Source organism: Apodemus sylvaticus, chromosome 16 (genome assembly GCF_947179515.1).
Source record: "Apodemus sylvaticus chromosome 16, mApoSyl1.1, whole genome shotgun sequence".
NCBI lineage: Eukaryota > Metazoa > Chordata > Mammalia > Rodentia > Muridae > Apodemus > Apodemus sylvaticus.
The window spans coordinates 66,030,769-66,319,126 of NC_067487.1; the positions used below are offsets into that span (position 1 = coordinate 66,030,769).

A 288,358-nucleotide genomic window follows, 5' to 3' on the forward strand; every position below is an offset into this window, starting at 1 on the left:
AAGAGCTCCTAGGAGGGCCGTCTTTAACTTTGTCCTGGATCTTCCCACAGAAGCAGTGTGTGTGTGTGTGTGTGTGTGTGTGTGTGTGTGTGTGTGTGTGTTAGAAGGATGAGAGAGCTTTCAAAGTGTACAGTGGTCGAAAAGAGGCCAGGGCCATTTTCACTGAAAGGATGGATTTTAACTTCAGAGAGATGGGATATTACTTTCCATACTAAAATTATCCAGTGATGATATTTTGGAGAGCAAAGCCATCTAGAGAGAGAATATTGGTAGTGGTGACTACATATACAGATAATTAGAGAAAAGGCAGCCAGGCAGCCACAGTGGCAAAGGTGCCTAAGGAAATGGTCATGGTTCCTCACTTCAAGTTTCTTCAAGAGCAACGTGTTGGTAGAGAATATTAAACACAATCAAAACGTCAGGGCTCTAGAAGTATTTCAGATTAAAGCACGTGTATGCGATGGACGATGAAATACTAAGTGGATTGGGAGAGGCTGCTGGTAACACTCAGATTACCAAAGAGCAGAGCTAGGATGACTCCCTTCTGTTAGGAACTGTATATTAAAATACTGCTAACTTTGCTTTCTCTCATTTAGAATTCTCAGAAACTCCAACCTGCCCCCCTCCCAAAATCAATTGTACTTCTTGTTTTTATTGTGTGTGTATGTAGGTATATACACATGTGAGTACTTTCATGTTGAGGCCAGAGTTTGGCAGCCAAAACTGTGTTTTCTACAGTTGCTCTCTGCCTTATCTTTCGCTATAAGATCTGTTACTTAATCTGGATCATGACCATTCAGCTCCGCGGGCTGGCCAGCAAGCCCCCTCGCCCTGATGTCTGCCTCCCAGTGCTAGATTATGGACACACATGGACACATCCAGCTTTTTCCATGGGGGCTGGGGATCTAAACTTGGGTCAGACTTGCTAATTAAGCCATCTTCCAGCTGTGTGTGTGTGTGTGCGCGCGTGTGTGTGTGTGTGTGTGTGTGTCTGTGTGTCTGTGTGTCTGTGTGTCTGTGTTTTATAGCAACTTCTCACATAATGTAGCATTGGCTTTGGGGTTTTGTTGTTTTTGTTTTTTAAAGCTTTACCGAGGTGTAATTTATACACTATGGAGCCCGTCCATTTTAAGTGTGTACCTAAAACTTACTGGGTTTGTTCAGTTGCACAGACGTCACCATAACCCAATTTTAGAACATTTCTGTTAGTCCTAAAAGTACCCTGCTACCCGACCACAGTTCTGTTCCTCCACCCCTAGAACCACGTGACTCCAACTAGGCCTTTACTACATGTGGAAGCACACGTGTCATCTCGTCCGGATTCTTTCATTTAGCACAGTGATTTCAGTGTGCACCTGTGGTGTGCTATGACTGCATGGCCTGTCTTCTTCCTTTTTATTGCCAAACAGTATTCTGTTGTATGTCTATATATCGTTTGATTTATCTGTTCAGCAGTGGATGGACATTTGCTTTGGTTCTAATCTGTTACTTTTATAAGGAATGCTAATACGAATATTTGCAAACATGTTTTGTGGGATTTCCGATTTTATTCTTTCTCTCGAGTAGAATCACACCAGCAGAATCAGGTTCGAATGGTAGCTCCTTAAGATATTGCCAAATTGTTTCCCAAGGGCCAGGAAATGCTGTGCTCCTACAGGTATCTTTACTCTGTTGTCTTCTTGATTACGTGTTTGGTTTAAGTTGTGAGCAGGGAGTAGTGTGTGGACAGGGGCTGGGGAGACCCTTCCTCTTCACCCTCTGTCCTTGTGCCAGGAAAGGCGCGGGACAGTGAGAGCAGAGGACATCGAGGCTTGAATGGGGTAGTGACCTAGACACTTCACAACAGAGACAGACCGATGCCAACTGCAGGCACCCTGGCTTGGGCCCAACTCCAAACAGAAAGCCAGAGCTACAGGGTCCCCAGGCAGGGCTGACTGCAGCTCTGGATACCGCATCATGTTTGCTTTGCTTTGTTTTGTTTTTGAGACTGGGTTTCTCTTTGTGGCCCTGGCTTTCCTAGAACTAACTCTGTAGATCAGGCTGGCCTCCAATTCTGTAGGCCCGTCTGCCTCTGCCTCTCCAGTGCTGGGATTAAAGGCGTGTGTCACCATGCCCGACTTAGACACCTAAATTTCTATAGAAGCATAAAAATGAGCCCAGTTCAATGTGTGGAGAGTGAGAAACAGCCCTCAACTGGATGACCTCATTGAATTCTTCCCCTCGGGGCTCGGGGAACTCTGTGGAAGAGGAGGTTGAAAGAGGATGGAGGGCACCAAGAAAGCAAGACTCTAAACCAGCATGGCTGACCCAGAGACTGCACCAGATGGGGCCCTCAAGCTGAAAGATGAAGTGGCCACGTCCCCACGTCCCCACGTCCCCACGCCCGCACGTCCCCACGCCCGCACGTCCCCACGCCCGCACGTCCCCACGCCCGCACGTCCCCACGCCCGCACGTCCCCACGTCCCCACATCCCCACGCCCGCACGTCCCCACGTCCCCACGCCCGCACGTCCCCACGCCCGCACGTCCGCACGTCCCCACATCCCCACATCCCCACATCCCCACGTCCGCACACTTCTTGTTCTTTTTCTTTGCCTCTCTTTTGTTCTGTTTGTTTTGACCTATTCTGGTTTTTATTTTCTCCTCCTCCTCTTCTTCTTTCTTCTTTTTCTATTATTATTATTATTATTATTATTATTATCATCATCACCATCATCATCATCATCATTATTCCAGTTTGTATTCTAATGAGAGAAAAGAAGGAAGGAAAGGAAGGAAGGAAGGAAGGAAGGAAAGGAAGGAAGGTAGGAAGGAAGGAAGGGTGTAGATTTGGGTAGGCAAGGAAGATCTGGGGGGATTTGGGGGCAAGGAAACTGTAATCAGAATATATTATATGAAAAAACATCTATTAAAAAAAAGATGAATCCAGGTCAGGGAGGAGGGACAAATATCTGGGCCTAGGAAATCAGTAGCAAGTGTAGCCATCCACAGTCTAACAGTGGAGAAGGGCATGGTGGAGCTACTGTCTGGCTTGAAAGGCAGGCCATGAACGCTGGCCTTATCCTCCCGGAAGTGCTGTGCTATTGGCAGGGGACGGAGATTCCAGCTCAGAGGGGTTCAGTGAGTTGTCTCAGAGCTTATTAACGACAGTGAACTCCAGCCCAGGTACTAGCCTTTTGGACTAGGCTGTGCAGATGCCGGACCATAGATAGCTCAGACTCTCTGACCTTTAATGGCTGTATCTACCAAGTGGCAGCACATAAATAAATAAATAAATAAATAAATAAATAAATAAATAAATAAAGGAAAAGAGTGAAGCCTTGTCACTCAAGGAGAATTTGGGGAATTTGCAAGGAAGGCTTTGTCTTTGTCCTTAATTTACCTGACAGCATTCTCTGAAGAAACGGTTGTCTCAGGAATGTGTGGGATGCAGATGCCACATTTGCTGCAGTTACTCAGCAGAGGGAGGGCTGGGGAGAGAGAGCATTAGTGGCACCCAGGCTTATCAGTCAAGGCCGTTTGCTCCCATTCTCCTGAAGCGTGCCACTTTAGAAGTACTTCATTTTCCACCGATGAGACGTTAGAGGAGCAAAGATTCTCCGGCAAGCATTCCAGCACAAAAGGATCCTGAAGCGTCTGCACACTTTTGTTCGAACCTTGAGAAATCAGGGAGGCTTGTGAAAACATAAACAATCCTAAGTCGATGCTCAGCCATCTCCAGGTTGTGTGCCCAAGTGTCTTCTGTTGGGGAGGTTCTCAGAACGCATGCCCCAAACACATTACACAATGGCTGTGTGCTCTGGGGTGGTGACTGTTGGTCCCCTCGAAACTCATGCTGCAATTCCATTGCCACTAAGAAGGAGATCTTTAAGAGGTAGTCAGGCCCTAGAACAGCGGTTCTCAATTTCCCTTATGCAGAGACCCCTTAATACAGGTCCTCAAGTTGTTGTGACCCCAACCATAAAATTATTTCTGTTCCTACTTTATAACTGCAATTTTGCTACTGTTATGAATCATAGTATAAATATCTGCTAAGCAGGATATCTGCTATGCGACCCCTGTGAAAGGGTCATTCAGCCCCCTAAGGGGTCATGACCCCCAGGTTGAGAACACAGGCTGCCCTAAGGACTTTGAGTCTTGAGACTGGTATCCATATAAAAGAGGACAGTCCACCCTTCCACCTTCTGCAGTGAGAGCTTGGGCTCCGCGGCCTCCAGAACTGTAAGAATCGTCTGTTCTTCCTCCATTACCCAGCCCCAGGGACTCTGTCATGGCAGCACACAGGGCTAAGACAATCTTGTTGCTTTCCTTGGCTCTCTCCTGTTTTAAAAGAAAAGCAGCAAATACCAGCCCCTTCGAAGAGCACGTGCCAGCCATGCACGGTTGGCTTCTTGTCCGACTGGATACAGGTGCCCACTCTCAGGCTGGGTGCCAGCCATTGCAGAAGGCTCAGTCTTATCAATGAGGTCGGATTACATCGTAAGGAACAGCATAGCCAAATGCACAAGGCCTTTCTGTTTTGAAGTTTAAGGTCATAACAAGGTCATGTAATTCTGAAATCCTCATTCTTTCAGTCCATGGAGTCCAGTCACTTCCTTCTTTTTTTTTCTTTTCCTTCTGTGATGGGAGAGGGGTAGAGGGCAAGGGGGGGAGACGCCTCCCTCTCAGCTGTGTAAGCACAAAGGGCCTGGGACAGGGACATTTTTTCCCTAAGTGTCATGCTTCTGAGTCAAAAAACTTTGCTTAAGTAAACAGCTCCTGTTGAGGGTTCAGGATGCTGTGCCTGTTAATTAGATCATTCCCCAGTTCTGCAGCAGAAGAGGCCTCCTCTTCCTCACGCAAGATTGCTTATCCCTTCTTTATTGCCCAGTGATGGCTGCCCCTGTGGAATCCACAGCCAAGACAGAAAGGTCTCAGCCTGTCTCTAGCTGAGGGTGATTTGTGACCACTTTCCAGTCTGGGTCATGGGTGAACCCAGGTTTCCTGAGAAGTGTGAAGGACAAGATGCAACCCCTGCCGATGGTCAGGGACAGGAAGCTAGGGGGACCGAGCATGGTTGCGGAGGTGCAGCCAGGCTGAAGGATGTTCTTTCTGGGTCAAACTTTAAAAGTGCGTGACACAGGTGCTCTTAGTAAGTGGCGGTCTGTGACAGCAGGATTCTGCACTTTGTGGGCTCTCACAGTCACTGTGGGTGGCTGGGGGAGGCCATTTAACCACGTGCTGATGGCATGGCCTGTGGGGGTCAGGTGCCCAGGTCTTCAATCCCAGGCTCTTGGCAACTGTGTGACCCTGGGGAGCGCTTAACCTTTCTGTGCCTTGGAATCTTCATGAATAAGTGAGGGTGACGATGGGGCCTTCCTGACAGGTTGCTAGCTAAGCACACTGCCTCTAAGAAATGGGCCCTCTACTGAGGACTCACTGGGGACCCTCTGACTCCTCCTACCCCCGCCCCTGAGGCTCCTTTAGTGTTCCTTTTTGTCTTTGATTTCTGCCATTTGATAGCAATGTACGTGTGGACTTCTTCTATCTGTGCTGCTTAGGATTGGGTTTCCTCCTGAATCCACGAATTGATGTCTTTTATGGTGTCTGAATTCTTCTCAGCCGTGCCCTTCTCTCAAGTTATTTCTGCCCCATATTGCCAGTCCTTCCTCAACCCTAGTGTCTTAGTTAGGGCTTTATTGCTATGAACAGACACCATGACCATGGCAAGTCTTATACAGGGCAACATTGGGGCTGGCTTACAGGTTCAGAAGGTCAGTCCATTGTCATCAAGGCAGGAACATGGCAGAGTCCAGGCAGGCACGGTGCAGGAGGAACTGAGAGTTTACATCTTCATCTGAAGGCTGTTAGCAGCATACTGGATTCCAGGCAGCTGGAATGAGGGTCTTAAAGCCCACACCTACAGTGACGCATCTACTCCAAGAAGGCCACCCCCACTCCAACAGAGCCACCCCATTTAATAGTGTCACTCCCTGGGCTGAGCATATACAAACCATCATACCCAGGTACATCCATGTCAGCCTTTTTTTTTTTTTTTTTTGACTCCACCAAGGTTTTTTCCACCCTTTAATATCTATGTTATATAGTTCTAATTTAAGACAAAACAAAACAACAGAGTAGTTTGTTGCCAAGGCTGGCCTCAAACTCTTGGTTCTTTTGCTTCAGCCTCTAAATGCTAACTTTACAAACAGGTGTGCCCCCTCTTGCCTGTTCACTCCCCAGGTCGCCTGAGGCTTACTAGTTCTCTGTTCAGTTGTAGTTTTCCAGCTGTTCAATATCTCCACTGATTATTCATTTTAAATATTGGTTTTCTTTAAGATCTAAAAATTTCTGGTTGGATGTCTTCAGGTCTGCCCCAACCTTTTTCTCAGGTTTCAATTTCCCTCTGAAGTTTTGGCTTTGGACGTGGGAAGCAGAGTTGCACCGCAGCCTCTGGCTGTGCCGTGCTGGAGTGCAGTGCCCCTGGTTCCTGCTCTCCAATGTTACACATCCCCATGCCTGGCTGGCCTTCACATCGGCTGCCTTGTGCTTCTTGCCAAGATGCCTGGCCTCGTTGTGGTCAAGGCCTGAATTCGGTTCCCTGTGTGATGAGTTGCTGGAACTCTTAAGCTTCCTCTTTGAGTTATAGCAGAGATGAATTCAAGTTTCACTAAATCCTCCACCCCTGACATCCCCGGATACCTAAGTTCCTGTTCCCTTTGATGCTACCAGATAAGTTCCACTTCACAGCTTTTTCTTCACAATTAGCAAATAACTTCTGGTCGCTTAGTGTGCACACCCGGTTCAGAGCATTCAGAATTTGGCCTTGTAATTTCTCTCTGTAGAACCTGCAGAGCTTTTTAGCAGTTTTCCTTAAAATGGATTGTCCTATGAAAGGTGAAGCCAGGCCTTTTCAGGGTACCCCTGTCACATTCCTGCCTGAGCTAGTCGATAGCTCTACAGCCATTCAGAGACGCAAAGTAATAATTCAACTTAGAGACTTAGAGGATGTTAAGTTGAGGGATGGTGGGGGTGGGGAGGCTGGAGGAGGGGAAAGAGGGAGTGAGGGGCAAGTAGGATATAAATACATTATATACTATATATGTATATACCTATAATATATATACATATACACACATATATGAAGGAATAAATTAAAACATCTATCTAGATCATTCTTCTTGGGCCAGTCAGCTTGTGTATCAGATGACTACAGTCTTCCATTATGACAATAATGGATACTTTGTTGATTTCTTGTTGTTGTTTTTCTTCAGGAAGATGCTATTGTGATATAATTTTCTGCCATTTCTCCTTTTTTTTTTTGTCTGTATTTTTTTTCTCTCTGGGTGTGTGGTGGGTTGTTTGTTTGTTTGAGGTTTTTGTTTTTGGTGGTGGTAGTGTTGAAATAAAACTCCATTATCCTAGGCTGACTTCAAACTCGCTGTGTAACCCAGGCTGATTTTGAACTTCAGACTCTCCCGCCCCTGTCTCCCCGGGACTGGAATCACAGGTATGTACTACTCCTTCCATTTAAAAAAATGGCACTGAGAATTAAATCCATGGCTTCGTGGGTGTCAGACAAGCATACCTCCCACAGAGGCAGCTCTGTCTCCCCGGCTTTGAGAAAGTAGGAAGGAGTTGGGGAACACTCATTTCTTAGACGGCTCTAGATAGAACTGTTCACACCGCCTCTGAGCAGAGACCGACCATGAGCAGTGAGACCTGGAATGGCCAATGTGGGTGCTGTGGAAGGAGAGAATGCACCTGCTCAGCGCTCACTACCAAGTCTCCTGCTCCCATCTCAGAAGCAGTCCGAGCAGGCCTTCTCCAGTTCAGCCAGTCCACGGAGCTCTCTTTTTCCCTTAGTCCAAGTCCTTTGGACTCACATCCTGTCGTAAAACAAAATACCAGGTTGTCAGAAGCAAATGGTGTTTGTGTTCTAGAATGGACTTTTCCTTCTAAATAGACACAAGCAAGGAAACCCAGCAAGAACATTGAATCTGCACACACGGAGGAACTCAGGCCAGTCTCCTGGGCCGAGGAGTGAGCGTCTGTTTCCAGGGCAATGTCAGATGTTCTTCTGAAGGCAGCGTGCATTCTCATACCCAAGTTCATGGGCTCCAGTAACTGGAGACAACGCTGTCCGTCCCTGTTGCTGTCTGACCTTGAGTGTGAATGACAGAAGAGCCGGATTCAACCGGATTGCACTTTCAGAATGTGCTCCTCACCTGGTGACAGGTGAACCTTGGGAGGGGCCAGCTCCCGTGAGATGTGCTATATGGCTTGCTCTCCATGTTTTTGTCTTCGCAATTTTCTTCCTTCACACCTTCAGATTCTAAATTTCTGCCTCCCAACTATCGAGTTTCAAAATTATTGGCAACGGCCACTCAAAATATTGTTATTTTCATTCTGCTGAGTGCGAGGCTGTCTTAGTCACTGCTCTATTGCTGTGAAGAGACACCATCACCAAGGCAACTTATAGAGGAGAACATTGAACAGGGGTCTGGCTCAGAGGTTTAGTCCACGGTCATCATGGCAGGGGTGTGGCAGCTGGCAGGCATCATGCTGGAGTGGTAGCTGAGAGCTCACATCTGACCCACAAGTTGCAGGCAGAGAGAGAGGGGGGAGAGGGGGAGGGGAAAGAGAAGGAGAGGGAGGGAGGGAGGGAGGGAGGGAGGGAGAGGGGGAGAGAGAGAGAGACAGGCATGGGGTTTTGAACCTCAGTCTACCCCCCCCCCCCCCCGCCCCAGTGACACACCTCCTCCTACCATGCCACATAGTTGGAATTTCTAACTGGGAACCAAGCGTTCAAAAGAACTCAAGAAGTTAGACCCCAAATAACCCTATTAAAAATGGGGTACAGATCTAAACAAAGAATTTTCACCTGAAGAAATTCGGATGGCCAAGAAGCACCTTAAGAAATACTCAACATCATTAGTCATTAGGGAAATGCAAATCAAAACAACCCTGAGATTCCACCTCACACCAGTCAGAATGGCTAAGGTTAAAAACTCAGGAGACAGCAGGTATAGGTGAGGATGTGGAGAAGGAGGAACACTCCTCTACTGATGGTGGGATTGTAAGATGGTGCAGCCACTATGGAAATCAGTCTGGCGGTTCCTCAGAAAACTGGACATGACATTTCCGGAGGACCCTGCTATACCTCTCCTGGGCATATACCCAGAGGATTCCCCAGCATGCAGTAAGGACATATGCTCCACTATGTTCATAGCAGCCTTATTTATAATAGCCAGAAACTGGAAAGAACCCAGATATCCCTCAATGGAGGAATGGATACAGAAAATGTGGTATATTTACACAATGGAATACTATTCAGCAATTAAAAACAACGGATTCATGAAATTTTTAGGCAAATGGTTAGATCTGGAAAATAACATCCTAAGTGAGGTAACCCAATCACAAAAGAATACACATGGAATGTAATCTCTGATAAGTGGATATTAATTAGCTCAGAAGCTCTGAATACCTAAGACACAATTAGCCTAATAAATGACTCCCAAGAAGAAGTAAGGAGAGGGCCCTGATCCTGGAAAGGATTGATCTAGCATTGTAGAGGAATACCAGGACAGAGAAAAAGGAGGGAGGTGATTGGAGTATGGGTGGAGAGAAGAAGGATTATGGGACATATGGGGAGGGGGAAACCGGGAAAGGGGAAATCACTTGAAATGTAAACAAAGAATATAGAAAATAAAAAAAGAAAAGAAAAAAAAAGAGATATGAGCCTACAGGGGCCATTTTATTCCAACCACCACAAAGACCGTTTCTAAGTAATAGAGAAAAGAATGAAGATTATCTTTATATATGTTTATTTTATTCATTTGAATTTCTTGGATATGAAGATAACTTGCAATGAGCATAGTTATTTGGTGTGTGTGTGTGTGTGTGTGTGTGTGTGTACCAGAGGTCAATGTCCCAAGGTTACCTCAATCACTTTTCACATTATTATTATTATTATTATTATTATTTTGAGACAGACTATCTCATTGAACTAGTTGATCAGTCACCATGGGCATCCCTAGCATTGGAATTCCAGGCATGGCTTTTGCATGGTCAGCCTCAGGCCCTAACACGAGTGCATTAATGACTGAGCCATTTCCCTGGCCCATGTTGACATCGCCAGCCAAAGATGGCTTAGAATCCTGAAGCCAAAGTCCAAGAATGAAGCCTTGGGCTACGTAAGGTTTCTAGTTGTGCACCCCAGAGACTTTTGGGGTGAAATGGATCCCTACCAAGGGAGCAATCTGAGATGATTGCAAATGAATGGCAAAGAAAAAGAAATTATTTCCCACCATTTAAATCGCCATATACTTAGATATTATTATGACTAGATTTGATGTGGTTATAGGCTGGGCTGAATGAAGTTTGGATTTTTCTGTACTTGCTTTCTTTAATTATCATTGACAGGATACATACATATATATATATATATATATATATATATAAATATTCATATATTCACATATTCATATTGTCTCCACTCTCATGGCCTGAACATTGCCCACGTGCAGGATGAGCTTGGGCATGGTATCTCTTCTTGAGCTATTTTATACATTCCTTTCAGATCCCTTCCTTCTTATCCACTGTGGGTCTCAGATACAAAAAGCATCTAGTTGCTTAGCAACCAGATCGTAGATGCTAGAAATCCTGGAAAGAACTTCAAATATACATTCCTTAGAAACTGCAAGATTTCTTGTACGTCACAGATAGGAGAAGAGCTCTTAGAAGAACTGTCTCTGCCTCAAAAACCAATGGAAAAAGAACTATTTGAATATATGCTTTCTAACTTGGAAAATGCAGTCATTAAAAATTAAAATAACTGTGGTGAAAAACAAGAGGTTGGTGCTCTCTAAGACTACCAGGTCTAAGGGCCTGCCACCTGCCTCTGTTCTCTGGGCACTGCAGTGGCCCCGGCAGGTGCCTAAAGATTCACTCTTAGTTCCCCTTCGCCCTTACCACAGAGGGGCAGGCCTTCTGCCTCCCCGCTTCAGTTTTTGTTTTTATTTTTCCAGGATCAAGTTTCTACTTCTAAGATAAAGTTAATTTTATTGTCAGAGCATCAGATCTTGAAAAGAAGTCTTTTTGTAATTAAGTATTTAAACAAACAAACAAACAAAAAACCAAGTTCTCAGTTCTCTCATTAAGCTGTTCTGTGTCTTCTCATTCCTTCTTGTAAGACTCTCTATCCCAGACGGGCTGGCAGATGATCAACAGATGTTCCGTGCCGTCCAAGATGAGAGCCTGCCTGTGTCCTGGTTCATGTTTGCCTCTGTAGGCATAGGGGAGTACAGTTCACTTTCTGCATGGCACCTCAGGGCAGGGGGAGATGGTGGGCAAACAAATAAAACGTCTACAGGTCCCTCGTGACTTCTTATTTGTGGATCTTTTGATTTGAAAGGCTCCTTAATTTATTTTTTTCTTTTTAATTAATCAATTAGTTCATTTATTTTACTTATCCACTCTATATTCTACTCACTGACCCCCCTACTGGTCACTCCCTTCCATAATCCTCCCCTCATCCCTCAACCCCTTCTCTTCTGAGCTGGTGGGCCTCCCCAGGTATCCCCCCCCCCACCCCGGCACTTCAACTCTCTGCAAGGCTAGGTGCCTCCTCTTCCACTGAGGCCAGACAAGGCAGCCCAGATAGTAGAACATATCCCACAGACAGGCAGCAGCTTTTGAGATAGCCCCGTTCCAGTTGTTTGGGACCAAGATGCACATCTGCTATGTATGTGTGGGGAGACCTAGGTCCAGCCCTTGTGTGCTGTGTGGTTGGTGGTTCAGTCTCTGAGAGCCCCGCTGGTCCAGGTTAGTTGACTCCGTTGGTCTTCCTGTGGTGCTCCTATCCCTTGCTGCTGCTTTTACCTTGTCTCTTTCTTCCTCTTCTTCTTCCTCCTCCCCCTCCCCTCTTCCTTTCTTTCTTCCCCTTCACTGTCAAGATTCCGGGGCATAGGGATCCCCAAATCGCTGCCCTCGCAGATGTGATGCCTTTCTAAGACTGCCCTCCTGGGCCCTGCACACTGCCAGTGCCTTCTGCTTCTCCTGTGGATGCGACCCTTCTTCTATGCTCTCCCCCAGGCGGATGCTTTTTCTGGGAGCCATGCCTCTCAGTTCCACACCCAGCCTCTCTACCTGACTCTCCTCTTTGGGGGGGGGGGGGGCGTTCCATTGGCTCCTGGTATTTATTTCATTTCTTTGCATTACTTGTGGTTTAAATTGTACATCATCTTCTTGCTGTTATATGGGCACGATTGCAGCCATAGGCATGCACGGGACCTGTTTTGCAGAAAGCCCTCACGTTCTGCAGCCGTTGTCCTGAAATTCTTTACCATTTCATCTTAGAAGTTCTGTTGTGTAAGTGATGTCACCCCTGCAGCCCTCCTTCCTTATTCCCCCTGGATAGTTTATCAGCCCCCTGAGCCTGGCCCGGCCCTGTCACCCCTGCAGTCTTCGGCTGGCATAGAGCATGCAGTGGGCGCTCAGTGCTTTGAATCCCCCATATGTGTGAGGCCCCCAGAAGCTTGTGTGGGAAGAGTTAGGGTCCCAGCGTGGCAGTGCCCAAGCACGCTCAATGGGTGATTCAGGAGTCTCTCGCTGCTGCTGACACAAGCAGAGTTCATTCTGGCACAGAAGTCAAAGTTCCCTAGAGGTCATTATTAGTGTATTATGGCTCGGGGTGGGAAGAGTGACTTCTCTGTTCCCATCTGGGGCTGGTCCTTTCTCCATTTGGGGCTGAGTTTATTATTTAAGAGTCTTTGATCCAGCTGTGACTTATGGGGGACCTGTTTTTTTTTTTTTTAATCACTTGCCTTTTTAAAGGTGGAGATGTGGTGGGGGCTTTGTTTTTGAGAAATTCTGATTTAAGCTGCTGTTATTGTCTTGTGAAATTAGAAAATTCCACTTTTTCTCTAACTTGGCTTGATGAAGGTTTTTATCTGAAAGAAAAACTACCACCACCACCTCTTACATATGTGCACCGTAAGCCCAGCATCTGCTTCTTCTCACTCTTAAAACTGCTCTTGATAATGTCACACATAGGAGACTAATTCTCTCCCTACCTCCCCATGCATAGTATTTATTGATTATAGAGTCAACATTTTAGTACTAATATAGCAGGAGCTGTAGAGGTGGCTCAGTTGGTATCCATATAAACATAAGAACCTAAATTCACTCCTTCAGAATCCTTGTACAAAATCTCCACTCCCCAACACACACACACACACAAACACACACACACACACACACACACACACACACACACACACACACGAGGCACGAAACTGTTTATCTATAATCTCAGCAATGGGGAGCAGAGACAAGAGGATTCCTAGGGCTTGCTAACCAGTCAGTCTATCCAAATTGGTGTGCTTCAAATTCAGTGAAAAAGAACCTTGTCTGAGAGAGGGGGAGGGGAGAAAGAGTGGGAGGAGAGAGAGAATGGGAGGAGAGAGGGGGGAGCACACGTCAGCACACAAATGAGAAAAACACTTGATGTTGAACTTTGGACTCAACACACACGTGCATACATGAACACGTACACACACTACATATATTAACACCAGTATAGCCTGATCACAAAGGACAATGGGTCTCATAAAGGCATGCATGCCAGGACCCCACCCATTTGATGTCCTCTATGGAATCTTCTCAACATTCCAGAGGTGCTTTTGAAACTGTACCGTAGCTAACTAGAAGGTCATCATTGCCGGGACAACAGAGAACAAGCCTTCTTTGGCTTTCCTTGAACTCCTGCAGCTACTGAGAATCAGGAATTAATTTGTATTTGTTGTTAATCACTGTTTAGCAGCTTTGGTTTAGATGAAATATTAGTTAAGTTTATGAATATCTTTTATGTCTACATAACTATTTACCACCACTTAATTGATTATTGTAATAACAATATTTTTATATCTTCAGACTAAGTTTTGCCCTAAAGCTAGTAGCTCTCAACCTTCCTAATGCTGTGACCCTTTAATACAGTTCCTCATGTTGTAGTGGCCCCAAACCATAACATTATTTTTGCTGTTATTTCATAACTGTAATTTTGCTATTGTTATGAATCATAATGAAAATATATGTGTTTTCTAATGACCTTGGCTTGGTTATCCCTGTGAAAGGTTGCTCAGCCTCTCCAAAGGGATTGGCGATCCACAGGTTGAGGGGCACTGCCCTAGAGGATGGCTACCTAGAACTAATGTATGAAAGCCAAGATGGGCCACATTCACTACACTACAAAGGGCAGCCCTCCCGGAGCTGCTATCAGGCATATCTCATTATATTCTCACTTGGTTCAACTTTACAGTCACGGTTCTGTAATGATTCCTGTGATTCGTACACTAAGATGCTTTCTTTTCCCTCAATGTGCTTCACTGTGGAGTAGTTGACACTCCTTAGTGCTACAGCCAAGCTGTCCTCATCAATTGCAAGGGTAATTTCTTCTGTGCACAGAGATACCAAAGAAACTAGGCCATGTTAAGATTTTCTTCATGAAAAAGAAAGAATAAATGATTCTCCTTGAGCATCCTGAGTTGTGTAGAGATTTATCTCATTCTACATCTCTGCTTCTGTGCATGTGTCTACACAGCAGCACCATTGATGACATAAGGTGCAGAGGCGTTTGGAGTGTGCTAACACGTAAGGTATGGAGAGCCACCACTACATTGTTGAAAATGTAAACATGGCTGAAGCTCATGAAATTTTCTGAATTATCTTTATTTGGTTAGACAGTCCTAGTGACCGTTTTTCTTTGAAAATAGTTTTAATTTTTACTTAGCTCTGCTATTCTATTTAAACAAAAATAATTTACAAAACCCTCAATAGATCCCTGAGCTTTTCTCATGTGTTAGAGCAGTAGTGACAGATGGAGAATTAGCGAGTTTGCGAGGTCACCACAGCCATTCCATCACATCAGATGTATCAATAAACGAATAACAATAATGAAATGAGTCTTTCTAAAGTAAAAAGAAGAAAAACGAAGAACTGAAAAACCAAGTACAGAACAATGAAAAGATGGTAGTTTAAAACTCAATGATATAAAGTTACATTAAATGGAAATGCTTTAAATGTCTCAATTAAAAGGTGAAAATTACCAGATAAGATACAAGGGAAAATCTCAGTTGTAGTCTCTCAACAAAAGAACTATCTTAAATTAAAAAATTCAAACAGAATAAAGGTAAAAGTTCAGAAAAATATATACCATATTAACATTAATCAAAAGAAACTTGAAATGGCTACATTAAGTACCAGATACAATATACTTCAGAACTAATATTGTTTATTACAAATATATTTTGTAATAAAGAGGGCAAGATAATATCAAAATACTAATTATCCACTTAGAAGGTTTCCAAATATATGAACTAAAATATGTGATAGCCAGAGATCTCAGTAACCTTTTCTTAATAATTAGAACAAGCACATTGCAGATAAAAGCGGTCACATGGTCAGGAAGGGCCAGGGTATCAGAAGAACGTATATGTGTTTGGGGCAGAGGAAGCTGGCAGGGCGTGGTCCCTGTGGACCAGGGAGGTGGCAGCATCTAGCTGGCAGAAGACCTTGTGTAGATCACAAAGAACTCAGAGCAGGACTGGGAGTGACATGGCTGCTTTGTGCAGTAGCTTGACTTAACGCTTAGTCCTTGGGAAGCTCCTAGAATTTCTACACACACACACACACACACACACACACACACACACACACACACACACACGCTACCATCCAGTTCAATGATTCTTTGCCTCCTTCTGCTCAGGACTGCCGGAGGGAAGAGCTTCTCCTGTTCTTGGTTCCTCAGGATCTAGGTGGGTTAAGAAAGGCAGAAGGGGAAAGTTGCTTGCCTTTAGGGTTTTGAATTACCTTATTACATGTGCCTATGTATGTGCATGTAAGGCTCCCTCCCCCAATCACTCACACCTGCACACACGCCCACTTTCATTACTTAACATATCTGCTGTTCTGGCTTCCTCTGTGAGACTATAGCTCCCAGCTGTGTCTGCGGGTATCTCCTTATCCCTGTGGCAGGAGGCCCTCCTGGATAGGGTTCCTTCATGGAAGTTCCTCTTCTGTAGCCTTCTGCCTTGTTTATGTGGCCCGCTAATACCCTTGGAATAGTGGGCAATGTTTGCACTGTCCTCCTGTCCCCGCCCTCTGGAGCGGCTCCAAGCGTCTCTCCTCACGGTCATTCTTACCTTTAACTCATGAGGAGACTATTCTACAGCTTCCGTGTCGACAGCCTGCAGAGCTCTGGGAGGTCCTTTCTGCCCACCTTTCCACCAGCAATGGCATCCTCTCTCAGAAGCTCTGTGGTTCTCATTCAGAGGACCTTAACCACTTCCCTCTTCTAAAAAGGGGAAAGGGCTGCAGGGGCCTCTTCTAACTATTCTCAACACTAGGGCTTAGCCAGCAGCTCCCCAGCTTTCTACACACCCTAGAGATGGGTGAGGAGCCTGAGCAGCACATATACTTGTGTTTTATAACTCGGTATGACGCAGCGGGAGGGTGCATCCCGAGGGCCCATGCGGAGGCATCTCCTGAACAACCACACCATTGGACAGGGCTACAAAAAGTTTATTGGGAAAGGGAGGGGAATGGGATCCTGGAAAGGGGTAGAAACAGAGAAAGGGGGGCAGAGAGGAACAGAGAGAAGAGAGAGGGACAGAAAGAGGAGGAAGAGGAAGAGGCTAGTCTGGAACAGGTGGAGACAGCGAGAGTAAAAAGGGAGAAGATAGGAGGTGGAGAGAGAGAGAGAACTGAGTGCCTGCAATCCTGTCACGTGCCTGGCTTCCACCTGGCAGCAGGTGATGAGGTAAACTGTTGCTAGGTCACTGTTGCTAGGTTCCTGGGAGGAGCCTAGTAGAATTGTTCATAAGCTAATACATACATTCTCAGCATCCTGGTAGGGTCTCTGTCATTCAGAATCCATGTGTAGGCTTCAGTTATCAAATCTTCTCTCTGTGTGGGAAAATGTTTGTGCTCTGAAATCTAGTTATCAGCTACATGCCATTGTACTAATAAAGCATGAGACCAAATCACTTTGTTCAAGATTCTTTTGAAAAGCTATGATGTGGTAAAAGACCGCTAAGGCCTTGCTCAGTGAAAAGTGTTTTTCAGAAATCAGCTTACTGGCTACCATCTGATTTGGAAAGGAAAGGGACACCTTTACTGTAAGAGCATTTTAAAAATTAAAACAGTTACATTTAAAAAATAGTCACCATGTATGGATAAACCTGCACAATGTTTATACATGTAATTTAAAGATTTGGTAAATAGCTATTACTAAGAATACCTATACATGTCAATCTTGAAGAACTTGAATTTTAGCTAATTTCACAATAAAGAGTAAATGTATCATATTTTTTATTGATGATTTTGCTGAAGCTCACTTAGTCAATAATTGAGCCATTTTCCCAAAGTGCCCTGTTTTCTTTATTAGAAAAAGCGATTAAAACATGAAAGTATGATTGTTCTCATGGTGATTGAAGATGGAGAAACAAATTAGGAAGGAACTATTGATCAGGACTACCTTTCTATGGGTTATGGAGAGATCATTTTGTAAAAGCCATTTGAAAGTTGTTTGTATTTGGTTGCTTTTGACATTTCCTGAAGTATGAAAATGTTTGGATAAAGAACAGTGACTTAAAAACAAAACAAAATAACAACAAAACAAACGGACCAGAATCCATCTTGTTAGCTTTCTCTCACGAAGGTGCTGGGAGCAGCCCTTCCCGTGGGTACAGGATGGTACAGAATGTCCCTTCCACAGAGAGGGAAAGGCATCAGGAGAGGTGGTCCCATCCCCTGAGGACCATTGTGAAGGGCAAACCTTTTGACATGCAGAAGTAAAATGTAGACTACGAAGTCATGCCAAGCTAGTCAAATTAGCCACTGGCCAGTAACATCTGGAGGTTAGAAGGATGGTAGGAAACACTTCTCTGTATTCTTCCATTACCACTGTTACCGCTGTTTCTAATCAATCACAAACGTTTCAACAAGCAAATGTCACTGATAGCTGCCGGTCAGACTTTCCCTGCTGCTATGAGAAGAATCTAGTGGCCTCCCTGTTCATTGCCCAATAACCTTGTTTCTCAGGTTGTCTGCTTCTATTGTGTCACACCTGGACTATAAAATGTGAGCAGATACCTAAGAGGGTTTCAGGAATGGCCCTTGTGGGGTGTCCAGTGAGAGAAAATTGTTTCTATATCTAGAAGCCTGACTGGGCTCTCTCTTGTCTTGAAGTCCTGTGGCTGTGGCTGAACCTCCAGCAGCAGGGCTGATTTTCTAAGGCACACCATTTTTGCCCTGAGGCTCCTGAAGGGTAAGGGGTACTAACCCTGCTGGCTGTTGATGGCTCCCTGTCTTCTATTTCTTTTCTCTTCATCTTTGATGATTGAAAGAAATATATAGTTGGATTACTTTTTTTTTAATTGAAAAATATCTTTTTAGAAAATGAAAATGCCAAGCAGTAGAGTTGTATTCATTTCTGAAGGAATGAATGAATGGATAAATATGCCGATCTGTTTCATGTCTGTTTGGTGGCCTATTAAGATGGAAATCCTGCAAAGGAGAATGGGGGTGAGGCTAGTGAGGGTCTGGGGAGAAAAAAGAACAATAATGCTGAAAACTGGAGCTGGAAGACATAACAAGGGTCCCACAGAGTAGGTGCTGTATGTACTTAGTGTGTTCTTTAGTATTAGAATGCTCATGAGTAGATTGTCTACAGTCCTTCCTTGTGAATATTATGCATGATTAATATTGTTTTAAAAAAAAGGAATTGGGAGGGGAAAGCCCTCTTGGTTTGTATAGCGAAACACTGAAGAATGGGTCCATCTTAGAGGCAGAATGCCTCTATAAATGTGATCATATGAGAGCAGGAAGAGTAGGACTCATGATATATATCTCATGTAATATCTACTCCTGTATCTTTACATATCTCTATTGGGTATGGATACCACATGTCATATTCGATATTTGCAAGCAACGTGAGTTGGGTCTTATTTAATTTGGTGTCTGGGTTATCTTTCAAATTGCATATTTGGAATTGCTTGTGCATTGATTTTGCTGTATTTAATGCCGCCTGGGTCTCATAATGAGTGCTCCTACCAAGGGGTCCAGAGCAGCAGGGCTCAGAGGAGACACGCTCCCTCCCAAAGTCTATTCCGTAACCACATGACCCAAGGACCTGCTTTGTACACACGTGGGAAGCTGGGCTTTTTATTTAAATGCACCCAACTGATTTCACCAGGCCAAGGATTCATTAGTTTACATTGTATTTAACGTATCCTAGAAGAACCTCAGCTAAAGACTTCCTTGTTTGTTCCAGTCATAGTTATTTTTAGTAACCCCAAAAGGTTGTTCTAGAGACTGATGACCACTTCATAGAAATTGGCCAAGTTGACATGTATCGTGTGTGTGTGTGTGTGTGCATATGTAATATTGCAAGTTTTTGCTGAGTTGAGAACACAATAACAAAGTAGGCATGACGAAGTGGCTGTGAGTCCCGAAGGAGCCACCTGGGAAAGTGCCCAAGTGACCAACAGCAGATGAGAGAGTGGGTTGAAGGTGCAGGCACTAGTCACGGAGGAGCACTGCTTTGTCAGAGAACAGCAAAGGTTTTGTCTTTCAGGAGTTAAGAGCAATGTAAAACTCTAATCTTGTAAGGAGTTAAATAATCTATCTGATATCTTACTGTGCTTCTTGGAACATCTCTTAGTTAATAGAAGTCTTTGGTCATTGGATCCTATTCAGGTGAGTAAACGTCTTTACCCTTTGGTACTCAGCTTTAAGCCACAACCTTTTCTCGCGTGCTGTTACAGATTCTAGTAATTCAGAGAAAACAAACTTAATCTTTCTCTATGAAGGACTAAATTCATGACCTCTTTGCCCTGCCTCCTTCCCTGCCCATCAGAAGATGCTGTTACTCGCTGTGTGGTTTAGTTTGTTGATGAGATCATTGTGAAGGGTGCTGGTTGCTGTGAGTAGCAGGCTTTTGGTATTTTATTAAATGACCAGACAACAGAATTCCTGATGAAAATTGCAAAGCTATTCATTACTTTCTGTGGAAGCTTTATTGAGATATAATTTATCTATATATACAACTCACCTATTTAAAGTGCAGAATATGATGGTTTTTCAGTATCTTCCCAGAGTTGTTCAACCGTTCTCTCGTCTCCAAATAAACCATGTGTTACGTTAGCCATTGCTACCTATTTCTTCTGTCACCACCACCCAGTCCAATAAAGCCACAAGCCACCGTTCTGCCTCTGGGATTGGCCCTCTCTGATCACCTCATACAATGGACTTGTGCAGGATGTTCCTTTCAGTGTTTGGAGTCTTTCACATAGCATGCGTTCAAGACTCCTTCCCTTTGGAACATGTCAGTGCCTCATGCCCTTGTGGAAGAGTCACACTCCAGTCTGTGCAGACACCACATTTCATCTGTATTCTTGGCATTTGGTGGACCTGTGGGATGTTTCCACACTTTAAATATTCTGAATAATGCTTCCATAACCATTCATGCATTTGCATAAACCTTAGCTTCCATTTCCCCAGTGTTTAACCTTTGAGGAATTAGACCACTTTGTAAAGCAGCTAGACCACATCTTGGCCAACACCAGTTTTTTATAGTCTGTTTTAATCCAGGAAAATACCAATCCTAAGTGTGAGTGAACACTTACTGATTACTCAGGGCATGAATCAAGTGTGTATACCTGGAACCGGCTTATTTTGAAGTGCTAGGGAGTGGAGTCACTCAGAGCAGCAGCAGGAGGAGGTTAGGGGTGAGCAGAGCTAAGTGCTAAGAAGCAGCAGCTGAATATATTAAAAGAGGAGACTCTGTCCGTATTTGTCACAATTTAAGTAGTTATTACTATTCTAAAGACTAGTTGTATACTTATTTTTAAAGTTCTTAAAATTAGAAGCAGAAGTGTATATAAAATAATGGGTTCCACTGAGACACTTCTGTAGATGAGTCAATTTTTTAATTGTTCATTTCTCACATTTGAAGTACTCTTTGGTGACATCCCCATTGTGAAGAAGTAATGTGGTCCTGCCATCCTTAGAAGAACTCAGCTCAAATCTACTTGATGCCACCACCCAGGAAGGAAAGACTGATGACCTAAATTCTATGGGCTTGGCCTGGGGCTCCTAGTGTTCTTGAGTGCCCTGCTGTGGGGCAGCATTGTCTCTGGGGTGGGGGATTTCCTAGCATCCATGGATATCCTGCTGTGGGACAGAACTGTCTCTGAGGGGGGTCCTAGCATCCATGGGTGCCCTGCTGGGGGAGTTTCTGGGGGTTCCTAGCTTCCATGGGTACCTTGTTGGGGGACAGAATTGTCTTTGGGGGGGTCCTAGCATCCATGGGTGACCTAGTGAGGGGCATTGTTATCTCTGGGAGGGGCATCCTAGTATTCCTGTTGCCCTGTTGTGGGGCAGTGTCACCTTGTCACTTCTGGGGGTCCTGGCATCCCTGTTGCCCTGCTGGGGGATAGAATTGTGTCTGGGGGTCCTAGCATCCATGGGTGTCTGGCTGGGGGACAGCATTGTCTCTGCAGGGTTCTAGTATCTTTGGGTGCCCTGGTGTGGGGCATTCTTATCTCTGGGAGGGGGGTCTTGGCATCCCTCCTGCCCTGCTGTGAGTCAGTGTCATCTCTGGGGCCCTGCTGGGGAACAGCATCATTTCTGGGCTGGAAGGGCAGTATAGTTCCTTCCTTCTACACTCTCTATTTGAGAACTTACTCAATAACTTTCATTTGTGTGTTTTTTGCTCTGGTGCATATAATTGGCCATTTGTATATTCCAGGACCAACACAGCAGTGCTTTGCAGTTGTTTCTGGCTCAGGTGGAACCGAGAAACGTTTGCGTCGTCTCCGGCAAACATTCCCAGCCACGGCTTCTTGTCTCAGCCCTCCCAGCGAAAATAACTGTCCTTTTCCTCAATCTATTTACTGCCATTCCCCCCCCCCGCCCCCCTGTATCTGTGTTCCTTGTTGCTGACATCATGTCTAAAATGGGCCCAAATGCAGTCCTAAAATACCATCTTCCTGTCTACGTGCAAGAAGGCCGTGATGGACCTTCGGGGAAAATACCAGTGCTAGAGCACTCTGCGAGAGCAGGCTCTAGAGCTCTTGGCATTGAGTTCAGTGTTGATCAATCAGCAATATTTGATGAGTTCTTTAAACAAAAACAAGCATAAAACAAAGCTAATATATTGATCATTGGAGAAAATATGACCAGAGGCTTGCAACAACTCACTCCCTTAATGTCTCAAGGAGCAAGGATTCAGTATAAGTTCAGTTTTCGAAGTGACTTTGATGCAAAGATAAGCCACCCGGCAATTCAACGTGTAAATATATATATTGTTCTGTAAGATCTCTACAAGGAATTGACTGACTGCTTCAGTGTTTCAAAAATATCTTACTTGAATTTCTAACAAAACAGGTTCTCAGTCACTATGAAAACAATTGGCTCGCTAAAGACATAGCCCTCATCTGAACTCTTCCTTGACCTTAGGATATCACCAAGTGTACCTGCCTAGAATAATGAGGACTGTCAGTATCTTTTTTCTCATCCTTGTTAACGCCTTAGGTTTGTAGGAACATGGCCACCAGGATGAAGCATAGGCCTTTTAAATTCCTTGGATCTGTGACTCTGGAGAAATTCACTTGACAAATGATGATTATTATGTGGTGCTGAGTTGGGCTTTGGAAAAAACAGAACCAAACCAAACCAAAAAAGAACAAGAGTCACTCCACGGCTCTTGTTCCAGACGTCCCAGTTTGTGTGCTTGTCATGAGATTCTCAAAGTTGGCAGTGTTTGATCACGCTGTGTTCTTTAAGCCCACCTGGAACATTTCCCCTCATTCAGATTTACTTGCTGATCATTTAAGTGAACCACTCATTGCTTCCCACTTAGAGGGTTGTACGCTCTTAAAAATAGCAAGAAAACAGCAGCAAACTCCCTTCTAATACCTGTGCTTGCAGCCTTAGACAAAGGCAGCCCCCAGAGCCACTCAGAGAAGCCCCCCCCCCTCCGCCCCCTGTTACAGTGAAAGGCTGAGTGCAAACTCGTGTCTGCCAGGATACAGAGTCAGCAGAGGCAGTACATTGAGCTCCAGAGAGACAGCGCCGGGGCATGTGAGAGCCTGAAGGGCACTGGGTGACTCTGTGCCTCGCGGAGGAAAATCAACTAAACATGGGCAAAGGAGATCCTAAGAAGCCGGGAGAGGCAACATGTCCTCATGTGCATTCTTTGTGCAAACCTGCCGGGAGGAGCACAAGAAGAAGCACCCGGTTGCTTCTGTCAACTTCTCAGAGTTCTCCAAGAAGTGCTCAGAGAGGTGGAAGACCATGTCTGCTAAAGAAAAGGGGAAATTTGAAGATATGGCAAAGGCTGACAAGGCTCGTTATGAAAGAGAAATGAAAACCTATATCCCTCTGAAAGGGGAGACCAAACAGAAGGTCAAGGACCCCAGTGCACCCAAGAGGCTTCCTTCGGCCTTCTTCTTGTTCTGTTCTGAGCACCGCCCCAAAATCAAAGGCGAGCGTCCCGGCTTATCCATTGGTGATGTTGCAGAGAAACTAGGAGAGATGTAAAACAGCATTGCAGCGGATGACAAGCAGCCCAATGAGAAGAAGGCCGAGAAGAAGGCCGCCAAACTGAAGGAGAAGTACGAGAAGGGTATTGCTTGCCGACAGAGCTAAAGGAAAACCTTATGCAGTGAGAAAGGGGGTGGTCAAGGCTGAGAAGAGCAAGAAAAGGAAGGAAGAGGAAGATGAGGAGGAGGATGAAGAAGAGGAAAAGGAGGAAGAAGAGGAAGAAGGAGAAGGAGAAGGAGAAGGAGAAGGAGAAGGAGAAGGAGAAGGAGAAGGAGAAGGAGAAGGAGAAGGAGAAGGAGAAGGAGAAGAAGTGGTTCTAGCACAGGGTTTTTTCTTGTCTATAAAGCATTTAACTCCCATGTACACAACTTACTCCTTTTAAAGAAAAAAATTGAAATGTAAGGTTGTGTAAGATTTGTTTTTAAACTGTACAGTGTCTTTTTTTTTTTTTTTGTATAATTAACACACTACCCAATGTGTTTTTAGATAGCCCTGTCCTCGTGGTAGTTTCAATAGCCACTAACCTTGCCTGGTATAGTCTGGGGGTTGTAAATTAGCATGGAAATTTAAAGCAGGTTCTTGTTGGTGCACAGCACAAATTAGTTATATTTGGGGACAGTGGTTTGGATTTTGTTTTGTTTTCTTTTCTTTTTGGTTTTCTTTTTGGGTTTTATTTTTTCATCTTCAGTTGTCTCTGATGCAGCTTATACAAAGATAATTGTTCTGTTAACTGAATACCACTCCGTAATTGCAAAAATTAAAAAATTGCAGCTGTTTTGTTGACATTCTGAATGCTTCTAAGTAAATACATTTTGTTTTTATTAAAAAAGAGAGAGTGAGCCAGCAGAGGTCGTGGGCCCAGCGAGATATGTGTACCTCCCCTCTAAGGCTGAGGGAACATTGTGGAAGAGAGGGCAGGAAGCATGTAAGAGCCAGAAGATGGGGTGAAGGGCTACAAAATGTCATTCTTTAGACTAGACAGAGCTATAGTCTCTACTAACTCACATCCACAGTAGTTATTACACTGGGCCCACACAAGGCAATTAGTCAAGTTATCTTGGGGCTCACAGGGCCCTAGCCTTTACCTCTCTGAACTACAGAGCATTGATAGGTCCTGAGAGAGTGAATGGTTGCCATTAATGCTACACACACTGGCGAGCCCACCAGGCTCTAGCAGATAACCCTAAACCCATGGTCACATAGATGGTTCCAGTAACCTCTATGGGTCACAAAACAGTACAAATAGGCATGATCATGTGAGAGAGACTTTTGAGGAGATGGGGGTGAGAAGGCTCACTATGCATGGCCTTTAGGTATGATACTGGAAAAAAAATCAATAAATCAAAAAATTATGAATCAAAGACCTACTTCATTTCTGAGTTTGTGGCTACTCCCCTGCACCAGTGGCAGTGGTGGACCCTGCACTCTTGCAGCATGCCAGACTTGAATCCTGATCCGTGGTTCAGTCTCACCAGTCATCATGTTGACCCAGTTCCCAGACAGTGGGCATAATTAAGTCAACATTCCCAAGACTCCTTACCCTATAGGAGAGAATTTACCCATAAATCACACATGAGAGCAGTCAGAAGGAAGGTTCAGGCAAAGCCAGTGTCTACATGGTGATTGGGAAACTGTTTAGTCAGATTAGAATTGGATGTTTACACACACACAGACATGGTGGAAGACCATGTCTGCTAAAGAAAAGGGGAAATTTGAAGATATGGCAAAGGCTGTCAAGGCTTGTTATAAAAGAGAACACACACACACACACACACACACACACACACACACACACACGGGCAGATTCCTAGAAGAGATTTTCCTTCAGAACAGTATGTGTTTATGTGTTGAATTAGTATAGTGATTATCCTTATTCACCAGGTTACAAAAGCAATCAGCAGAAGCATGGCTAGTTATTAGGAGTAGGGGAGCTAGTTTGGCAAAGGGTTGGCAACTGTCACTGCCCTTAAATAACATCACTTGCTTTTTTTTGTCTTTACTATCCCATTTCATACTGTGTTACCCTTAACCCTCATCCCCATGGTCACATAATGCCCCAAGGAGAGTGGATATGATGAAAGTACTTGGACGGGGAATCCTAGAACTTTTGGATTTCACTCTTAGTTGACCTTCCTAACTGATGAGAGTCCTAGGGCACACAAGTGCATGGAGGATTGTAAGCTGTTAGAATGGGCTCACACTCCAGATGTGTTGGAAGCAGGAGCCAATCAGAGCTCATGCTCCAGATGTGTTAGAAAAAGGAGGCAGTCAGAGATACCTTCTGAGTCTTGCCTCTATGGGTGGAATCCAAACCTAAGCTTTCTCTGGAGCCCTCTCTAGTTCCTGGCCGATTTTATCATATCATCTAGACAGGGAGTTTGGCAGGATTGAGATTCTCCTGAAAGCATTACTTATTCCAGTACAGATCATAGGCTTACTTTTACCATTCACCCAGGAATTGATGGAGTCATGGATGACATGATAAAACCCCTAATAAAGGGAGTCTGTGTTGCAAGGGGATGTGTTTTAAACACATTTAAATGGCCAAGCTCTGCCCTTGTCATACCTTGTGACAAGTCATTCTGGGTCACATACCACTAAGATCAAAGTCAGAGGAAATGGCAGGCTATGACCGTAAGTTTCTTTTGGAAAGTCAATGGTGACTAGTTGGGCGCATGGCTCCCAATCATTGGTGGGGGTAAACTCCCTAATGATAATGGGTTATGGAGTTGGTGATGGGGCCATCCAGGGAATGTAAGGGTAGGCAAGTTCCACTGTGAGATGAAAAAGTGATTGAGGTTACAGGGGTAGTTACTTCCTTAGAAAGAGGAAGAGAAAAAAATAATTCTAAGTCGATTAAAAGTGTAATTATAAAGATTTTCAGGTAAAATTGAAGATTTACGTGGAAAATATTTCTGATAAAATTCAAGAAATACATAGAAAATACATTAAAATTGACTATTTCAAGGAAAATTATACAGATAAAATGGTAGACATAAAAAACCTTAAGTAAATTGAAGGTGTAATTAGAAACATTTTGTGATAAAATTGGAGATTTACATGGAAAACATTTCTGTCTTCTATTTTAACATGTTTTTCTATATATTTCTTCAATTTTATCAGAAATATTTTCCATGTAAATCTTCAACTTTATCAGAAAATGTTTATAATTCCACTTTCAGTCAACTTAGGAATACTTATATGCCTACCATTATAATGTCTATATAAAATTTTCCATGATAATCTTCAATTTTAACATGTTTTCTACATTTTTCTACAATTTTATCAGAAATATTTTCCAAATAATTCTTCAATTCTATCATAAAATGTTTCTACTTCCTTTTTCAATTAATTTAGCAATGCTTTTATGTCTACCACTTTACTCTTTAATTTTCCATGAAAATTGTCAATTTTAACTTGTTTTTCTATATATCTATTCTATTTTATCAGAAATATTTTTCCATGTAACTCTTCAATTTTATCATTAAATGTTTTTACTTCCTTTTTCAATAAAGGGACATGCTTTTCAAAAAAAAAAAGAAAGGAGAAGAAAAATATTTTTGAAGGTATAAAAGAATGATATTTAGGAAAAATTAAGTGTAGGAGCATTTGCCTGGACCTGACCTGGAAGCAGGTGAAAAAGAATGAAATCAAGAATGGGTAGGGGGGAAGAGAGGTGTAGAAATGTCTCTGCCTGCACACACCCAAAGGTGTCCTCTACTCCCAATGACAGCCATCATGACATTTTCATAGTACTTGCTTCACATTCTGAGGGTGAGAAACCCAGGACTTAGTGTAGGTTATTCAGGTGGAGTGTGGAAGGAGAGCATATTCAGTGTCACTGGCAGAGTCTGTTGTTGAACCTCGATACTAAGGGGTGGTCCTCAAACCTCCTAGGATCACCTGGGAGCACCTCCTGGGAGCCTGTTAGGTAAGTCCTCCATTACTGAGCTATACCCCATAGAACTCCACCTCCAGTTTTTGGGAGCCAGTTAGAAACATCAAATCTTGACCCCCATCTCAGATCGTCTGAACTAGGCTTTTTGACAGGAACTGGATCCAGGTGACAGGTACACAGGTGACAGTCTTAGAACCCTCATCTAGATCTCTGCTTTCCTTGGTCCTCAGGCTGTCAGGTGAGGGCAGAGGCCAGAAGCAGACGTATAACCACATCAGGAGAAATAGGATGGGGTGTGTCACTAGAAATCTTCTGGAAGGTGGAAAAATCTGCTCCCAGCTCATGGCTAACCTAGGTGATCATTGCAGGAAAGATAGTATGAATGCACTTTCCAGAGTGGATGCCCAGGTAATCCCAGTTGACTCTGGCTTTTCTAATGGTCTCAGTTACTTGTCCTGGGAGCGTCCAACCACAGCTGCTGACCTGTTATGAAAGACTTGAGGCCCTTGACTGGGACTTATTTTACATCTCAGAGTGTTAGGTACACGTTTCAAACACCTGATGGCAGAGTTGTCTCTTCTGAGAGGCCATCCACCTTCCCTGTGCACCTACCTCCATCCCAGGCTGTTATATTGTGACTAAAACATGGAATTTTGGTAGGCACTATGCAGGAGAGACTGCAGTAGACAAGTGAGCTTCCTGGAGATGGCCCACTGCTTTAGTGTGTACAATGGGTGAATCCTGGAAAGGTATGGCCCCAGGGACTTTGTGCCAGGATTGATCTTACTGCTGCTGCTGTGCCTTCTCATGCCCGCCACCGCTATATTCCGCTATATTGTTCTGACAGGGCGAAGACAGACCCTTGCTGCCTGTTGTCTGCTATGATTGGTTCCTGAGTATTAGCCCACCCTATTGGGAAAATTTTCTTCAGATCCGTATGAAGATGAACTTTCATGGATTAATGCTGTTTAGATGAACTTATGACTTTATAGAATCTCTGATTTGACTCAGTTTTAAGAGGTTAAGACCATTGATAGAAAGTTTAAAGTTAGAATCAGAAGTAGAATGTGTCTCTCCCTTGTAGAATAGTAAAGGCCGCACGAGAAGGAGTCCAGTGAGCCTCCATACGTTACAAGTACACACATTGCACTAGGAAGAAGAAAAGGCTTGGAACAAACTAATGATCAAAGACAACATTCATTCTAGGTGAGGTCCAAGGATGAGGACACAGGTGGGCACCATGATAGAGTAAGGCCATGGCATATGCAACTATCGCTTTGAACTTATAATGAGCTTATGGAATGAAAGAGATAAAACTACCTCTTTGAACTCACATCAACAATCCTGCTGTAACTCCTTCTTGTGTAACATCTTATACATTTTTAAATGTGGTAATTCTTTTTCTTAGGTAGAGAACTTTGTTAGGAGATATAAAAAGGCTAAGATAAAAAAATAAAGTTGTTGGAGTTTCTCTCCATCTGCCAACTGTGTATGAATGCATATATTTGTGTATATATGTAAAATGGCTAGAGCTTGTTTTTTAGATCTTTGCTCCACCCACTAAATGTGTGTGTGTGTGTGTGTGTGTAAAAGATTGTTGGAGCTTGCTTTTCTTCATCCAGTGTGTGTGTGTCCCTGCATGATTTTCTCTCTTTTTCTTCCTCGCCAGCCCCTGAAGAGTTTAAAGAATTCAGTTTCTCATAGGTCACAGGGAGTGTTGACCCCAATGAATCAAGTTCTGTTCCCTCAGAGAAAAATCTGCTGGGTGATTACTCTAATCACTGGCCACCATCAGTGGCAGCCCAGCTAACCACTATCAGTAGCAGCCAGAGCCAGTTGCCACCAGCACTGGTCTCTTCTCTTTCTTCTCCAGTTGCCTGCTACCATCAGTAGAGGCTCACACCTGCTTCCATCAGTGGAGGCCCATGCCTGGTACCAACACCACCAGTGCCCCCCTCCTCCCTTTCACCTTCTAATCACCCGCCACTATCATCAGGGCCTCCACTGGTTGCCATCAGCACCAACCCAAACACCGACTCTATCCTCGTGCTTTCCTCAGTTTACCCTGTCCACATTGAAGCTGGCCTTCAACAACTTTTGAAGCACTTGGTGTCTGGCATATAATAGTAAAAGTCCAATATGCATCAACTTCTGTTATCCCCTAGAAGTGGATTACACAGGCTTGAAAGATAGAGGAACACACAGCTGAGAAGGAGCATGGCATGACCCAACACTGGTTCCACGAAGAGTCATATTGGAATGACAAGCTAGCTTTCTCTCTTGGAAAGGATACCAGTAGAGTCTTGTGCCTTTAATGCACTTATATGTGCATGCTTAAGGCGCGAAGCTTGCTGTCTTGATGTGTTTGACCTGGGATGGTTTGAAATGTCTGTGCTCACTCATGTGCTTTGAACAATCATAGAAAATAGTAGAAAGATGGCCACTTAACGGGCCCATCTGAAGTCATCCCTCCTTTAGGAAAGCCTTGTATTTGCTGTGGCTGATTATGTGACATGTGTTAGCACTAGTCTGGGAGACTTCAACTACGACCTCGTGCTGTGTTGAAGCTCTCAGCCCTTGTGATCAGCGTACTGCACGTTGAGCACATTTACATACATTTCAGAGACTCTGGAGCTTAATTTGACCATTTTAATAGTTATTTTATAGCTTTGAGTCTTTGCTCCTATCCTGCTAATTCCATCTGCAATTTAGTTAAAATCAGTTTCTTAAACAGGCATGTAATAGCTTATTATGTTATTCTTCCTAGGGGAAAATACGAACAAGTTTATTAATTTAGTCTTTTTTAAGTTTTCTAAATATCTGTTACCTGGAAAAGAGAGGAAACGAATGTTTTTAAGAGTGCAGTCGTGAAGTAGAAGTTACTTTTGTCCTTTAGGAATCTGTCAGCCTAGGAGGAGAGACATCCTGGATAAAGTTGACAGGAAATCTAACAGGGTACTGCATGCTCTATGAACTACAGTAGGCCAGAGAGAGTGCTGAATGGTTGAGTCTGGGTTTGACAAAAGGCATTCTGGGAGAACAAAAGAGTTTATAAAAATGAACATTGATTTTCATACACATGTTGTGAAGGACGTGGAGCACCAGCAGGTGCTTCCACATTTATGTAAAATCTCAGTGCTAACAAGAAGGAAGAACTACCACTTAATGAGTGCTGGTGCTGGTGTGTGTGTGTGTGTGTGTGTGTGTGTGTATACTACCTCACTTAAGCATCCCCTAATCCCCATGAGGTAGGAAGTTTCTTATGCTCATTTTACAGGTAAATAAAGCAAAGTTCAGGAAGGTTAACCATTCTGTTCACGGTCACCCAGCTGGCTAGGGCAGGCCTGGGATGGCAGACCTGTTCACCTCCACGCCCATGTGTTCCCCATGCTGCATGTGACTGCCCTTCATACAGTCCACAAATACTTGTCAAGTATCTGGAACATCTTAGGATCTTGGGATCCTTGAGGGCCCTGAGGTATGACACAGAGCTGGAGGCATAATTTCTGCAGTGGTACAGTAACCTGCAGTGCCCAGTCCCCTGCTACATGCACAGACACATGGCAGCATAGAGGGGACCTCGATTCTTCTGGGACATGGTGATTTGCAGTTATTTGAAAACTGAGGGGACTAATGTGCCTTATTGAACTCAGCAAATGTTTTCATTGATTATTATGAGTAATTAGAAAAGACACAGCTAAAAGAAACATAGATGGGAAATGGAATTTTTTTCGATGTCATAATCAGTCATCTATAGCTTAAATGTTTGAGCAAAACATCAATTTTAGTAGTTGTAGACCTAAGTGCCCCAGGGGAAACTATACCTAAGCCAGAGAGAGGGGGGGGGGGGAAGGAAGACAGACAGACAGACAGAGGAAAGAAGACAGAGAGATTGATTTGACAATCTCTCACAAAGATGCAACTTTGTGGTCAGTTGGCCTGCTTAAATAACTTGAAAACACTGAGATGCTAAAGCACACTGTAAATCTCCCATGAGGCACTGCTGCCTGTGGCGTGGAGCCAGCTTCACCTCGGTTATTTATGTTGGTAATCTCCATCCCGTCTTTTCCTGTCAGAATAAAACAGGACCATTTCCCTGTCATTTTCCATTTCTTAATGTCATTTATCTTTGGTCATATTAATTCATCTTTGGCTTTTGTTTTGTTTGGTTTGTTTTTTTGGTTTTTTTGGGTTTTTTAGTTCTTTGAAACAGGGTTTCTCTGTGTGGAACTCACTCTGTAGACCAGGCTGGCCTCGAATTCAGAAATTGCCTGCCTCTGCCTTCCAAGTGCTGGGATCAAAGGCGTGTGCCACCACTGCCTGGCTTATCTTTGGCTTTTAAGAGATAGACATCCCATTGTGCCCTTGAGGATGTAGAGCCTAAGGAGCCATCAGCTGATGTAGGTGAGGCTGGACTGTGGGCCTTGGGCTCAGCTTCAACAGCAGTCTCTGCAGTAGGTGAGCCTATGTGAGGAAGATAAACATCTTGTGACTCAGCTAAAATACTATGAAAGACTCAAGAAGTTGTGGATTGGTTCTTAACACTTCAGTTGCCATGCCATTCTCCCCACTCCTGTGAACCTGTGAAGATCTGCCCACAGCTGAAGTCGGGTTTGACAAGTTGTGAGGGACTGTGAAAAGTGCTGTTCTACATATTGCAGGTGGAAGCACTTCTGTGATGTTTCTTAAAATGCTAAGTTTTATTAAACAACCCACAAAGAATAATTCCAAGAGACCAAAAAACTCACTTGAAGCAATTAACCTGTTCTGTGAACACACTGAAAGATGCTTGAAAACGGCAGAGTTGTATAGAATAACAGTGCATATACCATTATACCCTGAACGGAAACAAGTGGCATAGTTATCCTTTGTGCTAAATTAATCATGCAAAGGGTAAAGTTCAAAATATGAGTGGAGGACTGGAAAGATGGCCCAGGGACAAGTGTGTGCTGCTCTTCATAGGACCTGAGTTTGGTCTGTAGCACTCACACACATCTCACAACTTCCTAGGACCCCAGGAGTTCCTGCAACTACTTCTGATTTCCTTGGGCACTAGCCTTCCTTATGCATACACACACACACACACACACACACACACACACACACACACACACGTACACATGCATGCACACACATGCACACAAAACATGCACATGCGCACACATGCATATGCACTCACACATATACTCACATGCACATACACTCACACATACTCACACATGCACATGCATGCATATATGCACACACACATACACTTGAAAATAAAATGACTCTTTTGAAAAGTTAGGTTTAAAATATGTGAATAGAACTCCTACGAGATGAATCACTCCGGATCACTCCAGTGATTGGCATTTGTCATCTGTGTCACTTATTTGTGGAGCTCCATAGATTGTGAAATTATCTGTAAGTTGTCTGCAGGGTATGCCATCTCTCCATGTCTTCCTCCTCACAGCATCTTGGATGTGACAGTGCAGCAGTCTCTCTTCTGTCCCTTACAGCAATCTGACTCTTGCGTGATCTCAGGATTTGCTTTCCCTCCACTGAACTGCTGATGCCTCATCTCCCGTGGGGGAACACAAGCTGTGTTTCCTTCAGGTCTGAGTCCTCAGGAATGCCTTGCCCAAAGTGGCTTCTCCCCTCTCCTGTGTGCTATTACCTAAGCCATTGCCTTCATGACATTCATCACAGCCCATCATTATGCCATTTACCCCGTCTTTAGGCACACAGTGGACTCTTGATGAACATCTGTCAGATGAGTGTAGAGCTTCCCTGACCATCCCCCTCATCCCACATCTTTCCATTTCCACACAACAAGACTGTTATACACTGAGTGTCTTCTGTGCACACATCATTATAAGGTCATTGATCACTTGTGATCCCCATGAAGCTATTTCAGTGCTCAGCCCTCAGACATCTCTTTTTACAAGACAGTAAATATTGCATAGGACTGGAAAGATGGCTTAGTGGTTAAGAGTGCTTTCTGCTCGTCCAGAGAACCTGAGTTCAGTTCCCAGCACCCATCTTGGGGTCTGAGTCCCTATTCTGGCTTCTGTATGCACCTGTATACACATGGCATACTTTACAAACACACACACACACACACACACACATTATACATATACATACACATATACATATACATTATAACTACATAAGGATAGAATAGTAAAGTATTAACTCGGAATTTTCCTTGGAAGAGCAGCAGGTGCTCTTAACACTGAGCCATCTTTCTAGTTCCCAATCTATATTCTTTAGGATGAACATTTATTGAAAATAAACAAACTTATTTTCTTTGCCACAAGTATATCTATTCATATTAGACTTAATATACATGCTCTATAATACTAAGAAGCATCTGTCAATAATGTATTATATTATGGCAATGATCCGTTTGATTGTTATATTTATTTATTATCATAAACATTCACCTCAAAAAGTCTTTCTTGGACATGTTTGGTACATCTCCCTCTTAAACACAAAGCCCCTGTCTTAATATGGAATATTTCTCATTGTGCATATCATTTTTTTGTTCAGAGTTTGTTTTCTTCCTACTGTGGTGGTTTGAATAGGCATGGCCACCATAGATTCATGTGGTTGGATACTTGGCTATAGAGTGACACTATTAGGAGGTGTGGCCTTATAGGAGGAGGTGTGTCATTGTTGGAGGAAGTGTGTCTCTGTGTAGGTGGGCTTTGAGGCCTCCTATGCTCAGGCTCTGCCCAGTGCAGAAGGTAGTCAGTCTCTTCTGGCTGTCTGCAGTGAGATACTCTCCTTCTGACTATCTTCAGATTAAGCTGTAGAACTTTGGGCTCCTTCTCCAGCACCATGTCTGCTATAAACCACCATCCTTCCCACCATGATGATGATGCACTGAACCTCTACAGCTATAAGCCAGCCCCAGTGAAATGTTTTCCTTTATTAGAGTTGCCTTAGTCACAGTGTCTTTTTACAGAAATGGAAACCCTAAGATACCAATATGCTGTGTTCTGTAGCTGCCTGCAGCTACTGCGAACTGGGTTCCTGGAACAGAAGCTGAGGGATGGATGGGGAAGCAGCAAAAAGAAGGAGGGCCAGGATGATAGTTTACCAATCGAGGCCAAAGTTTAAAGGAGGTCTGACAGTTTAACAGTTTGGGCAAGGCCCTCCTTCCAGACTCCAGGGAGAGTTCCGGGGAAGTGGTCTGGCTGTTCACTGGGCATTGGCTCCACTGCTCAGGCAGCTGGGTGGGTCACCTGCTTAGTTCAGGAATTCATAGACCTGGAGGAACAATGAACTTCACCTTCACTCTGAGCACTCCACCCTAGGATAAAAATTCCTGCTGTAACCTACTTCCCTATTATGTCCTACTGTCAGATTCTTGCCCAAAGCCCTTGTCCTTGGCCAATGTCAAGTTCCTACCAAGTGGCATGACATGCCAATATGGCTCTGTATACCAATAAAGTTGCCACTTTATCTACTCTAACTCTGATCAGTTGCTCCAATGACAGCCTCTTACTAGTCACTGACTTCTAGTTTCTAATTTGAGATATGTATCTAGCAGGGTTGTTCTCACCACCTCCCCCACCATGGAAGACTTCCTGGTTGCCTATCCAGCTATGACCCTTATTCTCCAGAAACCATTACAAGTGTAGTATAATAGAACACAGAAGAGTACTCTTGCAAAATTGCATTTACAGAGTTAAATGTTGTCATCTTGTTATAAGATTACATAAGCATATTTCTTTCATAAAGCTAACCTTGTAAGATGAGATTTATGCCAACATGTTACTGCTCAGATGCCTTTAGAAAAGGATTTGCAGGAGACACTTGTCATCTGGATTACAAAGACTTCTTCCATGTAAGCAGCTATTTTCTGGATCTGTGTTTATTATTTCTGTAGTGTCATATTAATGTCCTTCAAAAGATTTATTGGTCAATCCATCTTTTGTTGTTGTAACCAAATGTCTCGATCTGGGTATTCGCTAAATAAAGGTTATTTCTTTGGCTCTGTTTTGGTGATGGAATGTCCGAGTTCCACTGACCCCTGTGCTAGTTGCTTTTCTCTGTGTTGTGACATAATGCCAGAAAGAAGCAATTTGAGAAAGGAAGGGTTCATTCTGGCTCGGGTTAATTGGCTGCTATCCATTTTGGCAGGGAAGGCATAGTAGCTGTGTGGTAGTAGGAGCTGATTACGTTACAACTGACAGGATGATCTTGTTTAGGGCCAGGCTATAAGCTAAGGCCCATTCTCCAGTGACCCATTTCCTCTAGCCAGACTTCACCTCCCAAAGAGACAAGAACTTCTAAGAAAGAGGCATTGGCTGTGGCTCAAGTGTCTGTGCACAGGAAGCTATAGGAAACATTTCACAGCCAAAGCATCAAAGGTCCAATCAGCTTGGCCTCAGGTGAGGGTCTCCTTGGCTGTGTGACAGCATCATGGCAGGCAGATCTTCGATGAGAGAGAGCCAGACACCGGGAAGGGGCCAGGCTTACTTTTTATATAATAACACATAATCTTAATTAATGCCTTACTCCACATCAACAATAATCCTTCCCAAAGATGAATGGCATAATTACTACCCACTAGAACTCTCCTCTTAAAGGTTCTGCCATACCTTAACATTGACACACTGTGGATTTCATGTCCAACATGTGAACCCTTGGAAGACAAACCAAACTCAAGCCCTAGAACAAGCATCTTCTAATGGCATCCTAATTAGCAAACCTTTATGTGCTCATTTGCTGGGAACATTTGTAGATTTTTCAAGTGTCTGTGAAAACTAGTAACTTTCTTTGATTTACACCCAAAATTTAGACTAAGCCTTAATTAGGTATATTTTTTGAAAGATTTTTTTATTACACCTAATATTTTACCAGCTCTTTCTCTTTATTTTCTTCATCCATTTTACAAGAAATGAAAGATCAGAGATGCCGAGCCTGATACCAACCCCACTTCATATCCCTCCCCCAACTTTTTAACTATCATGACTCTGCGTTACAGACTTCCCAGTGAGTATGTTTCCCATGGGAAGAGACTTACTCCATGACACTCCAGCTTTAAAAGAATCATTATTTTAATTGCTTTGGAAAGGGACCACCAGGTCCTGTGTTTCTTAGGTAGACTACAGATGCTCACCTATCCTGATGTGATTAAGGTAACATGGTGAACAACTCTCTTCCTTGCCTGAACTAGAAAGGGATGTTGTGGAGGCCACCAAACTCACCAGAGCCATAGTCCCAGGTGCCAGAGTTCTTGAGGGGCTGTCATTACCTGTCACTCTCAGTGGTTTTGTGCAAACTGTCATGGGTCTCTGTGACTTGCAGTTTCTTTCTCATTATAAGCACAATTAGTTAAGATTCAAGTTTGTTCTTTTGTAATTGGGTTACCTCAGGTCGATATTTCCTAGTTCCATCCATTTGCCTAAGAATTTCATGAATTTACTGTTTTTAATAGCTTAGTAGTACTCCCTCTTGTAAATATACCACCTTTTCTGTATCCATTCCTCCCTTGAGGGATATCTGGGTTCTTTCCAGCTTCTGGCTATTATAAATATGGCTGCTATGAACATGGTGGAGCATGTGTTCTTATTACCTATTGGAGCATCTTCTGTGTATATGCCAGGAGTGGTATAGCTGGGTCCTTAGGTAGTACTATGTCCAATTTTCTGAGGAACCACCAAACTGATTTCCAGAGTGGTTGTACCAGCTTGCAATCCCACCAGCAGTGGAGGAGTGTTTCTCTTTCTCTACATCCTCTCCAGCATCTGCTGTCCCCTGAGTTTTTGATCTTAGCCATTTTGACTGGTGTAAGATGGAATCTCAAGGTTGTTTTGATTTGCATTTCCCTAATGTTTAAGGATGTTGAATATTTCTTTAGGTGTTTCTCAGCCACCCGGTATTTTTCAGTTAAGAATTCTTTGTTTAGCCCATTTTTTAATAGGGTTATTTGTCTCTATGGAGTCTAACTTCTTTAGTTCTTTGTATATATTGGATATTAGCCCTCTATTAGATGTTAGAATGGTAAAGACCTTTTCCTAATCTGTTGGTTGCCGTTTTGTCCTATTGACAGTGTCATTTACCTTACAGAAGCTTTGCAATTTTATGAGGTCCCATTTGTCAATTCTTGACCTTAGAGCGTAAGCTATTGGTGTTCTGTTCAGGAAATTTTCTCCTGTGCCCATGTGTTCCAGGCTCTTCCCCCACTTTCTTTTCTATTAAATTCAGTGTATCTGGTTTTATGTGTAGGTCCTTAATCCACTAGGACTTGAGCTTTGTATAGGGAGATAAGAATGGATCAATTTACATTCTTCTACATGAAATTCTTAGGCAAATGGATGGAACTAGAAAATATCATCCTGAGTGAGGTAACCCAGTCACAAAAGAACAGACATGATATGCATTCACTATTAAGAGGATATTAGCCCCAAAGCTCAGAATACCCAAGATACAATTCACAGACCACCTGAAGCTCAAGAAAAAGGAAGATCAAAGTGTGGATACTTAGGTCCTTCTTAGAAGGTGGATCAAAATACCCATGGCTCACAGCCCACCAAAGGACTGAACATAGGGTCCCCTATGGAAGAGCGAGAGAAAGCACCCAAGGAGCTGAAGAGGTTTGCAGCCCCATTGGAAGACCAATAATATGTACCAACCAGTACCCCCAGAGCTCCCAGGGACTAAACCACCAACCAAAGAGTACACATGGAGGTACCCATGGGTCCAGCTTCATATGTAGCAGAGGATAGCCTTTTCAGACATCAATGAGAGGAGAGGCCATTGGTCCTGTAAAGGTTCGATGCCCCAGTGTAGAGGAATGCCAGGTCAGGAAAGTTGGGGGAAGGGTTGGTAAGCAGGGGGAGTGGGGATGGGATAGGGGGTTTTTGGAGGGGAAATGAAGAAAGGGGATAACATTTGAAGTGTAAATAAAGCAAATATCTAATAAAAAGAGTGACCCAAGTTTGACTCTATTCCAACAAACAAACAAATCAGTAGGTCTGGGACTCTTGAGCTATTGTCCTGCATTTCTGCACTGGAGCAGGTTGTGGTGAGTAGGAACTGCATTTGTCAAAACCTCTTAGTCTTTAATGATGGCCTGGCTCAGGTCTATTTATTACAGCTTCTGAATGGCTGTCTTCCTACTGTATTGGTACTATGGAGCCAAGAATCTAAAGAATTCTGCCAGCCCTCATAGCAAGACTCTGCATTGTCCTTTTTATGAAGAGAGATGCATTTTTCAATTTTTTGAGTTGACAGTTGTGCACATCGTGTCAACACTGGCAACACAGTATAATATCGATCTTCATTATTTTTATTTCTCTTTTTATGACAAATATTAGCTAAGGTTGGTATCTCAGAAACATGGCCCAGGGCCAGAGAGATGGTTCACTGAATGATGGGACCTGTCTCTAAAGCTGATAATTTGAATTAGATTCCCCAGGATCCACTTGTTGGGAAAAGAAATCCAAGGCTGACTTCCACATGGATGCATCCTCTGCAAATAAAGTCTAATTAATATAAATTACTGCCAGATGTTTAATGAAGGTGTGAACTTGGCAGTAGTGAAGCTCTCTGACTCACTTTAGTCCATATTGTCAGTGTCTGGTTCAGGATAAACATCTGAAGCAATTCTAACTGTTCTCTGGAACTGTTTTATTCCATCCATAGTTATATTTTCATGTCACATTTCACAAACTTCTGGTGATTGTGTGACAGTGTGACAGACTTGCACATAGTAAAATCAGAGGAGGAGTGTAGATATCGCAGGGGTATTGCCTAAAAAATGAGCTCATTGATTCCACATGGAATCAATGGAAATAGGATAATTGTCGTCTTCCATTAAAAATTGCCAAAGATGAGCCTCAGCTTGGGGAGGGTTTCCTGAGAGAAGGGGTGTTTGGGAGCAGCAAAAGGTGACTCAAAGTCAATTGTAGGTTTCTAGCTGATAGCCTGTGTCCTCCTCAAGACAGCTTTCTCTGGAACTCTCCAGATAGTGCATCAAGATAGCTTAACTCCAGCAGACCAAGGCCCAGTCTTTTGTTTACATATTACTTCAGTCTTTTACCCTAGGTTCCCTTTTTATTATCTCACAAATTAGCATTCCATGACCTTAGCCCCTTGATTATTAGAAGATAGCAAGTACACTTTTTTTTAAATGTGTCAAATGAATTCAGAGATCTACCTGCCTTTGTAAGCACAGACAGTAAACCTAGCTGGGTGGGATCCTGTTCTGAGATTACTATTCTGACCATACCGGGACCTAAATTTGCTCTGTCCCAAGCTGACCTTGAACTCAGGAATCTGCTTGCATTTGTGTTTGCCTGTGTTTGTATCTTTCTGACAAGCTGGCTCTTAGTGCAGCTCTGTTCTTTTAGGTCTGTGAAGCTCCTCATATAATTCATAGTGTATCCTTATATTTTGCATAGTTAAGGAATTATATATTTTTGAACTCCTGTTTTCAGGGTTCTTTCCCACAGCCTTAAGGCTGTCCTGAAGGTCACAGCATTTACCACTTTTGCTAAGGACATAGATACACTCTTCCTGTCTCTGATTATAATGGAGTCTTTAACCTTGGCAGATGGGACAGTCCTTGATAACCTTGACAGAGAGACTATTTCCCAAAGGATGATCATCTATATGGACCATCAACACTCAAGGAGGCCCACATCCTACTAGCTCTGCTCCAGGGGTGGGAAACCATGCTGGAAATATCTATCTACAACTCTCTGCCTGGTAGCTTCAGAAAGGATCCTGATGTGGCTTACCAGAGGAAGCTGAACTTGCCCAGATGAGCCCCTGTTTAGCTTTTTCTGAATCCCCATAAGCAGAATGTTAAAGTGCTGGTGTAAATGCTGTGTTGTGAGAATTAGGACTTTAACTCCACACCAAGCAGATGGGATGCTCTCCAAGTCATCCTGTACTAAAAAGTTCTTGGCCGAGAATGTCTCAAATAGTCCTTATCTTAGAGTTTCCATTGCTGAGATGAGACACCATGACCAAGGCAACTCTTACAAGTGAAAACATTTGATTGTGGCTGGCTTACATTTCCAGAGATTCAGTCTATTATCACCATGGCAGGAAGCATGACAGTGTCTAGTAGGCAGGCTACTAGAGAGGGAGCCAAGAGTTCTACATCTTGACCCGAGGGCAGTCAGAAGACTATCTTCCATATAACTAGGAGGAGGGTCTCAAAGCCCACCCCCACAGTGACACACCTCCTCCAACAAGGCCACACCTACACCAATAAGACCACATCTCTTAAATGTGCCACTCCCTGGTACAAACATTTCAAACCACCACAGTTCTATTGAACCAGGAAAGGTTCCCTGGGTAAGTCCTTACTAGTGCAGCATCCACACCACGGTGGTCATCAGTTACAGTCACACACACACACACACACACACACACACACACACACACCAGTACATCATTGTCATCTAGAATCCGTAGTCTGTAGAAAAGGTTTGGTCTTGCTGTTGTATGTCGTGTACACTTTGATAAATGTATTGATCACTATAATAACATAGAGAACAGCTGTGCTGCCTTCAAATATCTACCAACTCATCCTTCCATTCCACAGTCACTGGAAACTACTGCTCTTTTTACTGTCTCCATAGCCTCCCCTTTTCTAGGATATCATGTTGTTATCTATACTGTGAACTTCACATTGCCTTCTGTCACTTAGTGAGATACATCTGAGGCTCTTCCCTGTCTCTTCATGGTTTGTATCTCTCTTTTCTTTAGTGGTGAACAATAGTCCATTGTGTGGCTATTATCACATGACCTGCAGAGGCTGAGTGGCGTCTTGAGTGCTTCTAAGAGTTTTCAGTTGTGAATATAGATTCAAACACGCATGCTCAGGCTTTTGTATATATCAGCTTTCAGCTCATAAGGGTAAATATCAGGGAATGCAGTTGCCGCCACGTGGTATATGAATATATTTAATTTTGTAAGAAACTACCAAACTTCTTCCAATCTGGCTATTCACTGTTGTTTTCCTGTAAGCAGGGAGTGAGAGTCTCTGTACCGCCATAGCCTTCCCAGTATGCAATGCAGTTAGCATTTGAACTTTGGCCATCCTAGTAGACATGTGCCGGCAGCTCATTCTTGTTTTAATTTGTATTCTTCTGATGTCATGACTTTTGAGCAAATTCTCATCTCTTTACCTGCCCTCTGTTATGATTTGAGTGTGAACTGTCACACAAAGGCTCTTGTATTTTTGGGGTTGGGGAGGGTCTTATTTGAAAAGTGACTGGCTCCTGAGGGTTCTGACCTAGTCAGTGGGTTAATCTCATGGTGAACTCAAGGTGTGGTGGTGAAAAGCAGGGGTGGAGTCTGGTTGAAGGAAGTGACTCACTGGAGGCGGGCCTTGAGGCGATGTATTTCTCCCCCTTGCCTTCTTTCCCTCTGCTTTTTGGCTGCCATCCATCCGGTGAGCAGTCTCTGTCACATGCTCCTCTGGCCACAATACTCTACCTCACCCTGGTGTGGCAGCAATGGATCTGGCCACTCTCTGAAACCATGTGTCTGTGGTACTCCTTTAAACATTGTTGCTTCTCAGGTATTTGTTGTAATCATGATGAGTTTGATTGATACATTGTTCCCAAATACCTGCAAAGAAGCAATTTAAGGGAGATCGGGTTCATGCTTTGCGTGGATAATGACAGGGCAGGGGACGGGGTGGTAGGAGCAGGAGGGGGTGTTCACAGTGTGCTGACAGTCACAGACGCAGAGATACATAAGTACCAAAGCTATTCTGACTCCTCCTTTTCCTCTTTGTATTCAGTCTGGATCAAATAGTTCTGTTTATCTACCTCATGTTTATAATCTTTTTTTTTTTTTTTTGGTCTGCTATCTCTATGTTGTTAGTAACCATCCAAGGAATATTTCCAACACTGTAGTTTTTGGCTTGAGGATTTCCACTTATTCCTTTTTGTATTTGCTATTTGGAGTTGAGATTTCTCTTTCATTCGTTATGCGAATATTTTCTTTTCTTTTTTTTTTTTTTTCATTGAGCACAATGATAATAGGTGCGCTGAAGGTCTTGTCTGTAATCCTAGCAGCTGGGCATCTTAGGTTTTTCAGTCTTTTTCCTTAGGCAGTGATCATAATTATATACTAGAAATTGTGGATGATATGCTGTGTAGATTTGCTTTTGTTTGTTCTACTTAAGGAGGTGATTAACCAGATTAGACTCTTTCTTTGAGTATTATGTCACCTGACATGACAGCTCAGATCACCATTAAAACCAGGACTCCTTGGAGTCTGCCCTGCACATTTGTGATTCTGGAGCCTGCAAAGATTTAGACAATGCTTGGACACTTGATTTAGCTCTCTCCGTCCCTTTGCTCAGATTCTTTCCTACATTCTCTCACAGCTCTGGGTGTTCCAGGTTCTATCTCTGGTCCCTTAGCAAGATGGATGTGAGGTCAGTGTCCACGTCAGATCATCCCACACCACACTGGGACTGCATTTTCATGGCAGTCTTGAAGAGTAGGGAATTTCAGAGGGCCAGGGAAAAGTTCAATAGTAGAGAGCTTGCCTACCATGGGCAGTATTATGAAATATAATATGGTAGCAGGGAGGGGTGGGTAACTGGCAGGTCCACACCACCTGAGAGAAATCATGCTATGCAACAGATGTGGTATAAAGGGAGTTTATTGAGGGAAGAAAGGGAGAGTCAGGCCCTGTTGAAGTGGTAGAGACAGACAGACAGACAGGAGCAGAGCCATAAAGGCAGAGAAGGGGGGTGAGGTAGAAGAAGACAGAAAAGGAGAGAAAAAGAGGCTGGCTGGGAACATATGGGAACAGAGAGAGAAGTGCAGTGGCGGGGCAGTTCTTTTATACACCGCCTGCACCTGGTGGCATGTAATGGCGGCAGATGATGACATAAGCTGTTACTAGGTCCCTGATAGGAGCTTAGTGGAGCTGCCGGTAAGCACACAGGCAGGGCTTTCCGACCCCCAGCACCTCAGATGACGACAAGAATCTGAAGAAAACAAATCCTGAGGACCCAACAGCCATTCCACTCCCACATGTGTTCATTCATTCTCCATCGTCTCAGCTTGTCAGTCCGGGTCGTTCTCTGGAGTCTCTCGTGTTGTTGGGAAATGAACAGGCATTTAAGAATTTTCTGTCTCTTACTTGAAGAGGGCTACAGTTCATTTACATCAAGTATATCAGTAATATATTTGTATTCGTTGCTGTTATTTTACTATTTACTTTCTATTTCCCCACTTGTTCTGGGCTTGGTCTTTTTCTTTTGTTCCAGTTTCTATCCATTTTTGTGTTTTTTCTCCCATACCAATAGCTTGTTATATTCTCTGCATATTTTTTTTGTAAGTAATAGACGTCACAAACTCAACCTTGACTTACTAACCCAACGTAAATACTTCCGCTCATCTTCCAGACATGGGAATATACAGCATTTAAATTCCAGTTATTTTCCTCCTGGTTTTGTGCTCTTGCTGGCATGTATTTTAATTCTATACCTTCAATAATTCCAGGCATTATTATCATTGTTTCCTACCCAGTGTTCAATATTTACTCATACATTTACCGGTTCTGGGGACAGTTATAATTTTTTCCAACCATGAACCTACAGTTAGAGGCAATGTCTTCTGCCTGAAGTGTCAAGCTTCAGATTTGTCTGAATTTTTAATTATATTGTCACTTTGGAACTATGCATGTTTAAAGTATAGAGTTCTGGGTTGGCAGGCATCTTTATTTAGCATGCTGAAGATGTCCTTTCACTGTGTACTGACTCCCACTGTTTTTGCTAAGAAGTTAGCTGTACATCCTAGCTTTTTTGCTGCTGGAAACCAATTTGGTTTCTCCCCCTGACTTTATCATCATTACTATTATTTTAAGACGGGATCTTGCTATGTAGCCCAGATTGGCCTTGCACACGTGACCCTCCCACCTTAGCTCTGAGGTCCTGGGATAAAAGCTCGTGCCACCATGCCTGTCTTCTTTTAAAATTTACAGGACATTTTTTTACTTGTTCCTTGTTCAAGAAGTCTCTTATGATGCAGTTAGGGATTGCTTTCTTTTTGATTCTTTGCTTTATTCATTCTTCTTAGGGATCATAGTATTCCTGACTTTGTGCCTTGATTCATTTCTTCAATATTGAAATATTATTGGCCATTTTTAATAAATATTATGTGTTTCATTGTCCCTTTCAAATCCCTCTGAGAATCGAGTTACCTGTATATGACACCCTTTTCTGTGCCTGTCTTAGGGTTTCTATTGCTGGGAGAAAATGCTATGACCCAAAGCAACATAGGATGGAAAAGGATTGATTTTCGTTCACAGATTAGAGTCCATTGTCAAGGGAGTTCAGGACAGAATCTCAAGGAAGGAACCTGGAGGTAGGGTTCGAGGCAGAGGCCATGAAGGACCACGCTTTACCGCTTCATGGCTTACTCAGCCTGCTCTCTTACATAATCAGATCCACCAGCCCAGGGGCCACACTACCCACAATGAATTGGGCCCTTCCCGTCTATCACTAATTAAGAGCATGCAGTAAAGACTTTCCCACAAGCTGGTCTTATGGAGGCATTTTTCAATTAAGAGTCCCCTTTCCAAAGGACTCTAGCTAGCGTCAAGTTGACATAAAACCAGCCAACACAGTCCCCCAGATGTCTCTTGCTACACTCACCTACTTTCCACAAGTTTGTCTCTCTGGCTCTCTTTTCCAGTGTTTTCCAGTTCCCAGGTCTCCACTCACTACATCTAATTTGCTTGCACGCCTCATTCATTTTCTGCCCAGTTTTAACTACTGTATTTTAAAAACAGCATCTTTTCTCAAAGTGTGCATATGTGTGTGTGTGTGTGTGTGTGTGTTATGTGTATGAGAGTATAGTGCCCATCGCATCCAGGAGCTGGGTCAGATCCCTGAAGCTGATGTCATTGGTGTCTGGGAGTCTGATGTGGGCCCTGAGAATCATACTCTTGGTCTCTGCAAGAACAGTTAATTTTCTTAACCGCTGAGCCCTCTCTCTGGGCTCAGTCTGTTTCTATTGTTCTGGTTTCTATCCATTTAAGTGTCTCATTCTCCTACACCAATAGCTTGTCAGTTATAGTCTCTGTATATTCTTTTTGTAAGTAATAGAAATGATAAAGTCGCTCTTAACAAAAGCACCCAATGTATATACCTCTACTGCTCTTGCGGCCGTGGGAGTATAGAACCCTCAAATTCTAATTGTTTCCTCCAGGTTTCATGCTCTTGCTCACAGGTACTGTACGTTTTAGTGATAAAATTCCTGCTTTATTTTTTTAAGTTTCCAGACTTTGTATATCTTTTTTAAAAAAAAATGTGAACATAGTAACAATAATTTCTTCAAACTTCTTACGCAATTATCCCAGAATAAAAATCCACTGTGTGGGGGTTAAAATGGTGGCCTGCATCTGGCCAGGGCTGGGGCGGCTGGGCAAGATGGATGCCGGAAGTTTGACTGTGCGCACCAGGTGGGTGTTGGGCTGTGAGAAGCCACAGGACCCCTGCTCCCCAGGGTTGGGGGTGGCAGCTTCTAGCTCTTGGGCACACAGACGCCACTGGATGTTGAGTAGTGGGGGCCCTCAGGGCCAAATGGAAAGGGCCTGGAGGAGAGCGCTCCAGAGCAGAGTGTCCCTGGCTTGCTGGGTGGGCTGCTTGGATTGGTGGAGACATGGCTGGGAGCACAGGGAGGCCTCCTGCCTGAGACTAGACCCGGCTCTTGAGAGGAAGTCCTGTTTCATTGCTCCAGCATGGCGGACCCAGATGAGAAGAGGCAGTCCATGGTTTTAAAGCATTTATTGTTATGAAGGAGAGTTGTGATGAGTCATGAGGTGAACCTGTACCCCACTTTCTCAGGCAGGCCTGGGGTTAAATCCCCTTTGCAGGGAGGAGTGTCTGGGAAGGACAGCTAAATTGGCTAAGCCCTTCAGGCCTTTAGGTAGCTCATTAAATGGAGATCTGTCTTGAAGCTACAGGATCTGTGGCTATATTATCTGTCCTCTACCTGTGGAGGGGCTTGGGGTGTTGCCCTCTATGACTGATGGCCACTGAATTACGGAGAGCTGAGGCCTCCTGTCAGGAGCCTGGTGTCTGACAAATGTCTTCTGTTCCTTGCAGGAACACCTGCTGGGTCATGAGGCTTTCAACGCTCAACCAGAAGACAGGCTGCCTTTCACAGTCCCACGGCCTGTTTAGTTTTCATTTTTTCTCTCTGTCTTTCGGTTAAGCCATTTCCAACTGTAACAGGAGGTAGTGAGGCACAAATAATAAAGTCTCAGCAACAGACTCTCAGAACACTTTTATAAAATTGTAAACAAGACGAAGGCAATTTTTTTTTTTCAGACAGATGTCATTTTTGCTTCTAGCTGGCAGCTGGGTTAAGAATGGGAATGATACCTCAGTCAGTGAGTTTTAAGCAAAGATGAGCTTGTCCAGTGTGAAGGCCGCTCTGTCTCATAATCAATGCTGTTTCCATGTTGCCCTCCATTGGGGTCACAACTGAACACCTCACATGTTCCCCGGATGCCTCCTCTCTGAGGAGCCACAGACTTTACCCTGAGGTAGAGGGAAGCTCTATGCAGCTTCTCAGCTGTGGCATTCAACACTGTCAGCATCCTCACAGAGGTCATGGGCACCAAAGGCTGCCTTCCTCTCAAAGCCTGTGACTGTGCAAGTCCTTGCTTCTGCTTTTAGAGGGAGTGTGCTGTGGCACCTACCAGTTGGAGAGTGCAGTGCAGGGTAGAGGAACCACTGCTTTGTCTGACCAGAAACTTCAATTGTATCCCACCAGTGTGTGACCTTACACATGCCCCATACCTACTTGGGTCTTACTCAACAATCTGTACCAGGCTTGGAAGAGACAACCCCTCAGGAATGTTTTAATTCTCAGATTCTTGGAAGCCGTTCTTCATCATAAGGTCAGGTCTGGAAAAGCATTTTGCAACAGTGAGAACCAGGGCCTGGAGCCTGTTTTCTGTGGTATCGGAGTGAGGTGAAGTTAGGTCATTTAGAAACTGACATTTTGGCCTTAGTTTGTGATTCAGCTGTGCTGAGGTTGTGGATTAAAGAGAGTGTATGCCGTCGTGGCCCAGTCGTTAAGTGAGATAACAGAGGTCAGGCACCTGGCTTATTCCTGGCTCACTGTGGGGCTTGGTAAGGGATTTTCAGGAGGATGAAAGTTCATCATGGTAATACCTATAGTTGTTAGCAGCATGATAGCCTTAGTTCTCTGACAACCTGCATTTCAGTGAAGGGATGAAGCAATCATCTACTTACCAAGGGACCTCTCATGTGTTTTAATGGTGTATTAAATTAAACACCCACTAACTTTCAAATATCTATGAGTGTTGGTTGCAGCAGATGGACCCTGGCAACAGGTGCTGGAAAACACCCTGTCACCTCTGGCCACTGTGGTAGTTCTCTGTGGGGTTGGAAGGACATGGCATCTGTCTTTTAGGAGACTCCTGTCCTCAACAATGTGTGATTATCGTGACCAAATCATGCTGTGATAAGTATCATGGCAGATGGATGAAAAGAAAAGTTGGGGGGAAGACCCTAATTACAAGGCTATCACATTTTAGGCTCTTAGAGGTTTGGGTTATGAAGGCCGGGGAAGGTATGTGGAGTATATCTAGAGTTCATGACACAGTTTTCTTTCTCCTCCAGCAGAGAATGAAAGTCTGATGGTTTCAGACCTTCATCAGGACCCCTGGCTTTTAGAATTTACTGAGCAGAAAGTGGAACCTAGTTGTTTTGATTTGTGCTTTTGGATTGCTAGAGAGGCTGAGCATTGTTACATAATTGCTACCGCCTGTTTGTTGCTACTTTTGTGAGTCAGTTGTCCCTTTCCTGACCTATTCTTAATTAGGATGCTTGCCTCTTTCATTTTTTTGTCTTATTGGAAATTTTAAAATTTGAATAATAGCACCCATTCTTTTTATATCATGCATTCCTTGTATTTTGGTCTCAGTTTATTTTCTATCCTGTATTTATTATGCTTTTTAACATATATTTTAACTTTTTATTGATTCTTTGTAAAGTTCATATCATGTACCCCAACCCCACTAATCTACCCATTCCTTCATAACTATCTGCCCTTTGCCCTTGAAACTTCCTTCTCAGAAGAAAAAAAGATCTCATCATGGAAGCTGCAGTGTGTCACAGTGTGTCACACAGGGCACCTTTTGTTTACACATCTTTACTTGCAGATGTTCATTGCAATGAGGCATTGGTCTGTTTGAGGCTTCTGGCTCCTACCACATTCTCAATCCTGGATCCTCACAGAGATTCCTCTCAGATATCCTGTTGTCGCCCTGTGACATGGAGATACTGCAGCTCTGGGAACTGTAGGAATGGCCCCTTCGCGCACTCCAGCAGTTTATGGACGGGGTAGATGTTGGGGTGATCTGGGCTGGATGGTAGCCGAGTGGGTCAGCCTGCTAGCTCTCCCATACCCATATCACCAGAGTTAGCTTCCTAATGCTGCACCCAGCTAGCTCTCGCAATGCCGTAGCTGGCAAGGGGTAGGGCCAGCTCTTCACTCCTCTCATGCCATCAGGGCCAGCTCTACTGTCGAGCCCAAGGTGGTGCAGGGCCTACTCTCCTTAGTGCTGCAGCCAATGAGAGGCAAGGCCAGCTCTTCCACCTACCACAGGCGGCAAGAGGTGAGGGAGAAAGAACACCTCTCCCTTTCCCAAGCCACAGCTTGGCAGACAAGGGGAGGGCCAGCGTTCCCATACTCATGCCCTTTTTATTATATTCTTACCATTGAATTTTGAATAATGTTTTCCTGGCTTCCGTTTGTAATTTTTCTCCTTTGTTCTTATTTGCTTTGGTTTTGGAGTTAGGGTCTCAAATTAGCCTGAAACTCACAATCTCTAGGGTCTTAAGATTACAGGTGTGAGATACCACTTCTAGATATATTTTTTAAAGATTTGTTTGTTTATTTATTTATTTATTTATTTATTTATTTATTTATGCACCTGCATGAATGCATTTGTATTATGAGGATAGGAGCATATGAGTATAGGCCAGAAGAGAGCATCAGATTCCCTTGGGACTGGAGTCACAGGTAGTTGTGAACCACACTGTAGGTGATGGGACCAACCGTGCCTGAGACCTTGCAAGAGCAAGAAGTGTTCTTAACCACAGAGACATCACTCCAGCCCCATATGGACACTGGGATCTGAACTTAGGACTTCTTTACTGAGACATTTCTGACTTTTTTTAATATTATATTTTAGCAAGAACCTGGGTCCTTAAATCATGCATTTTTCTATATTGTTTTACATTATTATTGTATTTCCCAACACAGAGGGAAGGAGACAGAGAGGGCTGAATTCTTGAAGGAGGGGCACCAAGAGACAGTCAGAAGGGCACTATCTAATCTATCTAGAACTAATTAGGGTGTATATAAGGAACTGGCTTAATTTTTCTTTATATATTCAACCAATTATGCCAGGGTTATTATTGAAAACATCACTCCCTTTCATTCTTTTCATAGGGCCTTTTGAAATGGGGCAATTTTATTAAAAATTTTCAATTTTAATAAAACCCAATAGCTTATTTTATGGGCCATACTGTTATTTTATATATACATATATATATATATATATATATATATATATATATATATTCATAGAAATAGAGAAAACCATAACATACATGAAGCATACAATTTACGAGTGACATCTTTTGTAAAACTAAGGATCAAAGTATCACTACAAACTCATAAACGTGAACCATGGGGGCTGAATTCCTGGCAGAAGCAAGGACTTGCCTGGGGAAAGTGGGTGCAGACAGATGACATCACATGGTGAAAGTGGGTGCAGACAGATGACATCACATGGTGAAAGTGGGTGCAGACAGATGACATCACATGGTGAAAGTGGGTGTAGACAGATGACATCACATGGTGAAAGTGGGTGCAGACAGATGACATCACATAGTGAAAGTGGGTGTAGACAGATGACATCACATGGTGAAAGTGGGTATAAACAGATGACATCACATGGTGAAAGTAGGTGCAGACAGATGACATCACATGGTGAAAGTGGGTACAGACAGATGACATCACACAGCCCTGAGAGCCAAGGATCCCAAACACTGCCTTCAGCACTCACCCAAACATAGCAAGAGCCATTCACCCCAGGAAAGTTTACTGCTGATTTAAGAATCAGGAGTTTTACAGTGAATGGGTACACAGTGAAGACATAAGGTAATTAAGAAGAAACTGCAGTCTAACATTCCATTATATAGAAGGAATTAATTGGCAGAAATAATTAAAATAATAAATAAAAACATGAATCCAAACGAGAAAGCACAGGCTAGACAATAGATGCGAGTGACTCAGAGAGGTGGAAATTTAAAAGCTATTTAAGAAATGGAGATCTAACTGGAAGAAATATGAGGATGAGGTGCCCTGTGGAAAGCTGTGTGGTCAGGAACTCACTGAAGCTCTGGCGACGGAAACAAGATCAAGCCAGTAAGATCAGTTGGTCCAGTCCCCATGGGGAGGACTAATTGGAATCAATGGGGGTTGGAAAAAATTACAGAAGAGGAGGCCATGAAGGGAGGAGAGGCGTATCAGGGGAAGGAGGGGAAGGAGGGGGTAAATTAAAGGAGATATGATCAGGATACATTGTTGGCATGTATGAAATTTTCACAGGATAAATTAAAGGTATTTAATCTGCTTTTAAAAAGAAAGCGTTGCATGGTAAATAGAAGTGAGGATAGATGAGAAATGTAGGCCAGGGAGAGCCATGACTATCCACTGCATAATATATATCCATATACACAGAGTAGCCACCTAACATGCGCATCCCATATATACAGCACGTGTGTATATTAAAGTGAGGTTTCTGTTTTTTTTTATTGAGTATCTTCTTTATTTACATTGCCAATGGTAAAACTTTTCCCAATTTCCCAAAAGCCCCCCTCCCCAAAGAATCCCTACCCCTCCTCCCACCCCCTGCCTCCATGTATATGCTCCTCTACCCGACACACTCCCACCTCTCCCCCCAACCCCTGTCCGTTTCCCTTTGTTGTGGCATCTATTGAGCCTTTACCTAACCAAAGACCACTCCTCCCACTGATGCCCAAAAAGGCATTCCTCTGCCACATTTTTGGCTGGAACCATGTGTACCCCTTGATTGATGGTTCAGTCCCTGGGAGTCTTGAGGTGTCTGGGTGTCCGAAGTCATTGTTCTTCCCATGGGGCTATAAACCCCTTCAGCTCCTCTGGATCACCCTCCATATCCTACATTGGGGACTCCAAGCCCAGTCCAATAGTTGGTTGCTAGTTTCTGCCTCTGTATTTGTAGGGCTCTGGCAGGGCCCCTTTGGAGACAGCCATGGCATGCTCCTTTTGGTACACTCCACCCAGCGACTGCCCTACCTGGGGATTCATCCTATAAACAGTCACCAAACCCTGACACTACGACAAAAGTGAGGTTTCTGAAAACAAATCTCATTGTTTGCTTGCAAAAATTAGTGTAACCAATATTAATATATGTAGTGGTGAATTACTAATCCATTTTGATCTCCCTCCCAGAGTGCTCTGGATTTGTAAATGAAAGACATACCCACACACCCACCCACACCCACACACCCACACCCACACCCACCCACACCCACATGCACACGCGTGCGCGCCAGTTAATTTTGATATGCCTTGACTAGCTCAATGGTTGGGCACTTCTAAACTTCCCTGTGGCTAGCACATACTCCCCTCCAGTATTCGTGGCTTAACATCTTCTAAATTTATATTTTATCTTAGCTGTCCTGTTACCTTCTGGGGAGCCTGCCCCCACCATAGGGCCGCTTTCCCTTTCTACCTATATTGCTGGATGATTTCTCTCCTGCAGCTCTTAAATCTGATCCTTCTGCCTTGGAGTCATGGCGATTCTCTGGTCTTCTCCTCCCTCTGGTTCCTTGCCTGTGCAATCTAAAAGTCCCACATCCATCTCCCTGTCTAGCCATTAGCTAAAGCAATTCTTTATTACCAATCAAAGCCAGCTGGGGGCAGTGACCCTCAGCATCTGGAGGTGCAGCTTTTGGGAGCTGGAACTAAGACAATGCATTACAACCATTTCCCAACAAATATATATTCAAAACAGTTGTAACACAAACAAATCATTTGAGGATTCAGAAAAAAAAACCAAGTAATTTATAAGGGAAAGAAAACTCGATTGACATCAGACAATGCTAGCGATGTTTTAAGGCACAGACAGTAGAGAAACATGTTCATGATGTTACAGAAGAAGTTATTTACTCTCTAGCCAAACTGAAGATCAAGTACAAAACTGCAGATAAGCCACTCGGGTGAGCTTCCTCTGATTCTTGGTGTATCATTCCATAGCCGCCTGACTGGACCTTTGGCCAGGGAAGCTGGCTAGCATGGGATATGTTGCAGCCTCTGTTCAGATTCTCAGCTCTCTTGGAGTCAGGGTCGCATAAGCACACCTGCTCAGATGTCACCATGGACCCCTGTCATTTGGGTTGAGGTTGTTTATATACCTGCTTAAAGGCAGCCAAACAAGAGTTTGTATGATCTCTTCTCCACACAGGGGACGCATGGTCTGTTCGCCTCCTGGGAGATATGCATCATCAGAGCTCTTTGTATTACCAACAGGGGACTTGCTTCATTGAGATTCTGTTTTGAGTTAATGAGGGGAAAATACAAGAAATGGGAAATTATTGGCTCACTGAGTTGAAATATCTGGAGGAGGACATAGCTCCCAGCGAGGCTTTGATCTGGTGACTTGATGAAAATTGTGAAGAGTATGAGAATTTTTCCCTTTCTCCACTTGCTCTCCATCCTCACGTGGTATCAAGCCATAAGCAATATAAGTTATTTGGCAAGCAGTGAGTGTATATTCCTAAGCCAGCTGTAGTCCTGCCTGGTGGCCATACCCAGGAAAATGAAATGCTTAGCTCTGCTTACCAGTGTGCAGTGTCTTCTGTAGAACCACAGAGATCCCAGCAGAAACCAGTGGCCCCTGAGAAGACAGAGGGGGAAACAAATGGTGAAAAAGGAACTTTTCCACACGTGCTGAATTTTATGAAAATGACATCTTGGCCATTTCTGGAGATGGTCATTATTGATTCGTTCCTTGATAAGAATTGTGTAGATAGATATTCCCAGGGCAAATCTCATTATCTTTGCTCTGTGGGAAGTGAGCTTATTTCCATTTTCTTCTAGTTCTCATATGTACCATGGCTCTGCCTCTCCTCAGCCCCCAACCCTGGTAAAGACATGATTGTCTGTGGAGTAAATAACGTTTCTATGATCTGTAATGTTCATGCTGTGGATTCAGGGGGCCCTTGGAGAAGCATGAAAACAGCAGTAGCTCCTTTCTGATCTCTGTCCTGCCCTGGTTTGGGGGTCTGTCCACATCTCTACCACAACAATCAGCTAACCGCCAACCCAACAATGTTACACCCCTATTTGCCTTAGCAAAGGCCAAGTTTCTTACCACAGTGGCTACCTGAAACCTGCTGATGGTATTACAGGAGTTTAGAACTTAACAGTTGTGAGCAAGTAGCTTGTGAGACAGTCTGCTTAGGTTCTCTATTCATACACACATGTGGTGGAGTAGACCAGGGGTATCCTCAGTGCTAAATCCAAGAGGTGTGAAACCAAGTTCCTAGATGCTGGAGTATGATCAGAGTCTGGCCCTTCTCTCTCTCTCTCTCTCTCTCTCTCTCTCTCTCTCTCTCTCTCTCTCTCTCTCTCTCTGAAGGAGGCATTTTAATGTTATGTGCAGACAGTGGAACCCAAGGCACATGGGAATAAAGAGTTGGGCAGACCTCAGAGCAGAAACAGAAGTGAGCCAGGCCCTCCCCACTGGCCCAGACAGCGGCATATAGCCAGCCTGTTTTCCTGCCAAGAGATCTCAATGGATCCAAGCAGGACTGGCTGCAAACTGGAACCAATTTAAAAGAGTAATGTACTTTGGTCAAGCATAAAGTGGCCTTCTGGGACCCACTCACCCCGCTGCTGTACTTTGGGAGCTTTCTGAGTTTGTTTGTTCTCCGTCAATGAGTGTATTCATCCTGTACCCCATGTCCAGCTCCTTGGGCTTCTGGAAGATGGGGTTGGTGCTGTCATCACAGGCCTTCCTCCGCACCAGCGTTGTCTGTAAATAGTCTTCTCCCCGTTTATGGTATTCCAGCATCCTTCTCCCTACGTCTCTAAAACACTATAAGGAAGTCATGTGATAGTGGGAGTTGTCTCCTGGTTTCACGCGATTAAGGCACGATGGGAAGTTGTCTTCCATCTGCGTTAGCTGAAAGAGAGGATGTGTACTGGGTTTTCATCCCTGGGGTCCTTCCCAGGATAATTCCTGCAGAATTGGGGGGGGGGTGTCTGTTCACTTAGGCTTTATGTCTCTAGGATGTGTCTGTACATGTGTAGAAATGTGGTTATTTTAGCTAAGCAAGAAATTTTTTTTTAAAAAAAGTAGGCATTTGAATTTTGCAGATGATTCCACAGGGCTGTTTTAAAATAGGATTCATTTCAATAAATTAATTTTTCCATGGGAACCAGCACTCCTCACACATCCATCACCCCTGGTGTCCACATGGACTGGCTGCAGGCTGTAGCTCACCCCACATGAGTGCAAAAAGGAAGCGTGGTTGGATGCTCAGTGCAGAACCAGATGTGACCTAGAGTCCAGTGCTGCCTCAGGGTCACTGAGCCCTTCTTATGAGGTTATCTTGCAGGCAATCATGGAAGACGTTTCACTCTTGTTTCTCCAAGACAGCCCTAACTTATCAATGGTAACAACGAGGACAGAGGCATTATGGGTAATTGAAATCCACAGGAAATCTTTAAGCTCATTTTTAGCAGATGGTTTCTTTCCCTGCCTATCAACTCTGTTTACCAGAGCTGCTGACCATGGTGCAAGATGGACTGGTTTGCATTCTGTCCCCCAAATCTCTCTCTACTGCAGCTAGTGTTCAGAAGAAAGAAAAGCATCAGGGGTGGTTGGGAGGGCAGATTAAAACCAGAAACTAATGCTCAGGTTTTTCTACATTCTGAGTAACTGGATGTCAAGTAATGAGAAATGGACTGTTCTTTGCATGTTCTCTAATATACAGTGTAATGTCACAAGCTTGAAGTCACCCAGCCATGTCTATTAGCAGTTGTGCCTCTAATAAAAAGGAGGGAAGTTGGTTGAGAGATGTCATGTTTCAGTCATTGTCTTGGACTTCCTGTTCTGTCCAGGCCAGACTCTGAGTTTACTCTTTGGAATCGTGGCATGAGCCTGTCTTCATACTCAGCCAAGGGATTCTGCGTGAGAACTGTTGCATAGCGGGGCTTTGTGCCTAGATACTGGTGTGTGTGACAGACAGCTTTCTGACACAGCACAGCACAGTTGGATATACTTTCCCTCCCCAAAAGATAACTCTCTAAGAGTCCGGCGCTGGCCTCCCTTAGCACTTGTCATTTTGTGGGTTATCATTTGGACTTTTAGTTTCCATTCTAATGCATTATCAGTATCAAGCTGGCTTCTTTCCACACGCAGTAAATAGCATGATTTCTTTTTCATTGGATATTCATATGGGAAATGGTTCCTCCGTCAGATCATGCTGGACAAGTTTCTGATGTTTGGCCAAGATGGCACCTGGGCGACCTCACAGTATATCTTTTTACCGCTCCAGAATTGAGGAGATTTTCTAGGCCTGTGAAATGTAGCATCCTCTTCTCCCATCATTCGCCAAGGCTTACCAGCAGCAACACCCTCAGCAGGGAATGGTGAGGTGGCATGGTATGGCGAGTGCGTCACTTCCTCCTTTGTCGCAGCAGCTCCATCTCATGGGTGTGCACTTGGTGGCAAATGTCCACCCTGAACTGAGCAAGCTATGTTTTCAGAACTCACTGTTTCTCAGCCACTCCCTTGCATCTCACTGATGAGCTGCTTTGCAAATTTTAAAGATATATATTCATCCCATCTAGAGATCATTCTGGAACAAACTGAAGAATAAGTAAATCCACAGTGAAAAGCACAGCATTCCCACCGAGACAAGCTTGGATTCCAATCCCAGCTACACTCCTTTATGTGAGCTGTCCACCCTTTCCTACAGCTTGAATTTCTTCAGCTACAGCAAGGGGCCTATGATAGGATTGTGAAATTGTTGTCATCATCTCATGAGATAATGCACACACAGAATCATCAGCCCCACCCTCGCCCCTGCGCCTTGTGCAGGCAAAGAGCAGTCACACATCTCTAGCAGGGAATGTCAGCCAAGTTCCTATTATTTTATTTTACTAAGTTTCAGAGAAACCATCTGTATCCTTAAAATAGTATTTTGTCAAGAAAAGACGTGACTGGGAAACAGAATAGTATATGTAGAATATTTATATAACGTTGAACCCCTACCTTGTCTTCTCGTAGAACCGCCCACCTTCACTGAGAACATGTTGGTATTTATTTGAGTCATTGCAATATATTCTCATGCTTTATTTTTATTTATGCTTTGTTTTAAATGCAAAGACATTTTTTCTAAATGGTATCTTGAAGTATTTACTCTTTTAAAACCACATGTTTTTATCTTTTAAGGCTCTGTTTACTTGTGTGCTTTGTTCATTTTGACTTGGTGGTCAAGGTCAGTTCAGTTTGATAGTTGGGCAGTATCCTGTTTACCTCCTGAGAGATGTTAATAGACTGTGAATTGGGCTATTTGTAAATGTTTTTATAGTGAATGCTGATTCTAAGGATCTCGTAAATGCCTCTTGGTGTCCCCTAGAAGACTGACTTAGAAGGCTGAGCTGTAGGACTTCCTAATCTTCACTAGAAATCTCCAAAGTACTTTATTGAAGTGTTTGCACTAGTTCACACAACTGCCAACAATGCTCAGGCTTGGCTGTGGGGACTGCCGTCTGCCCAGGATGTAGTTGCGCACTGTCTTAACTGGTCTGTGTATTAAAATGTTTGGGTGTAGAATTGTATCCCATAATAGTTTAAAGTCTTTACTTTGCCAGTTACTAGGTGCCTTGGTATGCTTGAGTGTCCATTCTTGGGGGAATTATTTTTCCAAATCTTTTGTCTGATATTCTTCTTGGTTGCCTTTTTATTTATATTTTTAAAACTTTTAATTATATATTCTAGTTACTAACATTTGTTGATTTTCTATATTTTAGATTATGTCTCTCCAGGGACTACCTCTTTTTGTCTTTGTTACAGTTTTCAGTGAATAGAAGTTATAATTTTAAAGTCACATTGCTTAATCTTCTTTCTAATGATTATATCTGTTGATGAGAATATATTTCTGTATTTATGTTCATGTGATAAAACATACTATGAAATTAATTATGAAAATTAACACCTGAAGCATCAGGGCCTAAAACAAGAATGTTGGCCTATCATCTTAGACTTTGACTTGCCTTCCTCCTACACATGTGTAAGAAATACTGGACCATAAAGAGCTTGTGTTGATCTTCATTATAATTTTGGAATATTGTTTTGTATGGGTAACTTTTCAAGTATCTTCCTCTTGCCTGAGTAATAAGCAACCTGTGCTTTGGGAGATTGCCACAGCTGAATGTTGGATGTGGTTTAGTGCTTCTATCCCATACCTATCATGATTGTTGGGTTGTGTGCATGTAGTAGAGTTTGTGGGAGGGGCAGGACTTCCATGACAGGCATGTATGCTCAGCAGAGTATACTCTAGCCTCTCAACCCAAAGATAAGATGTTCTGTTGTTAGGGCCCTGTCCATGGATTCTCTTCCCAAGGCTTGGAACCTGGAATTGACTCGTGTAAGCAGTCTGCCTGGAGGTTTCTTATGTAAAAAGCAGATAGATGCAGAGCATCTAGGCCAGAAATAGAAGAGAGAAGGGACCAGAACCATGGGCCACCCATTGACCTCTCAGCCTCCAAAGTGTGCAGGTTACTAGAGGTGGCAGGAAGTACTGGAGAGCAAGTGGCCATCCCAAAGCCAGCAACGTGCTAGAGACTAGTGTGATGGCAGTGCCAGCAGGAGGGCCATGGTTGAGGAGACAGAAGGAAGTAGAGGGTATCTGGACATAGTTACCAAAAAGAGGTGTTCAAGGTAGTATAGAGTTCCCAGGTTGAAGTATGCTTCCCAGGTTCATCATGGTGTCCCACATGCTTCAGTGCTGCGCCCTGATTGGAAGCTAGAGTGTGGACTGGGCCCCTTCAAAACACAGAGGCAACACAGAGGCAACACAAACTCTGTTCACTGAGAGCTCAGAATGAAGGATCACGTTGTTTGAGGACTGATGGTTGCTGGGGGCATCTTGAGATGATTAAATGCTATTAAACATCTAGGCCAATGGCAGGACAGAGCGGAAAGATAAGCAAGCTGCTGGGCCTGGGAGGTGGGAAGGACGCTCCTTCCTGAGTCTCAGCTTCATTCTCATTGGAGCACAGCTGTCAGAGTCGATGCCCAGCTGCTCACCAAGCTTCCAGGAGCAGAAACCACTGAGGGTTGTGCCAATCAGTACCGAGACGGCAGTGCCATGACAGGTGAATTGGAGCAGGTTTCTCTCACACATCCATGCTGGACTTTAGGGTAACCTGCTGGATTTGGCTCCTGTTGGAGGGAAGCCAAACTGTGTTTTTCCTTTTTCATCTTGGTTACTGGTGGTTTCCCCGTTTTTTACTCTGTTGGAAGTTCCCACTCTGAAGAATATTTTAATTTGTGTCACTTTTGTTAAATCTTGCTCTTAGCTGGGCAGTGGTAGCACACACCTTTAATATGGCACTTAGGAGGCAGAGGCAGGCAAATTTCTGAATTTAAGGCCAGTCTGGTCTACAGAGTGAGTTCCAGGACAGCCAGGGCTATATAGAGAAACCATGTCTTGAGAAAAAAAAAACTCTACTCTTGTCTGTTTAGGAAATGGGCAAGCCAAATGTTTGCTTTTTCTTGTCACACACATGACCATGATGACTTGGAATCCCGACAGTGACTGTCACCTCCAGAATGAAAGGGCTCTACCCTGGGATGCCCGCAGCCTTCCCTTTTACACCATAATATAACCACTCTGTACTCTGTGTCCATTCCCCCAGAGTGCCCATGTGTAGGCTGTTCCGTGACCGGAGTCTCCTCAACCTACTCTCTCTTGTTCCTATTTTTCGGGGCTTGCCTGCCTTCAGGAATGCTTATTTAATCTCCCCCAAACCAGAATCATCTCTTCTGTCTCAACTGCAGTCTAAGGGAGACTATCGCTCAGGCAGAATTCTATACCTAGCTAAACTATCAAATAAAAAAACAAGCAATATTTGCAGATCAGTAAAGACTGAAAGAGCTTACCACCTATCATAGTAGGAACAGTGTATTCCCAGGTGCAGAGTCAAGAGATCTCTCCTTTTATGACAGCATAGCCAGGCTTTATGGCCAAGTGGAGAATGGCCATTGGTGAAATCAGCAAATACTAAAAAATAGTACTCTTTATTATCTTCCCTAGAGAACTAGCTTCATCTGAAAGGGAGCTGCTGGCCCTGCTGACAAGCATGTAGTTACAGGTATATTCTCATTCACACATAGATGAAACACACAAATGTATAATGCAGCAAATGTTGTATAGCATAGCTAAGCATGCACTGTACTCATTAGTTGATTGGGGAAGCCATGTGGTTGAAGTGGCCTTGAATTTTATCTCATCACCCTCTGGCCCCATCCTTCCCTCTCTCTGAGCAATAGGATTTTGTGACCCAAGGCCCCATGCCTAGTTTGGCCTCTCTGTCCCTGTCAGACGTGCTTGGTTCCTGTAGGCAGAACTAACTGGCACACCTGCACATCTTCAGTTGCTCAAAGATCACTCTTTAAAATAGAGTCTTGGCTTGGCCACACAGGCATCTGCACTTGTGTAATGGCTTAGTAAATTCTGAAATAGAGCCTTGCAAAGTACTGCAGCTGTCTTTACTGTCCACTGCCCGGGATATCCCAAAGAGCCAGGAAGGAGGGATGCCAGGTTCTGTTGAGACAACTGACCTCATTTAGGTATTGAGGCCAAGGTCAGAATACCCAGAACAAGACTAAGAAAGTCTGGGCAAGAGACATGAAGTAAAGTGTGGATCACGGCTAGAGGAACTGGTAAACTGAGGTACCCAAGCTGGAGATAGAATAACAGACGTGGGTAGGAACACACTGGAAAGGAGCTGGAAGGAGACAAGTAAGGGACAGTTAGAACCCTGGACAGGACCTGCCTCTGCATTCCTCTCACAAGGATTTAGTCTGGCTTCCTGCCAGGTTGGCTCAAGGAGAGGCCAAAGTGTCGATGAGGCTGGGGACCTCTGTGGCTAAATGAGAAAGCTGTGGTCTCTCTTGTCTTCAGACAGGAAGTAGTATCTTCTAGCATGAGCGTTACCTTAAAAATGGCGCTGTCCATCAATGGCTATTGTTTGCTCTCCCATTAAGACTATGCCTTAGCACAATGCCTGGGACAGAGAGGTAGGATATGTTCACAGCCATATTGTCTGGTGCTGGATTTCAAACTAGCTGCTTCTTACCACTGAGGAAGACTGGCAGGGCCACACATGATGTGCCTGACCAGACTAGCCAAAGTTTATGGGACAATGCATCAAAGAGGGGCAAATTTTCTTTTTGTTGGGGAACCTCAAGTTTTTCCTGCAGACACCCTCTTGTCAGTCTCTTAGCCTACCACAGTGAGCCCTTTTTATTTTATCCATTTGATATTCTTTTTTATTATATTTAAATTTTTATTTGTGTGTGTGTGTGTGTGTGTGTGTGTGTACACCCACTTACACATGTGGGGATCAGAGGACAACTTCATAGAGGGAGTTCTCTGCTTTTATCTGTATTTTAGCTCCAGGATCAGACTCGGGTCATCAGGGTTGTGGGGGGTGGGGGTGGGGTTGGGGGTGGGGGTGGGGGTGGGGGCTCTCATATGAAGAGCCTTCTCTTGGGTCTTTGCTATTAGCTGTATTTCCTAACAGTGAGGTCTGAAGTGAAAATCTACCTGACAGAGAAAAGAGTAGGGCACACTTTGGAGAGGGGTGCATCTTAAGAGCTCAGAGTTAAGAATGGGGGAGAAGAGAAGAAATATTTTGGATCTTATAAATCTACCTGGAGTTTTTGTTGTTGTTGTTGTTGTTGTTATGTAGTTTTGGATTTTGAGGCAGGATCCCATGTGCCCCAGGCTGGTCTCAAGCTTTGGTAACTGAGGACAGCCCTCTGTCACTGTGCCCATTTGGGTGGTACTGAACTCCAAGGCCTCATGTATCCTAGACTTCCACCAACTGGCTGCATCCATGCACAGACAGTTGTGTGTGTGTGTGTGTGTGTGTGTGTGTGTGTGTGTGTGTGTGTGTGTATTTGTTATTTTTACATGGGTCAAGCCTCCTCTAGCTCTGGGTCATTGCCACATCCCTGGTCACATGAATTCTGGTGCTCCTTCAGACAGACAAGGGGCCAAGATGGTGTGTTTCAAGCAATATACGCTTCCAGGTAGCAAACCACTGCAACCACTTAGAGAAAAACAAAATTGGATCTATAAAGGTGAGGCAAAGACCTTCGGCCAAATTCACATGGAGAAAAGTCATCTCTGGAAATCCAAGTAAAGTAATTAAAAGTCAAATATACATTTGCTCTCCACTGCAGCCAGAGGCCAAGTAGGTGGTATGAGCTCATGACGCCAAGGAGCTCCAATCTCACTCAAGGAAACTAGGCTAGCCTCCTGTGGTCCTGGTGTGGTCATCCCTGTGTCCCCTGGAGGAATTTTACTGAGATGGAGGTAGTATCCACAGAACACTGGGGTGAGATAATCAGCTGTTCATTCCTCATGCCAAAACCTATAAAAATAACAGTGTGGGTATAGAGGCAGCCCGGAATCAGCAGTTGTGTTCTAGCATGATCCATGGAACTTCAGAATATCAGTAGGGATAGTAGTATAGTATAGCTATAATAATGATGTTCCTGGTACATAGTAGGTGCTCAGTAAATAACCACCTACTTGTTTTTGCCAATAAAACAGCTCATGCTTATTATAAAAGTCTTGGGCCTGAAGAAAAAATAACCCAAAGTCCTGCTACTTACCATTGGAGATATATAGCCTTATAGATATCCCCAGTGCATGCAGTATATAGATTCTCATAATCAGGATTGTATAGGATGGTTCCTAGCTTGTCTCCGGGTCAGTAAGTTAGGGCTTTCCATCACTTATGGAGTGGCATAATGTACTCTACTGTGTAAGGAAGGACTTAAAGTCCATGTTCTGAAAAGGTGGCATTTCTCACTTGCTGTCCTTTATTTAGCAGGTGTCTTCTGCGGAGGTACGCATCGGGCCCATGAGACTGACACAGGACCCTATTCAGGTATGTCTCTATCCCTCTGGAGGGACTTTTCTGTCAGAGCACATGGCTTAGGAGTAGTGTTTGAACAGTCTTCTGGGTTAACAGCAGATAGCCATCTTTGCCCTCCCCCATATATGCATGTGTGTGTGCATGCACGCGCGCGCGCGCGCGCGCGTGTGTGTGTGTGTGTGTGTGTGTGTGTGTGTGTGTGTGTGTATCAGTATCATTCTTCAGAACTTAGATTGGCTTTTGAGGACTTAACTGCCGTCATACTTTGGGTATAAATGTAATTAATACAATTGTCCAATAGACTGTGAGGAAGAACAGCCTGACATCCTGCTGCCCACAGAAAGGGAGGAAGTGATGTGTGTTGAAGGGTGTGGCTCTGCTGAGCCGGGCGTGGCTCTGGCTGACCTCTTCAACAGTATGAGTTTGTATGCATTGTTTCCTTCCTGTGGATGAGATTTCCTTCCTCACTGAGAATTATCAGTGCAACAAAACAGCCTTGCACACTATTGTAGAACACACTCCGCTGGTGGCAGATGCTCAGTCACGACATCTGGTACTGTTGTTTAGGAGTAGAAATGATGTGGATACAGTATTGTGCAGGTAATTTGTTTGGCTTGATCAATATTTTTATTGATACATAAAGATGGCTGAACCATTCTCTTCTGTAGTTCACTAATAAAATGACAGATGGGGTGTAAGACCCTGAGTTTGCTGAGACTGTGTCTCCTAGGACTGTCAGAAGCTACACCATATAATCTTACCAACAAGAATGAGGACAGCAATAGCCATTTCCAGCTGGCCTGGGGGATGCCCATGAGGCCTCAACCCTACACAAGGAACTGTGGGCAACTGAAGAATTCTGAAAGTGGAAGAGGAAGTCTTATCTGGGAAGAACACACCAACTGGTTATCAGTGGTCAGCCCTGAAAACTTGTGTACTATTAGCTGTAAAGAAGGGGTCAGGGGAACCACTGAACTGGACTGATTTTTCTGTTGTGGCTTTTGGGGTGGGGGCAGAGAAAACAGCAAAGGCTGGGGAAAACCTTGCCAGTTCTTACGTTTGTGGCCAAAGGAGGCCAGTAAGCAGGAATGGGAAGTTAGAGTAGTTGGGAGCTGCGGGGATTGTGGGCCGGGAGAGCCTGGAGCCAGCGTGGGGACTTTGACATGTACTGCAGGTGTGTGTTGGAGAAGTTAGCTGCCTGTGGGCTGAGAGGCAGCCAAGGGAAACAATGGCTCTTTTCTACAAACAGAAACCTGCTGCACGAGTTTCTGAGCGATGCTGGTTTTAGGCTTTTGTGTATCCACCAGCAGGCCTCTGCTGACCAGGCACACCTGAGCCTGAGCTTGGCCCAGACTGTCACTTACCACTTGACACCTAGCAGTAATATGTAACAATAATTAATGAAAAAGAGAGGCCATGAGTTTGAAGGAGGGCAAGGGTATGTGGAAGGATTTAGAGGGAGACGGAAGGAATAAATAATGTGATTCTATATATAAATTTTAAAAAAATAAATAAGTAATAAAATAAATTAAAAATTAGATCATGAAAAGAAGAAACGAAACAATGTCTCAGCTTCTCTTATCAGGAGACAGAGACCAAGATCATTAGAAAATAGTTACTTATCGAACTTCGGACATCTTAAAAACAATAAATAAATAAATAAATAAATAAATAAATAAATAAATGCAGGGTAGTGATGTCACATGCCTTTAATCCCCGCACTAAGGAGGCAGAGGCAGGTGGTTTTCTGTGAGTTCAATGCCAGCCTGGTTTACAGAGTGAGTTCCAGGACTACTCAGAGGAACCCTATCTCAAAAAAACGCAAACCAAAGAGCCAGAGAGAGAGAGAGACAGGGAGACAGAGACAGAGAGACAGGGAGACAGAGAGGCTCTTCTTTGTGTCCCCTGTGACTTAAGCAAGTAGCATCTGCAGTGCTGGCCAGCTCTAGCACTGACCACTTAGTATCTGTGACTGCCTCAGTCCGTTTCCCTTCTGGACCTTCTTCACCACAGAAGCTTAAAGGAAGGAGGCCACAGCTTAGATCATCTGTATGCAGTAGCCCTTTGGTCCTGAGTCAGTGAGCCTCTGCTTCATAAACGCCATAGCTTGTCAGCTCCTGAGCTTCTGCTGCCCTCAGGATGAGGGAAGACGCAGGCACCCCACCCAGGGAGAAGATGAGAGCAAAGACTGAACTGGACGTGCGCTGCAAAGTCATGAGTTATGAGCAAAGGAAAAATAATGGTTTTGAGTTGTTTGAAAGGGATGTCAGATTTAGGACAAAGAAAACAAAAGGAAGAGGCTTAGCTTGGGAAATTTTGATGAAAACAAATTTAGGAGCAAAGGGAAAAATAAACACAAGCCGAAGCTATTTGCATAGAATATGAGCAAGCGGAAAATTCCTGCAGTTGCGCTAAGGGCACACACTTTGAACTCCAGTTTTGAATCAAAGCGGCAGTAAATAAGGGGGCTGATATTGCGGGTTTCATCCCAAAACCACTTCCACAATGCTTCCTGGGGGACAAATTCAGGCTTGCGTCCATCTCATTCACTTCCATTTGCTCTGGGCTGCATTGGCAGTCAAGGCTCATGATAAGGATATATTGTTCTTTTAAGAATGTAATTTGCCAAACCATAAACTACTTTACTTGCTTCTATCAAATATTAACATTATGCCCTGTTTGTTTCAGAGAACTTTTCCCCTAGAAACAACATTGCAGACATTGTTAGAGCCTTTGATTTAGCCCCGGGTTTAACTCCCTTCCTTCCCTCTGTACACTTTATCTTTATATACTCACCCTTCATACATGTGTGTGTCTATTTGTAAGATTCATGCTCTCCTTGAATGTTTTTATGCTTATTCAAAAAGTATATTGTAAGCATCCTTCAGATTTTTTTTCTCATCATTAGGTGTCTTTTGATGTTGTACTGGGGAGTCTTCTGCCGACTCTGAAGTCCTGGGTGGTTATCATGCCTCATTTCAAGTGTTCTGTGACCCCACCCTTTCTCTTCAACTGTATGATCCATTTAGCCTTGCAGTGGGAGATTAGGGACCTGGCTCCATTCTTTCCGGTGAGCTGCCGTGCTGGCCCTGCAACATTAGTTAAAGAAATCAGCAGTTCGCTGCTGCATTGTCTTGGCCCCCTTGACAAACACTGGCCACCAACCAGGGGGCTGAGGCATGGTGCATCAGCTCCTTGCTGTAGACCCACGTTCAGTTCTCAGCACACATGCTGGGCAGCTCACAAGTACACCTAACTCCAGCTGCAGGGCGTCCAGTGCCCTAGGCCTCTGCAGGCTCTCTATTCACACGCACAGACCCACACTCAGACACACACTTTAAAATCTTTTTGTTTTTTTTTTGTTTTTTTTTGTTTTTGTTTTTGTTTTTTCGAGACAGGGTTTCTCTGTGTAGCCCTGGCTGTCCTGGAACTCACTCTGTAGACCAGGCTGGCCTTGAACTCAGAAATTTGCCTGCCTCTTGCCTCCCAAGTCCTGGGATTAAAGGCATGTGCTACCACTGCCCCCACACTTTAAAATCTTTTTTAAAAAAATCAGTCAACTGTAAATTGTTATATGTCTATCTTTTTACGAGAAGCTTTGACATTGTGAAGTGAATCACTGTCACCAACTTGATTCTTAGTTTTCAAGATGGTCTTGGGCATCTCAATGCCCACGGCCTTGCTGAACTCATTTATGATCAATCCTCTTAAAATAGTCATTTGGAAGGAAAGTCTACAGGTGCCGTGGTGTGTGTGTGGAGGCTAGAGGACAGCTTTTAGGAGTTTCCCACTCTGCAGGTTCCAGCGATCAGATTTAGGCAGCAATCCCCCTTAGCTGCTGAGCCATCTTGTCAGCCCCCATACAGTAGTTCCTTTTTATGGAGTTCTTGGGAATTTTAATGCGTACAATCATGTGATCCTTCTTCCTTTTCAAATCTCAAATTTTAAAAGTATGCCGAACAAATTCAAGAACAAGATGTGTTTAATGTTTCCTCCTCCCTCCCCGTGACCCCATATTGGAAACGCGGCTCAGCAGCAGAGCACTGGTTGTGCAGATGTGGCCCTGGGCTGTCAGCACTGAGAGAAACAACTGGCTCTTTAAAGATATTTCCACACCTTGACAAAGCTACATCACCTTACAGTTTTACAAGGCATGAGAGACTTCAGTTACTCCCAGAGCAGTGCTGGGCGCCATTAATTCAGCTGCCACAGTAGATGAGGTACTTAGACAACTGTAGTTGAGATTTACATTTCTCTGTGACCGATAAAAACCTTTTTCATTTGCTTTTTGGCTATTTTAGTATTTGGTTAAATATTTTAGTATTTGGTTAAATACTGAAGTATTTATTTCAGTTATTTGGTTAAATCTTCTATTTATTTTTTAGACTGAGTCAATTTTTTTCAAAGATGTGAGTTGAAGAACACTGTGTGTGTGTGTGTTTGTGTGTGTATGTGTGTGTGTGTGTGTATGTGGTGTAAACATGTGTGCACATGTGTGTGGGTGGACACACTTGTGCTTCTGCATGTGGAGACCTCTGATGTGTGTCAGGTATCTTCCTCTGCCAGGGTACAGCCTCAAGGTATCCATATTTTTACAACAAGGACTTTACCCACTGATCTACCTCCCCAGATCCAAAAGACATTATTCATTTACACTTGTTACAAATTCTTCAACATTTAAAAAAAATTATCCTGGTTGGTGGCTCTTTCCTTCATTTTCATAACTGGCTTTTGATGAGCCAAAGTTTTCATTCTGATAGGATTTTATATTATGCAATGCAAGCATACATATGTTACACATGCTAAGCAGTCAGATTTTGTCACAACATCTCAAGCTACATTGTATTTCTGTCCTTTCCAATGTGATCTATCCTTTGCAACATTAAGCTACTGTTTTATAGCTGCTTCTCCAGAACTGAAAACAGTGGTCTAGCACTTTGAATTGGTTATATTTGATATACTTACAATGAAACAAAAATATCCTTGTGTCTTAGTTTTGGTTTTAAGTCTATGAGCAGGCACCATGACCAAGGTAAGTCTTATAAAGGACATTTAATTGAGGCTGCCTCACAGGTTCAGAGGTCCAATCCATTATCATCAAGATAGGATCATGGCAGCATCCAGGCAGGCGTGGTGCAGGAGGAACTGAGAGTTCTACATCTTCATCTGAAGGCTGCTAACAGAATACTGGCTTCCAGGAAGCTAGGATGAGGGTCTTATAGCCCACACCCACAGTGACACACCTACTCCAACAAGGCCACACCTACTTCAACAAGGCCACACCTTCTAATAGTGTCACTCCCCGGGGTTAATTGTATATGAACCATCACACCTTGATTAGTACTTAGTCTTTCCGATATAATAAACAGCATAGTGTGAACTCATGGTCCAGAGAAAGGGCTGGAATGTTATTCCTGCAGCTGCATACCCAGAGTGATCAGAGATGCACATAGGCGAGAGCGTGTATAGGGGCTGGCTGTGCACGTCACTCGCTCAGCAACATGCTTGCTGCTCATGTATGGGGACCTGTGTTCAGATCCCCAGGACCCCCACACAAAGGTGAGCATGGTGACATGTACCTGCAACCCCAGCATGAGGTGGGAGGACAGAAGAATTCTGGAGCTTACTGGAATTCCAGTCTAACAGAACTGCGGAGCTCTAGGTTCAGGGAAACACCTTTTCTAAAAAAACAAACAAACAAACAAACATGCATACACACACATACACGCACGCACACACATACACATATACACACATACATGCACACACACACATACACACATACACACACACATGCACACATACATGCACACACATACACACACACACACACACACACACACACACACACACACACATGAGTCTCTCCAAGTGAGGGAGGGGCATAAGTTATTTTTAAAGCCTTAAAAACCATATAAGAGGTTAGGACTCTGAGTCTCTACTATGTGCAGGACTGTACCCACCCGGCGGGGAGATGGCGAGATGCTCTCTGGCCACAGAGATTCAAAGCCTGTGGCTGCAGAGGTGTGGCTAGATGGCCATGGATTTTTTTCTTTTTTTCTTTTTTCTTTTTTTCTGCTGCTGATTCTGTAACTGTCTCAGAAACACGAAGCTCTGTCCCAGGGCTCTCATTTTGTTTTGCCACACCCCTTGTAGGGAACTATCTATTCTGTGTCTTCACTGCAGTGCCAAGAATATTAATGAAGCGCATCAGTCCAGCTTGTGAGGAAATGGCGGGATAAGAATATCTTGTCTGTGCTTCGGGAGAGCATTTCTGAGTCCACCGGGGAAACCGGGCTGTGGATGTGAGGCTGAGGCTCTCCACGCAATGCTGCCAGGAGCACAGGGAGGGCAGAATGTGCTAGAAGACCAGACTGAGCTGTGCGACACATCTCTCCCGAGTGAGTGGATGTGACTCACCAACCGAGTTGTAGTTTTCAATCTTGGCTAGAAAATAAAACGTAACAGGAATATTATGAAGCAGTAAATTCATATCAGTGTGGCACTGTCTGGAAACCAAGCAGTCTCTTCTCTATCAGTGCCTGGAGCGTGATTATTTCCCCAGTGTGTAGAAGCTGCGTGCCTCAGCTTAGAGCCCTGCCTTTGTTCCCCTCACGCTAGGCTTTCCAATGCACTAGAACTAAATCCCCAAAGCAGAGGCCTAAGCTTTTCCTAGCAAGGCAGATTCCTCAAAAAGTACTCGTCTGTGTTTATATGGGTATTGTATTTTTCTAGGTTTTTTTTTTTTTTTTTTTTTTTTTTTTTTTTTTTTTGAGATGGTATCTCTGTACCTAGGCTGGCCTGAAATTCACGGTGCAGCCTAGATTAGCCTGGCCTCGGCATACTGGGATTGCAAGCTCAAGCCACCATGTCTGGCTTACGTTGGGTTCTGTATGTCAGAGAGCGCATGGCCTCGTGGCTGACGGCCACATAGCGACGAGACACAGTGAAGTGGTGCCTTCCCTCCTCTCTGTCCCATCGAATTCTGCTTTCTACCTAGGCCAGCCTCAGTTTACACCCTGTTACTTTTATAACTGTGAACATGTCTCACACTCATCATCCAAGATGAAGTCTGTAAAATGGTATCAGTGGCCATATTCAAAGGGTCACAGGTGGGCTATTAGTTAAGAAAATGTTTCGGGTACTCTGGATATAATGGCTAGCCAAAAGGAAGCTTCCTTCAAACTCCAGCTTCCCTACATCAATTTTCTAGGAATACTTAGAGTAAGTCCCAGGGCAGTATTCTACCCTGACCCTCAATTGGCTCTCCCTCAAATCAAATTGGCTAATTGATTAGTGTCCTGTGGGTGCATCCTATGTGATCTGTGTGTATTGATGTGACTCAAATGCCCCAGGTTACCCAGGGGTGCCTTCTAAATCAAGAAACTATACTAAAAGTTAGGCATTTCTATGTGTCTATTTGAAAATACACAGGCCAACCTTCATTAAGAAAGAGCACAAACCAAGGGCTGAGAAGATAGTTCAGTGGTTAAAGTGCTTGCCAGGCAAGCATTAAGGAAAGCTGAGTGGGTTTACCTGTAATTCCAGTCAGAGACAGAAATTGGGAATCCCCATAGCAGGCTGGCTAGTGACACTAGCTGCATCAGTGAACTCTGGGATTGATTGAGAGACCCTGCCTCAGTGAATACAGAGGAAGAGAGATGATTCCTCGCATCACACTTGGGCATGCAAGAGCACACACATGCAAGTGCACACACATACATGTACACAATGCATTCACACTGCATGTCTGTGCACACATACATGAGCACACATGCACACATATACACATATACATGTGTACACACATATATAAACATGCACGCACACATACACATGCACCCATGCATACACATGCATATACACACAAACACATGCACCCATGCATATGTACACACATACATGCATACACACACAATGGAAAAAGGAAAGAACACAAATCCTAACACTAACTCCACCTTCTTCAGGTCAGGGACAAGCTAGTTTTGCTTACATCTTTTCCTCAGAGAAAATAATTTCATTATCAGAAAGAGACTGACTGTTGGTAGTTTTATAAGAATATTTCTGAGTTTTTTTTCCCTCAGGGTTGTGACTAGGATTTTCAGGAAAGGTTGTGGCCATGGGCTGGCCAGGAAGGTTGCTGAAGCAGGGTGAGGAGGCGTGGCTCCTGCTGCCCTGCTTTGAGCAGTCACTCATCCCGGCTGGGCACTGTAATTGTATGTGTGGTCCCCAGAGTCCCTCGCTACCCTGGGGACCCCTGCAGCCTGTGGTCTCCGTGGCTGATACTGCCATTCACAGCCTCTGTAGCCTCTCCCAGCAGCCTCTCTCCCGGGCCTGACTCAGCTCTTATCACATTGTTCTAGCTTAGGGTGAACAACACATGAACCTTTATAAGGTTCATTGTAAGAAGACTTTGGCTAAGTTCCATGGGAACTAGATCGGTTGCTTGCCTGGCGACTGATAAGGTCTTTGCAGTGCAGGTACTCACCCCAGTGTGTACCGTGTCAACAGGAGTTAAATACCTTTAGCCCTGCCCCGTTACTTCAGAGCACAGTTACTGGGTGTCTTAACTGTGAATCATTAAATAAAGTATATATAACTATGTAGGACTCCTCAGCCCACAGACCATGCATCATGAGTCACTCTTTCGAAACTTCTGTCATTGGTTCCTGTCCATCTGTCACTCAGACGAAGCACTGACAGTGAAGTGTGCTGTTGTGTTGCCTCCTGTGTTTCCATGATAAAACCACACAACCGAATGCAAAAGTAGATCATTGATGGAGGAATGGACCAACAAGCACAAAGCAATAAACCAAAAGAGATGATGCTGTGACATGTCGCTCAAATGAAAACAGAATTAGAAAAGACATTGCTGCCCTGGGAGACTGTTGCTATCACTGTCTTTGAGGACGCTGGACACATAATGCAGTGTGGATACAATATATTGATACTATGAGGGCGACGGTGGCGCCACAGAGGAAGGGAAGGCAGCCAAACATGTCACACGAATTTAAGGTTTTCCAGGAATGCCATGACACTGGCAATACAGAGGATAGTTTGTCAAGACTTAGATAAGATGCCACCTCCCCGTCAGATGTCTGTGGCTGGCTGGGAGGTAGCCATCACTGTTCAGCCACTCTTGAGAAGCTTTGAGAGGACGACAACACATTACTCCTCGGTGTCTCTAATGTTCTCAACTACAGCGTCCTGGACAAATATTCTTTTTGCAGTTGTCTATTCATTTACTACCAGCAAGCCGAACCTCAAGGGATTTTGTCAGAAACCTTCGAAGGTCACAGTGTTTATGTTCAGTGTTCTCTGACCATTTTTATGAAGAGGATGTCTGTAGGCGTGCTCTTACTTGGACAGAACCCAGTGTGGCAGAGGTCAGGCCAGAATGAAAGAGGTCAGCCCAGGTCTCCCTCAGCCTCCATGGTCTCACACAGCAGATAGACCACAGCAAATAAGGTTACCACAGCAGTAAGATTGCTGCCTCCAAACAGCCTCTCTGCTGCTTCTCTTGGGTCTGGATTCTTGTGCTTGCTCTGTCTGTGGTTACCACTTGTGAGTGTTCTGATTGTCACCATCTGCCACTTCTCTTCCCTGCCAGGGTCTGAGGAGCAGTGGCTACCCTCTCTTTCGGACCAGTCCTTAAGCACTTTGCATAATATGTCACCAAATAAGTATTCTTCAAATGAACTGTAGACTATTATGTTTAGAGTAGGTGGGAGGGTCATTTTGCCCTTCCAACTTCAAAACAAATTTAATCATATGCCTTTAATGATGAATTCTAAGAAGTACATTTTGTAGAATCATAAGAAATTTGCATTTGTGGATGGTCCTTAAATATCCACGAATGACCATGAGTCAATAAATATTTAAAGCTGATTTGGGTTGTATTTCTTATGTTTTAAAATTTGTAACAACAGCAGCCTTATACCCAAAAGTAAGCAAGTAAGAAATATATTAGTACATCTGGGCCTGCTGGTGTAGGCCACAATCCCAGCTATTTCATAGGCTGAGATAGAAGGATCGTAGGTTTAAGACAGAAACCTTCAAAAGTCACTACGTGTATTCAGACTGTTCTTTAGTTGTTTTATGATCTGGGGAAGAGGCTCCTGTGTGTTCTTACCTGGACAGAACCCAACTTGGCAGAGTCAATGATATTTATACAAAAAGATGATGCTAACTTACTGTGGTAGAAAATTTTAATCCTAATCTGGGGTTTCTACCCCTCCTTTATCATTCAGTTCCTGGATAAAAGACAAACACAGTCTTTATATTTACAATAAGTATTATTCAGCACAAAAGTTAGGCTAATATCTACCCTCTAAGATATTAGAATCTACTTCCTATCATAACCTCTGGTTATTACTTACTATGTCTCATCTGGGCTGCTCTTAACTCGTTGGCCAGCCCTCGGGACCATGCTTTCATGACTCCTAACTCATGGTGACTCTCTTCCCCCTTCACCTTCTTCTCTTCCACTCCTCATTTTCCTTCCACCCCAAGCCTAGAAATCCTAAAATTTGCTCTCTCTTCTGCCAAGTCATGGCTGTCAGCATCTTTATTTACCAATCAGAAATAACTTGGGGGCTGGAGAGATGGCTCAGTGGTTAAGAGCACTGACTGCTCTTCTGAAGGTCCTGAATTCAAATCCCAGCACCCACATGGTGGCTCACAACCTTCCGTAATGAGATATGATGCCCTCTTCTGTTGTGTCTGAAGACAGCTACGGGGTACTTACATATAATAAATTAAAAAAAGAAAGAAAGAAATAGCTTCGGGTCAAGGTAACATGGCTTCACTTGGGTCTACGTACAGACTCTCATCTCTGGAGCAAGCAAGTCTTGGGGGTTCACACTTTGCATTACAATGCACAGCAAATGACCAAACCTCAACAGCTTGCAACTGCAGACTATAAATTCAAGGAAAGCCTGAGTAATCAACAAGACCATGGAGCTGTAGCTCAGTGCCAGTGCTCACACAGCATATGTGCAATCCTGAGTTCACTTCCTAGTATTGCAAACACATGCACATTCACACACACTCACACACACACACACATACACACACACACACACACACACACACGCGGAGGGAAAGAGAGGGGTTCAATTTTTTGCAGAATCCACAGAAGGCTTGCAAAGCCATGGCTCAGAGGAGGTGACAGCAGGACCTTCTCTCCGACAGTGAGAGCGTCAAGCCTCCCTCCAGAATCTTCATTATTAATGGACGATAGTCGAAGTCACCCTGCTCTGTGTCTCACTTCCTGGAATCCACATTTCTGAAACTGACTGTCCTTAGACCAGCTGTGATCTGGGAGATGGAGACAAAAAGTCCAATCCTGGAGACTTGGATCCACCACTATCTTGGAGAAGGCATGGCTTTCTAGCCCTGGGCTGGCACCTTACAAAGTAGTTGCTATAGCTGGGTTTTTTTTTCCCCTAAAATCTATGGATTTTCACTTTGCTCTGGAGTTGATTTTTCTAAATCGATGTTATATAAGTGGAAAGAAGCTTAAATAGCACCCAAAGAAATTTTCTAGTAAGTTCCTTTCTAATATAAATACTCTGTTTCAAATGTAAGCTTCATTGTTATTATTCAGGTATGCTACTACATCACTGAAAATATGTCGTTAAAGTTTCCAAAAGAAAGGGGAATATCAAACCAACAGGACCACTCAGACACACTCCATGGTCAGGCAGGAGTCCAGGGACCAGGAAACAACGGTTACAGGAAAACTTCCTGTGACTCTTTAAGAAAACAAGGCAGGCAAGGTGTGCAAGTTTAAATCTGGAAAGACCGGGCAATTAATTGTCTGGGCTATTTTGGCCGTGGCCATAGGAACTGTTTCTAATTTGTAGGTGCCTAGTCCTGGACTGGGTAGGGCAGGAGAACAGTGCCCCAGCAGTTGAGAGTCTTCCAGATAAAGGAATTAGATGTGTATGTGATTGTGTGCCTGTGTGTGTATCTATGTTTGTGTGTGTGCACATGCACATGTGTTGAGCACCTGGGCAGTCATTTCTCATCTCAAGGAATTCATTAACTCTGAAAGACACTGGATCCCCAATGTCAAAACTCAGATGTCAAAACATGAGAAAGGCATGTGTATCAGAGATCTCTAAAGGAACAGAACTGATAGAATGAAAAGAAAAATTACTTTACACATGCATATTAATATATGTATACATATGTGTATAGTACATGGTCGATGTTCAGAAAGTATCTGGAATAATGCCTCTTGCTATTTTTTCAGAGTGGAACAACATTCCGATCTTGTGTAAGGACTTGTGAAATGAATTACATTGGTTGTAATCTGTAGCACGGTCCAATAGGAGAGAGTAGTCCTGGGTTCCTATTGGACTAGTCAATATGGAATCATAACGATATGCTTGGGGAACTTATTAGAGCAGCTTACAGGCTGTGGTCTGAGTGGTCCAACCACAGCTGCCTCGGAGAGAAGAGCCAAGGACTCAGTAGTTGTTTAGTCTTTGAGACTGAATGTCTCAGCAGTTCCAATCCCGAGTGGGGTCCTCCGGAAACTCTGGAGAGCTGCTGGTCTCTGGTCTTCATTGGAATCCCTGAGACGTGGGTTCTAATACCTCCAACAGAATGTTTCAGCCTCAGAATAGATGAACTTACCAGCAACAATGAGGGCAAGCAGGCTAAAAGCAAATGCTTCTTTCTTCCATTTCAGTGGGTGTGGCCCAGACTTAGGGTTGGTCTTTCCAGGTGTGCCCAGCTGAGTGAGTTTAGTTGATTCTAGATGTAGCCAAGTAGATAACCAAAATTGGCTATCACAGCGTGGTTAACACAGTCCCCAATTTAAAGCAGTCTTACACCTGGATTTTTGTCTGTAAATTGGCCCAGATCTAGCCTCTGCTTCAATCATGACTTGTTCCCACTCTTACCTCTTACCTCAGTCACAGTGCTCAGACACTCCAGGCACAGTCACAGACTGGTGAGTCTTGACCCCCTGGGAGGTCAACTGACATTTTCATAGGGCCTGCCGATGACTATTGGAAAACAGAGATATTTACATTATGATTCACAACAGTAGCAAAAGCTACAGTTATGAAGTAGCAACAAAAATAATTTCATTGTTGGGAGTCACCACAGCATGAGGAACTGAATTGAAGGGTCACAGCGTTAGGAAGGTTGAGATGAGAACCGCTGTCTTGGGGGCTTACAGAGTTCTGTCTGAGAGCTTTACTTTCAGATACCAACTCATTTCTTGGCCACCTACCCCCTTCCTGTGTTGGCACCCATTCCAGAGTCTCCTCTTAGATGGCGTTTATCACCTGTTAACCTTCCAAATGTCATTACTCAGTGCATACATTGCCTATTATTTGCTAGTTACCATGGAAAACAAGGAGTTTATATTTTGTCCAACAACATACACTAAGTGACTTTTTAAATTATTAATATTATATATAATATTATTATAACATATATTTATATTTTATATTATATATTATATAGTACATATTACATATTATATATTATATTATATTATATAAATAAATAGAATGTGTATAATGTAGAATATATTATAGCAATATATTATAATATAATATATATTTATATATAGTAAGTGTTCAGAAAAAAATTTGTAGAATAATGCCTCTTGCTAATTTTTTTTTAAAAGTGAGACATTCCAGTCTTATATAAAAAGACATGAAATGAGTGGGATTGTTCAGAATCTGCAGCACAGCCCAACAGGAGAGAGTCATTCTTATTGTACTAGTCAATTTTGAGCAATAAATGATCACTAGGAAATAGATGTGTGTTGTTGAGATCCTTGTTTATAAACCCATCCATAGCCAGACAGATTAGAGGCAGAAGATTCCATCAGTTTCTGGCTCTCAGCGTCTTCATCTCTCGTCGTAATATCAGTTGTCTTGAGTAGGAGGCTGATGGCTTTTTACACAGGCAAGCTTCTACCTGACCGACCTTCCTCGTTATCTTCACTGTAGCAACACTTTGGTCTGAAGACTTTCTATGATAGCCCACAAGGAGGTGCCCTTCACCTCTTTCAGGAGAGCCACCTCCTGCCTCTTTCTAGTGGGACCTAGAGACCTAGGAGCATCCCAGACTGAAGAGGGACAGACCCAGGCTCTAGTGAGAAAATAGAGCTGGCCCGTGTTTTCCGGCATATGGTTTGAAACCATGGGCTGAGAAAAATGTTAAAATTATGCTGAATATATATATAATTCTGCTTCCAGAAGTGTGATATTTGAGAAAATAGAAAATGTTTGGGAATGTAAGATGACTGATGTGTGTATTACTGATATTCAGGGATTATTACGGAGTTTTAGGTATCAAATAGTAATGTAGTTGTGCACTTATATGAATGACTCTTTCTGTTTAACAGATATGTATGAACTGGATATATTAGGTGGATTTGCCAAACACACACACACACACACACACACACACACACACACACACACACACAGGCCTTGCATATCAGACTTTTTTCATTATTATTCATAACAATAACAAAATTATAGTTATGAAGTAGCAACAAAATAATTTTAGGTTAGGGGGTCACCACAACATAAGGAGCTGTATTAAGGGGTCGCAGCATTAAGAAGGCTGAAAACCACCAGGATAGAGCAAGCCCATATTGGCCAGCAGTTGACTATTGCTGAAACTGATTGATGGGTGGGTGAGATTCATTATATTCTGGTGTCTACTTCCCTATAGGTTTCTAATGTTCAAATAATAAGACATTTTTAAAACCTAATGGTAGCAGTTGGGCACTTTGGCTTGTTTCTGCTCTAATTATAACAGAAACACTTTGAGTATTTTACCATGACCTATGGTATTGCTTTAAAAGCCCTTTCATGCTGAGAGACTACTGTTCTATCCCTAATTATTTAAACCAGAATTGAATGCTGGAGAATATTAGATGCCTTAGCAAAGTCTCTGACTATGATGTGTTTGCATGGTGCCGTATTGCTGGGGGATGTCTCACTCCTACTATGATAATAATAAAGCCCTTTGCAGTGGTGCATGCCTGTAATCCCAGCTACTTGGCAGGCTCAAGGGCCATGAATCCAAGGCTAACTGGAGCGTCATAGCAAGACCCTTTCTCAAAAACAAAATAGAAATAGCCTTCTCATAGTTCTTATAAAACCAGACATGTAGTCGCCATCTCAACCATCAAGTTTTTACTGGGCAGCTCGTAAGTACCAGCCTTCTGCTGGGCACAGGAACATGGTGGGAATCAGGATTGGCCAGCGCACGTTAGACCTTAAATAGGTTCAAGTGGTAGTGAGACGTGCCCAGCTTCCTAACTTCCAGAGTCTCTGGGTTCCTGAACCCAGGAATGCCAAGGAGAATCTGTGCAATGCGGCAGATTGTCCTCAGTTCAGCTCCGCCAGCTTCACAGTTCTCATTCAGCTTTTTCCCATGCTGGCAAGAGTTTGGATGTTTAAATTAATCTCTCAGGTTGTTGTCAGTTCTCTGAGGTTCCTGTGACTTTACAGCTGTTCTAGTGCTGAGCTCGGGGAGCCTCCAGGGACTTGGAAGCAGATACGGTTTGCACTGAACCAGATGTGTACATTTGCAAATCTTCACGTAACCTGTGTAACCCACGTTAGTTATCCTGGCAGTAATTTTGCTGTTTCCCTCACCCAAAAATAGGCCTAACTCAAGGAAAACCAACAACTGCAGCCAGCAACACTCACCCCTTACTAGGATGATTGGGCACCCACCTGCTTTCCACTCACTGTCCTCCCAAGTAGATCCCAGCCAGGCCAGGAAGTTGGAACAGCTTGTTTGTAGATCCCAGGAATTATGGGTGGAGCTGGACGTGAACCCAGACAGCTTTCCTCAAGAGCCCTGTGTTTAGCCTGTGTATCCATGACCTGGTTTCAGTGTGGTTCTGAGGGTGTGGGTTTCAGTTCAAGGGCTCCACTTTCTATTTCAGGTTTTGCTCATCTTTGCAAAGGAAGATAGCCAGAGTGACGGCTTCTGGTGGGCCTGTGACAGAGCCGGCTACAGATGCAACATTGCCCGCACTCCGGAGTCGGCCCTCGAATGCTTTCTGGACAAGCATCATGAAATCATAGTGATCGATCACAGGCAGACCCGGAACTTTGATGCAGAAGCTGTGTGCAGGTACCTTTCTCCACCTAAGTTGCTTAGTAAATCCTCCTACCCCCATCTGCTCTAAATTAATTTCCTCAGACAGCTTTGCTTCTTAGCAATGACCCTTGACTGTAGCCCCTTCCTACAGACGTGTCCTGTCTTCCTATTTCAGCTCGTTTGAACTGCATTGAGTTTAAAGGTGTCAGCTCCACTCATCCTAAAATTTGAAGATGGTCCCCCGCCCCTCCGGAGTATTGCTCATAAAAGAGTCATTAAAATTCACACAGTTTTTATTACACGTAGTTTAGATTTAAAGTAGATATTTTAAACTTCATTATTCTGTCCCAAAATGAGCATCAGAAATGTGTGAAACAGAAAAATTTCCATACATGACACAGATGGATAGATCCTGTAGCAGGCTTCCCAGAGGGAAGACGGCAGCCACGGCAGCACCAGAGTGTTCCCAGGGCCCAGGCCCCTGCTTGTCTGTAGAAATGCTTGCACTTTGGGAAGCAGGCACCTGTCTGTCCATATATAAATGCACGGTCTTAAGAATTCTCTCAGGATGGACTGAGTCATTCAACAGAAGTGGACCGCTTGGAAGTTAGCCAGGGAGGGGTCACTAGTTAATGTGAGAATGAGGTTGAGTCCAATTACACATGGGGCTGGACTTTTATTGAATATTAGTAAGTGAGAAGTAGAGAAATTGATTCTTAAAAACTTTTGGTATACTCACAAAAAAAATATTAATGGATTAGGATTTTTTTAATCACAGGCACATTGCCTTGCTGTTGTTTGATGACTTGCATTTTCCCAAAGAATTTTTTGTTAATGAGCCAGGGTTTAAGGGTTTAAATGGTTTCAAATCTCATCTTTCTCCATAGAAATAGTTTCCTATTTAGTAATGCCGGGTATAGTGAAACACGTCCATTATGCCAGCACTTGGAGACTGAGGGAGGAAGATTGCTATGATTTCAAGGCCAGCCTGGGTTACATAGTAAGACGCTGTCTCGAAGGACAAGATTTACCTTCTTTCTGGATGATTTTCAGGGTAGAATCGGGTCCTGGCCCTCCCTCAGTCTTCTCGTGCGCCTCTGTAATCACACACTCCTGCTCTTGTGCAGGTGTGAAATTCTTCAATGTTCCCAGGGTTCTAGGTTAGACCGTCTTTGCGTTCTTCCTTAGATATAAAGAGACATGATGTTTGTTCCTATGTTATAGTTGCTCAGAAAAGCAATAAGCAGTCTGAGGTTGTGTGTGTCTGTGTGCATGTAGACAGTTACTGGTTCTGTTGAGGGTGGTCAGATATTTGAGTGACTGACAGACAGCAGTGTTCTGTACAGAAATGAGTGGGGACATGCTCTGGTAGATATGCATTCCTTTTTGTCCTCTGTGGGCTTGGGTCCCAGACATTTTAGCAAGACTGAACCTCCCTTCCTTTACCACACTGACCCCAGACCTACACACCTCTAGATGCACCCAAGTCCTCTCACCAAGAAAAAGTCCAGTCCCTCTTAACACACATTCCTCTGGAGAGCAGGAAGCAACCCAAAAGGCACGAGCCGGTCCCAAAGGATGCCAAGAGGCTGCGCTCCCACTAGGTACGCTCAGTATGTAGGTTCAGACTCATAGAAAGTGACCTAGCAGCGTACCCATGACATGTCACTGGGTGGAGAGGAGAAATGAAAGTATAGCATCTCCTGGAGCTCGGAGGATACCCCTCAGACGCTGTAATTTTTCATATGATGGGAAACATCATCATATAAACAGCTGCTTCTCTGAGCGTCTGTACAGTGGGCTCCTAAATGTAAAATGAGTCTTCTGCAACCTGCTCTGTGGGGTGTGGGATGGGGACAGGAAGTGATGTAAGCACCGGAGCAGGACTGGTCCAGCCTTGCTGCCCTTGGTGATGACTGGTGCCTCGTAGAAAAACTTCCAGATAAGTAGAAGCCCAGCCTCATGTCTAGCCTCATGCAGGTAATGCAGTTTCCCACGAATTCGAGAATATAGCCCTTTATCAAAAGCTCAGCTAATTCATAGAACCCTAACCAGAGGACTCTAGAATCAGCTTCGGGCAGCATCGCACATCTTGTCCAGTTCACAAACCTTGAACTCCTATAATGAAATTGCTTAACTGTCTACAGGGATCCTAGTTCAGCAAATTTAATTGACAGGTACTATCTAATCTTTCTCAAGCCCAGCTGATGCCCAAGTTTTGTAAAGCACATAAGTATCCATGACAGAACCAGGAGAGGGCCCTCTTTGAATGATCTTTAGCCCAGTCTACCTCATGTGTCTGTCCGTCTGCCAGTGAGTACGCTAACTTTTATTGTCAGATCAGCTTTCTGTATGATCTACTGTTTTGAAAGGAATGTAATCCAACCTGGTCTGCTGCCCAGGCCCGAGCTGACCACTAAAGGGACTATAAGGCTGCCATACTTTAAAAAAGTGAGTCTGAAAAACTTTTTCAATCAGAGAACATGAAATTTAAATGTAATTTGCCAATTTTTGAAGTAGAAAACTGGCGAGGCTGACCTTTTGGAAAATTGCCCAGGAGTTAAAACAGTTACAAATAAATAAATAAATACATAGATTGAAGATATTGTCCTGATCCTCAAGGTCATCTTTCTCTGCCGTCTCATGTGTGTTCTGAGATTTTATTTTTCTTTAAAGGATGATTTGATTTGGTGCCACTGTCAATGCAAAGACGCGTCCGCAGTAGTAGCTCAGGGTAACAGAGCACGGCTCAGCGCTTTGACTCGAAGCTTCTTTTCACAGGTCAATCCGGGCCACGAACCCCTCTGAGCACACAGTGATTCTGGCTGTGGTTTCACAAGCGTAAGTACACCTTCTGCCTCACCCCAACAGTATCCCCTCCCCCAAATACCCCCACTCCAGAGTACCTCAGCTCCAGCAGGGCGCACCCCAACAACATCCCCAGCCAGCAGCATCCCCAGCCAGCAGCATCCATACAAGAGCAGCAGCCCCTCCCAGCAGCATCCCTCCCAGCAGCATCCCCAGCCAGCAGTGCCCCTCCCAGCAGCAGCCCCTCCCAGCAGCAGCCCCTCCCAGCAGCAGCCCCAGCCAGCAGTGCCCCTCCCAGCAGCCCCTCCCAGCAGCAGCCCCTCCCAGCAGCCCCTCCCAGCAACACCCTTCCCTGACTTTCTGTTCCATCTAAGTCATTCAACTTAGCCCAGCGTTTGAACCAGCTCTGTGGTGGGCACATCAGAGACCCTACATGGCCATTTCTAGAACTCACTTCGAGGGCTTTGTTTTCCAAGTTTCCAGAAATACTTAGGGTTTTTCCCCCTCTCTTACATAATTGCTGTTAGCACGTTTTCACATACTTCATGGGGGAAAACAGGTTTACTCACCACCATGACATGCCAAAAATGAGTCGAAAAGCCGACGACCCTGGATGTTCTAGTTCCTCTTTTCTCTTTGAGGAAAATAGAGAAGGGTTTGAGCTTTCACTTAAGAATGCAGTGTGCGTGCGAGTGTAGAGGGCCAAATCCACTGCAAGAAAAGGATTGTGGCTCTGGAAAAGACTGTCCAGTGGCTAACAGCGGGTCATAGGCTGTGGCCCTGGGGAGGACTGTCATGTCACTAACAGCAGGTCATAGGCTGTGGCCCTGGGCAGGACTGTCCAGTAGCTAACAGCGGGCCATAGGCTGTGGCCCTGGGCAGGACTGTCCAGTGGCTAACAGTGGGCCATAGGCTGTGGTCCTGGGGAGGACTGTCCAGTGGCTAACAGTGGGCCATAGGCTGTGGCCCTGGGGAGGACTGTCCAGTGGCTAACAGTGGGCCATAGGCTGTGGCCCTGGGGAGGACTGTCATGTGGCTTAGGCTATCAGCAGGCCATAGGCTGAGGCTGGTTTTGAACTGCAAAGAAGAATGGCCCAGCTATAGCTGCAGTGATGCCCTGGATTGAGAAACTGTTCTGCGGGGTTTAGTGTCTGGAATGTTCTGCACTTAAAATGCAAAGGCTGGCTGAAAGAAAGTAGTTTGTATGTGCTACAATAGTTGGAATCCTTGCCAGGGGCAAAATTTGTTGTAGTCAATCAATGTCTGTCTTTAGCTTCAGGGAGACTACGATCTTAATTAGGATCCAGGGCCTATTGGACTTGGCTTTGTTGTGGCATTTGGCACAAATTTTGTCACCAAGGAGCAGACTGACCAATATAGCTGGACAGGAAGGTGTGGGGTTCCCAAGGGCAGGCTGCCCCCAGGAGAGCTGAAGTACATGCCCGTAGGCCTCTCTGGCATGGGAAGGAGCCAAGTTTTCAGAGCCAATCAGAACGTCAGGTGAACTATTGCAGTATGAGGCTCATCCCTTGATGCCTCCCTTGGCCTGAGGTGCAAAGAAAGGGAAGCTCTGTCCCCAGGGCGCCTCATACCTGTTGTCCTGGTGGGAGATCAATCCAGAAGGAATGAGTGGGGAACAGAAGGAACCTTTCGCTTCACTTACCTTCGGAGATCTGAATAGGAGCCTACAGCCCTAGACATGATCCCTGGGGGATACCACACCGCAAAGCACTTCCCATGACATGCTCCATGGGCCCCGAAATGCCCTCTGTCCTTTTCATACATCAAAAAATGTTTATGAGTCCTTGACTAGGAGTGGTTTTGTATGGCGCATTGTGATTTTTCTGTTTGGTTTTTTATTATCAAATTCTTCTCATATGGAGAATGGAGTGACATTTAGTGACTTCCATCTTTGCCACCTAGTTTAGGAAATAGGATCTTATTACATTGGAATCGTTGTAATGCCTCTCCTGGTATGTCATTCATAGAAGGCAGAACTTTCACTGAGGGAAAGCAGAGAGTAAGGGAAACGATGGGGGGCAGGAAGCTGTGGGCAAACTGAGCCTTCTGTTTTCTAAAGTCGTTTCTACCCAACCCTTCTTCTATTTGTCTCCCCTGACTCTCTGGGTTGTATCCTATGCAAATCTGACTGTCTCAAGGACTCTCTTTCAGTTTCTTGCTGGTGACAGTTGAGCTATCAGGCATCCTCATGACATGCTGGTCCTCAGTGCACGTTTTTACTCATGACATAGCTCTGGGCTCGATATAGAAAACTGTCTCAGGAAGCAGGTGACAGTATCCATTTTCGTTTCCCTCCCTTCTGCATTTCTGTTCATGCTGACTCTTCCGTGCCTCTTGGTTGTATGACCCTATAGACTGTAATGTCGGGTGTGTGTGGCATCTCGAGATTTGGACCCAAATGGGCCTTGGAGTAGGAGTTGTACATCCAGTTGGGTCAGGGACAGTAGCCTCATAGCATGTCCTTTAATGGGACTGCTCGCTCCAACCCTAAGGGCAAGCCGCCATTGGAGCATTTCACCCCTGCTCTGGGAACACTTGCACCATTCTGCTGTTGCTTCATCTTCTGTGTGTGTTCTACCTGCATCTGGAAGACAGATGTCGATCCTACGTCCTTGAAGGCAGGTGCTCCTTGGACAAGCGCTGTTCAGGAAGCATCTCCGGAGTGACAGCCAATGGCGTCATTGCCCTTTCCCCCATGTTTCGGTGTGGGGAATTCTGGTTTGTATCTGCTGAGTGACCACATTTTCTGCTTTGCTGCAGATCTGATGACCATGAAGAGCCCTCAGTCCTTCCTCTTCTTCATGCAGGCTTCAACCGGGTATGTACAAGGGCATCAGAATGGTGCTCTCTAGCCTTCCTGGCTCTCCCACGACAGCCAAACACACAGCCTCACTCTCCCACGACAACCAAGAACACAGCCGTGGGACCCATCACAGGAAACAGGCCCCAGGACTCTGAGCCAGAGAATAGAAACAATTGCACTTGGAATGGGGTGGCAGTGAGCAAGGGACTCGCCAGTGTTAGTCAGCCAGTCAGCCAGCCGATGCACAATCTAGCAGCCGACATGTGACGACAATAAAGCCCCTCTTACATCAGACCGGAACCCAGCAGTCTCAAGGTAGCCCTGTATAGGGGCATCTCACCAGTTAGACTCAGCACGCATGCGCAGTCTTTTAAAGATGCTATGCCATGTTGCCACTTAGGTTCTGGGCTCACCATGGGCCTGTCCAGAGCTTTTAAACCAGAAGCAGGCTCATGCTGGTGACAACAGCTTGTGAAGCACTGTTGAGCACCAGAAAAAGAGAAGAACGGTCTCTAATTTGAAGGATGTATGAAAAAACATTGATATCAACTTAAAGGTTAAGAGTGATTCTCTTAAGCTAAGAGATATAGACAAATGACCAGGATTATAAGGTAAGGTAGAAACTGGACTGCAGGCAAAGCCGTGTGTGGGCAAATGTAAAGAAAACGATGAAAATGATTCAAAGCAATGTAGGGAAAGCAGGGTGGAAAAGGAAATGTGAATATTCGACACAGTCATATAGAAAATTAATGCAGTTCTTCTTTCACACTGTTATGGCAAACATTCATTCCTGTTTTTTTTTTTAAATGTTTTATTTTAGGTAAAAATAAGGTAGCAGTCCAGAGTTGATTTCTGTAAGTTTTACTGGTAGTCCAAACTCAAAATAAATGATCCTATGAGTTCTTGGTTGCTATTCTGGATTTAAAATCCGTCTTGGCAGGCCACGGTGAAGCAGGACCTTCCGTTGTGAAGCAGTCTCTCTCCCTGCGCTCTGGCGTGCTTTAGCCTAGAAGCAGAGCTCTGTGAAAGACATAAGGCCGCACTGATTCAGGCTATGTCATAGAAGTGGGTGGGCCAGGTTTGCAACACTCCGCAGCACCCTGACACTTCAACCGTGTGTCTGTCGTCTCTCCTTGGGGGTGCTTGTCATTTACTTGTGAAAGCTCGCTTATGTGCAGTGGTTGGATGCAGATACGTAAGAAAACCTTCCGTGTTTGGAAGTGCAGGACAGCCGGCAGTGAAGCCACGGGACTGTGGTCTATTATATATATAAAACACATCCGTTTTTCTGAGAAATAACTCTGAAATTATTCACAGGTTTTTATTATTATTATTTTTGCTCTTCTGTGTGGACTGCCGTACTCCACCCACTCCTCACACTGACCTTTTCAAGTGTGAGTCAGGACTCCCAGAACACCGGGACATTAGCGTCCCTGGTTACCTTGGTTATCTGATTGAAGGATGACCTCGCCACAGTGCTTGTTGGCCCTGTTAGTAAGGGTGTCCATCGCTCTCTGGAGTGGCATCAGACCTGAGCCTCAGTTCAGTGATCTTTCCTCCAACAGTCTCTGTGGTTAGTGTCATTTAGAAGATAGCTTCTTTACCGAAGGACAGAGATCACACATCTGTTGACAGGACAGCTTTGGAGACAATGATTGCCAGTTTTTAGGTGCACATATTCTTAAGAAAACAAAGGTTCACTTTCTTCTTTCTACCTGTCTGTAACTACTCCAGAACATCTCTTGTGTCCAGATTCGAATGTGTCATACACAGTGAATGAACCTGTGGTGAAAGGGAGCCCGGAAGTCAGAGTCTGTGGGGCTACCTGGTATTTTGAGGGCTGGGTCCTATTTGATCAAGGCCATTCACCAATTGGTCAGAGTGCTCCCGGCCCCTTACATTTTCTCCCACAAAAACTCTGCCTGGCCTCGAAGCAGCCGGGGCAGATCTCCATGCAGATTCTTCCGCTTGTTTGGAGACTATCTTGTGGACAGCCCTCTGTCCCAGGACCTTCCAGATAGACCTCCCAGCCTTGCCTTCCGTGAGGTTGTTTCCCATTCCAGATTTGTATTGATTGCATCGTTTTTTGGGGGGGATCTTGGCTCTGTGTCACTAGCTACTGAGCCAATTCGTTGGTCTACGATCCCTGAATGGGGATCCAAGAAGAAACTACCATCAACTACGCTCCAACCACCGCCTTCGACGCCCTTGGAGCCCCGACGTGTGGCGAGCTGCCCTGACGTGTGGCGAGCTGCCCAGACGCATGGCGAGCTGCCCCGACGACGCTCGGCCCGCTCTGTGCTTTGTGGGAGTTAGCGCCTTGCCCAGTGCAGCTGCTCTCGCTCTCACCTCCGTGTGCCTCTTTCTTGTTTTCAGCCTGGAAATGATGCTTATTCATCTCAACAAGTGTTTGCGGGGCTCTGTGTGCGAGGCAGTGTGTGAGGCATGCTGGGCTAACAGCTGCGAGCCACACTTCTTCCTGGAGAGGCTTCCTTTGGAGTGGGAAGTCGGGCAGCTACAATGTATTATTTATCGGGCCCTGTTCCAGGTGACTTGCTTAATTTCTCTCACCATATGAAGGATTCGATATTTTCTTCATTTTTTTTTTTTCCGGAGAAGGAAACAGACTCCAAAACCTGAATAGCTTGCACAGTCATATCAAAGGCAAAGGTGTAGCTGTGTGCTCCCACCTCAGTCTGTCTTGGGTCCAGCTACTAAGGCAGCTAGCTTTCCGGCCATGTCGTGCCATGGGGCACTCTCCCAAGAGCTTCTGTGTTCCATGAAAAGTGTGCTTCCAGATAACAGTGGTTTGGGGAATCTGTACATGGGGTGTTCCTCCTCCTCCTAGTGAGAGCCCTCAGCACATTAGCAGTTCAGTGCATCATCGTTAGCCTATAAGATGGCCCGAGGGCTCCTGGAGTCCAAATCCATGCATCTCAGCATTATCTAAACTCATTTATCATGGAAATGTCAGGGTGTCTGCAATTCATCCGCCACCCCAATACTTGTCATTGTCTGAGACAGGTTTTATTTCACCCATCTAAAAACACAGGCAGATATGAATCCCGATCAGCGTTGCTTTGTGACTAAAGAGTGAGTGTTCCCTTCTGGGTAGGTTTGTGGCTTTTCTTTTTCTTAGACCCTCTCCACTCCTCTTAAAGAACAAGAGGCCTATGGAAAGTTAGAGGTTTCCCCAGGAAGAGACCATGTACTTCAGAGGTGTGTGTGTGTGTGTGTGTGTGTGTGTGTGTGTGTGTACATTCACACTGAGACAAAAAAGGAGAGAGGAACTGGTTTTGCCCTCTGGCTGACTTGATTGAAGGAAATCTGTAAAGAGACCTTTTGACTGAGCCTGGCTTTCTCACCTCCATGTATCTAGCTGTAGCATGTAGCATGTAGCATGTAGCATGTAGCATGTAGCATGTAGAAGCATTAGTGTAACTAGGTCATTTGGAATCTTTTTGTTTTGGATTTTTTTGTTTTGTTTTGTTTTTTGCTTGCTTGCTGGTGTGTTAGCTTCAAAAGCTTTGCAAAGTATATAATTTCTTTAGGACTTAAAATGTAAGCCATTTTACTCAGTCTTAAGTAAATTGACTTTAAATCTGTTTCCTTGCCATTTTTCACTTGCTGCATTTTTCTGCTTCCCTCATCTCTCATAAAAGCATTCACGTGTTCGTGTGAGAGAGAGGCTTGATTTCTTGTATATCCTACACCACGTAACATGCTCAATTTCAAAGATATAAAGAAAGCACCGGAGAGGCAGCTTGGCAGGAGAGAGCACTGGCTGCTCTTCCAGAGGAGCTGAGTTTAATTCTCAGCACCTACAGTGTGGCTCACTACCGACTATGACTGCAGTTCTAAGAAGCCTAACACCCTGTCCTGGCCTCTGCAGGAACTACACATGTGTGCATATGCATAGATGCAGACAAAATACCCATGCACAAAAATAATTAAAAAAAATATTAATGCAAAAATGAGTTTGGGATTGTCGACTGGGCCCCGCTGTTGGTGCCAGGTATGAGGTACAGGTCACAGCCCTTTAATGAACGCTGTCTCATAGTAAGTTGTGATTGACTGTAGATTTCGCTTATGCATTTACTCACCCACTAAAGGTTTGTAAATATGTGAAAGCTCCCCTCCCCCAAGTCAGGATGAACAAACCATTTTCAAGTAAACTATATAGTGGTGTTTAGAATTTTCTTCATGTTGCGCAATACCTACCTCATCTTGTTTTAAAACCTTTCCCCCAGTCCCAAGTTCTCACTGAGCAGTTGGTCCCAGTCTTGCTTCTGAGCTCTGGTGAGCCTCAGTCTGCAGACTGTCTGTGAGAATTGACCTGTCTAGATAGTATGCATAAACGGAACCATGTAGCATGTGGCTTTGGTGTCTATTGCCTTTCACTTAATACTCTACCGGGGTGTGCATGCTGTCTCCCCTACAGTGCATGCACTGCTGACTGATGAAATATGTCAGTATTTCATTCCTATCTTATGCCTGGATAAAATCACACTGTGTGTACACACCAAAATTTGTGTATCCATTCATCTCCTCTCTCCACCCCTGAGCCTTTCTGATAAAGCTGTGGTGGACCTGGTCCTACAAGCATTTGCTTGAGGTATCCATTTTCATTTGTTTGTATTTATATACCTAGGTTTAAGTTTTGGATAACACACGCACTGTTTTCCACAGTGATGTTTCCTGTCCCCACCAGCGATGCACAGTTCTTCCATTCTGCTACTTAGTATTTTTACTAATACTCCTTTCTTACTTTTTATTGTATCTATTCTAGTGGGTATGAAATGACATCATATCACGCAGCTGATTTTTTATTTCCTTTTCTGGTGAGGTTGGGCATCGTTCATGTGGCTGCTGGACATTTATATCTTTTCTTAGAGAAACATGTAGCTTTTCATCTGATTGTCTTCTGTGGTGCTTCAAATGAACTCCGCATTAGGCACCCGAAAGTTTCAGGAGGAGGCAGAAAACACGCCCATAAAAATGAATCAACAACGGGGTACGCCGCAGCCTGAGCGTGCTGCATTGTGGGTTTTGGGCGATTGCTCCAGGATAAAGCTGGAATGGTTCAGTCATCGGCACAGCTGGCGAGGCACACTGTGCTCTTGTGTGTTTGCCTTGCTGTGACTCCCCATAATGAAGGTTCCCCCATCTTCGCTACAAAGGGAGCCAAGTGCCTCACCTGCTCTGTTGTTTCGCTAAGGTTTGAACAAGAGCTTCACAGCCTTGACAACTCTTCTATGCCTTCCCATCCTACCCACAAGATGTCTTGCATAATTAGCTACATGGGGGCAGGAGCAACTGTGAGGTTTCTCTGTTTGACTCTCTAAGAAATAATTGGAGATGTCTTATGTATTATCTTTGCTTTCTTTTCAGAGATTTATGGAGAACAGCAGCATAATTGCTTGTTATAATGAACTGATTCAAATAGAACACGGGGAAGTTCGCTCACAGTTCAAATTACGGTATGTAGCAAAATAAGACAGCGCGTGAGGTTAACGATACTTTAGAAAGTCTTAACTGTCAACAGGCCAAAGTTCACAGATTCATAACTAATGTCTGGGGGTTTTGAGGTTGTTAGACCGCCGGCCAACAGCAGGACATTAACTGGAGTCCCTAAATATAATGAAATAGGTCAAAAGCACATCTTTTTTGATAGTATCTTCAACTACATGTGGCAGTTTTAAAATGATAATTTAGGAAATCCTGCTCAATTCTTGTATAATTATATTGAGATCAAGAACAGACTTTTAAAAGTTACTTTTCAACTTCTGACTTCCAACTTCATAAATTCCTAGTTGAGTAGTTATATTCAGGGGAGATGATGAGTACATTTATTAGACTAGCTGTCATAATGGCTAAGTAGCAATTTCATGAAGTCTGCTTGTAGCCTCAATATGCATGGCATAAATTTAGGACTCTTGGTACGTATGTGGCGCTTTAAGAGATGGGTTCTCACTGGCTGGCTGTCCTGTGGAAGGTTCTCTCCGTGCCATCTTCTTAAAGGCTGCCTTGGAGAACCAGGGTCCTGGCACCTGTCTAGATGAGCTCAGGTTCTGCTCTGGCTCTGGTTCTGTTCTTACACACCTGATTTCTTCTGCCTGGCCTCTGCAAGCCAGAGAACATGAGCTGTGGGAGGCTCCTCCAGACCTTTGGACCTGTGGAAAGACCAGTTTCTAAGAGCGTCCTGGCATCCTTCAGGGAAGGCCCCACATGGTTTTTCTCTCTAGCCAACTAAGAGGAATCTTGCCATACCTCGTGCCCGGCATAAAAGCCAAGAGAGGATCTCCCTACCATTATTATACTTTTAATCATCCTTGCTTATTATATCCAAACGACAGACTAGTTTGAAGGCTAGTTTTCTTCCATCCCTAGGAAACAGTGATTGACATAGACCCACAGAAACAGGCCGCCTAAGTCTGGGTATTGCTTTGGGTGATTACAGTGGTGAAGGAAATGTAAGTGGTCACTCTCTTAGATGGGAATGTGGTGGGTTTTGTCTTTTGTTTGTGTATGTGTTTGTTTTAAGAATGTTGATGTTGCCCCCAAGCTTAATTTAATCTCTTGGGCTCCCAATGAAGGCAGAAGCAAATCACTCCAATAAGTTGTCCTGACATTCATGTGTGTCACCCTGAGTATGCATCACACACACACACACACACACACACACACCACACAAAGTAATAATAAATGAATAAACATTTCTTAAAGGTAAAAGTATGCCAGACCAGTAGAGATTCTAATATTTGAGGGATTTTGATAGTTCAAGGCCTTAAGGAATAGCACCAAAGACATTTGGAATGCTTAAACAAGGTAAATTCTTTGGTTTCTTTTTATCTGTATGTTTGCTTCAGATAACTTTATTTAGATTTTCTAAAAACACCACCTTCTCTTTGCTGCTATAATTTGTTCTTTTTAACAATGCACATTAAGTGTATATATAAGTATATGTATTTCTTAGGAGCCTCTGTTGATTTTAATTGAGAGTAAAACAGCTTAGTACTTTGATTTTTGATGTTCTTGCAATATATAAAAAGAGAAAAGAGAAAGTCCATTGTGGTCTGATCCTTTATTTCTTACAATAAAGGCAAGGAACCCAGCCCTCTATTGCTGTGACCAGGAGCCCCTCATGCTATTTTAGATGATCAGTGCTCTATATTCTTAGGCCACAGAACATGTGATAGTCCCGGCTAGATTGGGTCCTGATTCAGATTCCACACAGATTCCAGCACTGGGGCTTCCTTCAGGGAGATGTAGGGCACCTTAACCATATCAAGCAGGATGCAGGCCTGCCTGTCTTCAGGTTCCTGTGCTGCTGAGACCTATGTAGCTCATGGTGTGGGAGCTTGCATGGTCTCATCACAGTGTAGCGACAAGTTTCTCTTCTCCAACGCTGTGAGCACTACCACTTCGGCTCCTCTTCCTGCCAGGAACTGACTGGAAGAGTTGGACCCATTGCTGGGTTCATAATAGAATGCCAGGCTCTTCATGTAAACCAGCATGAAGCTAGTAGAAGGACTTGACCCAGGAAACACTGACCTAGGAAGCAGTGACCCAGGAAGTAGGGCTTACCTCACACAGGGGTGTTCTTTGTCCCTCCATAGTTTTCAGCCCTTCCCTCAGCCTTCTTGAGTTCACCCCTTTTGGGGGTGGGGAGTACATGCATAGTACTTGAATTTCTCTGGGCCTACAACATTTGGACCCATCCTACAGAGGAGAATGATTCGGACAATGACCTTGCTCCAATTCCTTAGGGTGTCCAAGGGCACGTAGAGCATCTACCTGCACCCCAAGGCAGACAAGCAGCTATGTCATTTGTTAAAGACTGGGAAATGAGCTCTTTATTATACAATGCCAGAATAATTATAGTCTAATTATGTAATACTTTCCCCTACAATTCCGCCCCCAGCTGCAGCTAAATATGTAGCCTGGCTGTCATTCTTCAAGGACACAGTCTGTACTGAGGGATGCTGCCAGTGTTAAAGGTGGACACTTAGGAGGCCAGGGCTTTGTGAATGGTGACTACCGTCTACACTTTACAAGGCAGATAAATCCCTTCTCATTCTCGCCACCACCCATGACTTCCATTGAGTAGCAATCCCATGAGTCCCCTTGCCTGCTCTTTGGTCTTCCTGACTAATTCCGAGACTCTGATTTGATGTGGACATATGCTCAGAATCTTCCTAAAAGCCATTGCTTTGCTCAGCCCCATCCTTGTTTAAGGGGATGTGTGTCTGTGCATATGTGCATGTCTGTGTGTGTGTGTGTATATCTATGTGCATGACATGTGTGTGTGTGTGTGTGTCTGTGTGTGTGTGTGTGTGTGTGTGTGTGAGTGTGTGTATGCGTGTTCTGTTTGGGTAGAATCCCGATGAAGTATATTTCTAAGATATACTTAATAGCACAATAGCACTTGTTGATCTCAGCCTGTCAAGAAGACTGTCAAGAAGACATTGAGAACCAGGAATGTTTTCCTTATGATCCTGACTACCTCTGCCCTGGTTGTAGAGCATAGTCAGGCACCCAGCATTTGCACTGTGCATTTTGCCCCCAGTGGGCCACTGTGCTATTTATGGACTTTGTCTAGACCCCACAACAATCGCCTCTTCCATCTGAACCTTTGAAATCCTTCATCTGGTGCAGAATAAATGATTACACAACCCATTATCTTTTTCTCTCTTCTGTTTCTTTTTTTTCCCTCACAGCTTTCTGACCTCTAACCTTAAGGATTAAAAAATAAAGACATTTGAGATGCAGGTCATAGTTTCCAAGAATAAAAACTAACAAGGCCACAGTGTTTTTCTGCCTGAGAAGTATGAATAATTAACACACACGATTAGGTTCCCTGGTTCTAGGAACATGACTCAAATCGATTGCCCCATTTGGCTGCTGGTTTATTTAAATAGAGTCATCAACCCAAAAATAAACATCTCAGTTGGTCACGCATGGCATGGTAGGGACAGGAAGAAGCAATACTGACTGTGTCATTCCTGTCCCTACCAATGTTCCTTCATGTCAATGGGTAGGAACTTGTTCTGCCTTTTGGGGCATTCTATCTGAAGAGTTCAGGTTTTATGGATGGTCATGAGCATGATGCTCTATATCTCTAGGGCTTATTTGAGAACCACATTATGCGCAGGCATAATGATTATGTCTGAAACACCAGTTTGCACCTTTAGTTGAGATGTACAGGTACCTCACAGCAAACCATACACCAGAGAGGAGTCAGACAAAATGTGTTCAGCAGAGCTTAGTTACCCAGCTCTCAAAGCTCACAAATCAGCCTATGTGGCTTTATGTCTCCAACCTTAGGACCTGGAACTGCTTTCCTGTGGAGCTGAGCACGGCCCAGACCAGGCGTCTGGAATGTGCTTTCATTAAACCTGACTCTCGCTTGCCTTTCAAGGGACAGTGCAGTGATGACGGTGATAACAATCTTAGCATCCTTTGCAGTGTTTTGCTGTTGATATAACATCTTTGCACACAGTGATGGTGGTTAGACAGTACACAGAACAAATTAGAGGGGTGGGGCAATTAGATGAAGAAATGGCCCGAAGGGGTCAGGACTGTCAGTGGCATCAAGCTAGTTGGGTTCTCTGCCCCGCTGAGCAGAACAAGAATGCTCTTGCTTACCTGTAAGGCAAGTAGCCATAGGAGCAGGCGCCATCTTTCAGTGCTCTGAAGTCCTTCTCACCTGTGGGTTGGTTAGCTTGCGGTCACAGAAACAGACTCAAGGAAGAAGATAACTTGTGATGAGTTTTTCCTTTCTTTTTTTTTTTTTCTTGGTATTTTTTTATTTGGTATATTCTTTATTTACATTTCAAGTGATTTTCCCTTTCCTGGATCCCCCCTCCCAGAAAGTCCCATAAGCCCTCTTTCCTCCCCCTGTTCCCCAATCTACCCCTCCCCACTTCCCTGTCCTGGTATTCCCCTACACTGCTGCACTGAGCCTTTCCAGGACCAGGGGCCACTCCTTTATTCTTCTTGGGCACCATTTGATGTGTGCATTGTGTCTTGGGTATTCCAAGCTTCTAGGCTAATATCCATTTATCAGTGAGTGCACACCATGAGTGTTCTTTTGAGACTGGGTTACCTCACTTAAGAGTTTTTCCTTTCACTAAAGGCTTTCACAAGCCTTAGAGAACAAAGCACCGAGACTCTGTGATCTTACAAGTATTATCACCTACCACAGCCTGGATTCTTCCATGTGTAGTCCCAAGCACTTTGAGAAATGCCTGCATATGCCATCTGTCACCCTGACCATTACAAAGCCCATGGAACACATATTCTTATAATCGTTCTATAGATGGGCAAGCAAGGACAAGCAAAGGCTAGAAGCGGCCTGGGATCCTGCAGCTAGAAAAGTACAGTCCGACTTTACCCAGTGCTCTGCTGTTCTCCTGACACATGGGTCAAAATGACAGCAAATTGCAATCCCTCTTAGGAGGAAAAAAAATGACAGTGAAGGATCTGCCCCACATGAAGAAATATCCATCCCTAAGCCAACATTCTCCTTTCTTTTTATTTCTCTCTTTGCACTGTGTAAGGAAGGCTTCCCTGGGATTCTTTCAATAGCAGGGTTCCAGTCATGCCGTTGCTCTGTTGGATAGATCAGAACTTAGTGTATTTGGAGTTGTTTTCTGTTGGGAAATTAGTTTAAATCTAAACCACAATTAGATTCTATTCAGATTCCTCAGGTACACAGAGGAGGTCAGCAAGAAAGGAGCTAGCTGTATGGATAGCAATACAGGTGCAAAGAACTGGGCAATGGGCGGGATCTACCGGGGCCATGTCTGTCTGTCTTCATGCCAGTGGGTGCGATTATAGGCTGAGTGATGTTGCCAACCTTAGAAAAGGAAAACAAATGTTTCTCTGCATGTTGCAAAAGGCCAGAATATCTCATGATCAGTTTTGGCCATGCTGGGTTCTCCTAATTGATGAGAACTTGACTTCTCCATGACCATGACCATGACCATGATCATGGCCATATTACAACCTTGCACATTGGATTGAAATATCAAAACAAGGGGGTACCAACACTCAGATCGTAACAATAATGAGCGCACACTGTCTGTGACTCTGGGGTCTGTCTATGTTGCTGAATTAACAAAGTTCAAACAATGTTTGTATAGAACTAACACTCATCTTGTGCATCTTTCAGGGCCTGTAATTCAGTGTTTACAGCGTTAGACCACTGTCATGAAGCCATAGAAATAACAAGTGATGACCATGTGATTCAGGTATGAGAAGAAGCTCTTCACACCATTTATACTGACAAAGAGCCTTTCAGGTTCCACCCACCTCTTTATCTCAAATACTCTCCCATAGTTTTCCCATATTTGCACATTTTCTTGAAGCAAGGAAAATCAGTATATGGGAAGATGACTGGTGAACTTCAGAATTAGTTACTCAAAAGAGAATAAAGGTTATTTTATGATTTATTGTTTTTAAACTGTAAGTGTGTGCACATGTGTGTGGGTGCCTGTAGAATCTAGGAGAGGTTGTGTGATACCCTAGAGCTGCAGTTATGGCAATTGTAAGCCACACGATATAGGTGTTGGGAACTGAACCCAGGTCTTCTAGAAAAGCAGCCAGCACTTTTAACCACTGTCTATCTAGCCCCCATAGGTTAAAGTTATTAATTCAGATCAGACTTGTTACTTCTTGGGTAGAGGTGGGAAGGATTTAGGCCATCCATAAAGAGAGTGTTTATACAGAATTGTTGAGCAAGCCATGGGATGTAGGTGGCCATGGGATGTTAACTTGCAGTTGGTATTCTCATATAAAGCATTGCAAGACTAATGTTGTCCTTCTAAAGAAATGCATACCTAGAGAATCTTTTGCCTGCCTCAAAGAGTACTTTGAAATGTACCTGATCCCCAGAATGGCACTGGCCTGACTGTAGCTGGTGTGCAGGGTCACTGAGGAGCCTCTGCTTTTATCAGTGGGGCAGGACACACAATGGCCAGCACACCATGGCCCCTGTGACATCATCCTCCTTTGGAACCCTCTGATGTCCCCAGAGTGCACACAGATATCCCTTGTTTCTATTCCCTATGAAGAGTCTCATGGGCTCACCACACCTTGCTCCTCTCACAAGCTCTCTCATTAGGCTGTCTCGGAGGAAGGAAGGAGAAGTGAGGCTAAGGATGTGATGTGCAGGGGACACTCCCGTGACCCTCATCTGGGTTACAAGCGGATACATCAAGGACAGGATGTTTCACACATGCTAGTGATTCCATCGGTAGCCCATCACGGGACACTTGAAAAGACAGCCATGTGTCTGTGTGCACATGTGATGCACTTAAACTATAGGGACAGCGTCTTCTATATCAGCCTACCTGGCCCTGCTGCCTCTGGTCTCCAGCCACCTGCACTATCTACTTGCATCCGCTCTGACACACTTGCATGTGCTTCCCATGTGCTGGCGCAGTGGTTAGCATTCTATTCCCACCGATCTTAACACAATCCTGTGGATTGTTACACATGGAAAAGACAGGGGTGCAGAGAAACGGAGTCATCCGCCAGTGGGTCTAAAGGGTTTGGGTTTGGTATGTTGGCTCTAGTCATATCTGTCCTACCTCTGGATTCTGAGGTTCCCAGATACTCAACAAAGAAAAGAGCTGTAATTAGAACTCAGATTTACAGGATGGGAAAGCGGGCCTGCAGTATGGCGATGGAGGAGACAGTTAACTGATGAGGAGAGTGATAAACCCTTTAATGTGCCCATGTGCTCCCTGGGTGTCTTCTGAAATAGTGCATATCCACATACAGCTCTAGCCTTTGCACCTGAGAATTTCAGTGTCCTTTGAAAGAGAAAGACAATTTTGATTTCTGTGTGATTCATTAGAATTTACTTCACAAAAGTCCATGGAAGCTCTTAGGAACGGTCCCAAGCCAGACTGAGCAGAGGTCAAAGGCGGCTTTCCTGGAGGAGGAGAAACATTGCAATTGGTGGGGCAGGAGTGCGAAAAGCTCTCTCAATCGAGAGAGAATGTGGGGGAAAGCTTAGAGAGGGAGACGTATAGTCAGCTGGGCCATGATGGAATGGATTCCAGCCATGCCCATGGATAGCAATGCCTGGCCCACAGAAGAGCTAGGCTGTGAGGGATCTGGGGGTCATGAAGATGGCGTCTGGACCCTCTCCTCTTCAGCCATTCCCATGGTGCCTGATAGCCAGAGATTCCTCCACATGTTTTAGCTCCTAAGGCTGATGTGTTCATAGGAGCTTTGCTCCCAAGGGAATATCATCCCCCCCACCCCACCCTGACCCCAGCGTTCCTGCATTACCCACTTCCTGATGGATTACCCTAGCCAAGGGGAGAGTGGGAACAGTTAGCGAGAACGTTTCTGAGACAGCAGATGGATGGGAGCGTTGCCCAAAGAAACCGTTGACCCAGGTGCAGTGTGCCCACATCTGCCCCCACGATTCTCCCGGCTGCGGCTACTCATGTGACGACTGTGAGCTTTAAAAAGAAACTGGAGGAGGACTGGAGCCGGGGGCCAGATAAGGCAGTAGCTCCAAATCCCAGAAGCCCAAGCAAAAGTTTGCAAAGAGCGCTCTGAGTGTGCTGACCTCCAAGTACACCGTGGGCATTCTCTGTCCTTGCCCACCCTGCACCCAGCGCTGAAAGGGTGTGCCAAAGCCCATAGGCTAGCTGTGTTTATTACTCACATTAGTGCTCCCAACCATAGCATTGATTAATAGATGGGAAAGTGGAGAGACGCATAGATTCAGAAAGCTGCCTCGCATGGTGCCACTAACAAATCTGCAGCCTGTCAACTAGTGTGTGCTTGCTTGTTTGTTATTTAGAGGTGGTCAGACATGTGCAGGAGAAGCACTGTGACACCCAGCCTCAACCCCAACCCTCTGGGGTTTATGATTGTCTTAATGGGGGTTGCCTTATAGGCAAATTTATGTTTGCCTATAGAGGTTCCCTTATTCCATGGGATGGTAAACAACGATCAAGGTCTGCAGATGCTGGACCTATTAGCCGAGGGCTTTCTGCTCCTTTGCCCTGAGGTTTCTCTGCATACTCACAGAGGACCAGTATGTCAAGTATAAGCTGCAGTATCTGTGAGGGGACCACTCCTGCCAGATGAGGAAGGAGGAGACCGCAGCACCTGCGTTAGAGTGTTGTCATGGGAACCTTTGGCTCTGTGTACCTGTATCCCCACAGCCTCCCAGTAGGGCACACTGATCTCTAACCCCTCCTGCTCACAGTATGTCAACCCTGCCTTTGAGAGGATGATGGGCTACCACAAAGGGGAGCTCCTGGGGAAGGAACTCGCTGACCTGCCTAAGAGTGACAAGAACCGGGCAGACCTCCTGGACACCATCAACACGTGCATCAAGAAGGGAAAGGTGGGTGGAGCCAAGAAACCCACCCACACTCCTCCCTGAGCGCTCCCCCTCCCTGATGCTTGAGTCTTCCATCCTTGAGATTTAACTCACTAGTAACATCATAATTCAGTGAAAGAACATCAGTTTTTGCAAAAAATGGGTTAATTTTCGATGCCACCAGGATGCCGCAGGAGCTAATTGTTTTGTGGAAGGCCACATGCTCCTTTGCATGAATATACCCAGCCTATCCTTGCTATAACATTGCATCTCTGAGCAGGATTCTACCCCAGATAGCTGCTTCGTGGGTGGTTTTTGTTTTGTTTTGTTTTGTTTTTGTTTTTTGGTTTATTGGCATTTGAGAGGAGGGGTTAGAAAGACCTAACACCCACATGGATTGGTAGGCTCTATTTATTTTATTTAGTCAAATGCCTTCCTTCTGTTCTCTGTACTCGCTGTTGTTTGATATTTGGGTACCTCTTCTTCCCCATCCCTTCCTGCCCCTGCACCCACACCCACACTTGCTGCTTCTTCTGGAGGAGATGAAGGCACTGTGGAGGCAAGAGAGGGATTTCCTGGGCAGCCACTCTCCTCCCTCCCTCGGCGCTGGGCAACCTCTTGCTTCTTCTGAGAGTTCCTACTGCTTCTTCACATGACTTTGCGTCCTTCTTCTCTTTTCTGCTGTGTAGTAGTTAAACACCGTCTCCACTGGAGAGAGCAGAAATCTGGATTATAAGAATGTCCAACTTACTTTTTAAACCAGTAATATATTTGAACATGAACCAGGAATACTATATAAACCACTCCATTTTTTTTTTCAAAAATAACCCAGGCACTTGTGGTACCCTCAAAGGAAGCCATCTTTAGCCATATCATATAGAGGAGCAGGGTATGGCTACAGGGACCTCAGTTACCCACTCCCTCCCAGAAACAGTAGAGAAAACTCCCCACCCTGAGGCTTCCTCTTTATTTCAGTCCAATTCCCATGGTCCTGAGGCAGCAGGAATCTGACTCTCCCTTTATATCATATATTGAAACTACAAGGGAACATAGTGACCCCAGAGATGCTGTGGGGGAGGGACTCTAGAATCTCAGAAAGCTCAAGTACTTCAGGAAGCATTGGAGAACTGTACAGTTATAAACAGATCCTCTGTTTTCCTTGTGTGGGTAAGGTAGTTGGACTCGCTGAGCTTCCATTTACCCATCTGTAAGTTAAGAATGAGAATATCAGGCCCACTGGTTGTTGTGGGGATTTTGAAGCTGGCTATTGGACTCTGGTGTGGTGGCAACTCCAGCTGGTGGGTGCCAGGTGTCTTAGAATTCATTCATGGCAGACAGCTTGGCAGTGGACACGCTGGCTCTTACATTTATATGTGTGACCATGATAGCATTGTAGTGGGTACAACTGTATAGCAGTTTCGTGACATGTAATGAAACTCTGTGGGAAGTTCTGACTCAACCTGCAAAGACCCAGTGAGGGAGCAGCTATGCTCTCAACGGAAGGATCTCAAGAGCTCTCTTTGTCCATGTAGGAGTGGCAGGGGGTTTACTATGCCAGACGGAAATCCGGGGACAACATCCAACAGCACGTGAAGATCACCCCAGTGATTGGCCAAGGAGGGTGAGAGCAAACTCTTCCACTCTATATTATGCTGCAGATAAGAACTCAGGCCCCCGTGGGCATTGTCTGGCACACTCTAATACCATTGGAAGCCTTAGATCAGCACACACAGTAGGGTTTGCCCTGTCCTATGTAGCCAGCAGCAATCTCCAGACATGGTCTCCCTCTGCCCCCACCCCTGTCTCCTATCCATGGTCTTTCTTGGAACGTCACTCCTGGTCCCCACCTCTCAACCTGGCCATTCATGGTCTCATTGTTCCCAATACTTCAGATTGTATTTCTCCTTGGCGAGTGAACTCCAGCTAGCACTGCTGGCTTCTGCCCTCAGGCCACAGGGTGCCAGCCTTCTTGACTCTAAGCTTCCATGGGGGCTCAGAGAGTCCCAGAGGCACCAGCCCACCCTAGAAGGTACTGAACAGGAGCCCGTAGCACCTGACCAGAGAAACCTAGGGGCCGGGCATGAGAAATAAGACATAGGATTCCCTTTCCTTCTCTTAGTTACATTCTAAGGGAAGGCTCAGAGCAGCCAGATGGGACCCCTCGCTATATCTGTACCAGTGATCTCTGTATCACTGATGAATGAGCCTTGCAGCCAGCACACAGGTCAGTACTGCCTGGTGGATTGACCCTGGAAGGGACACGTAATATGTGACATGTTGGCGAAGAAGATAAGATAGTGGTTACCTGGAACCAGACAGCCCCTCTCCACACATGGTTTTCAGGGCCACCTGAATTCATTTCAGATCACCACGTGATTACAAAGCCAGCCCATTTTGTAATATCACCCACCTATTTAAAAGCTCTTTCCCTCCAATTTTCCTTGCTGGATTAACACTCAGCCTCCTGAGAGGTCCAACCTAGTGTTCCTTTTGTGACTCCTCTCTGGGTGGCCTCTGAGAGTCGCAGGTTCCGATGGGCTCCTGAACAAGGTTTGTCCACCATGGGGAGAAGCTGTCTGCCCTCCCCTCAGGTCAGAGATCCTGACAGTGGCCTTTGGAGAGCCCCAGGAAGACGGTGGGTACCTGAGGTGGTCACAGTGACCTCATGGTCACTCTTAGAAAAAGGTTGCTGAGTCCTTTTCTGTGTGTTTGACTAGAACCAGTGGATAGCTGAAGTGGGGGAAACGTGACGCTGCCTGGTACTTTCTATCAGAATAGAATTTCCTGATTTGACAGATGAGGGAAAGAAGTCCTTTTATCCAGACGTGATTTTGTGTGATTTTCCCTAATTGTAGGCAGCGAGCTCTCAAAGGCAATTCAGATTAAAAATAGGGACATTATACTCTTCCTCGCTTGGGTGATGTTCATATTATAAGATCCATCAGTATTTTCCCATGTTCTCTCCAGAGAATCCTCCAGGGTAAAGTGAACCAGGAAGAAAAAAAGAGACAGAGATTAGAAAGGGGTGCCCCAGAGGCTTCTGGGTAACCAGGCTTCCATAGTCAGAGCTCAGGAGAGGATCCACCTTAAGCTTGCTGGCACAGGGCTGTGTGTCTTTTTTTTTTCCCATTTTTTTCCTTGTGATAATGAACAAGACCGTATTGCTTCTCGGCCTTTTGGCTAAGATCAAGTGAGATAAGCAAGACCACAGGCTAAGTTCCCGGATTCAGTTACTCAGCGTATGACTTTTAAATCAGAGCACTTTTTCCTCTAGCCAAAACAAAACAACAAAAACAACAAACACCATCCTTAGGATAAACCACAGTGTCAACATAGAATGTTTAAAAGAAAAACAGCAGCCAATGAAATCTCACCACTTTCTGAATGAGTCCCTTGCTTTTACTGTAAGCAATGACATTTGTGTCCGTAGAGTTAAAACCAGCTTTTCTGTGGTGGCATGTCAGTCTCTTGTGAAAATATCCAGGAATCAAACTTCAGGAGACAGCTGAAAAATGACAGGCCCGTGAGGGTGGTGTGGCCACAGCAGCCGGGCCCCCACAGGGATACAGGTCTTGTGACCAAATTTGGGTGAGGAAGAACCTGGAGCTCGGCCTCCAGGAGACTTGTCTTGTCCGTGTGCTGACCTGTTGCGTCTTCTCCTGCCCGACTCACTAATCACTGACTGTTTATGTTATTAGGAAAATTAGGCACTTTGTCTCCCTCAAGAAGCTGTGCTGTACCACTGACAATAGCAAGCAGGTACGGTATTCAGTGTCCTCTGCCGCTTCCCCAGCTTGCCCATACGTATTCCCACCCCTGTTCTCTGCTTGTCTTTCTCCATATTTTCTTGTAATTGCTGACTAAGAAGGTTGCGGGGGAACCTCTGGCAGCTGGTTGGGTTTTGGTTTGGTTTGGTTTGGTTTGGTTTGGTTTGGTCTTCAGTTCTCCACACGCCTGTCTTACTTTGTTAGGGGTGTGTGCTCTGGCTATGCTATATACGTCATGGCTCTCTCCAGGCTAATATATTTTAAGGGAACATAGATGCTTCCTCAAAACCAAAAAGAAAGTCCCCTTTCCCATCGTAATTTCTTAAAAGAAAAGCATATATCCATGTGATCAGTCCTTCCTCCAGCTAGCAGCCAGAATAAGAACTATTCCAAATTAGCACTGTGATTTTCCCCTTACATTGCATCATAGAGAGCATGCTTTCTTTTGAATGCTGTCTACTGAAGTAACAGATCTTAGCAAGCTGGTAGATTTAAGAGTGTTTTGAGGTAGTTTTCTAATGCCGTGGTAGCATTTCAGGTATTTTTATGTGATTTATAGTTTTACTATGTGCTCATGTGACTTCCATATTATACCTTATAATCCATGGAGTATGAAGAATGAAATAAATGTGGCCACGAACAAACTACTTTTAGAGTGTTAAATATGACCTTTGGCAAAGGAGGAGCAGTGTCTTTTAGGAATTTCAAAGGCAAAACCCCATTCTTTTCTCACACAGTGGAGATGTGAGGGGGTGTGTGAGGTGTGGCTAGGCGAGGAGCTGAACTAGCAGCAAGATGGAAGCCTCCAGGGCTCCTCCTAGAGAAAATTCCAGAGGGGCAGAGGGACTGGGTTGAGTGAGCTTCATGGAGCCCCCGACGTCAGACATATCTGTGTCCCATACCTTGCTCGTAAGATTGGGTCCAACCCAAAATGCTGCCTTCACCACTGAGAAGCTAAGCTAGGCTCAGGGGAAGATCTGTTAATAACACATGCTGAGAGGAGAGACCTTGGAAAGGAAGAAACTAGAAGGTCCTAGGACCAAACGTCATTAAGCAGTGTCACTGAGACGTCCATGACAGGAGGGAGGGTGATGCTTGCATGAGAGGGGGCAGCAGAGGGCGAGGGGCATGGAACCCTGGTGTCCCTCTAGAGATGACTACTGCATACACATGGTGTCGGCCACCATTTTCAGGATGTGGACCCACAAGAGAGGACAGGATGACTTAGCTGCATCCATTCTCAGGCCAGAAATTAAGCAGAAACAACTCGTGTCTAAAATCCAGCATGCCATTCTACAGAAGCCATGGCAGTGTCTCCTGGCCGGGCCCCATGCAACACCCAGATCATGACTTTGTGTGTTGGTGAGGGATAGAGCTGTAAGCTAGGCAGCTCCCCTCTCTTCTACCCACTCTCCCTCATTCCAGTCTTTCTCCTCTAGTGAAACAACTTCCAGGGTCTCCATTTTCAATCCCTGTCCCTCTACAGCCCCAGCTCCTACTGGTCCGTCCTGATTCAGCCCAAGAATCTAGACCCCTTCCTTGCTTTATCCCCCTTCCTCATTGTCATAGCTGTCTGTGTGCTAAACTTCCCTCCCCTCTCAAGCAGCGTGACAGCCTCTGGAGGCCCGGCTGCCAGCACATAGTAGGCCTGGGGCTGTTGGTTAGCTTGTGGGAAGTAGAGCGTCTCAGTCCTGGCCTCCCGTGAACTCTGCCTGCTGCCCACGGGGAGCGGGCAGGCCGTTAGCAGAGGATGCCAGGACACGGAGGCCGCCTCTCCTCTGCAGCTCTAAATAGAAACCCCTTTGCTACCATGAATCAGTTGCTGTTCTGAGAAGAGTGAAAACACAGAGCTTAGCTCCCCTGAGCCATTGACGTCACCTAATGGTGCTGCACAGACCTAAGAGACACTTAGACTTTTTTCCAATAATAAAGAATCCCTCTGGCTGGCTATGGTCTGCTTTCTTTCTCCCCAAAGAAGGCTGAGACCGTGGAGATGGCTCAGGGCTGGGGAGGGCTCCTGGGGCAGAGCAGCCTGTCTGCAGGTGTTTGCTCTGAGGTTCTGCTCCTGGGGTCCAGCTCTGACGTCAGAATCGGCCCGGGGGCTTGCATTTGAACAGGGAGTGGAGCTGTGTGCCAGACAGTTCACTTCTGGTCATGTTTGTCAGCAGCGAAGATTCCGAATGATATTCCAAAGTGTGTCTGCTGCCCGCACCTGCTCCCCCCACACATACTGTCCCCAGAGCGCCACCATACACCTAGTTCAGAATGGGCACCCAGGAGCCATGGGCCAGACAGGTAAACGGATTAAACAAAGTAGAAAAACCTGAAGCTGTGCAGGCATCAGAACCCAGGCCTGAGGTCCCTGAGGATGGCATCTGTTGAGGGGTGGCCATGCTCTCCTCCGGTGCCTTTCCACATACCAGAACAGAGCAACTACGCAGAGGACTCTGGCCCTACAAGGCCTGCATTTACTACCGCCGTACTCTCTACAGGAGATATTTGCTGACCTTGATGGTAGAAGATAATTTTCTTTCCTGCATTTCCCACTTGCTTAGGCTCCCTACAGCCTAGGTTTCCCAGACTTACCCAGTCACATAAACTTTGGACATCCTTTATCTTCATGCCACTGCTGTCCCGTCTCAAAGCCTGTCAGAATTGTTCTACTACCACATAAAGCATGGAAAATCCTAGTTGCCTTGATCCATTTGCTTTCTCACAAGGTCTGGTTGTAAACCAGAAACCCTATGTAAACTGCAGGGATCCAGCACTGTGATCCCTGGGATTGAATAGAGAAAGTGATGTGGAAGACAACATCACCTCGCCAGTTCCCTCTGAGCTGGCCTGGAGTCTAGCTTAAGGGGAGAAGCCTGTTGGAAGCTTGGGGGGCGAGGAAGGGGGAGGCGGAGGCGTGGCCTCTTCACCTCCATTCCTCCATGCCTGAGTGCTCGCTTCCTCTTCTTCACTATGACAATATGGTGTACATGGCAATTCCCAGAGCCAACATGCTTTATGTCCAAGGGGGAGAGTGCATTTGGAGCCAGTGTGCAGGAGGACAGGGTAGGTGTCAGGTTGCCCAGTCTTCTTGTGGAGGTGTGACACACGGGGCTATGGAGAAACCCTTGGGGAGGTGCCTGTGTCTCCCATCCCACAGGAAGTGATTTTCTTAAGGAGTCATAGAGCATCACTCTTTGGAGAGAGCCTCCCCTTTCCCTGGTGGGTGTCTATGAGGGGGATGAAGCAAACAGGCTCAGAGAAAGTATTCTGGTTAAGCAACCATCCAAGATGGCAGCTGTTAGAGGGCAGAGGGAAGATGCTCTGGCCCAATGTCATACAGTGCTTCACAGAGCTGGAAGGTGGGAGCCCCACTTCTAGAGCCCTCTTGATCCCCCACCTCAACCTCCCTCCATGTTTCCACTCACCTGCCCTCTAAATGGAGAGCAGCTATTGAACTCAATGAGCTAGGCTACCTGGGAAGCCTCACTGTGCCCGCTACAGCCCAACACCAGCCTGGGCACTGAGTCTTGTGCATCACAGTATCAACACACAGAGGGCATAGCTTCCCTGAGAACAGCAGGGACAGAAATGAGAGCTCATGTGACCAAACCCTCCACAGTGAAACCTTACTTTAAGGTACAGATTATTTTTTGAGGGGAGGAGGTGTTGGAATTATGAAGTCAGAATATTCCCCAGGGTGGGTCCCAGCACCTTGTCTTGTTTGAAAGCTACTGTCCAAGGTCAGTGGCTTCAAGACTCAGGGGCAGCAACTAGACCTGGCTGATGGCTAACTGATCATGGTCCTGCCAAACAGATTCCATGTTGAACTTGGCCCAAATATAAAAGCGTCATGTCTCACATGGCATTGCAAATAATATCAGCTTATTCTTCAAGGTGCACATCCAAATGTGACTCTCTGCAGTGGAAGAGAGAGGTTATTGAAACTGCAACTCCAGCGGCCTCTGAGAGTGGCTGCTTCTTTTAGAGTGTGCTTTCTGTCACTGACTTGCTACCACAAGGCAGTTAGGAGGAATGTGACTTACAGCAGGTGTCCTGAAATATTTGTTGATACACTTGGGAAAGCCACTAAATCAACAAAACTATCCACATGTTTTATTCATTTAGCTTTCTTATGTATTTTTATGAAACTATTTAAGGAAAGGCCTTTAATATTGGAAAGCTGCCTTTGAACAGGTAGCCCCTGAGCTGGATGGAGTCCCTGCTGTGTGTATCCTCAGTGGTGCTGAGGAGAGGAGGCACAGCGCTTATGGGGGGAAAGGAGGACACAGAAGGAGCACTAGCAGTGTTGTGGTAACTCGTGGTGGGATTGTGCGTTGGGAAGGCCTTGGCTCTAGATGGAGAAACATTTATAGTCTGGTAGTGGTGGTGGTGGTGGTGGTGGTGGTGGTGGTGGTGGTGGTGGTGGTATCTGGTTATGACAGTCTTTGTGAGGCTCGGAAGTCTGATAGTGCTTTGCCAGAGGAGGGGGGGGGGTAAACTGAAGATGCAGGGGAACCCACCCTGACCGCAGTGGGACCGCACTGCCCAGGTAATAGTAGACTGACCAGGAAGCTCAGGCCTCCTGTCTGGCAAGACAACAGTAATGGGGCTTCTTCTCCCTCTGCTCTTTCTTCATGTCCTCTGTGTCACAGCACTAGATGTTTACAAGGCACTTAGATGGTGGTGGAAGGTGAGGGAAAGGGAGAAGGAGCCTTGAGTCTGAGCTGGAAACAGGGTTTGCCTCTGCGGGAATCCCTGCACAGCCTTCCACAGGAACACCACACCCCAGCAGGGAGGCTCCTTTGAAGTGAGTCTTGGTAATGGATGGAGGCTGACACATAGGGAAAAGATGGGGTGATTTAAGGGAGGTGAGACAGGTTGGGATGGGAGGGAAATAGATGGAAATGATCACATTCTTAAAAAGTTAATCTCTGATTATCTCTAATGTGTTTGGGACAGTAAGAGTTCAAAGGGAGGAGGGACTGTGGGGGTGTTTGGCGAGGAAGGTCTTTGCTCTGAAATTTCACTCAAATGTCAAGATTGCCCCTTTTTTATATGGGGTGTGTCATTTGTACCATTATACATGTCTACTCATTCCCTTGACCTGATATTTTAAGAAGGAACATTGGTCTTTTATTCAGAAACCATTTTAATACAGATTTAAACACAGGTATTTGTAGAAGGGGAGGGATGAGGGAAGTGGGGGGCAGGGACAGAGAGACTGACTGATCCCCAAGGTAAGGACCCATGCTGGCTTCTCAAAGCGGTGGCTGAGATGGAAAAATGTGAGGAAAATGTCATTTTTAATATAACATATGGGAGCTTGTCCTCATGCAAAGCAGCAGCTAGTGGCCAACCTGTCAGGAGTGCGTCCACGTCACAGAAAGAACCTGCTAAGGTTTGCATATGTTAAGTCACTTCTTGATGTAAATGAAAATATCTAACATTCAAAATGAAGTTCCACTTATCAGTTACAACTGTCATCTGATGTCATTACAGGCCAGGAAAGACAACAACAACAATAACAATAAAAAAATAAAATAAACAAAAATAAATAATAAAAAAAAGCATTTTGTAAGAGTCAGTTGCTATAAGTTACAATAGAATTTACAAAAAGAGTGTTTTAAATATCATAGTACTTACAAGTGACATATTACGTGCATCTTATAAATCAGGGTCAAGGGAATTTATAACTATACAGTTCAGATCTGTCATTGTGGTAAAAGGCCACTGCAGACCAGGTGCCAATAAATGCCAAGGATATTTTACAGTTGTTTTTAAAAACCAGTCAGGCCTTGGCCAGAGTTTATTGACTTCCACTTCATACTAGTAAAATTATGATAGACTTAGACACAGACACCTGCCCTGCAGGTCACTATCCTCCTCCTCCGAGTGTCTGCCCTCCCCCCTACCCCCCCACCTCCCCATTATGAAGGCACTATCACCAATACGTGGGTTACACCTGCCTATCTGCCCTGCCATGGCAGGTGACAGGTCCCCGTGTCCCCATCTTTTCTGACTAGACTCACTGAGTCTGTTAATGAGGCATTTGGGGAAACCTACCTACTGGACCCTCACAGCTTGTACTCTGCCAGTGCTTGGCTGTCACGAGTTCTCCTGTCATCTTGATCACAATCCTGTGAGGATGTTGTTATCATTTCTGACAGACAAGGGAAATGAGGTTTGGAGCAGCCAAGAAACATATCCAGGTGTCCTGTAGGGTACAAGTGACAAAGTTGGGATTCAACACCTAAGTGGTCAGAAGCATGGCTGTAAAGGACTACACGTGACTGGCCGGGACCTTCCCAGGTTACCCTTGTTGGGAAGCAGGGGATGATGTCATAAAGAGGTTTTGACTGAGTGGCAGTTTTGAAGTGTGTTTGAAATGTGTCTTTGTGGGGAGGATTGTCCTCTGCAGATACCACAAAGTAACCTCTTCAAGAGAAGAAACCATGGCCAGTCATGGCTAGATCCCTTGCTGACTGAGAATAGAGAAATAAGTATTGTGAATGTCCTTGGGGACTCAGCCTTTGCAGGCTTCTCTCCATGCCCTGCTCAAGGGGCTTCCAGTCATGACCACCATCTCTGGATGCTGGAACTGAAGTACATCACTGTGTAGATAGGGTCCTAGCTCTGTGCTGTGCATAAAAGGAGGCTGCTGTCAAGCAGTGTGGAGATGTGGAAGCCCAAGGGAGGGAGTTATTGAATGAATTTTCCTCAGAGGGCTCTCTAAGGCAGTGGATCTCAACCTGTGGGTCACCACCCCTTTGGCAAAATTCTGTCTCCAAATATATTTACATTATGATTCATAACAGGAGGGGAGTTGTAATTATGGAGTAGCAACAAAAATAATTCTATGGTTGGTGTCACCACAATATGAGGAACTAGATTAAAGGTTTGCAGCATTAGGAAGGTTGAGAACCACTGCTCTAAGGGAAAACTAGGGCCTCGGAGCAAGCCCTAGGCCAGGTATGTTCAGGCATATAGTGCCATACGTTGGACACCGTCATTGCCGACTGTAGCATTTCAGAAGTCCTTCTGTAATGAGTGACTTTTTCATTGCTGTGACCAGATGGATACCTGAGGAGAAGCAGTGGAGAAAGGGGCTACTTTGGCTCACAGTTTGAAGAGACACAGTCCCCGGGGAAGGAGAGGCAGGTGTGTGAAGCCAGAAATCTTCTCACACTGTGGCAGAACATGGAAGAAGAGATAAGTCGTACACTGTGGGTCAGCATGCCCTGCCCACCTCCAATGACTCACTTCCTCCAGGGAGGCTCCCCACCCCCACAAGGTTCCACAATCCCCCAAGCCTCCGTCATCAGCTGAGGACCAAGAGTTCACACACATGAGGTCGTGACAGACAGTTATCCTTCAAACCACAGCATGTTCCCATTACACTTCAGTGATGTGCAGCCAGGGCACACCTGACACCCCCACCAAGGTGCTGCCTGCTCTTTTGCATAAACTGACTTGTACTCCAACCACAGTAAGTGCATATTCAATACGGAAGGTTCTGGCCCTTCCCTACATGCAACTCATTTCAATATAATGTCTCAAAGCAAGATTCCACGAAGCGTGCTCTCTGGTGTCAGTCACCGGAAAGTGAATTTGGAGTGCTGTTCCTTTGATTTCCTTGGCTGCACTGGGGAAATCTCAAGTCAGCCTCACATTCTGGTTGCCTAGGGCTAATTAGGGGAGCTAGGGTTTGGGACTCAGCAGCACAAAGGACATAGAAGGAAACTCTGCACATACCTTCACTGAGACCAGCGTGTCTCTAAACCCAGAAACACCATGGAAGAAGTGGGCTCTGTGGTAATTTTCCTTATTATTTGTTAGTCAACAACAGCTGGCTGTGGCCCCTGAGGTATGACTTGAGTGCTTGAGTGAAGTATCGTAGAAGTAAGATTAGGCCCTGAGGCACCTTTCCTTCCGTGGACCAGACCTAAGGCACAGGGAACAGAAACCGTGGTGGGACCAACATCCCAGCAGCTAATGGATGTGAGGGACCATGAGGACCTGTTGAGAGAGCTTGAGGGGCTCATTTGTAGAACATTAGCCCAGAGAGGTGCCAGCGCAGACAAAGGCACAGCACGTGGCCAGCATGTCCCTAATGTGGTTCTTGACCTTCACTGCATGCAATTACCTAGAGAGTTGAGAACAAGAACAAGATAGTGACATCTGTGTCCTAGGGGCTCTGAGGGATGGTATCTTGGAGCTGTCTGGACAAGACAGTTCCTGAGATTTCTCCCAAGGGATTCCATTGTACCGCCTGGGTAAGACCTCCAGGCAATCTTGGCAGGATGTGAACAAGTATGACCAGGTTATGTGAGTCCAGCAGCTTTTGGTGCAGGAGGTAGTGGGGGAGGGGAGGACGGGTGTGGTTTGGCAGACAGGCCATAGTGATGCAGCCTGACTGAAGGATGGCTAGTTTCTTCTTCTCACAGTGGGGTGTAGGCACTGAGAACCAGGACCCTGGTGTCAGCATTTGCATACCTCCCTCTTGAACCTTAGCATAAAAAATACACTGGGGTAAATGTTGCATCCAGGGAAAAACAATGTTGCAAGGCTCTCAAGAACAGTTCCCGGGAGACAGGAGCCCTGCGTCATCCCTCGGGTCTGTGAGATGAAGCCAACCTGGGTTTCTGGACCTGCCATTTATCCTTACAGCAGGGAAACCCTACCTGCTCGCCCAGCTGTCCCTCTGGTCCCCGTGAGGAAAAGGATCTGCTTGCACTCGGAACAGCATTCTTCCCTGGGTCCCGGCCCCAGCACAGATGAAAAGCCAAACCATCCTTCATCCTCCCCCACCAGCCTGCTTAGCCGACAGGTGTTCGAGGTTTTCATTTCTTTTCAGCGTTAATGTTTCATAGTTGTGATAGATTGCAGAGGGAGAAAACGGCACGGGCGGGATTTATTTAGTTTTCTGTTTAATTTAAATTTGACAGATTCACCCATCACCCTTTAGGACATTAAAACTATTGTGGTTTTTTTTCAAATTATCTTTAATAAATCATTTGTTAGTGGGGTTACGGGGCTGAAACTCCCAATCTTATTTCTCTGCCTGTCACTGGGCTCTAGGTGACAAACTGCCAGCCCTATTATCTGCAGAAGCTCAGAATTCTGACTACATAGTCATGTGGCACTTAATGAAATGACCCATCTGAGGGCTATACTGCCAGCTGATTTTGTCATTGTGCAAATGCCACAGTGTATATGTGCACAAACTGAGAGGGTTACAGATGTCACCCGGTGATACAGTCTTTGGGATCACTGTTGTATATAAATGGTCCAATACTAACAAAATGCTACTGCAGCGGAGGGGTAGCACCCCAAAGTACCCCAACACTTTGCTGTGTAGGGATGATGTAGCCTGCAGGGAGGAGCCCCAGGAATAGCACTGTGGGCAGGCCTGAGCTGCAGGTGCCAGCCCACGCCAGTGTTCTGACCAATGCCTGCATTCCTCCTGGTGTAGACAGGAGAGCAGAGGCAGGCACACAAACTGCAGCCTGTAAATCCCGCCTTGTGCATCAGGCTGGGTTCTTGGGTTGAACTCACAAGCTCAGTCCCACAGCATACTTTCTGACTGTGACTTGGGCCTCTGACTCTGGAAATTCATTCAGCAGCCTGGAGAGCTTCCGGGTTTTCCTGGAGCTCCTCAGTGCCCTGAGCAGCGGAGTTTGGGTCAGGCATGGGAGTGGGTAGCTATGGCCAGCCCATTACTCTTGCCGCTGAACTGGCTACCATGATTGTTGGTTCCAATGTACCAACTAGGGCCAGTGAGGCTAGGATAGACGTTGTAAGAAATTTTGCAGCCCAGTACCAGTTCTCTGTAGAAGGCAGCAGTGGGTAGTCTAGGAGGTTTTCAGGGGCAAAACTTAGTTTTGCAAGACAAACATCGCTTACTTTCTGTAATATTTACCTTTCTTAACTCTTTGCTAGTCTAAGGCTTCTCGCAATTAACATCTGTTGTTTAGCTCAGGGGATTAAGTAAAGAAGTTGCTTACTCTGCCTCTTTGTTCTTTTCTCTCAGGCCCCTAGCTAATCTGGCAAGAGGCTCAAAGTTCATTAACTTCTTTTGAGCCAGGAAAAGAAAGTAATGCTGGCATAAAAAACACACTCTGGATGAAAAAAGACACTCAAAACTTTATTTCTGAGAGAAAGATAAAAGGCTCTTCCCTGTGGCCCTTCTTGTGCTTTCTTGGGATTCTTGATCACATGGTTTTCCAAGCATCTTACATTCCATAAGTTCATAGCAGGTTTAATTCACATCAAAAATTGGATAAGGAGTCACAGCACAAATGTTTACATGTGTTTCCATTAAGATTGGTACCTGATTAAACATTCATTATCTATCCACTAGATCCATAAGTTCATTATAAGTTTAAAGCAATAATTTTTATGTTACAAGTCAGCATCATTTTGTCAAAAGTCAAACCATCTGCTTTGTGTCTCATTAGTGTTGGAATTTTATACAGATAAACTAGTCAATTATTTTTTGTTGCACCTACAATAAATTGTCCATTCACAGTTTATGACCTTTAGTTACCAGATAGTAGTCTCCCAGCTAACCTACAAGGAATGTTTTCCCTGATTGTAAATTTGTTCCAAGCCTGCTTTCTATCCTAGTGCAATTAGCCTGTGACCCAGGAAGGTTTACAGTGCTCTAATTGCAGCTTTCATACAATAGAGGGCTCAAAATTACTAGTATTAATTTAGGAATTCTATTGAATCATCATTAGGAATTATGAAATCATCGATTTGTGTACATAGTATTACCATAAGAGAGTACATCTTAGTTGATCTGAAGCAAATCTGCCCGATACAGTGAGCTAATGCCCATGAATCATTAGACTATGTAATAGTGACAGGACAAGAAGCAATCCTGGGATGAAGTCTCTTGGGGCCTTGCCTCAAAGCTCACCCATCGCAGGCCATGCAAGATGGTGGGCCAGTTCCAGAAAAACCCACTTGCTTTCCTTAGTCTTTCCTAAATGGCTTCTGACAGAACTTCAGGTATGGAAGTCGCTTCGGTTCCTAGGTAACTTGACCTTTAACACCGTCTTCAGTAGCAGCATTTCCAGACAGAAGTGTGGCTTCCTGTTTGGACTCTGGTATCTACATGCTTCTGCCAGAAGAATCCCTATTTTCTCCACCACTCTTGAGCTACAGCAGTGATTCTCAGCCTTCCTAGTTCTACAACCCGTTAATAACGTTCCCCATGTTGTGCTGACCCCCAACCATAAAATTAATTTATTGCTACTTCATTACTCTAATTTTGCTACTGTTATGAATTGTAATGGTAATATCTGATATGCAAGGTATTTTGATACATGGCCCCAAAGGGGGTCTTGACCCACATATTGAGAACCACTGAACTAAAATGAAGGTTCACCTTTTCCCTGGGTTACCCCACTCCCATTCTCTGTCTCCTCTTCAACTTGACACTTAAACCATTTACTTTTGTCCTTAAAGCTTAAGCTGCCCCCCATGGCCTCTGAGGTCTGTCCAGGTGTCTTGAGCCCAGCACATGGCCCCTTGGCCCTCCTGTGACATGGCTTCCTATTCCTTCTTTCCAGATCCTCCACTCTGGAAGGTCGATCCATGTTAGTCTCAGGTCCAGACTCCCCTATATGTATCCAAAATGAGATGAGGGGAGCGCTTGCCTCTGTGCCCGGGTCTTGGTTTTTGTTCAGTTCAGGAACTAGAACATGGCTGGAGAGAATGATTTAGTTTCCTCTATGAAGTATCGCCTTTATCTCCTTTTCAGTGAATGCCTGCCCATTGGGGGCCCCAAGCATATAAAGGAATCACCAGATTGTAAGCATGCCTCTGAATAGCCCCTGACAATATGCACACCTGAGTGACCCAACCTCTCACAAGACAAAGCACATCACTGGCAGGCTAGAACATCCCCCGTTGATCTCTGCCCAGCTAAAACATGCCCCATTGATCTCTGCCCTCATCTATCTGGCTTCCCTTCCACCCTATCATAAATTAGTTTTGTTAAGAATTTTGTCTTAATGGAGCCATGTAATGTGTGCTATTATGTAAAGCATTTTTGGTTTGTTTTTAAGACCTATGTTTTTTGGTGTATGGGTTTCATAGTTTTTAAATCATGGAGTAGTATTCTCTTGGGTATTCATGGTGGTTTGTTTATCTGTTGTGTTATGTGGGCATCTGAACTATTTTTGTTCTTGGGCTATTATGAATAAACCTGTTATGAATGTTCTTCTACATGCTCTGTTATAAATAATTTCATTTCCTTTAGGAACAGTAGGAGACTCACTAACTCCCAGATTAGGTACATGTCGGCTTTGTAAACAACTGACAATTCTTTCCCCCAAGAAGTTCTATCATTTGACAATCCCCAAAACAGTGAGCAGGAGAGGCCATGCACACACTTCTCAAGGGTCAGTGTTGCTACAAGGGACTTCAGCCATTCAGGCGATGTATAGGCTTGAGTATGTAAGTCTGTTTCTGCAGAGTCCCTGATAATGTGCACACATTGATGGCTAATGGCTGAGAAGTTTTCCATGTGTTGTAAAGTGTCAATTGAAGGCCTTTGGCATTTCTATTGGGTTGCCTTTATCATTGAGTTGAACTACATTGTTCATCAATCCACTGCGAGATATGTTTGTTTGTTTTCCTCTATTTTTTCTTTAGTTCATTTAGCAAACTTTTGATGAACAGTTTTCTAAAGACTATTTAGTATATTTGAGTGTTCTATCTGCACATGCACCTGCATGCCAGAAGAAGGCATCAGATTGCATTACAGATGGTTGTGAGCCACCATGTGGTTGCTGGGAATTGAATTCAGAACCTCTGGAAGAGCAGCCAGTGCTTTTAATCACTGAGCCATCTCTCTCCAGCCCAATAAACAGATTTTAGCTTTACTATGTCAATGTTTAACAGGTACTGCTTTCTGTGCCCTTCTTTGCCTGTCCTCAAGCTCTAAAGATAGTATATATTTCTTTTAAAGACTTAAAAGACATTTACATTTAATTATATATTGCATCTAGAATTACTCTCATGGAGTCACATGATATAAGCTTAATATCTGCCTATAAAGATATCTGATTATTGAAGCTCAGGCATTTATTGAAAATATTTTCCTCATTGAGTTACTTTGACATCTTTAGCAAAAATAAATCGCATAGTGCAGTCTGCCTTCAGCCTCTTCCTGTTACTGTGCTGTTCAATTTGTGCATCTAGGCATCAATTGCATACTTTCTTAGTTGCCACAAGTCTCAAAATCAGGTATCATAAGTCCTTTCACTGGCTTGGTTTCCTGTGTTCTTTGCATTTCTACATAAATTTTAGAATTATATTAGTAATATTTACCTTACCCCCACCCCCAGGCATGTACTGAAGCTGGAGAGCAGTTAGAAAAAAATACTATCAAGCAGTATTGTGTCGTCCAGTCTATGAGCAGGCTCATAGCTCGCCACTTCTTCTCAGCGTTGCTTTCTCTCTAAAATGACTGCTTTGTGTACATCCCAGAATTATACCTATGTTACTTTGAGCCTCCAAAACGACACATTTGTTTTATGGTCCATTTCAAAGACTCAGAATCTAAGGCAGTGATTCTGTTTTATTACAGTGAGTAGGAGGGGGAAGGGAACTGTAGCACAGGTGAAGTTGGGAGGAATCCTGGCCTCCACACCCTCATTCCTCTCTTCTCCAGCACTGGAAAGAAACAACAGGTATGCAGTGTCACAAAGGGACTTGACTTCTTGTTCTCTTTCAGTTCAAAATATTTTATAATTTCCTTTTAATTTCTTTTTTGGTCCATGAGCTATTTAGAAATTTTGGTTGGAGTTTGAAATGTTTTCTAGATATTTTTTTGGACAATTTTTAATTTATTTCCATTTATTGTCAGAGAATATATTTTGAATTGTTTTAATTCACTTAAAATGTACTGGAATCTTTTTCTATGGGCCAAATAAAGATTTGTTTCAGTCAGTATTTTGGAAAGACTCATTTGAAAAGGTTATGTCATTCTTTTGTTGGGTAGAATATTTTATCAATCTCAATTAGATCAAAGTGATTAGCATATTCTTCATATCACCCATTTTTTTGCTGATTCTTTTCTAATTCAAGCAAATTATAAAAGAGAAATGTTAAGATATTGTCTATTTCTTCTTTTAATTCCTGTAGTTATTATTTGGTGTATTTCAAGTCTTTGTTTCTAAGAGCTTCATTTATGATCACCACATTTACTATGGTTATATATTTCTGATTAATTGATTATTTTATCATTGTAAACATTATTCTTTAATATTTAGTGGTACTCTATCTTATAATCCACTTTATTTGATATTAAGCCAGGCACTCTAGTAATCTTCAGAATATTTTTTATACCACCTTTCCTATCCCTATTCTTTCAAAGCATGCTGGATTTTGATGTTTTATCAGTTCTGATAAATCTCTACGTTTTAACTGGAATTTTTGGCTCATTAACATTTAATGTAATTATTAGTGTAGTCAGGAACAACTCTGCCATTTTACTATTTGGGTTTTTTTTAATATTCCTCTTTTGTTTTTATTTGTCTATTCCTTTATACAGTCTTTATTTTACATTATTTGAACAATTTTTAAAATGGATAAAGACTAAAATCTTTTAGTCTTTAAATTTTTAAAGACTAAAATCTTCAGTCTTTTAGGATTTGGTTATATCTGTTATTTTTAGTAATGCAGAATTGTTAAGAGTTACTTAGGATTACCATATACAGCTTTAACTTCTAGCGGTGTTCTTAACTTAATAGTCTTACAATCATGTGGAACACAAAGCCTTTGGGTTATAAGACCTTGTTGTTGCCCATGCACCTAGCCATTACTCCTTAGCTTTTATATATATTACATCTAGATACATAGTAAACTTCACCAGACTATGTTGTTATTGTTTCCTTAAACATACATGTTTTACACAAGTTAACAAAAAGTAGCAAGTGCTATTTCCTAGCACTGAAGATTAAGGCAATGTGTACATTTGTTCTGTTCTCCATCCTGTCTGGCTAGTTTGTACATGTGATCAAATGCCATAACCATTTGGCCTCTGCCTCCTCCCTCTGTGACACATCAGTAGGATCATTAGCTGCCTGCAGGCTTCACAGGGCCATATACTCTCTCCCTTCCAGGGTCTCTAATTCTTGAGAAGTTGCATAGTAAAATGACATTTTAGACACTAAAGCTGTTTCCAAAGGGGACAGCCGATTTTTCCAGCAACCCTTCAGAAATCACTGCCGTGTGAGGATTAGATGCTGGTATAGTGATGTGGCCACTAAGGGAGCCCCTGGCTCTATCTCTGGGTCCCTCTGCTGGCAGTTTTGTTGCGGGGTGGGTTTGTCTTCCCTGTCTTCTCTCTTGCATAGAGTCTCTGCCTGTCATGGGGAGTAGTTTTATCCCATTGGTGTGTCTCCTGGAAACCTCTACTGATGGAAGCTTGACACAGCCCCAGCAGGCAGTGTCAGGGCAGAGGTGGCCCAGCCCAATGGTCCCAAATAAACTGGCACCTGGACAGCTTTAACATGAAGTATGCCATTTTTGCTTTTGGGCAAGAATTCTGAATTGAATCCTCTGGCATATCTTTCAGCACCAATGTCTGCAAGCCTGCAACCCTCTGGCATATCTTTCAGGTACCAGTGTCTGCAAGCCTGAAAAGTTAGGCCTTACCAACAGGAAAGTGCAGCTCTTCTTAGAGTCAGAATGCCACCTGATCGGGCTGGCTTCCATTTTTGTCCCTGTCTCCCACCTGTCATCCTGATCCCCCAAATTCCAACAAGGCCTTTGTTCATGCCTAGACGATGTCTTGTGTTTGCAGAGGGTTGAAAGCTATCTAGGCTACATGGGATCAATATGATGTCTAGAGATTATAAATTTCCTGCTCCCCCACCTTGGGGAGTGCTGCCTGACCCCTCACATGCCTGCATTTCTAATAGAACATTTCAAGAGCACATTGGATGAGTTGTTACCACATTCAAGCATTTTCTCCTCTTATAGTGTAAACCCTCAGACTGACGAGGAATGGCCGCAGTATTCCAAGGAGCAGATGGCTAAATGCATGGTTCAGTTTTATTGAGCATCAAGATTGGGGGTCCTTCCAGTTCACTCTTGGTTCCTCGCCCTTTGGGAGCCGCGTGTTCTCTGCCACACCCTCAGTGCCTAGCACAGAGTATAAACTCAATAAACTCTTCCTGAATGAATGAATGAACTCATAGTTCTAGTTTTGTCTCTCAGTGGACAGTAAATAGGACATAACCATCTTTTCTTCTTGAGCCCAGTAAGGTTTTCTGAGTTAAATTAGAAGATGGGGGATAATTAGACATGCCTTTTGACTCTGGGAGTGATTATTTACAAGATGTAAACAGGAATTCTGATGAAGGATGTTTTCAGAACCTCAGGTCACAGAATAACAAAATTTGTCTTATGCCATGGGGCTCTCCTTATTCACTTCTGAGCGCTGGCTCTGCCTGTTCCCTGGCTCTCCAGAGACCTGATTTATCAAGCACTGGTCGGCAGGCTCACTTCTAGCATGTGTTAATCAGAGCATGAAGAAGCCCTGCTGTCATTAAGAAGTGTGGAGAGTCTTCTGTTGAGACCTCTCTATCAGGGCTAGGAAAGCGTTAGATCCTTGCAGCTGCCTCCTTCTCTTGACCAAATCCAGCAGGCACATGAGCTTGTGCTTCGTTTGCCAAAAGTCTCATTTGGCATTGACCATTCTTTAAGAACAAAACATTAGGCAGAAAGAAATTTCTTACTAAGCCTGTTATACATAATTTCTTCTTGTCACTGAGCCAAGGAGGGACCTTGCCTGGCAAGGAGAACAGCAGCCTGAATGGGAAGACCCCACATGTTCCTGCTGTGTACACACCCCTCCCTCAGGAAACCACCTGACCTGGGCTCAACTCTGAGCTTCAGAGGAAATGAAGTCATAGCGGTGTACTGTCACTGAATCCAGCTTCCTGAGAAACAGAATCCAGGTATGAAAGAGAAGGCCAGAGAGGCTGACATCATCCACCGTCCCGTGGGACAGATCCAGGAAGCCTGACTCTCAGCTTCACCTTGGGACCTGTTCAGCTCTACCAGCTGGTCAGAAACCGTGGGGTAGGCCCTCGCCTTCTGAGCTTACCGTTCAGGCACTTCACACATCTGACTTAGTCCTACCTCCAAAAAGAAAGAAAGAAAGAAGGAAGGAAGGAAGGAAGGAAGGAAGGAAGGGAGGGAGGGAGGGAGGGAGGGAGGGAGGGAGGGAGGGAGGGAGGGAGGGAGGGAGGGAGAGAGAGAGAGAGAGAGAGAGAGAAAGAAAGAAAGAAAGAAAGAAAGAAAGAAAGAAAGAAAGAAAGAAAGAAAGAAAGAAAGGGAAGGAAGGAAGGAAGGAAGGAAGGAAGGAAGGAAGGAAGGAAGGAAGGAAGGAAGGAAGAGAAAAAGAAAAAAGACGGGGAGTGGGGAGCCAGAAAAGGGGAAATCATTTGAAATGTAAATAAAGAATATATCAAATAAAAAAAAGATTGTTAACCTTTGATGTCAATTCATCTGGGTTAAAGAATATTCTGGTGGGAGAGATCTTGCCTGGTACATTTAAGACCCTGAGCTCTGTCCCCCAAACTGCAAAATAGAAAATACCCAAAACCTATTATTTTTCTACTTTACCAGTGTGTTTCAAATGCTAATGTGGAATGAACCACCTGGAGATGGTTAAGTCAGATTCTGTAAGTCTGGAGAGAGGCTGTTGAGAGTTCCAGTGAGCTGCCAGGTTTTGACAACGCCACTGGTGTGCTGACCACTCCCTGGGCAATGATGGTGTCCCCAGTTGCACAGGGTAGCCAGGCCTGGAGCTCCACCTCAAATGAGGCTCATAAAGCCTTGGACACTTTGGTTCCTCTAAGCCAGTAGGTTTGACCTAGGGGCTGTTGGGTTGGGACTGTGTATTATGCATTTAGAATGAGCAAAGTATTTTTTAAAAAAATATATTATTGGGACTAGAGAAATGGCTGAATGGTTACAATTGCTTACTTCTCTTCCAGAAGACTGAGTTCTGTTCCTAGTGCCCACATCAGGTGGCTGACTCCTGTAAGGTCAGTGCTAAGATTCCACAGCCTCTTTTGGATACTGAGAACACCAGTACTTGATAAGCAAGCCATCTGCATACATAAGTTTAAAATAAAAAGGTTTAAAAAAGATTCATTTATTTTATATATGCGAGTACAACTGTTGTCTTCAGACACATCAGAAGAGGGTATCAGATACAACTGCAGATTGTGAGCCATTGTGCGGTTGCTGGGAATTGAATTCAGGACCTCTGGAAAATAGTCAGTTCTCTTAACCGTTGAGCCATCCCTCCAGCCCCTAAACTATTTTTAAAAAGTGATTTCACTGAGACAAACCATGAAAGCATACGTCTGTAAAGACTCTTCCAAACGGATGCAGAAGATTGAGTCAGTGGGCGCCAGTCTGGCAGGTCAGGGACATTTGGCAGAAGGACACCTGTGGTATCTGAATATGTAGCTTGGCATTGCAAAGGGAGTAATGATTCAACTTTCCCACGAAAAAACCGGACAGCAAGGGAGAGTAACCCTGTACTGGGCTGTCATTCATGGGGGGGGGGGGACAGCTTGGGATTTGTCTTTTGATGCTTGTGTCTTTTCATCTATATCAGACCACTGCACACACACCCACCGCTTTGACACGAGTAACATTTTAAACGTTCAGATAAAAAAGAGGAGGCACTGTCATACTTCCTATTAGGTTCACAGTTGTTACTGCAGGGAGGACACCTAGCCCCACCCACCCTAATCCCCCCCCCCCCCCGTCAACTCCCAACAAACCTGCACACACGTGCACATGCACACACACACACACACACACACACACACACACACGGCTCTGCATCAGTGCACTCAAAACACTCTGCCCTGGTGTTGTCAACTGCTGAGATGCAGCTCAGAATACATGAAACTGAATGAACTGTGGCCATGGGGGCCGGGCTCCTGGATGCTGACCAGCTGTCTTGTTCTGTAGCCTGCGGCCGCACTGACATAACATGGGCTTTAAGAGGTGAATCTGCAAGTGGGTTTTGAAGCTCCGGCAGACTGCAAAAAGTCCTTTGATCTGCACAGCAGAGCCTTTTTGTTTTTTGAGAAAATGTCCACCACGAGGTATTTTCACTGAAGAAAGATGATCAAAGATATCTGCACGATGCCACCAACTGTCATTTCGTTCCATGTACACAAAAGAGGAAGGTTCTCCAGAGACCCATTTCAGGTCGCCCTCGAGCTTAGTCAGTCAGAGTGCTGTCACATCCGTGAAAGGCCCCAGTTTGTAGTAAATGAAGAATATTGAATATTAGAAGAATGTTTAGCATGTCAGCTCTGTGAGCTGCCCTGATTTTTAAGCAGATAATATCTTTGTTCATGCTAACCACCTATTTACTGGTTTTTTTTTTTTTTGTAATATTTCTGGGACAGCAGAAACAGAAAAAAAATTGATACTACAAGTAGATCTGGGTTTGAAACAGTGATCAAAACTTCTCTTCATCAAAGCAAGCATTCTTTTAAATGGCCGTACTGGTTATTTTTCATCAAACTAGGACCACCTGAGAAGAGGGAACCTCAGCTGAAACATTGCATCCATCAGAGTGGCACCCCCATCAGATTGGCACCCCCATCAGATTAGCGCCTCCATCAGATTGGCACCCCCATCAGATTAATGTTACAGTAAATATTATTTGGGGTTTCTAACCTCACCCTAGACCATGTAGTTCCCAAACAAAAGACACAAAAACCTTTATATTCTATAATAAGCCTTAAAGCACCTGAGCTGGGCAGATATCAACCTTCTGTGCTGTTTTTTCTACCTCCCTGTCAATCCTGAGACATTACTTGCCAAGTTCCATGTAGGCCTCTCCTACTCCAGCAGGCCAGCTCTCATGGCCGTGTGCTTATGATCCTTATACCCCATGGCATGAGCCTCCTCCTCCTCCTCTTCCCCCTCCCCCTCTTAGTCTGTGTCTCAGAAACCCAGCCTGGGAGCTGAAGCCTTGCCTACCTCTCTTCTGCCCAGCTACAGGTTGGGCTGCTCAACCACAATGTTAAATTAAGGAACAAAGTTTGCCCAACAAAAGCTGGTACACGTGAGAATTCATTCCTCTTGAGTGACATGCTAAACTTGGGATACAAAATTTAGCATTACAATGCATAGCAATAGACAAGAACTCAACATTTTCCCTTTTTTTTTCCTTTGGTTCTTTCTTTTATAATAATAATAATAATAAACATCATACAGTGAGAAAAATAATGAAGACTGGTGAGATGGCCAAATGGTTAGGAGCATTGGCTGTTCTTCCAGAGGTCCTGAGTTCAATTCCTGGCACCCACATGGTAACTCACAACAATCTCTAACTCCAGGTCCAGAGGATCTGATGTCCTTTTTAAGGGTGGGGGAGCACCCTCAAAGAGGCAGGGGAAGGGGGAAGGGATGGAAGGTTTCCAGAGGGGAGAACAATTGAAATAAAAATAAAGAAAGCATCCAATAAAAGAAAAAAAAAGATAAATAATGAAAGCATTAGGTAAGAGTTACATTCCAAAAGTCCAGTCTGTCTGTATTTAGCAACTCAGGAGAAAGCATTATATCTCTGTCTTATCCTAGTAAGTTTAGAGTTTTGTATCCAAGCCATATTTTTTTATATTCAAGTATTTAAATCCTCTAATTTTCATAATTACCAACCTTAAAACCTGTTCTGAGACTTTAAAACATTTTCCTAGATCTTTTATAACTTAAGTTTAATTGTGAGACTCTGACTATCTAGTCTTCAGCTCCAGCAGAGACCTGAGAAAGAATAAATATTACCTGACTATGCAGGAAGCACAAGGACAAAGCTTCCAAAAATTATAGAAATGACAGAGACAGGTGACTGCCTGGACAGGCCCCAGTAGCCTCTATAAAGTTGGGGAATTTAATCTGCAGCCTTCTGGCTCAGCATACCTGACAGACATATTTGAGAAGCAGGAATTATGAAGCACTTGCTTACCCTGTCTTGGCAGATTTAGCAGTTGACTCCTCTGTGCCATTTGTCCTTTCTGGACAGCATTCAGTTTGCAGATGAAATTGAGGCATTTTCTCTGCCCAGTGACTAGCTTGCCACAAATGGAGCCATCTTCAAGTACAGATCCTTCAATGTTCATCATCTTCTTCCTAGTCAAATGGGGTTCTGCCAGGAGCAGACATGCCTCAACGTCAAAACAGCCTTAAATTAATAAAAAATGTATAAATGCTATATTCTGTAAGTCTCTGAGGTTTTTGAAGGCCATCTGTTCATAACATATTTATCTATTCATCGTATATCTGAACAAGCAAATATTGCCTGTCTCCAGATACCTGTTGAATCCAGGATGTATATTTCTGTGATGATCTAGACTAGTATCTGACATGACCATGACTTTGACTATCTGACTATTAACTTGTATTTCTTAACCATCCCTAATAGCTTGCAATAGCAGCTATTAAAAGGGCTGAGACTAAACCTTGCATTTTCAAATGAGCCACAAGGCACAACACCTATATAAGAGTTGAAACATACATACATTATATTGTAACAAAATTAACCTTAAATTTACCAAGTTTACCAATGAAAACCTTAAACCTATAGCAATATGCAACATTTTGTACCAATGTAACAAAATAACATTATTGAGAATAACAATAGCTCAAAGTTGAATAGATTTAGTAACTTATCCTTTATCTTATTATTTTATATATTTCTATATTCCTCCCTTTTTCTTCTCAAACCCCTAAGTTTTATCTAAGAAGGATAAAGAGACAGAAAAGGATAGAAATCCCTGAGTCTAAGCTCCCAATTTAATTTTTTCCAAATCCAAGGCCATGACTATTTGTAATCATCCCCTTAAATGACAACATATTTATAATTCATAAAATGACCCAAACCATCCACCCCATCTTAAGGGACTGGGACAACAGGCTTTTTTAAATTGCCACCTGCTAATTTTAGACATAGAATTCCTTTTTGGGGATCCAAGAAAATTGGGAAAATGGTTACATCTAAAGAAAGCTAGCTGCTATTTGTTGTCCAGTCTCTGGGTGCTGTGCAAGCTCAGGGTTAAGTGAAGTCCTGACTGGATCAGTCTGTAAGGCTGCATGAATTGAGGTCAGCAACTTTCTTTGGAGTTGTTCTGGAAGCAAGTCTTTTGAGGAAGGGTCAGGCGCCACAGTATCCCTGAAGGTGAATCTTCTCAGAGCTGCTTTGTCAAACCAGTCTTTGTGTATGTGTGTGTGTGGGGGGGCTCGGGGGGAGTTGCTCCATTCTGTAACATGTAAACCTTTATAAGCAATATATAGTTTTATAAACTGTGTACTTTTATCAGTTTGGGTGGTATTTCTGCAGATAGGCCTGGGGGATATGTCTACAAGGCATTTTCTTGATTAATGACTGATGTGGGAATGCCCGGACTATTGTGGGTGGTACTATTTCTGGGCATGTAGTCCTAGATTTATAAGAAAGCAGTCTGAGGGGACCATGAGGAATAAGCCAATAATCAATGTCTCTCTGTAGTCTCCACCATAAGTTTTATCCCGGTGACAGAAGAACCAAAGTAGGACAGCGACCAAGGAGAATTGCTGTCACTTCCCATTTTATTAAAGATGTGTGGGTAGATGTAAGCACTCTCTTAGTTTATTTTTTAAAAGCTGCTCATTATATGATGAGAGCCACAGTACAATGTGTCATGGAGATGCTCTCAGAGGCTCAGGGAGTCCAGATGAGGCTGAGGGTGTGCTCTGGTATCTGATGGTCTTGATTTGTCCTTTATCAAATTTGGCATTATCAGAGAAACTGTTCTCTGTAATGTATTCGCTTCTCACTTTTAAAACTGACATTTTATAGAACTTTCTTTATCTGTGTTTTACTGTGAAACTTCATGAACTAGAATCTTAAGGGACAGAAGTATTATACATAATTAGCAAAGACCAATGTGATAGCCAAATCATTAAAAGTGGCGCCTTTACTACAGGTCTAGGGTAAGGACCCCAGTTAACTCAGTCTCTTATGGATTCGTCTCATATTTAGTGGCCACTATGCCCCAGATGTTGTTAGCACTGGGAACACAGTGATAATCAAGTTAGGCGTAACCTCCATCCAAGCAGTAAGGGACAGATCAGTCACAGATGCAAGGGCACAGGCTGTATTAGGTCATTCAGAAACATCCACTGAGATCACATGATTGAAGGGCTTGACCTCATGACCCCATGAGGGACTAAAGTGAGACAGAAGTATTAAAACCTTTCTGGTGGGAGTCACACATGAACAAGACCTGCAGGACAGGGTGAGGCCAAGAGACCAGATGGAGAACTTCCCAGCAGAGACCTGAAAGCCCAGGGCAACATGGCTGTGCTCAGCAGTGCATGGCGAGCTAACCAGAGCCAGCCAGAGCCGGGCCCCAAGGGTGAGTCTCACTGACTGGTTATATACGCAGTGACCCTAAAGACCAATGGGAAGTGGGAGTTTCTATTTTATTTTATTATTTTGTTGTTGCTGCTTTGAGACAGGGTTTCACTACATAGCCCTGGTTGTCCTGGAACTCACTATGTAGACCAAACTGGCCTCAAACTCACAGAGATCCACCTGCCTCTGCCTCTGCCTCTGCCTCCCCCACCACTGAGTGCTAGATAAAAAGAGTGTACCACCCAATACTTTCTTATGAATATATATATGTATATATATACATATGTATACACACATATGTATACATATGTATACACACATATATATGAGGGTAAAGCTTAAATTTTTACAAAGTATCTTAAAAAGGTGAAACAATTGGAAGACATGTAAGCTACCCATTCCCTCACTACCTCAGTCCCACAGTTAGCGCGTGACTCCATCATAATTCCATCTAAGGTCCTGAAACCATCCTTCATTGCCTCCTCTTTTTTTTTTTTTTAATGCTTGCCAACTATTAAGTATTAGGCACACATCAGTGTAGCTTACTGCATGTCTTATCAGCATGCATAATAGCTAGAATTTAATAACTTTTTAAGGGAGAAAATGTACAATCTTACATTTTCCCTAGAGCTTGAAGAACATATCTCTAACTCCCATATTATCAAAAACAAGGAGAACAAACAAATGTTAGCCTCTTAAAAGTTCCTGCCCTTGCTGGAGAGATGGCTCAGCGGGTAAGAGCACTGACTGCTCTTCCAGAGGTCCTGAGTTCAATTCCCAGCAACCACATGATGGCTCACAACCATCTGTAATAGGGTCTGATGCCCTCTTCTGGTGTGTCTGAAGACAGCTACAGTGTACTCATGTAAATAAAATAAATCTTTAATAAAAAAACTTATACAAGCAAAAGTTCCTGCCCTTGAGGCCCTTCGCTGAGGGTCCTTCCTTGCACCCCTTCCATCACGGCTCCCAGAAGACCTTATTCTACGCTGTGTGATAACAGGCTTGCTAGAACTTCACCCCCTCTGTGCTCTGTTGTCTGGCTTTCTGAGATTCCCCTGGGCTGTGTGCACCAGTAACACCTGCCTGTTTGTTTGGGGGTTTTGTCTTACTTTTTGTTTGTTTTTGTTTTGTTTTTTTAGTCTATTTTCCTGTTAATGGAGCCCTGAGCTGTTCCTGGCCCTGGGCTTCTTTGAGCATCCTTGAATGAGTTACTTTTGTGATAACATGTCTTTTCTTACTAAGGTAATACTTTGTAATGGAGATGTTCATATAAATTGGTACAAAAGTGCCAGACTTGACATTCAAAGGGATTGTATAATTTTATCCTCCTTCCAAGATGTGAATATTCCAAGTGTTTATCCTTCACAGTTTCTTCCTGGCCGTTCTGGTGCGTGAGGAAGGGATATGATCTTACTTTAAATGTAGAAAGTTATTTATTACATTCAGTATCACTTCAACTTACCTAGATTCATGGCATCTAGCATTTCTGTCCCTCATAGGATGGGTCTAACAATGTCATAAACCCTTTCCACTTAAACTTTTACCCAAGATAGGTACAGAAAAATAGGTGTATAAGTCAGTCATTTACTGAGAGTTAATCAAAGAGAGAATTCAAAATAAGCCTTTGATATATGCATATTTTTGACAATATTAAAGACAACAGCAAATTTGTATACTAATTAGATCAATGTTTGCTTTTAAAAAGGGGGAGCTAAACTTTGGCTGAACATTTGATACTGCAGAACACAGTTTGCTTTCAGTGTTTTCCAGTGTTGATTGATATTTTTATTTTATAATTATCAATGTTGAAAACACCAACTTACAAAAATACATAGTACAAAATACCAGAAGTTTTCTTGGGGCCATCTCAGAAGTCATTGGAAATACTGTTCTAACCCCACCCAGAATTCATGAAGATTGTGTTGAGACTTGGGTCTGTTGAGCTGGTGTCTGAGAGACTCTGCCTGCTACTAGTTGACAGCATTTTGAACTGGGAACCAATGAGGACAGAAAGACCATCCAGCCTGTTCTAAGCTGATTCTGTTAGCAAGACAATAAAATTATGACGTTTTATTCCAAAAAACATTCAGACACAATACCGGCCAGAGGAATACTAATTGATATTTACATACTAAGGAACAATGGGTAGGAAAATAGTAAATCTTTTTTCTATAATTAATGTTTGCATCCAAGCAGAAAATTGTAGCAATCCATACTGTACACAGGCCCAGAATCCGAGCTGAGGTGTGGCAGTCAGCCTCGCTGTCAGCACATGGGTGGCAGTGTATGCAGGACAAACTGTACAAGTCTACATGCTGAGCCAAGGCTTCAGAGATTTTGCGTGATGCAGGAGAGACCCCTTTTCTGGTAACACCTGGATTTATTATGTGCTGATTTTAAATTAATTTTGGTCACTGTGCATTCAGAAACTTTTTATAATTGTCCAACATTTTATGCTTCCTACCTTCAGTTCCATGGCCCCATATGCAATTGGGACCCACAGTTTAAGAAGCAGGAGTCTCAGTGAACCTGAAGGCTTTCATACCGCAGTAAACTGAAGATAGGTTTTAAATTAATATTCTCTAAGGAACAAACGACCCTGAAATCTCTCTCTCTCTCTCTCTCTCTCTCTCTCTCTCTCTCTCTCTCTCTCACACACACACACACACACACACAGAGAGAGAGAGAGAGAGGTGGGGGGTGTAGTGCTTCTTAGAGCTAAGCATAATTAGAAGCCAAAGCTGTAACTTTGTGATAGAGAACTCACCCTTCATGACCAAGAACCTGACTTTAACCCTAGGACCGTGACAAAACAGAAGCCACAAGAGGAAAGGTACATCACATAAAGCTGAGCATGGTCAGGCATTAGGAAATAAAGCCTGTGAGTACACACAGAAAATTTTGTAGAAACCTATAATATTTAAAGATTTAAAATTATAATTACACTGCCATGCATGCACATGTCTCACACACACACACACACACACACACACACACACACACACACATACACACACAAGCTGCAAGCCTCAAGGACTTGCTGGGGAACAAAAAAAATCACCTCTCTGAGCTCTGACAATTTCACAGATGCTCTAGGAGCTCTAGGAGCATCTCTGAGCTCTGACCGTAGAATTCTCTGCAGAAACTCCTGCTTTTAAAGCCTGTGGCTCTGGGGGCAGCGGCTGTTGTCAGCATCCCCAGGCCTGACAACATCCGCAGGGACACACAGCACTTAAAGTTTTCCAAGAAGAAAACCACTGTGCTCTAGAGAAAGTGAGGTCTGAGGATGGTGAATCCTGCCCTTGCTAAAGCATGCACACGACGAAGTGTGCACCTCCCCAGAACTCAGGGGGAAGCTGTGCTGACCTGTGAGGTATTTTCAGGCTCTAACATGATAATCCAGGACTGGGACAATGCTTCTGAGTCTTTGGCTGAAGAGGTGTGTATCAAACACGACTGGCTCTCAAACTAGAGAAGAAAGCATGGTTATAGTTCTATGCATTGCCAGTGGTGTGACATAGGCAGGCTACCAAACTTTAAAGTTCAGCCTCTCCATCCTACATGACTAAGGAAATGGCCAATTCTCTGGAAGGTTTGTAATGCTGCAGTTGCAAGCTTTCTAGCTGCCAGCACACGGCTAACATGCAAAACAGCTGTTGTCATGGGGCAAAAACATCACCCCTAGATGCTCTCGGAGCTCTAGGAGCAGCTCTTAGACCCACCAGAGACTGTGGAGCTACCCAATCATTGCCTGTATTCTCCGTGAGTTCCATTAAGGGTTACAAGGAAAATCATTTTGGAATAATTCCTACTGAGTTATAGTTAATACTTTAGGTTGTGGGGATAAACTTTTGTTCTGGGTGTGGATTTTATCACCATGTGAATCCTGTAAAGTGAAGATATTCAGATGAAGCATGTTGGTTATCAGTCAGAGAATTACATGAAAAACCCAAGACTGGTTGGATGGATGTCATGGGAGGAGGGGCTCCCAGTTGTCCTCTGTACAGAGGATTGTAAAGTGGGTCACAGTGTAGAACCCTGGTGTAGAGGCTAACACAGCCCGTGAGACTCTGGCTGTGAAGCCTGAAGAACTTCTGTCCACTCTTGATGTGAAGGCAGAAAATTCAGTTCAAAGTACCAAGGGCAACAACATACGTGGAAAAAGATGGGCCAGAGACATCCCAGGCCATGGAAGCACGAATAACTGCGTTCACCCTCCCTGGTCCACCCCTTCATCCCTATCAGTGGATGGAACACATTTTAAATCCTACATCAGTGCTGAGTGAGCTCCACTCCCGACAGGACACATGGCCCCCAGTGTAGGTCACGGGAGCCATATTGATGACCTGTGTGTGAGCCTATGAGAAATGAGGAAAGGGAGTTGGGGCGGAAGTGGGGCTTGTTACCATTTTTTTTTTCTCATAGTATGGGAAGTCATGGGTTTTGCTCCTAGATATCTATATATTTTTTAATTAGAGAGAAAAGCTTTTAAGCAAGATCTGATCGACAGAATGAAACAAGAGTTTTATTAATATTGAACATATAAAACTGTGCATTTGACCTTCATAGCTTTGTAGAAAATGGTCTTTGTTCCAGAAGGAAAATATAAAATGATGTTCATGCAAGAAATAAAAAAAGATACCATAATTTTGAGGTGAGAGTCAACAGCCATGGCTAACATGACTGAGGTATTGCAGGTGGGTGGTGGGCTAACACGACTGAGGTATTGCAGGTGGGTGGTGGGCTAACACGACTGAGGCATTGCAGGTGGGTGGTGGGCTAACACGACTGAGGTATTGCAGGTGGGTGGTAGGCTAACATGACTGAGGTATTGCAGGTGGGTGGTGGGCTAACACGACTGAGGCATTGCAGGTGGGTGGTGGGCTAACACGACTGAGGTATTGCAGGTGGGTGGTAGGCTAACATGACTGAGGTATTGCAGGTGGGTGGGGGGCTAACGTGACTGAGGTATTGCAGGTGGGTGGTGGGCTAACATGACTGAGGTATTGCAGGTGGGTGGTGGGCTAACATGACTGAGGTATTGCAGGTGTGTGGTAGGCTAACATGACTGAGGTATTGCAGGTGGGTGGTGGGCTAACATGACTGAGGTATTGCAGGTGGGTCGTGGGTTCTGCATTGATGTTTTGTGAGGACATGAAAAGGCTCTTCCTGGGACCAAGCGGAAGAGCCTGAAGGAAGCTTAATTCTAGAAGCTCAGTTTTCTTGGTTATTTTCATATGTTTGTGTGCATGATCATGTGAGCGTGTGCACATTAGTGTGCATGCAGGTTCACATGCAGGTGCACATGGAGGCCAGAGGTTGACCCAGGGTGTCACCTCTTCCTCAGTCACTCTTTACCTCATTTTTTAAGTCAAGTCCTCTCACTGACGTAGAGTTCAGTCAGACTGAACTGGCCAATGGGCTGTAGGAATTTGCCTCTCTCTACCCCGAAGCACTGGAATTACAGATGCATGTCACCACACTTAGATTTTTACATGGAACCTAGATATCTGGACCCAGGCCTCATGTGGCAGCCGCTTTACCAATGGCGCCATCTCCCCAGACTCTACCTCATTCTTCAAGGTTCAATGAAGCCTGGGACGTTTTACCTGCGTCTGACATAAGGGAGCTTTCAGACTATGACAGTTGATGCTGCTAAGTCATTCTAGTCTTCTTTGACTGACAGTTCCCCCACCTTCACCCGCTTTGATAAACTTGCCTCTTCGCTGAGTGCCGCACAGGTTGACCGCCCTGAGGCCTGGATGGAAGCGGCTGGATTTAGCAGAGAAGAGTGGGATTCTAAGTGAGTGTGAGGGGTAGTGCCTTAGTCAACTGTGCATGCAAGAAATGCGGAGTCCACAGAACACATGTGTATTCTTCCTAGTGTTGATGACTTTGTTTGGTCCCTGGACTGATGCCTATTGAACATCGGCACCAAATCATTAGCATGAAAGAAACCCGATAATGAGAAAAGAGTAGGTGCTAAACAGCACCTGAAGTCCAGGCCTTGTGAGGAAGCAGCCTATCAGTTGACTGACAACAGTAGGGGCGTGTTTGAAAAAACATTTAAGGAATGGTTCCAAAAGCAGAAATGTTAGATTTAACTCAGGCTTTGAATTTCAGAAAAACAAATATAACCTTGCCTGAAACAAGCAGGTTACATATTGGCTTATTAAAATTTGACTTGAGTTCTGCCCTTTGTCTTTCTGCATTTCCACAGACTGTCAAGATGAGGCTAGCTGGAGGTTTAGTCTGCCTGGAGAGCCCCTCCCTCAGGCACTCTCTGCTCTTGGGTTCCTGACCAAGTGTCTGAAGGCTTTAGAGCATTTGTGGTCTTACACTCGGTGTGTGTGTGTGTGTCTCTCATCTTTTCACGCAATCTGTGCAACACCTTGCTTTCTGGAGGCCGTCAGAGTGTGTTTGAACTAAGTTACTAAAGGTGACAAATGACATACATTTCTCTCTCTTTTTTACCAAACTTTGGAACGACTCTAGATTCACAGGATTCATCGTGATTCCGGGGACCACTCTCAGACAGGTGAGAACATTGGCTTTTACTCTCTGCTGAGGGGTGCCTTCTTGACTCAGTTTATCATTGCTCTGGGAGGGCTGGGGTTCAAGATGACATTTGTCACCCTAGACTGGGGATGGCTAAAATCTGAGTGCAGGCATTGGAGGGTTGGAGAGTCAGAGGAGCGACAGGCACCCTTTACAAATCTCGCCTCTAGGTTTGTGGCACCTTTCCCTTCTAAATTCCTCCATTGCTTGGTTTTCTTTTCTTGGCTAGAGACTATGTAGAACAGAGGAACCCAGTGCATAGTGGAGTGGGGGGGGGGGGGAAGGGCAGAGAGGCAGGCCACCTAAGGCACAGCTAAGAACACAGCAATGGGCCACCCCGTTCCCTCTCTGAGGAGTAAGTGCATGGTGACTAGCTTTACAAATGGAAATGCGCTGGACACTGGCCCAGGAAACCAGGCAGTGAGGTTCCATCTTAGCTCCTTACTCCTGTCTCAAACCTTGAACGACACTCAGATCTTTGGTTTCCTTATCTACAAAGTGAAAGGGAGACCAGGTAACGTCTACTTGTGGGAGGCCTGGGACCCTCCGACACCTGGAGATGGGGGCAGGGAATCTACTGCTAAACCTTGTGATGCTTTCTCCTATATAGATGGCTACCAACCACTAGCATCTGCATGGGTACCTGGTCAGACCCTGGTTAGCTACACAATTGTCCTCCTCCATTCCAGAGTGATTACATAGACAACACTCATTCATTTGCTCTTTCTTCCAGAATTTTATTTGCAAAGTGAATAAGCCACACCTGTCCCACTGATATGCTGGCTAAAAGAGATGCCCTGAGCTGCAGGCCCTCCTCCTCCTTCCCTCCTCCTCCCACTCCTCTTCCTCCCCCTCCTCCTCTCACTCCTCCTCCTCCCCCTCCTTCTCCTCCTCCTCCTACCCCTCCTCTTCCCACTCCTCCACCTCTCCCTCCTCCTCCCCCTCCTCCCTATCCTCCCTCCTCTTCTTCCTCCCCCTCCTCCTCCCCTTCTTCCTCCCCTCCTCCTCCCCCTCCTCCTCTGTCCTCCCACTCCTCCACCTCTCCTTCCTCCTCCCCCTCCTCCTCCCTCTCCCCTTCTTCCTCCTCCCCCCTCTTCCTCCACCTCCTCCCTTTCCTCCTCCTACTCTTCCTCCTCCCCCTCCTTCTCCCCCTCCTCTTCCTTCCCCTCCTTCTCCTCCCCCTCCTCCTCCTCTCCCTCCTCCTCCTCCTTTCTAGTATTTCCTAAGCCAGAACAGCCGTGAATGGAACAATGGTGACGCACACACAGCCATCCTTCCTCCAGTGTCTCAGTTAATTTATATCACATAAAGAAGGTTCTACCAAAGAGCTGCAGTAGGCAGCCCCACGTCCCTTGCAGTACCCAGCAGGACTTTACACATAAGGGACACAGCTAATGCTCACAGCCTTCATCAGCTAAAAGCCTCCCTCCTGGAGAGCATAGGGCCCATCACTTACCAGCTCTTTGGCCTTGGCCGACCTACCAACTTCTCAGACCTTTCCACTTCCGTACATTATTATTCCCATTGGTACCAAGGGAGTGGTGCTATAGAGCTCTCAGAGATGATATACGTGTTAAATGAAATGATTGTTTTACTTAAGGCGCCTAGCACAATGTCTGATGCAGAGTGGGGTCTCAGTAACTATTTTTATGGGAGGCAGCGTCCCTTTGTCACTAAGTTCTTTCCTATGACTACAACTGCTTTATTGGTTATTTTATTTATTTACATTTCAAATGTTACCCCCCTTCCCGGTTTCCCCTCTGCAAACCCCCTATTCCATCCTCTCTCCCCCTTTTAAAAAAGATTTATTTATTTTATGTATGTGAGTACGCTGTCACTCTCTTCAGACACACCAGAAGAGGGCAATAGATCCTATTGCAGATGGTTGTGAGATACCATGTGGTTGCTGGGAATTGAACTCAGGACCTCTGGAGGAGCAGACAGTGCTCTTAACTGCTGAGATATCTCTTCAGCCCCTAATGACCAAGACTTTTAATTCATCCTATGGGCTTCTGTTAAGAATGAATGATGAATTCTCTCATTTAAATGACCCTCACTGAAGACTAACTTCTCCAAATCTATAACCAGCTCAGTTGCTGTGGGGCCTCATAATTCTATAAGATAAAATCAGGAAGAACAATAGCATCTAGCTTTGACTAACCTCTAATGAATCATTTTTGTGTGCTGTGCTAATGAGCAGATGTAATTAAATAGGTAAAAACTGTAGGCTTACTGTGTGGCAGGCTCTCTTCTAAGGGCTACTCCAGGATTAACGCAGGTATTAATAGCCTCTGAATGAGAAACTCTAATTGTCCTCACTTTATAGATATTATTACACAGAGAAGTTAAGACAATCTCCAAGTTATATTGCTTCTAGATGGCACACTAAGCCAGTTTGGCTCTGCAGATGGTTTCTTCCATATTAGGCAATCTCACTGTGTTTTGGTATGCTGGTAATTCCTATAACAGCATTGTGCATCATGGTTCTTCTGTCAGTATAATGGCACCTGAGAAAAGTACCCCTCCCGCTGGTACTTGGATCACCTTCAAGGTGGTTCTAGCTTATGGTTTTGTTCTCATTCAGAAATTACTTACAGGAAGCAAATGTGCCCACAGTGTACCCTTCAGAGGCCAACATGGCTACCCTGACTTTTTTTTTTTTTTTTACATTGTGGTGTTCACTGGTGATGTGTGATTTTTGGCATCAGCCCCACAGAGCATTTCAGTATTGAGTTTCCCATCCCATGACCTGCAGGACATTGAAACTTGATGGAATCTACTCTCAGAGAAGCCAGATGATCTTGTAGACATCTGACTCTCCAGGAGTGCCCCAAACTTGTCCAAACTAGCTTCTTAATGCAAATATCTGTGGATTTCACTAGGATTTTCTTTCTCCAGAGCTTCCCCACCTAGGTGAGTGTGGTCCTTTAGTCAAGATGAACCTCCAAACATTCCCTTTAAGTTTTATTTTCAGGATGACATTTTAGTTATGAAACTAACCCTCAATAAATACCGCTTCCACAATGTAATGAAGTCCCAGAAGAAAAAGACTGTTTTCCTACTAGAGTGACTGATCACTTTCTGTTGATTTGAAGATAAAGTAGTTTCTCGATTCTTGCCTTTACTTTCTAGACCTTAAAAAGTGCTCTCATTTTCTTTGGAAAATCTGGGGAAAGGTGTGAGCTCGCACCGCAGTACACAGAAAGCCAATCTCCTTCTGTTTCTCCTTTGAACTCCCCAGAGCCTCATTCGTTCAGACACAAGAGCAGGAGGAAAGAGTCCATTGATGTGAAATCAATATCTTCTCGAGGCAGTGATGGTAAGACGTTTCTCAGGTTTCCTTGACCTTTTCAACGCATAGAAAATGACAGAGGGCCACGCAAACATTTCATCAGGGTAGAAACTCCAAGGAGAAAGGTTTCAACTGGAATAGACTTTTCTTCCAATAAACTGAAAGCATTTCAGGATTTAAGGAAATAAATTCTCTCAGCCTTCTCTGGCATTTTTCTTCTCCCTAAAGGGACCACAACTGCTTCTTTCATGGCCCAACGTGTGTCAGACCACATCTCTACCCAAACAATGCAGTGTCTGTGGCCAGGCAAAGTCATCCTTGGGTGCTGTGGCAAGGGGCCCGGCGGCGTCCTGGCTTCCCAGTCTCAATGTACAACCATTGGCTTTTTCCTTAATGAAAGGCCAGAGACCACGAGTCAGTCTCACCAAAGGCTTTGTGAGTTTAATGAATCAAGCCTAAGTATCTAAGTGGATGTTGGGAAGCCATTTCTCTGAGTCAGGGGAGCAGGAGACACAGAGGTGGTTCTGAGGGGAAGAGGGCATCTGGGGAGCTGCAATTCAAGACAAGGCGGGGCAGGAGCTGGGTAGGGCAGGGCAGAGGCTGGGGAAGGCGCTGAGACAGGGTCTATAGCAGGGTCTGAGCCCAAATCTGTAGGTGCACTCTTGTGAGAAACAGAGGAACGTTGAAGAGAGAAAATGTGAGAGTATCCCGTGAACCAAGAAGGAAAGAGAATGGGGTGAGGGAGGGCTTCAGGGATTTGAACTGGAGAGCAGAGAGCAGATACATTTCACTCATTTATTTGGGGTTAGTTCTGCCTCCCAGTCTCAGAGTCAGTTTATCTTTCTTTTCCCCTCCCTGCTTCCGTGTGTGTGTGTGTGTGTGTGTGTGTGTGTGTTTGCGCACACATGCCTGTGTGTGGTTTCTGGTTTTCCTGTGGTGCTAAGGATGAAACCCAGGATCTCGCGTTAAGACAAGCGCTGAACCACTGCACCACACTCCGACCACATTTCCTTTTTTTAATTTGACAAGTGTAAGGGCAGCGGGTAGGGGCTGAGAAGGGATGGCCGCTGCCTGTGGGAGGGGAGTGACTTAGAAGGGGAAACAGAAAGGCAGAGTGGAGGCCATGGCAGGCTCCCCAGGTCTTTCAGTCACTGAGAACCAGAGAAGCAGCTTGAATAGAAAAGAGCGCAGAGCCTAGCGACAAAACAGAGGACCTTCAGAGCAGGGCAGCCTGGCACGTGGCTGGCGTGTAAGGGACAGGGAGCAAGGATCATGACATAGACTGAGGACACGGTGGAGAGGATGCTGGATAAGGCCCCTGAGCCAGCCGGCCTGTTGCTTGGGACAATTCTGTGGTCCCACAGAGGCAAGGTGGGACTTGGGGAGCTCGGCAGAAGCCATTCTCGAGCCCCAGGTCAACTGAAGCCCCAGTTCTAGAGCCTCCTGAGGGTGACTGGATAAAGTCCTCCCATCTCTGAAGCTAGTCTGACTTCTCTAGGGTGCCCACAGGGAAGCTTGGAAATATTAAAGACAGGCCTTTAACGGAAGGCTTCTACCATTTGAATCTTAAACCACATCTAAGAGTCACCTACTCAAAACAACAAAAAAAAATCATTTTAAAATGACAGTGTCCTGGTTAGAGCCTGAACTATCAGGTCCTGAGCAACATGAACCCAATGGCTGAGGAAGGAGCAGGGCGGACCTAGCTCACTGGTTCAGACTGAGACACTTAATCTCCTGTCCTGTCACAGAGCAGGAACACATTCATGTATCCTGTAGCTCTGGGAGGCCAGAGCAAGGCTGTCTGAAAGGGCTTCCGTGACCCATGGGAAAGGGAGTCTGGTGACGTCATTGGGCTGCAGGGATGAGGCATCAGGATCTACCAGCCTCCGCGGACTTCCCCTGTGCAGTGGGGCCTGTCAAGTCCTCTGACAGCACAGCACTTTTCGTGTCTGTGGGGCTGAGTGGTTAGCGCCAGGGAAATGTAAGATGATCAGACTAACAGAGTTGTGGGGAAGGAGATCCTAGAACAACAAGGTCTCGTCTGTGAGGGGAGTTCTCAGCTGTATTTAGCCTAAACTACACCATCAGAACCAGATAAGACTGTTCTGCCAGGGATCAAAACACCCGTGGCTCACAGCCAACCAATGGACTGAGCACAGGGTCCCTAGAGAAAGGACCCAAGGAGCTGAAGGGGTTTGCAGCCCCACAGGAGGAACAACAATATGTACCAACCTGTAACCCCCAGAGCACCCACAGACTAAACCACCAAGCAAAGAGTACACATGGAGGGACCCATGGGTCCAGCTACATATGTAGCAGAGGATGCCCTTTTCAGACATCAATGAGAGGAGAGGCCATTGGTCCTGTGAAGGCTCGATGCCCCAGTGTAGGGGAATGCTAGGTCAGGAAAGTGGGAGGGGGGGTGAGCAGGGGGAGGGGGGATGGGATAGGGGTTTTTGGAGGAGTAACGAGGAACGGGGATAACATTTGAAACGTAAATAAAGCAAATATCTAATTTTAAAAAAATAGTAAAAATAAAAAATAAAAAAAGACTGTCTTCCCTTCTCTCTAGCACCAAGCCTACAGAATCGCCGCTACCCCTCTATGGCAAGGATCCACTCTATGACCATTGAGGCCCCCATCACAAAGGTGAGTGACAGCCATGACCTCTACTGTGTGGCCAGTGTCAGACTGACCTGGAGCTGTAGTCTACGGATAGCAAAGTTAAGGCCTAGTGGGGAATACAGATATATTAAGCAAACACATAATAAATAAACACGTGGTTGCACAATGCAGTCAATGCGGTGAAGGCAGCCATGCGAAAACTCTGTGAGAGAATGAGAGAAGGGCTATAGGCAGGCTGGGTGAGCGGGTAGTCAGAAAAGCTTTCTCTATAGAGGAAGTCAGGTTTGGAGGCAAACTTAAGCTGAGAGTCAGATTGGTCAGAGGGAGACTTCTGGGACAGGAGCAGCAAAGACCAGCATAGAGATGTTCTACAAGACTGGGGCAGAAGCCAGGGAGGGTGGGGTGTGGCCCACAGAGGTGGGATGATGATGACTGGGCTATGTTGACTTAGTTCATTCTGGCCACTTGGACCGGAAATAAGGTGATATGTATCTTATGTGTAGCAAAACCCTTTGAAGGAGGTTAGATGGACATGGCCTGCTCAAGCCCAGATGTCCCTGTAAAGTGTTCCGCCGCCACGCTACGGGTAGGAAGTGGCACAGGTGTAAGAGCGGCGGCCATCTGGGGGCTTTTCTGGAGTTCCAGGCAGGAAATGGTAGGAGCAGTCTGACTCGCATTTAGGAAGCTGTGGTAGAGGTGAAGAGAAAGAGATGATCAGACAATGTCTAGGGGAAGAATCACTTGGACTTGGGGCATTGCAGGGTGACAGGCAGAGCAGGCTTTGAGTAGAGGGACCCTTGTCTTCAGCCCCAGGGAGAGCAGCGCGTCTTTGGTGGTGTTACTCTTTGCTTGCTTTGTGAGGAGGGGACTAAGGCCAGGACCCATTGTAGGCACAGAGGATATTGTAGTAGGGGAGGCAGGAAGGCTTTGGAAAGTCTCTACGTCAGGGGTCTGGAAGACAAACTTGGAAATCTCATAATGGACTGTGTGTGTTTGGAGCCATTTCTGGAGTGACCATACAGTGAGAGTGACCCAAATCTGTCTCCGAGGAACTCCAACCTATGAACAAGAGATAGGAAAGGTTGTCAGCGAGGGACCCTGGGAATCAGAGTCCTCAGATGGGATGCCATGGGCCGTGTAGGCATGCTTCAGAGAGAGGGTCTCTGAATGGTGTGTGGTTGCTGAATTCTTCTGAATATGTCTGACTTCTGAGTGTAAGTAGCATCTCAATGTCCTCAACTTTATTCTTTCTCTTCATTGCCTTCTTAGGTTATAAATATAATCAATGCCGCTCAAGAAAACAGCCCAGTCACAGTAGCAGAAGCCTTGGACAGAGTTCTAGAAATTTTACGGACCACAGAACTGTACTCCCCTCAGCTGGGAACCAAAGATGAAGATCCTCACACCAGCGATCTTGTTGGAGGCCTGATGACTGTAAGTGATAAGAAAACCCAGGAATGCAGAGTGTTGACTAAAGACCCGCTAGCATCCTCACAGTGCGCTGTGGTAGCTCGTGATGTATAAATGGGCATCAGCTCGAGTGGGTAGCTCGAGGCAGCTGTGCTATATTTCTTTATAGCAATATCTAAGATGCTTATCTTACTACCACCTGATTAACCATGGAAAGAGCCTTGAGAAGTCCTATCATAGTAGGGAACTGCCAGGTGACGGAGGGCTAAACGTACAGAGAGAGGCCATATTGTCTCCTGTTTCTGATTCTTCTCTGTGCAAATTAGAGGGTGGGGTTGAAGGTTGTAGTTACATTTCCTTGGGCAACACTGTACCCATTCACTTAGCCCTCCTAATATATGGGTTCTATTTCTTAGGAATTCAACCAGCAGAAAGAGAGAGAGAGAGAGAGAGAGAGAGAGGGGGGGGGGGGGGAGAGAGAGAGAGAACAAATTTGAGAGAGGGGGCAAAGAGGGTACAACTAGTCCTGACATACACACGCATCTATGATCTCAGCACTCCAGGAAACTGAGGCAGAAGGACTGCGGGTTTGAAGTCAGCCTGAGCTGCACAGTAAAACTCTATGAATGGAAGGAAGGAAGGAAGGAAGGAAGGAAGGAAGGAAGGAAGGAAGGAAGGAAGGAAGGAAGGAAGGAAGGAAGGAAGGAAGGAAGGAAGGGAGGGAGGGAGGGAGGGAAGAAGGAGATAAAGAGGGAGAGATGGAGAGGGAGGGAGAGAGGGAGAGAGAGGGGGAGAAAAGGGGGAAGAGGTGGAAGGAGGAAAGATGGAACATGTACATTGCATTTGCACTGTTGGATAAACAGTCCCAAAATGTTACCCAGAAGAGTGTGCATTTATTATACACAATTATGGTGGCATTGTACAGAAGACATTTAAGCTCCCTTGGGTTTACCAGGACAAGATGGTTCTGTAGTTAAACCCCAGTGAGAACTCTAAGGAATGATTGCAATGAAAGCCCTTAGATGATAGCTGTTCCCAAACTCCTACTGACAGAGGTCCGTCTTTTGAGAAGTTCACAGGCAAGTTCTGTGTCTAATCACACAAAAGCAGAATTGAGCCATTTGGGCTCAAAGCAGGGCAATTCAAGGGCTGTGCTTGCCAGCCGTCAGAGACATAACAGGTTATGGGCCTGAGACCGGTGTCTAAGGCCCGCTGGACCCTGCTGTGCTGCGCTTTTTTGGCTTTGAATATCACCGTCAGCAAGTGAAGCAGCAAAGTCCAGCTTTCTGTCGCGCTTCTCCTCAAACGCCGAGCTGACAGGATTCTCTAGTAAAACATGACCCTGTGCTAGCCTAGTCTTTGTAAATGTCTTTTTCTAGGCAGCCTTCAAAACCTGAGCTGACTGGCTGTGCAGTCCATTCCCACCAGCCTTCTGCTGTTCCTGGCCCACAGGCTGGCACCAGCTAGTCCATTCCAATGCAGAATTAGCCTCAGTTCCCAGAGGATTATAAGGGGCAGTTCCTTCAGGATCACAACCAAGGGACTCTGAGTCCCAGAACAAGCCACCACCTCCATCCATGTACCCCACCCCACCTCATCACCTATGTTTCATCTTGTGCTTCCGGGTCCAGAGATGTCAGGAGGTGCCCGTTTGGGGTTCTGCCTCATCGGGAAGTGTATTAAAACAAGAGCTGTACATCTGTTACAGAGATGCGACAGCTGTGGCTGAGGTTCCTTACCTGCTCATCTGTTTCTGAAGATTAAGATCTTTGCATAAAGATCCAAGGTGTGGCTTCAAGGGAGTCCTTCGTTAATTAATGAGTAGTGTTCATTAGTACTACTTTAAACTTTAGCACTTCTTTTCTGGGGCTAAGCATTCTAAGTGACTTTTACACAAAGATTTAAATAGCAAGGGACTCGGGCACAGACACAAAGGCAAGGAAACAGATCCAAGAGCATCCTGTTCAAACTCACAAGCCAGCAAATGGCCGGGCACTGAAATTCTGTCACTTTTACTCTCATGCTTGCATCCTGGCCATGACCAGGACAAAGGGAGCTTAAAAGAAAGTGTTTCTGCCTGCAGTTTCACACGTGTCAGTCCACGGTGTGCAGGGAGCAGAGTGAACAGTGACAGGCAGGGACCAGGGCAAGATCCTTAAGGACACGCCCAGTGACCTTCCTTCTGCCTGCAGCCAATCCCCTGTGCACAATTCTGCTACCTGACAGCAGTTCCTATAGTTTACATTCAAAATTTGCATCTGTCGATGCCCTGAGCTGCCTATTAGGCCGGAGTCCCGTGATCTGCTTAGCTCTAGGAAGGCCTCAGAGACACTTGCACACTGTGTTTTACTGCTGGGTCACATAGCTCTCCATCCACGCACGTTGACGGTCAAGATTTCCCTCCACACTTTCAAAACCTCAGCTCCATAAAGGCTCCAGTTAGGAAAAATGGCAACTTTAAAAGACTTTCTAAGGCTTCTTCCCCAAATATGGCTCTGTGACATTTTACAGGGCACATCTGAGAATATAAAATGTCTCAGTCCTGAGAGCCTCTGGACATGTCAGAATCACACAGATCATCCCCGTGGCTGCATTTACATGGCTTCGCAGCGGCAGGAGAGAGCGGCTGTGCGCTAACTCACTGCTCAGGCGTGAGGCCTGCCAGCACTGGGCTGGTGACCACTTTCTCCCCACCCCTCGCCCCTGGGACTAGCACTATGGAAGGAAGAGCATCCCCCATCTCTTAGCTGCTGCTACAACTTCACTTGGAACTTTGTCTTGACCTGGAGTTGCAGCCAGCTCAGGTTGGTCAGGAATCAGCCTCTGGCTGAGGAGAGAGCTGAAGAGGATGACAGTGGGTGCGAATCCCAGGGCTAACACTGTGTCTTTTTTCCAGGACGGCTTGAGGAGACTGTCAGGGAACGAGTATGTGTTTACAAAGAGTAAGTGATCCCCTACCACTTGTTACTGATCACCCCTCTCCAGCCTGTGTCATGCCCAGGTCATGAATATTCCACAAGGGCCTTGCGGTACCTCCGGCTGGTCTCATGAGTTTATTCCTCTCCATGGTGTACATTTAAAGCCAGGCCCCTGACTAAAGTCATGTCTCAGAGCACTGCTAGATAAGGATTCCCATTCTCCATATGTTTAAGCAGGCCTTAGAGTTATTTTTCTGTTTATGGTCTTGAGATTTCATAATTCAAGAAGAGCCCCAGTGTTAAAAAAAAAAAAAAATCTCCCTACCAATGGGAGTTGAGGATGTTGTTTCTCGTGGCAACCATAAAGATAACGAGATGCTGAAGACGCTGGAAAGCCCACACCTAACTTGCCTCCTCTACCCCCAGATGTGCACCACAGTCACAGTCACCTCTCGATGCCCATCACCATCAATGATGTCCCCCCAAGCATCGCCCAGCTCCTTGCTAATGAGGAGAGCTGGGACTTCAACATCTTTGAATTGGAAGCCGTTACACATAAAAGGTAAGTGGCATCTCTGGCTGAGCAGCTGAAGGCCATGCTCAAGGCCTTCATTTCTAAGGATGGAATTCCGTGTCCTGAATGTTCTCTTGTATGGAGAGGATGTGTCTGTGGGAAAGGTCCAGGGTCAGCGCACACTTCCCCATATCTGATTCCTTTGTGCCTGTGAGCCTGGAAGTCTGTTTTCTCATCCCTTCCACCTTACAGGAACAGATTGTCAGTCAGGGTCGGTGGTACACATCAGCAACTTGGGAGATAGGCAAGAGGGTTGTTTGAGCTCAGGGATTCAAGACTAGCTTGGACAACGAAAATTCATTTTCTCTGTCTCCCTCTTCTCTCTCCCTCCTTCCCGTCCCCATACAGAAATAGGATTTGATAGCACTGTGGATTTTCTTTGAGTCCACTCTGTCTGCAGGACAAGCAGTTTGTTTTGTCTTAGGAGAAGACTTACCTCCTCCTGGAATGTTGGTCTGTGGCATATAAATGATTCATCTATAAAGTAACATCACTCTAAGTGAGGTGACTTTGCCGGGACCGCCCATACCACTCATTTTTCCCTTGAGTTCTTCTTATAGGCACAAAGGCTGTGCAGAGCGTGTGTGGAAGCAGAGGTGGAGGGGGGCCAACAGAGGCTTTCTGACTTAACAGATAACCTAAGAACAACCTGACCCACCCGAGGCACCTCATTGCAAAGGGGGGCTGGTTAAGCAGTACCAGTGTCTCTGGGCTGCAAGCATGTTGAATGATCACATACACAAAAGTCCCTCTGTTCTCTACTGCCATTAAAGATATCACGTTCTGGGCCACTGGCTTGAACCAGCGTTTGTTTCCTGTTTTCAGGCCACTTGTGTACCTGGGCTTAAAGGTCTTCTCTCGGTTTGGAGTGTGTGAATTTTTAAACTGTACTGAAACCACTCTTCGGGCCTGGCTACAAGTGATTGAAGCTAACTACCACTCCTCCAATGCCTACCACAACTCCACCCACGCTGCCGATGTACTGCACGCCACGGCTTTCTTCCTTGGAAAGGAAAGAGTGAAGGTAGATTTTAGATCATAAGCTGGATATCTCCTGGGGTGGAGAACCAAGAACTCAGTCTTCCTTCCTATCTATCTATCCATTTATTTATTTATTTATTTATTTATTTATTTATTTGTTTATTTAATGTATTTGAGTACACCATCACTGCCTTCAGACACAGCAGAAGAGGGCATTGGAGCCCATTGCAGATGGTTGTGAGCCACCATGTGGTCACTGGGAATTGAACTTTTTGGGAAAAGCAGCCAGTGCTCTTAACCACTGAACCATCTCTCCAGCCCCCAAGAACTCAGTCTTAGTAAATACATTAGACAAATAGCAATTTTTTAGAAGATTTATTTATTTATTTATTTATTTATTTATTTATTTATTGTTTTTTGGTTTTGTGTGTGGGTTTTCTTGTTTTTTGGGGTTTTTTTGTTTTTGTTTGGATTTGTTTTTTGTTTTTGTTTTTTTCCGAGACAGGGTTTCTCTGTGTAGCCCTGGCTATCCTGGAACTCACTCTGTAGACTAGGCTGGCCTTGAACTCAGAAATCTGCCTGCTTCTGCCTCTGCCTCCCAGAGTGCTGGGATTACAGGTATGAACCACCACCACCCGGCTTATTTATTTATTGTATTAAGTACACTGTAGCTGTCTTCAGACACTCCAGAAGAGGGTGTCAGATCTTGTTATGGATGGTTGTGAGCCACCATGTGGTTGCTGGGATTTGAACTCAGGACCTTCGGAAGAGCAGTCAGTGCCCTTAACCGCTGAGCCATCTCTCCAGCCCCGACAAATAGCAATTTGACGAGACCTTTTGTTGTTGTTATAAAATTGATTGTTAGAGACTCAGGACTTCCTACTAGTTCTTCTGTTCTCTTGAACATTCCTAAAATATTATCTCTGGGACTTACTTCTGTGGCTGATCCAGGAACCCATATATAACTGTTTACCAGCTCTGGGAAGGGAAGTCACAGGACAGCGCTTAAGTTGAAGTACACTGTGGTGGGGCTTAAGGTTAAGTGTCAGTGTCAGAATTTGGCCATTATACATCCCTATGGGAGCCACCCAGTTTTCTCCTGCCTGAGGGGCATATGTGCACCCTGTGTGGGTGTGAGTGAGTGTGTCAGTGACTTTTGCCTAATTGTGACCCTCTGGTTAGTCTTATGCCGAGTTCAGTGCTGTTGTGACAGGTGCTGATTTTGGGGTGGCCCTACAAGGGTAACCTGGGAGGTTCCCTTAACAACCTCTCCTCTCACCTAACATGACTCATACATCAAAGCTCCTTTGCTATGGTTTAAACTAAAGCTTAAAACTTAGGACTAGGGCGTGTCACTCAGATACAGCACGTACCTAGTCCACACGGGCCCTGACACAGAGATGTTCTCAGAAGACATTCTGCTGAGACTGCACACATACAAATCTGTGGATACTGCCACTGGGTTATGCTCTTGGAACAGAGGTAAAGGGTTAAGAATGTGCTACTTAAGGGGGCGGGGATAGGTAAAAGGAACAGAAATGGGTAGAGGGAACTTAGATTCGCCAAAACCCATTTCTGGCCATTTCACCAGATATCAAAGGATGTGGTCCAAGGGTAATGCTTTTGAAGAATTTAAAAGAAAGAAAGAAAGAAAGAAAGAAAGAAAGAAAGAAAGAAAGAAAGAAAGAAAGAAAGAAAGAAAGAAAGAAAGAAAGAAAGAAAGAAAGAAAGAAAGAGAAAGGGAGAAAGAGAGAGAGAGAGAGAAAGAAAGAAAGAAAGAAAGAAAGAAAGAAAGAAAGAAAGAAAGAAAGAAAGAAAGAAAGAAAGAAGGAAGGAAGGAAAGAAGGAAGGAAGGAAGGAAAAAAGAAGAAAGAAAGAAAGAAAGAAAGAAAGAAAGAAAGAAAGAAAGAAAGAAAGAAAGAAAGAAAGAAAGAAAGAAAGACAGACTGATGACTGCACTGCCCTGTGCTGTAACGAGCATCTCTAGGAGCCCCACACCTCTGAGTCTCTGCTGTGGTTCTAACAGATGGGATGAGACAGCAGAGGTCTCATGGCTGGCTGGGCAAAGCAACTGGGGCCTTAGCACCGACCAGACTGACCCTGCAGCCCCAGTTTGCAGCTGAAGTGACATCCATTAGCAGACCTTCTCTAGGAAAACCCAGACGGCGTGTGCAACAATCTAGAGGTCCTGTCACCACCATCTCCCTGCCCCTCCCTCCTCTAAATTTAGGTTTTTCCTCGGAGTCCCACTAGTGCACTGGGTCTGAAATTCTCAAACAGTCTTAGAAACAAGGTTCTGACTAATTGCAACCCACTTACAATTCAAAATATGTCTTCTGACTCTAGCAGCTCCAGCCAGGAATTCAGAATGTACAGCCCAGCAAGAACCTGGGAGACTTGGGCTGTCTGGGGTCAAGTTCAGCCCAAGTTCACTGGGCCAGTCCACCCTGACACTTACAGTGGGAATGACAGCTGAGGGTCCTTCCCTTAGACCTCCTGCCTTGATGACCACAGTCAGGAAGCTGTGTCCTTACCTCCTGCTTGAATCATCAGCTCCTTAAGGATGATAAAATTTAAATATAGTCTGTGGGTTCTGGGAATTGATGTCTCCTGCATGCTAAGTGCATATTCCACCACTCACTTCCAATCCCAATGCCAGGGCTACGTTTAAAGGTTTTTTAAAATGTATTCTTTAAAAAGAGTTCATCCAATATACTTCACTCATATTCTATCCTCTTCCCCAACTCCTCCCATAACCTCTCCCACTTCCCTAGTCAACCGACCTCGTGTCCTTTTCTCTCTCACAGACAAAACAACAACAGAACATGGCGTCCAATTTGTGTTGGCCAACCGCTTCTAACCATGGCTTGCCCTAGAGTATAATTGATACACTCATTCCCAATCCACTGGAGAAACCAATTTTTCTTTTCTTAGCAGCTGTCAGTTGTGAATACCTTCCTAGGAAATGGAGAAATGCTGTGTCCACCCCCTGCGCCTGCCCCTGCCCCATCCTGACCTTTTGTCTAGCTTGAGCTTGTATAGGTCTTATGCAAGTTGTCAGAGTCTCTGAGTTCCTATGTGCAGCTTTTCTGTTGTGTGTCTGGAAAGCATTCTTTCCTTAAAGGTATCTACCACCTCTGACTCTTCAGATCTCTCTGTCTCCTTTTCAGTAGAGACCTCAGAGTCGTGTGTGTGTGTGTGTGTGTGTGTTTGTATGTGTGTGTGTTTGTGTGTGTGCATGTGAGAGAGATTGATTGATTGATTGATTGATTGATTGATTGATTTAGGGCTGAGTGCTACAAAGACTCCCACTCTCTGTACGTGGTGCAGTTGTGGGTCTCTACTGTTAATTACAGTCTACTGCAGGAACAACTTCTCTGATAGAGGCTGAATGGTGCTCTGATCTATGGGTATTGCAATATGTCCTCAGGAATTATTTTATTACTAGGTTCTTTTCGCAGAATAATAGAATTAGGCTTCCCCTCAGAGCATATGACCTATCTAGTCCTTGGTTCTCAGCTTCATTAACAGTGTTATATAGCATTTCATCCTATGGATATAGTAACCACTTTTAAAAGTGGTTGGTTATTCCCACAGCATTTGACACTACTGTCCTGGTGGGTATATCTTGCCAGGCAGGGTCACGATTATAGTTCACATCATTCCTAGTTGGGTGACATTGATGATTACTTTTCTCCTAACCCCTACGTGAAACACACACATGTAGGGCATGAATGCTCCCACATGTAAGAGGAAATTTGCAGTGCTTGTCTTTCTGGGTATGATGTATCTAGTTTCATCTATTTGCCTGCAAATTCCATTTTTCTTAGCATCTGAATAATATCCTCTTATGTAAATGTACCACATTTTTATTGTCCATTTGTCATCTGGTAGGCATTTAGGTGATTTCAATGTCTGGCTATTATGAGTAGAGCAATGATGAGTGTGGATGGGCGTCTCCCTCTCTCTCTGGTAAGAAGTAGGATGAGCGAACATCCTGCAGTAAGAAGTAGAATCTTTTGGGTATGTGCCTGAGACGGATACAGCTGGAGCCTTTTTGGTGTGTCTATTTTTAGCCCTTCGAGGAACCTCCACACTGATCTCCATAGTGACTGTGCAAGTTTAGGTTTCCACCAGCAATAAATAACCTACCCCCACCCCCGTGCCCACCCTCACCCACCCACCCACCCACCCACCCTCACCCCACGCCCACCCTCACCAGCATGAGCGGTCATTTGTTTTGAGCCTGGCCATTCCGAGTGGAATAACACGAAATATCAAAGTAGTTTTACTTTGCATTTCCCTGACAGCTAAGGACATTGAACAATTTTTTCAAAGTGTTTCTGAGTTATTTGTGATTTGTGTTTTGAGGATTCTGATTAGCTCTCTTCTGGTTGGGTTTTGTCAACTTGACACAAACCTAGACATATCTGAGAAGAGAGAATCTTCACTGAGAACGTGACTCCATTAGATTGCCTGTATGAGGTCTGTAGTGCATTTCCTTGCTTAAACGGAGGTAGGCCCATCCTGAGGGGGGCAGTACCACCCCTGGATAGGTGGTCGTAGGTTATATAAGAAAACAAGCTGAGCAAGCCGTGGAGAGAAAGCCAATAAACAGTGCTCCTCCATGACCTTTGCTCCAGTTCCTGCCTTAGGTTCCTGTCCCAGCTTCCCTTGTGATGGAGTATGACTTGAGAGTTATCAAGTAACTGCTTTCCTCTCCCAAGTTTCCTTTGGTCAGTGTTTTATCACAGTAATAAAAATCCTGTAGCACAGAAGTTCCGTGCCACATTTTAAAGCTTGGGTTATTTTCTCGTGTTCAAGTTTGTTTAGTTCTTTGTGTATGCTAGATGCTTTCAGATGTATAATTAATACAGTTTCTTTTCCATCTATTTATTAGCTTTTGGTCTTAATGCCTATGCGTTCAGGGTCCTGTTCAGAAAGTCCTTTCCTGTACTAATGAGTTCAAGCTATTTCCTACTTTCTCTTCTATCAGACTTGGATTGGGTCTTATTTTGGGGTTCTTGGTCCATTTGGAGTGGAGTTCTATGCAGAGGGTGAGGTGCAGGTCTCTGCATTCTTGTGCAGTCATCTAGCTTCATCAGTACTATATGCTGATGACAGTATCTTCTCTCAAGTGCATGTCAGGTGCTCACAGGAATGTGAGCTTCTGTCTGAGTCTTCGTTTGATTCCACTATCAACATGTCTGAGTTTATGTCAATACCATGTTACCATGTTACTGTAGCTCTGTAACACAGCTTCAAACCAGGAATGGTGAGATTGCCAGCTGTTCTTTTACTTTTCAGGATTGTGTTACTGACCTGGGATATTTGTGTTCCCACTTGAACGCTTAAGATCATATTTTCAATTCTATAAAGAATTATGTTGGGATTTTAATGAGAATTTCGCTGGCTTTGTCAATTGCTTTTGGTAGGATAGCCATTTTCACAACACTAATTATACCAATCCATAAACATGGAAGACCTTTCCATCTTCTGGTATCTTCAGTTTCTTTCGTCATTGTCTTAACACTTTTATTACACAATTCTTTCACATGCTTGGTAAGAGTTATCTCACATTTTTTTGAACAATTTTTTTATCCCACATTTTTATCTCAGTGTTTGGCATTTGTGTACAGGAAGGCTTCTGATTTGTGTGTTAATTTTATATCCAGCTACTTTGACCAATGTTTTTATCCGCTGTAGAGGCTGCCTGGCAGTTTTTAGGGTTTTCTTGTATAACAACCATATCACCCACATAAAAGGATCCTCTAGTGTCTTCCTTTTCTGTTGGTATCTCTTTGGTCTCCTTCAGTTGTCTTATAGTTCTAGCTAAGACTTCAAGAACTATATTGAGCAGGTATAGAGTGGATATTGATGCCTTGCTTCTGATTTTTGTGGAAATGCTCAGAATTTCTCTCCATTTATAGTGATGACAGCTGTGGGCTTATTATAAGTTGCCTTTATTTATTGAGATATGCTCCTCAAATCGCGAATTTCTCCAGGACTTGCATCATGAGGAATGTTGGAATCTATCAAAGGACTTTTCTGAATCTGATGAGATGACCACAAGGTTTCTGTCCTTTAGTCTATCATGTCCTGGATTGTGCTCACTTCCATATGCTGAGCTGTTCCTGCATCCCTGGGATGAAGCTAACTTGATTATGGTGGGTAATCTTCTTAGTGAATTCTTGGATTTGATTTATAATTATTTTATGGAGATTTTTTGTATCTATGATCATAAGAGATATTGGTGTATAATTTTCTTTTTTATTGAGTCTTTGTGTGGTTTAGGTATTCCGAGTAATGGTGCCTCATAAGAACTGGGGATGTCCTTCAGTCTCTATTTTGCAGAATAACTTGAGAAGGTGTCATGGCAGTACTTCGTTGAGGCTCCTTTTAGTTAGAGAAGTTCGGATTACCGTTTCTCAATAGCTTTTAAAATTATTTACTTTTAATTAGTTTATATATATTAAGAAACTCATCCATTTCTTTTAGGTTTTCTGATTTGAGAAAATACAGATTTTTAACATGTTTTTATGGTTCTTTGGATTTCCTTTTTTATCTCCAATTTTATAAAATTGGATTCCTTTTCCTTTTTCTTTCTTTCATTAACATACTAATGTTCTGTCAATCTTGTTGATTTGTGTTTTTTCAAAGAATCAATTCTTGTTTCACTGATTTTTTTTGTTTATTGTTTTTTGTTTGCTTGTACTTCATTGATTTTAAACCCTGGCTTTATTGCTTCCCACACATTTTTCAGTGTTTTTTATTTTATTTTCCTAGATCTTTCAAGTGCATCATTAAGTTATTAATATGAGACCTCACCAGATTTTTTTTTTTTTGATTTGGTTTTTTCGAGACAGGGTTTCTCTGTATAGCCCTGGCTATCCTGGAACTTACTCTGTAGACCAGACTGGCCTCAAACTCAGAAATCTGCCTGCCTCTGCCTCCCAGAGAGCTGGGATTAGAGGGTGCGCCACCACCACCCAGCATCAGATTTTTTTTTTAACATAGCATGCTATATGTGCTCTCCTCTTAGAACCGCCTTCACCATGTCCCATAGATTTTGTTTGTTGTTCTCATTTCCATTTTATTCTAAAACATTTTACATTTTCCTGATTTCAGCCTTGACCCAGGTTTTACTTGGTATCGTGTCACTTGGTTGTCGTGAATATGGCCTTTCTGCTGTGTCTGTTGTCCACACCCTGCCTTACTCTATGGAGACCAAAAGGGATGCTTGAGATTATCTGTTCTCTGTGTGTCAGGACTTACCTTGTGTCCTAATAGATGGTCAGTTTCAGAGAAAGCTCGACAGGCTGCTGGGAAACACATGTTCTTCAATATTTGAGTAGGATGTTCTAAGGTGTTTGGGGGCGCCACTGATTTATGGTGTTATTGAACCCCAAAATCTATTAGTTTTTGTCTGGATGACCCTCTGATGAGAACCTGGGTCCTGAGGTCACCCACGGGCACTCTGTTAGTGTTGATGTGTGACTTTAGATGCATTGGTGTTCCTTTTGTGAAATTGGGTCCACTTGTGTTTGGAGTACAAATATTTCGAATTATGATATCTTCTTGGTGGAATTTTTCTTTAATAAGTGTGTAGAGTCTTTATCTCTTCTGAATAGATTTGAACACTCTTTTGTCAGGTATTAGCCTAAGTGCTAAATTTCTTAATGTTATTATTACAAAGCATCCTCAGTCCAGCCAGAGGCAGTGTGCCAGTATGGCCAGAGCCCTGCTTGTGGCCACTGACCACATGTTCCAGCTGTTCTCACCTCACCCCTGAAACCTACTGCAAGCAGGTAGGCCTGGTCAGCCAGCACTGTTTGTTATCTAGACCAAAGTGACTGAATAAGGAAGGGCTGGAAGGGCTGGGTTAGGCTGGAGCGAGGCTGTGCCTGTGCCTTACCAGCAGATCAATTTCTGCTGGAAAGAAAAGAGCAATGCAGGGGTCTCCATGTCCAGAGACTTAGGTTTTTACTAGCTGCATGTTTATGTGCTCTCTCTCTCTCTCTCTCTCTCTCTCTCTCTCTCTCTCTCTCTCTCTCCCCTCCTTTCCTTCCTCCCTCCACTAATCCCCACAGGACCATGCTTTTCTTCCGTGAGCTTGCCTCATCTCCCAGCCATTTCTTTTTTTCAATACATTTTTTAAAGATTTATTTATTTATTATATGTGAGTACACCGTAGCTGTCTTCAGACACTAGAAGGTGTCAGATCTCTTTACAGATGGTTGTGAGCCACCATGTGGGTGCTGGGATTTGAACTCATGACCTTCGGAAGAGCAGTCAGTGCTCTTACCCCCTGAGCCATCTCTCCAGCCCCATCCCAGCTATTTCTTATCAGACCCCTCATGCTTAGTGCTCATAAAACTGTAGGACAAAGCACATCATCTGTACCTCAACAGAAGTTCCAAGGCCATTGTTGAGGTTAAATCCATGGAGGGCTGGAGGAGAGGCAGCTCTAGACAAGTACAATTGTATTTTCCATCCCATCAACTAGTCTGAAAAGGGGGCTAGCCTGGGACTTCCATCAGGACTGGATCTACAGCTCCCCCACCTGAGACTGAAGGTAGGGTCCCCTGTGTTCTCACTGAGCAGGTAAAGTCACTTATAGTAGGGGAGAAGTTGGAGCAGTTCCAGGTTCTGAGCTTGGAGGTGGCAGGCTGCATCCGAAGGTTATGGTGGCCTCTTCTGATAGCAGTGAAAGGGAACCAAACAGGTTTTCATTTTCTGGCCTCTCTATTCTTTATCTCACCAAGAACTTCCAGAACATCCAGGTTGCTGTCAGGAAACTTTGTATGCTGGCTGGGCCAAACCAGGATTCCTACCAGCTCTGTGACATTATGATTCAAGATGGAAGTGACTTCCTTCTTGGAGAGAGACAGCATTCAAAAAAGTCCCACTATAACTTCAAGTCAGCACTGACAGGGACTGCCCGAGGGCCTGGGAGGGCATCAGCAGGAAGGCTGAGCTTTGTCTTCCTTACCCAGTTTTCCCTCCCACAGAACTAAGAGAGCAAGCTGGAACCGCCCTAAGCCGTATCTAGTCTTCCCCGAGGCCTGCCTCCCTCTTCCTTCACTGTTCACACCCTGGGCTCCCTCTGCTCCCTCAGTAACTTCATCTGGACTCCCTGCCTGGACTCCTCTCCTTTACTACATGTTTGTATTAGTCAGGGTTCTCTAGAGTCACAGAACATATGGGTAGTCTCTATATAGTGAGGGAACTTGTGGATGACTTACAGCTTGTAGTCCAACTCCCCAAAAATGGTCAGCAGCACCTGTGGATGGAAGTCTAAGGATCTAGCAGTTGCTCAGTCCAAGGAGGCAAGCAGGCAAAGAAAAAGAGTGAGTCTTCTTCCAATGTCCTTACATAGGTCTCCAGCAGAGGGTGTGGCTCAGGTTAAAGGCATGTGCCACTATGTCTTTAATCCCAGATGACCTTGAACTTGGAGATTTCCTTGTCTTAATCTTCTGGAATTCATAGCCTCTATGCTTCAAGACCTCCATGCCAAGATCCAGGTCAGAAACATATATCTCTGAACCTCTAGATTAGGATCATAGGTGAGCCTTCCGATTCTTGATTGTGGTTCATTCCAGATATAGTCAAGTTGACGACCAGGAATAGCCACTACAATGTTGCCTGCTCTCCTGTTGCTTATCTACCATACTTCAGCAATCAAAATCACTTTCTTAGGAAAGCTGTCATTGACCATTGTATAGACCTTTGTTGGTCAGTTTGTAGTTGTCTTAGGGTTTTACTGCTGTGAACAGATACCATGACCAAGGCAAGTCTTCTAAAAGACAACATTTAGTTGGGGCTGGCTTATAGGCTCAGAGGTTCAGTCCATTATCATCAAGGCAGGAAAATGGAAGCATCCAGGCAGGCACGGTGCAGAAGAAGCTGAGAGTTCTACCTCTTCATCTGAAGGTTGCTAGTAGAAGAATGACTTCCAGGAAGCTAGGACAAAGCCCATGCCCACGGTGACACATCTACTCCAACAGGGCCACACCCCCAATAGGCCAAACATATACAAACTCCCTATATATACACACATACATACATACATATACATGCATATACATACACACACACACATATATATATATATATATATATATATATATATATATACTCCCTATGCCAAGCATATACAAACCATCCCAGTAGCTGTACACAGCTACTAAATAAAGCTGAGGAGGCCCTCCATTGCACTGGCCATAAGGCGAGTGTTCAGAAGCTATGAATGATGGACTTTGTCTGCATTCACAGATGCAGAGTGCTCCCTTCACCATATGATGGTCCGTGGTCAGTACTACCCTGCTCTGCCCTGCTCTGCCCTGCTCTGCCCTGCTCTGCCCTGCTCTGCCCTGCTCTGCCTTGCTCTGCCCTGCTCTGCCTTGCTCTGCCTAGCCCTGAGGTTACACTCTGGGGAAGCTGGGACTCTCTTTACCTAATCTCACCCATTAGTATCACGGCTTCAACTCTGGTGCTATGCACAATACCCAGCACCTTTAGGCATCTGACACGGAATGAATTCATAATTCGGTGTCTTACATAACACCCCATCTGCCAGCTTTCTTCTAACTTACACGCTAAGGAGAATGCTTGCTGTCCTTTGAGCTCAGTATTAGCACAGTGAAGCTCTGGTGAGCTTCTCTAAGCCTTTGCTGCCTGCTAGCCCAGCCCCTGTGTTTCTTGACCCTTCCTCGCTGCCAAACTTCTGCTATTGCCCCATTCACCCTGTGAGCTGGCTGTGCTCTTTACCGCTGGCTCTCCAAGATGCCTGCAGGAGCTGACACGTAAAGAATATTTGTGAAGCCGCCTACTGTCTACGCATCATGGTAGAGAGTCACAGCAGCAAGTCAAAAGACCGGTTTGGCTTCTTTTTCAAAGAACTAGCAAATGGACTCTAGACAGTTCAGGTGTTGTAGCTTCTATGATCTCAAGAGAATACATAGCGCAGGACAGTGACTCCTGAGCCCAAGGTCACCTTTCTGCTAAGGCTAGGAGGAAACTGAAAGGACATTCTGAAGGTTCCAGCCCCAAGCCCTTCTCTTTCAGAGGTGGATGCTGGTCTTCAGAAGCCTGAGGGCAATGCTCAGTATTCCTCTCCCCACCCTAGGGAAGCCTGGACCAGCTGGATGAGGTGGCTGCTCTGATTGCGGCCACAGTCCACGATGTGGATCACCCCGGAAGAACCAACTCCTTCCTCTGCAACGCAGGCAGCGAGCTTGCAGTGCTCTACAACGACACTGCGGTCTTGGAGAGTCACCACACAGCCTTGGCCTTCCAGCTCACCGTCAAGGACACCAAGTGCAACATTTTCAAGAATATTGACAGGTTTGTCATGATTGGGCTCCTGGGCTTAGGGTCTGGGAAGCTAAAAGAGAAACTGAATGTTCTCTGGTTTCTCTGACTAGATGGGAATGAAACAGTGGTTCTTCACTGCATCAGACTATGAATCAGCTTTGCCCCTCTGAACTTAGTTCTACTCTTTAGGCTGCCTTTCATGCTTTGAAAATCTCATTTAGCCTTTAGTAAGTCCATGAAAGCAAGTGTTTGTTATGCACCGAAAAGCACTGCCTAAACGGTACTGGCCTCACCAACAAATCTATCAGATATTTTTATCTTCCCCCCCCTGCAACTCGAGGCCAATATATAATCCTGCATTTCCAGCAAGTTTGGGCCACTGAGAATTCATCCCCATGAGGAGGTCCTAGGGAGGATGCTGGGAATGAGGCAGGTTTCTCATGCAGAGACAGCACCTTGATGTGATGTGGTGGAACAATTCTTGCCTGCTATCAACTGTGGGGTCAGGCTATGGCTATTTCCTGTATCACACCAGCAAGCTGCTGAGGAGAGACCTGGGCAAGGGCCTGGTGGTCACTCAGGCCTCATGACATTGTCTACATGAGCTTCCCAGTTTAGGCTCTAGAAAAATCTCTATGGTTACTGAGAGTGGTTGTTCTAATTCGGACTTAAGTTCTATCGTATCAAGGAGCTGTAGAGAAACAATTCTTTCCAGGAGCCAGTTTGCTTAGCTCCTCAGTCAGCCTCTTAACTTGAGTAGATGACAGGGATTTTCTGGTAACCTTTGAGCCATTGTCCCAACCACAGCAAAGGATTATATAAAAGGAAGAGACTTGGTCGTCACCAGTAGGAACCGGTCTGCATGGAACATAGTCAAACCTCATCAGACTGCCACTTTGGCCTGTCCCTTCCTTCCACTTCCTTGTCCTAGTGTTTTCAAAAGAAGGGGTGGGAACTACTATTCCAAACAACTGCCGGTCACGTGACATTCACTTTCTTTCTCTTCACATTCACTGGAGAATGCTGAATGGCATCGAAATTCATGATGTGAGCAGGCAACTTTGTCTTCTTATTTAGGAACCACTATCGAACGCTGCGCCAGGCTATTATCGACATGGTTTTGGCCACGGAGATGACCAAACACTTTGAACACGTGAACAAATTTGTGAACAGCATCAACAAGCCTCTGGCAGCCGAGGTAAGGGCTCCTGTGTAATGAGATAGTGCAGTGTGCTTCCGTGAGGGGAGGCAAGCTAGCCTATGTAACGAGATACTGGAGCGTGTTTCTCTGAGAGCCTGCTCTGGCACCAAAGCATTTCCTGCCTCTCCAAGGTGAGGTGATTATCAGCTTGGAGCTGGGGAAAGAGCTTGGGTCTGAGGACAGACTGACAGCTGTCTACCGCAATTTCTCTGGCAGCCTCTGAGACACAGTGCTGAGATGGAGGAGCCCACAGCTGAGCAGAATGAACGGTTGTTTGGCAGGACGACTCATGCTGTCTCGGTTCTGTTCCTCGGACTCGTAGGATCTCAAAGCTAGGGAATGCTTGACAGAAGCAAACTCTTCCCAGTATCATCAAAGTGAACAAGTATATTAGTTCTTTTCTGTTGCTGTGATAAAATATCCTCATGAAGAGTACATTGGGGAAGAAAAAGTTTATTTGTTCTCAGTCTTTCCTGGAGGGAAGTTAAGGCAAGAATTCAAGACCACGAGCCTGAAGGCCGCAATGCTGCTACTTCATGTGGCATTCATCCTGACCAGGAACTCACTCCCAGCCAAGGAAGTGTGGCAGACACCATGGAAGGAGGAAGGAAGCTCACCGACACAGCCATCGGCTCACGCTTAGCCAGTGTTCTTACAGATGAGACCCTCTTATCTGGGAATGCTACCACCACCACCAGGCTGACCTTCCCACACCAATTAACAATCAAGACAATCCCCCGGAGATGGGGCTATAGGTCAATCTGATCTGGGCAATCCCTCAACTAAGACTCCCTTCTTGGAGTCCCTAGGCTATGTCAAGTTGACAATTAAAGCTAACTTTGTGACTAGAAAAGAAAAATGTAAGCTTTTTTTCTTTTTATAAATTTATCATGTTCTCCCTCCCTCTCTCAAAAATAAAACATAAAATAAAAAGAGACAAGCTAACAACAAAAATCTGTAGGGAAGTATGGAAGACCTGAAGAAAACAAAAAGAATATGTTTAAAATATATAAAATGCTTTTCTGCAAGGAGAATGTCCCCCTTCCCCCAACCTTACTGAGAGACCAGCAATATATATACTAGAGGCCAGGGAAGGAACAGGAGAAAACAATTATAGTCATAGGTCAGGCACCTGGGAAGTCCGTACCACACCGGGCAGGAAGGCAGAAATCAAGCTAAGCCACGGGATGTTTTGCTCTCAAGAAACCTGTGCAAACAGCTCAGCTGGGGGCGTTGAGCCAAGCTCTCTGGCTCCCAACATTAAATAAAAATTTTAAAAAGAGAGAAATTTACCTTGAACCTGCCTTATGCGCCTTACAAATCTGGGCTTTAGAAGAGACAGAATGCTCATTCTTTATCAACATGAAACCGACTGTCGTTGGAAACCATAAAAGTGGTCCATGGCTCCTGAAAAGCATAAATTTCCAGGCTATTAAAGGTAGAATAAATGTTTTGAGGGTCACTTGATGATCAGTAAGGACACTGTCTATGGAATCTATCACATGACCAACCCAGGGGAGGAAGAGTGCCCACCACACCTGTGTGGAACCTCGCCTCCCATGGGCACCATCACACAATGCCAGCACGTTCCTTCCGGCAGAGGGTAGAGGGGAACAAGTATCTTGAAGTTTTGGGCAGAAAACTATACAGAATTTGGAATTGAGACGGTCATCTCTCCATACCTCCCTTTCTGTTTGAGATTTGCTGCCCGCCACATCGTCTGCAGTAAACAATACCTTCTTAGGGTGTTGGGACAACAGCTTCTGGAACCTTCTTCCCTTCAGGGGTCCAATAAAGAGGACCAGCCTCAAAACAAAATCCCACTACATGTCAGGCTGTCTTTCAGCTTGGCTGAGCTCTGGAGAGCTAATTAACTGCTCCATACAAACCCATGGTGCCTTTTGGAGAGAATAATTTCCCAGGCTCTGTGAAATCGGCCTGTGAACGCATGCATGCATACCCACCTAGTCACGGGCCTGGTTCCATGCCCTGGCCACTGGCACTCCTCCCAACCCCATAGGTTTACAGCACTGCATAACCATGTCTTTAGAGACTGCTGAACACACATTCTCGCATTTTGGCCCAAATGTGCATGCTTCACACTTGATACTAATTCTCTCTCAGCGAGACCCAGCCAGGGAACACACGTGGACATACGCATACCTCAAGAAGTGGGGTGGGAGGGCAGTGTGTGGAAACCAAGTGAAAACAAAAGAAGAAACAATTGAAAAGTCACATTTTCTCGACTTTTGATGGATTAAAATAATGGAAAGTTGTGTTTTCATACATTTCTGAGGAGTCGGGGGGGGGGAGAGGGAGAGGGAGAGAGCCCTTTTTAAGGTGATCTCAACTGCTCAGAACAAACACAGCCTGTAGCTGTTATGCTAAGTCAGTGGATGGGCAACAATGAGGGCTTCTCACCTTTTAAATTCTATACAATCTTGATGGTTTTTAAAGACTGTGCTAGCATGTTATTTATGGATGTAGGAATCAAACAATTCCCATTGCTAAGTCCCAGGCAAGCCTGTGTGCCCGGGTGAGTTAGCCTCTGTGGGCTTCACCAGTCCTGATCTGATTGTCTTTTCCAGAGTGAGGGCAGCGATTGTGAATGCAACCCTACTGGGAAGAACTTTCCAGAAAACCAAATCCTCATCAAGCGCATGATGATCAAGTGTGCCGACGTGGCCAACCCATGCCGTCCCTTGGACCTGTGCATTGAATGGGCTGGGAGGATCTCCGAGGAGTATTTTGCACAGGTGTGGTACCCTGGAGAAAGTGTCCCTTCCCTTCTAGGAACAGGCCATAGGCCACAGATCTCTGTGGGCTCCACAGCCAGGGAACTTCCCTTCTCTGGAAGGCCACCCTCAGCCCTCACTGGAGACTTGTGGTTCTCTCAAGAGACAGGCCAGTGTGCCAGCCACTGACCAAAACCCTCCTGGGCTAGCGGGAATCCTGTAATTGTTGGATCCTGGACTTCCCTAAGAACTAGGAAACTGTGTATTTACTATGATATTACTGTCTCTCTGGTGCATTATGGGAGGCATGTCCTAATCATGGGTCACTCAGTTAACTCAGGGATAGTTATAGACGCAGGTAAGCCCACACCTTGGTTCAAAGGGGCGGATATCTAGAGAGATAGTTCAGTGGGTAAGGACACTTGCTATGCAAACATGAGGACTTAAGGTAGAATCTTAGCACCCGTGTTAAGAATCAGGGCATGGCCATGTGAGCGCCTTTGACCTCAGCACTGGGCACAGTCAGAGATAGGGCTATTGGGACTCAACAGGCACCAGCCCCAACTCCAGGTTCAGAGAGACCTTGTCTCAAAAGAATAGGGCAAAAAATCATAGAGGACACCTGACATCTTCCACTCTTTGCACATGTGCACCCAAACACACATGTACACATAGGCCACACACAGCACTCATATATATATATATATATATATATATATATATATATATATATACACATACATATGTATATGCACATATATGTATATACACATACCAAAAACTAGCAAAAATATACCCTAAGGATATATCTGTGTTAGATTCTATAAGAATTCAGATTTTTTTCCTAGACAAGTGGAAAGCAGTATTATGGGTGATATTAGAGTTCTATTTTTGAAGGATTTGAAAATTTAAAAACAGGACAAAAAGAGAAAACTCCAGAAGACTGTAAACTGACAGATATCTTTAAAGAAAACCGTTAAAGACTGGGGTCTAGATGTGTAACAGAAGACAGCGAGCAACCGTAAGCAATGCAGCAATGCACACTGGGTGATCTGGGGGAGGCTGAAGATCCGCTGGCGCTGTAGAGCAGGCCTGGCTCGGAAGGAGCCTCTGAACTGCAGAGAAGTGAGCCGGGCAGCTCTGAGCTTGTCGGTGTCAGGGAGGGGAGGGGAGGGGAGGGGAGGGGAGGGGAGGAGCAGATGGACTAAGGAGGATGATGGTGTGGACCGAATCACTCTCAGAGCATCACTGAGCGAATCACTGATCAACTGGGTAAGCAGAGACAGAAGTCATTAATGGATGTCCTGGCCCCACATGGGATGGTTACTCCTTGTTCCTGACACTGGGAGAAGTCCCACTGACAGAAACTTCCAACTCAGGAGTCCTTTCTCTCTCAAGAATGCAATGACAATGACAATGTGGCCTGAAAATCAGGTTGCAAATGAAGCCTGTGGTGAGCTCCAGACATTATCAGGGAATGTGGACGCCTTAGTTAGCTGCTGTAAAGAGACACCATGTCCCAGGCAACTCTCATAAGGACAATATTTAATTAGGGCCGGCTTGCAGATTCAGAGGTTCAGCCCATAATCAAGGAGTAACAGTATCCAGGCAGGGGGCATGGTGCAGAAGGAGCTGAGAGTTCTACATCTTCATCTGAAGGCTGCTAGGCATAGACTGGCTTCCAGGCAGCTTTGGGGGAGGGTCTTACAGCCACACCCATAATGACATGCTTCCTCCTCCAACAAGGCCACACCTCCAAATAGTGCCACTCCCTGGGCCAAGCATATTCAAACCACCACAGTGGATCTCACCATTCAGCTTGCAACCTGTGGGATACTCAGATGTCCATGCACCTTGACGGCAGTGTGTTAATACTCCCCGAGGAAAAGCAACACATTCACCTCACAGCTCAACTGCTCTGGTGCTAGTCCCAGAGGCACCCTGACTGGCTGCACATAAGGTGTTCTGTGCTTGCCATCCTGTTGTGCAAAACAGTCAAAAGACATACACTGAGAGGATAAGATCTTTAAAAAAAAAAATAGGTCATTCTCACTGCTGCATATACATCATTTTTAAGTGAAAATAGATACAAATAACAAAAGAGAAACAAAAATATGAGCATGCAGCCAGGGGCACAGTGGAAACTGCTCTTGACCTGTGTGGTCTACTGCCTCTATTTCATGGGCTACCCACAGTTTGACCTTAGCAGCAAATGTGGATTAGTGTCAGTTGGCTATAGGGGTGTAGATCAGACCTTACAAAAGATCGCAGGGTCCCACTGGGCTGGTGCTTCAGGGGGAGCTGTGGAATAGCACAGAATGAGAAATCAGGGCTACTGAGGATGGAGCTCTTTGGAAAATGCTGTCCTAGCATCCCTTAGGTCCTCGATTCAAGAGAGGAAAAGGGAAAGGGGAGGGAGAGAGGAGACCTGAACATGGTCACTATAGGCCACTTCAGGAAACTGCTCAACCTTTCTGCGCTCTGGGCTTCTTCTGAGAAACATGCAGTTACTGGGAAGGCTTCTCGAATGCCCATAGCCATTACTGCAAGCGATTCTCATGTGCCAACAGCGCTGTGCACTGGTTTTTCCTCACAGACCGATGAAGAGAAGAGGCAGGGGCTGCCCGTGGTGATGCCGGTGTTCGACCGCAATACCTGCAGCATCCCCAAGTCCCAGATCTCCTTCATCGACTACTTCATAACAGACATGTTTGATGCTTGGGATGGTAAGTCAGTTGCTAGTTTATCCCCCACAAAGGATATTGTGTTATACTTAATGGAGAGCACCTTTAGTGGCACAGGCTGGACCTATAGGTAAACAAAATACTAAAGTGTGTGTGTGTGTGTGTGTGTGTGTATACAAGCTTTTCTACTGAGCTAAACCCAAGCCTAACTCTTTGTTTCTTACTGCTGTTGCTGCTATTCTTCAAGACAGCATATTGTTACCTAAGGTGACTGATAATTTATAAGTTTTGAGGGTCTAAGGGTAGGAACATCCAGAAAAAGAAAAGGGAGTCTCCCATATTGCCCTGAGCCCAGAGGCTCTCCGGTCATGGTGGGATTCTTCAACCTTAATTAGCAAGAGTTTTCCCACATATATACATAAGCCACGAGCCCTCTGTGGGCAGGTAGAGCAGGTGCGTCCCAGCGTCTGGCATGGACTTGGGAGTGTCACAGGGATGAATAAGGCTTCACTTTTCAAAGGCCCCATTTCCAACATGTACAGCCATTTCACTCTCGCACAAGAAGAAATCCAGCCAAGCAAATGCATCTCATTCTCTGTGAATTTCAGCTTCAAAGGAGTTAAGTAAAAACCCTGTTTGAATTTCAGCAACTCTTACATTCACGCTAGGGATGTAGTTCATAGTTCAGAGTGGTAAGTTGCTTGCCTAGAGCACAAGGCCCTGGGTTCAACTCCTAACACTACAAGAATGAGTGAATGAATGAAATAAAGAAAAGAAAAAGAAAGGAAGTAAAGGCAGACAGACAGACTACTAGACACTAAACTCATGTTTACTGACTTATCCTTGTGCCCTGACCTTGGGGATGTTTGTCCTCTGGTTGTTTTTGTGGGGATACACACGCACACAGATGTCATCCTCCCACAGCTTATTTCTTTATACAGCGTCCTTCATTGGCCTAGAACTTCCCACTCAGATCAGGCTGGCTAGTGAGCCCCAGAGACACACCACTCTGCCCACTCCAGCTGGGATTACACGCGCATGCATGCATGCCTCCATGTCTAGATTTTGCACCTGATCTGGGAATTGAACTCGGGTCCTCGCCATTGCATGGCAAGCTGGTTCCTGACTATCGTCCCCACTTCTGATCCCAAAGAGCAAGCCTAGCAAATGCTTGTGGATTCAACGGTCTCCTCTGCTTGCAGCTTTCGCTCACCTGCCTGCCCTGATGCAGCACCTGGCTGACAACTATAAACACTGGAAGACACTGGATGACCTCAAGTGCAAGAGTCTGAGACTTCCATCTGACAGCTGAAGCCAAGCCCGGGACGGGGACACTCTGCTCTACAGAGGACACTGTGAATCACAGCGCAGAACAAGCAGCAGGGTTTCCTTTACAATGGAAACGACAGGTGGACACTAAGCGTTTAATATCCGACCTGAATCATGCACGCCCCCAAATTTCATTTTCAGAAAGTTATGTTCCATCAATAAAAATATGTTCTTTTGAATCACTTAGTGACAAAACGAGCCACTTGGCAGCCTCTTCTGCCAAGCTGTGAGCCAGCCTGCGTGCCCTTGTAAAACCCATGGAGCTGACTGATTTACTGAAGGTACCAGCAGGACACAAGAAGCAAAGACCTGTTGTCTGTGTGTCCATCCTCCTGGTGGAGGCCGGGTAGCTTAGCCAGGGTTCAGCTCAACTGTTACCAGAAAGCTAACTGCTGATGCTTGACTACCCTCCTCAGTGGCAAAAGGATGGAGGATTCCTAAACATCGTCTCTGAGCAAATATGAGAAAGAAGCTAGTTAAAATGGGCAGAGTGGGAATGAGATTGTCAGTAAACTAGTTACCCCCCCCCCCCACACACACACACCGGGGGCTCCCATGGCTGCATGATAGGTAGTGTGATATCCAAGTGAGAACACAGCCCAGGCCTGCTGGGTGTCCCTTGGATGGGCGTCAGCCACCCGTGGCACCCCGTTTCTTCTGTGGAACCCCCCATTTGGAAGCCAGCTGATAGGGAAGGAGTGGGTCTTGGTTAGGGGAGTCCTTGAGCCCCTCTTACATCGGGCTCATGGAGACAGCCACAAGCCAGAGTATCTATAAAGCCATTAAACCTGAATGCTTGTGGATAAGGTTTTTTTAAAAAAAAAATTTAAGAGGAGAAAAATTTATATATATATATATATTTGCTGTTCAAAGATTTTTATTAAAATAATCTAAACATCCCCTAGTTTGCTGGGCATTACCTGTCTGTCTGTATTTGGGGAGAAAATGGGGAAGTTTCAAGGTTTGGATATCCTTGATTTATATTTGAGATCATGCCATTTGCTTTACTGATGTAAAAAGAGATTGCAAGAAGTGTAACTATATCGGGACACAGGCATGGAGAGGCAGTAAATGCTATTTTACGCTATTACCTGTCTGCTGATGTTCTTAAAGCACAAGGGCATATTTTTATACAACTCTTTACACAAGGCCCTGTGCTCTGCATACGGTCAGACAAGATCTTCCCTCTCTCGTCAGCCATCCCTCCTCTATGTGTGACGAATATCAGAAACCAAGTAAACAAAATACCTTACTTTTATTTCATCTGTACTCCCTGATGCATTTTGAAGATGTATAGAAACTGAACTGATAGACTCAGTAGCTACATTTTTTTTTCCAAGTGAAGATTGAACCTCAGAGTATGCAGAAATTGTTACATGGGGAAGAAAAAGAGAACGTATTGCTACGTAATGTGCCAATTTTTTTTCTATGTTTTGTACCAAAGTGTAAACATATATGACAATTCCACGCAAAGAAATGCATCTAAATTATTTTTGTTAGATGGTGAGAGGGCTCACTTGGTCAGGACAGGAGCCAGCTTTCTATTGTACTGCTGTGTTATCTACACGTGATGAAATGTTTTTGTGAAGTACTTGTAACTAAATTCCTACAGCCATTTTTCATTCCCAACAGCTGTTTTTATTTTATCTCTTTGGCCTAAACTTTTCACAATTTCAAATTTGGGGTTTTAGTGTCTTTTATTTCACGAGTCTCCAACTTTGTTTCGGAATACTGGAGTCAGAGTGGCAGGACCTCAGAAACCAAAACAATCACCTTAGGCTTCAGAAACCTGCCGGATCTGAGGGCAACCTGGGACCATTGATCAGGCGCCCGACATTTCCTATATAAAGCATTACAACGTGCTCAGAGTCATGTCAGATCAACTTCTCGTTAACTTTAAGTGTTAATAACATGTGGATGTTGAATGCAGTAGATATCTGGGTGCTGAAGCCTCCGTGTAACCTGCTCTTTCCTATCAGTGTACATTCCAGAGATCTTCTGAGTTACTAAGTGGCGTATTCCTCCAGTTTATTCGAATCACGGACTTTCAGGTAATGTTCATGCACCTCAGATAATTTCTATATGACACACATAAACTGCTGTAAGTGGTTCTTGCCTGTGTTTACTATGACATCATGTGTTGAGAGGACCTATAGTAACGTAGGAAAACATAAAGGCACGAAAAGGCATGTTACAACTGTCCCACAGAGGGAAGCCAGCTTTAAGATGCTGCTATATAGATCAGTCGGGTTGGCTACCCTGCCCAGCAAAGGACTGGTATACCAGCACTACTGGCCCCCATTCAGCCTGGGCAGCAGACAAAGCTGTGTTGTACAAATGCACCCAGACATGGCTCAAAGCCACGCGGCACACGGTCCAGGGCTCCAGTGCTGACAGCGGAGTGGGCAGCAGAGAACACGAAATACTCGCTCACCTCAGTTCTCATCCTCTTCCTCTGATTTGCAAGTTCAAGTCTGAGGAACAGTCTCCGTAGGACGACTGAACAGCGCAGGTGCGGGTCCCAGGCGCAGTCGGCCGTCATTCTCCATTTCTCTGGCCTCAGGACACTCACTCACACCAGGTCTCTCGCTGGGCTGGAGGCTACCCTCTGAACACACTTATTCTCATGGTGGGGAATTAGTCAGCTGGAGTGGAACAACCGGATGCTACTAAGGCTCAAGCACAGCTTCTGACACTCCATTTGAATATATTACTACCATAAATCACGAATCCCAAACAGGTTATGAAGCACTTAAAAAAAAAAAACAACCCACAAACTATGAATTCTTTGTCTTATATTATTTAAGAAAACATCTTTACAAACCAATAAATAGCCTAATATGAAATTTTCAGAGGAAAAGCTAGTAAAGGTGAAATCCATCGACATAGCACAATTCAAAGCTTTAAGTGAGTCTAAAACAAATTAGCCAAAGTGACTGGCAATTGGATGCACTGGGATGGACGGTGCATCTGCCTGCCGGGGGCGCCACCCCAAGACATCTGCAGGTGGATCATGACAAACCTGCCTCTTGGGTTGACTCCTCAGTAACAATGGTGAAGCTGGCTAAAAGACGCTGCTGATTTTCTCATTCGCATCCTGCCATGCCCTAACTGGGGGAGCTCACATGTTCCAAGGCAAGCTGTTTTCACTGTTAGTGCGCCAGCACCAAGGGCTGAGAACACCCTGGTCACCAGGACCTCCACTCGGCCCTTCCCACTCTCCTCCTCTGGCTTCTGCTTCTAAGGCTGTCCAGTGAGGACAACAGCTTACCTCCCCAGGCCTCAGTTCCCAAATTTCTAAGATTTTGCCACTGATCTCCCTATGATGTAAGTGCTACCAAGCTTTGACTTTAGACAGCTGTGAATGTTAGAACTAGCGAAAGCAAGAAGTTAGAGCATCCCTCTAGGGAGTATAGTGCGTGTGTACTACAAATCTGTAGACGTACACTCATCCTGTCTGTCTTTAATAAGATTCCCTAATCGCAGTTCCAACTAATTGTTACCCTCCCCCCATTGTTACTGTGTGGAATACAGCTTATGTCTCAGCGTCAAAAGTGAGCGTGTTGTCATCGGGCTGGTAGAGCGAGGAAGAGGGTCCAGCCTTAGGATGTTCAGAGAGCCCCACTGCTAATCTGCTCTCAACCATTTAAGGCAAAGACAGAGCAGGCAGACAGGGCAATGCAGCTACAGTTCCTGGCCTGAAAACAAAGCTGTGCCTCCTCCTTCCTAACCCAGGACACATCCCAGGAATACCCGAAGGGCCAGGCCAGTTCACACTAAGACAGAAATACTCAGATGACGCCGTGGACCAGAGCACATGGGGAATTAAGTGGGCACGAGTGAATATTTTTTCAATGACTAAAATTAGTTGGTATCAGACAGAATCACTGATCTACTTAAAAAAATATAATTCCTTTTGGGGGGACACTAATATTCAAGTGTGGGTCTATTGGACCCTGATAGCTACTGAGGAGCAGGAGAATTTGTAGCAGAAAGGATATATCTCCCATGTCAAGACTTAAACAGTCTCTAAAGGAACCTGAAATAAAACTTGTAAATAATATGTGACAACTTTACATTTATCTTTTTTTTTCTGTTTTAAGAGATAGAACACAGTGCCCACTAGTTGCACAGCAGCAAGAACATGTGCTATGTTCTTGGGTGGACACATATTGCTGACAGACCGACAGAACTTCATGGGCAAGAAAACAGTACATAAGGGATCGATGTGTTGATGGTTTTCAGAGAAGTGTGTTGACGTGTGCAGGGCTCGCCTGTGCATCCTTCTCCAGCTCCTTCAAGTAGACTCTGGGTATAAGTCGCCGTTCTCTTCTAACTTCTGAAATAACTTCAAGCTGCGTAATCCAGATTCTCGCTCTCCATTTTTCCACAAAATAATGAGGTGATCTGCAGAGCATGTCACTAGCCCATGATCCTCAAAGTATAGAAACATCTGGAACACAAATTGGAACACCAATTCAAGGCTGGCACGAAGAGGCTAAAGCTACGCACGCGCTTTACTTGAGCGTGGTTTCACTGCCTGCTGAGAGACTTCCTTGCTTTTAGCACTGGTGTGTCAAGCCAGGGTCATGCCCACTGCTCTACCACCAGGCTGTGTCCTGACGCTCAGTCCAGGCCTGGTCTGAAGATCACCACCTCCTGCTGTATTAGCTCTCCCTAGTGCTGCACACGCCACAAAGCCTAGTGAAAATGTTCCTCCAAACCTGCTGTTATAATCAATACTTAATACTTCAATGGCTATTGCTGACCAACTACAGAAGTACAGTAATGCTATTCCTGCAAAGTATATGAGTTCTTACACTTCATCTTCTGAATTCACCACAATCTAATTAGTCGCCCGTTGGCTTTAAGATTTGTCGGGCACCGGTTCTCTCACACTTGCTTTATTTACTAGAAAATGGCTACCAATAAAATGTCTTAATCCCAAATTTCCTAGATAAAGACTGGCTTCAGCGGTTTCTGTAAAATCAAGATGCAAAGCCAGTACACAGCGGTTACTGGATGACTTCAGCTTGCTTGCCGCCCCTGCTGTAAAAATGAGGGCCAACAACTGGGGTACCAATGAAAGGTTTTCATAACTGAATCAGACACTGCACTGTGCCGTGCCACAGAAACTCAGAAGGGAGACCCAGCAATAACAGCAGAAGGACCACGGAGAGGGCACTCTCCACGTGAAGGGGGGCGGGGTACTGGGGAGGCAGAGGACACAGGCTAAGTGCAGAACTGAGAGAGGATGATGCTGTGGACCGAGAGAGGGGCGGTGTGGGAGAGAGACCTAGGACAAGGGCGGGGTCCTTTAATGACCCAGGGTGAGGAGGGAGGAGCCGGGGACAAGAGAATAAGGTCAAAGGTTAGGACTCTCAGATGACTATGGAGTAAAAAGGAGAAATACACAGCAAAAATTCTCAAGAGAATTGGAACATCATTGGTGCGCAGGCAGAAGGGCGGGGCCAGGCCGTGAGAAGGAGAACAGAAGCCGGAGGGTATTCAGGGCAGCCCCCGCCAGCTCCAGCACAGTGATGGGCCCGGACTGGGGAGGACCGCCTGTGAGAGCCTTGGGGGCGGGGAGGAGACAAAGGAGCAAACTAGTCCAAGAAAGTTCTGGAACCTTTCACTCATAGACTGATAAACGTGTGGTCTCAAGGGTCTTGTCCACCGCTTAAAACTTTTAATGGAGAGATGGCGCAGCCGGTTTTTCCAGAATGCCTCGGTTCGATTCCCAGCACCTACAGGACTCCTCACAACCAGCCCCTGAGGATTCAACACCCTCTTCTAGCCTTCGTGGGCACTGCAGGGAAAATGGATTTCATATGCTCGGTGGGTTCCCATTATTTGAAAACTAAGCTCGTCGGCCTTCTTCTCTCAGGATTTCTCTCTGGTTAATGCCTGTTTCTGGAAACCCGGTGAGTCGATCCAGGCTGTCAGCTCTCTGCCACAGCCACAGACAGCACGAGCTACGCCTGCTGCCCACCGCCTCCGCACACCCCTGTAATCTGCAGCACAGCCACTCAAGCCAAAGCAAAGGTGAAGACAAAGCACCAAGCGGCTCCACAGAGAACAGCAAAGCCGAGCCAGGCGTGGCTCCGAGTACCAGGGACACCGGGGCCGCGCCTCTGCATCTGTTAGCCTGGCATAGCCTCTGAAGCTCGCCTCAAATCCTCTACCTCTGCGGACTTCTACAGGATACAGCAAGAAGTGATTCTAATCACTGCCTTTCACCGAGTCAGTCATGAGTAGCCTTGACCACCAGCTCAGTTAGGGCTTTTTCCTTCCTCTCTACAGAGAACAAGGGCTCCATTTTATACAAATCTTCAATGGCCAGTGTGGCTGCTGCTTCTAGTTATGAACGCCCATCCAAATTAAAGGTAATTTGTTCCTCACGAGCTAAAACCCGGAAGAACAATCCGGGAAATGCTTTACTTAGGGGCCTCTTCCATTGCTATCTGGTCACACTGTTACCAGCTCCCGTGGCCTCTGTACCACCAGTCCTTCCTTCCTTACAAACAATGGTGCTTATTGTAAGATATCCATGTGCGTGCAATGCCACAAGTGAGGCTCTTGTACGTAGTTCCCAGCCCTCACCATGCATACCGCAGGGCAACAGGGTTCTATAAAACAAGCATTAACCAAAGGCAGATGGAGACAATCCTCTGATCCTGAGTTTGGTAATGATCCCTGGAGCTAGAGTCTGCTGAGGCTCTTACCCTACACACAGAGGCCCAGCACCCAGCTTCCTCTTTTGATTATTGTGATGTATACTTAAGGTCATAACAGGTCCTGACCTGTCTCTCCTCCCATACACTGGCAAGCAAGCCCATCCTTAAACCAGTACACCGCCTGCATCCTCAGATCCTGTCTCTATGAAGGGCTGCCCTAACTACTTGTACCATCATCTTATTCTATATTCTTGTCTGGCAAAAGCCTACAGCTGAGAGTGTGTGGGTCTTATTCAGAGCAACTGAATTCAGAAGAAGCACGATGCAAGGTCGGGGATGCCAGGACTGCATGCCTAACGGAAGCGATACCTCGACGGACGACGAGTGTCCGATCAGATCTCCGATGAGCTCCAGGGAACACGTGGTGACGTTTTCTTCCTGTTTTTTAACAGGCTGGCTGGCCTGTTTGTTTACTCTTCCAAATCCCCACATGTTAAAAAATCCTACAAAAAGACAATCATTCAGTCATTTCAAAAACTACCAAGCTCTTTCCTTACAGGAAGACGAAGTTTGAGTACAATCACGTCTCACACTCGGTTCATCAAGGGCTGAGCTGGCGGCTCAGACACTGCTGGGTTCTGTGAAGACATTTGCTGTGTTTTCCTAATTCACCTAGCCCCTCATCTCCTGACCACCCTATCTGTCCACCAGTGGCAAGAAAACAGACCCTGGAGCGCAAGGGAAGTGATCAGCCTTAAAGGGTGTGTGTGATCACCAAAAATCAGGGGAGAAAAGCACTTCAGACTCTGTGTGTGTGTGTGTGTGTGTGTGTGTGTGTGTGTGTGTGCTTCCTGGTCATTTAGATTACTTGAAAGTCACAGTTTTCTTTCAAAATATAAAACTGCAATTAATTCAGTTGAAATAACGAAACAGATTTACACTGGGGCAAAAGTAAGATGCTTCTGTAAATGTCCGACTCCTACACGGAGCACATTCTACATGGCTCCTGCGGCTCCTCATTAACACCTTTCGTTTTCCTGTCAAATGAGATGAAGAGGGGAGTGGAGAAGAGAGAGGGGAGAGAGAAAAGAGAGGCACAAAGGAGGGAGAGGAACCGCCCGCCCCGCCCGGCCCCGCCCCGCCCCGCCCGCTTGGGTGGAGGAAAGCAGGCGCACACCTGTTGGGACAGGCTCGGCGGCCAGCTGCTGTTTTTCTCGGACCTCCCACATGCGCACAGCGCCATCTTCTGAGCATGAGATTAACTGCCTGTGGGAACAAAAGCCAGAGAAAAGGCCCAAAGGAGCCCCTGGGGAGGGAGGCCAAGTGCTCACTGCTGAAACCCTCGGGCCTCCTCCTGCAGCCAGCTGTGGGCAGGGCTGACCATCACAGGTTAGCGCGGCTTCCCAGTTCAAACTGGAAGCTTTTACCAGCAGAGCACACACCACACTACTGCGCAATGACATCAAATTATCACCTCCATTTCCGATTTTTATTTATAGGAGCTACACAGTGTCCTAAGCCGCCTCCTTCCCATCCTCTTGTTCCTTGTCTTTCCACAGTGCCTCACATCCTCCCCACCTGGCGTGGATAACCTGGTCCCGGACATCATCACTAGATCCTTAGCTGCCGAGTCAACCCTCAGGCCTTAGCTGCCTCAGGATGTAATGGGCCTACTATCTAATTTTATCTGTAAACATACGCTACCATAAAAAGAAATGAGTTTATAGAAACTATAAAAAAGAAAAAATAATACATTGTAAGTGACCTGGGTTTTTTTACCTTATTAAATGACAGTTTTAAATAAACCGTCATGCTTTTGTAAAATTTTGTCATATATTGCTACAGCTCCTCAGTTACAGTCAGCCATGGAACATTCTCTATTTGAAGAAGAATGCCAAGGTCAAGACATGCAACCAGGTAATTTGGCCACTGCAGAAATTACGCTGGTGACCCTGGGAACCGTGACTTTCATCTTTGCAGAAGCAATGGGAACTGTACCTGTTTGGAAGTTTATCAATGTGTAGGATGTTGGAATCATGTGCGGTTTTCTGGCAGGCAATCACACGCTTCAACTGTAGGTTATACACATATAACCCCCTTCCAACCGCAGCAAATATATTCTAGGCAGGGAGAGGGAGAAAATTCAGAAATTGGCATAAAGCTGTCTTTACTACCCGGTGTGGTAGATTTCCTGCCCCTGTGTGACATTGCAAAGCCACTGTTACCTTCCCAGCCTTCAGACAAGAATTGTAGTCCTTCCCTCTCAAGTCCCCAGTGTCAAAGCCACCGAGGAAGGGTTAGCGCCTTAGGCAGGGGGAAGCCCCTTTGAGAAGGCTCTGCACAGGGCAGCTCAGCCCTGCCTTCTCCTCGCTGGAGACCAGAGCTGCAGAGGCTGTGGCTGCTCCCCTGGCCCCGTGGCAGAAGGTGCGGCCTGCGCTTCCACAGAGCACAGGGCCCTTGGGAATTGACTCAGCTGCGCTTGCCTGGAAACAGTCAAAATGTGTGTTCCAGCACACATCCTAAGCAAACAGAAGCCTGTAAACAACCTGAAGGATTGAGTATCTGCGGCAGTGGCGCTCTCCTAGGTCAGCTGGAGAATTAAAAGACAAAAGACACTTCATAGAAAGGACTTTTGCTAATGCTCACTTTACTTCAGCCTTAGAGCATCTTGTGAAGGTACAAAAGGAAAGCAGTGCTGCTACTTTCCAGATGGGTGAGTTAAAATTGAAGAAACTGAAGGGCTGGTAGGATGGCTCAGTGGGTAAAGGTGCCTGCTACCAAGCCTGATGCCCTGAGTTCCAACCCTGGGACCCCTGTGACGAAGATGACATCCACATGGGGGGGTCACAGCACAATTGCACACACACACACACACACACACACACACACACACGTACACACACATATATGCATGCACACGTACACACATATGTGCACACATGCTCACACACACACTTAAACACACAAACATTTTTAAATTCAGGTGAAGAGATGAAGACTCTTAACACTAACTTTCAGCCTCCAAACTCATATGTGGTGCTGGCTGCACACCACATGCAAAATATTCACATAAACATGCACTCACAACACACACAGGTAACCTGTACATATAACACTCACACTCATGTGCACACACATGCACACACACACACGTAGCACAAAAAGTCGTACAAAGAAGAGAAAATCACTCTTACTGACATGTTTAATAAAATGACAGCATGTGTAAATAGAAAGCAGACTAGAATGAAAGGTTTCCTCAGCATCTTGCCCAAAGGCTGTGAACACTGGAAAAATAACTCCTCTAACCCATGGGGCTCTGTGAGCCACTGAGGCTAACAGGAAAGACTGAGCTCAGAGGTCAGAGGCAGCAGTGTGTGCTGCCGGTTTTACAGCGCATGCGCAGAGCTCTACTGTCAGCCCAAGGAGCTGGCCTCAGCCTGGCATTCTGGCCAGGATGCCAGCAACCTAGAAGGGAAACATTTCTCAGCATTTTAACATTTTCCCCTCCTTGGGAAATACACCAGAATTTAAAACAAACGAACCAGTAACCTCGAACACGATGGGATGACTTAATCCAGCCCAAATGAGATCTGTAATTTGCATTATAACAATGTCCTTAGATGCAAGATTAGGCACAAGGCTTATGGGACATATGGGGAGGGGAGAACTGGGAAAGGGGAAAGCATTTGGAATGTAAACAAAGAATATAGAAAAAATATATACATATATATATGTATATATGTACATATGTATAGATGTATATGTATAGATGTATAGATGTATATACATACAAAAAAAAGAATGTAAGTGCTACAGTCTTTATAAGATTGTCAGGCCATTTTAAAACCTGAAACCATAGATAATAGATAATAATAACTTTTCCATTGCTTTTTTTTTGTGGTGTGTGTGTGTGTTTGTAGTGCATATGTGTGGCATGAGTGTGTGGTGTGTTTGGTGTGTGTTTGGGTGTTTGGATGTGTATGTGTATATGCTGTGCAGTGTATGTGTGTACTATGTGTGTGCAGTGTGTGTGTGTGTGTGTATATGTGTGTGTGTGTGTGTGTGTGTGTGTGTTCTCTCTAACCTATGGATCCTGTCCATTGGACTTAGGTTAGAAGTGCTTTCACCTACTAAGCCCTCTCAACATCCCAGAATCATAACTTTTTATATCTACTATATACGGCTTTACATATCAGATACTAATTTTATTTGTAACAATTATAACTTACACTACCTACCTCTTTGTCGCATGTGAAATGATTAATAGAAATGTCGTTTTGTTTTTGGCATAGCTTTATTTCCTGCTGAGTATCCAGCTGTGCAGTCGGGCTCCAGAAGGTGCGCTCATAGGCCTGCACAGCCCAGTCCAGGGCATCCCAGACGATCAGCTCCCCCACGTGGGAGCCAGTGGCGAAGCTTGTATCTAGGAAAAGTTCACAGATGCCTCATTACCGATCACGGTCTCAAGGCTAAAAATAAAACTGTGTGCACCTCCCAGTTGTACCTAGACAAGCTAATCAGAAAGATTAATGTGACAACATGAAGAGCAGAAAGAGACTAATTCACTTACTTTAGAGAAATAGTGTAGTTTATGTCAATAAAAATACTATCTGTAATCTTGGTCACCTTTTGCAGGAATAAAATTAAAGAATCATACCTAAAAAGGATGCCAAAACTTACCAATTAAAACACTGACGGCGCTTATAGGAGTGGATAAAATAAGGTAAATAGTTCTATGAAGAGAGCGGCAAAAGGACCTTAAAAGAAGCAAGGTAGAGGAAGACATGAAGGAAATACCTGCTTGGGGGTGGGGTTCGGGGGATTAAAAATGGGGAGAACTGGCAACTCAATGTCAAATGGCTCATTATGTTCAATGCATACAGCACCCCTGGGAATTACTAAGAAAAAGAAAACAGATGGAAAATGAACATGTGATAGCATTTTTAACTACTTTAATAATCAGAGAAATGTTTGGTAACATGCAAACACAGGGAGGATCATGTGGGAGCCAGCATGTTTACACACTACTGATGTCTTAGTGCATTTGGTATAACCTGGTAAAATTATTTCCAAGGTGAATTTCATATGAGTCAAACTGTAAAATAGTAAACATATTGGCTCACCAGTTCCATTTCAGGGACTTTATCTTGAGGGAAATACATAACAATGTATGTACAAAAGTTGTGAGATATAATCCTAAGAATTTTAGGTCAACCTAAATATCCAACTACAGACTAAATAAGTAAATCAAACAACCATAAAATAAAAAAAATATTAGCTGTTGAAAATTAAGCTGTGAAAGTATGTTTATATTGACATAGAACTATGTTCACATAACATTCTTGCAAAACTGTAAACCATGCACATATGTTCACATGCTCAGGACACACAGACACATGTGCACTGGTGTTTGATAGGAATGATGGCAGTCTTCAGGTAATTCCATTCTTAATGCTGCTTGCTATTGTCATATTTGGACTACATTTAACTTGTAAAATAATAGCTTTAAAACTTTCAAAGAGTTAAACAATTCATACATTACATATTTAATAGGCACTGTGCAAATGCTAGACCTAGAGTTACCTTTCAGTGTAATTTATTTCTATTCCTACATACTTAATGCAAGTCAGAACAGAACAACACTGAGTATAGAACCAAGGTTCTATTCTGGGTCCACCTGATTCTAGCCCAGTGGTTTCCAGGAAATCATTAACTTTTGTCAGTCTTGGATTCCTCATACATTAAATGAGAACAATTATTTTTAAAAAGCCAATTAAATAATAAATATCTAGTTATTTTAAAACACATCCCATGCTATCTCTGAACCTCTGGTATTACTCTACTTTAATGGTATAGAAGCACATAGTGAGTTACAGTTTAGGAATACACAGGTGGATAGCCACGACTTTATTATTCTTTTCATCAAATAAACCAAAATTGAAATCTGCCAAAGCCAGATGAACAATCTCTTAGAAATAAAAGTCACTATCGATCTTAGATATAAACATTATTTTAGCTTGGTTTCAGGATCATATCCTGACAGCTTATCAGTATCTACAGTTTACTGACACTACAGAATTTGTGTGTGTGGAAGTAAGTTTCTCTCTGATCTCAGGAGGAAAACAATTTTAGTTGTAACACTGTAGAAGTTTTGAGAACCTCAGCAGTACTAATTTTTTTCCTCTGATTTCATTCAGCTACAAAAGACTCAGAGAAGCCAAGGATGAGAAAGAAGCTCCTTGACTCCAGATGCAGCCTGCAGTCGGCACAGAGTTGACTCTTTGAGGGCACACAGCTGCTCACTCTGTGGTTCTGTTACCCAGCAGAAGCACAGCATCAATGGCCTCTTCCATCTGTTCCCCAAAACACAACAGTGGCGTTCATCTTAGCGATAGTTTCTCCCTGTGTAATTATTTACATTTCCAGATTCAAAATGTTTCACACCGAACAACCTGAGTGCTATACTAACAGTGGATGTATCTCACCCTGTGGTATTGAAAGCCACTTGAGAAAATCTCTCCTGGCATCTGGCTACCCAGACCTCACAAGCATTAAAACTTCATGATCACCATACCGTCAGCACAGGGCAAGCAAAGGACTGAAATGGATACATAGAGTCCTTTGCCAGAAGAGTCTAGCAAGGCCGACATATGTCTTAGGAAACTACCCAGGCATTCAGAGCTCTTCAACAAGTCTGGTACTTATCAAGCATGTTTTAGGGCATTCGAGTATATCACTATAAAGCTGCCCTGGGGCCACCTCACTGAAAATGCACTTCATTTTTAAAAAGTGTGTGTGTGTGTTATGTGTTGTATGTTGATGTGTGTATTCTGTACATGCATACGGAGGTCAGAGGAGAAGCTGGAGACCCTGAACAACCCTCCACCTTACTCCCTCAAGACAGCATCTATCACTGAACCTGGTTCTTGCTGGTCTTTGGCTCCGGTGGCAGCCAACAAGTCCCAGTGAGTTTCCTTTCTCCACCTTCACCCTCGATGCAGTTACAGAAGCACACAGCTACATGTGGATTTCTGTGTGAGTTCTGAGGAGCTGTCCTCAGGCTTGCACAGAAAGTTCTCCTACCTACCGAGCTGTCTCTCCATGCCTTAAAAAAGCCAAATGGTCTGTCCTGAAAATGTGCACAGAAGTAACATTATACAGACTTAGCAGGTCATACTTACGTACATGTGTCTATAGGTGAGTGTATGTATATATATGTGTGTATGTGTCAACAACTGATGTAGAGAGGCCATGAATTTTACAGAAAACATAGAAGGATATATGGTAGGACAGAGAGGGAGGAACAGGAAGGGGATATGGTGTAATTATAATCTTAAAATGTTTTTAAATTATCTATCTATCTATCTTTGGTTTTTCAAGACAGGGTTTCTCTGTGTACTAGAACTCTCTGTAGATCAGGCTGGCCCCCCAGTCTGCCTCCCCAGTGCTGTGATTAAAGGGCTGCACTACTACTCCTGGCAAGAAATAGGTTTACTTATAAACACATTTCTGTTACGATATGTAAGCCCAGTAACTGGCCACTGGCATTAGGTATGTGAGGGAAAAAAGAAGCAGGGCAGCAAAAACTAAAAGAAAATAAAAAATGACAAGAAGTGAAATGCCTAACTGCACAGCAAAAGCTGGACCACAAAGCCATCTAAAGCTCACTTGGCAATAATCGGTCATCTTCACTGATGTTTCAATGATGTCAGTATTTAACCATGAAAATAAGACACACATCTAGGCATAACCAACATGGTGGACCAGACCTGCCCTGCTTGCCCTAGAAGCTTCAGGACTTCATCTCTGTTCAGAGGTTCCCAGAAGGCGCAAAGGATTGCTGTCCATAGAAGAACTTGTGTTTTGAGCTGCCACTCACGCACAGAGATGCAAAGAGGTCCCAGCCACAGTTACGTCCAGCAGGACAGATGACCTGATCCTTGGAAAGGTGTGCGCCTGGGTTTTGAAAGATGCTGGCTAGTGAGGGGAGGATGCTGAGGCTGGGGGATGCCCACTGGTGCATCCGAAATGGGACCAAATGGCATATGAAGACACACAAGCAAGTCTACACTTGGGGTGCTCCATACTCCTTTTCACACACCACACACACACACACACACACACACACACACACACACACACACACACACCCGTCTCCCCCACACCCTAGGGCTTCTGGTGCTGTAAGGCTCCTGCTGTGTCAACATTCCCAGCAGTCTTACATCATCTGCTTGCTGTCTCCACCAGCACTCTCTGACTCACACAGATCACCCAGTTCAGTTCTGACATCAGCTGTCCCTTATCTACAAGAACCAACTAAATGCCAACAGCAGAGTCTGTGATCCTTTCCCGACATCTGATGTCATACTCAATCGCTGACATAGATACAGACAGAGCCACTCGTGAGGAATGCTAGAATTTTACAAGCACTGGAATTCACAGCCTATGGTAAAGTACCCAGTACCATGCAGTTCCTTAGGAGTTACGCCTTAGTCTATGGCCCATGGTGAAGTACCAAGAACCAAGTGGTTCCTTAGGAGTTACGCCTTAGTCTATGGCCTATGCCAACTATGAGGCTTGAGTCAGGCTCTCCTGTCCCAGAGCTTAGAGTACAACAACAATCTCCACTGATCTAAGTATTATTTTAACAGTAATTCTGAAATACTGGAACAATCTGGAAATTCTGAAACCCTACATAACATAAATGCACACAGTGAGCTTACCATTGATGCTAGCCAATGACAGAATATTGTCCTGGTGATCAAGAAGGCGTTTAACTTCAATAATATCCCATTCTGGCAATTCTTCTGTGGGTGTTACGAGCCTAAAAATTACTAAAAGACAGTCATTTTAATAAAATGCTAAAAAGATACCTTTCTATTCAAAAAGCATTAAGAACAAAATATATGTTACACAGAAAAAAGAAATTCCAAAACGAATCCATTTATACCAGCTTAGACCATTTCTTCTAAATGCTCGAGATGCTTAAAGTATGTACACAAACCTAAGTCAGGGTTTTTTTCACCTTGCTTCCTTTATTGGCTTCCAAACCTTGCCGCCTCCTTGGACTCCAAAGCATGTCAGGAGCACCACTCGGCTCCTGCCCAGACCAGGACCAGCCACCACCAACCCCCGCTCACCTCCTACTCCTCCCCCTGCTCCCCACCCCCAGTTCCTTCCGCTAGGACTCATGTGTCCAGGCCAGTAAGCACCGCCACAAGATAAGCTACAAACTCCTGGCCTTCAACTCAGTAAAGGCTTCAGCAGCTGCAAAAAATAAAAATAAAAAAAAAAATTAAAAAAAAGGCTGTTAAAAATATAGCTCTTAATTTCTTAACTGACTATAGATGTTGAATATGCTCCTTGATTTATTTTATGACTTCAAAATAGTTTTATTTAAACTGTACATACTAATTTTAATCAATGCATAAAACCTAAAATCAAATCAAGTGGTTCTATTAACCAACATTTAGAAAATATCTATAATTTTCTAGGAATTTCAGCTACCAAATGTGAATAGGCCCAGTTACTGCTGCCAAATGCCCAGAGTCTACAGCAGGCAGAAGGCCTGTCATGTACAGGCTGACACCAGTGCACACAGGCTCTGAGGAACCACAGGAGCCAGAGCTGAGGATGCTCAGAGACAGCACGCCTCACACAGAAAGTGCTGAAGGCTCACATCCTTCCTGGAAGGCAGTAATCAACTGTCCGAGTCTTACTTCTCCTCATATCCCTCCCTAGAAAATAGGTCATGACACATTTCTACCTGCATCTCTGACAATATTTTGCCAACTGTCAAAGACTCTGCAAGATTATTAAATTCTAATAGCCTTTTACATTCAAAATGTGGCTGTCAGCAAGTCTCCCAGCTCATATCAAAAAGAACTCTTCTTAATATGAATAAAGTCTGAGTGGAAACACTACTGCTAAGTAACTTTAGAACAGGAAATATATCATTTAATCAAATTAACAGAAGTCAATAATATTGTAATATATTGACAAGAAGAAGAAGGCTGACCTAACTAACACTTTAAAAATGGTTTACCCTGTATCATTTTCAATAACATCAAAAGGCCAGAGCTATCTGGGCAGTGGAGGTGCACGCCTGTAATCCCAGCACTTGGGAGGCAGAGGCAGGCGGATTTCTGAGTTCGAGGCCACCCTGGTCTACAGAGTGAGTTCCAGGACAGCCAGGGGTATACAGAAAAATCCTGTCTCAAAAAAACCAAATCCAAAAAACCAAAAGGCCAGAGCTAGGGCAGAGGAAGACATCTCTGAAATAAGCCCACTCTTGTCTTTCTGACATACTTGCATGCATGTATTCATGTAGCTTATAGAAATGTATAGAAATATATAAAAATGTATAGAAATGTACTCACTCAATTCTCTGCCCACTGCTGCAGCGACACAATTCCCAGGGATTTCAACCAAAGCACTGATGCCTTTAGGAAAAAAAGATATAAAACAAGGAAATCATTTTCTATCATGGCTTACATCAAAAACAAAACTTTCTTAACTTTATATTAGTTGTTTCCCATAAAACACACTTAAAACCTGCTATCTGAACACTTCCTTTCTTGCTCACCCATGGAAACTTAGCTAGGATAAGTTTCTGGTGCTTTTGGAAGGCAGTCGGACACGTCACCAGGCTCCTGCAGTGCTAACAGCGAACACTCTGCCACTCTTATATAGCCTCAGGCATCCCTGTGGTAAGTGCCACAACCACCATTTGATGCTACCTCAATGAGGTATGAAACTGGAGTTTTCCCTCAACGTAAATTCAATACTGTGCATGTTCCCTGCACTAAATAAGATGATGTGGCAATGCAGAAGACATATCTGGCCTCCATTCTGTTTGCTGACACAACCCTTAAAATGCCTTAAGTCTCCGGACACTGTGTTCTAATGAGACAACTAGTGTCTGGCCAGTCGCTGGCGGTTCTGGGATGAGCGTTGCTCCCTAGAAGGACTGAGATAGGAGGGCATGGTTGGCACTTTCAGCCTTACCCCTTGACCTCCAAGGAGAGGGGCCAAAAGTAATGTTGGTCACTAGCAACAAATGGTTTAATTAACCATATCTATCAGAAGTGAGATGCCCAGTTTTCTGAGGGACTGCCAGACTGATTTCCAGAATGGTTGTACTAATTTGCAACCCCACCAGCAGTGGAGGAGTGTTCCTCTTTCTCCACATCCTCGCCAACATCTGCTGTCTCCTGAGTTTTTAATCTTAGCCAATCTGACTGGTGTAAGGTGAAATCTCAGGGTTGTTTTGATTTGCATTTCACTGATGACTAGTGAAGTTGAGCATTTTTTAAGATGTTTCTCCGCCATCCAAAGTTCTTCAGGTGAGAATTCTTTGTTTAACTCTGTACCCCATTTTTAATAGGGTTATTTGGTTTTCTGGGGTCTAACTTCTTGAGTTCTTTGTATATATTGGATATTAGCCCTCTATCTGATGTAGGGTTGGTGAAGATCTTTTCCCAATTTGTTGGTTGCCGATTTGTCCTTTTGATGGTGTCCTTTGCCTTACAGAAACTTTGTAATTTTATGAGGTCCCGTTTGTCAATTCTTCACTTCCGAAAGATCCTGCTATACCACTCCTGGGCATATACCCAGAGGATTCCCCAGCATGTAATAAGGATACATATTCCACTATGTTCATAGCAGCCCTATTTATAATAGCCAGAAGCTGGAAAGAACACAGGTATCCCTCAACAGAAGAATGGATGCAAAAAAATGTGGTATATCTACACAATGGAGTACTATTCAGCCATTAGAAACAATGAATTCATGAAATTCTTAGGCAAATGGATGGAGCTGGAGAACATCATACTAAGTGAGGTAACCCAGTCTCAAAAGATCAATCATGGTATGCACTCACTAATAAGTGGACATTAGCTTGGAAAACTGGAATACCCAAAACATAATCCACACTTCAAATGAGGTACAAGAAGAAAGGAGGAGTGGCCCCTAGTTCTGGAAAGACCCAGTGTAGCAGTATAAGACAAAACCAGAACAGGGAAGTGGGAAGGGGTGGGTGGGAGAACAGGGGGAGGGAAGGGGGCTTATGGGACTTTCGGGGAGTGGGGAACCAGAAAAGGGGAAATCATTTGAAATGTAAATAAAAAATATATCGAATAAAATTAAAAAAAAAAAAACATATCTAAAGCCTCCATTAAAAAAAACACAGGATTTAGATAGACTCAGTAAAGCTGGACATAAGACAGTCCTGCAGGGAGCACACTTAGGGAGCACGGAGTCTCTGTGCCCTGGCCTCCCACCGTGACCTTTGTATTTCTTCTTCGGAACTCTTGCAGTAGAACTAAAGTAGGTGAATATGTTTCCCTGAGTTCTGTAAGCCACTCTAGCAAACTGAATCATGATTTATAACTAAGGTGTCAAAATCTGAGAGAGAGAGAGAGAGAGAGAGAGAGAGAGAGAGAGAGAGAGAGAGAGAGAAAGAGAAAACGAAATGATAGGGTGGGTAAGGAACTATCTTGAGGAACAAGCTCTTAGCCTCACAGACAGGACACTTCCGCCAGGTCGACAGCATCAGCCTGAGTGGGTCAGTGGACGCCACGTCGGTCGTCTATCTGCTCCTGCAACACTGATTGTCAGGGCATTTGCATAAGAGCACAGAGGAAGTGACTCTCCTGTGTGGAGCCTACCCTCGTCAAGGCTGAGAAGTGGCCGGCAAACAGCACAGTTATGGCTAATGAGGGCATTATTAATTATAATTATAAATTATATCAATTATAAATTATTAATTTCCAAAGTGACTGATGTTGAGATGACTGGACTTTAGACCACCACACGTTGTTTATTTATGTGCAGAATGTCTAGTATGTGGGGTTGCTGTGGCTGGTTTCAATAGACAGGGCTTTGCTCTATTGTGCAGACTGGCCTACCGCAGCCTGTGTCAGCTCCTGAGTAGCTGCACGTGGCACTGTGCTTGGCCTTACGCACACAGTACTGAGTATCTGAGTATCAGAGCTAAGTCATAAAATGGTTTCAGACTAGCCATAACTTTAAGCATTAAAAGGTTGAAACACTGGAACAAGTTAACAAAAAATTATTTAATGAAGTTAATCTTTCCACCTTGCTATATGATATATGTAATGTATCATATGCAAATGCAGATGTCCCACTCACTGGCTTTCCTCCTGCCTGTCACAGCCTAGCAGCACTATTGCAGTGCCTGCACTAACTTCTCCTCCTCACAGGCATCAGAGAAGAGATGAAAGAAACGTGAGAGAGCACGAGGCGGACGCGGAAGAGGCCAGAGAGTGGTTTTGCATGTCTCACTCATAGCCCAGGCTGGCCTCAAACTTATGAAAATCTTCCTTCTTCAAGGAGAATTTTAAATGCAGAAAATGTTCACTAAGGGGCAGTCAGCTGGCTCAGTGGATAAAGGTGCTTGTCCCCAAGCCTGGGGACCTGAGGAGCTACATCAGGGAAGACAAGGATTCTCATTAGTTGTCCTCTGACCTCATAAATGTGTCATAGCCTGTGCCCCCCCCCACATACACACATACTACACACATACATGTGCACACACACATATAAAACACACCAAACTGTGGACTATTAAGTGGTCATGATTCTGTTATCCCACACTTGGGTATGGGTCGAGACTGAAAGCACTCAAGGGTTATCATGTATGTGCATCTACATTCACTGTGACACTACTTAAAATAGGGAGGTGATGGAATCAGTCTGCATGCTCATCAATGGATGAATAGATAAAGATGGTGTGATATGCACATGCACACACATACACACAGTGATAGTGTGATATGAACATACACACATACACACAGTGATAGTGTAATATGAACATACACACATACACACAGTGATAGTGTGATATGAACATACACACATACATACACACAGTGATAGTGTGCTATGAACATACACACATACATACATACAGTGATTGTGTGATATGTGCACACATACATACACACAGTGATAGTGTGATATGCACATGCATACATGCACACAGTGATAGTGTGATATGAACATACACACATACATACACACAGTGATAGTGTGATATGCACATGCATACATGCACACAGTGATAGTGTGATATGAACATACACACATACACACAGTGATAGTGTGATATGAACATACACACATACATACACACAGTGATAGTGTGATATGAACATACACACATACATACACATAGTGATAGTGTGATATGAACATACACACTTACATACATACAGTGATAGTGTGATATGTGCACACATACATACACACAGTGATAGTGTGATATGCACATGCATAAATGCACACAGTGATAGTGTGATATGAACATACACACATACACACAGTGATAGTGTGATATGAACATACACACATGCACACAGTGATAGTGTGATATGAACATACACACATACATACACACAGTGATAGTGTGATATGAACATACACACATACACACAGTGATAGTGTGATATGCACATGCATACATACACACAGTGATAATGTGATATGAACATACACACATACACACAGTTATAGTGTGATATGCACATGCGCACACATACATACACACAGTGATAGTGTGATATGCACATGCATACATACACACAGTGATAATGTGATATGAACATACACACACACAGTTATAGTGTGATATGCACATGCGCACACATACATACACACAGTGATAGTGTGATATGCACATGCGCACACATACATACATACAGTGACAGTGTGATATGAGCACACATACATACACACAGTGATAGTGTGATAAGCACATGCACACACACATACACACAGTGATAGTGTGATATGCACATGCACATACACACATACACACAGTGATAGTGTGATATGCATATACACACAGTGGAGTACTACCAGCCATCAAGAGCAAAATCCTATCATTTTGAAGAAAATGGATAGAAATGAAGATCGCCATCAGACATAAAGTAATCCGATGTGAGAAGACGATGCTGTGTGCTTTCTCCTATTTGTGCAGGAAGGGGGACTTTTGTAGGGAGGAAAAGGTTAATGAGGTGACAGGACCAGTGGCTACCATCCAAACACACTGCATCCACGTATGAAAATACCACACTGAAACCCAATACTAGGCATAAATAAGATACAGGAGTGTAGGCATTCACTAAATCATTTGTCATGGGGAAATACTCATCAAATATGACTACCTACAATCAACAGCAACAACAAAAAGAAATCCCATGTGGACATTTATGCTGTGATTGTGTCTCTTTAAAGACCCAACTGTGTCTTTTACAGTCTATCAGCTGTGTCTCACAATTGCCTGGGTTGGTTTTTACCTGTATCGGAAAGGTGGCTGGTCTTACACAGCAGATCTAATTTTCGGTTCCACACGCCTAGGTCACTGCCACCTGAGAGCCAAACGTCCAGTCGCTGAAGGACAGTTAAGCACTGCAAATCATTTGAAATGGACCGTTAGTTTAGAAGATCAAGCGTTGTTCCATGGTTTTAATTTATGTCCCCAAGTTCTCTTAAGTCCCTCCATTTGAGAAGCAGCTTGTTTTTCTTCTTGCTGACCATGGGCTTTAAGTGATGACGATCTCACAGAATATGGAGAAGAGGTGATTTCTAAGGCAGTGGAAGAAGATGCTGGGTCTTCCCTGTTCTCCTGTAGCACTGCCCCAAGGTGACACTAAAGCTGTCCACACAGAAGCAGCTGAGGGCACTGCAGGGCAGTGATGTGCCAACCACACTGAGCTTCTGAGTAGACTCTCAACCCAGACAAGCCTTCGGGGACAGACAGAGACTCTGAGCCAGTACCACTTGGCTGAGAGGTTCTCTATTACTGTCCCACACTCTAGATGTTTATCATTGCTTTAAGCCACTAAGATTTCAGATAACTTGAGAACCACTGATAGACAATTTCCATATCATCCTTAAATGCCTTATAAATATAAAACAGAAAACATGATACTTATTTTTAATTTTTCATTTAATTCTTAATAATTCTGTTATGACAGACTTTAGTGTTTCCAGGAAGTAGATTCCTTTATTTTGTGTGGTTCCTTAGGGCCCTCTCTTCAAGAGTCATGTCCTCACAGCTGACTCAGTAAGTTGAGTGGTAACAAGGAGAGAGACTGAATTAGAAAGAAGGGAGAGCTAGCCGGGGCTCAGAATGAGGCTACTTTTAAAACAGATGAGAGAGAAAGTTGAAAGGCATCAACTATAGTGTGTGCTTCAGGAGTCTACCTTGCCTATTCTCTGGGCCTCTGTCAGTTTATCGCCAACTGACAATCTATTGTGTGAATACGCACATTTTATTTATCTGTTCACTAGCTTATTTCTCCTTTTTAGCTAGTTTGAATGCTGGTGTTCTGACATTCATTATATACATATGTGTGGGCATGTTTTCATTCAGTGTGGGACTATACCCAAGCGGATTATAGTTTAACAATTTACCAGATTACCAAACCTTTTGAAGGTCACTGTAGTATTTCACACGTCCACCAGCAATGCACAAGCTACAGTATGACTTTCCATATATTTATTAACACTCAAGCCCTGTCCTTCTGACAGGGCACTTTGACTGTGCTAGTGTATTTGAAATGGTAGCCCATCATGGGTTGAGTCTCTCCCTAATGATGATGAAGTTTTTCTCATGTGTTTACTGCCCATTTACATATCTTTTGGAAGAAAATTTCTTTCAAATTCTTCATTTCTTTAAAAAAAGATCTATTTATTTTATTTATATGAGTACACTGTCATTGTCTTCAGGCACACCAGAAGAAGGCATCAGATCCCATTACAGATGGCTGTGAACCACCATGTGGTTGCTGGGAATTGAACTCAGGACCTCTGGAAGAGCAGCCAGTGCTCTTAACCACTGAGCTCTCCAGCCCCTCAAATTTATTCTTAATTATGCTTCTTTTCTTTTTATTAATAGTTCTTTGCATATTTTGCATATATACTTGATAAATGATTTATGTGTATTTTCCCTAGTCTTTAGATTGTATTTTCTTTTTCTTTTTTCAAAACCACAGTTTCCCATTTATTTCAATGGCTCAGCAAATATACACACACACATGTACATGTGCGTCATATATACATTCGTAGACATTAAGACTCAAAGAAACATAGTAAAACATTAAAATTGGGAATCTAGCTAAATAGTGTGGAAAAATTCATTGTCCCACCTGGCCACTTTCCTGTAGTTTTGGTGTTTTTAACACAAGGACACAGATTTCAGTAATCACACAAAGCTAACTTACCCTGTTTACAAGTAAAGTCACTGGTAATAAAGTGATAATTCAGGAGGATGGGATTCTGGGAAGGATAAGCTGATGAGGGAGAGCTTCACAGGAGCTTCTGATACTGCACACATCTCCGCTCCAGTATGAAAGCTGGGTTTTCCTTTCTAGAAAGTAACTATATAGTCTACACATTTTTTCCTAAGTATACATTTCCAAACCTTAGGAAAAGGTTAAAAAAAATGGAATGATACTGATAGTGTGTGTGTGTGTGTGTGTGTGTGTGTGTGTGTGTGTGTGTGTGTGTGTGTGTGTAAAAATACTGTTTTGCTTTGTAAGATATAAGGGGACTTTTGCTAAAGAAGTCACATGCCAGGGGTCAGGCTATGGAAATGTATTCTGAGCTGGTCATCTTAGTTTTCCATGAGATAATTCTGATACTATCACCAATTCTTAACACTGAATAATTTGGCATAAAGTTTTTCTAAACAATTTCTATAGGTTTTATACAACATGCCATGGTGTGCCCACACATATTCTGCATTCACAGCTTGTTATTGTGAAAACCTTTAAGATTCTGTTACCCAAATGTGTCAAATAACGACATTGCTCAGGAGTCCGTTCTGCCCACTGGGTCAGCCTTTTCTGTCCCCCTGCAGCTGACTTGGTGCTGGCACACCTGAGTGTCCCCATCCTGCCATCCAAGTCACTCAGGCCTGAGTGTCCCCCTCCTGCCATCCGATCAGCCCCAGCATCTCAGTCCTCATCACTGTCTTCCTTCCGTTCAGTTTCTTCTATGGTTAGAACCTTCATTTTCAGTATTTTCTGAAGTTTCTGGTTCTTTATTAAAGGGAATAATGATTTCTTCTTTCTTTCCACATTTTACATACATTTCAAGTTCACAGGCACATGGTCTACACATTATGTGGTAAGAGTCCTTTACTGTCTTCTGTAAACATCTGACACATCTCTTAGGCTTTGGCAGTGGTTTGCATTTGCTGTATTTTACATGCCACTCGAGAACTTCTTTGTAGCATTAACATACTCCATCATGAAGCTTTGTGGTAATTCTCTTGGTCTGGACACTCTTATCAAACTTGTCATTTTTGAAGGTGAACATATTCTGGTGCTTCTGCAGCCAGGACCGAGTCACGTTGCCTTTTTGGGAACTCATCACCAAATCTCAGGCACCGTAGTTGGTGCAGCCTTTAAGTTTACAGGCTAGATTGTATTTTCAACTTGTCAATAGTATTCTTTGAAGAACAAAAGTTTTCATTTAATTAGCCTCAATTTATCACTTTTTAACCAATAAATGTACTCCTTTTTATATGTATCTGTTCAGCTGATCCCCCCTCAACCCCCGAGGCAGGGCTGCACTCTGTTGCCCAGGCTGATCTTGAACTTATAGATTCACACTGTTCTTCTACCTCAGCCTCCCTTAGCGGGAGGTCCAGACGTGAACACCACACCTGGCAGCCTCATTTTTTTTTAAAGACTAGTCTTTCTCCCACCGAAAGGTGTTGGCTCCCTGGTAAATGGACTGTGCATATGTGTGAGATTTTATTTTTGGAGCTTCAATTCTCTCCCACCAATCTGTTTCTACGTCATTCTGCCAATATCCCACTGTCATGATTCTGTATCAATAAGGAAGTTTTGGAGCTAGGAACTGTCTCATATCTTTATGTTTTCTTTCTAGAATTGTTATAGCAATTCTGGATCCTTTACACTACAAGTTTCAGGTTAGTTTGCTCCTTTCTGAAACAAAAACCCAGCTTTAATTTTATGATAGATATTATATTCCATCTGTAGATCCTTCTGAGGAGTGTTTAAATCTTAACACTACACCTCACCATGAACATATGATGGTTTTTCAGTTAACAACGTCTTCTAGACTTATTTGTTTATATGAGTATCTTGCTTGCATGCATGCATGCACGCCGTGTGCTTGCTTGGTACCCATGGAAGCCATGGATTCCCGGGGACTGGAGTTGCAAATGACTGTGAATCAGCATGTGGGTGCTGGGAATCGAACCCAAGACCTCTGCAAGAACAACAGGTGCTCTTAACTGCTGAGCCAGCTCTTACAGCCCCTGGTTTTAAAATATATTGAACAATGTTTTAAAGACTTTAATGTATAAATCCCCTACTTTTAAAAAACTTATTTCTAAGTATTTTTTTTCTTTTGGATGTAACTGTGAATAGTATTTTCTCAATTTGATTTTATAAAATTACAATTGACTTTTGTATTACCAATCATGCACCCTAGAACCTTGCTAAGTTAATTTATTAGCCCTGAAAGTTTTGTGTGGGTTTATGATTTTCTATATATAAGGTCATGTCATGCATAAATACAGAAAGTTTAGTTCTTTTTCATAAAACATTATGAAACAATCCCTCATTTCTTCTCTATTGCCTGATATTGCTGTTCAGATACTCTAGTACAGGATGAACAGATGCATGCTGGGAAGATAAACAGATGCATGCTGGGAACGAAGACTCCTATTTTATCCTGACCACATGGAGAACAGTCTGGATTTTCATAAGTCACTTTTCTGGGTCATTGATGAGTGTCAAATATCTGCCTGGGGAGAGTGGGCCGGAGTTGGTTAACTGCTTTCTCTGCCTCTGTGGAAATGGCTCCTGTCCTGGACTCTGGTCATTGACTGACTTTTTGATATTCCACTAAAGTCACATTCCTGGGATAAGCTGCCCTTGACTGTTCTGTATCGTCCTTTCTCTGCGTTGCTGGCTGTGGTTTGTTAATGTTTTGTTGAAGACAGTAGACCGTCTTAAATACTTAGCATATTATCACTACATTCTCCAACATCTTTTTAGAGTCTTCTGAGATACCGTGAATGTGCATACAACACACTTAAACTGTTTTTCTTTATACGACACTAGAATACATCCATCACCCACTTATAAGAACTGATTTGTAGCCAGGCAGTGGTGGCGCATGCCTTTAAACCCAGCACTTGGGAGACAGAGGCAGGTGGATTTCTGAGTTCAAAGCCAGCCTGGTCTACAGAGTGAGTTCCAGGACAGCCAGGGCTACACAGAGAAACCCTGTCTCAAAAACAAACAAACAAACAAACAAACAAACAAAACAAAATAAAACAAAACAAAAAAACCCTAATCTGTAGCCCACATTCCTCCACCTCTATTTCTCCCCATTTCCTTTAGAGAGTTTCCTTGAAGGAGAAATTCGGAGTTGATGCATATAGCCACAAACAGAAAAAAAAAAAAAAGACCCCAATTTGCTCTCAGTCCTTACTAACGCCAATCTTCATTTAAAAACTTGATCAAGTCAAAAAATAATTAAGAGTTATATGTCTGCATTGCTCTGAGAAGCCACCTAAGAAAGCCTGAACTACTTAACTAACATGAGCAGATTTCATCTGTAAATGGTTTTTGTAAAACAAACACAGTAGGAGCAAGCAAATCCAAACTCCTCTTTTGTAAGCATTGTTACCACAGAGGCACAAGCTCCATTTTAATCCATGAAGTCCCTCTTATACTACAAGCAGAGGCCCTCAGATGAGGCCCAGACTATCATCTTGCTCTTCTCTGTTCCTTCAACGCAAGGGTTTTCACTTGAAAACTAATGATTTTAGCTTTTCGGATAAGAAGAAATCCTTTTAAAGAAATGCACAGGCAGCATTTTTCCAGAGCACAGAAAGTGCAGTGAACACTTCAGTGACCTCCCCAGCCCTCCACTGTTAAATCAGCTATGAGGGCACAGCACACGGTGCCTTCTTCCGCAGGACTTCAGAAACATGGCAGGGAGGGAACCACCAGAGATGCTGCGTAGGGAATCCAGCCAGCCTGACCACTGCCACACAGCAGAGACAGCGACAGCAGCTGTCAGAGGCCAGCTGCCCCAAAGCTGTGGAGGGGCCCCTTTAACTGGTGCCTCTCCCAGACTGGCTGGCACTGAAGCGGGAGCTAACTCCCCAGCACTCACAAGGTCCTTCCTCCTGGAGGAATCTCCAGGAAACAGGACTTAGCTGTGATTGTTTCTCTCATGTGTGGCAGCATCCCTGCCATGAAAGTCCCAATCAATATCTGTTTATAAAGAGATGAGATGAACAGCACCCACGTTAAAATGTTTTGTTTTAGAGACAAGAAACACATTCTGGCCTTAGAGAAGGTGGCAGGCAAGGGACGAATGCCCACCTGTGTTTTGGTCAGAACATGAAAACAGAAGAGCTCCTGTGTGCGCTGTGTCCTCTTAGCAGGACCGCTGCGAGCCCACCGGGCCCTGCCTGCTCACTTGTCCTGCGACAGCAACCAACCCCTGCGGTCATTTCTAACAGAAACATTCTCACACTTCAACACCTCGGATCCAAAAAAGCTTGTCTTAAAATCAAATGGCTGTAGTTGTGTGTGAAAATAATGATTTGTAAAACCTAAAAACGTAATTTCATTTAATTTATTGAGCCATTTTGAGAACAACAACAAAAAATATTACCATAGGAACCTGATTTGCTGAAGACTTTACCTTTACAGTAGACTGGAAGCACGTGACTCTCTGGATTTGTCGGCCGGTGTCACAATCCCAAACTTACAGTTATGTTAAGAAATAATGTCCAAATAGAATTTTCAAACTTTAGTGTGAGATGACATTTTGAATTATCATTTAAATCACAAGTATAAACAAGCAGGGAATCTTTAGGTAAAATCTAAGCCAGCTAGTGCTCCCCCTGCCATCAATCTGAATTGCAAGTCCTCTCTTCAGGAGCATGTCTGCCAGCTACAATGTCACTGTGAAGCCATTTAAAGATGCCCATCAGAGAGAGGGCCCTGGAGTACTCACTTTCATGGGCATTAACCACCAACTCTGCCTAAAGTGTCCTCGTGGGCACAGTTTACCATACCGTAGTAAACGTGTACACACATATGTTTTACACTAAGAACTCCCACATCTCCCAACAGTTCCAGAGAGTTCACTGCAGTGCACAGTGAACAGGCAGGCCTAACGTCTATGATACAATAACTGTATGTCATCATGACTCTGGGTGCATTGCAAACATGAGAAAGGCCTCTTGCCACATGGTGTAGGCTTCAGTTTGACTTGAGGAGCGTGCCGATCTTTATAAACTTTTAACACAGGTTCCTAACTCACAGGGCCATTTTTAAGATTAAATAAGTCAACATCTGTAAGACACAACAATCCCTAGCACATTTACAGAACACCACCATTTCTGGGCTCTTATAAACTCTAACTGGAAAGTATGGGGAAGCAAAAGCAAGTTCACTTTAAGACTTTTAAAATACTAAGTTTTAAACACTGAGGAGAGAGGACTGCCCTTTTGTGCGGATCCATTCAACACAGGTTCTCAGGGGAAGGGATGGATTAAGTGTCTTTTGCCATACACAAGAGGGAAACTGATTATTTTCCAGTCCAACTCATCCCAGTGTCCCTAGTTAAGATCACGTTTTAAGCTCACATACTTGCGCCCCGTCTTTTGCACAGCCTGATGTAACAGATACTCTAAAAGGAGCTGCTTCTGCCATGGCGTTCACCACTACAAGCCCCAACCTGTTCCTGCTGTCACCTAACACTTCAGTCTCTACACATCTCATAGAGACTTGGAAAAACCACTTTGCCATCAGAAAGCACAGGCCTGCGGAGCGACTGGGTCTTGGGTTAAGGATATTCCGACAGTCCGGTCAGCAGAGGCTGTCAGGATAAGCTGACTGCTGGCCTCACAGGAGTCTAGGGGAGGGAGCACCACGACAGCCGTTATCTTCTGAGTGTGTCCTCTGAGTTCCACAAGTTTTTCTCCTGTCTGAAACACAAGTAGGAATGTCGACAAACTCACCCTTTCCAACATGAAGAGTCTGAAGTAACAATAAGAATAGCTATATAGAAAAACAACATTATGCCATTTAAAATTGTGTGTTTGGAATTTAAACATTTTTAAACAATCAAATAAATATAATCTAAATAAGTGTTTAAAGCAGCTGTGAATACTTTGGGGCTATTTTTTAGTCAGTATGCTATTTTAGGATATTTTCATCGTCAATTTAAAAAAATAAACTTTCCTTAATTTTTAGGAATCCTGTAAGGTCTGCAACAATAGCAGCAGTTTAAGCTGTAGTCAGAAAACAGATGCATTTACCTCTGCCGAAGCTCTCTGCAGCTGTAGGAGCAGAGGGACTGAAAGGGCGGGGCTCTGCAGACACACTCAGCCCAGTGCCTAGTCCCACCCACCCCTGTCCTCCTCCTCCAGTCTCTCCCTCACCTCCCAGGTAGAAACATGCAATATATATAAATTTCAATCTTCCCAAGTCTGCAGGATTTCATGAATGTGTTTACAGTACAGCTGGTCTTCTGCATCCACCATTTCTAGAAGATGGATTCAGATGGTTTCACTTTTTTGTTTATTTGGAGATAGTATTATAGTTCAAGCTTGCCTCAAGTTTATTACGAAGCTAAGGTTAGCCTGGTCCTCCTGATCCTCCTGACTTTGCCTCTAGGATCACAGGCACGTGCCATGATGACTGGCCTGATTCAATCAATCTTAGACTAAAATCAGGGTTTCTTAATATGTATGGTGGTTTATCCCGGACTTCAACATGCTGAAGCAGAGAGAACAAAGGTTCAGGGCCATCCTCAGCCAGACTGTCTCAATCAACCAACCAACCAACCAGCCAACCAATCAGCCAAACAACCAGCCAACCAGCCAACCAGCCAAACAACCAACCAACCAGCCAAACAACCAGCCAAACAACCAGCCAAACAACCAACCAACCAGCCAACCAACCAGCCAACCAACCAGCCAACCAACCAGCCAACCAATTCAGCGAGACTAAACTTTACTGAACATGAAAAGACTTTGTCATTCCCTGCAATATTTGCATTGTGTAAGGTACAACATATACTCTACAGATAGCTTTAAGTACATGGGCACATGAACACCCAGTGTGAGGCCGAGGAGGACTGGAGCCACCTGTGGACACTCTGGTGGACACATTACAGGATGACTGGATCTAAGCAAGGCCACAGGAAAATGAGAACCAGTGGTGAGATCAGACAACCAGGATGAAGGAGCAGGGAGGGAAAAATAAAAACAGAGCAACCTACACAACAAAGACCACCAGGAGAGGCCCAGGGAAACTCAACCTTTACATTCACTTGAAAAGCAGACGTCCCATTACACAGTTACACAGACTAAAGTCAAACATGTGAGAAATTTTTATTATTCTATCACACAAGGTTGAGTGAAAAACTGTACCATCTTACAAAAACTAACAATTCACTTTTGATGTCACTGCATAGGGGTTAAGAGCATTTGCTGCTCTTAAAAGTCAGGAGACTCAGTATCCCTGTAACTCCAGCTCCTGAGGCCCAGACCTCTTTTAGCCTCTACAGGCACATGTACTCATGTGCACATGTGCATATGCACACATACACACATGTACATACATACACACACCTGCACACACTTAAAATATTATGAAATACTACTCTCTGTTGCAAATGAATATCTCTAACCAACCCTTCCCAAGTATTAACCAATCCCACATGATAATAATAAGCCAACATACTGAGTACCACACAGTAGTAGTGAGTTTTCATTACAGCCCACATTTAATTGGTACTTACCTGGGCATTCCACACAATGATAATTCCATCATCGCCAGCAGATGCAAATCTGGTTTGAGAAAAGATGCCATGAAGGAAAGTCACTAGTGACATTTAAGTGGTGAGATTTTTTTAAATGTAATATTATTTTAATAAAATTGGAAAAACATGAATATTTGTTATCTATGTAACATTATGAATATATCAAGGCTATTATCAATATATTAACTATAATATATAGATTAAATATTAACATGAATTTTAAGATGTATGTTCACATTAATATATTTAGATTGGCTTCAATATGCTGATCAAATATTAACACGTTGATATTACTATTAATAGCAACTAACAGTTAGTTGACTTACTTATTCCCTCTGTGTCAGGCTCAGTGCTAACATTTTCTTCTGGAAACCAGCACACAAAGCATTAGGTTGCACCATGCCATTTGTTTCTATTGCTGTCCTCGTCCCCAGCAGCCTTTCTGCTTCGGTGTCCCACGTGTTCTGCCCTCTTCCTCCGCGCCCTTTTCTCCTTTTGTGATGCCTTTCTGTCTTCATAGCCCACCTTAATGCTCACAGCCACATGGATTAAACAATACAGACTTGGATGCACATGAGAGAGCAGCCTTGTCCTTCCGGGTCTGGGTCACAGCGCTTGCTATATCTTCCAGATCTACCCATTTTCCTAAAAACTCTACAACTCCATTTTTTTAACAGCTGAATCAAATTTCACTGTGTACATATGCAACATTTTTCTTATCTATTCGTATAGCAATGAACACGTGTGATGATTCCACTTCCCTGACATTCTGAATAATTCGGTCAGTGAACGTGGCTGGGAGAACCACAGTGTGATAGGACCCAGAGTCCTTTGGAATGGAGGCTCTGTGGTCATTCCACTTTGAGGTTTTGGATAAACCTCACACTAATCCCATAATGTCTGCACTCTCATACTCTCTCGCCAGCAGTGAATACAGGCTCCTCTTTCCACACATCCTTGCAAGCATTTGCTATCACCTGTTTTCTTGACAATATGCATTCTGACTGAGGTCATATGAAGTCTCAGATAGAGTGTCTGTGTCTGTGTCTGTGTGATGTATGCCCATAAGTGTAGGTTTAAGTCTCTGTGTGTGTGTTTATTTGTGTCTGTGTGATGCATGCCTATGAGTGTAGTTTTAAGTCTCTGTGTGTGTGTTCATGTGTCTGTATGATGCATGCCCATGAGTGTAATTTTAAGCATATGTGTATATGTTTATCTGTATCTGTGTGATATATGCTCAAGTGTAGTTTTAAGCTTGTGTGTTTATATGTATGTCTGTGTGTTTGTCTATGTCCATGTATGTGTGACACACCCTCATGATTGTAGTTTTAAGCTTGAGTGTGTGTGTGTGTGTGTGTGTGTGTGTGTGTGAGAGAGAGAGAAAGAGAGAGAGACCAGAGAAAAGACCTTGGGTGTGTTCTTAATTACAGGCACACGTAGTCATGTCAGCTTTTTCCACAAGTACAGCAGGAGATGTGAACCCAAATCCTTATGCTGGTGAGCAAGTGATCTCACCCATGATCCCAGCCCCACAAAGCAGTTTTAATTTGCATTTCCTTGATAGCTAAGGGTATGGAACACTGATTTCTTTTTTTCAGATTCCATGTGTGTATTTGTATGCATGTGTATTTGTAATATATGTGTATTCACAGAGAACCCAAAGGTTGTGTCAGATGTCTTCTTCTCCTGCTCTCTGCCTTACTGTTTGAGGTATTTAATGAAATGCAGAGCTCGGTAACTGTCTGGCGTAATTGATCAGCAAGCCTCGAGGATCTGCTTACACACCCTCCTAGTGCCAGGAGTAAAGATGTGCTTGACTGAAGTGGAAATTTCTGGTTTTTTGGAGACTCAGTTGTGTCATGTGATGTTTTTCTGTCTTCTGAGAGGACGTTTTTGCTGAAGCAGACACGTGGGAGGATGCTTTGCTAAAGACCCGTGGTGCTTTTCTGGAGACAGCCTAGAAAAGGGGCATGTGATGTTTTGCTAGAGCAGATGCTTGAGAGAACACGTGATGTTTGGAAAGGATATAAATATAGCCCAACGGACAGTGGGTGACACTGGGTGGGATTGGTATGTCTTGCCATCTTTGCTGGTCGTCCTTGGGCTTTGTTTACGCTGATCTTTGCTGTGACAGTAGATGGTATTGGTTCACCTTGGCATTCTTTGTTGGTCATCATTTGTTGTGACCTCTACAGCAGAATTTTGCCCTAATTAATTGATTGGATAATAAAGACAAAAAGTCAATGGCTGGGAGAGGAGGGGGTGGGCCTTCTGGGTCCAAGAGAAGCAGAGGGAACATTGGAGGAAGGGATGGTGAGGCAGGAGCAATGCAGCCTGGAATCTGTTGGATCTGGTGGCAGAAGCCATCAGAATCAGCCACTGGAAGATTTCTCAAATAGTTGGTGAGTTTGGGATGATAGATTCTGTGCCCAGCGGTTGTGTTACCTGTTGATTCTAAACTAAGACTGTTTGATGCTTTCCATTTTGAGGCATCTCAGGTGGGCCGGAGGAAGAACATAGCTGGGGTGTAATTGGGCCAGGCTTTGAACAGGAAGATTGGGCAAGGACAGAGCTCCAGGAGAAAGGTAACTGCAGCGGAGTGTGGGCTGGTGAGAGTGCGCCTCCCAGCTAGCTGAGAACATTCTGGAGTGCAGAGAGTGATCTCAGAATTCTAAAGAGACACAGCCAGCATTGGTGGGAGAGGCATTGGCTAGGAGAAACACATGGTCTCATTAGACCAAGACCATCAGTACTGGCTATGTACTGATCTGGGAACACACTGAGACCACCAGCCAGTGCCTAGCTGGCAAAAGTGTGGATTGTTTTTTAATAATTTCACACTACAGACTTCATCGAGAGAAACACATCAAAAAACTCCTGGTGGTGTTCTGGAGGCTTCTTGTCACTTCTAGATTCTGGCACTGGCTGCTTCCTGTGGCTTCCGTGGAGTCAGAACGATTGGCAGAGCCTTGCAGCTTCTTCTGGATGACCTGCTGCTGCCGATTCGTGAGTGGTGTCTGCCAGAGGATGGAGCTGCAGCTGCCTGATTTGAATAAACTGAACAGCTGATACCCTAACAATGCAGATTAGATTTGCTCCAAAGCCCACATCTTCCTTTGCTCTAGTAACCTTTCTTTTCCACCAACTCCAGTGAACGGTGGGCTGGGAGACATGTTAATGCATTTAAGAACCGTCCGAAGAATCCAAGCCTACCTTCTGAGTAGTGTGTGTGCTGGGGATCTGAACTGTGGTCCTCAGGCTTGTGTGACAAGCTCTTTACTAACTGAGACATCTTTCCAGCCCCAGGAACACTTTTAAAAATACTCAATGGCCACTGGGGTTTCATGTTTGAGAACTGTCTATTTATTTCATTAGCTGTATTTCATACAGCAGTTTGGTAAAGCAGAAACGTGGGAGGATGCTTTGCTAAAGACCCGTGGTGCTTTTCTGGAGACAGCCTAGAAAAGGGGCATGTGATGTTTGGCTAGAGCAGATGCTTGAGAGAACACGTGATGTCTGGAAAGGGTATAAATAGAGCCCAACGGACAGTTTGATTCTTGGCAGTGGTTCCACTGAAGATATGTGAAAGGCAGAGACAAAGAACAGTTTGTCTCTCTCGGGCCAGGAAAAGGGGGCCACAGTAAACAGCACCAGGACTGAAGTGTCCTCTCCCCATCCCTCTGAATTTAGGAACATGGTCCACACCACACAAAGTAAAACATTCCAGATGTTAAGTCCTACCAAGAAAATAATTTTCAAGTTATTTTTCGTCATAGTGAAAAATAATTACTTTCCATATATATTTTTCATCATATAACAAAATCAAGCAAGCTCTATGTTTAAGCAGGCGCCCAACAGTGCTGTCCAACAACCAAGCGGTAAGCTGTGGGCTTGTTAATGAAGCACACCATGCGGGAATGAACGCTAGGAACCAGAATTAGTCGTGTTGTCTTCACACCATTATGTCTTACAGTTGAATTCAGGCTTTTTTAATAAGACGAGAAAACAAGTCAGCTGTAAATGATGTATCCCTGCTCATAGTTAACAACCATTAGTAGTTCCATCACTTTTCAGTCTGTGATACTTCCCTCCAAGATTAGCAGTGGATTCCATGCGGTCTCCGAGGTCTTCAGGCAGCAGAGTCGGCAGAGTCAGCATCATTAGGGAGGAGTCAAAAACTAAGACCGAGATGGAAATGACTGTCTAATCGGAAGATCTCCTCCAGCAGATAATTCCTACACTGGACATGCAGGTTCCCTCTTCGGTCTCCTAAGGCTCCGCGCTGGTTAGACACCCAGTGCTCCACATCTCACACGGGACACACAGGTTCCCCCTTCGGTCTCCGGAGCCTTCCTCAAGGCTTCGGCGCTGGTTACACAGCCTCCTCCTATCTTCATAGGCTCAGGGAATCCCACACTCAGTTCTCATGTCAAACCCTCGTCAGACCTCCCGCACGATCACATGTAAGCAGGCAGACTCTAAGCCTCCTTACTTAACTAGCTAGAAGCACACAGCAGTTAATGGCAAACCCGCACACACTGTTCATGTTAACTCCAAAATGTGAGCAATTTACAGATTCTGGTGAGTACCGGAAAGTACTTATCCTAAGCCCACATATACGAGCAGATCCAACAGAGTCAGTAGCTTAGAGATTAGCCCATCTCCATGTCATACTGTGGGAACCATGGGGGGAGGAGGGAATATGGTGGGCAGAGCTGGAAGGGAGGGGCTAAGAGCTGTATGTGATCAAATCACACTGTATACATGTTTAAAACTTCCAAAGAACACATTTAAAAAAAAAAAACTTTTTTAAAACTTCATTTTTCTCTGTTTAATGACATGTTCTCCAAACCCAAATACTCAACACTACCTTGAGTATCAGCGGTAATTGCTGGAAGTAAATCCTTAGTAGCTTGGTGTGAGGCCTATTGATTTCTTTGTATTTATACAGAGAGAGCAGTGAGGGCGGGACTCAAGGCCTTAAGTTTTTCTTTGGTATAAAACATCAATTTCTATTGATTCTCCAAACCCTTATAATTGCTTTTCTCCCATTCAGAAAGCCTGCAGGTTTAAAATGCTTCTTTTTCTAACCTTGATTTTTAACTTCTCATTATTGTTTTATCATGTTTGAATCTCACAAAGAGAAATGAGTTTACCATGAGCCATGACTGAATGGCCGGGAGCTTAGAAACGAGATGAGAAGCTTCGCCTCCAACTGGAATTTAATCAGCAGCAAACAAAGTTAATTCTAACAATGCTCAGTACTAATGCATGAAATCACAGTCGACGGTCACTGCTCAGAGGCCAACTGCTCGCTCTGTGGATTATTCTGCCTCTCAGCTCTCTTATAGATGTTCTATGGCTGATTTACTTAGTTATTTGTTGGCATTTTCAGTATGTACTGTCACTGCTCTCAAGTGGAAACAAAACTTTAAAAAGCAAACCAATTCCTTTACTACGCACTAGCATCTCTCCTAAGATGGCTGACACAGGATGGGTAATCTGTGGGCTACAATCATCCATTCGCCTATAAATCACTAAAAATGTAGTTACATTACAGCGGCTTATCCAAAACCAAATCCTAGTTGGTCAAGCACATACTTTAATCTCCAAACTGGGAGTGGAAATTCAACCCAAAAATTTGAAATACTTAAGAAACATTGCAATTTCTGAGAGGAAGCAGTGAACCATTTTTCAGGGAATAACTAACGCATCAGCAAGGCTGAAGCTAGTCCATGAAGAAAGGCGTGGCCACCAGAACACTTTATATGAACTACAGTATATGTTCATAGAACCCAAAGATGTAAGGCCTTAGCGTAAGGTATCAAGAGAACTGCTTCTCTAGTAAACAGCACAAGAAGTTTATTGAGATAACAAAATGGAGGAAAACACCAAGGCAAGTAATACACAGTTCTCATCTTGAGATCTCAAGACAAGCATTCAGAAACTTACTGTATTTTACAAATCATCATCAGGTATAAACACTAATTTGTGTACCACTGAGGGGAAATGCTGCCAATTATACCTGAAGGGCATCAATTGTGTGACGTGTCCAAGTTTCAGATGTCAAAATGAAAACATAGTCTGTTCCTTGGAATCGGTAAAATACAGTGCTGTGGTGGTCTGAAAGAGAGTGCCCAGAGGCTCCTGTCGTGAACGAAGGCTTGTTGCCCAGTTGGTGGGACTGTGTGCAAAGCTGAAAAGGTGTGGCCTTGTTGGAGGAGGTGTGTCATTGCTGACAGGCTTAGAGGTTTCAAAAGCTAGCACCAGTTAGCGCTCTCTGCCACAAGCCTCTAGATCAAGGTGTAAACTCTTAGAGCTCTAGCGCCATGCCTGCCTGCCTGCTGCCGTGCTCCCTTCCTGCCTGCCTGCTACCGTGCTCCCTGCCATGATGATTATGAACTCTGACCTCTGAAACTGTAAACCATCAATAAACTCTTTCTCCCATGAGTTGACTTGATCAGGGTGTCTTATCACAGTAATAAAAATGTAACTAAGACAAGAACTATATTTAATAATCTTTTATATAGTTGATTTTATGTGCACTGGTGTTTTGTCTGCATTCATGTCTGAGTGAAGGTGTCAGATCCCCTGGAACTGGAGTTATAGGCAGTTGTGAAGTACCATGTGGCTGCTGGGAACTGAGCCCAGGTCCTCTGGAAGAATAGCCAGTGCTCTTAACCACTGAATCATCTCTTGAGCCCCATGTCTATTATCTTTATTATACAATACTTGCTACTCTGACAGATCTCTGGCAGTGCTATAGATGTGCTTGTTACATTTTTTTATTATTAATTAATAGACTGAGGATGCAAAAGTTCATTAATGTATACAGGACTTGAAGAGCACGTAGAATATGCAATGTAACAACAGCAAGACATATTGGCTTCTCAAGGTTTTGAGAAATATTCCCCAAGAAAGATTGTATTACAAGTTGTCTTAGAGTTTCACTGCTGTGAAGAGACACCATGACCAAGGCAACTGCTATAAAAGCGAACATTTAATTTGGTCTGGCTTACAGTGTCAGAGGTTTAATCCATTAGGATCATGGTGAGAAGTATTGCAGCGTCCAGGCAAACATGGCACTGGAGAAGCTGCAAGTTCTCTATCTTCATCCAAAGGCAGCAGAAGGAGACTGTTCCACACTGGGTAGAGTTTGACAATCAGAGACCTCAAAGCACACCCCACACTTCCTCCAACAAGGCCACACCTCCTAATGGTACCACTCCCCAAGCATTCACACACACACACACACACACACACACACATGCACGCATGCACATACACGAGTCTATGGGGGCCAAACCTATTCAAACCACCACAACTGATACAAGTCAATATCAAAATGATAGCTAGAAAATGTCCCAAAATATTTAAAATTTTAAAAACAATTCTAAATTATACAAATTGGTAGAATTTGTGAAGGTTTATATCTAAGTGGAGATGAGCGTGCAATGTCCTTGTGGCATCCTTGACTTTGTCCTTGCTTTTCTCTGCCTTCTAGAGTTCAGATGTTCTTAAGCTTTACTTCGCAGAGTCTTGCCTCTTTCAGCTCTAAGGCACTGTTCTAGCGACCTCTGCTGGTCTGGAGGACTCACGTGGGAAAGCATAAACACCTCTAATTTATCATTCAACCCAGTGGGGTGGGATGGCTATTCTGAAGGCCTTCTGTGGCTTTCACATGTTTTTCATCCATGTATGATGCCATCCAATGTATGACGACCCCTCCTCCACCTTCCTCCACCCTTTTCCCTTCCCTTCCCCCTCCCCCTAGCTTCACTGTCTGCAGGCACAGCATTCCCAGCTAAATTCCTTGGCATGTCGCTCTATCGACTGATTTTATTCCCTTAGCTACTCCTGTGAGAGCCAGTTAGTCTAGACTTTCAGTGCATTTAATAGATTACCAAATCCCTGAAACTGTGGAAACTCCCTGTCCAGGAGTTGTTCTCAACTGTGTCTCTCAGTGAAGTGAAGATCAAGGAAAGCACTACCTGCACAAACCTTGCACAGTCTAGTTCTATAAGCGAACCCAGCACAGCTCCCGCTCTGTCCATGGGTCCTTTTTATAGCCCCTTCTTCCACCCACCACCTTGCCTCAGCACACACATCTGTCACGGATGACATCACTCTGCCAATCAGCCTAAGTCTGGCGTTTTGGTTCATTTTTGTCTATGGAGTCCCGACAAATGGAGCGTAACTACGCAGTGTAAGGCAGACCAGCACAAGCGTGACGTCAGCAAAGACTCCTTCACCATGTGTCCTTCCGTGTGCTGGCTTTAGCACAGCATCCTCTCTCCTGTGTCCTCCCCACATCTGCCTTGGTCTTTCGCCCGTGTCCACTTCAGGAAAACACTCCTTCGTGTGGTTGCCCCAGTGAAGCACCATCTAACACAACTGACTTTCCAAAGAACCCTTAAGTTTCCACTTCAATGTACTTGTTTCCTAAGCAAACATTTAAGTGCTATAGAGCTCTGTGTATTGCAATCATTAATGCTATTAATAAAACCTTATTTTTTATTTTAGCATTACTAATTTATCACTATATGGCCACAATAAAAACATGTTTCTAATTAAAGCTAGATTCCTACCACATAGCAATAGCTCCTCTTATTTCTCACACATTCTCATCTAGTTCTTAAGTACGCCTGTGAGGTTTTTGTAATTTGAAACCAAATTTGTTTGTTTGTTTTGGCTTTACTTTTTAAAAATTATTTCCTTTATTTTTTTGAGATTATATCATGTCCCAATTCTTTTTCCTCCTCCAAACCCTCCCCAATATGGCTCCTTGCTGTCTTTCAAATCTCAGCCTCTTTTTTCATTGATTACTGTTTTATGAGTATGTGTTTATGTGTGTATATGTACCTATGTATATATTAACATATATTTCTAATACATAAATACAACTTGCTCAGTCTGTGTACTGTCCTGTAGGGATGTCTCCATGGTTGACTACTTGGTACTGGATAACCAATCAACCAATCGGTGTGCTCTCCCCTGGGGAAGACTGCTTCTCTCTCTCAGCATTCCTTAGCTGCCTCCAAACCAAGTTTACAAAAGTACTGTTTGAGTCAGCGTGGCACATCTCTGTACTTCAGAAGTGGAAGCAAAAGATTGACAAGTTTGAAGTCAGTCTGAAGTCCATGCTGAGTTCAAGGCTAGCCTGAGCTACATATCAAGACTGTCTTACAACAAAACAAAACAAAACAAAACAAAACAAGGGCTGGGAATGTGACTCAGTGGTAGAATGCTTGCTTAGAATTTAGAAGGCCCAAGTTCAGTACTCTCGGGACCATTAAAACAATTTTTAAATAGTCTTTGAGATGACATAATTAAGTGACTAATAAAAATTGCACATATGGAAAAACAGGTTTAACAGGGTGAGGCAGAGGCAGTTTAATAAGGAGCTGTAGCAGACCTAGAATGCTCCACCCTCTCCTATGCTAATTTTAAAAAGTACATTTGTTATTAGGGAGCAGGCCTATGTAGTCTGTGTATACACGCCTTATCCTGAAACCAGGAATCAGCAGGGAATGCTTCCTGTCCCTCAGGGGCTCACAATGCAGCGCCACAGAGCCCACTACAGGATCTAGACTGAGATCCACGGCAAAGCCGCAGTGTCAAGGCAGGAAATGACTCCCTCTGACAGCTTCACTTTGACCATCTCAGAAAACATCTTCTTCTTGCCAACTGTACACTGAAGGTACAGCAGAGCTCTACTAAGACTGAACAAGATAAAGTGGCTTCACAAATAAGGTCTGTGTCCACTACCTGAATGCCCATTGGATATTCATTGCTCATGAGACGCCACTTCAAGTAAGTCAAGTCCAACCGATCAAAGGACATAGTCCAAAGAGGAATCCATAAGCCTAAAGGTGAATCTTTGCATTCTCAGCATCTGTCTAACTGTAAGGGGGTGGGAAGGCCAAGTAACAGTTGTGGAAATATAGAAACCAGCTGTTGACTGCCTTGCTACCCAACCTACAAGTTCTTTCTTAAGTACAGGAAGTAGAAGAAAGTTGAATGCATGCTTCTAAAATGCCTAGGAAACAGACAAAGCTAAGCATGGCATAATTATCATTTCCAAGTGGTCTCTGTCTGCTAGAACTCTGTGAGGGGATCACACAGACAGGCACCTGTGGGCGACTCGGAGAGGAATGTCAGTTTCCAGGGACCAGAGGATGGGTGCCACCGATATGTCACTAGCTTCACCTGAACATAGATGCTTTCTCCTTGCTTATAGAAAATGAATTCTATAGGCTAGCAAAATAGTTTAATGGAAAAGCACTTGTCTCACATGTGCAAGGCGCTGAGTTTGATCTCCAGTGCCCCCACGCGAGTGTACACACACACACACACACACACACACACGGGGGCGGGGGGGATAGGGAGGGAGAGAGATTGATTTAAGTCTAACAGTGAAACTTTTGAGGTCTGCTCTTGCTCAAAAATCAAATGAAGAAGTCAGATGTGGTGACTCGCATCCAAAATGCCAGCCAGCAGGCTGGGAGACTGAGGCAAGGTGACCATCCTGAGCTAAACACCAGCCTAGGCTGCATGGAAAGACACTGTCTCAAAAAAAAAAAAATGCTACCTAGGTGAGAGTTTCCTAGAGCACAGTGTGTTTCATTGGCTTCTACTAGGGAGGCCTTCACTGCCCTGAGCTCATGTTTCTATGCAGGAATCTCCAGACAGACAGGCCTGGCTCACTCTCTGTTCACTTACATAGAGGCTGCATTGAACATGCTCAGTTCAGTCCCTCTGGGTTTCCTCTGGATGTGTCTGTGACTAGAGAGATCATTCTGGCCTGTTCTTTATGAAGCCAGCTTCCCTGGGATGGGAGACCCCACTGTCAGCAGTTGCAGTGGTTCAGAGAGGAAGTCTACCTAGTTCAGGGTGGAGTATGAGCTAGGCTGCTGTGCTTGCCAACCAGCTACAACCTGCCTTCCCCCCAGTATAACTCTTCTTAGCTACTTTAGTAAGCTAGAATGCCCGCCCATCCGTGTGATTCCTATACCTGGTCCCAACCAGTTCTGCTCTCAGTGGCAAATAGGCACTGATAACATGTTCTGAGTGTGGAGTATTCTACAGATCCCACACAGGACTGTCTTAAAGTCCAACAGTTCCGCTCAGAGAACGCCTCCCATGTGTACAACCTTAGCTGGGATCCCCAGCACCCAAAAAATAGTCAAGTCTGGCAGCATAAGGCTCTAACTGCAGAGCCTGAGGCCTGGGCAGAGACAGGGGCATTCCCCGGAGCTTAGTGATCAGGCAAGCCAAAATGGTGAGTTCCACCTTCAATGAGAAACCCATTTCAAAAGCTAAGGTGGAAAGTGATGACCAGATTGACCTCTACATATACACACATACATGCGCACACACACACACACACACACATATGCACATACATACAATGAACATATATACAAAATCATTGATGATCCTGGAACAAAAATACCTTTTATACTGACATTTTTATTTCTTCTGTATCAAATACAGCTCTGATACTTTCCATTAAGGCAAATTTAAACGTATACAAAAGTGAGGAAGGCTGTGTAATAAGACCCCCATGTACGCCTCTCCTGTGTAGTAACTTTCAGTGCCAACACTTTCATCTGTATCCACGCTGCAAGGAGGTTACAGCATGTCCTGAGACAAATCAGAGTCAGCGTGTTGTGCATCAGAACACGGCAGGACACAGAGCTGCTGCCGCTTCAGTGAAGGACACTCTACGTGGGGTGATGTGGGGTGATATGGGGTGACATGGGGTACCATGGGGTGATGTGGGAGTGGCATGGGGTGGCATGGGGTGATGTGGGGTGACATGGGGTGATTTGGGGTGACATGAGGTGACGCGGGGTGATATAAGGAGTGTGAAAGAATATTGTCCACTGTCAGTTTTGTGCAGTGACCTGGTTCTCACCGCCAAGGCCAAGGCTACGACTCTGGGAAGAGTAGCTGGGTGGTGTGAAGGAGCAAGGTCTGGGAAGCAGGCTCTGTCTAAGAAAACCAAGGAAGTCCCTGCCTTCTGTGGTTTCACCTCGGCTTGAATTTTTTAAGGCATATGCTAAATGCTCGACTTACAAAATAACCTGTCTCATCACAAACACTTCGGGAAGCCGATCTCATCACTCTGTTGCTCCCACGGATTCTACCAGCAGCACCTTAACCAGTCTTCTGCACGGTCATTTTTCCTTCTGAGCACTGAGTAGGGCAGAATTGGAGGGAGCACCTGCTAAACTCACTGCGCACCTTTTGATTCATTACACATGATTCTTATCCCACAGATGTACTTTATAGATACCAAAATTGTTGTTACTTTGCTCTCAACGTGGTACTGAGATATAGAATTCGTTCCCCACTCCCCACTGGCACAGCAGCAATTAGAATCAGAGTTCCCTTGACTAACTGCAGTTTCACTGGCTACTTGAATGCTGGATGCCTGATTCCTTCCTTTGTCCTTGAAGCCAACCTGACAGTTCACTACATAATGAACAAGAACACCAGACACAATCGTTTGTCCAGCTGAACACACTGGGTTTCAAAACAACTGAAAGCCAGCCTTTACTGGGTGACATCTCTCTGAAGCAGAAAGCAAACTTTGTTTTAGTCTTTGCACCCTGCCAGAGAAATACATCAGAGCAGCACCCCACCATAACACTTCAGTGTCGACACCCCTAAAGGTGCGCCCTGTATCATGCCTAAGGGGCATTTCCTTCCTGATGTGTTCAAGTACACCGTCCCCTGACCGTCTGTCTCCTAGTGTTCTAAGTCTATTATTAGAAGCAGGACACTGATGAGGACCACATATTACAAATGCTGCACAGACTTCTAACGTTTCCTTTATTCATTGCATTTGTTCTTCAGGTTTTTCCTACAATTTGTGCTGAAAAGTCTTCCATCATCTAGTGTTCTCTAGAGTCTGCCTTTGGCTGGCTATGTTCCTGCCATCATTTTAACATGATGAACCTTTAGCTCATGCTTTCAGCAGACTGACAGACAGTGGAATCTAAAGATATCACTAGATTCCAGTTGGACTTTTTACTAAGGTCCCCCTCATAGACAAGCTATAGACTCCATCATGAAATATGACTGAGAACTATGTTTTCAAAACCAAGAAAGTCCTTTTGTACACGATGTAACAATCGTCAATAATCATTAAAATATTTCTCTTCAGGAGGCTCAGAGTATATAATCCCCAAGTATACCTAACATAATTATTCATAGCAGAAGGTAATTGAAAAAATAAAACAAGAAAGATTCCAGTGTCTACCCATGCCCATCCATCCCTGAGGAAGGTTAAATCTTAGGGCTGGGGATGAGCTGGCATTGAAAAACCCCGTACATGCAGACTTTACTCACTACCTTGACCCAGCCACTAGTTCCCCAGTGTCAGGAACCAGCACAAGAACCCCAAACCCACTGCCTCACCTCGCCAGTGTGACACACATGTTCTCTCCTCAGGGTGCTTGGTAAGCCCATGTTCTCAGCACCGCTGAGTCACTTCACTAAGAACTTGCTGTTCTCTCATTAAGATGCTATGTTAGGGGTGCTGGGGAAATGGCTGAGCAGTTAAGAACACTCACTGTTCTTGCAGAGGACCAAGGTTCGATTCCCAGTGTAGCTCACAATTGTCATAATTTAATTCCAGGGGATCTGATGGCCTCAAGTACGTCCCAAGTCATTTGGGAATCTTGGGCTAGAACAAGGTTTGGTTTGTTTTATTGGCATTAAACTGGTTTTTAGCAAAACCGATTACACTAAGTCAGAATGCCAGACTAGAACACATAAGCTCGAAAACCTTGCAACAAAGTCTGTTACTAATTGTTTGGCCACTGAAACTTGTGTTAAAGGGGTTCTGCTTACAGCTTTTTCCAGGTACAGCCTCCTAAAAAGCTGCAAAAGTCACATGAATGTGCTTATGCAATGTACAAATTCAGCTTCCTAACAGACAATATTGGAAGTAGATCAGGTCCAAAAAATAATCGCCCACACTTCAAGAAGGGAAAGGCTGCCTAGCTCTGAGGAATGTGTTGTCCAACTCTCCAGCTGTGGACTTCAGGCCTACTTCAAACTCAAACTGGACTAGTTCCAAGTTTCTAGGTACCAAGCAAGAGGTTAGAATTAGGGGCCTGCTCCGCATGGATGACTCTCAGCCAAAGACCATGAAGGGACGGGATGCCAATCCTGGCAGCTGCCATCTGGAGACTGTAGCCAACAGGCAATCCTTACTGCAGAGCCACCATGCGCAGGCAGGGACCCTCACCTGTCCTATTCTGCTTTGCCCTCCTTCTCACAAAGAATGTGCACACTTAACATTGTTGCAGTGTTTCTATGGGAACCCTAAACTAAGGCAGTCTGACTCTTCAGTTTTACTGCGCTATCTATGCTTTTCAGTACAATTTTAAAATTATTTTTCTGAGACAGGGTGTTATCCTAGAGCCTAGAGCTCAGTACATATAGTCCAGGCTGGCTTCAAATTTCTGATCCCCCTGCCTCAACCTCTACTGCTAGAGTTACAGGCTCCTACCACTTTCCTCAGTTCTCTGAGGCCATTTTGATGGTTGATTCCTATACCCTGAATGTAGTAAATGAGAAGGAATAATCTTAGTTTAAAAATACCTTCTTAAAGGCAGAGAGCATGTTTTTCAACCTTAGGGGCTGTCAAACAATAGTCTTAAAAAGCCCGCTTCCCCGGCCCCCTGGAAGCACCGCTCTCTGCAGTCTGGTGCTTCAAGGGTCATCTGATTCTCTTCCAGCCGTGATCACCATCCTATATAACCTGTCTGCTTCCTGGAGGAGCCAGGTCTGGTCAATGAGAGCAGGGCATGCAGGTCTTAGATTGTGCTATGGACGCGGTTTAGTTTAATGTGTCAAGGCTGGAGCAGGGAATGCAACTGGAGCTCAGCCCATGTTCTGGAAGACTCTTCTGAGGCTTAGCCTTCTTCTCTGATCTCCCGATCGATATGACCCTCACTTCATGTTCAAAAAGTACCAAAGAGGAGAAGAAAAGGCAGCCGTCTGTTAGGTTATATACAGGATTTATTTGGTATCTTCAAAAACCAATCGAGAAAATTTTCCACTCACTGATTTTAGCTGAGCCACCAAGAAAACAAGAAAATCCTTCTGCAAAATTTTCAATCAGATGATATTATCTAAAGAGGTGAAGCGTGAAACCCGGATTACAATAGCTGACCAACCAGAATGGAATGCCTACAAAAACTACAAATAAATAAATAAAAAGTATAGCATACAAAATTTGTTTAAAACTGGGGTAGGTATTTTTCTGGAATTTAACAATGCATTAATACTGTGCTAAGATAACAAAGATAGTTCTAAACGGAACTGTTAAAAAGGAAAACATTCCATCATTTTGAGGGCGGGGCAGACCGCTCAGCTGGTATGATGCTGGCCTGGAATGTTCCAAACCCTGGGCTCGATCTCCAGTTCTGGGATGGAGGGCGTTAACTTTAACAGAACCACTGAGACTTAATTGTCTTCCTAATATTATAACTAACCGGTTTTCCAAAAATTTGTTAAATCTTTACTTTGGGGAAGGACTTTGTTACAGAATTAAATTCGTTTAAAGAACATAGAAATTCAATGTTCTGCAGGTCTGCTCTGAGCTTCCTTTTTAACTACATGCACATCTTTATACAAGGATGACTTGATTAGAAAGAATTCAAATGCGTCCACTGTGGGCTCTGAAATTCACCGTGACACACAGCAAGTGTGGCCATAAATTACCCTTCCTCCCACAGTCACCACGTACAGCAGGACCTAGCTGTGCACACATGGAGAGGAGCCCAGTCACCTCTTACCACATTTGATCAATGGGATAGCAGCAAACATGACACAAGCAGACATCCAAGTGTCGCGCTCTGGGATGTGTCCTACAGTATCACAACTGCACATCGCTATGTGAAAGCATCACGTGGGGGGGAGAAGGCCGCCACCCTCCCCCAATCCCACCTCACCCAGACCATCACCCTCCCCCCAATATCACCTCACCCAGACCACCACCCTGCCCCCCATTCTCACCTCACCCAGTCCAAAGGCAGGCACATGTGTGAAACCCAATTCAAATCCCAAATGGGAACACTCCACCGGTGAGTCAAGCCAAAACTGCCACCCAATGGAATAAAGAGCTAAAATTAAGTATGTGGCAGTGGTTTTGCTTCAAGCCATTAAGTTTGGGTGATGCTTTAGTGACAAATCTCTAATACTCCCAGCTACAGCTTTTACTGTTTACAGAGTGTCCCTGTCATTAAGTAGTGAAGTGTTCATGAGTGTCACTGTGGAGAAGGGTACAATCTGCCAGCACTCACCCACTGACCACTACAATATGACTCAGCCCTGGTTCCCAGCTCTTCTAGCTATGTAAGAATAGCTCAGAGGACATATCATGAAGGACAGACAGCATGAGCATAGACTCCTTGCAGTCTATAAAATTTAAAGTCTAGATCCTGAGAGTATTCTTTATATTTAGTATGCAACCTTGCAAACAAAGTGATTTTAGTATCCTTATGCAATAGTGGCTATAAGTTATTATCTGGATGTTTTTAACCCAGCAATGTACTAGGATTAAATATGACACATGAAACCTTCAGCTATACACACGCACACACACACACACAAAAAAAAACCTACCTTTGCAGAAATGCTACTCCCCACTGAACTGGTCATTTAAAAAGACAGATATTAAACTTCTAAGGCTTTAGTGAGAACAAATGTTAACCAAAGGCCTGAAGTTTATGTCTAAGGGTTACACTTACACACTGTGACTTGGTTGTCTTCAGCCCAAGGAGAAAGCAGGCAATTGGCTACTAACGAGTGGAGACACAGTGTGTACGGCTTTGTTGGTCGTGGCCCTTAGCTCCTAGAAGGGCACCTCTGACCCCTAGCACTCCCTTCATGATAGAAGTGTCCTCAATATCCACATTAATGGGTGGCTCGGTGTAGTTCTTAAATGATGTGAAAGGGGGTGGCTAGGCTGAAGACTCTGTCTCTGGGATACACAGGGCATCAGACCGACCTTCCAACCTCTGAGGGAAGGACTGGAAACCTTGTGATTGTTACCCACTGCACAAACATGCCAACACCTCAAAACTGCAAACCCAAAGTTCCAGCAGGCTCCCATACTGGTGATACACACAATGTATTAAAAAGGCAGCAAGTCCTGAGGATGTGGAGATTCTGCATCTGAGACTCTCAACCTCCCTCTATCCAACCCCCTCCAGCAGGACATCTTGATGTCTAGTTTACAATGAAAGCATAACCTTTAGTAAAAGGCTTTGCTGAGTTCTTCTAGTCAATTTTCAAACCCAAGGAAGCAACTGGGACTTGTAGCTAGTTGGTCAGAAGAGCAGATGATTTGGAGACACAGATGTTTGAAGTGAGGGGATGCTGCGAAGAACTCTGTTTAGCTTGGAATTATGTTCTAGCTTCACGTGGGTCAGAAACAAACTATACATAAATAAAAAGCCAAGAACGCCCCAACCAACAGACATCAAGAGCAGGAGACTTAAAAGCCACCACAGTCACACATGAGCTCAAAAGAAAAAATGCAGCAAAGTCAACGGAGGAACTGGCGGGGCAGCAGAGCCACGGCAGGTGGGTTACAGCCCGTGTGCATGAGCTGGGGAGCATTCGCCCACATGACAACTACCTGCTGTCACAGGTCACATGGTGAGTCACTGCCCTAAGGACCACGAATCATGCATAATAAAATAGTAGGAGTGGAGTCCCACTCAGAGCCTTTGAGATCAGACGAGGAAGTTACAAAAAGTACGCCCTCAGTGCCATCAGTGCTGTGGTGACTGCAGTTCTGGCTGCAGGTCATCCACCTGGGGATGAGCTAAGGACTCTGCCCTCAGACCTGACAACCTCTCGGCTTACACACGCACTACACAGGAACTGGAGAACAGCATGGAGTTAAAGAGGCTCCTCAAGGACAGAAATTCAGATTAAAACCCTACTTTACTTTCCACTCAAAGCAGCATATTCCAGCAGATTTCTAATATTAAATTAAACACCATACATATTTGATTCTCGGATTTGACAGGTACAACTCAATCTTAAAGACATTTGCTTCTTCTAAACTAGTAAGAATACTTCTAAAACCTTATGACAATTTTTTTCCAAAACATCAAAGAAAAAAACAAACAAATGTAATCGTCAAGTCACCAGACATGCCAAGGTAACACTGGATTTTAAAGGATTTAAACATTACTATCAGAGTTCAAAGTCCATTCCAACTTAATAATAAATGCTGTAACTTTCAATTGGTTGTGTTTCAGAATTCTGAAATTTTTTACAAAACATAAATTAAGTTTGAAGTTGTTTTACACATAAAACGTTCTAAATCATCTTTGTAAGCAGTGACCGCTCGGCAGAATAAGTCCCTTACCTGACGTCATCTAGCGGCACCAGGAAGCGCACAATGTCGCGATGAGCCTTCAGTACCAGCAGCTCAGTGTACGGGTTCTGACCTTGGTCCTCCCCTACTGTCTGCAAAGCAGCTTTCTTGTAATGAAAAAACGAAAGAAAACATAAGCATAAAATGATTTTTAACTGCACAATATCCTAGCAAGAACAAAAGATTTTAGAAGCCACAAGATAATTACGTTCTAATGCTAATACATGCCAGTTCCTACAATATCAGGTGGATAATTTACCAGTTCTACATGGAAGTATTTCTCTTACCAAAACCTTTACTGTTTTCAAACCACAACAAACTTGTAAACAGTAAACTTTATTTTGTTGAGTCTCAATAAGCCTGACTTTAAAACTACTGGGCCAATCGACTCAATTATTTTAGGAGTGTTTCTCAATCAAAATTTGTTAGAGACCAAGGAGCTAGCTCAGCAGGCGAGGCACTTGTCACTAGGCCTGACCTGAGTTCCATCCCAGGGCCCTCATGATGGAAGGAAAGGAAGTGACCCCTACGAGTTATCATAGACATTCTCTCACACTCACATGCTTGCACATGCATACATACATACATATATACATACATATACATACATACATGCACACATACACACACAATTCACACATGCACTCAGAGTGCACACACATACACATTTATACTAACATGCAAGCATATGGGCACTTTCACATGCATACACATACTTTCACACATACATGCATACTTACACACATGCAAACATAGTACTTTCAGACATACACAAGCACACAGATTCGTGCACTCAAACATGCAAACACCTGCAGTCCCACACATAAATACACATACACACACACACATACATGCACGCACTTTATTAGGAACCAAGCTGCAGACTAAATGAATCAAATACAGACAACAGCCGCTCGCTCTCTGCAAGCACTCAGATGTCTGCTTTAATGATTAAGTGTAGTAATGAAACCAGACTCAAATGTCCACCTCTGGGCTACAAGACCAATGAGACAGTTCCAGCTTGCAGAGTACTCTGGAAGGCAGCACTAAGGACACGCACAGTGTAACTTAACTCTGCAGGCTAAGTCTTAACTGGCCCCGTTTCTGGTGGCAAACTCAGTGCAATTTCATCATAAGAAGCTTTGTTCTTAAGCAAGGTTTCTTAAGTCTGACAAGCGACAGTTTGGACTACGTTAAATCTTTGCTCCTGAGGCCTCTCCTGGGTGTTAGAATACTCAGCAGCATCCTTCTCCACACACTGCCCCTATCACACCTACTCATGGCCAACAGTAGACACTGCAATATCCTCTGGGGTCAAGATTACCGCAGGACGGAGAATCGCTTACACTGGAAGGCTGACTGTAATTCATAATGTAATGTTCTCTCATATACTAAGGGAAAACACCAGTTATTAAAGTGTACATATTCAAGGCAGTTGCACACACACAAAAAAGTTGAAGTACTTTTGAGTTAAAAAAAAAAAAAAAAAAAAAAACACAAAGTAAGAACCAGCATGCATTAATGCTTTCTGGGAAAGTCTATCACATGGTAACGGTTTTGCATTTATCTGGTCTCCTTTCTAGCTGTTTCTCAATTATGGAAACTGCTTCCCACAAGTGAGAGTTTACCGGGTATGACAGAACTGGCTAATAAAAATACTATACTAACTAAATAAGCAATCATATATATGTTATGTGTCCATTCAATAATCCACAATTCTTCCATAACCCGAATGTCATGTCAATGTCAAAGCGATGAGTAAGTTAAAACTGCAAACTCTGCAATAATCTTAACTGCAAACTGCTTCCTATAAGGAAAAAAATGTAGTTTTAGGTTCTGAAAAAGAGGTAAGGCAGACCAGAGCGGCCGCTTCCGGCGCTCGCCGCAGGCCCCGCCCCCGCCCCACCCACTAGGTCCGCTCCAGCCCCGCCCAGTCCCCGCCCCCAGGCCCGCGCGGGTTACCTCTGCCAGGCCCTGCGGCTCGCGGCCTCCTCCGATCAGCCAGCGCAGCATCGGGCCGGAGCGTCCGCGGCCCACGGAGCAGGGGCCGCCGCGGCGCAGACACTGGGGTTGCGGCCGAGTGAGCCTGGGGCGAGGCAGCGGAAAAACAGAAGTCTAGTTCCGGAGCCGGCATGGAAGGCCGCGCCGGCGGCCGGAGGCGGAGGTTCCGCGTCCCCACCGAGCACGCGCGTGGGCGCCGCGCGGTTGGCGCAAGGGCTCAGGTCGCTCGGGCGCCCCCTGGTGGGCTGCGCTGCGGCCGGCTCTCTCGCCGCAGGACCAGCGTTTGCCTAAATCCGGCGTTGCTGGAGTAGCCACACTAGCAACTCTCCTGTTTTCCCAAGAGCCAGACGGAGAAGGTGTGTCTGCAGTAGACTTCTGCTCCTGGACGAATCTAGTGGCGCTCTTGTACACCAAATAAGCCGCCAGCCTCGTGTGCCACAGCACAAGAATGCCTAACGCCTCCCTTCCTACAGACCAAGAAACTGAAAAGATTAAATAATGTGTCTAAAGATAAAAGCCAGTATGTGGCCATCATAGAATTAAGACCTACTCGGTAAACTTCAAAGCCGGTTCTTAAGCATTGCCTAGACTTGTCTTCCAAAACAGGAAGTAAAGCAAAGTAATCCATTTCCTAGCGATGTTGCAGTTGGAACCCTGGGCTCTGGGTATGCTGCTGGACCACTGAACGGCATTTCCAGCCCCAAACAGTCTATGCTAGCCTCTGAATTTTCTTAATAGACGACTGGTTATACAATCTAGCTTTGTATCAAAAATTATCTGGTCACTTTTGAAAATGTAGATTAGGAAACGCAATCTCTAATTGGTGCATAGAAATCATGGTTTGGGGAACTTTCATTGGGTGATCCTCGGAGTAGCAAGGCCTGAGAATTACTGCTCTAATTTGTAAAAGTTCTCACATGTACTTATATATGTATTAGGTTCAAAGGAGGCTCCTTGCAGTAAATTCCTGTGAGGGGATGTCTCATCCAGTGAGTTAAACATAGGATATGGGCATACTAAGTAAGATACAATAAAGAATTACAAAAACCACTGCTAGGGACAAAGCAGAAAGACTCAGGCAAAAATAAGACTGGGCTACACTCATGAGATATTCTATGTTGAAGTTGTCAGGACTCTGGGAGCTAATGTGATCGTTCCTATGCATTCTGAGTACACGGTGCAAGAGAACACTCCCAAACTCTCTTCCTTTTGCATCTCTGTGACCCCCAAGAGACAACGTAAAGGGAGGGAAGGGCTGTTGAGTTCATGGTTTCAAAGGTGACAGCCCCTCACTATCGGGAGGGTGGGCGGGCAGAGTAGAGTGTGGCAGCTTCCCCAGAGCTTCCCCAGAGCCAGGAAGCTGCCTCTCTCCTGTTCCCCATTTATCCAACACAGCTCCCCTGCCCACAGATGGTGACACCCAGAGTCAAGGCAGATTTCTCTCCACAATGGATTCTCTCTAGAAACATTCTCAAAGATATGCCTAGACGTGTACCTGTCTCTCTTACGTCATTGTAAATCCAGCCAAGATGACACTTAAGATTGACAATCACATACTACATGATCAGGTGAAGGTTGTATACCGAACAGCCCAGTGCAGTAAAAAGGACAGAAGAGAACCTAGCCCCTGAGAAAAGGAAGTCTTGCATTCAGTGAAAGGAAGCCCCAAACATCAGAGTTTCAGTTCTAGGAGTACCTTCAAACGAGGCAGCATGGCTGTCTAGACAGCTGAAGAATTATCCTGACTTTCCAGTTTCTCCAAGGGCCTGTCCATTTCCACATTAGCTGAATTTCAGGACACTCTGCCTGCTCTTGAGAACACTGAGGAAGATGAACGGCCCCTTCCTCCTTGGTGAGGAAGGAACTCTATAAAAGATTTGCTCCATGGGGTCTGGGAAGCCAGAGGAGTAGGACTCACAGGAACTCACCCCTCTGCCTAGGGAACAATTATGACAGCAGAGACAATCGGAAGGCGCTATTAGGCATTCCAGACTCTGTTTAAAGCCCTTGTCTTCCAGAAGAAACGTGGCCCCAGCAGAGACCAACCACTGAGGCTTACATCCGAAGTAACTGCAGTATCTTTCTCCACTTCCCATTCTTCCCACTGAAGAGGCAGATATTTAGGGGCTGGGATATATCAAGGCAACCATACACATGAGGGAATTTAGAGGAAATGTACCACATATCCCCAAGGAAAGCACAGACTCAGAAAAGACCCAAGAAAGCCTTAAACTTCCCCTCAGGTTAATCCCTGGAGTAGAGACAACCTTCAGCAGTGATTTCAAAATGACTTAACATGTTATAATATTCAGATGTCCAATTTTAACCAAAACTAAAACTCAGAAGCGTATAAAGAAACAGGAAGGTACAAACTACTAAAGGCACAAATCTGGTTGAGTAGACAGCTCTGCCAGGAAAGTGTTTGCTTTGAAAGCATAGGACTTGAGACTTCAGTGTGATTCCCAGAACCCATGTTAGGAAAAAGCCAAGGGCAGTGGCATGTATTGGAATCCCAGTACCTAGGAAACCAAAGACAGGCAAATGCCTGGGCCTCCCTGACTTTTCCTTTGATGCAAATTCCAAGTATGTAAGTAACCTTGGCAAAAACAAGACAACTAAAAAAAACAAAAGGTCAAGGTAGATGGAGCTGGAAGAACAATGCCTGAGGTTGTACTCTATACATGCATGTGCACACATGTACACATTAGAAATGCATACACAGGTGACACATGATAGAATGAGAGGAGAATGGGACCCTCCTGTGGGGCAGTTGCTTACTGTGGCACTTAAGAACACAGCTGAAATTTTTAAGAAGGAATCAAAGAAAATTCTGGATCAGGAAAACACACACACACACACACACACACACACATACACACACACATACACATAAGTGGAAAAAATCACTTTAAGAAATCAAGAGTGGAATTGAGCAGACAGTGCACACAAACTAGTAGGAGCTAGGATTGATTACACTGATTTGATGTAAATAATGAAGGAAAGGAAGGAGAATTAACAGAATTTAAGGGACCTGTAGACCAACAAGCAACCCGGCATAAGAATGCTGGAATCGCCACAGGAAAGGAGAAAGGGGGGCAGACATGATATCTGAACAATAGTATTTACACAGAACAGCATTTGATGTCACTCAGATGTGCATAATGCCGCAGGGGGCATTTGGTTCTTGGTGTCAGAGGGTTCCCTGCCTGGCTGCTCACTTTGGGTCTGAGGTGAGGCTGAGTCTCTTGGCAGAGAGCAGGTTAAGGAGCAACACCTCATGGCTTCTGGAAAGAGGAGAAGGAAGGAAGGGGGCGGGGAGGAGATCTGTCTTGTCAGGTCATGGCTCAAGTCCTCCAAGTAGGCACTGCCTTCCTAAAGATTTCATTGTTGTCCTTCATCGCCGCATCTTGAGATGCTAGAATTGGTCAACTTTACCATGGAGTTGATCTTTTCCTTTGTCAATTTATCCAGAAATACCAAGAGCAGCCAACCTGCACCATTTGAGAATTCTGCAAAGTCTCCAAAGTTTATATATGGGGTCACTAAATTCCTTCTCACAATAGGTGAATTGGGGTGATCAAATGTTCTTGCCTTGGGAGTTTGTCGGATAATTCACACCACGGGTCAATAGGCCCCCCAAGTTTCCAGAAGAAGCCTCAGTGACTGTAGGTGCTGCCAATTGGGCACTCTGTTACACTTACTTAAAATATTCATCATTATACCTTTTCGCTCTAGAACCACTTCTGGTACCAAAATCTGTATTAGGGTTTGCTATAGAAACAGAGCTGAGAGAGAGAGAGAGAGAGAGAGAGAGAGAGAGAGAGAGAGAGAGAGAGAGAGAGTATGTGTGTGTGATTTATTAAAGTGGCTTACAGGTTATGGTCAGACGATTCCAACAATGGCTGAAGACACTGGTCTTCAGAGAAACAGAAATAAAAACAATGGATCAGCACTTCACACACACAGGACGACAATGCTTTAAAAACAGGAAAGCACCAAGTGTTGGGAATATGTGGAGAATCTGGGTCCTTACACATTTCTGGCAAAAATGTAAAACAGAGAAGTAAAATAAAAGTAGTTTGGCAATTCTTCAAGAAGTTAAACACACAACTACCCTATGATCCGGCAGTCTCGAAGGCAAGCAGGCAGGAAAGAGGAGCAGATACTTGTGCATCGAGGTTAATACCGTCATTCACAGCAACCAAATGGTGGGGTGGCCCAAGACCCACCACAGATGAGTGAATAAGTAGAATGATGTGGGACATACATTTAAGTGAGTATATATTTTGCCACAAAAATTAGTGAAATTTTTATTTGTGCTACAATATAGACTTTGAAAATAATATGCTATTTAAAATATGCCAGTCCTATAACAAATACTGTTTGATTCTATATGAAATAGTGAAAAAAGAATAGTGGTTATGAAGGGCTAGGATGGGGGGGGCGGTTGTTATTTAAGGGCTACACAGTATATGTATTACTGATTAAAAAACTGTGTATAGATGGTTTTAATGGCTACACAACACTGGATATTTAATACCATCAACTATGTGCCTGTAAGTTATTTAAATGCTAATATTACATATATACTTTACCATAATGTGAATTATCTGTCATCTCTAAGTGTGATTTTATTTCTGGGTTCTGGAAATAGAACCACATTTAGAGATAACTGATATTTTACAAAAGTGTGAAGGCAGTCGGAAGAAAAATGTATTTGTCTTTTCAACAAAAACTGCTCAAACAATTTGACCACCATATCCAAATAAATAAACTTTAACATATATATCACTTTATATCCAAACTTCAAGATGTATTGTAGACATAAATGTAAAACCAAAGTCTAAATATCTTCTGGAAGTTATGGTGGTACACTTTTGTGACTTGGGGTTAGATGGAGATTTCTTAAATATAACCTCAACAGTACAATTCATAAAAGGAAAAAAGATAAATTATGCATCCAAAAATTAGCATATCTGTTCTTTCAAAGACAGTGCTAGAATAAAATAATAAGCCACAGAGCACAGAAAATATTTGCAAGTCATTTGACTCATAAACAACTTGTATCTAGAATACATTTTAAACAAACTTAGCAAGGATCCATATCTGGGGTGGCATGGACTGGATGCATGTTATCCTTTCTTTCCGGGTTAATAAAAAACCTTACAGAATTGATGTCTGATGGTGTTACTCCCTAAGGACCCTGAGCAAGGGGAACTGTGGTCACAGGAGTTCACAAAGGTATCAAGTCAGCACATCTGTTCTGCTCTGGTAAGTTCCCAGACTGAACAGAATGCAGATCCAGATCCTGAAGCAAGCACTGTGATGCAGACACAGCTGGATGTAGGAACAGCTTCCTCTGGCTGGCAACACCGAAGGGGCGCCCATAAAGCTCAGAGAGAACTGTGGAATCTTCTCAGCTCCCCTCCCCACGCCACCCCTCCCTACCCCCCCCCCCCACCGGCGCCTAGCCTTTCCTGCACTCTCCCATGCCCTGGCTTTTAAGACATTCACAGCAGCGGTAACAGTGGACAACAGGAGAACTCAGAAACCAAAACTCTAAGAAATAAAAAATTTGCTGTTTGATGGCTCTCATGCTGAGAATAAGAATGGGTCCAAAGCCTGCCTGCCGCCTTCCTAGCTCCCTCTCAGCTGGCAGATGGGAAAGCTGTAGAACTGGGTGGAAAAGAATGACCTAAAAACACCAGGAAGCCCTAGAGGGCCCTGGGAAGAGGGTGCAGGAAAGAGCCTTCCAGGGCTTCTGTGAACTCACTCTCCTGCCTCACCTGTGTATGCACGCATCTTGCCTTCGTATGTACAGCAAAATCTTGTTGAGAACAGGGCTAACAGAATCCTGCCCACATCCAGAACTGGTTATTGAAGAGGACAGCACAATTAGCAACACAAGAATTTAAAACTGAACTGCCACCTGACCACAGTTAGATGCGTACCTAAGTCTAGCCAGGTTAATTGTTGTTAAAATAGAAATGCCAGCACTCCCACTGGACTAACTAAAACCAGCATCCACATTCTAAATGTCTGGGAATCTAAATCAAAATTGCATGTTATATGAAGATAAACAAAGAGTTCAACTCATGGGAAAACACAATCAATATGCTTTGCAATGACAAAGCAACTGGACTTGTAAGGCCTTAAGATAACTGGGAACTGAGGATGGATGGATGGCTAGATGGTCAGAGCACTAGCCTGTCCTCCAGAGAATCCAGGGTTCAGTTCCCAGCATGCACGTGGTCAGTTCATGACCATCTTTAGCTCTAGTCCAAGGGACTCCAACACTCTCTTCTGGCGTCTGTGGGCACCATGTGAGCATGGCGTATAGACACACATTCAGACAAGTACTCATATACATAAAAGAAGAGAAAATCACACAAAAAGTCAAGAAATTGCTCATTAAAGCCAGTCTGAAATTCCACCCCACCCCCACCAGAATAATCCTTATCAGGAAAACAAATGCTGGCGAGGCTGTGGGAGGAAAAGACCTCCCCTCTGCTGACAGGAAGATAAGCTAGTGCAATCACTTTGCAAATCAGTACAGAGGCTCCTCTGAAATACAAAACACAGAACTACAGTATGACGCAGCAGTACCACTCCTGGCCATAAAGCCAGAGGCTCTCTGTCAGCTACTGAGATATTTGCACACACACACATTGAGAGCTGGGCTGTTCACAATCACAAGGAAAAGGGACCAGCCCAAGCTGCCCATCAACAGAAAAGTGGATAATAAAAATGTGACCCATATACACAGTGGGATTTTACACAACTCTCAAGGAAATGAAACTATAAAATGCTTAGCAACATGAATGGAGCCAGAACATCACAGTAAGAGAGGGAGCCTAATCACAGAGAGTCAAACTTGGCCTGTTCTCGTTCACGCGTGGATCCTAATTCTTAGATGTCTGTATGTGTGTGAAGTTCGGTTGTAAGGATGGGCATATATGTGACACCAGACTGGAGACCATGAGGTGTCAAGAGGGGTGGGGGAGGACACAGGCCGGGTACAACAGCAGGGGTGGGTGTGGAGGATGAGCACAGGGTTCGAGGGCATGGCAAAGAGGGGTTGAGAGAAACAATGAAAACAGATTTTGCTTTGGAAAATACACTAATAAAGCCTAATTTTTTATAAGCTAATAGAAATAAAACCATTTAAAAATAATAAAAATCTACAATTGAATCACAGGCTACCAAAAAACAAACAGAAAAGAGAAATTAACACTTTACCACAAAAGGATGTTCAATTAATTATAATTATTCAAATTAGTAAATATAAATATTTAGGTAGAAATTGAGTATTCCTGATTACAGTGGAATATATAAAATATAAAGAAAACAATTAAAAAGGAATTTGAAAGTTAAAAATTAATAATAAAAATGTTTACCGTCTTGGATGGGCTCAACTGCACTGGAACTGATAGTCGGCAAACCTGAGTTGAGGAAAATCAATGAAACCCAAGCTGGGTTATTTTTAAAGATCATTAAAATTGATAAGCTTTCCAGCAAAAAACAAAAACAAAGTAACCCACAGACATTAGTAGTCTAGGGAATGAGAGGTAATGTTGCTGCCGGGCCAGCAGGCATGGGAAGAACAGCAGTAGGGACAGAGCAGAACCCACTAGCGTAAGTGACCGCATCTCGGGTGTAAGTGACCGCATCTCGGGTGATTCAGCCACGAGGGCAGCCAGGCACAAACAGGAGTCCCAGTAGTCTCAACCATTTACAAAATTGGACTCATTACTAAAATAATCATGTCAAGAATTTCAGGCCTAGATAGCATACTGTTGAAAACACCAACTGGATTTCTCACAGGCAAAATACTTGTAAAATATAAGACAGAGAAACAAGAACATTGTGTTAAGAACCAGAAGGAATGAGTCCCTTTCTCAAAAACGTAGTAAACGTTAAAATAACCGTGAGTAGATGGCTGTGTCTTAGGAAGAGAAGCGGAACAGTAGCGGATGATCCCGTAAGAGCCGGACCGAGTGCACGGGCGGAGTGCGTGCTAACGGGACACAGAACCAGTCCCCAAGCAGCTGCACCGCCGAGTGAACTCACACCGGAAATTGTTAAGGCATTTTACTTTGCTGCATTTTACCACAAAGTAAAAAAAAAAAAAAAATGTAACCACTGAAGTGTGATAAGGTTTTAAAAGTTAGTTTGCATTCTGTGGACACAAAATTACGTGTTTACTATCAAACTGTCGCGCAATCACCCCCAGCCCAGAGCTGCTCCGCTGCACGCACGGCACGTGGGAGGCTGCACTGCTTCTCCTCGAGTTGTCCTCCACATGGCTGGGCTTGTTCTTAAAGCAACACTTATTCTCGGCGTTATTTTGTGGGCGTTGAAGCCATTGTTTTGAGAACTACCGTTTCTTGCATTCGATGAGGACTAGTACTCCCTGGGTAAGCCTTCAAATTAAACCGCCATCTCCTCCCCCTCCTACCTACACACAACACTGATGCTCCCAGCGCTCTCAGTTCCGGTATCACCATGCCTTTACTAATCAATACTATGCTTACTAGTCTCAGGCTATGGCATCAGGTATAAATGTCATTCAATATTGAATAAGACAGAATATTACTGTTCCTTGACTCATGATGGGTTTGGATCCCAACAATCCTATCATATGTACTTTAAAAATATTTTAAGCCAAAAATATAATACACTTAATCTACCTTATATCACAGATTAGACAAACCAGCCTGCCGTAAGGATGTTCAGAGCACTTGCATTAGTCTTCAGTTAGGCGAAATCATCTAACAAAGTGTTCACTGTTGCATGTAATGTACTGACTATTATTCTGAAAGTAAAACTGGAATAGGTTACAAGTGTCATGTGCACCATTATGAAATAAAAAATCATGATGTGAATCTTAGTAAGTCGAGGACTGTGCAGCAGGCTTGTGCCCTCTCGGTGTGATTGGGACGGTGTCTCTTTTTGTTTACCCTACTTGGAATTTAACTTGTTTGGATGTGTAGCTTAATGTTTTTCATCAAATTAGAAATTTTCGACCATTGTTTTGTGAAGTGTTGTCTCTGCTCCCACCTTACATTCTGAGGCCTTTCTTCTTCACGCAACGGCCTGCAGACAGGCATCCCATGGTCCGCTGAGGTTCTTGGGCTTGCTCAATCTCCACCAGTCAAGTCTCAAAGTGCCCCTGGTTTTGTGGGTTCAAATCCACTGCTGTGCTTCCCACAAAGTTTCCATTTTGTTTATTTTATATCCACTTCACTTTCAACTCCAAAGTTTCTGTTTTGTTATTTTTTTTATGTTACGTGCATCTTTAAAACATTGGTACTCACTGCTGCCTAAGACATTTTTGCCACAGTGTCTAACCTGTGTAAGACACCTGTGTAAGCAGTTGCTTGATCCCAGTTACAAAGCCTGCCTATGTAAGTGTGAAGCATGCTCGTCCTACGGGTGCCTGGGCAGCCTCATCTCGGTGGCACATTTTCCTTCGAATCTAGGCTACACTTTCCTGACTTGTTTTTTGTGTTGTATTTCTTGTTTGGTTGGTTGGTTTGAGCATTTCTGGCGTTTTAGTATATGATATTGGCTACTGTGTTTCTTTCTTTGGTTTTCTTTAAACCTTCTCTACTCCTGTGATTCTCCACTTGTTACTGGTGATTGCTTTTTAGGATGTTCTGAAATATAAATGCTGATAGAATCTGATACAACCAAATTAGGAATTATCCTTGAGGACAATGTTTGAAGTTTGTTGCCTGAAGTCTTCCTCTGTAGTTGTATATTTTCCTGATTGGTCAGGGAAAGAAGATGGCCTATGATTTAGCTTGTTTCTTTCAACATAATTTGCCACTCAGTCAGACCTACAATGTAATTCTTAAAAAGTTTCTCTTTCTTTCTCTTGGAGATACCCTTCATCAATGTTCTTCTGACCCAGCCTGGATCTGCATTTCTCTAGACTTGTTAAACATATATCAGCCTAGGATTTCCTTTGCCACCTTTCTGAGAATTTCTTTTGTCTCATAAATCCCAAACATTCTACTCCTAAGTTATTACCAGAGAAAAGAAGACTTAAGTCTACAGAGAAATAAAACATAGGTGTGTGTATTTACAGCAGCACTATTTAAAATAGTCCCAAACACAGCAATGCAAAGATCCATGACGGGACAAAGCGGTAAAGTGTAAACATGGCCACATGATAAAATACTATCATGACTACCATGGCGAAGCATCTGCAGCCAGGATGGACCCGAACATCTTAAGAAGAGGAAGCGGCTCGTCAAAGAGCACGTCCTACAGGAAAGGCAAAAATAGAGAAACATAAAATAAAAGATGCATTAGTCGCGGCCCAGGACTAGGAAAAGCATGAAGGTAGACAAGGCAGGAAACGGTGACTAGATAACGTAGGGTGTCTCGAGCTTACACGCGTGTCTATGAAACAGCTTACTTTTTATTAATGAAATGACCATACAAAGTGCAAATTTTATTATGTTATGTATCATTGGACTTTGTGGTCTATTCATACAGGCCCATTACCTTCTCCTGCCCCCTTCCTTCATCTAACCTGTTCCTTCCTTTCCCCCAAATATTCCCCACCCTGTGCTTTCATGTCTGATCTATTTAAAATCTAGGTTCTTCCCATAGGGAAAACACTCACTGCCTGTCCTCTTCCCCCCCCTTTCCAGCTCTCACCTCTCCATCACCACAGCCCCTCTCCCCCAGACGGGACCACTTCTGTTTTCATGCCTTACATTCATTCTTCATGGTCTCTGTGTGTACATGACGCATGTTGTTCTCAGGACAACCGTTGACAGTCAGTTCTCTCCTTCCACTGTGGATCCACGGACTAGACTCGGGTCATCAGATCTGTGCGGTGAGTGCATCTACCCCTGAGCCGCTGTGCAGGCCCACACATATGAGAGAAGATATGTGACATTTGTCCCCTATCTGTTCCTAAGCCAGTCATTCACTTGGAATCAGATTTATCGTGACTTCCTGTAGAACTGTGTATCTGAATAAAGCTAAGGGTCCGTACTTGAGGAACAAAGGGTGGAGATGGTCGGTTACTGACAGTGTCAGCCCTGTGGTTGCTGAACACTTTTGTATTTCAATCTCTTTCCACTGTCTTTATTTTTCCTCAAAACACCTGTGAGTCTGTAAGAGCAACAGGTATGTTTTGTATCTGTGAAGTCACTTAACCACTGCTTACCAAGAGATGAAGCCAAGACTTGAACTGATGCCTTTCTGATACTGAGAGACCCCAACTCGAGATTTTTAGATCCCTAGCAATTAACCTAAACACAGAGCAACTTGTTTTTTCTGCTCTCAACCTGGGAAACCATTAACCTTAAGATAGCACTCTCTCCCTGCTCCAGGAACTCCCCACTCCAGGAACTAGCTCCCCACATTCCTGAGACATCTGGCACCTTGCTCAAAGTAACTATATTTGCCCAAGATAACCTGTAACCTTCCGCTGAGCCATGACTTACTGCTTGATCTCGCCATTCCTTATGACATAGATCACTGCCTAAACCTCCCCTTTCCTTGTAGTTTTCTTCTTTAAAAACCTCGACTACAGCTACGTGGGGTCAAACTCCTCTGCCCCTGCGTGGGACACAAGCTCGACCCCAGTGCACTGGATAAATAAACCTCGTGTGTTTGCATCAAGAATGGTCTCTCATGAATTTTTGGGGTGTCGTCTTATCCTGAGACTTGAGTGAGGGTCTCCCTGGATTCGGGAGTCTTTCAATACCAAACAATAGTACTGTAATTAGATAAAATGAAGAAAATTAATTTAAAATGGATTTTAATCCACCTATTTGTTTAGAAAAAAATTTCAACCTTGGTACACCGCAGTGGAATCACTGAGAAAGCATTAAATTTATGCCTGATTATGGTAAAAAAAAAAAAAAGTTATTTTATTGGGACTCACAGTTCCAGAGAGTTAGAGTTGATAATCATCGTGGTTAGGAGCACTGCAGCAGGAAGGCACTGGAACAGTAGCTGAGCCTAAGCATCTGATCCATAAGCATGAGAGAGAGAGAGAGGCAGAGGTGAGGGAGAGAAAGGGAGGGAGGGAAGGGGAGGGAGGGAGGGAAGGGGGGGAGGGAGGGAGGGAAGGGGAGGGAGGGAGGGAGGGAAGGAGGGAGAGAGGGAGGGAGGAAAGGAGAGAGGGAGGGAGGAAAGGAGGGAGAGAGGGAGAGAACTACTTGGGAATGATGTGGGCTTTTGAAATCTTAAAGCTGGCCCCCAGTGACACACCTCTTCCAACAGGGCCACACCTCCTAATCCTTCCCAAACAGTTCCAACTGGAGACCAAGCATTCAAACACATGAGCCCCCCTGGGGACCATTCTCTTTCAAACCACCATGCTTTCCAAATAGGAAAATTATATTTAAATCAATAGACTTGAATCCAAAGATTAATATAAAATGCATTACCCTATCGAGTGCGTGTCAAGCTGTCTGTCAAGTGCAGGAGTTTAAGGATGTGTTTGCCTTAAGAACCCTTAAGTAGCAATGGAAATTTTCTTATTGAGACAAAATCAAAAGTCTTATGATCTCCTTTTCCTATGTAACTATAAGCTAACAACAGAATTTAAATAAAATATTCTTAAAATGCAGCCTGGTTTGAACATATACTGATTTGTTTTAACTCCATACTTTTAAAAGATTATTTCATATTTCCATATAGTTTCTTCTTCTAGGTCCTGTTTAAATGATCTGGCTTATAGATCCCAGTGCCTTGTTTTTCCTGTGTGGCGTTCTACGAGCCCCAGGCCCCAGAAAGCTTGAATTCTTCCATGGTGCTCCTTTCTCGTTGTTGCTAGTGGTCACTAGGTAACTAAATCAGCTTTTTTTTTTTTTACAGGATCTACAATACAGTTGCTTCCTTGTTTCAAGATTAAACAATAGAATCAGAGAAATTCATAGTTTAGATTCTTTGCCATAGCCACAGATCATGAAACTGTTTTTTTTTTTATTCCAATTAGCAAAAGGGTTTCTTTGGTAACTGAATTATTAATTCTCATTCATCTACCTGCCTCTTTCCTCCCGGCATTCAGAGAATATATAAAATCAAGAAGTAGTCCTTTATTCCAAAAAGTTGATCTGAATCAACCTTTGAAGCCCTTCATATCCCCCTTTTCCCTTTCCTGAAATCTGAAATGTATTATTATCATCATCATCATCATCATTATCATTATATTTAATCTTTTTTTTAACAGTCTTTCTTCTGGTCTGTCCTCTGACAGTTCCTCATCCCATTCCTCCTCCCCATCCCACCAGACCTCCTCACTCCCTGGGGCCTCAAGTCTCTCAAGGGTTGATGCCTCTTCTTTCACTGGGGCCAGACCAGCCGTCCTCTGCTGTATATGTGTCCAGAGCCTCATATCAGCTCATGTATGCTGCCCAGTTGGTGGCTCAGTGGCTGAGAGATCTCGGGAGTCCAGGTTTTTTGAGACTGCTGGTCTCCCTCCTCCTCAGCTTCTTCTAGCCTTTCCCTAATTCAACCACCTTCTGACCATTGGTTGGGTGTAAACATCCACTTTGGTCTCAGCCAGTTGCTCCTTGGGCCTCTCAGAGGGCAGCCATGCTAGGCTCCTATCTGTAAACACACCATAGCCTCAGTAATAGTGTCAGGCCATGGGGCCTCCCCTAGAGATGGATCCCAATTTGGGCCTGTCACTGAACCTCCTTTCCCTCAATCTCTTCTCCATTTTTGTCCCTGAAGCTCTATTTTAACAGAAACTGGCTCTACACAGTATTGCTCAGATTTTTAAATCTGGTTTTAAATGTTTAAATGTTTTTAAATGGTTCAAATTATTTCTCTACCTTCTTAAATGTTAGAAGATCCTCTCTCTATATGTATATATGCAGTGTGTGTATATGTGTATTTTTATAATTTTGCAACCTCCGCTTAGTCTTTTCAATGACCTAGTTAAATCTTTATTTCCCTTCTTGTGATTTATAAAAATCATTAGCTTTTTCCTTCTTTGTACTTTAAGAGTCAAAGATTCCCAGGACACAATATGCTTCTCAAATAGAAAAACAGCAGGGAGTTTTTGGGGTTTTTTTGTTTTGTTTTGTTTTGTTTTTTTTACATTTTTCCATAAAAGTAACTGTCACACATTATAAAGAAACAGACAAACAGAGGAAATTACCCAGAATCCTCCCACCTTTTAAAATGTGGGTGTTCCAGACTGCAGATTCATTCTTGTAGTCTGCGCATTCATTACCATGTCTTGAGCAATTTCTATGTTAACATACAGCATTTGTGTTTCATAAACTTCTTTCCATTCTTCACACTTTAAAGCCAGGAACATTGTGTTACTGTTTCATTGTCTGTCTTCCCCAGGTGGCTGTCAGCTCCATGAGAACCAATATGGGCACCTGCTTTGCCCATCACTGTGGGCCTGAACATACCCTGGAACATAGCCGACATCTGTACTTGAAAATTATTTATTGAGGTGCCACTGTGTGCTGCCAAATATAAATGTGTTGAGTACATGAATCTCTCATTGTCAATAGCCGCTTGGCAATCTGTCCAGTATTTATTACTATGCCATAAACATCTCAGCCTTTTTCAGGACACTTAGATTGTTTTCAATTTATCATCATGCTAACAATGCCTTAATAAATATTTGAGCACATGACATTCCAGTATTGCAATTATTTCCTCATAATGTTTCCCAGAAACAGAACTGCTGAATCAGAACCACAAATCTGTAAAAGTCAGGTGAGCGAACTCATATCTGTCACTCCAGTACTGTACTCAATAGGCTAAGAGGAAGATCATGACTTTGAGGCCAGTCTATAAAACAACTATCCCCAAAATATTTTTTTTGCTGTTAGTAATAGATAAAAATAATTTAATGTTTTAATTTGCATTTGTTATGTCTGATTATTTCAGTATGCATTGTTTGCGTATTTATCACCCGGAAGCAGTTCCTTTCTAGTAGTGTAACAATATTCCTAAGCTAAGAGACAGGTCACATGACAGGTAAAACATGGATATATTATATAAAAATTAACTTTAAGATATATAAATAAACTATTTTGAAACAAGAGTCCTTTTATGTAGTCTAGACTGGCCTGAAATCCATGATCTTCCTGATTCAGTTTCCAAAGTGCTAAGATTAGATTATTGTGCCACCACGCCCAGCACTATAGCTAAGAAATGAGTTTATATTCCAATGGCAACTATATTAGTTAATATGTCATTCACTTGCAATTGCATGTAATTAAAAAACCACAATAGAGCTGAGTTGATGGCTCAATGCTTAAGAGATGCTCTTCCAGAGGACCCAGGTTTCATTTCCAGCACCTAAGCAGCAGGTGTTATGTCTGTAACTCTGGTTCCATCTGTAACTCTGGTTCCGTCTGTAACTCTGGTTCCAGCGGATCTGATGCCCTCTCTTGGTCACTGATAGCACTGAATGGACATGCGTACACGCAGGCAAAATACACATCATTTTTTTAATGCCATAATAGAAAATGGCTTCTCTCCCAGGAGCATGGTCCATGTCTGTAATTGCAATCTACAATGTCAGGGACCTTGGGTCCTCCCATGTGGGCTACACGCTCTACCACATGCAGTCTCTGTTATGGCAGCCAAGGCAGCACTTCACAGTTCAAATGTCAGGACAAAAGAAAGGGCGAGACTGGGGTGGATGGTGCATCCTATTTGTCTCTTAAAGGTGTTTCCAAGAAATTTCCCCAGGACATTTTTACTAATCGCCTACTGGCCAGAACTTATGTACATGGAGACATACCAGAAGAGCTAGCCAGTACAATCTCTATTTTGAACAGAAAGTTTCTATTGCTAACAGTAAAGATAGGTTTTATGAAATTACCAGTAGTTTCTGCCAATGGTACTATAATTCAGTTCAAATCATTTTCAGGAACCTTATATCTTTTTAATCTTTAAATAGGACTTCTGACAGATGCTACAGTGACCAATTGACAAAAACAACCAGACTCAGAGACACTTGTATTCTTGTTCAAGCATCCCTCCCTGATCTGGACGCACACACAAACCAGCTCCACAGCTCTGTAGCCGACGAGGACAGACAGACTCCATCCCCAGACCATTCACTACTTTCACTTATTTTCTTTCCATGTTAGGGAAGCTGTCAGACTGAAAAAAATATTGATTTCTATATTCCTATTTACTGAGCATCTACATGAGATTAGTAGGCGATTAGCAGAAAGACAAAAACAAGCTTTTATTTAGAAATAATATAACTTAGGGCACTAGCTACTTTTCAATTCCTGACCATCAACAATGGAAAGGCGGTTTCTGGCCTACAGTACCAGGAGTATCATCAGTCTTCCTTGATGAACAGCGTATGACAGGGAAGAGCAGTTGCACTTCACTAGGAAGCAGAGAATGACAAAACTGGAAGAGGCCAAGCATTCTCCAGTGACCTGCTTCCTCAAGCTAGGGTCCACTGTCTATCTCTACCCACCTCCCACAATGTAATTACACTCTGACTCCATCGAGGCGTTAGTCCATGCAGAAGGTTTGAGCCCTCATGATCTAATCACTTCTGGAAAGTAATCAAAGACATAAGCAAAGATTTGCTTTGCTAATGTCCTAGCCTTGTCAGCCCAGTCATGTTAACAAGGAAAACACTCAAAGAGGAGCATACACCTAAACTAGAAAATATTCATGGGGTTTCTCAAAATGATTTTTCCATTAATTATTTATTCACTTTACATCCTGATTGCAGCCCCCCTCGTTCTAGTCCCCCAATACAGTTTGTCTTCCTTCTCCCCTTCCTGTCTCCTGTGAGAAAGGGGAGGCCCCGCCGGGTACCAATCCATCCCTGGCACATCGAGTCTGCACTGCAGGACTAGGCACATCCTCTCCCACTGAGACCAGACAAGACCAGCTAGGGGAACAGGATCCACAGGCAAGCAACAGAGTCAGGGACAGCCCCTGCTCCAGTTGATCAGAACCCACATGAAGACCAAGTCGCACAGCTGCTACATATGTGCAGGGGACCTGGGTGCAGCCAATGTGTGCTCTTTGATTGGTGGCTCGGTCTCTAGGAGCCCCCAAGGGTCCAGGTTAGTTGACTCTTGTTTGTCTTCCTGTGGAGTCCCTGTCTCCTCCAGGCTCCTCATTCCTTCTCCCAACTCTTCCACAGACTCCCAAGCTCCATCTAACATTGGCTATGGGTTTCTACATATGTTTCAGTCAGCTGCTTGGTGGAGCCTCTCAAAGGACAGTTATGCTGGGCTTCTGTCTGCAAGCATAACAGTGTCATTAATAGTGTCAGGAATTGGTTCTTGCCCATGGGATGGGTCTCAAGTTGGACAGTCATTGGTTGGCCATTCCCTCAGTCTCTGCTCCATCTTTGTCCTTGCACTTCTTGTAGGCAGGACAGATTTTGGATAGAAGGTTTTGTGGGTGGGTTTGTATCCTTTTTCCTCCTCTGGGAGTCCTGTCTGGCTACAGGAGGTAGCCGCTTCAGGCTCCATATCTCCATTGCTAGGAGTCTCAGCTAGAGTCACCCCCATAGACTCCTAGGAGCCTCCCCCATCCCAGGTCTCTGGCATGCCTTAGAGATGCACCCCCCCCCCCCCCCCGCTCTCCTATACCTCTCTCCAGGGTCTCTCCACTTCCCTTCTCCTCTCCCAGCCTGTTCCCTGCCTCCATCCACCTCAGATGACTATTTTATTTCCCCTTCTGAATGAGATTCAAGTATCTTCCCTGGGCCCTCCTTGTTATTTAGCTTCTTTGGGTCTGTTGATTATAGCTTGATTATTCTGTATTTTATGGCTAATATCCACTTATCAGTTGTAGCTGCCAGCAGCCACATGTAAACCGGGTTACCTGTTGAGAGAATCTTGGGGTTATAGGGAAGAGAGGCGAAAAGAAAGCGCGGCTAAGTCAATGTTCACTGATCAAAGCCGTAAACTTTAATGGCGCCGGACCTTTTAACAGTTTGGGCAAACCCTTCCCCCCAGACTCCAGGCTGAGTTCCGGTGGAAGTTGTCTAGCTTCTCTTGGAGGTCTTCGTCTTGACTGCTCCGGCAGCTGGGTGGGTCACCTGTTTAATTCAGGGATTCCTATACCTGGAGGAACAATGAACTTAACCTTTACTTCGAGGGCTCCACCCTGGGTGGAGCAGGATCCTGGCTAACTGGGAGAAGTTAACCTTGACCAAAGTCAAACTCTGACCAAGTGCAAGACTGCCCCAATATGGCTCTGTACAATCAGTGAGTAAATATTATACATATCCTTTGGGGTCTAGGTTATCTCACTCAGGATGATATTTTCTAGTTCTGTATCTCTTCAACTTGAAGTTCTAGCTAGAACAATAAGAGAACTATAGGAGATCAAGAATATACAGATTGGAACAGAAGAAGTCAAAGTATCTCTATTTGTAAATAATACGATAGTATAGAAAATTGGCCCCAAAAATTCTAACAGGGAACTTCAGCTGATAAACACCTTTGGCAGAGTGACTGGATACAAAACTGACAAAACAAAAATAAAAAAACAAATAGTAGTGCTCCTTTATACAAATAATAAACCAACTGAGAATGAAATCAGGGAACAAAGCTCTTCACAATAGCCACAAATAGTGTCGAATATCATGGCGTAACTCTAACCAAGCAAGCGAAAGACTGTATGACAAGAACTTCAAGTCTCTCAAGAAAGACATTGAAGAAGATATCAGAAAAGATAAAGATCGCCCATGTTCATGGATTGGTAGGATTAACATTGAAAAGGCCATTTTACCAAAAGTAATCTGCATTCAATGCAATTCCTAAAATAAAATTCCAACACAATTCTTTATAGACCTTGAAAGAAAAAAATCTCAGCTTCATATGGAAAAACAAAAACCCAGAATGGCTAAAAGAATCCTGTACTATAAAAGAACTGAAGGTATCACCATCCCTGACCTCAATCTTGACCAACAACAACAACAACCACATTGTACTGGTATAGGAACAGGTAAGTTGATCAATGGAATTGAATTGAAGACTCAGAAACAAACCCACACACCTATGGACACTTGAGTTTTGACAAAGAAGCCAAAACCATACACAATGGGGAAAAGGAAGCTTCAGCAAATGGATATGGTCTAACGAGATGTCTCCATGTAGAAGAATACAAGTAGATCCTCATTTATTATCCTGCTCAAACCTTAAGTCCAAGTGGTTTGGAAGACCTTAACACAAAACTAGATACACTAAATCTAACAGGAGAGAAAGTAGGGAATCGCCTTGAACACTCTGGTACAGGAGACAATTTCCTGAGCTCAAAAGCTCAAGCTCTACGATCAACAATTGATAAATGGAACCTCATGAAATTGAAAAACTTCCATAAGGCAAAGGACACTATCAAAATGATTTTGTAAAGGCATCAATTACAGAATGCAAAACTGCTGTAGATGGGACAGCAGCAGTTTCTCTGGATCCCCACTGTGCAAATGGTGCAGGCTGTCTGCTGGCTGCACAAAGGGTCTTTCTTTTTCTTAGAAATGTTCAGACCTTCAGTGAAAACTTAACACTGAATGCAAAAGGACTCTTCAAACGGGTCGGGGGATGGGCCATGCTGTAACTGCTCTAATGTGATCTGTTGCAGGTGGCCCTGCTCATGTGACTCTATATATTTTAAAGGTTAAATGGGGAAAAGGAGAAAAAATCTTTTTGCTACTGTAAGTGTATATAACAATTCTTTGTTCAGTATGTTTTGATTTGGCTTGACTCTTTTCTCCTTTTTCATAGCTTACAATGAATTTTAGAGCTCCATTGTTACACACACTGTCTCTCCTATGTTATACAGTCTCCTGTATTACAATACTCTTTCTCTCCTATGTTATAATACTCCAGTGTCACACACGCTATCTTTTCTATGTTATACATACTCCAATGTTACACACACTATCCTATGTCATACATATTCCTATGTTACACACACTATCTAGCCTGTTATACATACTCCTATGTTGCACACACTATCTATCCTATGTTATACATATTCCTACATCACACATACTCTTATCTGTCCCATGTTATATATGCTCTTGTGTTACACATGCTCTGTCCTATGCTACACATACTTTAATGGTACACAGTCTCTATCTCACCTTATACATATATCTATTTCACATATTCTCTTACGAGGAAAAATACTGCTTGTTTATAGGAAAAAATAATTCTCTATACTATTGATTATTTTTAAAGAATAATATTTTGAGCCATAATTCTTGTACATAGTTTAATAGTAACTATAGTTAATCAATAAAAAGAAAAAATAAACAGTGATTGTTATTTTGAAGGACAAATGAAGGTAATGACCTGTTACCCTGTGTATTTTAGTGAACTGTGATGTCCCTGGAAGCCCCCAGGGGGCATTATAGCCTTGCTTTTCCTAAGTGCTTGTGCTAACATGGCACAGGACAGGAGCCACATCAACAGGAGATGCCTTTCTTTAAGGTAAATATGAGTATAAAGACATTTTATTCTTAATTTATGTTATCTGAGCAAGTACTTACAATCTGAAATAGCTATGAATTTAAAATATTTTATTGAAATAAAGCATTTTCAAATGAAATAACTCATAAAGCAAAATTTTAAAAAACAAAATAGTATTTTTACTTTATGTAAAAAATTGACATAAAAAGTCAACAATGTATGCCTTAAATATTATATATATGCACCTACTATATAAATTTACTGTTAAATGAATAACCTCCGTGAGTAGTAGTGGTTTCCTTGCAACTGTTGTTAATTTGTGGCCTCTAAAACAATATTAATTTCTAAGCTTATATTCTCTGATTTTCAAAAGGAGAGCATTACATTTATAAAACTGACAAACACTTTTGAGGTATTTAACAAAACATCAGGAGTATAGACGGCATCACACTTTTCAGCTAATATCAAATAATGGAATTCATAGAGTTAAAAACACATTTTCAGATATGGAGATATGTGGCAGTGGTTAAGAGCATTTATACACAGGCAGCTCACTAACTGTCTATGACTCCAGCTCCAGGATCTGACTTTCTTAGGCGTCCACGGGGACCAGTACACATCAGATATATAGGTACTCACTCAGACCTATAAAGCAAAAATAAATCCTATTATATATATTATATTCCTTAGGCTCTTGATAAATATAATTCAATAGTGAGTTACTGTAATGTCCATGGAACGAAAAATAGTTCAATGTGCTGCTTGGTTATTTATTTTCAGTAAAATAAACTTGTTTACATCGATATCCTATGTAATTGCATATATAATGAGTTTTTATATTTAAGCATCATATAAATTATTTTGAAAGCATATACTCCAAATTTATCAAACTTTAATTTAGAAGTAGGTTCTCATAATCATTTATATAGAATGATTTTGTAAGGAGTTTTTTAATTCACTTTATTTACTAAATAATCAACATAATTTAATTGAAAGTTCAGTTTGCAATTTAGCTGTAAGTACTTCGCCTTTAATCTTCCCGAATTCTATGTCCCAGTGCTTTATCGTCTTATCTCTAGCATAAGAGAAAAAGGTTCTAACAAAATTCTACATTGAGATGTAATTAAGATCCCACTTGGAAACAGCTTCCTGCGAACACTCACAACACCTTAATTTTTCCTAAATTATGTTTTAAGATTTACTCTTTTTAAAAAGTGTGTGTGTGTGTGTGTGTGTGTGTATGTGTGTGTGTGCCTACAAAGGCCACAAGAGGACATCAGATGCCCTGTGGCTTGAGTCACCATTGGTTGTGAGTCCTCACGAGGGCACTGAGAACCGAACCTGGGTCCTCTGCGAGAGGAGCAAGTGCTCTTAACCACTGAGCCATGTCTCCAGCTCCTTTTACTAAAATATTGGTAGAAATCCTCTGGTATGAATTTATTCGAACAATAAAGATGATTTTAAGATTTTCTGTTACTCCTCTTTATTTCGATGAATTTACTTTTTATGTTGAATGTGAAGGCCGCTTCAAAAAGATTCCAATTTTAGGAAGATTTTTATCATGGGTTTCACTAGTCTTTTATTATTGCTGTTTTATTTTTGTTTTGTTTTGTGAGGCGACAGCTGAAACTAATACCTCACCTACCACTGACAAACTTCAGACCTTCTAGTAAACTTTTTAAAAAAAACTTTTTATTCTTTGTAACACCTTTCACATCATACAGGCCAATCCTGCTCATTTCCTGTGCCTCTGTCTCTGCCCTCTGCCCTTGCAACTCCGCCTCCAAAAGAAAAACCGCAGGAACAGCAAAGCATCTCATCCTGGAAGCTGCAGAGCCACAGCTGCTCTTCTGTCCAAACAGCTTTACTTGAAAAGTTTATTCCAGTGAGTCACTTGTTCCAGGCCTCTGGCTTCTGCTACACTGTCAATACTGGAATCTCACCGGATTCCTCTAGGATATCCGGTTGTCGCCCTGTGTCATGGAGATCCTGCAGCTTTGGAACTGTAGGCCTGGCCCTTCACGCGCCCCAGCAGTTCATAGATGGGGTAGATGTTGAGGTGGGTCAATTCAAAGCCCTGGGCCCGGAGCTGAGGAGTAGCAGAGTTGGTCAGCACACCACTCTCCCGCCCCACACCACCAGGGCGAGCTCTCCAGCACTGCCCTGGCTAACTCATGCAATAATGCCTCAGTAGACAAGGGGCAGAATCATTTCACTGGCTCTCACGCCCTCAGGGGCCAGCTCTCCAGAGCGCCACCGCCAGTGAGCAGAGGCTAGCTCTACACAACCGTTGGTCCCAGGCAGCAGCACAGGGCAGCGACATCCACATGGCCTTTGTTGGTATCATGGGCATGACGTCCACACCGCCCCTTGCTGCTGCCGGGCCACACACTTAAACATACTAGTACCTTCGCGGCAGTGGCGGCCAGGACGTCAGCAGACCTCAGCTGGCAGGGCAGGTTGCACACATCTGGCTATTCCTCTCCACCCTCGCGGCTCCAGTTCTGCCTCTCCTCATAGAGCTCAGGGTTTCTCTTCCCTTCCCATTCCTCCACCACAAACTTGCACATGGTAGTCACACCTGCAGTGGGCCACAAGACAGCAGGAGGGCCTCTGGGTGTCTCCTGCCCATCCTCACTGCACTTCCTGGCCACAAGGGTGGAACTCTTGTCCGACTAGTGACTTTGAGGCTACACAGGCTAGGGCCACACTTTGCTCTCTGTTATATATAAAGACGCCCACAAGCAAACCAATCTCCACAGGGTTTATTAACCTGAGCCTCCGGATTTTTCACTGAAAATATTAAGCAAAAGTATTCTCAATATATTTTTCTAGTTCATAAAAGTCCTGTGCTTTTTAGTAATTGAATGGAAAAACAGCTTAAAATCTTAGGGCTTTAGTCAGACACGGTGGCACACACCTTTAATCTCAGCACTCAGGAGGCAGAGACAGGCAGATCTCTATGGACTAAGATCTAACCTGATCTACCTAGCAAGTTTGAGCCCAGCAAGGGGTAAGGGATACACACACACACACACACACACACACACTATATGTATATATAATATATGTATAATATATGTATATATATACATATAGTGTGTGTGTATATATGTGTACATGTGTGTATGTGTATATGTGTATGTGTATGTATGTATGTGTGTATATGTGTATATATGTATGTGTGTATATGTGTATATATGTATGTGTGTATATGTATATATATGTATGTGTGTATATGTGTATATATGTATGTGTGTATATGTGTATATGTGTATATATGTATGTGTGTGCCCTGTTTCAAAAAAATAAAATCTTAGGCCTTTACACTAACTTTCCTTTTTAGTCACTGAAGCATTACTCTCAGGCGGCCAAAGCCTTACTGGGAAGACACATGTAATTAGAGATCAAGCAGTTGAAAAAGCCAGTACAATTATCTATCTTATACTTTTGGTGTAAAATCACTCTCAAATGGAGTTCCAGGACCATTAAAAATAGACTGATTAAATCAAATTAAATTGGTTAAATTAGAAACCATAGTTGTAACTTGAAAAGTATCTACTTCAATAAACCAGGTCGGACAGTACCTTAGTAATTTCTTAGAACCATGACTTCAGAGTTCAAATCACTCTATTCTGTGATTGATAGCACTACTTTTACCTAAAGATCTTTAAACTCTGCCAGTATTAACCCATTTTACATTTTTTTCTGCAGATTATTCTTAGTGTTATGTAATCTAATAGGAGCAAAACTAGGCTCCAGTACAGACAGACACACAAGGCACTCTCATAATGGCTGCCAATCGTACTCAATAGCTCTGAATATTTTGACGCACTTGGTTTTTTCCCTTTTTAGAAGGTCTTGGTTGCTGCAAGTTATTAAATTTATGACATTATATTGTCATTCAATCCTACATACATCTATGTACACCTCTAAATAACATTTATATCACAGTATGATGAAACCTACAAAATTAACAATGGTCCTTAAGTATCTTTTAATAATATTTACATTTATTTCTATAGAGAAATTTATAGTTATGTTATTTTAGCTTTGTCTTGCAGTACTGGATATTGAGCCCAGAGTTTTACACATGCTAAGCAAGAACTTTCCCTCTGAGCTAGGCCCCAGACTGCTCTAAGACAGAATTTACATTTGGAGTCAAGGATCCTTTCTTTATTTTTATACATTTATGTTCTGAACTCATCCTTTGGTTACAAGGGCCTTTCATATATGTGAGTGATTAATTCCAGGCACACTTGTCTAATCCTGGGGGCAGCCTCAATAGCTTCCTAAGTGCTTCAGTGACTATTTCACCATAGTACGTACAAGTTTTCTGTAGTCTGTTAAGGTTATAACAAAACTAGAGAAGGAAAAAGGGGGAGGGAAAACTAACACTAAAGATCTTTTTAAAAGGCAATACAGAAGCCTACAACTATAGACGTTTCCTAAAATACATAAAGGGAGTTTAAATGAAGGCACCACATGATGAGAGACTCATTACCACATTGCATGCTACCAAATAGAAGTCCGGTACCAGGAGTCAGCTACATACTTTTCAGCTGATGGTCAAGGAGGTCTTGTAGACACCCACAAACACGGCAGACTATGTCACCCATGCTCTTGGTTATCCTCCAAAGCCTGATAGTACGATCTTGCTAAAGACACCACACACTTTTGTCACCTAACATGGAGAATCAAGCTGGCGCTCAACTCCAAGCTTCGCCCCCACACGCTCCATCTACAGAGTGGGAAGGTACTACACGTGCTACCGGAGAGGAAAACTGTGCATCGCTCTCACCCAGATATGAATTCAGTGAGCCACAATCACCACGGTCTGGCACGACGTGAGCACTGGTGTAGGAGCGGCACAAACAGTAGGGGAGAACCAGTTGTTTGGTAGGATTTAAGGCCCATCCTGTGAACACAGCAGTAGAACAATGCCTAGTTACATGTAGTCATAGATCAGTGCACTGCTCAGCCGTCCTTAGAGAAGGTTCTGGCAGCAGATAACTAACATGGAGACCTACAACCAATGAGCAGAGAGTTAGAGACCCTGCAGCACTCCGTCCTGGACAGGGTGTCCATATCACACGACTGCCTTCAGGGCTCAGGGGTCTGTGTAGATGAGGAAGTGGGAAGATGGTGGGAGTCAGAGGTGGTGAATGACTTCAAGGAAACATATCCCAAATACAGCAGGTCTGCTGCACATATAAACGCACAGAACTGGGACAGCATACAGAAGACCTGCACAGTTCACTCCAGATAAGAGCCAGCACAGAGGAGGGCAAGTGGACACAGAGTTCCAGCCCTAGCCAGGAAGTTATTTGCAACCGATTGCTTCTGGGAGAAGGAAACTCAGATTTCTTCTACGGTGTGGTGTGGCACCAAGCACACCAACCACACTTCAGGGCAGCCCGCATTCTCAGATGGAACTAGCTAACACAAATCAGACTCATGGGTTTTGTGCTGTTTTTCTTTTTGTTGTTGTTATTTTTGAGACAAAATAGGAGGGAACAGGAATATAGGAGAACTGGGGTAGGGAAGGAATATGATCAAAATATATGAAAATTTTAAATATGTTTAAATATATTTGATATACTTCATATCATATCAAATATGTATTATGTATTTGTATACACACACATATATGTATATATTTATATGTACATATTTATATATTATATACATAATCATATAAAATATATAAGTATTATATATTGATATATTTGATATAAAATATATTATATATATTTAGCTATTATGTTATAAATATATACATATTTAAACATGATATAATATATAATATGTTATATAAAATATATTTTTATATCTTTATATTTTATATATTATATACATGAAACAGTGGTATATAATTCACACCACTATAATTATAATTCAATGAGCCCAAAATATTTTCTGGTTCTATGAGTGTCATACTAAAGCTCAGGTTTGATTTATTTGAACTTAATATGTTTCCATTCTTAATCTGTGTTTTTAATAACTATCCCTATTGAATCTAATTTCTTTAAACCTCAACTATTGCCTTCCTTTTCCATAGAATATTTTAAATTAAAATGTAAGCTTTCTCATGTAGAGAAACACTTAGAGCACATCTAGAAAATACGAATCCACAGTAAATATTTCAGAATGGACTTTCTATTGTCCTTATCCTAATAAAAACCTAATTCCAGGTCCTTTTGTTAAAGAAGATAAATAATTGTGCTAAATATCATTGGATTAAATTCTCTAGTAAAATGACAGACTGAAATGAGAGAAATGGCTCAGTGGTTAAGAGCACACACTGCTCTTAACCACTCTTAACACTGCTCTTGCAGAAGACATGGTGTTTGATTCCCAGCATGCACACTGGGCAGCCCACAACTACTGGTAACTCTGGTAAGCATGAGCACTTGAGTGTGAAAAAGCCAGGCATGGGCAACCTATACACCAAACATGGATAGGAAGATCCCAAGAGTTTCATAGAATCAATGAAAGACCCTGTTACAAACAAGGCAACAAACCAGAGAATAATATAGGAAAACACCCAGAATCCTCCTGTGGTTTCCATTCCATCCTCTTTGGCACACACACACCAAATACATATGTGCACACATGCACACACAATTTTAGTACAAAGGAGATAGCTTTGGTTAGTAAAATGCTTACCACCCATACATGAAGACCTGTGTCTAACGGCCAGTTCAAGAGCCAGGCATAATGGAACGCACTTGCAATCCCAGCACTGGGCAGGGCAGAGACTGCAGATCCTGAGGCTCACCAGCTGGCCAATTTCAGATACTTGGCGAGATCTGGGGTCAGTGAGGGTCCCAGTCTCAAAAACCAAGATGGAAGCTCCTGAAAGGCACGTGAGGTGACTCTGTGGCCTCCACACACACTCGCATACATACATGTGCACACGTGTGTGTGTGTGTGCACGCGCGCGCATGCCCTTGCAGGTATGCACTCACACACATTTTTTAAATGTCTATGTATGTGGGAAAACAAGGAATCTGCCTGGAGTGATGCAGGGACAAATAAAAGGTCATGGGACTGTACCCAAGGCTCTGTTTCATCAGTAACACACACTAATTGTGGTGTTTCAGTTCATATACCCACCGTATGATGATCAAACTGGGGTAATTAAGATGTGTACTGCATGGTGCCATTTGAAGTTCTGTCTTCTATTTGGCAATATACTTATTCTTAGCTTTAATCAATCTATTTGTATCCTACCTCAACTCATAGAAAAAAAATTGGAACTGAAAATAAAAAAATACAAAAACTTGTGAGAATTAAAGATGTAATATGAGGAATTGATGGCATTAAATGCATATTAGAAAACAAAGCTAAAAATTAATGAAGCAAGCATTATTCATGAGAAGTTAAAGAAAAAGAGCAAATTAAAGCCAAGAAAGGAAGAAGAGAGAAGTCAAGCAGAGATTATACAAAACCAGATATACTGGTAGAATCTTAGGACAAAAATTTAATTTAAAAAATATTTTATTGAAACACTATTAGAACTGACAGTCCTGGCTTGCGGAGATGGCTCAGTCTATAAAGTCTTTGCACTGCAAGCCCAAGAACCTGAGTTTGATTTCTGGAGCTTCCATTTATAAAACCTGGCAGGGCAGTGTGCTGTAACCCCAGCCCCGGGAAGGCAGGCAGAGGTCACTGGCTTGCTAGAGTAGTGGACTTGGTGAGTTCCAGGGCAGTGAGAGAAACCCTGTTTAAAATTTTTAAAAAAATGTAAGTGGGTAGTATCTAAGGAATAACACTTGAGGCTGTCCTTTGGTCTCCACAGATATTTGACCCACATGGACACTTAAAAGTACACACACATACACACACAAACAAGATAGATAAGATTTAAGATATTATATGGTAGGCGCTAGAGAGATGGCTCAGCGGTTAAGAGCATTGACTGCTCTTCCAGAGGTCCTGAGTTCAAATCCCAGCAACCACATGGTGGCTCACAACCATCCCTAATGAGATCTGACGCCCTCTTCTGGTGTGTCTGAAGACAGCTACAGTGTATTCACATATAATAATAAATAAATCTTTAAAAAAAAGATATAATATGGTAGATAGATAGATATCTAGATAGATAGATAGATAGATAGATAGATAGATAATAGACAGGTAGGTAGGTAGGTAGATACATACATACATACATACATACATACATACATACACAAACACACAAATGACAATCCTATGAGAAGACTGGTTAAGGTAAGCACATAGAAATCATGAACATAAAACATTAAAATATAAAAGACATGTTACATATTTTTGAATGAAGATTATAAACAATTTTATGAATAAAAAATTGAAATTTCAAGTAAAGCAAGCTTCATAAGAAATGCAGCTTACTAAAATCATATCTGAAGTTTTTAAAAGATAAAAACTTTGTTAACTATTACAAGAAAATAAGATCCATGCCTTCACAGGCCAACCGCACCAGTCAAGTAAGAAATACTATCAATCTTGTATATCTTCCAAAAATTGGAAAAATAAGGGTCATTTTCTATTCCTTTTGTCAGACTAAAATTAGCTTAATATCAAAGGCTGGCAAGGACATTTTGAGAAAGAAAAATTACTAGCAACAATTCATGAATATAATAGAAATTCAAAGCAAGATATATGTGTCAGCAAACAAAATACAGCAACATGGAGAGAGGACGCTGCAGCGTAGCCAAGACATACTCATTATGTAAACGTGATGCTGGAGTAGCGTCCAGAAACTAACCAACATATTTCAGAACAGAAATGCAGAGAGAAAACTTAACTTGGCTGGAGACACACCCCTGGGCAAGCCAGTGAGGGTGTTTGTAGAGAGGTTAAACTGGCAAGAGAAGACCTACCCGCTTGTGGGCAGTGAAACCCCGTGATCCAGGGTCTTAAAGTGGATAAGAAGAGACCCAGTAGAAAGATAGCAGAGCACCAGCATACCACACACACACACACACACACACACACACACACACACACCACACACACACACACACACACACACACACACACACACACACACACACACACACACACACACACACACACACACACGCACGCACTCTGACCACCGCCATAGCTTGACCAGCCGCTGCACATGCCCCTCACCCTGAGCTTTCCCTGACAACACAGACTGGTCTCTTAACTGTGAATCAAAATAAACTCTCCGAGGCCTTTTTTTTTATATATAATTTTTTATTTTCTATATTCTTTGTTTATATTCCAAATGATATTCCCTTTCCCCATTACCCCCTCCCCATAAGTTCCCTAAGCCTTCTTTCCCTCCATCCATTCTCCGATCAACCCCCTCCTACTTATCTGTCCTGGTAATCCCCTACAATGCTGGAACAAGCCTTTTCAGGACCAGGCCCCTCTCCTTCTTTCTTCTTGGGAGTCATTTGATATGTGAATTGTGTCTTGGGTATTCAGAGTTTCTGAACTAATATCCACTTTTCAGTGACTGTATTGCATGTGTGTTCTTTTGTGATTGGGTTACCTCACTTAGGATGATATTTTCCAGATCCAACCATTTGCCTAAGAATTTCATGAATCCATTGTTTTTAATTGCTGAGTAGTACTCCATCGTGTAAATATACCACATTTTCCATATCCATTCCTCCACTGAGGGACATCTGGGTTCTTTCCAGCTTCTGGCTATTATAAATAGGGCTGCTATGAACATAGTGGAGCATGTGTCCTTACACCCTGGAAAATAACATTGATCTCTGAGGCCTTTAATCCCAGCATTTGGGAGGCAGTGATAGGTGGATCTCTGTGCATGTGAAGCCATCCTAGTCTACAGAGTGAGTTCCAGGACAGCCAGAGTCTCTACATAATGAGACCCCTGTCTTGAAGAAAACCAAAAATGACAAGAAAATAAATATGTACTGTAAGAGAAAATATGAATAACCTAAATAAATGTCCATAGTATCTTTACTATAATATACGTACTTTTGAAACCCAAATCTCTGTCAGTAATAGAATATGTAAGTGAGTTTAGCATAGTATTGGTAATTTTTACAAAAGAATATTATACAATAGCCAAAATAGGGTAACTATAGCAGTCCTTGATAAATATCCACAGAGTAGCAAGTCAAATCCAGACCCCAAAGAACATATTCGTAATTCAAAACTCGGAAAAGCTAAATTATAGTGGGTGAGCACGAATACTTGGGTAAACATAAAAGGAAAAAGCAAAAGGTGATCCCCATAAAAAGGGAGTGCAGGAAAGGGGGGCCCAGCGGAACAGAGCCTCCCAGGACTGGACAAGGGCTCCATTTCTTCATCCCATAACTGACTAAGCTGTTGTACACTCCTGTGCTTTTAAATGTATCTGATAGTTCGGGTTATTTTAATGTACTTGAATCATATATGTTGGCAAGAGTATGAGGGCCACGCTCCCTATGCATGCCTGCAGATGCACACTTACTGCGACATGCATTGTAAAGCGCTCTCCTGCTGCAGGCTACCTACCCTGGAGAAATTCCCCTCCCCGAATAAAGCGACTCTTTGCAGCTCCCTTCCTCTCTGCTCGGGTGGTGTGCGGAGCAACTTTAGATAATCCTTGGTAGAGGAACTGACAGGTAAAATTTGAGGGATATATATTAAAAGATAAGCAGCAGTCAGAAGTAATAGCTAAAAGTGCAGGCGGTAGTGTGATTGACACCTTAAATACTGTTGAGCAGAGAAGGTAATAAACTTATATCAATAACCTTTATAAAAATATATATAAAGCAAAACACATAGATAAATAGGTATTTTCAGGTGTTCGTGCTTCCTATACACATACGTTTATATAGACGTGCACTGAATACTTTATAGAGCAGGAGATTCCTGTGGGAGGAGAGAATTGGGACGAGGCTGAGGTCGAAGGGACATAAAGATCAAGAAGGATCGTGGGATGAATGGGAATGGTGGCACGCCACGTGCAAAGAGTACAACTGAAGGCCAACTTTTGAGGAACCCAAAAGACACAAAAAGTAAGGCAAGCCGTTGGCACCACCATGACTAGGCTACAGAGCGTCTGCCCACGCAGGGACATCTCCACATATGAGAATCCCATCAGATCTGTTTCTCAGGTTCCCTGGGCAGTGGCTGCTTTCTTATGTCATGCCTCTGCTCTTCAAAGTGTCAACAAATTAATGTCACTGAGCTGGGCTCTTCCTTTGAACACCTCCAGAATGTCATGGGTCCATGCGATTCCACGTTGGGATGAAGGGATGTAAATGACCGCTTATGTGGGTTTGCCAGACACTGAGCCAGGCCTTAAGAACCCTGGGCAAGTGCGCTGCCAGGACCTTAGATGCTCGGACCCTGATTCTCTTTATCTTGAGGCAGGGTCTCACTAAGTTGCCGAGACTGGCCTTGGTCTCACTCTCTAGCCCCTCTAAGTTTCCATCTTGTAATTCTCCTGCCTCAAACCTCTACATAGCTGAGATTATAGGCCTGCTCCACCAGGCCAGCCCATGTGTATTATGTTAAAAAGCATACTCAGGGGGCCGGAGAGATGGCTCAGTGGTTACGAGCGCTGGCTGCCCTTGCAGAGGACGCAGTTCCATCCCCAACAACCACACAGCGGCTCATAGCTGCCTACAACTACTGTTCCAGGGGATCTGAGGCTCCCTTCTGATCTCCACATGCAAGGCAAAACATTCATACAAGAAAAGTAAAATAAAGATAGAATTTTTAAAAACATACTCATAGTTACTGTATGAACATTAACCTACAGAATCCAAAGTAAGATTTTTGGTGAAATTTTAAACAATTCCAATTGAGTCTAAAAGTTCTATACTAACAATACCAGTTTAAGTAGGGCCTTTTAAAATTCAATATTTGCTTTTAAAGTTAGATGCAGTATTTGTTTTGCTTAAGTAGCCATCATATAAACTAATATAATGTCATCAATGCGTAAAATCTTTAAATTTGCATAGTCTCATGTAAAAAATATAATCAAAATATAGAACTTTAGATAAAATTATATATATCAAGGAAATGGTATATGGAAAAAATAAATAAAAGCAAAAATAACCGGGATGAAACTACAAATAATAGGTTTGAATAAAACACGTATACAAGTACAATTAACTACCTGTGGAGAGTTAACATGGGAAGGGCGGGGTCAAAGAATGTCGTAACAAGACACAGATCTATCCTCAGGGGCCAGAGCCCAAAAGTAACAAATGCCTACACTACTGTTTTTATCATCTTCTGTCCTTGGGTAAAAGAATGTTCTCTATTTATAAAATGTGTGCTGTTTTAGGCCCAACATATAATTCTTCGGACTGGGTAAATTATAAAGAAACGAGATTTATTTTGATTCTGAGTTCTAGTGAAGATCCAGAACTCCATTGTCTGGTGATAGTCTTCTTGGCTGCTGCTCGCAGTCCAGAGAGATGCAAATATTCCTAAGAATTTCCAACTCCCTGTTAAAAGGTGGATTTGCATTAATCTAGTCTGGGTTCTCATTGGACTGGAAGACAAAACTTGGCAATTTATCCAAAATGAATCAGACCGCGAGGCTGTTGCCTGTGCCCTGAACTGTTTGCCAACCGACCTCCTGCCCTTGGGGGCTGGAGGTGAGGTGGAGAGTGCTCTCCTACTGCTGCGAACCCTTTAATACCCTCCACCTACGTGCGCCCCCATTGGTCCCAAGAAAGCGTATCTTTTAAATAGCAGTTCCTGATTGGCTGCCACTGTCTGCATCCTTTGTCTCTCAAGCAGTCTTCAATTAGGTCCTCCGCTGGAAATGCCTTTGGGATGTCCCCAACCCCTGTGTTTACATAGAGGCAGCCCTGCTATTCCTGCTACAAAAGACAAAGAAAAAATGTTTTAAAAAAATGTTAAGAGACATGGAGCACTGTCTGGGAAAACGTGTAAAATCAGATGTCAGACTGAAGGTAGAAATGGTGGCTAAGAACTTTCCAGAATGAAGATAGACGTCCATGGACTTATGGAGCCCAGTAAGTTTCCATGAAGCACATAAAAATTGCTGTATGTGTCACAGTAGTGATGATCAACATTGTTGGCCATTAAAAAACTTGAAATTAAGACCAGAATGAGCTATCACTATACATTTATCAAAATGACTAGAATAATAATGTACAAGGATGGAGGAGAGAATCAGTTGCAGCAAGTTGACCTGAGCTCTAGAGGCATGTGCCCCACCCAAAGTGCGCATGTGCGTGCACCCACCGACACATACACGGTGGGGAGGGAGTAAAATCAATAAGTGTAAAACTAATACCACACTAACGCTGGCAAAGAAGCAGAGAATCTAACATATTCATATTATACTAGTGATGGGAATTTAAAATGGCAAACAAGCCACAGAATAGTTTTGACAGGTAAAAACTCCGGATAGGCTAACCAAGGGGGAAAAAGAAGGAAATTACTTTTATACAAAGACTTAAAGAAGCATGACTGTAAGCAACTTTATTTGTAATTGATAAAAAGCTGACACCAATAGGAAATTATAGAAATTATGATTTGTACGTTATGGGATACTGCTAAGCAATTCAAATGAGCAGACTATTGACACCTACACAACTTGAATTAGTCTCAGAAGTACACTGACGAGGTGTTGGGGGTGGACAATCTCAAAGGTAACAGACGGTCAGGCGCCATTTGTACGGTGTTTGGGATGGCAATCTCTGTAAATGAAAGAAGGATGAGAGGCCGTCAGGTGGGAGAGAACGCTACACAGGCTCGGTGCTCTGATCCAGATGGGCGGGTCCTCCCCAGACTCTTCTGTGGAAACCTAATCACAAACGCTAAGAGGTGGGTGATACAGCAAAGGACTCTTACTACTAAGAAGCCTGCACCAGGCATGAAGTCTGCTGTGCCTGGACGCTGGACTCGCTAGCTCAAGAACTGTCAGAAATACGTCCCCGGATTCTGTTAAAATGCAGTGTCCTAAACAGACGGTTTATCTTTTACTGCTCAGGTACGTTTCTTGGATGCAGCAAAAAGAAGTATTTGCGTTTCATCTTTGGTGTCTTTCCATTGAGGAGTTTAGCCCACGAATATTCAGTTATCTTTGAGGGATGTGTATTAATTCCTATAATTGTGTGGTGTTCTGGGTTTTCTTAGCCTTCGCTTGCCTAACAAGTGTCTTACAAACATTTTTTAATCGATTTTAGACATGTTTACCCTTATCTTTTATTCACAGTATTCCCCCAGGGTTCTCTGTAGAACCAGCCTACTGGACATGAGTTGCTTTAACCTTGGTCATGGGTAGTTCTGTCTTCTCCATTAAGGTAGTGTGTGAGTAGCTGTGGTCCTTTAGAATTTGAAATACATCCTTCCATGTCCTTCTGGCCTTTATAAAGTTCTTTGAAAAGTCAGCTGTGACTTTGATAAGCCTACCTTTATATAGGACTTGCTCCTTTTCTCCCTTGGTACGTTCTTTTCTTTGTTTTTGTTGTTTGTTTGTTTTTTGTGATGAGGTCTCTCCATATGGCCCTAACTGTCCTAGAACTCACTATGCAGACAGGCCAGGCTGGCCTCGAACTCACAGAGATCGGCTCACCTGTGCCTCCAGAGGGCTGGGACTAAAGGAATGTGTTAGTACTGTGCCTGGAGCCCTGCCACTGTTACTGCACTTTCTTTATTTCTGTCTTGACCTACAAGACACAGAGAATCTCTTTTATGTCCCTTTCTATTTGGTCTTCTGTATGACTCTTGAATAGGTTTTCCTAGATTTGGGGGATTTTCTTCTATGATTTTATTTAAGATAATTTCTGTTCTTTGGTCTGGAAATTACACACCGTTTATGCCCATAATTCATAAATTAGGTGTTTTCCAGTATCCTATGGACCTAGTATATTCCATCCATACATTGTTTTGTTAAAATTTGTCATTGATTTTAACTGAATGACCTAATGACTGGGTTCACGCCCTTCCTCTGTCTTCCGTGAGAGCCGTTCTCTGTCGACTGGTGTCCTTATTGACTTACTGAAATTGTTGTCCTCGGGGTCATCTCACTGTGCTCTCCTCAGTGTTCCCAGCTCTGCTGAGCTTTGTTTTCATGTCATGAATTGACTTGTCTTGTTCACCTGTTTGTTGTTTTCTTGTGGGAGGAATTTATTCAGAATGTTATGTGTCCTCTCTGAATTCACTGACACATTTAAGTCTTCCTTGAGATCCATTCTTTCGAATCCCTTAGATTTTCATCTAAGTCACTGTCATTGGTGACGTTTGCGATGGAATTAGTAATTTTTGAAAGACATTTTTCTCAACTTTTCATGTTACTAGAGTAGTTTATTTTGGGATTTGTCCCTGGAGTTAGTTTACGGGATAAGACTTTCTGGCACACGTGAGTTGAGTGGTCGTGTATTTTTAGCTTGTGGTACTGCTTCTGCTTCTCAGAGCTTGGCTCAGTTAGGTGTTCTTTAAAGTTCAGTACTAGAAGCACTCATTGTCAGTTCATGGATGGGACAGGTGAAGACCTCAGCTCAGCTGTGGGGCAGTGTGATGGCGGTCGATCTGAGAGCAGTGATTTTACGTGTCTTCTAGTTTGTAAGGTACTGTGCGAGTCAGGACGCACGAGGAGCATTGCGCATGTGCAGCAAGCACATGCTGGTTATGTGTCCTCCTGCTTCTCCAGTAAGGGCACATGCACGGGAATAGCAGAGTGTACTCTGAGTAGGAGAAAGGGCCAGGCTGTCTGGATTCACCAGCAGGGGTGTACACAGGTTGGAGGAAGTTCAAGGTCTCAAGACCTCTAACATGCTTGGCCCAGTGATCCAGTCTAGCGTCTGAAGTGTGCTCCCAGGAGGTTGGACAGGCAGGGAGTTCTAGTCTCTCTGGCTTCAGGTGGCCATGGGCTAGCAGAAGTGTACTGTGGGAGCCAGGGAGCCTGGGGACCTGTAACCAGTCTGTGTGTGTGAGGTGTGGTCTTTACAGATCAGTGGTTGTGTGAAGGAAGACCACAAGCAAAGCTTAAAACTTTTCCACTATTAAGCATACTGAGGGGTAATTAATAAATCTGCTCCACAGCGAAATAAGTCTATTTTTTTTACTAAGGATGACCTATGGAATGATTCTACTACTTATATTCTTGAAATAATTTATTTCGTTAATTTTCTAGCACATTCTGTGCTTAGATTGCTTGGTGGCCCCAAGGCAATAAGTAACTAAGCCAGTAGGGAAGACAGAGACTACTTAGTAACTTATGGCTATTCAATGTTCTCCATCTACGATAGTAAAATCATTAAAAAAAAAAAAAGAACTCCTGTATTTTTCAAATTATCTGATGGTAGGGATTACACTTAGTTTTTGAAATTTATCAAAATGGTTTAAATTCTTCTTTGGATGGTTTAAATAATTCTTTGAAATATATATATATCAGCTATTGCTACTCTCTCAGCATAGTCCCCAAGGATAAATAACAGGAGAGCACAGACAGAGTGGCCCTGCAGTATTACGATGAAAGTCAGCAGTGGGATCTGAAAAGTCAACTCTACATAAGGGAAGACTCGTGCGTTTGTAGCATTTGCTATCTTCGGTGGTGTATATGCTCCCCCATGACCAAAATGATAGCCCTAGATGTAGAACAGGCAGGAAGTGTACAACAGCACACCAGTATAGCATATCTGTACTCTACAATGCAAAAGACAGATGCTAAGAACCGTAAGAACACCAAACCCATTAAGTGGGATGCAGTAACTAGACGGTGATAATTTTACTAGCTCATTACTTTTGTTTCATTGTAATTTATTTGTGAGTTCATATGTATTTGTTGTTAAAAACTACTGTGCTAACAATAAGCCAGCAAGACTCCTGCTATTTCACTCTAGGATACCACTGTCTAGATGGTGTTTTAGGCAATGTACAGAAGCCAGTACCATGATGTGTAGGCAACAGATTCTGTATTTCATTGTGAGTATGTATGTATTCCTACAGACTCCTGCATGGGTATGGGGAAGAACTCCAAAAGCTCTCCTCGTGGCTATTGCTTAATAAATGATAACACAATTCAATGACATACTAAATTAATTGTTTTGCAGATAACAAACTTAATTTAAATTAATCCAGGCAGATCAGAGGGAATAATGCACCACATTATTCTGGGTTCCTAAAATGTCATCTAGCAAACCTGAAAGAACTCCATCACTCCCGGTCTGTGTAGCCCATGGATGAGACACAAGGTTAGACAGAGAAGAGGGGGAGAAGGGAGACTCCCAAAGGATTCCTTCCACAATTAATTATGTAAATCACAAGTAAATTAGACACTAAAAATTTAAGATTGATTGAAAGCCTTGCTCAAATTGGTTTAACTGTGATTCATAAACCAATCACGCAAATTCATATGTTAGGTTGTGTAAAAAAATTAGAAAGATGTAGAATGGAATAAGATTACCTTAATTTAAATGTGAAAGACATGGTTGCTGAAGTAGGAGTCTCTTAGACTGCTAGCAGTAGTCCAACAGATGTTAACAAAATCTGATATGCAACAGTTTTACATATCCCCTTGTGGGAGAAAGATCAACTTGTGATCTGCTTTATAAATCAGCTACAGTGTTAGAGTTAGGCTACTGTAGCTAAATGGCTTTTAGATATGCTTCCTGTTTTAAGCTACCATATTTACAAATGAAAGCTTTTTCAAACCACGGCTTTTAATATAATTTGCATATTTAGTAATACATTGATTAAAATTAAACACGGATTCTTGCAATTTATTTCAGAAACAGATGGGCTGCATTAAGCGAAAAGCCAGAGCCTTTAAATAGAGCAGACTCCCTGGCTGACTGCTGGTGATGATGAACACGAAAACTTTGTAAATTGGGAAGAAGGGGAGGAGCCCACGGAGCCTATTTCAAAGCTTTTTTAACTAGTGATTCCATAAAATTAGTAATCAAGTTAATTTAAAATGAATAATGTATATTAAAGGTATGCATCACCTTAATGAAAGTGAATTTCTTAGAAAACAAACAAACAAATGTTCCCAAGAAACTGCATTCTCCAGTCTGCGGGCTGAGTCCCCTGTTTTTCTGATTAAGAGCTTGACGGAGTTGGCCAGCAGGTGGCAGACTTCTATTACATACATCTCTGCTGAACTATGGCATTACTCGAAATAAACCACAAATTTACTCAATGGTGGAGATATCTGGTTCCAAGATCTACCTCTCAAACGACCTGTTTTTAAAGTAGCCTTCACTTCTCTGAACAGATTAGACTGCAAAGAGGGTTTCGAGTGTAGTCGGCTGTGTCTGCTGTTTGCTGAGCGGCATTTGCAAAGGCTATTTTTTTTTTTTTTTTTGATTTGGTTTTTTGAGACAGGGTTTCTCTGTATAGCCCTGACTGTCCTGGAACTCACTCTGTAGACCAGACTGGCCTCAAACTCAGAAATCCACCTGCCTCTGCCTCCCAGAGTGCTGGGATTACAGGCATGCGCCACCACCGCCCGGCAAAAGCTAATTTTAGTATAAAAAATATAAATCCCTTATCTTTGCCCTTTGTCGATTATTTCACCAAAGTTAGAAGGACTAAGTCTTTGCCTCATTCCCTCTACAATGTGATCTAATCCAGTCAGATCATATCACCGTGTTAGTTCAGTTATGAAAAAAGCAACTTTCTAGGTCTCATCCTGTGAAGTCTTTTCCGAGTTCCAGTAGGAAAGTCTGTGCAGGGCTCCCAGTTACCCAGCACTTCCTGCTTATAGACAATCAATTCTCAGAGTGAGATCAAGGGAAATCTATGAAGTAGAGGATTTATTACTTAAATCTGATATCTACTCCTCCTTGATTATTTCCTGAGTTGAAGGTGAAAAAGAATTAAAGCTATAACATTTTAAAACAAAATGTTTATGTTCCTCAAAACCCCTTCACTGTACAGTAACAAAATCTTACTAATGGGTAGACTCAGATTCACCAACTGCAGCTGAACAGTGCTGCTACTACAGGTCAGTCTGTACTAAAGACAGAAATGTATCTCCTACTTAATACGAATGTAAGCAGAAACCGTGAAAGCAAGCAAAAAGGGTTTAAGAGCAAAGTGTTTATTTCATGATAGATCATCGACACGGTTTCCTAAGCAGGACACCAAATACAACTACTTTTATGGAAAGCAGAGGATTTCTAAAACCACACACAAATAGAAGAACAACAGAAACTTTCACCACCACTGCCTCCACTGCAGCACCATGCCGTAGAGGGTTTTATTTTGTTGCATTTTGTTTTTAAATATGAAAAATTACCTCCAGCCTTTTCAGAGTTTGATTAAATAGTCAAAAGTGCTGAAAAGGCCACCCCACCCCACCCCAGGTGTCGCTGCTGTGGATCGCTCTAACATGAGGCGTTTGTCACCTACTGTGAGTTGTGAAAATCCCCCTGTATCCGATGTGTTTTGTCTGGATTGAGATGGCATGCAGTTGACGGCTGTGACCTTCATGGTGGCTTAGATCCCTGGCTGGCACTGATTTTTGATTTAGTGCCGATCTGCTGCGCTTGTCACAGGCTGCAAGGTGCTTTCCATGCACTAATGGAACAGCTCAAGGGCAGAGGGGCCCTGTAAATGTCTGTCTCTCGCCAACCACAGGCTAAGCAGAGAGGTGAGCTTTCTACATGTGAATGACAGACTCTGAGATTACACACAGAAGGTAATGCAGAGTTTTCAAACCCATACAGACTTGGCAAAAATAACAAGTATCGCAGAGTGCATGCTCTCGGGCTATCTGTCTGCTAATGAATATGTATCTACACTGTTAAAATGGAATATTTAACACAAATACTGATAATATATCTTCATTTGGTGGCAGGGAACTAACCATCAGTTGATGTGTCCTTTGGTTAGTTGCAGTTGTTAATAAATTCTGTTACTTAATGGTGTCTTCAACAGAAAATTGCCTATCCAAACTTTTTCCTTCCAAGAAAATACAGAATGATATGATAATTGTTATAGAGAAATAAATTTAAAGACAAATATTACCAGTTGGCCAGTGGCTCGTCTTTGCTAGGAGATGGCCACTGAAGGCCATTCTGCATACACAGTAAAGAAAACTACACAGTGGGCTCTGTCTTCTACATTCAGCTGAGCTTAGTCAAAGGCAATCCACACCAACAGGGTAGCCAACCTAGAATTAGAACACGGATGTAAGCAAATCCCATGCGTCCGTTAAGGCTCAGCTCCTCCAGAAGCAATCCGCAGTTCTTCTGAGAACTTCTTCTCTGAACCTCTAAGCATTAGGCTAACACATCATTTAACACTATTGCTACATCTTTCTCATATTAATGACAGAATCACCAGAAATACTAATAGTTTTCAATTCTCTTCAACCTGCAGATTGCTACCAAGTTGTAGTCTTTCATTCATTCATTCATTCATTCAGTCAGTCAGTCAATAAACACGGTTTGAGAACACAAAGTGTATCAGGCACAGTGATGGTTGTAAAGATGAAATTGATGTATTTTCTCTTAAGGAGATTATAGCCCATTGTAGAAAATAAGATGAACCCAGATGCCCCTCAATGGAGGAATGGATACAGAAAATGTGGTATATTTACACAATGGAATACTACTCAGCAATTAAAAACAATGAATTCATGAAATTCTTAGGCAAATGGTTGGCACTGGAAAATATCATCCTAAGTGAGGTAACCCAATCACAAAAGAACACTCATGGAATACAGTCACTGACAAGTGGATATTAGCCCAGAAGCTCTGAATACCCAAGACACAATTCACATATCAAATCATTCCCAAGAAGAAGGCAGGAGAGGGCCCTGGTCCTGGAAAGGCTTAATACAGCATTGTAGGGGAGTGCCAGGACAGAGAAGTGGGAGGGGGTTGATTGAGAGGGCTTATGGAACTTATGGGGAGGGGGGAACCGGGAAAGGGAAAATCATTTGGAATATAAGCAAAGAATGTAGAAAAAAAAAGAAAATAAGATAAAGCATGTCTGTGAGAAATGTCATGCATTTCATAGAAGGTTTTTGAAATCACTCCACAGGAAACTGCTTCTACGTACATCCAGCCATCTCTTATTAATATAATCTTGTCATTTGCATATCACTGGGCACCAGAAACTACAACTTTCAAGATGGTCCAGCAGTCTGCCTGGGAATATCTGAAGCCCTTGCAGAAATATGGAATACTCTCTTAGATGGGGAAATAAAGTCATTTAAAATGCTATTTTTATATGAATTGAATCACCATACAGTATTGACATAAACATATAGAATTTATATGTAAACATAAATTTTAAAACTGTTTACACACTAAGGAAAGCCACTATTTGTACATTAAAATGGAATAAGGAATGGATTGCAAAATTTAAGTGAAATTTTTAATATAAAAACCTCAACAAATATTACTTTCAGCCAACTACCTTTTGTCTACCTGAGTGAAAATTCCTTATTTCCTGCCAATCTAGAAAGTACACTTGAAACTTTTAACAAGCTTCAGGAACTACGTGTATCTGGAATAAAGAAGTCCCATTACCTCTTCCTAATTATGCACCTCCGTGTGAGTTCTTTAACCACAGGAGGGCCTGAATCCTCTCATCTACACAATGTGCATGATATTACCTTTCTTCAGGGCAGCTCTAAGGGTGAAGTGGGCAACTCTGTGTAAAGGGTAAAGGCTGCACTAAATAACTAGCAACCTTCCTCATCCCTCTAGAGAGGGACCTGTCAGTTCCTTATGCCACCAATGTGCACGCTGTCACTGAGATTCCTTGCATGTAAACCACCGACTGACCGACTGAAATAATTCAATCTTTGGGCTGCTCCCCCACCCACCCCGCAGTGACTTTACTTTCTGTGTGTGGAAGAGCCTGGGAAACCCTCATGGATTCCACTGAGATGCTGCCCACGGCTTTGTCACCGCCTCTTCTCAAGCATCCCACATTCCACACGGCCTAACTTCTTTGTGCCTTCAGTCTCCTAGCAGCTCATTAGATAAGTATCATGAGTCCACGCTATGTTGTGTGAGTGATGGGGTGGCTGTAGCCCAGGCTAGCGGTAACTGTTAGTGGCAGACCTCCCTGCTTCCACCTCTCATGCACAGGACTTCCAGGTATGCGCCCCCACACCAGGCTGCCGCTTCTAGCTTTCCCGTAGGCAAACCTATACATTCTAATAGCTTCGGCCACCACGCCTATGCTGGTGACCCCAACATCCTTTGTTCTCAGCCCGAGAGTATGTATAGAGCTTTAATTTGTGCTCCAGCTTTTGAATTCCCCCGACTTGCAGGCTATGTGCTGACTAACGTAGCTCTGCGCAGGCCCCAGGCACCCATGATTTGCCTTACACTGGGTTCCCTTCTATCAGAGTGTGATCGGTCACCGATTTCTTGACAATGACATTTAGATCTGACAGCCCCTTCCATTCCTGGTGCCACGCCTTTCCTGGCCTTGCGACACTAGACCACACTTCTTAGATCCGGGAGGGCACTTGCAGTGGCCTGAGGGAGGCTGCACCACCCTGGTCACCCTGGTCACCCTGGCCACCCAACTGAATCAGGGACAGGATGCCCAAGCTCTCTGAGCTGTTCTCTCAGACAAACGACCTCAGCATCCGTCTCCACTGACCCCGGGTCTCTAGTTACCCATCAGGACAGGTTTACATGATTTTAGACTAGCAGCCTGGCCTTGGTGTGTCACGCTACTGTCCTTCACTGATGAGCTCGGCTGACAGTCTGGCAGCTGTCTCTGGTCCTCCTTCCCCGCTCCCCTTCTCTCTCCTGTCAGGATTTAAGCTAGCACCATGCTTGTCTATTGTGATTTAAGCGTTTCTATTTTGATTTAAACTACTGTGCTTTTTAAAAAGTTGTCCTTTCATAAGCTTCTCCTTAGATTGTAAGTGCTGTGAAGGAAAGAACTACAAATTTTTAAAAATGTTTACCTCAGACTATGTCAAAGCACTCTATATATCAACAGACTATCAGGATATCACTGAATTCTTACTGCACACTAGACATTACATTTGGTCATTTAATTCCTGTTATAACCCTGTAGCAATTTTTTAATAAATTCTCTCTCTCTCTCTCTCTCTCTCTCTCTCTCTCTCTCTCTCTCTCTCTCTCTCTCTCTCTCTCTCTCTCATCCCAACCACATTTTTTCCTCTTTCCTCTCCTCCCTGTCCCTTCTCCTCACTTCTCTTCTGCCCCCCAACTGACTCTTCCTCTGTTTCTCTCCAGAAATGGATGCCAACCAACCATGGCATATCAAGTTGCAGTAATACTGGGTACCTTCACTTGTATTGAGGCCCCTATTGCATTTTTAAATATTTTTTTAATGTTGAGACTGTAATTGCTTCATTTCCCCTTAACTTTCCTCCCTCCAAATCCTCTCATACACTACTCTTCCTTGATCTCTTTCAAATTTATGGCCTTATTTTTTATTAATTGCTGTTACATACATGTATGTATACTTACATGCATATATAACCCTAAATATATAAATATAATCTGCTCAGAATTCTCAACAGAGAAATCTTTAATGGCCACAAAACACTTAAAGAAATGTTCAACATCCTTAATCATCAGGGAAATCCAAATCAAAATGACTAGCTTATACCTATCAGAATGTCTAAGATTAAAATTCAAGTTACAACTCATATTGACAAGGGTGTGGAGCAAGGGGAGCACTCCTCCATTGTTCTGGGAGTGAAAACTTGTATAACCACTTTAGAAATCAATTTGATGACTTTTCAGAAAATTGGGAATCAATCTACCCCCAAGAGCCAGCTATACCACTCTTGGGCATATCTCCAAAAGATACCCCACCATACCACAAAAATATCTGTTCAACTATGTTCTTAGCAGATTTATTCATAATAGCCAGAAATTGGAAACTACCTAGATGCTCCTCAACTAAAGAATAAAGAAAATGTGGTTCATTTACACAGTGGAATATTATTCAGCCATTAAAAACAGTGACATCATGAAATTTTCAGGCAGATGGATAGAACTAGAAAATATCATCCTAAGCAAGGTAACCCAGCCCCCAAAAAACAAACATGGGATATATTCAATTATAAGTGGATATTAGTCATAAAATACAGGATACATACAACAAACTACAGGCCCAAAGAAGCTAAGTAACAAGGAGGGCCCAAGGAGGGATGCTTGAAAGGGAACTAGATTAATAATGGAGGTGGATGGAGGGAGGGGACTGCGGAGGGGGAGGAGGGAAACAGGAGTGATAAAGCGGAGGGGGCACAGAGGAGTCCTAGGAGAGACAACTGTATTTGGTGGGGAGCATCTCTGAAATGAGCTAGAAACTTAGGACAATGGGAACTCCCAGGAATCTGAGAGTGACCCTACCTAAGACCCCTACAATGGGGGATATGGAGCCCGAACCAGCCATCTCCTGTAACCAGGCAGCGCTTTCAGTGGAGGGCCTGGGACACCAACCCATCCACAAAACCTTAGACCCACAATTTTCCCTGGTTACAAGATGTACAGGGGTAAAAGATGGAGCAGAATGTGAGTGAAGGGTCAAACAATGACTGTCGCACCTTGAGACCCACCCCTGACACTGTTGGTACTCCGATATACTTGAAGACAGGAGCCAAGAATAAGTGTCATCAGAGAGGCTTCACCCAGCAACTGATGGACACTGTGTGACCCACAGTCAGACATTAAGTGGAGCTTGGGGAATCCTGAGGAAGAGGGGGGTGAAGGATTGAAGGAGGCAGAGGGGTCAAGGACTCCATAAGAAAACCTACTAACCTGGGCTCATAGAGACTAAACTGCCAAGCAGAGAGCATGCACGGGATAGACCTAGGGCCTGTGCACATATGAACCAGTTGTGCAGCAGGGTCTTCGTGTGGGACTCCTAAAGTGGAAGCAGGGGCTGTCTCTGAATACACTGCATGCCTTTGGATTCCTTTCTGCTAACTGGGCTGCTTCAATTAGCCTCAATAGTAGAAGTCCTACTGCAACTTGCTATGCCAAGGCTGTTGATATCTGTGGAAAGCCTCCCTTTTTCTGAGGAAAAGGGGAGGAGTGGAGAATGGGGGTAAGGGGAGAGGAAGGGAGGGGAAGAGAACTAGGAGAGGAGGGAGGGTAAGCTTCCACCAGGATGAAGAGTAAATAGATAACCTAACCAATACAAATAAGAATGTGCCTTCCTAGATAAATGATCTATATATTGTTACTTGTATGTATGTTTGTGATGACTACTTGGGGTTAGAGAGCTGATTAGTGTGCTCTTCCCTGGGGAAGACTTACCTCTCCTGCTCTTAGTATTCCAGGGTTGCTTGTAACTCTTTGTGTAGGGTTGAAGCCTCATGGGCTTCTGTCCTACCACCTCTGTCCACTTGGGCATGTCTACTGTTGTTCTTGTTTGGCTTGTGTTTCGGCAGTCAGGTTGGTGAAGGCTAGTGAAGTCATGTATCTTGTAGAGGAACCACCAACCTCCATTTTACTAAACCATCATAGTCCTTAACTACATTCTAAATATGTGACCTTATACCCACAGATAAGTGTAGTTCTCACCCCTCATCAAGGTAACCTCCCATTATAACAGACAGAGACTATTACAGAAAGCCACTGCCAATCAAAATGCCGAGTTGTGGAGCCCAGTCCCAACGAATGCATCTACAGGGCATTCAGCACCCAAGGCGCGGGAACGCAGCAGAAGAAGGGAGCAGAAAGGCCGTGAGAGCCAGAGGATCAGGGAGTTTGTTGTGAGACTGTACGCCTGACACTGTCAAGAGCCATAGCCATGAAGTCTCACCAACATGGCTGCCTATAAAAGTTGACATGAAGCTCACTTTCCAAATGAGGAAACAAACAGGAAAAGGTGAACGAACTCAGCACAGTTCACAAGAAGAGCTAAAATTCAAACCCAAGCAGTATCTCCAAAGCTTGTGCTCTTAACCAACACGCTACAGGATCATAGAACATGGATACTGAAAGCAGTTCAGTGGCCGTCTATTTCTCTGTCTTGTATCTGGTTTAGTTTTGCTTAATTGTTTTGGTTTGTTTGAGACGAGGTCTCACTATGGTAGTAAAGACTGGCTCTAAGTTCATCATCTCATGCTTCAGTCTCTGCGTGCTGCCATTACAAGCTTGTACCACTGTGCTCCACTTAGGAAGCTGCTGTTAGGGCTTGGGAAATGGTTTCATTGATAGCGTCTGTGAGTTACATACAAGGACCTGAGTGCAGTGTCTACATACAAAGTCTAGCACAGTGGTGAACACTTGTAGTCCCCGTGGAAGAAAAGTGGAGACCCACAGATCCTTGAGACCCCCCTGATCAGTCTGCTTAGCCTAATTAGAAAGTCCTAAATCCCTGATAGAAAGCCTGTCTTAAAAATAAGGTGACCAATCTCTCAGGAAGGATAGTCAAGATTGACTCCGGCCTCTACACATATGCACATACATGGGTACATGTATTAATACACTCACCTGCATCCAAAACTCACACACAAAATTAAAACATTAAACAAAAGACATTCTTATTTACTAATTTTAATATGCTTAATTAAAGACTCATGCTTTCTATTCACCTTTTGTTTATTCCTCAGGTCTCTTTATACCGCTGCCTACATTAATACTATGTAACTTGTAAAAAATGTGTATTTGTATGCCTGAATGTATATGTGTGTACCATGTTCTTGCAGAATCCATAGAAATCAGAACAGGCATCAGATTCCCTGGAACACTGAAGCACCACCACATGGGTGTTAGGAACCAACTCAGGTCCTCTGTAAGAACAGTTAGTATTCTTAACTGCTGAGCCATCTCTCCAGATCCAACTATGTAACTTAAAATAACTAAGATGTGCCTATTAGCTATAAAAACAAATAATTAAAAACCTAGCATAATATTTTAATTAAAAAAGGATGCATATTGTGGGTCTCTCCACTCTTGTGGATCATAGACTGATACAGGCCATGAGGGCTGTGGGAGCAGAGGCTGGGGAAGTGGGGAGGGGCTGTGGAGAGGCTCTGTGAGTGTGTATGGTGAAAGAAAGACCACGCACGTGGAGACCAGCTGTCAGTGGGCAGATCAACTTTACTTAGGGTGATTGAAAGTTTATAAAGATTTGGGAGACTGAGGGTAGGGACATCCAGGATGGGTAAATGTCACTGGCTGGGGACTTAGGGGACCAGGAATGCCCCATTAGCATGGAGAAGCACTTCAAGAATCTCAGGTGCTGGCTGAACAGATTTTGTCAGAAGGAAGGAAATTGATTCTATAAACTAATTGAGGCTGTGTGACATTCCTCAGGTAGAGTTGTGTATGGGGACTTAGAATTCCCCAGTCTAGGTCAGAAAAGGAAAACCCTACTAACAAAGAGAGGCTCCCATATTGCACCAATCCCGAACGCTATCAAGTCATGGTGGGCTTGGACCTTAATTAGCAGAGTTTTCCCACAGTAAATAAGAATTTCCCTAAAGGCTGGGGATGTAGTTCATCAGAGTTCTTCCTTAGCACATGCAAGACTCTGTGTTTAGTTCCTCAACTCTGGAAGAAAAATATTACTACAAGTTAAATAAAATATAATATAATCTTGAACTGAACAATTCATTTTGAAGGGTAAAAACAAGTCAGTATTCATAGTCATTTAAAATGCTTCATTTTCAACATTCCTGGGCCCTTTCTGCCATTTTTGAAGGTAAATTATTTATCATCTATGACTTGGGGGATGTTTGTATAGGATTGCTTTGCAGTGGCATGAGGAGTCGGAGGGCTAGAAGAATATGCCTTTGAAAATAGTGTAGACAGCAAAATTTATTTATGTCAGGGCAGTAAGTGACTTGTTTTCTATCCTGTTCCCACACTGTACACTTCTCCCACACACACAACTGCTAATAACTCAGGATGCACAGACAAACTGCAGAGTCTATGCATGTTTCTAAACCTCAGAGTCTAGTTTTCCTTGTGAGCAGCATTATACAAAGGTACCAGAAGTCACTAGAGCTAAATGGTACTGCATGTGATGGAATAAGATACCACCACCCACTTACATCAGTGGATGAAAATTAGTTTACCCACTGCAGAGAAGAGTCTGATATAATAGTACATGATATCTTGGGTCAGATACTGCAAAGTTGAACCCTATTCAAAAGACTAAAAACAAATAAGCTATAGTTATAAGAGTTCACTCCTCCCCTATCTACATCAACATTGGCTTGCACATAATTTATTGGTTCCTCTACTAGAACAGGTAATAAATCTTAAATCTTTATGCTTTAACATTTGGGATAGCACTAATAATTAAAATCCACAGATGTTAACAAAATTTAATTCTACTGGTGATATTAAGGCATCTCCTCTTTAGTGGAGGTTATTTATTTGTTTACATTAGCTAGTAAACACCGTAACTGCCTGGGCGTGCATGTCAGAGTTTCATTTTTCTACATCTTTCTGAGTCCTTGGGTAGGTGTCACCGAGACACTGGAAAAGAAGAAGGGCTCTGTGCTGTTGCTTTGTTCACTGTGGTCAGCCGCTGTGTTCACACGAGGGATGGGTGCTGTGTTCACATGAGGGATGGATGCTGTGTTCACACGAGGGATGGCTGGCCCCTGCCGAGCTCTAACAAGCATATCCTAGGTTTCCGTGACTCGTGTGCACAGCAATGCTATGGGACTCGTGCAAATACCTTACCAGTATAGTTCATCCAAATCATATATTCACACCCATCTGTCCAAAATTAAGACCAGAAACTACCACTATCCTGAATCACCTGGGAACCCATCTTAAAGATTTCTGAAGTATCATTTGAGGGAGTCTACAGGTTTGTACTACAAAGTTGCATTTTCCTAAGCACCTTTCCTCCCACTCATGCTCTTCCGCTCACCCACACACACAATCTGCTCACTGAAGCGATGTAGGTAGGTAAGGAGAATGCATAGGCCACTCTTAGAAAAGTCACCACTGAAATATTGAAAGAGTTTGATATCTCTGCAGTTAGTGTTCTGAGCAAGGTATTATTTGGGTTTTGGGTTACACAATTCCCAGAGAGGTCTAAACAACTCAATGGACAAAAGTGTCTTCTTTTAGAGTGTATGTAACTTTAAGCCAGTTTTAAGGGCTGTTTAAGGGCAGGTCAGGCTTGCAGCTGATAACATGTACAAGACAGTGATTCTGTGCAGCCAGAATATGATTCTGCTCTGCTGTGACCCAGGCAGAACAAACAGCTGTTGAGGACAAACCGTGACAAGTGCACTTCTGTCCGTGACATTGGAGAGTTTACTCAACACAAGGCACTCACTGTGCCTTGTGCTGGGGATCTCACAGAGCAGCTGCAAAGGTGGCTTAGTCCTTAGCTTATTTGTTTATTTGTTGTTTGAATATACTCAAACATCTAAAGAAATATAACCATTCTCTCTATGCGATTATGGACCCACATGACCCACAAGTGTCTATGGGTGACACAGTTTTCCGCATTTCCTCTGGACCCATGCTTTCAAAAGTATCACTTTGCAGAAAACTGTAAGTTATCCAAATGCCAACTTCTGGAATGGGTATTACAATATGGGAGTGCAGGTGATTTCCCCTGAAAGTTGCATAATCCACAGGAAATTCCGTAACAAATAATACCATGCCCATAAAAACATTCTGCAAACTATACAATGACACAAAAAAATGTCAAAATTGTTAAATATCTTCTAACGTCAAGAATTCAAGCTATACCAACCAGAATGGTCACAGTTGTTTTTTTTTTTTTTTTCAGTGCTGGAGATCAAACTCTAGGACTTGGACATGTATACAGGCATGTATTCTACCACTGAGCTACATCGACACACACAATGATGTTTCTTGTAATACAGAAGTGGTTAGTAAGACAGTCTTCTCCAAGAAACCCTCCACTGTGCATGTCTGGCTTCCCATTCCCAGTGTGGAAGCGTAATCTAAGTTAGATGTAGCATGTAGTTTTTGCTGCCCTGTTTAAAGCTTCTGGGAGGACTGTGCTACCAGTGACCCATGTGTGACCCATGACCCACGGATCACAGATTCCCGATCATGGCATCAAGACCACTCCCTGCAGTTAAATCACTAGATCTCTGTGGACAGAAGCTGGCAAAGGCTGAACAGTGACCTAAGATTGTTCTGTCTTCACTACAGCAAGAGCAGACGACTATCACCCAGCCTTCCCCTCGCCACTGGTCCTGCCTTTCCCCGGTTCTGGCCTGCTGCTCAAGCTCTCGACTCTTTGCAAATTATGCTTTCAGGTTCTTTCATCAATTTAAGATTAAAAGTCCTGTGAAATATTAATGAAATTATGTTTTTTAAAAAGGAAGAAAGAAAAATGTCCCTACAATACTGCAACATTTTAATGCCTCATTAAAATCATTAGCAATGCTAATATTAAAGAACTCACTTCATCTTTCAGGGAGCCAAAAAATAAATCATAATAAAATGTTTGTTAACATTACATCTGGAAAAATAAATTATACACATCTTTCTATATGGGCTTTTCATAATTTAAAGATGACACGCAAAGGTCACACTAGTAAGCACATGTGAGTAGTTTTCCCATGGAAACTGATACTGCGCTATTTTATAATATTCATTAAACACTGTGAATATTGTTTGTGTTTTTCACTTATGAGAAAAATATCTGGTGTGCCTATCAGCCAGGGCTCTCATGGAACTCAGGCTGCAAACAACGACATGCTTCGCTGACCCGGATGACTTACAGAAGCCATTTAGACTCAGTACTCTCATCTGTGCTATCTTTGAAGTGAGTCAGAGACGTGTATTAATTGCAGGGAGCTGGAGGACGACTGTCTCACTCCCCATCTCCAGACTTACTACAGCGCTTCACTTTCCAGCAGCTGAGCTGACACGGGTAGAATGCCGTACATGGCAGTCATGTGGAATTTTACTACAGACGCGAAGAAGGTGAGGGTGATAGTGTCTTTCTCCTTGTTGACCAACTCTAAGTTGGAAAGAGCAAAGAGATTTACTGGTGTGACAAAGTTCTAGCTAGGTGGACAATGAAGGAAACCCCTCACCACCAGTGGGGACATGGTGCAGAGGACTGTTCACAGAGATAGGTCTGCAGCTCCTGTAGCAACTGCAGAATAAACTCAGAGTGTGGACACACCCAGACCTTGGGCATTTCCAAGAAAGCAGTGTCCACTCATGTAAGTTAAAACAATGCTTTAAAAAAAAAATCTAATAAGGAATTAGGGAAAATCTGGAAGAAGCTGAGGAGAAGGGCAACCCTATAGGAAGACCAGCAGTCTCAGTCAACTTGGACCCCAGAGATCTCTCAGACACTGGGCCACCAACCAGGCAGCACACACCAGCTGATATGAGGCCCCCAACACATTTACAGCAGAGGACTGCTGGGTCTGGACTCAGTGAGAGAAGATGCACCTAACCCTCAAGAAACTGGAGGCCCCAGGGAGTAGGGAGGTATGGTGGGGTGGCGGTGGGAGGTAGGGACATCCTCATGGACATGGGGAGAGGAGGTATGAGATGTGGAACAATCAGAGGGTGTACTGGGAGAGGGATAAAGTTATTATTTATTATAAAATAAATAATAACAATAACAACAACAACAATAATGATAATAATAATGGAGCTGGTGAGATAGTTCAGTGGTTAGAGCACTTACCATGCATGCCCAAGCCCTGAGTCCTACCCCTGAAACCCACACAAAGAAGTGAACCAATTCCACAGTCCTCTAACCTCCACATGCATGCAATCACACATACATGTACACACGTACACACACACACACACACACATACACGCATACACAAGAATAAGTAAAATTAAATACATAAGAGTAAAGCTAAGGAGACAACTCACTAGCATGTGGATGGGTCTGAATTGGACCTCTGGCACTACAAAGATTAAAAATATAAATACAAAAATATAGCTCTGAAATAGTGCCTATCTGGTACAAGGATTAAAAAATAAAAATAATACATAAATAAAACAAAAGTTCTACCCACCGAGTTCTTATATGTACCTAGACAAAAATAAGCCCTAGATACTAGGGACACTGAATATCTCAGTGACAACCATTTGACATTCAATCTGTCAAAAACAAATACTTGGTAACACTGTGACTTTTTACCTGGGCCCAATTTCATTCATGTTCACTGTCATGGGCTTGCTATTTAAATGATACATTGGGGAACCAACAATGGGGTTATATTTTTTATTATTAAAAATTATTATTTGACCCTCTAATCTCAGCTACTTGAGAGGCTAACAGAATACTTCAAAATTCAGTGTCCGCCTAGACAACAAAGTAGGTTCAAGGCCAACCTGGGACACTCAGTTGAGGCCGTGCTTCAAACTAGAACAGGTACACAGCTCTGAAACAGTGCCTGTTTGGCTTATTTGAGGTCTAGATTTGATCTTTAGAACTGCAGAGAGAGAGAGAGAGAGAGAATGTGTGTGTGTGTGTGTGTCTGTGTGTCTGTGTGTGTGTGTCTGTGTGTGTCTCTGTGTGTGTCTCTGTGCGTATCTGTGTGTGATAAAATGTCTCTTATCTAATATTAATAACTACTACTCTAATCTTTGTATGATTAAATGATGTCTGTTCTCATTCACTGGGAACAACTGCACAAGCTCAGGACAGTTGCTGACACAGGAAACTAGAATACATGATTTGGATAGTACCACGCCCATCGGGAAGGGGAGTGTGAGGCTGGAAAGTTGGCGCAACAGTGGAGAGAACTTAGTGAACTTGCGGATGATCCGAGTTTGGTCCCCAGAACCGACATTGCGGCTCACCACCACGGGTAACTCCAGCTCCTAGGAGCCAACGCCCAGCCTTTGCTGACCACTAGCACCGGCATGCACATGATGCACATAAATACGTGCAGACAAAACATTCATCAATGTCGAGGGAAGGATCTATATGGGGGCTGGTGAAGATTCTACCTCGCTATGTGAACTCGTGTTCTCTGTAATACACTGCAGACACTGCTGGGCTATTCCTTCCAGTGCTTCTCTACATGGGATTTATAGAATGCTGAGATTGTGTATTAGCATAGCTATGCCATTTTTAAATACCATTCCAATTTCTTGAAATCCAAAGATTTAAAGGTACGGGGTTACAGTTCTACATCAAATAACCTAGTTTGGCTCTTTTAACTCAAATTATCATTGGGTCTGCATAGATACTTAATAAAGAGGTTTTGTTTTTTTTTTTTAATCACATACTTAAAACACAGGCAAACTCTAAAGATGAAATAATTTGTTAAAAACTTCAGTTATATCTTCCTTACCCATCCATCTCTTTGGGGAACAAATTAATTGTTCCAATCTAGTAAGCAATGAAAGAAACAGTCGGCAAAGGGTGAAATATGAACACCCATGGTAAGCTTTGAATTTACCCTATTTATCTTGAATGTAAGATCTCATGACCCACTAAAACTCAGTTCACAGTATTTTATGAAAAATAATGGCTGAAATTGAATGTCTTAATTTACATTTAATGCAATTAAGAAGGGTTTAAATGATGACTGATGAACAGCGCACCGAGATGTCAGTCAGTTTCATCAGAATAAATTGAAGTCAGTGTCAATGAATGCTCCACTGATAAATCCCACTTTACATAAAATTAATAAAAATAAGGAAATATAATCCTTAACTAATTGCAAAATGGTCTGGAATTCCCCTGAATTTTGAAGGGGAAACATGTGACTAAGAAAACCACAGAGCTCATTTGGATCCTTCCCAAAGTGACTCTGTCAGCAAACGGCCAGAGAGGCACTGGGCACAGGCTCAGGTAAACAGCTACGTAAATGTCCACTGCGAGGGGAAAGGTGGGAAAGGGAGAAGAGGAAGAAAGGGAGGGAAAGAGGATGGACACGGGGGTGGGGGTAGAAGGAGGAAGAGGAGGAGATGTGGAAGGCGCTCCCTCGCCATGGCCATGCTGGGTGCTCGGCTCAGGGGCTGCACCACTGGCCCGACCGTGGCTCGCAGAGATCACCTCTCCTTCTACAGTAGACCAGGAGCTTTGTGGGTTGGAGCAGATGTTGCTGCTTCTGAAGTTAATAGAAACTTTATGGACCATTTTTCACTCTCTCATCTAGGAGCAAATGTCAACTGTAGTTTTATTCAAAAACCTGAATTCTTGGCTCAAGTACTAATTGCTGTTAATGTGTTTAAATCCCAATTCTCAAGGAAAGGGGGAAAGTGTCTTTCCAATGGAAAAACTGGATTAATATTTGCATTCATAATGCTTGAATAAACATGAAAAATACTATTTTCAGGCCAACCATGGAAGGGCCTGAAAATAAAGTTACTCTGAGTTTACCAGGCTTCTGTTACTGTATTCAGAATGATGTGGATATTGACACTCAAAACAAAACAAAACAAAACCTGTTAAGGGGCTAAAAAGGGAAGGAGAAGGCTCACTCTCTAAACTCTATGTGTCTCCACATTGTAGAGATCACAAGACAAATGTCAAGAGGAAATTGTCTTCTTCTACCACAGTTCCAAGGATGCCACAGGTTCTGTTTTGTGTAGCAAGCAGCTCACCAGCCCTAAACCTGACGGTGATAACAACTACTATCCTCACCTCCTAGATAACAACTACTGTCCTCACCTCCTAAACCTGTGCTCCAGAACTAGCAACGCATTCCCGTTGTGACATACAGTTCCTTAGTGGTTTTCTACCCATTTAAAAAATATGTGGAAAAGTCAGAACTTTGTTTTGCTTGTGACATACAGTTTCTCTATGTTTCCTTGGCAGTCCTGAAACTTGCTCTGTAGACCAGGCTAGCCTCAAACCCAGAGATCCACCTGCCTCTGCCTCCCAGGTGCTGGCATTAAAGGCAGGTAACACTACTGCCCAGTGAGAATTCAAAACTTAAAGAGCATAGCTAAAAAGAAGCAATGCTGAAATTTGAAGCAGGTCTTTTGGTTCCAAATTGTCTGCTCTGATTTTTTTTTATATATAAATCTCTGTTGTAGCTATGGGGCTAGGAGCGATTTTAAAAGCTCTTAAGAGCACTTGGCAATTTTTGCTACTTTTTAGGAACTACGAATGTTGGCTTTTAGAATGTCTTGTTTCACATTGCCAACCTATACCTCATTTTGGAACTCCTAATATCGGATAAAGTCTAGTGTCTGATAAAGAGTAATTATGGACACTTCCCAAGCACAATTTTTACCTAACCATTCCCAGTTTCCCACCACAGGTTACAAGTCAGTCTAGAGTATACCAACTGTAGTCAGTCGCCAGAGTACTAAAAGTTTGAGAGTTAAAACTATTCCCACCATTAAAAAGTTTTTCAGTTAAAAACCATTTATTTGTGTTGGGGCAAAGTTTCTTTGCTTATTTGTGGTGCTGACGAATCAAACCTTGGAAGGCCACTATGAACGTCGGGCAGGCAAGCACTTCCACCTCTGGGCCGGAAGCCCTGTAGATTGAGAATTCTATTGAACAGCGCCTCAAGCTATTATTTGGCTTGTGTTTGATGAAACTGTCAACAGTTGAGTTTTGAGTAGCCAAGTCTATTGTTTCTACTGAACATCTTTTATTAGATCAATTCAGCCACAAATTAGTGTCTCGCACGGGGTCGCTGCGACTCTCAGGTAGCAGTCACTTTTATTCTCTACGCTTTTTTCTTTCTCTCTCTTCTCCTCTCTCCCTCTTTCCTTCCTTTCTTGGGCATCATCAAGCCCAGGGCTTTGTCTCCCCTCTCAGTTGCAGGAGAGTCCACGGGGAGCAAGCACGCAGCTCCTCCCCAGCGGTGGCTCTCACAGGGGCTCCTTTTACACACACCCTCGTTCTGTCCACAGGCTACTGACCAGTCTGCTCCCAGGCACATGACCTCCAGCTATAACTCAGAACAGCACGCAGAAGGGTGACAGGAAGGAGACGTACTGAGGAGACGGCCTTTGGCAAGTCCTATCAGAACCGCATGCGCTCTGGCCAGTGTCCTCTCCTCTCCGGTGCTGTAGCCTCAGTGCCTCTCAGAACATTTGAACAATTTTATCCAAGGGCGATACGGCCCTGCTGCCTGACCTGCTTCCCCCACCAAACTTTCTGGGAACGAACTATTTTTTGCTTTCTCCTTCTGCTGTCCCTCCTTCCACTCCTGCTAAGGAGACACTGCAATAAAGTTCCATTTCAGTGAGAATTCTACAAGCCCACTAACTGTGTTTAGCACAGTGGCTTCTGGTCTCATCTTTTTCTACTTGAAATGCTGCTCCCTGGGACGGGACCAGACACCTAGAGGGAGGAAAATATCTAACACAGGTGACATCTAAGCCAGTAAATCCTGGGTAGGCTTCTTATATCCATCTTTAAGAGACTATCAATTGACTTTATTTAGTGTTATTTCTCAGACTGAAAAAAATTCTAAGGCTAATTCTTGGGCTGGATTCTGAAGACTGACTTTTCTGCTGGTATAAATAGTGTGGACACAGTAGAAGTACTTGAGAGAGCCTAATGAGCCATTTCTTACACCCCATTACCCTTAGTCTGATATGACAGAGTGCGGGTACTAATTATCCTCTCTCACAGTGACACAGATCTACAATAGGTCTTAAGACACAATTTCCCATATACTCAACATTTCCTTTAAAAAAAACGGTCTTGCGTTTTTCTCTTTGTTGCAGTTTTAATAAGGAAAGGCAGGTTCTTATATTCCTACATTTTTTCCAAATATGCATATATATAGTTGATATGTCTTAACCTTGCAAAGCATAAAAGTATACACAATAAGAAATGAGAGTTCTTCAAGTACAAAAATCACATTTTCATTCTATTCAAAAGAAGAAGAACCTAAAATACATTTAGAAAATTAAAGAATCATTTAATTCATAAGTAACGTATTTTCTTCTGAAATATCTGAATGATTTCTAATACTGTATTTTATTTATGTCATTAAATGTGCTACAGTAAAATGTCTAGCATGAGTGTGCTTGTTGCCAGCATTATAAGATGATAACTTGTGAAGGAAGTGTCTTTATAGTTTCTGGAAGATCTAAAGAATAAGCTGTGGGGCTTATATCAGATTCGAGACAGTGGGAAACAGGAAAGAACTTCACAATGAGTTAATTTAGTAACCTATAAAATATATTTGAATGCAGATGATCCTTGAAGTTACATTTATAGAGGAGACGTGTAAGGACACGGCAAACCATCTGCTGTTAGTATTTAAATATCCCATTATATTTAATTTTGGATAGTTTGGGTAAGGATTTCAGAGGCATGGGTAGGGCAGGGATTTCCTCATTCTACAGCAGAAACCTAGCTGACACTAAAGAGTGGGGAACTGAAGAGAGGTCCCAATCAGAACACAGCGGAACACTAGCGAGTCCCAGGGCTATGTCCACTCTACTATGTTTTCAAAGCCCCTCAGTCCCTGACACTAGCCACGAGCACTCTGCTTACCCCAGCATGCGGTGTTAAATACTGTGCTTGGTCTTCTGTGTGCAATGATACTTCAGAAGGGTGCTGGGAAAGACTACAGCAGCATCTCTGTACCTGGGTCAATGCTGCTGACGACACTGGCAGTCTAGTCTCTTCACACAATTTGTAGCTGGTGACGAGGAGAAAGTGGAGGTTTACTGAGATGGATGTTTTTTGCCGACAGCCATACATTACTGCAGTGGAGGGAAAGGAGCCTACCAGATCCCTAATATCAAGTATTATGAGGAACAAGGCTCCTGTCTGGTTCCCTGGTATTCTGGGTACACTGGCAGGCAGGTAGACAACTCATTCAAGATGCAAACGAACCTCTTAGAAGCAGCCTTCCTAACAGTGCAGAGCGAACAACAGTGGGTCTCTCCTGGATAGCCTTCTGCTCTGTGCAAACTCATGGCATCCTTATAACCCACGGCTATTTGTCATGTAATGAAACATCCTCACGGGGTTGGAGAGATGGCTAGCAGTGAAAAGCACTGACTACTCTTCCAGAGGTCCTGAGTTCAATTCCCACCAACCACATGGTGGCTCACAACCATCTGAACTGGGATCTGATGCCCTCTTCTGGTGTGTCTGAAGACAGCTACAAGTGTACTCATATACTCATAATAAAATGAACTCATAATAAATAATTCTTTTTTTAAAAAAATCCTTGTAAGCTCAGCAGAGGGTATACAACTGATATAGTGATTTCCTGTTTCCAGAATCTCTTGATACCCAGTAGATTGATAGTTAGAGGTAAAGGGTAGAACCCTATGAGGCTGTCCCCCTTTTGTTACTGACTCCTGACAGGGCGGGTCTTGTCTGGGCCCACGGGACATAAGTCGGGTCCATGGGAGTTAACGACAGCAGACACACATTGTCTAGGAAATGCCGTTTGTGACTTCCACTCTATCCATTAGCTCTTAAACACTTCCTGTGCCCTCTTCCACAATGTCCCCTCAGCCTTAGTGGCTTGCTTAAGGGTGGGCCCACATCTCCTCTCTATCTTGGACAACTGTAGATCTCTGCATTGCCCACTGTTGGTTGTAAGGAGGGGCTCCTCTGATGAAGGTCATGAGCTGCTTTTGTCTGAGAGTAGATGTGAGTGTTTAGAAGGTGATTGTAAACGATTTCTTCATATTCCTTTAGCCCGGCTCATGCTGCTCCCCCTCCCCGACTCCCAGCCTGATCTGTCCAATCCTCCTACTTCCCTGGCTAAACCTCTGCACCCACAGTATCAGCTCTCTTTCTCTTTCTTATTACCAATATTCTACTATCTGCCTCCCTTTAGGAAGTGCACCTACTATTACCTCTCTTCCTTTGTTTCTGGCTTGCACAGTTACTAAAGTTCTGAATCTAGGATTCTCACAAAGAGATGAGATGTGGCATTTGTCCTTTGGGGACTAGATTACCTCCTTTAGAATAATTTTTTTCAGTTCCATCCATTTTCTTGCAAATTTCATAATTTAACTTCTCTTCGTGGCTGAGTACTGTTCCATGGTGTGTATGCACCTTTATTTTCCATTCATCCATTATTGGGCATCTAGGCTATTCCCTAGCTATTGTGAACTGGACAGTGTGAACAGCCAATGTCCATGTATCTGTGTTTCAGGGCAGAAAGTCATCCGGGTGTGTGCTCTGCAGTGGTGCGGCCACCTCATGTGGCAGGTTTTTGTCTGGGTTGCTTGATTTTTATTTTTTATTTGGTTCATTTTTTTTTGTTTTTGGTTTTGGTTTTGGTTTTTGGGTTTTGGGTTTTGTTTTTTTTTTTTTTTCTTTTTTCTTTTTTTCTTTTTCCTTTTTGAGAAATCTCGGCTTCTTCCAAAGTGGCTGCATACATTCCCACCAACAGTATATTGGGGCTCCTTGTAGTCCAAACCTGTGTCAGTGTTTATTGATACTGGCATACTTGTTGGTAGACATTCTGACTGGAGTGAGATGGAATGTTGTAACTTGAAAACAATTTTGTTAGCGTTTCAACGATACCCCTACCCAGGGCAGGCAAGCTTTAAATGCCTGCAGTTGCCCAGAGGGAGGAGGATGAAGGAGTGGGTTCAAAAGTCATGCAATCTGAGTTACTACATGGAGGTCCACCACACGACAGGAAGCAGCCCCATGGTAGGGTTGGGACTTCAGGAAAGAATGCAAATCCCCTTTGGTGTCCTTGTCAGATAAAGCTTGCTTAGGTTCTGGTCAGCATCCTAAAGGGAGAACTCAGAAAGGTTCAGCCTAACCACACAGTAGCCTGGATCACAGGACTGCTTTACAAGGCAGAATTGGCAGAATTCTAGCAGGGAAAGTCTTGTACTGGGTTTTTCTTTCTGATTATGACCAGATATTTTGTTTGTGGGAGGACCTTTGTACAAGTTGAGAAATGACTTGGGGCTGTCCAAGGGACAGTTGTTTTGGATGCTGGGTTCCATTCCTGTAACTCATAGTCTGACTCTTGGCTTCCTGTCCATTTTGTATTCCCACTTGACAACTAACATTGAGTATACCCAAACATCTCTTCCTGGGTTTGCTGGCCTCTTACCTTCTTCTTAACAACCTCTCTCCAACTGAACGTCATTCCTCGGCCCTGGAGATTTATTTATTTAAGTCACTTGCCCATTTCTCCCCAAATCTGTATGCTGGCTTTTCACTTTCTTAACAGTTTAATGTGGAAACACACACACACAAAAAAAAAAAACTTAAGATGGATAAAACAATTCTTAATAATAAAAAAAAAACTACTGGAAGTATCACCACCCCTATTTCAAGTTGTACTACTAAGCTATAGTAATAAGGACAACATGGTATTGGCCAACAAACAGATACATTGATCAGTGGTGTAGAATTGAAGATCCAGACATGAACCCACACAACTATGAGCATCTAATTTTTTTTTATAAAGAAGCTAGAAATACACACTGGATAAAAGAAAAGATCTGCAATGAATAATGCTCCTCAAACTCAATGTCTACATGTAGAAAAGTGCAAATAGATCCACACTTATCACACTACACAAAACACTACTTCAAATGGATCAAAGGCCTCAACATAAAACCAGATACACTGACCCTAATAGAAAAGAAAGTGGGGAATAGCCTTGAACTTACTGGCACAGGAAAAGACTTTCTGAACAGAACAATGTTAAGCCAGTCACTAAGATCAACAATTAATATATGTGACCTTGCGGGGAGTGGGGACCCAGAAAAGGGTAAATCATTTGCAATGTAAATAAAAAAATAAAATAAAATATTAATATATATATATATGACCTGACCAAACTGAAAAGCTTCTGTATGGCAAAGAACACCATCAGTTGGACAAAGCTGCAGCCTACAGAATGGGAAAGGAGTTTTAACAACCTCACATCTGGTAAAGAGCTAATATCCAAAATATAAAAATAACTCAAACACCTATAGATCAAGAAAACAAATAACCCAATTTTAAAAATGGGGTACAGACCTAAACAGAATTCTCAGTATAGGAAACACAAACATTTGGCTGTGAAACACTTAAAAGAACTTCATCATCCTTATCCATCAGGGAAATGCAAATCAAAGCTACTTTGAGATTTCATTTTACACCCATCGGAATGGCTAAGATCAAAAGAAAAAAAACAAAAACAAAAAACAAAAACAAAACAAATGACAGGTCATGCTGGTGAGGCTGTGGAGGAAGGGGACACTCCCTCATTTGCTGATGGGAGTGCAAACTTGCACAGCCACTATGAAAATCAGTGTGGTGACTGCTCAGTTAAATAGGAATCAATCTACTTCAAGATCCAGCTCTGCCCATTCTTAGGCATATTCCATTTGTTCAACCATGATCAGTGCTGTGTTTACATGATAGCCAGAAATCTGAAACAACCTAGATGCCATTCAACAGAAGAATGGATAGAGGAATATGGTATGTTTATACAATGAAGTATTACTCAGCTGTCTAAAAAAAATGACATCATGCTAACTTGCAGGTAAATGGATAGAATAGAAAAAAATTCATCCTGAGTGAGGTAACCCAGACCCTGAAAGATAAATATGGTACATATTTGCTTATATGTAGTATTAACTGTTAATTAAATGATAACCAAGCCACATCCATAGAACCAGAGAGGTTAAGTATAGAGAAAGGAACTGGGGTGGATACATGGATCTCCTTGGGATGGGGAAATAGAATAGATTTTATGGGTGGACTTGGGGTGGTTGGGGACAGGAAAAGGAGGATCGGGTGGGTGGGGAAAGAGATGGGGATTGAGGGAAGGGATTCAGAGAAAGACAGCTAGAACTGAGGAATATTTAAGAGGTGATATGGAAGCTAGTTCAATGAGAACTTCTAAAATGTATGATGGCAATCCTAATGAAGTCTCTAAATAATGAGAGAGATGGAGTCCCAACTGGTCATCGCTTGTTACCAAAACAAGCTTCCAGTACTGGAAGTGAGTTGCTTCTAATTGATTTGTCAGCCAAAAGGATCCCATGGAAATTCCAAACAACACAGACAAAAGACACTAGGTCGCCCTCCACAAATTGACAGTGAGGCCCCATTGCTGAAGACAATGTCCACACAGCTCATTGAACATGGAGAGGTTGAGCTGGTGCCTACATAGAACCTTCACCCTTATGTTCTAGTGTCTTTGGTAGGGGAAAGTATGATGTAGGCTACCAAAAGAAAAAAATTAAACATCAGTTTGCCACAAAACCCTTGCTCTTTGATTCTCCTGCATGCAAAATATGCTAGGACAAGCTTGTGGGAGTGACCAACCAGTGTCTGATTTCACTAAAAGCCCATGCCATGGGATGCAACCCATGCCCAACACAGCTTAAGTGAACAAGAACCAGAAACTAGAGAGCGCAGAGACTTGGGTAAAATTAAACACTACTGGTCAAAAACAAACTAATGATGTGGAAATTTCTGGTTTCTTTGGAAACTGAGCTGTGTCACATGATGTTTTCTGGAAATTGTCTTAAGAGAGGATGTTTTGCTGGAGCAGACCCATGAGAGGGTATCTGCTGTTTTGCAGGAGCTGATGCTTAAGAGAGCACATCATGCTTAGAAAGACTATAAATACAACTCCACAGACAGTGAAAGGATGCTCTTGCATTGCTAAGCCTTACAATGCTTCGCTGGTCTTCACTTTGTAGAGAGAAACATACTAAAGCACTGCTCATGGTATTCCAAATCTTGCTGCTTCGGCTGACTCATGCCAGTTCAGTGGAGCCGTGCTGGTTCTGCTGATGGAGCTGCTACTGACTCATGTCTAGTGTTTGCTATTGGACTGTACCGTTGGCATCCTGAAAATGAAGACTGGAATCTCCCCAAAGAACTGCTTCTAAACAGGTCCACAACCTCCCTTTCCTATTAACCTTCTTTTTCTGCTACCTGGAGTGCATGGGCTAGAAAGGAGGTTGAAGTGTTTAAGAACCCTAATTAAAGTAGGTTTGGAAAAATCTAAGCCTAAATAGTAACAATAGCATGAGTTGGAACAAACACAGAGAGTGAAGAGCACCTGGCTCTGGTTTGGTTAGTTTTGGGTTTTTTGGGGGGGGTTTAATTTCCCAGAGCCAGTAGTAGCTTTGTTCCTATTTTATGTTATTATATCAAACTAGTAAAGACTTGGTAATTTATTAAGAAAAAAAACTTTGTTTCCCCTAGTTTTGAAGGCTAGGAGGTCCAAGGCCAAGGGGCTTACATCTGGTGAAGACCTTCATGCTATAGCATTCCATAACAGAAGACAGAAAGACAGGAAAGCAAGATGTGACTAAATTTGCTTTTGGAGCAAACCACAATCATCTATTTCTTTAATAAGTACATAATCCATTTATGCTGGCCTCTCTATCAGCACCACCAACAGCCCTGGGATTGCCTCCTGCACGGTGTGTAGAAATGCATCAGAACCACACGGATGGGGATGAAGGGTTTCTGCTGCAGCATCATTTAAATACCAGTGCAGCTAGCTGTCAGTCATCCCCTCTGCTGACTCCGCCTCCTCGCCTTCAGCCTGCCCCCAGTCCAACCCCTTCCGCCTTCCACACGAGCCCTGCCCTCTTCATTCTCCTCTCTCCTACTTCGAAGTCATTGTTTCCTTCTCAAGGTGTGTTAGCTGTGTATTTGCACTTGTTCCCCAACCTGTGTCCTCACACCACACATCTGAAGACTGACCACAGTATTCTTCCAAAGGCAACTGACAAAACAGAATAACTTTTCTCATCTACATTTTTAACATGAAAATTCTGAATTAACCCACAAGTCACTAAACAAATACTTTTTCAACTGTCATTGATCTGGGAACCAGGCAGTTTTTTAGTGCTGCTTTGCAACAAACAGAAGGAATGGAGTTCTGCCCTCAGAGTTAGGGAGAGGAGGCAGGAAGAGGACAGAAGATGCAGGAGGATGCTCCTCTGATGGGATCCATCCCGGTAGCTTTTAAGCAGAGCAGTGAAGGAAGCCATAGAACAAACCGTGCAAAGCTCAAGAAAAGTGCTTCAGGCAGAGTCAGCACCAGAAGCGCCGCCGTGGAGATTTTAGGCTAAGGCTGGTTAAAGCCTTGGGGAGTTTTAAGCATTGCACTGCTACCACAGCACACAGGAGGAAAGGTCCGTGGTCCCGAAGCTCAGAGCAAAAGTCTGTAGGAGATGAAAGTGGGAACGGAGACCGTCTGAAATACGGAGGGGGAACACAGTGGGATGCGCCTATGCCCCAGCACAGCGGGGAGCACAGGCAGGAGGATTCCAGGTTAGTAAGGCCATAGCAACATGTGCCTGTCACTCTGGGTCCAGTGACAGAGTAATAATTAGGAGAATCATAGTAAGAATTCTACAATGAATACAATACATCTATCACAAATGACATGAAAGAATACATGAAGACACGGAAAACGCTTATTAAGTATTTTTATTAGATATAGTTTTTATTTACATTTCAAATGTCCCCTTTCCTGATTTCCCTCCCACCAGAAAACCCCCTAACCCATCCTCCCTCCTCCTGCTCACCAACCCACCCACTCCCACTTCCCTGTCCTGGCATTCCCATACACTGGGCCATCTAGCCTTCTCAGGACCAAGGGCCTCTCCTCCCTTTGATGTCCAACAAGGCCATCCTCTGCTGCATATGCATCTGGAGCCATGGGTCCCTCCGTGTGTACTCTTTGATTGGTGGTTTAGTCCCTGGGAGCTCTGGGGGTACTGGGTGGTTCATGTTGTTGTTCTTCCTATGGCGCGGAAACCCCTTCAGCTCCTTGGGTCCTTTCTCTAGCTCCCCCATTGGGGACCCTGTGCTCAGTTCAATGGTTGTCTGAGAGTGTCCCTCTCTGTATTTGTCATACACTAGCAGAGCCTCCCAGGTGACAGCTGGATCAGGCTCCTGTCTGCAAGGACTTGTTGGCATCCACAATAGTGTCTGGGGTTCGTAACTGTATATGGGATGGATCCTTAGGTAGGGCAGTCTCATGATGGTTGGTCTCTGACTGTGGTTTATCTGTCCTGCAAGCCTGTGCATCTGTACTCCTGGAGACCCGTTCTCTCTGGGGGAATTTAGTTATGGAGAGCTATGATACAGGGTCAGCTCAGGTGTGCAGACAGAAACCAGAAGGATCCTTTCCTGATGGCTGTGGGCAGGTCCCTACTGGGCCAGGGATCTGAAGAGAGGTGGTGGTCTTACCTGTACACACAGGTGTGTAGGCACTTCTGGGAGCCCAGTTCTCTTGTGGTGGTATTTGTATATGTACCTCTGTGGCCCAGGATCAGTTCCAGGTTCCGACAGAAATCGGAAGACTCCTGTCCCAGGCTGCTCCTGGGCTCTTGTGTCCTCAGGGTTCTGGGCTGGTTCCTCTAAGCAGCAGGGGTGGTCCTACCTGTGCTCCCAGGCCTCTCAGAACTCCTGGGGGGTCAGCTACCTCCCTGCACCACCTGGATATGGTGCTCTGTGGCAGAAGATGGCCCCCAGCCGGAGACAGAAACCAGAGGGGTCCCGCCTGAGCGTTCCTTATAATGTATCAAATGCACGAACAAAGTAGGTTACAAACATAGATGATCTGAGATTATATATTCACCCAGGCATAGAATTTAATGTTAATTTAAAAAATACATATAGAGAGTATGAAAGGTAGAAGGGACTAAGGAGTTAGTTCTCAGTTTCTAAACTGTAAGCTGTAGCCACATATGGTACCACATAAATTGGATGTAAGGGCCGTGGGGGGAATCTGACACCAGGAAAAGGTTTGTGAGCATATAGCTGAAAATGAATTCAAAGTCAAATGCATAATTAACCCGAGGTTTTTCTGGTAGTATGGGCCACATAATATCACGGGACTTCCCTGCTGCTTTGGTTGGGAACATGCCGCCTGCAGTGTACATGCCACACCTGAGCTCAGATTTGAGAGCACAGCATTTGGATTACAGTGCCCACACGGAACGCTCCCTGTTTTATATAAACACAGGTGTGACTGCAGAAAGCAAAGACGGAATATTCTCATATCATCACTCCCTGAATGAACCAAGTTATACCTCAGAAACTTCCATTAGTATGTTTGACTTTAAATCTGTGTGTTTGTGTATGAGTTCCTGATTTGATGGGTTTTTTGGTTCTTTTTAAGTTGTTGAATGTTTGGGTTTAAGACAGAATTTCCAGTTTCTAAAATGCCCATAAACATACTTCTGCCATTTTATAATGGCATATGTGTATAAAGTGACATTCTCAGCATTGATAAGCCTGAAAACCACTGAAGAAATAGTATCAAATGTTCAACCAATATTTTTCAGGAGCAGATGAAGTCCAGGGTGAATGTCTGTTGTTGACATGAGCATGGCCATGTTGAGGACCCCGATACCACAGACACACTGGGAGTGGCAAGGCCTTTCTGTTACATGCACAGACTATCAACAGCAACCTCCTCCTCCTCCTCCATGGTGGCCACCAGAGACTGCTGCCTACACAGACCCGGCACCTAGCCCATGTCCCCTTCATTTATGCTGCAATAACAAATGCAAACGTTGTGAGTCTCTGGGTTGCTGGTGTATCTCCTCCTGCAAGCACAGCCCACCTGACCCTGCTGCTACATATGTGTCTGTCATTTCTCTACTGTTGCCCCAATGAGGGCGATCTCTAAGCCATAAATACCATATGGCAAAGATTTAATGCATTAGGTAAGAGAAGCAAGCACACTCATTTTATTAGCTTGTAAAAATATTTTTGTCTTTAATGAATAGTAAAATAATAAGTATACCAAAGAACTGATCACTTATTTGCCTGTTTGTGCATGCACATGTATGTTCCCTCTCATTCATAAGCACATGGTTCTGTACACATGGCATAAATGCATGTTGGGGTCAGAATAAACCTGAAAGTCAGTTGTCATCTTCTACCCTGTAGGTTCTGGGGCTCAAACTCAGGGAGGTCAGACACCAGGCCTTCTCACTTGACCCTGAAAATAAAGGTCAGTTTCTTGTGGGTAAATATTTGACTTGTTTAACTGTATTATGTGACTATTTATGTGAGGTCACAGGACTCAGGGCAGAACTAAGATGTACATCTGACTCTCAGTCTAACCCTCTTTCCAACTCACCCACTGCCAGATGCTCTAATACCTAACTCCATCTCCTAGGTTCTTAGACTTCTGCTGATATGTATCTAGACGGGAAATCAGAGATTAGAGGGCTTTATATTATTCATAATATAGTAAAATTTGCTGAAATCCAGATTTTAGACACTAATCTACACTAGATTGAAAATGTGTTTGAGTAAAAATAAGGAGTCTCAATATACAGATAGACATATAGATGATGTGTGGGACTTCCCACGCTAATCATGCAACTGTATACAGATAAATACACTACATACATATCAGCATACGTTATAAAAAATTGATGGCCCATGACCTTTTAAAAATTCTAGCAATAGTACACAGAAATTATCAAGGAAGTAACATTCTTGGGAAGCAAATGCTGTTTCTGTAGTACCAGGAGCCACTTATGCCCCGAGTCTGCAGGTTTCCCTGATGTGACTACAGACCAAGAGGACAAGAACCACGTTAGAACAGACAGCCCAAGCCCCTCCTTCCTATGGTGACGCTGCACAGCCCAGCCCCGCACTGTCTGGTCTTCAGGGGAAACTGCTGCTAATTACCATTAATTACATGAATGCAGCCCGCCTCGCTTCAGGAAAATGTGTTGCTTTCACTGTGGTTTAGAATTCAACATCTGCAGTTCTAAAGCACAAGAACACAGACTTTACAAACACATTTGTTTCCTCGCTGCCCTTTCGGTGGCTAGAAGACTCAGGAACTTAGACATGCCTCTGTTCCATAAGAAAGGGGAGAATGTGGGAATGGAGGCTTCTCCTCGAAGCTCTTCCCTGGGCAGAGACATGTTTGTGTTCTGTTTTGGTTTGTTTTGCTTTGCTTTTGTAGCTCTCTGACGCTGCGGAGTGACATTCAGATGAAGGCCTGGAGAGGACTAATAAAATCTATTTGAAATTTAAGGTGTTTGCACTTTATTTACTCTAAACGGTTTAAAGATACTTGAATTTGTGTACTAAATTAGATCAAATAGAAAATAGAAAAGATTTGTCACAGGTATAGAGTGCATGACCAATAAAATCAAGTTCAGCTCTGAGAAGGAGTGTTGATAAATATGGGGGACACTTGCCTCAATATTTTTATAATTTTATGTGCATTATTTTTCACATCTTAAAGCTGCCGAAGTATAGAGAAATATAGGACTTTAATAATGGTTACCAGACTGATTTGCTTTTATTACCTTTCTGTTCAGACCCTTGTTTCCCCTTGTAGCATGTCAAATTGCCCCCAAAACCATATTATACAGCAGAGAAATGTTGTTCACACTTCACTGGCTATTGATTTACTTTATTTATTGGCACAAAATCAGCTCGAGATAAACATTTTGTCCCCATTTCCAGTACTGTAGACAGTATACTTTGTTGTAAGATAGGTAAGCCCACACGCGCAGGGTCACAATTCGACATGGCTTTCTAATCAATGTGTGAAAAATTATCTAATGAATAATGGGTTGCACATTTCCACAAACAAATTAACCAGGGTGAGACTGAAACTAATGATTATATTTATCTAATGTAATTTCACATCTGTTACTAGTGGGAGTCTCTTTTTTTTCTTTTTTATCCATGGTGTCTTCAAAATTACAACTTAGCTTTTCAGAAACAGTGATAAGAGACCAGTTTAACCAGAAAATAGACAAGTTTGTGGAAATGTTTTTCAAATGCTAGCGGTCCAAGGAATACAATGCAATTTTATAAAAGTTTGAGACCCTGGATATGTCTGTTGTATTTCAAAGTATTACCTATGGGCTTGATTTCGAGCTGCCCTCTGACCTTCACAGATACACTGTGGTATCCTGCTTGCCACAAAATTAGTAATAATATTTTTAAAGTCTTGAAAGAAACAAAATTAGTCCATTTTATCACTGCAAATCTGTCCATAATTTTGCTTGTTCTTATAGTATTTAATCCTGTTAAAGTTTTTGTTGTTGTTGTTGTTTGTTTGTTTGTTTGTTTTAAGCAGGCGTGTTGGGGTGGTTTTCCACTACTGCCTTTCCCCAGGGCTGGCCCCAGCCCCTCCTGCCTTCCCTTCTGTCCTACCTGCCTTTGCTCTGAGAGGTGAGCCGTTCACACCGAGACCCTTGAATCCGACCCTTTGAATTTGCCGATAAAAGACACACAGTTTGTTACTTTACAATTTGCCTTCTTGGCACAATTTCTGGGCACAGATATCTCCTGCCTGGAAAAATGTGCCCTCACCAACTATTATCTCTGCCTCTCCCGCTGCCCTAAACTTAGTGGCTAGCCCCACCTAGCCCCTGCCAAACATCCTTGGCCACCTGACTACAGCAGTAGCCACAGGCCCCAGTCTCTCCCCCCAACCCCGCCCGCCCCCCAGACCTCACAAGGTTGCTGCGGTCTTCTCCAAAGACTGGTAGAAACTTCTTCCTTGTGTCCCTCTCCTGCCTCCCAGGCCGGAAGTCCCGCTCCTACCTTCCACCCAGCTTATCCCTTAGCCTTTTTTTTTTAACCAACAAATCAAGAACCAATTGGGGAACAGGACGTTAGCATCAGAACCTCCCCTCACCCTGAAGGTGGTCCAAGTTAGAAAAATATAGTTTAATTTTAAACTTAAAAACAAGACTTAGACTTAAACTTAAAAACAAAACCACTTAGGACACCTGAGGCTCCCAGGAAAGCCAGATCAACCTATTTCATGAGAAAGTACCTAGCTCCACATGGAATAAATGCACCCAGAAACCAATTTCCAGCAAGCACGCTTTCAGTTATGGTCTCTGGCTTCCAGGCCATCTGCCAGGGACTCAGGGGAGTCTCCGGCTAACATCAACAGCCCAAAGGACTGAGCCTGAAGTCAGAAAGAATCCCACATGGTAAGGAAAGGAGCCACTCTCGGGCCAGAGCGGTCTGCTGCAGTACACACCTGGGGCACGTCCCAGGCCACGGTGGACGTCTACTTCTGAAACCAATCCTCTCATTTTTCTTCAAGGTTTATCAGAATCCCAGCTTTGAAAACCAGAGTGGGCCTACAAATCCGCCCTCCAAACTCTTTCATTTGGTTTAGAAAGCAGAAAAGCAGGGGTCAGAGACACATGTTTAACCGATGCAAAGAAAAAGTTTTAGTGAATGCAGTTCTTGGTTTGATGAATTATCAAACTTACTTGTATCCTAAAAACTTTGGGCCCCAAAGATATGGATTAAATGGATATGTACAGTATTAAAAGTTAAAAGTTAAAAGTGGTAATTTTCAAAAGCATTTATTCATTCATTTTAAAATCATAAGAGTAAACATACTATATGTTAATATAACTAACATTTATTTAAAACAACCTTAATCTGGGGCCAGCCAGTAGAGGCCATGAAGCCCAGTGACCTGAATTCAATCCCTAGGACCCACATGGCAGGAAGGCACGAAGCACATTGTGCTCTGGTCTCTGCACCTGCACACCACACACAAAATAAGTAAATGAAAAATTTTAATTAAAGTAATTCCTTCTATACCTCCCTTACACACACACACACACACACACACACACACACAGGGAGAGAGAGAGAGAGAGAGAGAGAGAGAGAGGGCATAATAGAAGATAGCTTGGATCTTACAAATGTGCCTGACTCCAATTTGTCAAGGTATGTCGATTTACTGAAATAACATAAATCCAGCCATGTATGGGTGTGTGTAGAGGGAAACAAGATATTATTTTACTGTTTTGAATAACTGTAGATAGTCAGCTTTAAAAATAAACCAAAGGCTCTGTGGGTCTAAACATAGACAGACTCATGGCATGGCCGTTCACTACTTGGAAGCAGCTTCAAGCTGTGTGTGAGGATGCACTCCTACACTCTCAGCACTTGGGAGGCAGCAGCAGGAGCTTTCAGACAGCAGGGTCCTTCTTGGTTATCTAACAAACTGTCTGCCTGGTCCTGTCAGAAGGAAGGAAGAAAAGGAAGGAGGGAGGAAAGCAGGGAGGGAGGGAGGGGGGAAACACTGACTGTACCAGTGTACTGTGCACTTTGGCCTTCCTGTTTGGCACACTCCTCAGCACTAGGCTCAGCCCCAGGCTGGGGGCACACTCGGTCGGCATGCTACACTATGCTCTCCTCGCAGACCTCATTTTGAGCTCTGGGCAGATCTCCCACTACTGTGTACTAGGTATTTGGGAACTGACCAGCACAACTCTTCCAAACAATATTTCATTACACCCTATTTTTAAATCACATCAATCACTGTGTTTTATCAGGAAGTCTTTAGATGTTGGGACACTGTCAAGCTCAACACTGGTTCAAATTTCCTAAATTTCTAATTTTTACTTGAGAGTTAACACCAACAATGCCTTCAGTGATTTCTTCTAACATTTTGATGAACGATCACTTTATTTTGGAAATGTCTGCCAAATGCTCAACTCTGAATAACCACTATTTGCCTGTCAGCTGATCTAAGTAACAACAGTCCGTGAAGAGGGCAGTGGGGTCACAGGCCCCTCATGCAGAGCTTTAGACTGTGCTGTGCTCACTCTATGGAGGCCTCCTCTTCGTCATCCAGAATATGGTAAAGATGTTCACAGGGCTGAGACATCAGAAACAGCCTTGACCGCTTCTCCTCTCAGGGTACAAATGCTAACAGGAACACAGTCGCCCTAGCACGCGGAGGGTGGGGGAGTGGCCGGGGCGCGGTGGCACAGTCCTGAGCCACTTTAAACATGATGGAGCCGCTCACTCGCGCCATCAATTCCTCCATCGATTTGAACCAAGTAGAGAGCCTTTGCCACCTCAGGGTACGCTTCTTGCTCCCGCACCCCTGTCCACTGAAAGAGGACTCACAGACCTCTGCAAGCCACTCTGAGAATGATCGCTCTAGAACTCACTGTGCTGTGTACATCAGGGATGATCCTCATTGGGAGAGGCTGGAAAATGCTTTCTAAAAACAATGCAGAAATCTTAAGAAAAGATATCTTGATTGCTACAGAATGTCATTTGATTTGTATCCTTACCGCTTGTCTAATTTTAAATAGTTATTCTATTCAGTTCTCTATTATCTCCACAATCAATCCTTGGCAAATTACAAATGAAATGTCCTGGTTCTGCCTACACCAGCAAATGCCTCTAAAAGTTGTCTTGAGGCCTGTGCTGACTAATTTTATGTCAACTTGACACAAGGTAAAGTCATCTGAGAAAAGGGAACCTTAACTGAGAAAAACACCTCCGTGAGATCAGGCTTCGGGCAAACCTGTAGGGCATTTTTAAAATTAGTAATTGGTGTGGAAGGGCCCATCCTATCGTGGGTGGTGATATCCCGGGGCAGTAGCCCTGGGTGCTATAAGAAAGCAGGCTGAGCAAGCCAGCGGCGGCACTCCTCCTGGCCTCTGCATCAGCTCCTGCTTCCAGGTTCCTGCCTGGTTTGGGGTCCTGCTTTGTCTTCCCTCAACAGACAGCAATTTAGAAGACATAAGCCAGAAGACCCCAGCCATGCTTTCGGAACTTTGCTTCATT

General features: G+C 43.7%; 2 protein-coding genes and 2 pseudogenes across 2 annotated transcripts; 2 read left to right on the plus strand and 2 right to left on the minus strand.

The window, feature by feature from the left end:
• The first annotated feature begins 23,116 nt into the window (after nucleotides 1-23,116).
• LOC127666942 (high mobility group protein B1-like) lies at nucleotides 23,117-23,836 on the plus strand (annotated as a pseudogene).
• Nucleotides 23,837-45,899: 22,063 nt separating this feature from the next.
• Nucleotides 45,900-164,195, plus strand: Pde8b (phosphodiesterase 8B). Its single transcript, XM_052159649.1, has 23 exons — nucleotides 45,900-45,931; nucleotides 49,018-49,123; nucleotides 62,707-62,763; nucleotides 78,692-78,882; nucleotides 81,631-81,690; nucleotides 84,439-84,496; nucleotides 89,873-89,961; nucleotides 95,658-95,736; nucleotides 98,721-98,861; nucleotides 100,370-100,458; nucleotides 102,536-102,596; nucleotides 132,549-132,591; nucleotides 135,853-135,930; nucleotides 138,479-138,555; nucleotides 139,801-139,965; nucleotides 142,838-142,883; nucleotides 143,286-143,421; nucleotides 144,259-144,457; nucleotides 155,543-155,760; nucleotides 156,808-156,928; nucleotides 159,520-159,687; nucleotides 162,263-162,392; nucleotides 163,553-164,195. Exons 1-23 carry the CDS (start codon nucleotides 45,900-45,902, stop codon nucleotides 163,660-163,662), a joined length of 2,454 nt encoding a protein of 817 aa, XP_052015609.1. The 3' UTR covers nucleotides 163,663-164,195.
• A 3,542-nt stretch (nucleotides 164,196-167,737) lies between these two features.
• Wdr41 (WD repeat domain 41) lies at nucleotides 167,738-215,853 on the minus strand. The gene is made up of 13 exons (XM_052159790.1): nucleotides 215,598-215,853; nucleotides 213,627-213,742; nucleotides 195,200-195,248; nucleotides 193,248-193,379; nucleotides 192,089-192,151; nucleotides 185,680-185,791; nucleotides 180,736-180,798; nucleotides 179,080-179,190; nucleotides 174,595-174,779; nucleotides 172,355-172,476; nucleotides 171,534-171,622; nucleotides 170,726-170,859; nucleotides 167,738-168,132 (listed from the first exon to the last, which is right to left on the minus strand). Exons 1-13 carry the CDS (start codon nucleotides 215,646-215,648, stop codon nucleotides 167,977-167,979), a joined length of 1,383 nt encoding a protein of 460 aa, XP_052015750.1. The 5' UTR covers nucleotides 215,649-215,853; the 3' UTR covers nucleotides 167,738-167,976.
• On the minus strand, nucleotides 188,095-189,043 carry LOC127666816 (uncharacterized protein C9orf85 homolog; annotated as a pseudogene).
• Nucleotides 215,854-288,358: the final 72,505 nt, after the last annotated feature.

Bases quoted from the DNA above. Each gene is read 5' to 3' on its own strand.
- Pde8b (XM_052159649.1), top strand. From the start codon at position 45,900: ATGGATGCCGGAAGTTTGACTGTGCGCACCAG. The intron at 132,592-135,852 runs GTGAGAACATTG...TGAACTCCCCAG, and splicing joins CGGGGACCACTCTCAGACAG to AGCCTCATTCGTTCAGACAC. The intron at 156,929-159,519 runs GTAAGGGCTCCT...TGTCTTTTCCAG, and splicing joins ACAAGCCTCTGGCAGCCGAG to AGTGAGGGCAGCGATTGTGA.
- Wdr41 (XM_052159790.1), bottom strand. From the start codon at position 215,648: ATGCTGCGCTGGCTGATCGGAGGAGGCCGCGAGCCGCAGGGCCTGGCA. The intron at 195,249-213,626 runs GTAAGGGACTTA...TTCTCAAACCAG, and splicing joins GTGCCGCTAGATGACGTCAG to ATTTGCATCTGCTGGCGATG. The intron at 171,623-172,354 runs GTACAGTTCCCA...TTGTTCCCACAG, and splicing joins ATTGATAAACTTCCAAACAG to GCAGTTAATCTCATGCTCAG.